Below are 215839 nucleotides of genomic sequence, written 5' to 3' on the forward strand. Positions count from 1 at the left end.
TATAATATAATGTATATAAATATATATATAAATATAATAAAATACCTATAAATATATTAATATAAATAAAAGTCATGCAAGCCATTTTTGATGGGGGTTCTGTCATAAAATTTGTCAAATGTAAAATAGTCAATGTGCCTTGGCTCATTAGACGCGGGGAAACACTGTAATGGACGGTGGATTTAATGAGGCTATGGCAAAACAGCAGAGGCAGTCTTTTTGTGTACATGGATTAGTTACAGGTCGGGGTGAGGGCAGCAGAGGCAGGAGGGTGTAGACAGAGTTCAACATCCTGACAGTCTGACGTATGAAGATGTTCCCGAGTCTTGTGGAGTTGGCCCCGAGGCTCCGGTATCTTCTCCCCGAAGGCAGAACGGTGAATCGGGAGTGGAAAATGTAACCGGCAATACTGATAGTTCTGATGATGAGGCTGGTGTTGAAAATGGCCGCGAGGGAGGGCAGAAGGGCCGCGAGATGATGGTTGGGGCTGTATTCATTCCGAGCTTTTCAGCGGGAGGCAGTGCAGCGTCCGTAACACACAGCCAGTGATGACACTCGTAATGGTGGCACGGTAGAAGGACGACGTGATGGTGAGAGGGGAATCTCGTCCTCAATCTGCAGAAGCAGAGGTGCATTTGAATGTCCAAATGTGTTGGTCCAATAGAAATCTTGGGAAGAATTGGATTGATACTTAAAGGGGGTACTGAAGTCCTCACAGTGGGAGTCAGATTGGATCTGTCACTCTGCTCAGGGAACACATTGTCCATAATATTTCTAATGGAACAAATGTATTAAAAGATTTTTTTTTTTTGACACATCGCACTTTGCTTCAATGGCGTCCCCGCATTTCTTTCAAAATGTGGTCAAGGAAACCAAATGGCTTTAGTTTGCAGTCTTGCAAAATGGCGGTGCTAGGCTAGCTTGGTTCATCCCAAAGATTTTCCCTCAAATTGCCTCAACACTGTGAATTAACCACAGTAATTCTGTTTTGTGGACGTTCCCAATCATACCCTTAAGGATACTTTGACAACTAAGCCAGAGAGTTGTTAAACCAACTTGAACCAGCAAACTTTCGATTGCTGGAAGAACACTCCCTGCAAAATGTGTCGGGACATGTTTACATCTTCGACCACGTCGGCGCAGTTCGGTCCAAATCAATGCTCTCGTCAGATGGCCGTAATGGGCTCGCTGCCTCTTTCATCCCTCAGCAGGCAACACATGTACAGCACTACTGTCAAGTAAATGCCTTTGGAGTGCTTGTAATATTTACTGCTGCAAGCAACCAGCGTACGGCGCCTCCAAATGAGGCTGTAGTTATCCCGCTGCTCCCAACGTATTGTTGCCATGCCGATGACAAAGTCATTCTTTGTCTTAAGATTATCTCACAGCTCCGACGCTTTCATCTCGAAGGCAGCTGAGGGGAGGTTGAAAATGCCCAGGCGTTGTCATCGACCAAAATGACAGCGCGCGTCTCTCGCTTAAGCATTTCCAATGGACCAATCGGGAAATGATTACCAGAGAGGGAAACTGCTCCATGCATTCACCGTATGACAAAGTGTAAAGAAGTCTGATCGCCATAATCAGATTGCCTCTCGCTCACTTAGTCCTCTTGTATCATATTCTTCAGTTCTTGCTCGGCATTTTATGGAGATTGCCTATGAATAGTCGAGCTAATGCGCATCGCATCTTAAGCCGGCGTGCTTTATGTCGCTACGTGGCCAATTTATGTTTGCATCTTTGTCAAAGTGTAACAAATCTTTGTTTTTTTTCTCCAGCGACATCTTAAGAGGCGCAATCATTATCTAAGACGTTGCCTTTAACAGGCAGCGACTCTACGGCTGCCCCTGCGTATAATGGGAATCAATCTGAGAAATGGTGATGATAGTGGGGTGCCGGCGGATGGAAAATAAATAAATAAATAAAGGCCTCAGTTCATCATGCAAATTCATCCTCCCGACCGTGGCACATTCTTCAAACAGACACCTCCTCTGGAGAGAAGAGGCGCAGTCTGATAAAGAGACAAATGAGCTAGTGATCTCCATAGCAGCCTCCTACCTCGTGAGCCGCCATCCAATGTGTGTGTGTGTATGTGTGTGTGTTGGGGTTGTTGCGTGGTTCTACTGACCTTTGCAAGGATGACAAGCATGTCCAGTACAAGACTCCGTATGTGGGCTACATTCATCCCAAGTGATTACTGATGACAGCATGCGCTGGATCTGATGAATAGCCGTGACCCTTCAAGAAGTTCTGGCTAACAGCAGAGGGGGACAATAATTGCACAATTACACTAATCATACGTAATGGCTAATTGCAAAGTGGGATACTGCACGATTGACAAGTGCACACAATTTTTTAATCCGGACCAAAATAATCTGGCTATCCAAATCAAGATCTTATTATGCTTATTTATATAGCACTTGAACAAATACCACAGTTGTAACAAAGTGTGCAAAAAAAAAAAAAACATAAAGGGCAAGAAGACAAACATAAATCACTGAAAAACAGAATAATGTTATTATGGCAAAATTGTTTTCTTGTAGTGTCAATCAGTTCCATGACTTATTTTCTGATGGCTTTTAGCAAGCTAAGACCTTCTCCCCCTCTTGCCGTCCCCCTCCCCCCCTCTCTCCCCCTCTCTTCATGAATTCACGTATTCCAACAAGGTGATAACAAAATTGCCTGACATTTCCAGATTTATTGCTGTATTTTGTTATTATCGCCAAAGAAATATACAGAGATTCTGTCCCATAAATCATATTGAGGGAGCAACGCAAACGCTATTGTGTTTGGCCCATTGCAACCATTTTAGAATTAGAAATAAATTGCCGGCTCATTTTCACAAATGGAAATGAAAAACCGCGGCCGGTGCCGCAGCGTGACTTTCTCAAGAAAGTGTTTATCAATGGATGGATTTCCTGAGTGCTTCTGCTACGTGAGGATCAATTTCGATTAGCTGCTGCTGCTTTGACAGTGGAGCTGATGCTTCTGCATTTTATGAAGCTTTTCCTTTCCTCTTCTTGCACTCACCATACACCCGCATGATTGCCTGGTGCAAGTGTTAGATTAGGAAAACACATATTTCTTGACAGAAAAATAGGCTGCAATGTAATTTAAAAAGCGATGCGTTCTATACATGGGTTAACGTATATACATACAGAGAGAGAGAGAGAGAGAGAGAGAGAGAGAGAGAGAGATAATATGACAGCAGAAGACATATGGGTAAGATTTATAGGCTAAGTCGCTAATAAATAATTCCATGGGAGTACAATATTTGCCTCGAGAGACAACGTCCTTTTTTTTAATCCTTCCTGCATGAGTTTATGCAAAAGTTCAAGCATCAAATGGACACTAAAAATCTAAATTTGTTTTTGGACAGAATGATGCTGGTAAAATAAGCAACTACAACCTGTAACATACAAGATTTTTTTTCTGGTATCACAGAGGGGAAAAAGGTGGAACATCTTTTTTTTTTTAAGAATATTTATGTGATTTTTTTGAGGTGACGCAAAGTCAAAGCGGCAGTTCTCCTCCTCCATAGTTGCAACCTTTGAATCTGAGAAGGTCTTTGTGTTTGTTCAAGCATATATCCGCTTTGAGGCAAGCTCAAATTCAGCATATCATTTTCGTGAATTTACCTCAAAGAATGTTGGCCTTTCACATCTTGTATCGTATCACACAGAATTATTTGCAAAGTTAGGAATCTTTCATCTGGTACTGGGCGATTGAATGACCTCTAGTAAATTTACAAGTGCAGAAAATGTAATAGATACACGACCCTGTAAAAAATCACAACTTGTATTTTTGGGGGTATTTAAAGAGTCATTTAAGTTGGAACAACTTTGAGAGATATATATTATTAACATTTATGGCAACAATATTAGTTAGCATAACAAAGCAAGAAAGTTGGTGGCTCCAAAATTATTAATTTTTTTAACTTATATCTTTAGGTTAGGGGACAATATAAGGGACAAAAAATATTAGTTGACTTGTACAACTTAAAAATGTATCATTTTTTTAACTATTTAATTTGCATTAAAAAAACTGGTGGTGGTTAGCAGATGTGCCTCACAGTCAAGAGGTTCAGGGTTCGAGCCTGGGCTCAGGCCTTTCTCAGCCATTAGTAAGTATGAATTTCAGTTTGTCTATTTGTTCTCTGTGATAGAATCATTTCTACAGATAAATTTGTATATTAGCGCTTGTGTCAAATTTTATTACCAAGGTTTAAAAGCGAGATTAGATTCTTGTTGTCGTTGCTGTTGTTTGAGTTAGCGGAATGTGCCAACCGTTTCTGAATTATGATTAAACAAAAGATTTTCTCCCAACACGATAACACACATTATATAAAAGTCTAAATATAGTCAGCGACAACAGGGAGGAAGATAAAGTGTGACGATGACGATCGTTGAATGAAATTAGACAGTCATTGCGTCAACTCTGAGTATACTATGCTCATGTGTCGCATTTGAAACAGTCAAGGAAATGGTGGTTTACACTTGCGTCTATATTTAAATTTAATGTCGCCACCGTCAAGTGCTCCACAAGCAGTAAAGCAACAGAATGGCGACGATAAAAACGAATGTTGTCTGATCGTTTGAAAAGCCAGTGCAGGACCTGAGGACTTGGAGTGTAGACACAATAATGCTTCATATAAATAGTCAATAAACACAAACAGTAAAGTTAGCCATAAATAAACACTTCTGGGCTGTTAGAGAAGGGCTCGACTTGTAAAGCTACAGTACTTCTTTGGCCGAGAGATTACCGTATTGAGCACTTGAACGAGTCCCTCGGTAAACATAAAATGTCCTTTCCTGTCATTTTTTCTAGCTTTAGTTCCAAAGTAAATGTCTTCTGTCAAATGTGCTGCTCAGGGCTGTTATCCTGCCTTGACTCTGCTCACAATGGCATCACAGCCAAAGTTAGAAAAACAGTTTTATTGAGTAGATTTTCCCCGAGCGAAAATATTTGATGAAAGATTGTTTTCGGGTTTGAAAATCTCCTCGCTAGACATTTTGTAGCATTTTATGCTCGTACCTGAAACACATTTGCGACCCAAAAGTTCTTACAAACTGAGTCACTGAGAGGACACATTTGGTGGGTACACCACTTTTCTGAAACCCAAATGGAGTGAAAACAAAATGTTTATGGACCACAATCAGGCTCAAGTTACTGGTGGTGGGCTACCAGTGTCGCGCTTCATTTAACTGCACTGGAGGAAGATGTGGCGTCCACAGTGCACATGCTCGGCGAGAAGTCGATACATAACCATGGCGACTGCTGTTTTTCCGAGTTAAGAGCATGCACAGTATAACAACCTTAATAAAAACTTGAAACTGCAATCATCTTCTTTTATTGTAGATTTTCTGTTCTTGAGCGAGTCAGCGGCGGGAAAAATATTTCTGATAGCTTTCTGAAATTAATATTGGCTACGCAATGATACACACCTTAATGGAGAACATTGTGACACCTTCAATCCATCATAAATAAGATTTACAAGCAGACACAAATATAAGAAAATATCTGCCGACATATAAATAACAAGCCAAAATTATTTAAAAAAAACAGACTACCAATTTTATTTTTTTTCTCTACTGAAACCAGAGTTACATATATCTCTATTTGCAAAAAGTAGTAGGACTACTTTATTTATTTTTATTTATTTATATATTTATTTATTTGTAGCAATATCTGGGTGGAAGGAAATGTCTTTTGTTTTATCTTTTGTGAAATCCATCGACTCTGGCACAACTGACAATTTCAAAATACAGAAACAAACATCAATAAAGAAAAATATTCCTTACATACTTGTGATTCATTCTAAAGCCTACAAAAACGTGTTCATGACTTTTTATGATCACAAATTCCTGCTTTATGTATGAAAGAATCAAGGTTATCATACACAATATAACGTAGCATATAGAATTTTCATACGAAGGTTAAACATTTTACTAAGAAATAAAACCCCAAGGCTGTGAATTATTCTCTATTCATATTTCAATGCATATAAAGAAACACACATACTACAGGGTTCAAATACTGAAATGTCCACTCAACTGGCACAATATGTTGCAAAACATGTTGGCAGTCGAGGATGGATGTACGCATAAAAAATAAAAACACCATCGTATACACTCCCGCCAATTGGTGCTGGTGAATAGAATTCACCGGTTGAGTTGTTTCCCTCAAATTACATTTTACTGCTCTGCTGATGGTCGAGGGAACACAATTTGCGAGTATTTGTTTTCACTATATGGATTATTTATATTACACAGAGAAAATGTATAAGACTTGACAGGCGTTTATGAGTCTTGTTGTCTCGACGCATCGCTGAAAGCGGTGTGGCGTCGTGTCTGTGATTCATTCTTTTGTCTTTGCTCATCTGACCTTGTGTCATGGAACAACGAGACTACACTGAATCATCATATACTTGCATGTTCTGTGAAATTGTCTACTGCGCTGGAATTCGCTGTTAACTCCTTCACTGCCAACTCACTTACCGTATTTTCCGGACTATAAGTCGCTCCGGAGTATAAGTCGCACCAGCCATAAAATGCCCCAAAAAGTGAAAAAAACATATATAAGTCGCTTCGGAGTATAAGTCGCATTTTGGGGGGCAATTTATTCGACAAAATCCCACACCAAAAATAGTCATGAACGAGCAACAGCAGGCTAAACAATAGCAACAACAGGCTAAACGATAGGTATGCTAACGTGACAAATACAAACAAAGAGCTGAGAACGGGCCTGACGTAACATATAGAGTGATTAAGGACAACTATTACATGAATAACATGTTTATAAAACCATCGGTGTCACTCCAATTCATTAAATAGCAACAACAGGCTAAACGATAGGTATGCTAACGTGACAAACACAAACAAAGAGCTGAGAACGGGCCAAATAATAATAAATAATAATAATAAATATAAGAGGAGCAAAAATAGAGCAAGTGTACATACAGCAAACAGTGGACTTGGATATGGTGCTTTAAAGTGTTAATTGCTTTATTTGATGTTTTCTCTATTTTTTATGTTTTGAATATGTTCAAGATAAAGATATAAAAGCATGTGAAGTGATCAACTATACTAAAAATAACATGGGAAGTGGTCAACTATACTTGTAAGTAAGTGATGTCTTAATGCTCAAGTAAAAATTTGTGAAATAAAACATATATAAGTCGCTCCTGAGTATAAGTCGCCCCCCCACCCAAACTATGAAAAAAAGCGCGACTTATAGTCCGGAAATTACGGTATTATCTTTGACGTCTAGAATCGTCAATGGTGCTGAATGACGAAACACGTTTATGATTTTAGCAGAAAATCTTAAAAATGGAGGTCATCCAGGATTTTGTAATGGCTTTTGCCACTGTATATGTGCTGACTGAGTCAGGAAAATGGGAAGCTATTTCGGTTAGCTTCATTTTGTGAGATTTTTCAACACATGCAACATCGATGGAACGCTTATGGCGCCACCTACCTTGGAATATAGAAATGATATTATTACTTGGCTGTCATAACCGTAGTAATATCAGCACTGTTTTCCCGTCACGCTTTGTTAAAACACATGACCCGGGAGTCTTTCTCCCTACGAGGACTCTTTGGCTTGTCACCCTGTCAGCATTAAAATCACACTTGAGGCATTATGACTGAGAAAATGTGCAAGTAGTGAAAACATTTGACCTAAATCTATCAGCTATCGCAACATGTCTGTTGTAGTAATTATTGTTCCAATTAACTTTGAAAATGAGATTGAACTACGCTTGCAAAGCATTACGACAATGGATGCTTATTGTATTATTTTCTTCCATTGCGAGTAATGTACTGCTGCCAGGCATGAAACAGTTCAGGATCAAAGTCATGCAAGTCTAAAACAGTATGACAGCCGAGTTGGACGGCTGCTCTGAACTCAAGAGGAATAAAAAAAAAAAAAAGAATCCATACAGTGAGTTATTTTCATTAGTCCACCGATCACCCAGTAATTGCTTTAGAGTTACATTAGGGGCGGAGCTTGCGGTGAAGTCCGGAGCTCTGGAAGACGTAACTGAAAGGATCAAGGAGCAAGGAGCATTATTGGGCTTAGCGTGCGCTTGCAAGGACCGCAAAAACACATCAATCGACATGATGTAAGACTACTTTAAAAATCAGTGCAAATGTATGTCAAACCTAATGCATGCTTCTTGAAAGCGACTGGTCATTTGCTCGAGTGCATTTTTTCCTTGATAGAGCAACAAAATTGCTTTAAATGAGCATAGTTCTGCTGATGGCCTACTTTGGGTAATCCACAAGTTTAAAGACCGACTAAGAACTGCGTTGCGCTGATTTCTTACGATACAGCGTTGAAGACTTTTTCATCATTACAGATTTCCGGACTTTTTGGGGACAGGGTTGAAAAAGCACCAGACATAAATTGCTCCTCCAAAACTACTAAATAGGAACTTGAGCTGCCCGGTCACGTAGTTGGAAGACTGGCATGAGTCCCACGCCGCCCACTTTGTAATTTCTTGTGCAGTTAACAAGCTGACTATATGCCTATGGCCCCGGGGATGCCACCATTTACTAAACAGAAACCGAATTAATATAAATACATAATAGATAATACTTTTTCCACCCTTACATTTTGCCTGTTCATTATGACCGTGGGTAAAATGGGGTCCAACGAGTTGACCCCAACATGCTAGCTAGCTATTTTTGTTTTACTACTATGCTTCAGCAACCAAGTTAAATTTTATAGTCACATGGCCTTCCGGGAAATGTTTTTGTTGTAGAAATGTATTTTGATCGCGTTTTACTCCAAGGCTATCCATCCACAAATGTAGAGTAGACCTCTCGTACGCCGCGACCATTCAATCAGAATTAAAAGTGAAATCAAAGAGTGAAGTAAAGTTGTTTCACGGAGTGCACCTGTGCATTGCATTAATAGCTCTCTAATTCCTCGTTCTCTCAGCGTGGGTGGGCACTGAAGCGCATTTTCCAAGTGAGCCATATGTGGTTGTTAGTCGTCAGGGATACAAATGCAACTCAGGCCAGCTTGGTTTCTATCCCTTAATGAAATATATTGTGCACATAGAAGGGGGATGCACTCAGAGTGAAGTGCATCCTTCCAAATAAAGTGCACCCACCGGTCATAGCATTCTTTCCATTTGGGGAGCAATCATCTGCCACTGTTACATTTGCAACAATAAAGATACAAATGATTTTGGGATTGTTTGCTTGTGATTTTGTTTCCCTCCAAACAATAATCACAAGGAAATAATTGCGTTGGGCTCGTTTTTAAATGTTGGCTACTTGTCCCGGTGACAATGCAGGTGGAGAAAATATTAAGATGAAGAATAATTGTCTTTCTTTCTTTCATTTTTCAAGCTGCGTACAATGGAAACCTTTTTCCCCCCATGTGGTAATAATATACTTTTCAGCCGTCTTATGAAAACCTTATAATTAAGTCCTGAGGTTATCAACCTTTTTGAAACTGAGAGCTACTTCTTGATTAATGTGAAGGGCTACCAATTTACCACCCACATTTCTGAACTAGCTTGCTAACTTGCTTTCATGAAGTCTATGGCTTGGCTACATAATGAGTGGAAAGTAGACAAAAAAAAAAAAATCAAATCAAAATCAAGACTACACCAACACACATCATGATGCTTAAATGAGACCACAGTCCATATAATTATTCAGTGAGTGTATTCATAAAAGTTTGCATATTTAGAGTCGGGTTTGGGATAAAGGTAATATCCATTAATTCCAGGATGATATACATAAATTAGTATTCGCTTATTCTGCTCTAATTAGGAGGGTCCGGCCTAAATCGAAAATTCCAGAGCCGATTTCTTTATTTATTTCTCGGGGCTTAGCCATGTTTGTCTCCGTTCCATGGCATTGAACACGTTATTACGACCCCCTGTGCTCATTTTGGTGCCCGGCATTCCACTTCTGGAAGATTACCGAAGTCATATTATGCAAGCTGAAGGCCACAGTAGCTAAATTGGAAGGTCACCTTCACTGATATTTGAACAAAAATGAAGAAGAAAAAATAATTCATGCTGCGGAAGATAATAGACTACAACTGAGCCAATTTGATCCGTAAAAAAAACTACGCTTTGAAACAGCATGCAGGTATTTAGCATGAAATAATTCTACATTAATATTGTATTTCACTTTCTGTTATATAGCCAGTGTTGTATGCAATTTTCTCCCCAAGACCTTCAGAATTCTCCATGCCTGCAGGTGTAGGCTACACGAGAGCGAGCAAGTAATAGAGACAGGCATTTTCAAGGACAATGCGCATTTCCAACAATAAGACGGTAAAGAGATACAAAATATAAGGAATTGTACTTCCTGGCCTTGTGACAGAATACATTCTATGAAAGTATGCTTTAGGATGATGCAATGCATGTCTTGTTTCTAATAAACGCTTTCAGCCCCTGCGGTAGCTGCAGAAACACAAAAGACAGCTGCTCTCTCAGTATGTTGCTCAAGTCATGATGAGGGACTGCAACAGTCTCTCTAAAACAGAAACGTAAATCACATCAAAGTGATTCAATGGCAATACGCCGGAAGGTAATCAGTGCCAAAAAATATTTTCAAAGTTGGAAAAACATAAGGCACTTGAATGGATCAAGATTTTCTTCAACTACCGTAATTTCTGGACTATAAGCCGCGACTTTTTTCCAAAATTTTGAACCCTGCGGCTTATAGTCAGGTGCGGCTTATATAAGATTTTTTTCGTGATTTTTGTGATGACTTGATCACTTTTATACACTCGTAAAAAGGCTGTGGACCACTGTTGTGCGGTATCTTGAAGAAAAAACAACAACTAAAATACTATTTTGAAACACTACTATGGCTCCTGCTTATTCTGGCTGTGTTGCTTGTGACTATTGTGTGGCTTATAGTCCGGAAATTACGGTATATTTCATTGCTACGGTCAAGTTAAAAATAAAAGCCCCCCCAAAATAAATAAAAATAAATAATAAATAATAAAATAAAATTTAAAAAAATAAAATAAAAATTATTTGACTGCTCATGTAAAACCAAACAAGTATGGGGGAAGGTTATTAACATTTCTATTAACACTCCACAATCACACTCACAGATAAAATTCTCACCTTCGACTGACTTAAAAAACACATTTTTGGAAAGTGGGAGGTACCCGGGGAAAAACATGCCAAGGAAAACATGCAAACCCCACGCATGAAGGCTGGTAGTATTTTTCATAAAACACATCTGGTATCATTTTGCCTATGGGAGGGGGGAGGATTCATGCCAGTGCAGTCATGAGAAGAAAACAACACTGGCATCCAGTTTGTTGTCACATGACTGAGTCTGAGTTGGCCAATATGTTGCTTTCTATGTCCAAGGTGTTTTTTTGTTGGCTCCGCCGAGGTTCTTACAACACTAACAAAAAAAGCTGTTTGAATTTACTCCATTTTATTTCATCAAGTAGTTGCACAGAATAAATTCGTCCAGGTCCAAATCCATTTTGAAAGCCTGTCTGAAAGATGATTTTTTATTTTGTGAAACCATTTGACGAAATAAAATGGAGTAATTTCAGCACAGCATTTCTTTCATTGAAGGAACTTAGCTTGATCAGACCATCATTCGTTCCAAGGTGTTTTTGTGAATGGTTGTCTATCTTCTTATTGACAGTTGATCTCCAGTTTATAACCAAGTCAGCTCCAGTTGTGACTTATTCTAATGACAAGCTAAGTTGGGGACATTGATTTGTAGGCTTGGTAAATCAAGTGATGCCTGACAGCTTGTCTATAATATAGAGTGGGAGACCATCATATCCTCGTGAGGATCCTTCATGACCACCACTCTTTTGTCTCGTGTTTGAGACCTTATTGCGCTCAGGTTTTCGGTGCTCAGTCATCGACTAGCTAGCATGAATCACGTCGGGCCCTAAGGCGGTCCAGCTGTTCATACGTCATAACTCTGAAGCGGTTCTGTTCGTGCTGTGCAATGTTTCCACCTTCATTTTGTATTATTGCTTCGGTCATAAATTGTACTAAATGTAAACTTGATGGTGAAAAAAAAAAAAAAAGGCCAATTGTACAGTTTAGAGAAAATCTGAGCAAATTACATAAACAGTGTATAGCCAATAGAATCGTCTGGAATCTTCTGAAGCGTGCTAAGCAACAGACTCAAGATATCACAATCGCCTGTTTGCACTTCATGAATAAATGAACAGAGGCGAGCCTCAAAATATCTGGTGAGATGGTTTTCTAAAGTGATGAGGCCAAGATTAACCTTTACCAAGTGACAGGGAGGCTAAAGCTTGAAAAAAAAGAATAGATCTGCTCACAATAGCAAGCATACAAGCTCATTCTGCAAAGAAGCTGATGTCCTGGTTTGGGCTTGCATGGCTTCTTCTCAGACAGGCTCATTAATCTTCATTGATGGAACATGTGATGGTATCAGCAAAATGAACTCAGACGTCTACAGAAATATTTGCTCTGCCAATTTCAAGCAAATGGAGAAGATAGTAATGCCGAAAACATGTTGCCAACAAAGGAGGACATCGGGTCAAAGAAGTTTTAGGAAGGCCAAGTCAGGCGCCACACTGAAAGTAAAAAAGAAATCTACAAGATTCCGAAAAGGATTTTGAGATTTGTAAAAGGCGAGGAAAGCATTACAAAAAGAATGCAAAGGTTTGGAGATGTCACCGGGTCACGCATTATTCAACAGTGTTCAAAAGTGAGTTGTCACTTGTTCAGAAAACCCACAAAAAAAATTTAACTGATTCTTTTTATGTCAAGCCCAAAAGTCTGCAGCAAAATAACGGAAGTCACTGTCCCACAACTTTTGGAGTATTTATTTCACAATTTCTCCTTTCCGAATAAACAGACGAATTCCGTCTATCCATCATGTCACAAAATGACATTCTTTTCTTGCATGGCAGATATCAATTCAGTTTTATTTAGAATTCTCTCATATCTACTGAAATAACTGTTGCACAGTAACATCAAAGTTACACGATGAAGTCTTGCCGTTTTCAACCGGAATATTAATCACAATGATTTATTATTGAACATACCGCAGGTTATCTTTGTTTGATATTTTTTATTTAGTAGACGATATTTGCTTAACCTTTCAAAATTAGGCCACGCTGTCCAATTGGTGAATTATTCATGGGAACCAAAAAGAAGCTTTTAAAGATCTGTTTTGTTTTAATCCTTCAACAATCCGGATTCTTTCTTTTCACAGGGCTGTGACCAGCAAGCTCATTGCTGACTGTCCCAAGAAATGTCAGAAGGTCGACGGCTCTTATCATGGGGGCCCTTATCTTTCACTTGCAGGTGCACAAGCACAACAAAGACGACCTGCACTTGATTTCATGGCCAATTAAAGCCCCCCAATATACAGTTACTCTTATCAATAGATCATTGTACGACACGGGGAAAGAGCCAAATAGCAAAATTCAGCATTTTTTTTTTTCCCCAAAGTGTTCAAAGAATTGCTGAAAAAACAAGATGCACATTTACAGTAATGCATTTGGTCATCTTAGCTTTAGCACTTTAATAGTGAGAGCGAAATAAAATAAGCATTGAACAATTGGTTCATCTTTCTAGCGCAGTATTATTACATTTCTATATGAGCAAAATATGCATAATGAGGTTGAAAATCTTATTCTCAAGAAACTTATGCAAGGGTTTCATAGTAATCAAAATAAATCTTTGATGAGCAACAGGAAGTGTTTTTTTTTTTTTTCCCCAAGAGTCAAAGCAGAATGGGTACGCACTGAAAATCCAATGATCATCTGAGCCATGGAAATCTTAAATTTTAGACTAGTTGTGTCGCCATAACAGACCTAAAAAATATATAAAAGTGGGCCCATCTTGGTGACTAACATGTTAATGACTTCTCAGGTACAGAACATTTCGTGCCTGATTATACCTGACTCAGTATTTCTCTTACCAGTCTTTTGATACGGTCTCATTTATTTTAGGGTTAGTTTACTGGGAGTTATATCGTGCATTCTGGAATACACCCCAAGTGAAAACAAAAGATGCAGAGCCAAAACATTGGAGGAAAAAAATCATCAAACTTGAGAATAAAACAACATCTTGTGTTTAAACCAAGATACCTGTGACGCCTTTTTGTATTATTTTAATGAACTGCATCCGAAGCAACAGTCCTGTTTCGAGATTAAACGAGAAGGAAGTAAAGTTTGAAGTATTTCGAGCGAGTCATTATGGAGCTAAGGGATTCGTTTACATTTCCAGCATCCAAATCAAGGCAGCGTCATTTGTAGAGACGAGATCAAGCAATGTCTCGGCATTAAAGTTTAATTCAAACCTAATACAGGAAATGATGGGAGGCTTTTTTCTTCTAAAGGTTTGTTTAATCATCACACGCACATCTTTGATCGTCTTCCCCTTCTTTAATCTGGGTGCATGCACTCATGGCCTGCTGCCTTTTCGGTCTCTCATTCCAACTTGTTCTTCTTCAACCCGTCTGTCTCCTTGTACCGCTTTCCTTTCTGTTGACAAAGCATTACAGAGCCGCTGCGTCTTGTGCTGCCTAATTGGTCCACATAGACTAATTTAGCATCTAATTACCAAGTTAGATTTTGTGCTTTAAAATTTTCAAGGCCGTGTTTTGCCTTCTGACAACGTTTGTGATTCTCAAGGCTATACAGCACCTTGCGTAGCATTGAACCTTTTGAATCGTACATTGTGAGAGGAATATAGACAAGACAGAATGTATTTTAAAAGTCTAAATAAATAAACGGCAATGACCTAATGGCCGGAAGTGCAATAGCGGATATTGTGAAAAAAAAAATTATTATTCAAGTACCGGTGAAGCTGCTGGCATTTTTAAAATGGATTGGAAGTGCCCACTTGGCAGCAGTGATCTGGACTCACCCTGGCTCATTTTACATGATCTGCCCCTGGAGGTCTGCTTGCAGTTCCTTCTGAACTTTGCTCTCCTGCATGGACTGGAGCAAATCAGTTTTGCAAATTTACAAGGAAATGAGAGGAACTGCATCGAATGGCAGCGAGGCAAGTCAGCTGTGCCCACGCCCACCACGGCGCAAACTGCCATTTCCATTCGTACACATCTGATCGACTGCGCCAGATTTAGACTGGGCACAAAGATGGAGCACATGGAGTGAGGCTGTGGCCTATTGGATGGAACCAACACTGCCAATTAATCCTAATGACAGACCTCATTTGTATTCATGTCTCAGTTGACTCATTCACTTAGTCATCCCAGACAAAATGTAAGTAAAAATCCAAGTAAAAAAATGCGACTCATCAATGAATCACTCACTTTATGCGAGTCACTTGTTCACTCACAGCCAAACAGCACTCACACTCTCGTACCTCAGGGAGACTCTGATTGACGTTAGAAATTAATGATTCACATCACATGTTAAGTTTGTCCCACAAGGTTTATCAATTGGTTGAGCGTCAGAGAGTTCACACTAGATTTTCTGAAGTCAAATGAATGCGGCAGCTTCACAATTCAAAAAGACCTCAGAATTTTCACCCAAACTTCTGAAACATTAAAAAACTTCGACATGTTTGACCTGATGTAAGACTGCAACACCTCACGCTACACTTTGGTGCACCTTGTAGAATAAGCAAGCATAAAAATAATTGCTGTACTATCTTTAAAGCCCTTGTCTGACAAGTGAAAGTGAATTTGGAAAAAATACCTTCAAGGTTTGTTTTAGACTGGTGACATTTTGACCTCGAAACCGATTAATTGCATTTTAAATGAGGGGAATGTGTTTCAAAGTCCAAACTAGTATGCTCTAACAGATTTTTAATGTCAATTGTCTGTCAGTTTTGGAGCAAGCATGAAAATGCATATAAAAAAAAAAAAATTTAATAGTTTTAGACCACAATCAGTACATTGTGTTCAACTTTACTATTTTCACTGTGTAGGAAGACAAGCCGGGTAGATAAAAAAAAAAAAAAAGTTTACCACAGTTTCTGATCTATTTTTATTGTTTGTGTTGACTCGTTGGGTTTGGAAATTTAGCACCATCTTTGGTGTGGTTGACAATTACTTCATCTGTAGCGGCAGCAGGAGTGTTGGAGTAGGTGTCAGTAGCGCACTGCTAATTGGCCAAGCAACCTCATGGAAGACCAGCAAGAGCAGCACTTTCCAATGTATTGGCTCACGGGAGCATTTTACAAAAAGCAACAGCTCCGAGTGTGAGAAAAAAAAAAAATAGCCCGATGTGGCTATCACCTCAGGTTGAAGTCTATTGTTGACTATGGTATGACTAACAGTAACAATTTGGACTCTTCTTATTGGCTCTCATTTGCAGCAAATGTGTGGCTGGCTGAACTTTGCCATTGTAAAACTTTGAATTGTTCTTGCAATACCCTTTCATTGCTGCTGAAATGTTGAAGCCGTAATTGGGGAGCTGGCCAAAGTGCGTATCAATAGATGTGCAAGGTGGTGATCGGGTGCGGTTCTCGGATCAGAGGCTCAGAGCTGCTGAGCTCTCGCCTAGGCAAGCTCCATTCCACGGCAATTACATTCCCTCATTTACGTATGAAAGGGAAGCATAACACTTTTGGATGAAGGTGGTGATTATGTCATGAAAGCAGATAAAGGTTATTTAAATTTTGAGCCAAAGAGGATAGATTGGATTTAAAATACAGACTACGGCAGAGACGTCTAACCTTGCGAATGGATGTTTGCGTGGCATTTACAAAAGGGAAAGAATGACTCTTAAAAACTATTTTTAGGCCACCTACACATTTAAAGTGACCATTGTAAAGTCAGAATGCTTGCCTGGGCAACAATCTCTTAACAGCATGGCGGAACAGCGGTGCCGTTGTTAGGACTGCCACCTCACAGCACGAAGGTTCTCCATCCAGCCTTGAGCCTTTCTGTACTCTGCTTGTCCTTCATGTGCCTTTGCTGCTTCTGTATAGGTGGTCCGGAAAGAACATGGAGGTTAATTGTAGACATTAGATTGCCCTTAAGTACAGAAAATGAATAAATGAGTGGCTTTCAACACATTGTATGAAATGATTGGATGTACTTTTCTGAAAATAAGTCACTCCATTATATGTATCGCGAATGCATCATTCATAAGAAAAAAACAACCGCATTTTTCCAGAATATGCCAGTTTGGTAGATTTATTTTGCAAGACAGAGACCAAGAACAATCTCAGTTGCCTACCTGCATTTGGAAAAAGACACCAAAGTTTGCATTGCTTCACTTAAACCATTTAAAAATACAGAATCTCGGCTGGATGGATGAATGAATGGATGAATGAATGGATGAATAGATAGATAGATAGATAGATAGATAGATAGATAGATAGATAGATAGATAGATAGATAGATAGATAGATAGATAGATAGATAGATAGATAGATAGATAGATAGATAGATAGAAAAATAGCAGACTTACTTTCTCTCACACACACACACCTGTTAAGATTTAAGAATAGCCTTAGCAATATACTTGAATGATGGTCTTTGTGTTTATTGGATTAATGTCCACTACGTGATACATTTACAGGAAATTGTCCGATAATGGCAAAGAAATAATTTACATTACACTATCTTCCATGATAAATGATCTACAATATTGCATTTGTCCTTGTGTTACTACAATTATGTAATTCATGAGGTGGTGAATAGGCAGAGAGGGTGAAAATCGACATTTTCTTTTCTCGGCAGCCATGGCTGAAATAAAAGCAGTCCACCCACAAACAAATAATATATGTATTAGTATAGATATTTTGTCTGTGTTTTGATCAGGGTAGTGATAAACATACACAAACATTGTTAAACATAGACAAATACTCATCGCAAAACAAAAAGGTCGCAATCTTTTGTTTTCTTGTGTGCCACAGAGCCAATTAATTTTCTGGGGGGGGGGGGGGGGGGGTGAATGCTCAGCTCGAGCTGCAGAACATTTTGGCAATGAAACATTTTCACAAACACACAAAGAGGAATTCAACTGAATGTAGCGCTGTGGGGTTTTTTGTGTTCCAGTCGTAATTGATTCACCTGCATGCGATTAACTGCTCTAAAGCAATCCATTCTGTCAAAGCGAATTTGGGAATCATTTTGTAGCTGAAAAATATTTGGAACCTCTCATTCAGTCAAGATTAAAAAGATCCAAAAAACAATCTGAAGGTTAATGGAAGCTAAGCTTATTAAATAGTAATCATTAGATCAACTTTGTTTTAACATTTTATTTTGAGGTTAACACTTCTGCCGAGTTTTCAAGTATGAAAGGCATTCTTGCATTTTGTAACTAACGACACAATTGTGCGCTTGTCTGCTTCAATATTAATTTAACCGCATCCCGCCAAGAATTAATTAATGAGCGTATTAAATGATATCCCATGTGTGTGCTCAGCAAATGTGCGACTCAACTTGCTCTTCCACTGATTTGCAACAAGAGAGTGGAAGAGAGAAATGTGAGCTTCTTCAGTTTGAAATATCCATTAGAAAGAATTTTGCTTTGAGACATTTATGTAAAAGAAATCCGAATTTTAGGGACAGTAAACTGTTTGTGGAAATGCCTCATATCACATTCAACACTTTTCCAGTCATACCATTTTGGAAAACATTTTGATGAATGAAATAATTGTGACAATCAAAACTCAACCAGAACATTTTTTTTTCACCCATTTGTACGATTTGCTTTTTTCCATGATTATCTAAATTGACATGATCATGGAAAAACAATTTCCAACCTCGTTTCATTTCAACTCGTCTGTGATTTGTAAACTGGAGCGTGTCTTCCAAACGTGTCATGGCTGACACGAGCGATAAAAAGAAAAACCTCATTATGTTGTTTATGTCTGTCTAATGAGTTAACATAAAAGCAGATTAAAGTATTTTGTTTTCACGTTATAATTCAGATTACTGAAAGTAAAAGAGATGCGCAAAAGCAATATATTATAGCTACGCTGCTCGTACATGGTACAACACACCATCTGTAGTCTTCTTAATATTTATAATAATAAAAATAACGAGAGATAATTTATGTAAGATTTAGTGAAGATGCCTCTGCATAATGATGCCAGATTAGATCAGGCACTAAACAAACATTGCTGGCATCCCAAGGGCACAAAGTAGTCTGTACATAGCGGGTGGGGGAGGGGTTAAAAAGAAAAAAGGTTGTACTTTGCAATTTGCAATACTGATGAATTACAGGTCAGCAACCTCTGGGCCCTTGTCGTGGTGGTCACAGGGAGCAAAGGACAAGGAGAAGAAGCGGGAACGAGAGCGAGGCTGCTAGAGGCTCTAATCTCTGTTTGCAGTGCAGCTCTCGATGGCGGCCAGCAAATAAATCTGCCAAGCAGCAGCAGCAGATTCATAAAGTCCCTCAGGTGACTCTGTTCATTTATCTACATTTGCCAGGGTTTGCAGCTGCCAAAAGCAGGTGGCACACTTTGGATGGGAAACTGGTTTTTCTTTTTTTTTTAAAGATGTGGGCTGGGTAAAAAGCGACACTGAGAAGCTACTGGGGGAAGGGTTAAAACGGTGGCATCAGGTTGCAAAAGGTTACAAGGGCGGCATGGCGTGAGTGGAAGCCGGCCGCCATCAAACATGTTGCAATGGAAGTCAAAATTGAAATGGAATTGCTCTCCTTTCTAATTTCCTCTCCTCAAAATCAATTTCTAGATTAGTGTACAGAGTCAAAGGCAGCGCCTGCACGGGGGCAATGGAGGGGAGGCAGAAGCGGCAGATAAGAAATTATAGATGGAAATAATCTGGGAATCTATTTCCTCTCCTTCCTTCTTGGGTGGGCTGCAAATAGAGAGAGGGAAATTAAAAGTCGCCGCGGTGCACCTCATTGCAGCTAGCACTTGTTGGCCCCCCAACAGCTGCTAGCAATACACAATGGCTGCCTGATTTAAATGAATGCACCACTCACACGAGTCATCATATTTTGTCATCCTGCACCCGACCATTTAATCGGAGGGCGTATAACATTTCTGGAAAATCTGCAATATCCGTATTTTGTCTCAGCAAACAGCACTTGTGACACAGTTTTGTAATTACTCCGAAACGAAAGTAGCATCAAATGTCAGGTTAGTTTTAATTACCCTTTTCAGCACATTTAAAAAAAAAAAATTCTGAAGCACTTCTAGGTTATAGTGAGACGCTGCGTTAATGACGTGTATCGTGCAGAAATGTCTCAATGCTGTCGTGAAATTTTCCTCACAGCCTTTTTTTGCATTTGATTGCATCTTTCTCTTTAGAGGCTTTGAAATAAAGGCAGTGAGTAAATGCAAACACAGATGAGTCTTTGAGCAGCCTTGCTCACAAGGTTTCTCTCACACGCTGGCATGAATATGACGAGTGCGTCTTTCTTTCCAGGAAATAAATACTGCCAGTAAGGATAAACATCTATCAATGCCATTCAAATGTTGAACACATTCATATGTAGAAATAATCAAGAAATGCAAGATTTTGATTGATGTTTTCTATCCAATAATTTATTGAGCTGCAATTTTTTTTTTTTTGGGGTGGTTGTTTTCTCTGTCAACTGAAGTATCACCATCTGCCTAAAGTGTCCCTTGCCGTCTTGCCGGCGCTTGATGCCGGCTTCCAACGTTGAGGATATTATGCAGGCATCCAGTGCGATAACACATCATTAGAGATGGTGCATTGCTGCTGACTATATTTTTTAAAAAGCAGGTCAGGGATACGGAACAAGGAGAAAAGTGCAGGATTGGCAGATTCCTGCCGATGCATGTGGTCAAGTCTTCACAGCATCATGCCCACTTTGACATTGAAGCATTTTTTAGCACGAAAAAATGCATTCAAAGCAGAATCGTCGCCTCACAGGAGAAAGTTTGCAAAAACATATTTGAAGAGAATAAAATGCCTTTGTATTATTTCCGCTGTGGGTGATAGGATGGAAAATAGAATTTGCGATTGCTTCAGAAATGGACAATGCTGACAAATGCTATCAGAAAGCTCAAATTCATTGCAATAAGGGAAATGGAGGTGTGAAGGTTGACGGACTCAGTCCTTCCCCACATTTACCGTAATTTCAGGACTATAAGCCACAACTTTTTTCCAAAATTTTGAACCCTGCGGCTTATAGTCCGGTGCGGCTTATGTAAGAAAAAAACTAAAATATCCCTGAATTTTAGCTGGTGCGTTTTATAGTCCGGTGCGGCTTATAGTCCGGAAATTACGGTATGCTGATGGTATACCATACACATTTTTGGTACCGGCTTCCCATTCGGAATTAGCTCATAAATATATAAAGTAGTTGAACAAAAACTTTTTTTGCAATATAATTTAAAAATATAAATACTATCTTTAATCACCTGGCTTAACACAATTTACTGAGATTGCTTTTTATTTTAATGCACAAAGTGTTTTGGTGTGTGTGAGAAACTCGTTTGGATGGAGTTGATGAATGTTGCAGTAAATTCCACTTTTTCATTTAATGCTTCAGTTCCTTAAGCAAGTCACTCGCTAGGAGAATTTGGGCCCATTTTGCTCCTGTGGTCACATTCCAAGACATTGTATGTAAGTTCTTGATTTGTGTTTGTGTGTTATATTAAAAAAAAAAAGCATCGATAGAGGCGCCCAAAAGCATCTGGGAGCCTTTCAGAATTTTGATTTGTGCCAAATGCAGTCAATTGAATAGAGTGCCATCGGAAAAGTCTGTCGACGGATGTCTGGCCATGTTTTCTTGGTGTATACTTTCCTCCTATGGACAAAAACAACTTTAGTCTATAAATATTTGTCTTTCATCATGCGCCGGGCCTATGATTGAGTGGCGACGTGTCAATGTCATCCAGGATTGACTGCAGTCCTCCAAAGGATAACTGCTACAGCTAATGGATGGAGGGAGGGTGGACATGCAGTCACTGACAAAAAGTGACAAATGTCCCCAACAGCCCATGAAAGCCAAACTGTCGTGTATCAGAACTCTTGTGGCAGACCAACATTTTTTTTTTTTTTTTTGGTTGGTGTTTTTATTTATTTTATTTTATTTTTTTCGGCCCATTTTACACACAAGCTTATTTCTAGGGGATATGTTCAAATTAAAATTTTTGATTGTTTCCCTCTCTCCATCGACATATATGAGCAGAAATAAGGAAGAGGAGGTGATGGCAAAAGATGAATCACCTTGAAATCAAGCCAAGTCTGTTAATGACTTTGTGGCTGCATGCTTGAAGAAAGAACTTCATCATGTGGAGTCTATTCTTAGACGTGTGTCTTCACATTCTGAGTCCATTATACATTTGTTAAAACTTGAAATGATCAAAGTTGGATCTCAACGTTTTTATTCTCATGTTAATTAAGATGATTCTTTTGCTTGATTTGTTTTTATTCCAATTTATTTACTAGCAGGCTAATTTATTATCATTTAAAGAGTTGTCTATACCCTAATCGAAGATGAAATTGTTTTGTACTGTTTTGAACTACCCAGTTAACACTTTGTGATGTATTCCCCAGAAATAACGATGTGATACATTTTCCGAGTCAAACTGATGAAGTTAGATGGCTGCCTGAATGTTCAATTATTTGACAATATTAGGAAGGAAATTGCAATAGAACTCTTAGCTTTCACCATATTTTGAGTTAGTTATTTCTGAAAATATGTGCCGCGTTGCAGATGATTGGAAGGCATCTTATGAGAAAATACAATTGACAGCACACATTTCGTCTGTCGAACACACGATGCACAACTCCGGGGGTATGAGTGGATGTAATTACAGTGTATAATGTGCGCTCTATGTCGACAGTGCTTTTTTTTTTTAATGGAAAATGAAAGAAAAAAAAATGCTCATAAAATATTAAATGTACTCTGTTGTTGATATTACTCAGTTTTCCAGAGACAATATTAAAGCTTCCATGAAAAGAGGCGCATAGCGTTTGAAGACTGCAGATGATTTGACCACGGTTGCTAATTTTCCTATTAATGACTCTCGCTGCCTGCGCAAATGTTCTGATCTGTCATCATTTATCATAATCAATTTTGCGGGGCCTCCCATTGACCTCGTCATCTGGTCTACCTGCTGCAGCCCTTTGGAATTTTTTTTTTTTTTCTTCCATCTCATTAATTTAACAAATTTCAACAGTGTGCACTCTTTACATGTTTCATTTCTTTGGGCATTATTTAAGTTTTTTTGTCTTTGTTAAGTTTCACGCAGGCTTAGTAAACAATTCAAGGTTAATGACTCGGGCACCCTGCTATTTTCTCACGGCTTCGCAGATGTGTATTCAACTGCTCGCATTTTTTATACACACATTAGTGAGGTATTTAAGTCGGAGTTAAAAAAAAAAGAAAGAAAGAATAATGGAAAGAAAGGAAAATCGACACACAATTGTGCTTGGTGCCTTTGCTGGCAAGTGTACAACATCTAAGCAACAGGGGTGGTGCAAAAATTGATTAATCACCCGTGAGCAATACAATACGCCTGCAATCAATCTAGCCATGAAAAGACTAACCGAGATTTTGTCTAAATGAATACTTCTGGTTAAGAGTTTGTTTTTAAAACCGCTCTAATACAGGAAGTCATGATTATTTTATTTTTTATTGAAGAGGAATTAAATTGTCATTCTGCTGTGTATTCTGTGTTCCGTGCAAGGACAGATGTGAGAATATGTTCTGGTTTGCTTGTAAGGGCACCTTGACAAAAGTCAGGATTAGCATGTCTAGCAATGACTCAGATTTGATATTGTTGTTTTTTGAATCCAGGTCTCACAACTATGACCATCCAGTTCCAAAAATTTAAAACTTAAGTGATTTAAAAAGGTGCACAAGTAAACAAAAAGAAAGAGCAAAGCACAGTAATGTTAAAGTTTCAACCAATCCACGTTGGACAGAAGGGTCCAGAATCATCCAAGCACAAGGACAAAATGCAGAATGGAACAAAAGGACTTCAGTGAGCCACATCGATGCAGCAGGTGGCCGAGTGCAGCAGGTCCATATAAGTGGGTGTGGCAGGTGTGAAGGTGGGAGGAGGCTGACAGATGCAGACTGACTGAACAGATGCAAGCGTGAGTGGGACGGGGCACCACAAGAAGCCGCTTCTAAAGAGTCCATGACATTAACTTTTTACACAGAAGCACCACGTTTAAGGCAGATAAATATAAAAAAATGGCGCCGGGGAATTGTACATGGAGGACGCAATGTAAATCTATTTGGACTGATTGTTGCAAAAAATAGTCGCAAAGTTATACTTGGATTCACAAGAGGCAACATTGATTTTCTATCTGACTTTAATCAGGTGAACTTGTCATAGTCAAGCTGTTTTGTACGCGGTGAAGAATCGGAACACTTTTCCAATCAAAGCAAATTGGACCAGAACAATTTGTGCTCCTCAGCGCAAGTTTGGGCTGCAAGTGCAAGCAGCTGATAGAACATTTGCAAAACAACATGTTTGTGTGTAGATGTCATGATCTTTCAAATACTGTTAGTCATGCTAGCAATTTTTATCTAGCTATATTTAGAACCAGTGAAAGCCCAGCACTGAGCGCCGAGAAGGACATCGTGATAGCAAAGGCTTCATCCCAGCAACGATTGAACGTTATGTATTTTTTATTTTTTGTTTTGTTAACTTCCAAGGTATCGACATGGCCTCCTTGTGTCACCACGCTGGCATTTATCAAACAGGCCGATTAAAAAGACGCCAGCGAAGGCTTTTGTGATTTCAAATCCACCTAATTTGTTAAATTGTCACCGAACAAAATCCGTAACGCGGAAAGGTTGTACATTACAAAGCGTGTAATTCCTCTGGATATCTCACATGCATGTGACGGACACAAATAGCATATTTCTCTTATTCATAAGTAAACAAGCCCAATCTATTGATTTTCAAAGCGAGCTGCTTGATTATGTCTTCATTTTTTAAGCGTGGTTGATTTTTAAATGAGGTTAGGGAATTTGAGATGCAACGGCTAGCGTTACGCTTGTCAAGGTTGCTTGCATGCGCACATCGCATATTTGCGGGCTGCGCTTAATGTGGCAAATGGCTTTTGATGCACATTTGGATTTACATAACATCGGAGGAGGGCTGCGGTAAAGGATTCCCTTAGCACCAAAGGACATGGAAGATACTGCGGCGTATTAATGACTGCCTCTTCTCGCCGGCAAAGAATCAAACAGAAATTTCAAGCAGGACACACAGAGGGTGAGGCAGGGCAGGGAGATGAGACAGATTTCAGCATCACACGCAGCCAGACGTCGTGGATTGCTGCTTGTGGAACTTCAGGACCGTCCTATCCTCGGCTAGGCTGCTCTTCGCTTCTTCTCACGCAAGCTTGTGGACAAACAGATGCTACATCTTGTCTTTTTCAATAAAACATCCCGAGCATTCAGCCTGTGCATACGCTGGGATTTGTGTGTCATTATCGGGTCACGGACAAAGGCAGAGCCAGTGCAGAATCACTCCGAGGATCAATAAGACATGTTTACATATTCCCTCTTTTCAAGTTCTTGCAGCACAAAGCCGCATCATTTACTCAGACTGAATTAGCTGGCAAGATAAGGGGCCAATGTGTTTTCTATGTGCTTAGACATTTGAAACACTGGGCTGATTTATTTAGATTGTCCCCATTAATATCAAATCTAAGTAATGAGGCGTGATGATCATGTGTACTTGCTGCAATAATGATGAGAATCACACAATAATAAAGAGGCGGCTCTCAGAGAGAGAGAGAAAGAGAGATAAGGCTCAGCTTGCTTTCCAGGCACAGTGGCACTAGCTTGAACAATTACAGTACCTGTGAGCATTCGTTGCTTCCGTTGCGCTGTAAATCAGTTGCAGCGGAGAGGAAAATCTCACAACAAAATAGCACCCGCCGGAGCTTGGCTAACTCCAACTTTGCACATTTTATGATAATGATGAAGTGTATCTCTGCAGCAAACATAAACCAGACAGCAACGGCATTGCAGCTGTTCCGATCGGGCAGTGCGTCAAAGAGAAATAAACGTGCGATGCATGAGAGCTTTGCATGCCTCTTTGTCTTCATATAGTCACTGGACAGAACATTAGGTACACCTCAGGGGTGTCAAGCTTATTTTTGTCAACCCAAAAAAATTTATGAACGCCTCATATTATATATAGTATAAGCTAGGGGAAACTTTTCAAATATTTTAAAAAGATATATATATATATTTTTTTTAAGTGAAGATATTTGCAATTTTAGTAATGACACGTAAACTTGTTGCACAATTTGTCTTCGCGGGTCACAAAAAAATGATGTGACGGGCCGTATTTGGTCCCCGGGCCTTAAGTTTGACACCTGTGTCCTATACAAAATCTGTAAAATATGCCTTCACTAATAATCATTATCATATTTGGCAATGTTTGTAATCTTAACAGTACTCGCTTATTATATTAATTTCAATTCGGTAACTATTCGATTCCATTGGTCCACTCAAGTCCCGCTTTTCTATAGTAGGTATAGCATTTCTTTTTTTGGTAATGTTCTTCTGTCGTTCATCCATTCAATGGTAAATGGAATCTTCTTAGAATATTTACTCATTCACTGCCAAACGTCCATTGGGCTGGCATGAATGAGTTCAAGGGTGCATTGAAGTGATCCATTGTGCTGTTTTCTATTTTTGTTATTTCCTTAACACAATGTGACCTCTTATGAAAAGAAACAGAAATGAGCAGCCGTAGGCTATGTTTAAAATTTACATTGATTGTAATGGTCAACAATTCCTCATTGACCTCTTTGACCACCGACTGGAATGGTCTAGCAGCTGTATTTTTCTTTTTTTTTTTTTTTTATCTGGCCCGGTGACAGAAATGTTACGGCTTTGGCTGCCACTGTGATTTGATGCTTTATTCAGCTTTGGGCCCACCGTTCCTTTGTGACTGATGAGGACTTGACACTGGTCACAGCTCCGTAACCAGCGAGCCTCTTGACGTTCCATCATGAATTTCAAGCCATTTCATTCGTGATGCACCCTCTTGCTTGGCTCATGGCATGGCGGGTTTCATATCCTTCATATTTCTGCTGATTTCTTCAAGAACATGAATAGCTTAACGGCAATTTTATCTTGATTACATTTTGACAGTAAAAAGCAGCACTTAACAAAGGTCTTCAGGTGGAGAGCTTAGCAGTGCACGTTAAGTGTCTGAATTTGAGAGAATTTATTAATTCAAAAATATATTGGTGGAAATATTCTCTTGACTGAAATGTAAAAGGTAGGGAATCATTTTACACCACAACCTCAAATTCGTTTTCCTCCTTGGTGCAGTCCGTATCATAAAGTCATGAACTTCAGTTCGGCTGTACTGTACTGTATGTTCTTGTACCAAACAGACTCAAAGTTCCTCTGAAGCACTTCAAAATCCGACCGATCCAAATGAAAAAAATCCACCATGTTCAACCATAAGCATTATAATTGGAACATTAACTACGTGCAGTGTGAATTGGACTTATGAGACCGGTGACACTTTACAATGGTTACCTAGATGTGACCAACCCACGTTTTCTTTGAGGAACAAACCATCACTCATTGATTCAGAATGTCCCTGCTAAGAGTGAAACCCAAACGCAGTACCCGCCAGACAGTTCTGGAAGAAAAACAGGCGAGATAGAAGACATGGGGACACACAAAATGGGGAATGGTGAGCCCACTTATGCTCGAGTAGCACAGGCTGTGAGATGGAGCATTTTGTTAAGAAAGGTCCAAAAGGTACTCAAGGCGACGGGGGTGGACGGATTTAAAAGTGAGGGAAAGAAGTTAGCTGGGGATTTTTGAAGCCGATGAAGATAATGATGTTTTTTTTTTTTGTAGTAATTGTATCGCATTTTGGCTAAATGTTGACATACTAATCAAAAACCACCGATTTGCATTTTTGAAAATGAAAAATATATTAGGACCAATCAGACCCTCCACAAATATTTGGATGTATGTGCTCTTTATCATTTTTGTGTCTGTCTTTTTGCATGTCAGCCCTGGGCGATTGTGTTTTCGGAATAAATATTACCGTAATTTCCGGACTATAAGTCGCGGTTTTTTTCATAGTTTGGGTGGGGGGGCGACTTATACTCAGGAGCGACTTATATATGTTTTTTTTTCACAAATTTTTACTTGATCATTAAGACATCACTTACAAGTATAGTTGACCACTTCCCATGTTATTTTTAGTATAGTTGATCACTTCACATGCTTTTATTTCTTTATCTTGAACATATTCAAAACATAAAAAATAGAGAAAACATCAAATAAAGCAATTAACACTTTAAAGCACCATATCCAAGTCCAATGTCTGCTGTATGTACACTTGCTCCATTTTTGCTCCTCTTATATTTATTATTATTATTTATTATTATTTGTTTATTTATCATTTATTCAATACTCTTATTTATTCATTGTTAGTGCCTTCTTGGGGTTTTTTTGTGTTGCTTGTATGCATATGTGTACTATCTCACCGAGGGATAGTGGAAATGTAATTTCAATCTCTTTGTGTGTCTTAGTATATAAAAAAATATATCGACGATAAAGCAGACTTTGACTTTGATAAAACAACCCAAAAAAATTATATTTTCAGACGAAACTGGATGAGGGCGCTCTAAATGTTACCGTTGGCCGTGACTCATCAACTGGGTGGGCTTAAGAAAAATGGCACCAAAAAGAAACTCATATTTTGCAGGTTACAAACTTCAAGTTGTAAAATATGCAGCTGAAAACAGTAATCGAGCAGCAGAAAGAAAGTTTGGAGAACCATGATGTACCAATGGATTACTATTTCAAGTGACGTCAGTAGCGCGGCGCGCCGGTTGTTTACATACAAACGTGCCCACACAAGGACTACCATCATTAGCGGTGATCATTTCTAAGTGACACGGAGGACAAAGAGTTTGAAGGAATTAAGGATTTGGAGTGACATAGAAGGTTTGAAAAACTATTATGGCTTTTACGCACGCCCGGTCTCTACTGAGTCGGGGGCCGACGCTCGGCCGATTGGCTGTCCGCTGAACGGTGCGCGGGGCTCGGACATGGCCATTACGCACGCCCGGTCCTATGCCATGGAGCTCTCGTGTCTGGAAGTCCACGCCGCCACACGCTTGGAAGTTTGTTTTGTTTAATAAAGAGCCGTATACCAAACCCACGTCTATCCTTGTACTTTGTTAACGCTACAATATAGTTATATACTAGATCTGTGGAATAAAGACGAGGCTGACGTCAGGGCGCACGCGCGGCGATGTTGACAAAGGACGAGGAATTTGACCGATGGATTTAATGGATTTAAAGTGCACGGATGGTTTGATAATATTATTGGCTTATATTATAGTTATTTGAAATATAGTTTATCTATCGTTATATGAGCCTGTGGAATATTTTGAAGTGCAAGCGCCCTCAGTCGCGCGCACCCATTGTTGACAAAGAACGATCGATGGATTTAATGAATTGGAGTGACACCGATGGTTTTATAAACATGTTATTCATGTAATAGTTGTCCTTAATCACTCTATATGTTACGTCAGGCCCGTTCTCAGCTCTTTGTTTGAGTTTGTCACGTTAGCATACCTATCGTTTAGCCTGTTGTTGCTATTTAATGAATTGGAGTGACACTGATGGTTTTATAAACATGTTATTCATGTAATAGTTGTCCTTAATCACTCTATATGTTACGTCAGGCCCGTTCTCAGCTCTTTGTTTGTGTTTGTCACGTTAGCATACCTATCGTTTAGCCTGTTGTTGCTATCGTTTAGCCTGTTGTTGCTCGTTCATGACTGTTTTTGGTGTGGGATTTTGTCGAATAAATTGCCCCCAAAATGCGACTTATACTCCGGAGCGACTTATATATGTTTTTTTTCACTTTTTGGGGCATTTTATGGCTGGTGCGACTTATACTCCGGAGCGACTTATAGTCCGGAAAATACGGTAATGAATTATGATGATCCCTATAACATAATCTATCTTTTTCTTTTGGGGTCAGCATGCAGGTGTCACTACAAATGCTAAGACGACATGCGATCTGCTTGAAGCACTCTTAGTATCTTGTCAATCAATAGCCCTCCGCTGTGCTTTTCTGAGCATGCCTTCCTTGGGATGCCACTTAGACTTGTTTTTTTTTTATTTTTATTCTCCCCTCTGTGTACTAGTGTCAACTAAACGGTATCGTGGCATGAGCAATCGCTCAGGAGGAGGCTTAGTGAACATCAGGCACGGAGCCCATGCTGGAAAAAAAAAATCATTCTATTAATTAATGGTGCAATTAAAGTTTTGTCATTGACATGCCACTAGCTGACAGGGATGGATGGGGCTCTCGGTCCTACACAAGACACAAGCGCATCGATAATGAATGGCAGCTATTAGCAGCAGGTTTGTGCGGTGATGGGGCCACCTGCAAGGGCTTGGCTTCCCCACCTCGCCGTGTTCCCGTTCCTTCCCAAGCCCTTTATCTGTTGCCAACACTTTTCTTTCTTAAGCTTACTCTTCATTTAGCATGCTCCTAATTTCACTCTGCTTCTCATTTATGCCGGTAAAAGCTCAACCCCGCTGCTCTAAATGGTTAAAATTAATGTTGGCTAATTCAAGCAGAAAATTGTTTTCCCAGAATATTTTTTGTTGTTATTGTCACCCTACTTTGCATTCCTTACTTAATTCAAATGGCTGTAAAGCGCCTCATTGTGTTGAGGAACGCTCCGTGTGACTTTACGACAAGAGTTAAATTGGATTTGAGCCAGCTAGGAATATAAATTATCGGCAGCCTCATTCAGGTGTTTTGTGAGCAAAAGAAAGAAGCAAGATATAAAAATGATTTTTTTTTCCCCCCAATGCATATTATGGTGTTGCTCATAAGCAAGATGGGAGCTTAAAAATCAACATCAATGGTTCAGCTTTTAATTATTAAAGCCAAAAGGATGCCATGTAATATTAAAATATCTTCAGGCAATCCACACTTGTGGTGTAGGAAGATGGTGCAGGGAGATTGTCGGTAAATGTAAAAAAAAAAAAAAAGAAAAAATAAGAAGGTTGGATTGAATGGGGTTGGAGATTGACATGATCACAAATAACAACCAAAGCAGCCTTGAAATGTTTACATTCCTTAACAAATGCTGAGAGTGTGCATTCACACTCGTTTTATTGCCGTGTGATGTTTTCTGTTCTGCGCTGCATGAGCTGCATTCGCAAGATTATGCAAACACAGCAGTAACAACTGCAACTACATTTGAAGATGATTCCATGGAAGAAGGCGTTCTATCCAACCATACATGCAATCAAATATATTTTGTAACATTTAATAAAGAATAGCGAATTCCATGACTTTTGAATTCGAAATTACTTTGTTCCGGCGAGAATATTTCACAAGTATCTCACAATAGGACACGTAATATACTTGTTATTGTCTTAATGTCAAATTTTGACAAAAACAAACAATATAGCTTTTTAGTCTCCAGGGAAGAGAGAGACAAATCGTGTTGTTCAATAGTCATTTTAGCTCTTATTGCCTGGTCTTGCAGAAAATTGGCCAATATCTGAAATTAATCATCTCATCAGCAGTGGAACAGACACTCAGCGACACTAAGATGAAATTTTAACACATTGCAGCGCTGTTGATTTTCTTATGGCGGGCTGGCCGAGAAACTTGCATGTTGTATATATATCCTGTTTGTCAACGCGCACAAACCGGAATGTTTTATCCTTACTGAGACAAGGTTACCTCCTGTTTTGGATTCATGACAAGTTCAGATGCTCTCCGACCTTTTCGCAGCATCTTATTCCGCTCAAATATACAACTTGCTCCATTGCCTCATGCGATGACTGATACAAGCTGCAGAAAAGCTTTTAACCCTTTTAGGAAGTCAAAGCTAACCTATACAAATTTTTTTGGCAAGCTGACTGGTTTTTACTTGGAAAGAAAAATTCTTTATGGACTGCTGCAATGGCTGAGTATTTTCAGGGTTGTCTTATTTTACGACGATTGCTTCTTCTTCCCTGTAAATCACTGAGAATGTTTACATTCCAGCTAAAATAATTCCTGAGCAGTGTGTGATTTTTTTTTCACGTCGCTTTCACTTATATAGGTGTCAAAGTCGAGGCCCGGGGGCCAGATACGGCCCGCCACATCAATTTATGTGGCCCGCGAACCCAAATTGTGCATCGACTTCATGTGTCAATACTAAAATTACAAATTGTCTTCACTTTTAAAAAAAAATAGAAAAATTGCATTTATTTTTAAAAATATTTTAAGTTTTTACTACTCTCTGATTTTGACAGTCATAATAACTGACTATGATGCGGCCCGTGACAAAAATTAGTTTGGCACCCCTGCTATAGTAGATTGTATTTGAATTTCATATATACGGTATAAAAAATAGAATATACAGAATCGCAATCCAATTTCATGTGGTTACTTAGCTTCACTTAGCAACTAACCATCAAGACGCATTGTACACAATGCTAAAGCTGTTCAAAGTTTAATCACTCTGTTGGGGGTGCGAGAAGCAGTGGATGAAGCGGAATGCGGAAAGCGAATGAAGACGGGGGGGGGGGGCTGCAAGACGCTGAAATGTGAGAGAAGCTCTATCAGTCTGATCAGTCATCCGTTCCCCTCCAATCTCCTGATAGAGCAGGTACCGCAGAAGGTGAAACGATGTGTATCAAAACCTCATGAAGATCGATGGCTTCCTTCTGTCAGCTCTGAGTGAGACAAAAGAGAATGAGCTTGTGGACTCCATATATTTATTTATATATTTATAGATTGACGATCTAAATCGACACAAAAGTGGAAGCTGCGGTGAAACACGGGAAATTGACAGCTATTAAAAGTACAAGGCCAAAGGAGTTTTTTTTTTTTTTTTTTACACCTTCCCCCCCTGTCAGCCCTATTAACATCGTGTCAGGAAAGGGTGGTAAATAAGTCTCCGAGAAATGATAGAGGGATATAATCAGTATCTGCGGAATCTCCAGCCAGGTGTGTTTATGTGCACAGCGATGAGGCAAACAGCGCAGCGACAGGTGATAGCGGCTTTAAGAGCTTAGCGGGCCTTCAGATGGGCAGGTCATGGATTGGCATAACAAACACACTTGGGCGAAAAGTGAGACACCATTTCCATTTTTATTCCAACCCTGCAATAATGCCACCTTTACTCAGGCATATAGTCTGTATTATTTTATTATAAAATTGCTGTCGTAATGAATTTTAGATTCAATCAAAGCTGCTTGTCACAATGTTGTATTTGTGTGAGAGTTATTCCGAGATCACTGACTGCCAACAGATGTTGATCACTGCATTTCCATATTTCCAAACTGTTTATTTTCTCGCAGGGATGGCACCTCTCTAATGTGTTTCAAGTTATCAACAACTGTGAGTCGGCTGGCAGAACACAACAGCCAATCAGTGGCTGATGTTAAAATGATAGCAACGCTCTCATTGGCCGAATCAGAACATACAGATTTTTTTTTCGTAACTCCGAGGATGAAATTTAATGCTGTAAAATTCCCTCAAACTGCAGAAATACAAACTTAACAACACTTTTTAAAAATGACCGGAAGCGTTTCACTGTAGTTTAGTCAGTGTGAAGCTCAATTTGTACATGTATGAAATGACTTGTGGAAAATGCATTTGAAAAGAGGAGGAACATTTTGCAAGAAAGAAAGCTTGCAGTCATTCTGGCAGCATCCTGCCTGTGAATGAGGCTGCCAATTCTAATGCGTGTGATTTAAGCACAAGGGGCTTTTGTTGTTTGTGTGGCAACTGGAGGGCTGCCAGTTAAGGGCCTTGCTACTTTTTGTGTTGCTACGCATGCTGTTCATTAACTCTTTTCTTCATTCCAGCGTTTAAACCTTAACCTCAAAACCATAACCGCTTTCACACCACGCATCTAAAATAATTAAATTGTATTTCTTTATTTTTGCTGCATTGGTTTGATATAAAAAGATAAATAAGACACATGAGATCAACATAACTGACATCTGCAACAAGACAGCATGTATTTTGCAATAAATGAGTTTTTAGCTTAGCGCTAAGAATAACACAGATTGACAAATACTGGAGTGAGTAAGAATTCAGTGACAAATCCTCAACTGGCAACAACTGTGAACCACTGACATCCCCAAACATTTTGCTTTTGTGAACATTCCCAGGCAGTCTCTTTCATTGACCGTTTATTTTGGGAGGTTACTCCTGTCAGTCTCCTCTCAGCCAGTTCTGGTGATTAACTCAACAAGTCTGAAATCCTCCATTTCTTTCTGTAAGTGAACTCCCGTAGTGTTTTGCTAGCCTGTTGCCACTTGATAACAGATAAAATATTTCTGTAGACTTTTGAGTTAATGTTACCGCTGCCGTCGTGTCTTACCTGAATGATAATTAATGAGCTTGACGAAGCCATGCATCGACATCACTACCTGATTTGCACAAATGATCTTAAATGTTTGAGATTTTGAAGATATTTGTTGAAGCTTTAGCAATTTCAAACAGGTCTGCATTGGGGCTGGGTGATCTGCGTAATTGCTCTCCACCCCTCGACGTCCTAGCGCCTGATTGCTGTTTAACGACCTCAAATGACCTTGTCAACCCCCCGATGAATACGTTGTGGAGCGTGACGCATCCGACATTTTGCCCAATTTTCAAGCTCCTTCCACAGACTAAGTGCCTAAGCAATGCATTCCTGCTGCTGAATACGTAATTACGGATAAGAACGATGGCAAAATCATCACGTCGATCGCTAGATCCCGTTCAAATATACCCTATGGATTTATAACAATCAAGGAATGAACCAAAAAAGAATTTTAACACCACAGCAACGTCAGTTCAAGATCAGTTGAACTGTTAGTCATATCCGATGATGATAGAAATATGCCGAGTCATTCATTTTCTCAACTTGAACGGCGTTCATGAACGTCTATCGTAAAATCATTTCATGTCAGCTACAGTGTGTTGCAGGAATGCAGACATACTTTCGCATAATACGCCAGCCGAGGTTCTTCCACGGTCCAACCTGTCAAGGTTTGGTTGTTTGTTTATAACGCAACAATGATCCCACTAGCGGCATTTGATCATCTTCAACAAATACATTTACCTCCGCAAGGATTGATTTCACTCTCAGCGTCAACCTGCAATGTCCTACAGACAAGGAGGGAGGATATTTTTCTGCTCAGTATTATAGTGCACCACAGCCACAACAAGGATCTGAGAGCAAACACTTCTCTCGCTCAAAATTGCCATCAAAATAAAACCCAAGCAATTCCAACAACAATCTAATTTCATGGTGTGTTGTGTTTAGCCTCTCAACATGTTTGACCTGTTATGGAAAAAAAATTCAAATTTAATTTGTGGCTGAGCGATCCAAAACACTACACATAGAGTCACGGAGTTAAGCCTTCGATAGATGAAAAATCACAGCTGGGGCACAGGAGTGTGATTTGTTGGAAAAGCCGTGTATGGTTAAGGGGCTTTATGCTGATCTCCACTCAAACACAAACAATGGTGCGGCTCCTACCCTCACGCGAGTGTGTTTAATTACGCCGCCGAGTCCCATAGTTACACTCTGCACTCGCATTTCATGCAAATCCAACAAAGAAAATATACTAGCATCCATTTTATCCTTTGTCACATTTTCAACTGTACCTATCACACATCTGGAATTGAATGCATTCGGCTTTTGCTGCATGGGGTTGAGATTGGGGTCGAAAAAATGCAGACTGAAAAAAAAATCTTAGAATAGTGACAACCGGTGGTAGGCAAAAAAACATATCTGACTGAATAGCTACCGTTGCGAGATGCTTACATTGCTGACAGCTGGAGAGAGACACAAAGAGACGACCACAGGGAGGCCAAACAGGAGACAGCAGAACTGCGCCAAAGGGACTCTGGTTATCCATCGGCTAAGGTGTTTGTTTGTCTCAATCACGTTCATTGGATCTTTCAATAAATGATAGCCCGTGCTATCAATGTACTGATGAGTCACCACATTGGATTCAATCTCAACATCCGGAGCAGGCTCGGCCGGCAGTTATCCCCGTGATGCAACCTGCTGAAAGGGACTCAGACCGTCACATTAACTCCCAACACAAGAAAATCCTGGTTTTAAGGTACAATTGTTTCCCATGCACCCCGCAAAAAAAAAAAAAAAAATTGAAGGAAAGCACTGGGATGAGTCGTCTTAAGTGGCTTCTGCCCATGGCATGGCGCTAACGTTGCAATATAATTAGAGGGTGGCCTACTGAAGATGGTCTCCTCTCTCTTCACCCTGCCAATGTGCCATCGGCTTCAAAAGCTCTCCCCAAGAAATGGAGCCTCTCTCGAACATTTCATGTGCTGCTTCTCGAGAGTATTTTTCTTATTGTATCCAGTGAAGTGCCTGAATTTTCTTCCACATGAAGGATAATGACGTCTATATAACTTTGCATTAGTTAACAAACTCACATTCTTAAAGGAGATCTACTACCATGTCAACAAATATGTTTACTTCCATTTTTTATTCTTATCGTGGCGATAATGATCTACTATTTATATCACGTTAGCTTAGAAATGACTCAAGCTAGCGTAAGATCATGAAGTCAGATCGTCAGAAAGTATAAAAACAAACACGCCTGCCCACCTGCTCAGGTTGAGGATGCGTGTTTTACTTACAATAACTGTCTCGGATGAGACATGATACAGCTGAACAAGCAGCAGTAATCAGCTTCTTATCAAGGTGAGTGAATAATTTCAACGGTCCTGTCAGGAACCCTTGTGTTATTTACCGTTGATCATTTAGCCGTGACAGTGTTGGCAGATACAACGGCAAAAGGAAGGAAGCCATATCAATGCCTCAATGCACCTGTCATGATCAGAATTGATCATTAGACAACATGACAGGACCTCAATGTGCCAGCAATGCTTGATGGACTTTTGCATAACATACGCGCTTGCAACTTTTATCACACAGACAAAGGTGCTGTACGTGACTTTGCGAAAGAAAATGTAATAACTCGGGCTGGCTATCTATTTAAAATACCTTGTAATATTACAGGATAACAGAAAATAGTCATTTGCCTATTGCACAAAAGACCCCATCATTGTCAGGCAACACAAACAGGAAAATATTGATTGCTTCTGGCAGCCTGCAGGTGTACTGTAAAGCTCTGCTGGCACTGATTTTTTTTTTTTTTTTTAGCTATTATTGCAATGCCAAAGATTGTGACTTTCTAAAGTGAGCTGACAAGAATAATAACAAAGTTACTTTTTTGTAGGGGAGATTCAATTGCACTATGAAATTACAACCTGGATGTGTCATTGTAAAAATAAAAAAAATGACAAAATAAAAATTAAAGGATAGCTACTATCCACACATCTTTTTGGTCAACGGTTGGTATTTTTTTTCTGGAAGTCACACAACATTGGCAAAAAGATCCTCAATTAGCAAGGAGAAGACTCTCATTAGGAAAGCATCACAGTTCCATGTCCCGGTAAATCCCTGTGGTGCACTCTCGCATAATAAAATGCAGACCTGCACACCCGTGTTTTCCGGCCTAAGACAACTTAACCTGCTGCAACTCTTTAAAGACGGGATGTACAACATTGTTAGTGTCCATCTGCGGCCAGTTGGGAATGGGGTTGTCTTATCTGCATGCGCCTTGGGATTGACTGGTGACTAAGCCTGGGTACCGTCTGCCTTACGTATATAATAATAATAGTTATTTAATTAATAAAGTAATTAATAAATATATTAATAATCTTAATATATATATATATATATATAATTTTTTGCATCATCTTAAAAACTCTTGTAGCTATTTATCAATCAGTCCCTGAGCATTATGCAGACTAAAAAAAAAAAAAAAAAGAAGCAAGATCTGTATCTTTAAGTTTTACAAGATATGCACAAGGTCAGACTGCAGAGCAGACTGTTCTTGTAGCAGAATTTTCTTTCAGCCGCTCCAGCAGTCTTTGAGTTTTCTATCTAAACATGTGGCTCCTTGCTTGCATTTCACTAAGCAAGGCGAATGAAAAGAAATGCTTGACCTTTTTCAGCGCATAGTCTGGAACATCATGTCGAATTCAAAGATATGGCAAGGCGACCCTTCTGAATAATTATTTTTCCAAGATTACACCAATATGGGACTAAGAGTATCAAATTCAAACGTTCACCTTTAGTGTTAATTTACTCTCGAGGTTCTCTTAGACAAATTACACATTTTTAGGCCATGCCAATAATCCAAATGCATCGTAGTAACCAATGACAAAAAAAGAAAATCACTGTAAGACTTGGAAGTCTTTATAAATGAAGTAACAAACTGTAATTATAATTCAAGCATCAACTAAGTGGATTTAGGCTACTACAGTGTAAAGTAAACTTTCAAATCAGCGCAATGCCTGATTGGTATTCAGGATCTACCCCATGTGCGATGCCAATTATCCACTGGGTCATTACCGCTCTTGTGAGAGGGCTTAAAGGCAAAAGGCCGAGATTTTCATCAGCAGCTGCGGCGACTCTTTGCTACTTTGGCACAGAAGAATCGAGTTTGCTACAATTGTTGTGTTAAAACGGAGGATTCACAGAAAATCGACGTAATCGTTTCAAAGTAAATCATGTCATTTCATTCCTGTCAGGGAAATAAAACCTTTGAAAGAACTATTGAACAACTGAAATCTAATATGTTCTAATAACGACAACAATAAATAATTTTATAAGTAAATACGATTATATAAACATGCTTTGTTTGCACGCAATCAATTAGAAAGTCGGGCCACCGGCTGTTAGCATTTTCTAGGGCAGCAGCTCCAAAGACCTTTATTGTGAAAATACATTAATTACTGCCTTGACCTTTTGCTTTTATGAGCATGAAAGCGAAGCATGTTTGTTTCCCTGTATTATTCATGCGGCCAATTCAACAGCATGAGAAAGTCAATAAATCAGTGTGAGAATCAAATGAAGGTGAGCGCTGTGATTGACTGTATTGGCGTACGGGGAATTTGAAGACCTCGGCTTTGGACGCTTCCCTTAGGCTCTGTCTAGAGTGTGAGGTTGTAGGAGGTGCACCTCGCCTCCGAGAACATATATTAGCATACTACATTATTCATCACCTGTCAAGCGCTTGACTGGCAGCAACATTAGCTGTAGCCAGTTCAGCCCACTAAATAGGGAGATAACAAACCTGAGCAACACTATATTTGGCGTGAGAAGCTCCCGGGACCATCAGGTCATGTGAAAGATAATCTCTTTTGAAAGCTGCGGTGATAAAGACTGCTGAGCCTGTTTTTAACGCTTTCTTTGTGCGATTAATAGAAGTAGGCTAATTTAAACAAGCTACTGCAATCATTAATGGCTGGATCTAGATATTCATTCAAGCGTGCCCTGGAAAGAAAGTCTTTGACAAGAAGGAAATTGGACCTTCTAAGGCACACACGAGACAACGTGACATCTCCAAAGTCAGAAAGGAGCTTCGCAACATGTTTACATTCATTGGCCTGCGTATTTCGTTGAGTAAGACTCGAAAATGAAATGATGGAAATGATGGTTCCCCTCGGCGGCTCGGTGGCGCACTGGGTAGCACGTCCGCCTCACAGCTAGGAGGGTGCGGGTTCGATTCCACCTCCGGCCCTCCCTGTGTGGAGTTTGCATGTTCTCCCCGGGCCCGCGTGGGTTTTCTCCGGGCACTCCGGTTTCCTCCCACATTCCAAAAACATGCTTGGTAGGCCGATTGAAGACTCCAAATTGTCCCTACGTGTGAGTGTGAGTGCGATTGGTTGTCTGTCTCTGTGTGCCCTGCGATTGGCTGGCAACCAGTTCAGGGTGTCCCCCGCCTACTGCCCGATGACGGCTGGGATAGGCTCCAGCACGCCCGCGACCCCAGTGGGGACTAAGCGGTTCAGAAAATGGATGGATGGATGGTTCCCCTCGGGTGCTTCCTGATTGAACACTGATGGAGGCAAAAAAAAGGTTCCTCGCCATTAGGTTTGAACTGCTGGCCTGTTATGAGAATTAACGTGGTTCATTGTGGTATTTTTTTGTACAATCATGCCCTGCTTTGATTTGAAATGAGACCAGGTGCTTGCTGCTATGAGATCCAAGCTGGCTGCCCAGTCCAAATATTTGGTGAAAACTCGACTGAAGATGGCAGTGTTCACCATGCAAGCTCACCGCACGCTTGCTTTCTCCAGAAGCAACACAGAGAGAGAGAGCCGTGGATGATTTGGAGGCTACTGCATTGGAATTAAGTCATTATTGACAATGAAATAGGGACCTGTTCTGATAATTATCTGTCGTTACCTCGTGTCATTTCTGACGTGTAATTTGGGGGTTCTTCATATTCGCCGCCCTTTGCTGAAATAAAACTTATCAAATGAATTTGCATTTGTGTGCAAACCCAATTAAATCACGTCATCAATTATTGGAGAACATGTCATAAATTTAAATGGAAAAAAAATATAGGTTATATCCCGCAAAGGAGACGGTGTCCCTCCACATAGACGCACAACTGTCGGACTTTGACGAGTGGAATGACTGTCAAGGTTATGACTTGGAGACATTGCTGATGAGTGCCTGCAGGCTGCCAAGTGCAGAAGGACACAAAGCAAATATGCAGCTTGTGTAAACATGCTTAGACAACATCTTTCCCTTTTTGACTTTAATTAATCGTGACTTTGAACTGCAGCTTTTATGCTTTAGCAAGTCATGGATCACGGTTGCATAGCACATTTTGGGACAAAGTGATTCAGATTGGTGGCTTTGCAGCACATTCATTCCAATTAGAGTTTCCTACCCGACAACCGCAGCAGCTTAACAGGTTGACTTTTCTTTTTGACTTTGACGCGCGTTTTGTGAATACCCGCAGCGTATATATATATACAGTGCGAAAACGATCGCTGTTTTATTTGAGCAATAATAAGCACAACGGCTCCTTTGTCGTCATCGTCGTCATGACCACCCCACTCTCGCTTTTTGGGGGGTTATGGTGAAATGTCTCCGCAGCCTGCAGCATCTTCGCGGAGCATCCCACCGCGCAACCCTCGGATCCCGCAATAAGTGACGTTTCACCGGGCCAATCTTGTTCGTATTACGCGTGACGACGCAGCCGAAAAAGAGCCGGCTTGACCAATGAAGCTGGTTCGGCCGAATGAGTGGGCGTCTGTGTATTTCACCACCCCTCCCGTGGCTCAACCGAGGAGAGAGAGGGTTGGAGCAAGACATCCAGCCCGGAGAGCGAGAGCGCAAGGATGAGTGCAGGCGCGTAAAGGTTGCGCATTGGTGTGACATTGAACGCCTCTTGTTTGAATTTTTTGCAGCAACGAGGACAACACAATCGGACATTTTACACCTCTTTTTGCCTTCGTTACGTCTTTTTCGACTCATGGGCTTCATGCCAGGTTTGAGTGACAATGAAGCCCCTTGGACTTGAAACATGAGGGAATAGAGTGGTTGGTCTTGCGTTCACCCCGCCGGCGCTGGTTTGCAGCTTTGAAGTGCATTTTTTATTTCCTTCCACGGGACGTAGACCGGGAGCCGAGCATTGATTTTGGGAGACGCTTTAATGGAAGACACCGCAAACCACTGACCACCTGGCTGCTGGAAGATGAGACGCTGATCACCGCAACAGCCGCAGGTAGGTCACGCGCTTAAATCCTTTCCATTAGTGAAGTTAAACTGGGAAGGAAATACAAGAGGCACTCATGTTGTTTGTGCAACTTAAATGTTCATTTTTTTTTTGGGGGGGGGGGGGGGGGGTTGTTTTCCCGGACCTAATTACCAATGCCAACGTAAGATGAGAGTACCATGAGCTGGCATACTCCAAATTTTCTGTTGAGATATTGTGTGTACACTTTATATATTAGAAGGCTGTAGCCATTCATTTCAATTTGATTTGTAAGTGGAACAATTGAGAACGATTCATGAATGAGGCTCAATATTTTTAGGTATGGAATTTGAATGGTTGGAATATCATCTTTGATTTGATGACTTTGGCTTATAAGGTATTGACTCAACACATTCTCTATGTATTTTTAGGCTTGGACGATTGCTGTCATCAGTGAGAAGTCTGCTACTGCCGTTTCTTAGAAAGAAGTATTTTTGCCTCGCTTTCTCTGTCATGGATCTAAAAGACTATTACCTGTTGGGTGCTTTGCTTGCCTGCATATGGTTAGACCCTTCAATAGCCCAAGAACTCATCTACCCCATCAGGGAGGAGCTGCAAGAAAATGTCCTCATTGGAAATATACCCAGAGACCTTAACATCTCCCACACAAACGCTGCCACTGGAGCAAGTGCTAATCTTGTGTACCGCTTGGTCTCCAAAGCAGGAGACAACCCTCTGGTCCGCGTTCTGAGCAGCACCGGTGAGATATTCACAACATCAAACCGAATAGATAGGGAGAAGCTCTGCCCCGGTCCCTCCTTTGAGGACAGCGAGTGCTCCTTTGAAATTGAAGTGGTCATCCTGCCTAATGATTATTTCAGGCTGATTAAAATCAAAATAATCGTCAGAGACACAAATGATAATGCGCCCATGTTCCCATCCCCAGTGATCAACATCTCCATCCCGGAGAACACGCTCATTAATAATCGCTTCGCTATTCCTTCAGCCACGGACCCAGACACCGGTCCAAACAGTGTGCACAAATATGAGCTGATCAATGGGCAAAGTGCCTTCGGCTTAGACATAGTGGAAACGCCAGAGGGTGAGAAGTGGCCCCAGCTCATTGTGCAGCAGAATCTGGACAGAGAGCAGAAGGACACCTATGTGATGAAAATTAAAGTGGAGGATGGCGGGAGCCCGCAGAAATCCAGCACCGCCATTCTCCAAGTCACCGTGACAGACGTCAACGATAACCGACCCGTCTTTAAGGAGAGCCAGGTCGAGGTGCATATTCCGGAGAACTCTCCTATCGGCACGTCTGTCGTGCAGCTTCAGGCCACCGACGCGGACGTAGGGGCCAACGCGGACATTCGATATGTATTTGGGACTCAGGTGTCACCTGCTACAAAGAGGCTGTTTGCACTAAATAGCACATCCGGCCTCATCACTGTGCAGAGGCCTCTGGACAGGGAGGAAACGGCAATACATAAACTCTCCGTCGTGGCTAGTGACGGCAGCCCGAGCCCGGCCAGAGCTATCATTTCAATCAACGTGACCGACGTCAATGACAATCCCCCCAATATAGACTTGAGATATATAATCAGTCCCATTAATGGCACTGTTTTCCTCTCCGAGAAGGACCCCATTAATACCAAGATAGCCCTCATCACAGTGTCAGACAAAGACACCGACATCAACGGCAAGGTCATTTGTTTCATCGAGAAGGATGTGCCCTTCCATCTCAAAGCCGTGTACGACAACCAGTATCTTTTGGAGACATCTGCCCTGCTCGACTACGAAGGCAGCAAGGAATATAACTTCAAAATCGTGGCTTCTGATTCCGGAAAGCCGAGCTTGAATCAGACCGCCTTGGTGAGAGTGAGGCTGGAGGACGAGAATGACAACCCCCCTATTTTCACTCAACCGGTCATTGAACTGGCTGTCATGGAGAACAACAAACGGGACCTGTTCCTCACCACTCTAAGTGCCACGGATGAGGACAGTGGTAAAAACGCAGAGATTGTTTATCAGCTCGGACCGAACGCCTCGTTCTTTGATCTTGATCGGAAAACGGGGGTTCTGACTGCATCCAGAGTTTTTGACCGTGAGGATCAGGACAAGTTTCTGTTCACGATAACGGCACGAGATAACGGCACCCCGCCTCTGCAGACCCAAGCGGCCGTCATTGTAACCGTGCTGGATGAAAATGACAACAACCCCAAGTTCACACACAACCACTTCCAGTTTTTTGTCTCGGAGAATCTCCCAAAATACAGCACAGTTGGCGTGATAACCGTGACGGATTCTGACGCCGGGGAAAACGCTGCCGTTTCACTTTCCATTCTGAACGACAACGAAAACTTCATCTTGGATCCTTTCTCCGGCGTTATCAAGTCCAACGTGTCGTTTGATCGGGAGCAACAGAGTTCCTACACCTTTGACGTGAGGGCCGTGGACAGCGGCAGGCCTCCTTGCTCCTCGGCCGCCAAGGTGACCATCAACGTCATCGACGTCAACGACAACACCCCCGTCGTCATCTACCCGCCCTCCAACACGTCTTTTAAGCTCGTCCCGCTTTCCTCCATCCCCGGATCGGTGGTTGCCGAGGTGTTTGCGGTGGACGGCGACACGGGGATGAACGCCGAACTGAAATACACGATCGTGCACGGCAACAACAAGGGCCTGTTCAGGATTGACCCCGTCACCGGGAACATCACGCTGGAGGAGAAGCCCGCAGTGAGCGATATAGGATTACACAGATTAGTGGTGAACATCAGTGATTTAGGATACCCCAAATCCCTCCATACCCTGGTGCTGGTATTCCTTTACGTCAACGATACCGTGGGCAACTACAGCCTAATCACCGATCTCATCCGGCGACGGATGGAAACCCCGATTGAGCGCAACATCAGCGAAAGCAGTGAAACTTATCAAAGCGGGGACTATTTAACCATCATGATCGCTTTTGTGACCGGCGCCTTAGTGGTGATCATTGTGATCTTTGTGACCGTCCTGCTGCGCTGCCGGCACACGTCCAGATTCAAAGCTGCGCAGAGGAAAAAACAGGGAACGGAATGGATGTCCCCAAACACTGAGAACAAGCAAAACAAGAAGAAAAAGCGCAAGAAAAGGAAATCTCCAAAGAGCTCCTTACTCAACTTTGTTACCATCGAGGGAAACAAACCCAACGATCCCGCCCACGAACCAATCAACGGAACCATCAGCCTGCCCACCGAATTGGAGGAGCAAGGGATAGGACGCTTTGATTGGAATGCCACACCGACCACCACCTTCAAACCCGGCAGCCCTGACCTGGCCCGACACTACAAATCTGCCTCGCCGCAATCGGCCTTCCACCTCAAGGCTGACACGCCGGTCTCCGTCAAGAAGCATCACGTGATTCAGGAGCTGCCGCTGGATAACACCTTTGTTGGGGGCTGCGACACCCTTTCCAAGAGGTCCTCCACAAGCTCAGACCACTTCAGTGCCTCGGAGTGCAGCTCCCAAGGAGGGTTCAAGACCAAGGCGCCCATGCACACCAGACAGCAGGTAAAAGAGCACTTTTACTGGTCTATAAGTACTGCCTATAACTGCCCGGTTCCTCAGTGCTAAAGTGTCAGTTCACATTTGATTCTCACACTTAGATTATCGATGCAACAACAAAGTCAAGGAAGCACACTGATTTTCCTAATGATCAAACTTAAAGATGAAACAAAAACAGCAACTAAACATCCACCAATTATGGATTTGATGGACTCTTCTGTCACACACATAACTTGGTGGTCCAATCAAAGACTGATGCTTGTGTGTCATAAACGTTTGTTCGTTACAATGATCCGAATGAAAATGGGTGAGTGGCTGCCTTATTTTGTGTATTCTACACCCAGGACAGATCCAAACTGTACATTTATCTCTTGTGACCCACTGCTCTTTGTGAAAGAAACATTTTTTTCTTGCCTATCTACTCAAACCTGACAACGGGGTTCACAATCGCTAAAAAGAAACAAGACGTCTCACCTTTCCTAAAACCCGAGCGAACGTTCATTTTGTTTGCGTGTTTCAGTGTTCCGGTGTGTACTGTGATATCACACAAAGCCAGAGAAGGTTCTCAATACCTGTAAGCAATAACGAGTCGTAACAATTAGTCCCTCGTAGTGTCAAATGTGAATGTCACAGACGGCGGCTTTGCCACGTATCATCAAAGCCGGAATTCAATTCTTCCTCTCAAAGCACACTAACAAACTGAGTGAGCCTTGTCTGGGATTTGATACACATCCAATTCAAAAAGGATTAGCCAATAATGAGCCTCAAATTTAAACATAATCCATGCTGCTTTTTTTTTTTTTTTTTTTGCGTATCAAAGCCTTATTAATTTTTCTGCTAATAAAGCCCCCACTACACAACAAACAGTTCTAATCTAATATAACGCACATAGACAAATACAGGGAGCAGCAGAGGTGGGGATGAGAAAGAGGACAGAGGGAGGGCCAAGTGAGGAGGGAGTTGTTACTGACTCAGGCTTGACTGGTGGTGGTACTGAACCCTTAGGTGGCAGTGTTGAGCTGTACGGCGGATCCTGGCGCGCCGCCAGCCTGCAGTGCTCCATGCAAGGCGGGATAAGAAAGGAGTGAAATCTATGTTGGCGTTCTTAGTGAAATACTCTCTTCTAATGATGCTGAGGCTGCACGGAGAAGATTGATAACGGCAGGTAGAGATGGGAATGATAAGCTCTCGCCAGGAGAGGAAGAGGAATCACCTAGGGTGATGCCACGCGGGACCTGATGTCGATGCGTACCTCCGGGTCACTGCATCCCGACGAGTATTTTGTGCCTTTTTGTGTGAGAGCTAGCAGTCAAAAAAAAAAAGGAGCTTGGTTTGTCATCTTTCCCTCGAGTTAGCTTGAGTGTTTGGCCGCTTGAGGGAGGTGTGGGGGATGAGGCAAGGTGATGACATGGGTGGCTGTGGGCTGTGACAACCAGGATAGCACATGTGATATGACACGATACAGTGAACACATCTTCATTGAAAGACTTATTGGGATCAATAAGTCTGATACATGACCCAATGAAGCACAAAAACATTGTCGACTGTATTTTATACCCTGCCATTTATGGTGCAAATAACTGTAGTGCATCGGTTCTCCAATCATCTACAGCATAGGTGTTAAAGTCAAGGCCCGGGGGCCAGATACGGACCGCCACATCGTTTTATATGGCCCACAAAGACAGTCATATTGGCCCTCCGAAGAAAATTATGGCTACGATGTGGCCTGCGACAAAAATTTGTTTGATAGAGAGTCAAAACTGCCCTCACGCTCTTTTTAGCCAGGCTGATCTATTCATTTTGACTAATAAGTAGCAGTATCACATGGAATGTTTTATTTTTTTCTAATTATTGCCAAACTGTTGGATGCTTCATCTTTGTTTTTGTTCTAAGCTTTTCTGAGTGGAAAAATATTACATTTTTGCACTTCTTTTTCAAGCTAATTCTGAGGCTTGAACGACCTCCCAAGAGCTGGTCATTTTACCGTCGTATCAATTCCACGTCCTCTCACTGAGGTATTCATATTTGAGGTTAAATGGCAGTTATTGATTGTGGTCAAATGTTTAGACAGACCCGTGGAGGGCTACATTTTCATAGCCTCCTTTTGAATCCTAATGTTTTGGTTTTTTTTGCCATTAACATGCTTGACACTTATTACATTCTCAGACACGCGTGCTTTGGTTTGAAAGGTAAAATGTCATATTAGCATTATGGCCCCATTGTGGAAAAGTGCATGATAGGACAATTTAGTCTTTACATTGTTTGCTCTTGAGTAACTAACATCATCAATCACCTCCTCTTGTTTGATGTTGATGTGAAATAAGCAACTAAGCGAACAAGGATGTTTAAGGCAAAGACATGACTAAAGCTTTGGGGAATAGCTTTTGAATTGAAAAGCCATTCTGTTTCATCTCTCAGGAGTCACTTCTATGCAGCATCAGCATCAATCAATAAATAAGAAAATTGAAAGCAAATTGATTAACAAGTAGACGGCCAGATGAGAAAGGTCGAGAGCAGCTGCGGCAAAGCCTGAAAAATCCACCGCTTCTCTGGTGTCTGCCTTTTCTTTAACATTAGGAAATGGGAGACATTTTAAATGGCAGTATCATTTTGGAGACACCCCCAGTGTGCTGATAGACGCAATCCTTGCCTTGTCCGTCATATTTTTTACTTATTTATCCTGTCGGGACCAACATAAACGGAAACAACAGTGCGTAAAAAAGCATATTTTGGCTTCTAAGAAAAACAAGTTGCTTTTTCAGCATCACTTCCTTTTAGTTTCATCTCGCGCCACGTGTACGATATATGGACGAGAACTTGGAATCTAATCTCATCTCAAGGCAGGTATGGCTGACTAGCCGAACACGTGCCCGTTGGCTATGCATCATCTGCACACTGTACATGAGATCCCCAGGCTCATGTTGAGAACACGTTGATTTGATTTCAGCGAGTGTAGCGAGCTTATAAGTAGTCAGTGAGATGGTGCGTTAGGCACGGTGCTAAACTGATTACAATCCTTGCTTTAATTTATCAATGTTTATGCAGGTACACTATTTGCCAGGACAAAATCAGTGAGAGAAAATTTGAAAATCGTCTTCCTTCGTCACCTAATTTCCATCGTGAATGTGAAAATAAGGCTGTCTATTATGTGAGAGGCCCATGACGATGAGATGGGTCCATTTCCCCCCCCCCCCCCCCACTCACTTTGTTATGGTAATGTGACAATACGCTGTATGTGGGTGCGCACTGCACAATTACCAGCTTTATATGGGACTCAGTGATATGACTACATTTCTCCAACCAAGCATTTATTTGCCATGGGTGATCTTATTATTTTTTTGGAATATGGAAGCAAACACGCTTGCACTTAGAAGCATGGACCGACGGTTGCGTTTTTCACACACTGTTCACTCTGATGTGCAAATCAGACTGCAGCTAAAAGGGACATTTTATAAGAACTGCCTTTGGAGACGTTTCGCTTGGAACTCGGACTGTACTCGTATCTGATGGCGAGTGATGTATTCCAAGAGTAATTAGCTGGGGAAGAAGCTGACTGGAAATAAGCGCTTGTGTATAATAATCAAGTAAACTCCCAAGATGGCAGAAAGAAATAATTGATTATTGACCGCAGGATTCTTTTAATAGCCTTGTTTCTTTCATAGACAGTCTTGAGATGATCAGCTCCGGGGTCCTCGTGGGCTGCTGCACTTCCTGTTTTAGATAGTTCCCTCCTCCAACACACCTGATTTAAGTGATCAGCTCATCGACAAGTTCTGAAGAAGCCTGATCATTTGAAGCGTATTGTCACGAACTGTGTCTTTTTGTTTCATGACAAAATAGACGGGGAAAAAAAAAAGCAATTAAGTAACCTTGGAGGGGTCGACTTTGCTGTGCAGGTTAATTTGCCACGTTAATGAGAAGTGATGAGAGTTGATGGAAGCAGGGAAGATTAATCGTCTTTGATAATGTTGAAATACTCTCAAAGGAAAGGTGACGACGATACTACGATTCAGTACTACCCCAAAACTTCTTCGTAAAGACAAATTAAGGTTTTACACAAACATGACACCTCATTCATGTCCCTGGTGGGAACATGCTAGAAGAAATAGTCCTGCCCTATCTGTGTACATGCTTAAATGGAATGACGTGTGGCCTCAACGAAGCTATCGGACGTTAGCAAGTAGCAGACTAAATTAGAGCCTTGAGGGGATCTACTTTTGTCTGCACAAAACAACTAAATAAATCAACGCTGTCTGTAAAGCTGCTGGACCATGAGTTATTTGCTTTTCTTCTCCGCTGTTAAACCAAATGAGGTCTTTGTTGATTTTTTTTTTGTTTTAGCTATATTTATTCCTGAAGCAGACTACCCAAAACACAGATGATGGCAAATTACCAGGAATTATATTTAATTTGTTTGTGCATATTTGTATTCCTGTGAGTATCTTTTCCACCCTCATCCTTGAGTTTGGCATCATATATAAAAATTCCGTTTTGATAACAACAAATGCTTTCATAAATCAAAGAGTGTCTCTGCGTATGTGTACACACGCGTGTGTGTGCATATGCGATTTTTCTCTGTCTATCATTCGTTTGTTTGTCTGCCACTTTTGGCTGACAAGCCATTCATCTTAAAAGTAAACATCGTCTATCTCTGCAAATTCTCACAGCAAATTGACCGATGATCAATCATCCCGAGAGTCACTATAGGATGGATATTCATGTTCTGCATGCGCAAAACAACAACAACCAGAAAAAACATTATTTTAGCTTTTGTGGGACTGTCATGACTTCAGTCATCTTCACGTTTTCACTAATCCAGAAGACATTGCGCAACCTTCCACTACAATCAATCAAGCCGACGTACTCGCGTTATGTTTTCGTCTAACACGGCGAGAAAATACTTTTAGATCTCTACGGCGTATGGAAAATAAGAGTAGAGGGTGGAAGAAAATGTTTCTTGACTTGTTGCTTGTCCACAAAAATGATCTACAGTTATAATGGTATATCATTGTGTGAATGTCCCCATCCCTTCTTTTTCACCTCACCCACCGCCAACTGCCCTCCTCCGCCCGCACCTTTCAGCCAATTTTCTTCGGCGGGTCAATACAATGTTAAATCACCGACGGCATGGTCACCGTTTTTGTGTTCTGATCATTTGTGACAGATGGGAGCGCTTTGTGTTCCCTCGCTGGTGTAAAAGACGGGCAAAGCATTTCTGTATTTCTTGACATGACAAACCCAGAGGGAGACATGTCTTTGTCATTCACTTGTTGTTAGTACATGTGACGCACGGGCCGCTGCTGCTCGGTCACTAGCTTGAGCCCGTGTCCAAGCTAATAGTTGTGATAATGGCTGTGCCAGACAAACATGCCCAAGGCTAGCCGGTAGGGGGCAAGGGAGGGGGGGTCGGTGTGGTGGGGGCGGTTGTTTGACGTGAAATGTGACTGCCATTGACTGCTGTGTCACATCACTCACAAAGACTCTGTAACCCTCATCAATGTAAATCTTTATTGTGTATATATGATATGTTTCATGTAAATTGAACTCCTGGTAATTTTGCCTAATGTGCTGTGTTAAAAAAAATAATGGACTTAATTTTGATTTGCTCTGCTTTTTTGTTTATAAATAGATTTTTTTTTTCATTGCTGGGACCTCTGAAAAGAACTCAAAACAAACTGCCAATTATTTAGATCATTGCAACTCCTGTTTTTGAAAGCTTTATTTGAACACTGCTATTCTACCTAAAAGAATTTCATAATAAATGTTTCCAAGAGCTCATTTCCTGTTTCTTATCTGTCAGTTTGTTCTCCGTTTCTGATGGGCCAAGTGCGATCGTGTAAAATGGCACATGTCAGGCTGCTACTGAACAAATTATCAACGGGTGACGATCAACAGAAATACACGTTCATGCGTAGGCCCGATCTCGCCGAATATGATCTTAGAGACAAGAATAGCGACAAGGCCTCAAACATAGAAGCCCATGCAGTCACATTTTAGTAGGAATGTCAATGCAAACAGTTTGACAAAAGGTGTAATTCAAACGCTCATCACACTCAGCGGGAACAATCGTCACTCAAAAATTTCCTGCCTGATTGTCACATTCAAACATGCCTTTTGCGCACAATTGCCAATTTTTGTAGCACCTCAACCAATCATATGACAAAAAAGAGATTATTAAGATTGACTAAATAAATAGATAGAAATACAAATTATATTTTTGCATTCAAAACCAATTACACTTCAATTTATCTTATTGACAATTTGGAAAATAAAAGGTTGCATCGTTTATTTATTTATTTTACACCGTGTATGGAGCCTTCCACAGCATACATGCTAAAACGCTAATGTTATTTCGCACAACTATGCAAGGATACCTAAAAAGTAGTAGTAGTGGTTTCTATATGTATATTAATTTAATACAAAAGGTATAGAATTTTGTCAAACTTGGCATACTTCCACATAATCATATCGATCAACATTGTCTCCACCCTGATAAGTAAAACACATAAATTGCTTTTAAACATTATGGAAAACAGACACTGAACCGCACTGATTATACTGACAAACTGTCACTTGTCATTCACTCTCAATTAAAAAACAAAACAAAAAAAGGATCACTTCTTCTCAAAATTGTGCATGCGTGTGTGTGGAAGGGGGGTATTTCAAAATGCCAGACCATCATATCTATGGAAAGTAGGCCTAACTCAGCTTAATCTCTTCACTCTGTTTGAAAGCCTGAAGCAGAGCTTAGTCTGCATTTGAGAGAAGAGGAGGAGGTGGAGGAGTGAAAGAAAGAAAAAAATAAATATCTGCTTGCTTCATACTTTGACCTGGTGTGTACGGTCACTTTCACAAAGCCATGTGCACTTTCAGCCTGAAATTTGAAACCTGACTTCTGACTCAAGGACTAATCATATTGCCGTTTCCTCTGAGAAAAGTACAAAAAAAAACTTGCAGTGACCATTTTTATAAGGATAAGGCCACATTTCTCAATGTTCCGGTCTCAATGTGCATGTACAAATACTGAATGTAACATGAAAATGGGGAAAATGTCAAGGCGAGATTTTTCTTTTCTTGGAAATGGTAGTGAAATTGCATTTCTCCTATAAATTGCATGTGAATGCTGGCAGATGAAAGAAATGAAAGGAACACTGTAGCAGGCGTTAATACATCACAGCATATTATAACGTAACTCTCTTCGGATACTGAGCGACTTCCCCCCTAGGGGCAATGAGCAGCATAGCCATGACATGAGAGCAGCGTTTGGCTGTTTAGGAAATTCCTCTGATCATTGTTGCCGCATTATTACATGCTGTTCAAATATTGAACGTTTTGCTCGCCCTATAACAGTAATCATTATCAACATCTAACTTACACACAAGCGGCAGTCCTGGATTTGAAAATCTGGAATTTTCTGTATCGTGACTTAAGAGAACTTCTACTTGTGCAATTCTTGGGCACTCATACATGCCAGTTGTTATGTCACGGTGTCTTCCAATGCGTTAAAATGATCATTGGGATTGTTGTAACTTCATCCAAAGTGGTCTACTCGACAGACAAGTGTAAATGCCCATTTCCTAGAATAAAATTAGTTATTTATTCTATTGGATTCAAATGTGGAACGGAATAAACCGAAATCATTTCACTATAATGTAGCTTCAGAGAGATATATTGATATTTTAATAAGCTGTGATGAGTTAGAACTTTTCAATTAAGAGTTATTTAGAGTGTTTGGATAATTTGTAGCATATGGTTTTGGAAATAAAGTTAAATACATTAAAAGGGAACTCAAAAAATAAGCTTGCTAGTCTAAATTTGGAATTGCGTTTGGAGAATATAAATAAGATGCATAATCCCCCCTGAGGAGGCGGCCATTTTGCCACTTGCGGTCGATTAAAAGTGACCTCATCTTAAGGGATCAAAACCACGAGAGCAAAATCAGAAAATAGGTGAGACGTGATTGGTCATTACCTGATTGAGCCACTGTGATGTCATTTCCGGTCGACAGATTTAATCGGTATTCCGAATAGTGGGGCTGCATAGAAAATATTATTCTCGACAATATCTTTGTGCAAGACAAAAACACCCACAGCTCCAAATGTTTCTGAGTGCCTCTGAGGCACAGTGCAGAAGTCGAATGTTGGAGGTTAGTTCCAAATCAAAAGTGCCTGTGCGAGTATTTCTTTTCCCTCCCTGTGTGGCACTTCAGTGTGACACTGCTTAGTCATGAGGGTCAGTGTGGAGAAGGATTTTTTTTTTTTTTTTAATCAATAGCAGTATGTGTTTGAGGCACACTGTGAATGTTTTCACTTTGCGGTAAAAGAAGTCAATGGAGGTTTGAATTGCCAATGCGACGGAGTCCTACTGCGGGAGCAAAAGTGACACGGAGAAATATCTCTATATGTATACATATTTTTTTCTTCCAGCGGAAATCTTATTCTTGGCTACCAAACAAGTTTTCCTGTGGGCAAAACGCTGCAACAATATAAGAAATACGAGCAAATAAATGTAGCGGAAAGAGTAAATCAAGCAAAATTGAGCCTTTTTGTTTTTTTTCAATAGCTTGGAATTGAGGAAAGTTGTGTTTATCGATTCAAGGAAACAATAACCATGACAACAAGAAGCGGAGCCTTTTATGTGATTTGGGGTAAAGTAAGCTGAATAGCTGAGTCGAGTTTTCCACAAAGCATACCGACTTCACTAAATATGCTTACATATGCTTCATTCCTGTATCTTTTCAAGAACTGACAGATGCCTTTTGAACACAGTGTTAGCTGGGAGCGCCACTAAATTAGTCATATGCCTGACGCCATTGCACAGAATTAAAATCCGGATAAGTCAGAAGCTTGCGGGAGGCCATAGACTTTATACTTGATTTATTTCTTTTTTTTGTTCTTTTTTTTAATCTCTCAGGGATGCACATTTCTCTAGTGACAGCTTGGTCTTGTCCTACGGACATTTTCCATTTGTGTAATCTTTCTCATTCAAGATTCGGTCACTCATCTTTTTCCTTTGGGTGGAAATAAAAAAAAAAGAAAGGTGAGTAGATGTTTGACGAGTTGATCCTCGAATAGACAGGATAAGTTGGAGTGGATTTTATCTACATCATACAATTATATTTCCAATTCTTATTTGGTTGAATATAAAAGAAACAACTCATTAGTCTGAATAATAACATTAAATCAGATTTTATGGGGATTGTCGAGGATTTACATTCATGCTAAATGTAACTAACACCGTTGAAATGAAAAGGATAATCCGCCGTGATGAAATTTATATGCAGATATTCAAGGCCTTGCTTTCAACTAACAAATAAATAAGTGGCGAATGAATCAAATTTAAAGTTATACGTTTGGATGTCATTTCTTTACTTTTCTAAGACAAGTTTGCTGCTCAAATATTAATATTTGGTAAATTGCCACGCTAACCGTTGCTCCGAATAAGCGCTTTCGTCCCCGTTTTAATTCAGCATAAAGTATTTCCCTCGGCGCAGCGGATAAAACACTTGATTAAGTCGCCGTTCAGTCAAATTATTAAAATACATCTTTAAATCTGTACATCATTAATAGTTTGTCATCATTCAGCCAGTAGCTTAGCAACTCTGGGCACAAGATTTTCCTCAGGAGAGAGTGGATGGAGAGATATATGTGTAATTTAGTAGACATTTAATGCTCTTCAGGGAGCTAATTAGATAAGAAGTTGTGATGTATGGCTGCTTGAGGGATGTGTGTCAACCCACTCCAGTTCAATGTATAGACTGCAGATTTGTATTGATAGTATGCTTTGTCTTGCGCCTCAGGCTTAGACATAGTGCTCCATCGCCTTTGTCTGGCGAGGCGAGCCGATAAGGTTCGTGATAAATCTGCCGGCGAATAAGCTGTCATGGAGGTGCCGCGCATGGGAATATTTAACACAAACATAAAATATAGCTTGTCTGTTGCTTCATCGTCGGGGGGGAGGAGGATACGGCGGAGTTTTAAAATATCCTCAACCTTCTTAGTTTGCTACTTTCAATCTCTGCAGGACACTGCGGAATCACGGAGGTAAAAAAAAAGGAAAAACATTACACGGATTGGTGAACCTGAACCTTATCGAAGATGAGTACGCAGAGGTGTAAAACATTTGGATGGCTTATTGCGATGAAATGATTTAGTTGGGCTTGTGTAGACTTAGTGAGGGCTGAGTGGAGTGGTGTGTTGGAGGGAGGGGGAGGGAGGGAGGGAGGCAAAAATTGCTTTGCCCTATCTTCCACCACACAAAGAGACTCAGCGAGCTTTCCTCCCGCTGCAGACTCCCCTGTGACGATAACGTATGCTGATAATGGATATATGCGCAGAGATTTATTATTTTTTTTCCAGGAAACTTCTCTTTCATTTAAGTGTGAACTTTACTAGTGTGATATGACAAAGGACTGAAGAAAGGCTGGCAGGAAGTCATACAATCAAAATACAGCAGATGATTTTCACTTTTATAATAGCTATAGCAAAGATCATACAACCAAAATTCAGAAGATGGTTTTCAGTTTTAAAATAGCTACAAGCAATGTCAAAAAAATCTGGTTAAGGGAAAGTTTTTCTTTCCCAGCCACTAGCTGAGTCATTATCTCATTTCAAGCCATTGCACGAATCTAATTTCTCTTCCCACGGGACACTTAATTAGGTACACCCACACATTCCAATAAAAGCCAATAGAAGAGTAACACAATTCTTTTTCATTTGGACACCTCTAAAAGGTCCGCTCGAGTTCTCAGTGTGATGTCTGTTCGCCAAAAATCAAACAGACTGAATGTTGCTTGACTCTTAATCATTAGCTTTGAAATAAAATTCCTTCCAAACTTCCCCTCAAGTTCATTCCTATTTTACTTCTAGCACTTTTGGATGGTTCACTTACACCCGTACCTAATGTTGTGACCTATGATTGCCCTAGTTCCCTCCCTTATGTCATATCTTTCAAAAAAGGGGCTGGCTCAATTTGTCATGTGCAGTTACTGGGCTACACGCTTGCTCGGGTGTCCCAGAAAACAGCACAGCTTCCATCCAGGGAACAATGAGGTTCCTTCAGCGCCACAGACTCTGGACTGTGGATGCCCTGGGCCATATATCATACGGAATCCCTCATGAATACAAGCATGCGTGTGCGTGAGCCCACGTGTTTTTAACGCAGATGCTTCTCAGGGCAGTGATGATGGAGCTTAAGCGCTCAACACACAGTCAAGGCTGCTCTAAGCTCTTCCTCCATAAAGATCACTTGGTCCATATCTTCACCGAGGGAAGTGTGTGGCTGTCCACTTATTAATAGCGCAGCCTATGACTTGATATTCAGAAACGGAGCGAGACAGAGGGGATTTAATGCCACGCAGTGGGCGGCTGGACTGATTAACATCTCCAAGGATCATGTTCTTTGATCTTGTTTTGACTCGCTGATTGGGAACATGCTGTTTGAGGCCATGTGACTGCACGTGGTTCCTTGGACAAGGGCGTACTTTATTGGGTAGAGATGGTCATGAGTCTTTTTTTTTTTGTGAGGAGACACGCTTGTTAGCATAATTAAGTTGGGAGACAAAACTGTGGGAGAAAAAGTGCTGAAGATGACCAGCGTGAAGATGTTTGGCGTTTTGATACTTAAGTCCAAAATTAGTAAAGGAGGACGTTTTTTTTTTTTTTTTTTTGCTAAGCGAGTCAAAGGGTCAGTTTGTCCCTTTTGCTTTTGCACATGAGCGCACACATATACATACAGCATGTTGTATTATTCATGCAGCTTTTTCTCCAGAATTAAATCTTTTTATCCAACATGATTTTCTAATTCGCTTTCTCCCAGCGTGTCATCTTCATATAGATGTGCTCCTAATGCTCGTCTGACCCGAGACTGACCTCATTTCCAATTTTAACAAGAAGCAATGCTAACCCATGCAGTGCCCTGCGTGTCTGGAAGCCATCATTGAGTCTGAAACTAATTATTAGTCTTACACAGACATAATGAAGCCATGCAACGCTGACATTTACTGTGGTATTTTATTTTTCAGACAACTTGTTTTAACCTGTCTACACATAACCTTTTTGCATTATTATTATTTGATGGAAGCCCGAAAGGAAATTGAGAATCCACGGGGGGTCCACATAATAGTATACTACCATAATCCCCAACCAGGGGACCAAACATTATTTATTATTTGTATTATTATCTATTATTCAATATTATTTATTTATTTTTATATTTTTTTATTTATTCTTTTTGTAGGTAGCTTCGAGGCAAAACCTATATCATATTTTGGAAAATTCCGTATTTAAAAAAATATATACTTGGTCAACCCACTGTTAATTTTTACAAATTATTACCCAACCTAAAGTGTTGAAAATGGTTTGTGCTCTTTGGAGATGCAATAACCTTTATACATATCTGATTGTCTGGATCGGATCGGCTGATGTTTAGCAATTTATGCAAAATGTCATAATTTACCAATCCGTCAATGATGCCATTTTTGGGTCTCCATTAGAAATGACAAAATTGGACATATGAGAAGTCCGCCAGAACCGAGCAATAAACTAAATAAAAAATGCTTCCCAGTCTGTGCTGCTTTGGCCCAATCCCTGGCAGAAAAAAAGTTGGAGACCACCGCTATACTCCACGCTTAATTCACTTCGTCACATTTGCTCGACACACAAATCTAAAGTGTGTCTCATCTTAACATTCTGCACCTGGTTTCAGCCTTCGGGCCTCACAAGAAGGACTTGTTTCATCCTTCCGTCTTCAAGTGTGTGCACGTGTGTGTCGAGGCTGTGCAGAGGTCATCACCTTTATTGAATAATTGAATGAGAAGCTCTCTTGCCGGAGTCCATCACGACATTAAGGAAATATTGAAAGCCACCCTACTCAGGACGCCGATTCAATTGTCAATAAAGTCTCAAGTAAAGAATAAACGACAACAAGCTTTGCTGAGACGGAAAGCACAAAAGCAGGCTTGTGTTTAGTTTTGCGAGCCTACCTAAGGCTTCCTCGAACGCCAGCTTTAATTTTTTTGATGTGAATTGAGCCTTTTAAAAAGCCTGCTAATATCAAGCACAAGCAATCAATTCCGGCCAATCTCTCGAAGCCTTAATGGACTTGGAAAGAATATTAAGAGGTTTTGTCTGCAGAGAAGCTTTCTGCCACAGCAGACGTCCCTCAGCTAATTTGTGTTTGTGTGCCAAGGGAGGCCACACACTGGGACCGCTGTAACCGGCTCTCAGCCCCCCCCCTCTCCAAGTCGCCGCTACCGGGCCAACAAGCGCACACGCATACGCAAGCAAATATGTGTTGGCTTTAAACATGATGTGACAGATGATTTTGAGTATTAGCATTTGGGTTTTTAAAGGTGACATTTCTTGGACAACTATGACATATTCGCCGATGATCTTGCGTTTGAGATTTTATTTGTGACAGAGGTGACATTTTTGAATGCCAAAGATGAATGCGGCGCCGGTCATGAGAATGTGGGAACGGCGCCCAATCCTTGGGTGGTGGTGGTCCGCTTGTAAATCCGCCTTTTGTTAACAGGGATTGCTAATGAGACTAAACACAGTGTCGTCACGTCTTTGCCTTTACCTCGCTGTCGAGCAGAACAAAAGTCTGCGGCGAGAATTTTAATTAACATGCGCTACTGATGACCTCCTATGGCTTCTATTTTCTGGGGAGGGCTTGACTTGTATACACTCGGGAATGGAACTGTTTTGATTGCTTTTTTTTTGTCTGTTTCCTCTTTCACTGCCCATCTTTTTCTTATTTGAGTGACAAGTGACAAGATGGTCATCCGTAAATTTTTTTCCAGACGTTAATGACTGAGAATGAAAGTCGCTGCCCATGTTCCAACTCAGGTGTTTAATCTTGTGTGTTTTTTTTTTTTGTTACGTCTTTCCTATATTTTCTCACTTCTAATTTCACGTTTTCACTCCGCCAATTTCGACTCCATTTCCTCGCCCGCTGCACCGCCACCCTTTCACACTCGCCAATCTTTTATCTTTCAGACCTCTCTTTCCTGTGCATCTCCCATTTTGTTCTCTAATTTGTTTCTCACTTTCCATCATTCGCCACCCGCCCGGCAATTTCCTTTCAACGCAAACGTGGCAGCACTCCAATTTCACAGAATCCTTCTGTTTCTTTGTGGCCTTTTTCACTTAGCCCAACTTTATTGTAGTATGTAGAGTACGCATGTGATTTAACTTAGCAACAGCTAGTCTCTTTCAGCGGCTGCTCAACTGAATGCCAATTCAGAGCAGGTTTATATTCAGGAAAATAAGGCGGGTGCCAAAGAGGCAGATGGTCAGAGGCGGCTGCAAAAGATGCTGGGAAATTATCCCTTAACCTCTAAAGCCTACATTCTCATTTCAGCCGTCCATTTTTCTGCTTTATCTGTGTGGTTTCATGGATGATTGAAACACAGGGGCAAAGTGGAAGGCAGCCACAGAATGGAGGCTGCTCCATGTTTGTCAGGCAACAACACACTGCCAATGGATGTGTGCTGGAAACCTCCGTCATTATCTACCTGTATGGTGAGAAAATCCTTTCGCAACATAGCCTTGACTTTTTTTTTTTGTTTCCACATCTTCTTCCACCAATTTGCGGCCTCATTGTCATTCAGGTGCAATCAGTTTGTTTGTATTCAGTCATGAATACTGCTGCTACTTTATGTCCATGTGTTACAGATTGTATTTTTTGCCACCTTTTGTGTTATCCCGCATCCCCTTGTTGATTCACTTCTCTACATTTTTTTTTCTCAAACTCAAGGCTTGCTCTGTGAAGTGTGCGACTGCCCAAGCAATTTAGACTTGAACAATAAAACCTTGCAAGATGTTCGACAATTGCACAACCATTGTTTTCTTTGCCTCACTGGGAGAGTCGGTTTGTCAGGCGTCGACTACCAATGCATTTGCAATGATGTAGAATGTGTTTTCTTTTTGGGGTCCTTTTGTCTTAAAAAAAATATGCAAACCGATTTATTTTATTTTTGTTAATAGTGAGTGGGCATGAGGTTTCCGTTTATGTTTACATTCATTACTTGTCCAACCATGTCACACGTCATTTACTCTTACTAATCCAACAAATAAAATAAAAAAAAAATAGAAAAAATAATAATAAAAAATAAATAAATAAATAAATAAATAAATAAATAAATAAATAAATAAATAAATAAATAAATGCCCTGGTATTTTGGATACTATAAAGTACTGAAATCAAGTGTCCAATTATTAATCATAAATGTTTGCTATTTTCTCAATCAATCTTAGATTAAAGTTATCATCACTTTTGTGGTGACAGATGATCTGGTTGCGTTTTGTATTTTAGTATTGCAGTACCACTGCAGTGGTTTTGCTGTCGTGTTTAAGTGGATACGGTAACCAATAGTAACAGGCAAATATAAGAGGATGAAAGGTTCATTATAACCCACTGAGTGAAAATTAGCTCCACTCTCACGATAGAAAACCGTCTTTCACAGGATAGTCTTGCATGTCTTTTGTCGTGATAATTGATCCACTTCTCTTCAAGAGATCATTTTACATTCTATAGGTCCATTTTTGTAAAGCTGTTATTATTTGTATGTGGCATGAATGACTTGATTCCATGTTAAGGCATTGCTTCATGGTTTTCTTTTAGCGCTTGCACAAATCCCGATCAATAGGAGTTGGCAGACAGTTCAATTGCCTCCCATTTACTTTCATCAATGACTATTTCAAACAAACAACTATTTCTATCGTCTTCATATTCATTTCATCGGAATCTGTCTTTAATTGAATGCTGATTAGTTTTAAATGAGATCATTTGAAAATGATGCAATTAAAGTTAGTGTTGACAAAACAGGTCATGCTAAAATAGCACCAGTCTTTTCCCTAGCAACTAGTGACATCATTAGCAAATTATCTGAAGCAAAGAAAGCCAAAGTGGTGGTCTTTATTTATTTATTTTTTTATACAATACTGCTAAATCAGTTGGAATTAATTATTTCCTATCGCACTGGTTTTCCATAAAGTTTTAAAATTCTACACAATTATCCAAGGCAAAAAATATGAAAATAGCGTCTGTGCCTCGAATAGAAAATATACCCCAATTAGTGCTCCATCCACTTAAGATTCATGCCTCGCTTTTTGCATCATAAAAAATAAATAGTTTGACTCCAATCGTCTCAGTTCATAGACACTATGGTTCCCTAAGAGACATTAAGAAGTAAACGACATCCTATTTGAAGCATCCCAGCCTGAACATGTGAAGTCACGGTTTCTTCTTAACGTGCTATCTACACATTGCCTCCAAATTCACACAAAGCTTCCTTCCTACTACCGCCAGTCTAATGTGCGTTTAAATTAATATAAGGTGGTCATTATTCACCGTGTCGGCGCCCATTTCACTAATTCATTTAAACGGTAAAATTTTACTGTACACAATAAGAAAAGCTTTTAACAACATTAAAGCTTAGCAAGCATTAGCACGTGCCGCGCTACCTATTATTCATTCACAGCAAACTGTAAACACGTGTTTAAACCACCGCACACCTTGTTTTCGGTGATAACAACCCAGCTCTTTTTAAAAACAATACTTAGAGCTTGTTAGAAAGGTCCACCTTTCTATTACAGTCAGTCTAAACGAATTGACTTTGGTAAATCCCACCGCAATTATACTTAATTTATAATTAATGTGGGGAAGACAGGGGACCTAATTTACACTTGCGCGTTCTCACTTTCTCTGCATGTGCTTGTCATTCCGCATAAGAGTAAACATGAGTTGCTTTGGAAAGACGGTGGCTTGCCTTCACGATTACCTTGGCTCTCGGGAGCACTGTGGCACGTGTAGTTAGAAAAAAAATTAAAATAAATGATCTGACTACGCAGTCGAATCAAATACGAGTTAGCAGGTGTGCCCGGTCATGTTTACACGAGGGAATAACAACCGGATATTATTGGAGGCCATGTTGTTTATTGTGGATCAAAAAAATGTTCAAGTATGATGTAAAGTGGATACATCCATACGGTTATTTTGAACGCACGTCTTGCATCCATTGTTTGGGGAAAATAGGCATCTTGTTAACAATTTGAGTGTCAGCGCGCCTTCTGATTGTCGTCGTTGACGGAGTTGTATTGTGCCGAGGCTTCTGATAGACTTTGACGCGCTGCTGCCAATGTGCAAAGACAGCAGCTTTGCTAAAGAACCACACCGTATTACCGCAATCGCAGCTCTGGCAGTCGGACTGACAAGTTGGAATTTGTTTTCCTTCTCGAGTAAAACAATGGCAACGAGCTTCTCACATTTAGTTCCGCTGGCTCGGTGCAACTGTGCTGGTTTGAAAAATGTGCTGCACACTGACAGAGGCAGAAATGTGAAATTCAACATTAACAAGAGCTCAATCCACAGATGTTAGAATTGTAATTTGAGCTAATTAAAGCTCCTCCTGGTTTCATTTTTGGTTGTGGGTCTTATCGATCAAAAAAATAGGAACAAAAAAGACATTTTACAAATACGGTAAAAGCTTATGTGCACTTAAAAAATAGCTACTTCATTTCGTGCACTCATGCAGCAAGGGAATGAAAGGAAAACACTCGAAGCAGCTCTCAATATGGTATCACGAAAAAAATAAAAAATTAAAACGCAACATTCGAACAACACAATAGATCTCATTAATGTAATTTCTGCAGGCTTATATTGTTGCTGTTACATTAAACAGTAAGCGTGCTAGTTAAGTTCAACCCTCCCCAAATAGACATGATTACATTTTACGCTCATTTGTAGTAAATAAACTTTGTTACACACAAGTAAGACATAAACACGTGTTCTTTCAGCACTTTGGGGCTAAAGAGCAAAGATGAACAGAAGGTCAAAAACCAAAATTGCTAAACACCAGACACCAGTTTAACTGAAATAGCACCTCATATGACACCGCAGTCCCTAATCAGAGTGGTCGTGGAAGAATTACTGTAATTCCATTACCACTTGAGCGATCCAAGTTTTATTATTGACTACTATTTTTACCGTTTACCTTTCAAATCTATGTTGCTTGCCAGTCATACGGGATTAATTAACTGCAGTTAGTTGCAGTAATTTAACAAGACACCGTGTCTGCGCTGAAGAGAAGCCCGCACGAGGTGAACATTTAATTGAGAAATCATACAAATATATGTTTTAATCACTTTGAGAATAATGAGGGACTATAATTAAATGATTTGGGGGAAAAAAGTTCATATCCAAGTGTATAAAACAAATGATATCATGGAATGAAATGAATAAAATTCTTGATTTAATATTTGGCATTGTTTCTTTTATGTATTCATGCACTATTGATGTGATTTTGCCCCATGCCAATAATGAATTTATATAGCGTTTTATTATTGTGGAGATTTTAAAATTTAATTTCTCTGTGGTTTATTAGATAGCACAAAGTGCTGTATGATCTCAGAATTGTGAGGACAAAAAAGTTACGACTCTTTCAGTGCGGCAGTGAAAGTGACTAGAATCGAAATAACTGATGATATCCAATTAAAGTGGCCTTTAATCAATAGACGACTTTAACACACCAAACACAATTACCAAAGTTGTACGATTGAACACCAAGTAATTTTATCTGAATTACTATAACAAAAAGAAATCAAACCGGTCTTAACGAATTCCAGTTTTCTACCGAGACAAGTTTTACGATTCCTCAGAAATTGTTTACGAGCTTGTGATCGATACTTCGCAGAATTTAAGCTTGCAATTGGTGCCGCTATAAACCTCCAAGACACTTTTGGGCACCAGTTTAATAAAAGGTACTTTTAAAATCCCATCTTCAGTTGCAGCAATAATAATATGCTGCTGAATCATTTCCAGGATTTTGGAAGGTTTTAACTTCATTTCACTGATGAAAAACATGCATTGTAGTCCCAAAGCTAATTTTAGGAAAATCTGAGCTGCATAAAACTCCGGCTTTGTGAAACACCTCCTTTGAAAAGTATTTTGGCAGTGAGGCAGATTGAAACCATGCATTCGAATTGATTGGGAAATTCATCCTCTATGCAGAAAGATAATGACCCGAGACCCACAGCCAAAAATGAAAAAAGGGAGTTCATCAGGGAAAAGGAGAGGATGCTTTCGAGCTGCCCGAGTCAATCAGCAGATATAAATCCCAGGGAGAAACAAAAACGAAAAAAAAATGAATGCAAGAAAAATCACAGGATGCAACTTCTTGTGGCTTTATTTTTCTGTGCTTAATTTTGTCAAACCCACAGGCAATATTCTTAATCACAAGTTGTTGTCCTAATGTCAAACTGTTTTATTAAGAACATTCCGAGCACAGACACTTCATGTCATTGAGGTGGGTATCGGGAATGTCATGCGTAAAGTCATCTGACAACTTTGGTACACATCAACCGAATCTTATTTTATTATTACCATTGCTTATGACCTAGTTGCCGATACAACCCAGTCACATGTTAAGTTCACTTTAAAACAACTGATTTTATATATTTATTTATCTCAAAGTTGATCATGCAGTACAGTCTTGGCTCCCTTTGGAGGAACTGAAAAACTGACAGCTATATAATTTTGGTTATAAACTATAAAATCATTTGTGTATAAAAAGTAAAGCTTGCCAGTGACATTGATGCTGAATAATTACTGTGCAGTGCCAATACTTTTTTTGGGAAGCGTTATCCTCTGATTCTCTAGTCGCCGAATCCAACAGCAACATACTTGATTTCAGGCAACGCATTTCATTCATAAAAAAATTCCACTATGTTGATACCAAGTCATACCAGCAAAAAAAAAAAAAAAAAATGAAAATAATCGCAGCTACATTTTCATCTTAATTCCACTTCATTGGCTGATTAGACTTGCAAAATGATTATTTGAAAAACATTTGAAAAAATTTTGTGTCTTATGAGGCCTTCCAAAAATTCCACCAAAAATGGGAGATGATTTTCTAGCACATGTTCCAAGAAACAATTTTTGATGGATGGCATTTTCGTCACATGCACACACTGAGCATTAACTTGACCTAGTTAATTCCTCTTCCAGCTTTTATCAAATCACACTTATTATCAGACGTTCCGAAGCAACGTCACTCTTGCTGAAGGAACTTGTGACTGGAGTATTTTAGTCTGATAATGGGCCTTTCTATCAGCAATGCGTCTGTCTCTCCGCCTGGAGGCCAAACGGGGATGAACAGAAAGCTTTCAAGTTGCAAGAGCAGCCCTTCAACTTACAAATAGTGTACGCTGTGATTTCTGTCCACTTGAGCCTTTGACCTTCAGTTGCAATGTTTGTACTACGGCCAACTAACCTGGCAAAGGTATGAGGTGTAAAATCCTTACACTTTGTAGAGGACTGTGATTTATTTTCTTGGCAAAATTCTTTTTCATGCCTATTGTACACAGGGGGATTCATTTTCAGCCTCGGAGTTTTAGTGCTTATACCGGTTCTCATGAAGATAGACAATCTAACAATTCCCTCCAAAAGTATTTACGTGCTTACAAGATTGGGACTAGTCTTTATTTGAAATAGTATAAGAACATAAGCAGCTGTGTACAACACTTCCTGCTTTTATTTTGAAACCTATTCCCAAACCGAGTTTAAAACGTCCATGCCATTTTTGGTACAATACCTAGTCAACAGTTGGGTCTTGCATAGTCTTATTGTTCCCATAAATAATGCAGTCGGTCCCAGTGAGAGTTTGCCAGAACACGAGATTACCCAGTCCAGGGCCGATTTTACAGTTCTTTGATTGTCTTAATACCCGTAGCAAACTGTGACACATGAGTTACGTATTTCACCTGACTGCAAATCCTGCTAACAAACCTCAGTAGAGGTGTTTATTTTTTTTATTTATTTTTTTTATGGGACAACAAGAAATCCACAGCCACAGCTTGTGGTATTTTATTATTATTTATATTATTTTTATTTGGTATTTTAACAAGTCCAAATGTGACAACTAAATGCAAATCCGGCTAAGGAACCTCAGTAGAAATGTTTTTTTTTTTTTTTTTTATGGGACAAGAATACACTTGTGGTATTTTATTATTATTTATTTTTATTTGGTATTTAACAAGTCCAAACGTGACAACTAAATGTAAATCCTGTTAAGGAGCCTCAGTTGAAATGTTTTTTTTTTTTTTTTTTAATGGTACAACATGAATACACGGCCACAGCTTGTGGTATTTTATTTTATTATATTATATTTTATTACATTTTATTTTTATTTGGTATTTTAACAAGTCCAAACGTGACAACCCAGGAGAGTTTAGATGCAATTAAGCAAATATTTGAAGCAATTGACTCTTTTTGTTGATATGTCATCCTTGCAAGTAGGATTTTTTTGACTCTGCCATGCTGTTAATTCAATTGTGTCTCTGCACACGCACAGTGGGGCACAGACACGAGTGAGTCATAAGTGTGGAGACAAATGCAAAGGGAATGCACATTAGTGAAGAACGAGGAGGAGGAGGAGGGATGGAGAAGTGAGTCCCTTGCTTTGGGGCAAATGGAGACAAAGTAAAAGTAGATGTTGCGGCCCCTTATGTGCCTCATGACTTGCAGCTGATGTTTAATTTGGCGAGTCAACATGGAGGATTGTGTGCAGAGGAAATGTGAGGCTTAACAAAAGATAACATTTAGTTTTGGTGATTCACAGGTGCTAAGCATTCACACCTCTAGGATTTTGTTTCCTTGTTTCAAAACAATTGGCTGAAAAACGATGAAACGCAAAACCTTGTGCTGTTGTGTTTTCCTTACGTGTTTTTTTTTTTCAAAGCAAGTCAGGTGGAGGTTTTGTTCAAACTCGTTCAGTGCCAGCTATTTTCAAAGCGTTCTTTACACAAACACGAGACATCCTTGGCATTGAGTGAGTTTGTAACAGTAGCGGTAACTTGAGTCTCCAAGGACTCGCCTTGAGAACAGGTTAGTAGTCATAGAAGGAGAAGAATAATCATAAGTAGGTTTTTTATCATCATTTTTAAATATTAAATACATTAAAAAAAGTTTTACTCTTCCAAATAATAAAAATGCAGATTTTTCTCGAGTCATTTGATCGAGTCATTTATTAGTTATCCAGTTAATAAAATTATGTTATTGGATTTGAGCTACAAAATTGTTTCATTTTAAGAGTGAAGTGAAAATTTAATATCTTTATAAAGTATTTTTTTTCCCTAACATCAGTATATTCTCGTGAAACGGAGCGCAGACATATTTTATTAAATAGTCGCACTTCTTGGCAAAAATGCAACATGGTTAAAATGTCTATTTTAGATTTTGCAACATTCTGTTTTGTTTTCAGTGCGGTCCCATCCATGTGACATTATGCCAAATTGTAAAAACCTCTATAGTATGATGAATGACATGCACCGTTTGCAAGCTGCAATTTCCCCCACCTTAAATGAAACCAGTTGAGCTGCCACACCAGTCAAAAGTTGGCAGTGACTGCCTTGACACTAATTAACGAGTGACAGTAAAAAGTTGCCTCAGGAGCCGCATAATGAGTGAACAGTCATTTCCATTCTGACCTTTTCCTGCTAAACTGTCATGGTGGTTATTTTCTTGCACATTGTCTGAGTAATGTTCTGGCATTAACTTTAATGTCATTGGTTTTACGGTCGAGCCCTCCCGTTCATTTGGAGCACCGTCAAACATGGACAGAACTGGTGACAGCAGACAGATTTGTTGATTAATACACGTTAGAATTATTTTAGAATGAACCTTAACCCTGCCCTTCCCCTATGCATGCATTGGGGAAGGGCAGGGTGGAAGTCCATCATTGTATATTGTTTGGCAGTGGCTTTCAGAATTTTCATGTTTTTCCAACATTGTACTGTGAATTCAGTACAGTATCTTTTATAATTGTGTCTTTAGTCCCAAGGAGACCAATTGAGACTTTATAATGTAAAACCTGCAATTTAACAGTTTGGTAAATGATTAAATTCGTTTCTGAAGCAATGATCACCCCGGGGCAATTACTTTTCCATTTGGTTAATTGACTATTTACTGAATGTAAAGACAGCATTGGTCTTTTAGTCAAAAGCATTCATTTCCTACAAGTCATTTAATTGCTCCACAAGTGTTTTGCTAAAGCCATTAACTCATTCAGTGCCATTGACAGTTATAGACGTCAAAGATATTAACTGGGTTGGCAGTAAATTATTTAATATGAGAGCGTATTTTCATCATTTATTTTATTAGAACAGCAAAATTTGATTGATTTTGCTGTCGCAACAACTAACATGGTCAACAAGTGCCTACGTAGGCTCAACAGCCCTTCCAATTTCCTTCTTGCCTTTATAACACTGCATCACTTGTTTCTGTCTCCCCCTGCCCTGCTTCCTCCACAATCCTGTTTTTCCATCTAATTGGCCATAAAAACAAGATCCAATTACTAAGGCAGCAGATGCCGACATCAAGTACGATGCGTAAATGCACGCCAATGATCAGATTGTTCTTCCTTCATACGATTTTGCATATTCAGATGCTCATTACACTTTTATAGGATGTGTAAATAAAGTCAGCGTCCATTCAGCTCCTCACTCGCCTATAAAGTCGGTCGACGTGAGTGCATGCTGTGCTGGATGAGAACAGACGCATAGGAGCAAATCATCTGGCAAGGACACCGAGCACATTTATTTTCCTTCATTGTATGATAAGCACAGTATATTGACCAACACGATTATCTCTCATTAACTCTGTCGCATTTTGAAATGACTTTGTTCATGACTGATAATAAAAGCTGGCTTAACTCACAAACATGAATGCTTTGTTTAAATCCAGTTTTCTCTCCCCAAAAACATTCATGGTGCTAGTTTGTTAATGCAGTGCCCTGATTGGCTGGTTGTCCAGAGACTCCGCCTCTTACCTGAAGGCACATCATAGTGAGGTTAAGCACTACGTATGGATGGTTAGCTAGATGGTTTCCTAATTTGGAATACAGTGAAGTTTTCCTCAAGCAAGTTCACAACAATATTTTTGCAAAGGAACACTTTGTGTTTTGTTGTTTTTAGTGATTTTTATGTTTGTTTACTGCATAACCCCATCAAGGATTTATCCAGGGACGAGTACATCTTCGGCACAATTTGCTTCAAGGCTATCCTGGCGCCATTGTTTGGCAGCTGTGGCTCAGTTGGTACATTGGGTTGTCAAATCAGAAAAGGGTCAGATGTTTGAATTCTTTGACTGGCTGCTGTGGGCAAGAAGCTGGCAGCAGATGCCCATTGGTGAATTAACGGGAGCTTCTATAAAATTGCTTGGACCACAACATTGATGTAATAAAGCGCTATATATTTTAAGTGCACCCCATTTCTCATTTAATCACACTGATATAAAACTTGTTTGTTTCGACCAATACTCCCTAAAAACCAGAAGGGAAGACCAACTCAAAACTATTTGAATGCCAAGAATTAAAAGTAGACGGCCAATTGACTTTCCAATCCATGTTGCAACTCTGACAAAAGCTCTTGCATCGTTCTGGCAGGAGCCGCAACACAAGCGCTTCTTCGCTTCCTATCTGGTGGTATTTGCATTTGATTGGCAGGTGTGACATAGCCAGCGACACAGTGGGCAGACCCCCAAGTGCCAGTTCTGCTCGTGTGGCTGGTTTGAAGCCGTCTACATGGGTTGTCTAGCCAACATGGAGAACATGGTGAATTAGACAAGTTGACATGGTAAATCAGTAGACTTGGCTCTCAGTGCACTGCCGTGAGCCATGCATACTTTTCTGCGCCGGCTGTGCATCAAGCAATGCGTCACACTTATGCTACCCCCTCCCCCTCCCATATTTGCAATACAGGTATTTATATTTCAATAGAAGAGGCATGATAGTAATAAACTAGGAAAAAGAAAGCAGGATTGTTTTTTATTAAACCAGTCACATCGGGCTCAAACCACGGAGACTATATAGATATCCATGCTTGGCTGTCTCTCAGTGGTCATTCACTCCCACCCTGACCCTCTTATAGCCAGCAGCGCTAAACACTGTAAAACCGATTCATTAAAAATCTGCTGTTGGTGAGAAGACACACACACACACACACACACACACACACACACAAAAACTCACGGATGAGCAAATGGACCACGGCCAATTATGTGATTCCCTGCCAGTTAGAAAGAGATTTAGGCAATAAGCATCTGAAGAGAGAGCTCGCGCTCAGCACAGCTTATCTGCACATGATTGTAGTTTGCAAACTAGTGTTTACAGTGTCTTCATACAGTACAGGATGCTCATAACTCGAATCGGCACAGCGTGAAAGAGAAATGCAAAAGTCCGTCGCGATGAAAACGATATGATTCGTAGTGGCTTTTATGGCCGTTGGTGGAAATTCAAAACGGTGGGGGGGCACACGAACTGAACACTTTACTAAATTGCTCGTTATTATCATCAAAAGGGATTAGCGGGATATCAATAGACTATTTAATTACATATAATCCTATTTGATTAGATCGTGATTGGGAGCATGGCTTACAATTGACGAGCTGCTGGGCAAGTGTACACTACAACCTTTTAAGTGGTATAGATGATGGATGGAAGACTGGAAGCAATCATAATATTCTGGAAATAAAATTAGTTATGTGTTGAGTCTATTTTTACTCGGTCTTGTGTATCAGGCTTTGGTATTTCCAAATCTTATAATATAGCCTTTTTTTTTTTTCCCCAATGGACTTTGCACGATTATTGTACTATGAATGAGAAACTAGGAAACTAGAGTTGCATATTTCAACCCTGTGTGAATTTTCCACACTAAAGGGTCTCGGCAAAAGTCAACATAAAGGGAATATTCCCCAAGGATAGGTTTTAAACAACAGAAAAAAAGAAACATGTCACATTTTGACTGGGTGTTTCTTGTTCTTTGTGAGAACTGCTTCCAAGCTTAGGCAAGATATCAATTTTAGTATGCCCTGAGAGAAACACGGAATTGATATTTTCAGTGGCACTTATGAGTGCGTTTGGTTTTATTCTGCAGTTTTTCTTCATTTGTTTCCATAACATGGTTACTTGCAAACTGCTCGCAGATTCATTTTTATTTTGTTTTTGTCTTTTTATTTTATGTACATATTGAATAATAATAAACTCCACATTCTGATGATATCAATATTAAAAGAATAATTTTAATAATTTTCTGCAGTATTCAGTTACCCCCAGCACCTGATAAACTCGGTTATTTCACTTTCTGTGCAATGACGTGATGGTAATGTTCCAAAATATTTTGAGTAGGATGGCCATTAAAATATGCTTATGCAGTGGTGCACATTTCGTGCCCCGGGGTTGGAATTTATGGAAAAAGGCCAGATCACATTAAGAGACGGACTTTATGGCACATAACAGAAGGCGGGCGAGCTAAAAATCCGGAGCTTTTAAAATTCATTGCGGCAGCAGCTGGGGGAACAAGTGAAAGGTTGATGGCAAACTCCTATCCAACATTCTAACTAACAGCTCCCTTTTAAGTCCTTCTGAGCTTCATTAATCCCTAAACGCCTCAAAAACCTGGATCTGGGATTTATTTGACTTTTTATTTTTCTTGATACCTTTAGGCCATCAGCAATGGATTTGAAGTGAAAAGAATCAATACTGCACTATAACGTAACCTCTGTTTTACATCCAACTTTACTTTTTCCTGACCAACTCTTCTGGCTCTTCATTGCGTGTGGCTTTAAGAACGCATTAAGCTTCTCAAGCGGCAGACACTTTAACTTCCACAATCGATAGGATATGCATACAGACCGCATTACGACACATCATTACATCCAATAATGTAGTTGTTACCATAGTCACTTACTGTCATTAGTAACACCAGCGCCAAGCTCCCCAAAGCCTACTTGAGCCATTAAAAGTCATTTATTCCGACCACATTTGAAGTACAAGAGAGTGTTTGAAGCAAACATCTTGCAGTTTAAGTGATCGTTATGTTCTGGAGCGCCTCCCTTCTTCCTTTGTAACCTCAAATCCTTCAAATCCTACAGGTTTAACGTTGGCTGAGTGATTTTGCTATTAAGGGCAACTCGGAGACAGTCTATCTGCACCATTGGCCCCACTACACTTGACTTCATCTCATTTAGTGGCATTATGGCTGGCCTAGTGCAGATAACATCTTATGCCTTTATTAACTGTGGATTACCTGCCACGGCCCCGCCGTGGGTTCGTTTCAATCTGCGCTAATATTAATTCGTATCGCTTTATGATTCATCGCCGGCTCTTCTTGGCACGTTATACATTTATGAGGACAAATGTCAATATATTGCATATTAAACTGGCCAATGGAAATATTTCATTTGTTATTTTTGACATTTAAAGCATTGTGTAAAAATGCCCTCAATTATGTATTTTATTTTAACCTTTGACGTTTACTTTCTGCGTCTGGAGCAAAAACAACACAAGTTGCTCTTATTTACCGCATTGCCTTTTCAAACATTTTTAGCAAAGATAGTAACTGCTCTTTTTCAACCTTTTAGATGAGGAAATTGTGGATCGATTTTATTTAACCTGCACCGTAATTAAAATTCTTCTGTACACTCCTTGAATTTCCTGTAATATATTTTCTGACATTGGGGTGAAGGTTCCGTCTAATTGACTCTCTTATCTCAGTTAATAAATTAACATACTTATCAAATAATCCATGCAAATCTCAAACACTTTGGGAGTCCAACGGCATCACTTGGGTTTCTCTTTGGGACGTTGCAATTTTACCAGCTATCGTTTTTAGGCTTCTGCTGTGGTCAACACCTAATTTTCCTGCCAATGAAGCTTCATCATAATATAAGATTGAAGATGCTAACTTCAATTGGTAATCAGTGTTGGTAGAAATGGCTATTTAACCATACACGAAAAATGACTCCATCATCTGTATGAAGCCCATTAGCTTGCAAATCTGTACTGCTCATACTTTATAGCGGCTGTTCCGTCTCCCAGCTGGATTAACTGCCAATGTCTTACACTTTCACAAGTGTTTCTATCATGTACTAGCATTGGCACGGAATGAAGTCATTTGCCATTCACTTTACATTTGCATTTTGTCCCACCTGGCGGCTGCTGAATTCAGTCTTTTGCTCAATTATTTTTTTTTCCCCCAACACGCTAAGAATAGATTGCATCTGTAATAGGTGCAGATAGAGGTGAGTTTAGCAATTATATATCATTCATCCTCTATATTGGTCTTTTTATTGTAACTCTTCTTTAGTCTCGCACATCAAAACTTAATATCACATCTAAACTATAATTATATAATTGCAATTTGGATTAAAATTGGTATCGGCGTTGGAAAGCTTTTATGAGAAATCTCTATTTGAGCTTTATTTGGAGACAAACTGTGGCTTTCGAGTGACTACAGAATGACTGAGATGTACAAGAGGAACGTATTGTACGTGTGGTTGTAAAGCTTTGTGAAACAGGCACCGTTAGTTTCCGTAACGGAATAATTGGAGGTTAGGCCTTCCCCAATGTCTGCCTGCTGAGCCGCTTGTATATATTTTGATGCAAAATTGTGCAATGAAGCGCTGCATTTGCACTAGGAGAGTGCAGGGAAAGAGTTTTTTTTTCTTTTTTAAAGCTCATTCAAACTGAGACACTCATTTGCATTTTTAAAACAAGTGCAATGTAGCCGTGACACGAAAGGCAAATTGCTGCACAGCTTTGTAATTTTATACTTTGTGAATTTATTATGCTACTTGTTGTCTATATATAAGTTACTCTGCTATATGTGTAGTTTAAGCTATGTTGGACATCTATCCATACGTCCATTTTCAACATTTTCTGACTATTAAATAGGAACAAGTTCCATCATGTTAAGTGGCCCACGAATTTTGCATCGACTTTGTGTCATTACTAAAATTACAAATGTCTTCACTTTTAAAAAAGAGACATTGCTAGCAATTTTTATTACCGTGGATTATTTTAAAATATTCAAACAATTTTTACTAGTCTCTGATTTCAAACTAGTTATTCATCAGATTTTGTAGCGTATACTGAATGTATATAGAAGACGTTGACAGTCATAATGGCCCTCCGAGGGAAACTACGATGTGGTCCGTGACAAAAATGAGACAAAACTCTTGTCTCATAGGTCAAGAATGTTGGATAACAGACAGCACAAACTCAGCTGATTCCAGCCTAATGTCCGGGGGGACTTTATCCACAAAGGAGCACTTATCAGGCTCATTTGTATTAGCCCTGCTTCGGCCCGTAAGTCATCAGGCGGAAAAGGAGGAGAGAGTCACGCCAGCACAGGCAGGGTGATTATAGTTTTAATATATGAACCCATATTGGGCCATATCCAGAGACCAGTCAGATCAAGCCGTATTTGACTTAACTGTTCTCTAAGTGCCACTTATTAAAGTTATTCTATGTGGAACATGCACGTTGCTGATTTTAAAGTCCTCAAGTACGGATCTGTTTCACTTTTCCATTAAAAAAAAAAAAAAAAAAAAACGCTTTAACCCGATAACCTTAAATATTACCTCTTGCAAATAATCAAGTCATTCATTTTAGCTCCTGAGTCTTATGAGGAATCACAAGTTGCCTTACACTGCTCCATTCTTTGTACCACGCACAAAGACATACACGCGGTTAAAAAAAATAAAAAATGTTGGGGGAAGGATCTAGTCTTGTGATGTCAGGGAAGAGTGCATACTGTGATATCTCCAATGTAATTAAACAGAACTAAAGGTCTGCTGTGACTGGGATGCTTTGGCAACACTCGGCTAATGGTAAAGCTAATTAAAGTGTGTTTTATCCTCCTAATGAAACTCATCTACTCGCCCACAAGTTCAACAGAATGACTTTAAAGGCCCCATGGGGAGATTCAACACCATGATACTATTTCTTACCTTTCCATGTTCCCTGTGAGAAAAAAAAAAAAACATCTACAAGGTTGAAAATGGGCTTACAACTGTGTTCATTGCTTAGGGTACACTTTTCTACACACTATGTATTTGTGCTCAGATATCAGTTATTAATAGTCCCGTTATCAACTCTTGCTATTCCAAGATTTCAACAAACAGGCTGGAATAAGCACAGTGCATTTTTTTCTCCCTATTTAATATTCCCTTTCAAGTGGCCCATATCACTTTGTTTACATTTGCTGAATGCCTGAAACATTTTCAGTCTTGTCAAATCCAAGAAAACAACAAAGAGCTGGGACAGAATGTAAGCAAAAAAAAATGTGAAACAATGAATACAAAGATGAAAGGGAGTGTTTTGATTCGCCTTGATCAAATCTTTTTCCTCATAGGTAATATCAGCTATAGTCAACTCCTTGCCGCATTTCTTCCCGTTAATAGTCAATGTGCCTCGAATCTATTAAGACCATATTTCAAAGTAGGCTGTTGTGAGGAGAGCCTCTCCGGTGTCAAACTTAAGGCCCCGGGGGCCCGATACGGCCCGCCATATCAATTTATGTGGCCTGCAAAGACAGATTTTGCATCAACTTTGTGTCATTACTAAAATTCCAAACGGTCTTCACTTTAAAAAAAAAAAAAAATTGCAATATTGGTTGCAATTTTGATTACCATTCATTGCAGTTTTCAAAACTACTTAATTTTATAGCCTATACTTTATATAGAAGACAATCATAACGGCCCTCCGAGGGAAACTATGAGTATGATACGGCTCGTGACAAAAATGAGTGTTCAACATTATGTATCGACATATTTCAATATCAGGGTGACGGGGTGTATGAACATAAAAAATAAAAAAATCTTCATACAGGTAAGTGTTAAATGTCCATGTGGTTGTATTTGCAGAGCACATTATAGAGAAAGCTTTTGATGCCGGTGACAGGAGCCAGACAGACACACTGGCAGGCTGCCATTTAATACAATGCAGCATCAATAAACAAATCCTACCTCTTTTTCGTAAGGCAATAAAGCAGCTAGCAGATTGCTTGCCAAATTTTACATATATGGGAGATAACTCTGCAGGTATTTGGACTCTTTTGATGGAGGCTGAAAATTGTGCCCGTGAAGTTAAAGCAACAATATTGTCTTTGTCGATGATGATGAAGTTTAACACGGCTAACTGCTATGTTATTTCTTCAGCTCCGTGGTGATGCTGTTCATCTGGAAGTCGGCTAAAGACAGTGATTTATGCCTGAGGTTTCATACAGAGTAGCCTCATTACACGCGGCCATTTTGAGAATCAGCAGATAATTACAGTATACATCATAGACCTCACGGGGCCCACAAGATTCAGTCCATTCCACTGACTTGCCGTATAATCTAGGGCACATGGCCTAAGAAATGCAACGAAAATGGTGTGTGATGGTATTTGCTCAGGAATTTCTTTTCGAAATCTCATTAAACGATGCAGAATTTCCATGTTTAATTGCTCCGCCGTGACAAGTTGTCGTGAAACCGCTTCATGATTTATCTTGATTCTGCTCCTTTGAGAACGCTATAATAGGTTTGAATTAAATGACGACTTCTGTGTTTTAAAGTGTTTTGCATTCCTCTTGAGGTAATTTCATGTCATAGCTCGGTGGAATGTAACAGCTGTTGAATGTATTTAGCAAATTACTATCTGCACCTTTGACAAATGCTTTTTAAAAAAATATATGGTGTCATGCTAATTCAACCCACCATTTTCTAACTTTAATTTTCTAATCTTTATTAAAGGGAACATTAACACGCGCCCGAACTGAACTGAACCCCGAATATCTGGACCTACGTCCCCGAGCTGAGCTCAACCCTGAATATTGGACCCCTTGCACGCCCTTAGTGAGTACAAATGGTCCCATTTGCCATTAATCACCTTACATTCATGCATCTCATTAAATTTGATAAATTAAATCCAATCATAAGGGAATTTTTCCTAAGTTGAACTGACTTGTTCCAAATTCAGCAAAGTGTTTGCTTCTCATTCTAATCATTCAAGCATGCCTAGTCCTGTTTACAAGCTCCCCATTTCCTCTTCCCATACCGTGTATATTCCTCATTCATTAGAAATTGCCTTACATTGTAGTTACAACATCATTAGGTTCATTGCCTAACGCGATGAAAACATATTGCCATTTTTACTTGAGTAATAAGCATTAGACTCATTAACGCCATACTTGGAAAACAGCATGATAGTCATTTGGGGGTTTGTGGAGATTGCTCGTGTTGTTGTGCACACACACAGAAAAATCTTGGTGTCAGTTTCTCTTCCTCTTCCATTATCTATACAGCACGTAAACAAAGTGAAGTTTCCTTGCGAGCAAGGTCTTACCACATCCGCATCACATTATGAACTGTGTTATCAATTTGTGCCTCAGCGAACGTCTTTGAAAAATTTGATTTTCTTGATGTACCTGAGCAATGATTTCCCACTGTGATTATAATCCCAGTACTATAGTAGAATATTCTATGAAGACAACACCCGCAAATAGCTTGTTTGTAAGGTCCGCAAGGATAATAGGGAAGTGCAGGCTGACAACAACATAATGATGTCTATAGGGTCCATATTAACCATTATTTCGTCTACTTCGGACACACACCCTCACCATGTGCCAACATAGTAACGACTAGCTAGATAGGACGAGCTGGGACAAATCTTTTATGTGAAAAAACGTAATGTTGCAAAATGTCCAAAAATCCACATTTAGGCACAGCTAAAAAAATGAATTGAAATGTGTCCAAACAAGGTGGTTATGTTATTTTTATCCAAACTTCAAATGTGTTGCTGCATCTAGAAAGCATTATCTTGCAGCATATTTACTGTATATTCTCATTAGTCATCAACACATTAAACATTTATCACCTGGGTTCTTGTGGGTTGAATATCAACACGTGGGGATGGCTTGCAAGGCAGCGGTACACATCTACTGTAAATATTGCCTATGGAAGTCCCCCCCCCACCCTCCTGAAATTCCCAATAGGCTGGCTACAAGCCCTCAGGTAGCATCTTTTGCTGCACTGATTAGACCGTCGTGGCTCCAGTCGGCACAAGAGGTCAAACGCCTGCACGTATATACAATTCAGCAGCACAACATTCCCAGTCTGCTAGGATATTTTATCCCTCTGTGGTTGTGGAGCACATGATGCTTTTTTGATTTAAGACTTCTGGTCCTTCCCACATAACAAAACCTCCAAAGGCCGTACTTGTTTCTTTTTTTTTTTTTAATGCAACTTGGATGTCACCATTTTTCTACCACAGTAATGAGCACATATCACAGATATAGCTAGAACTTATTATTAAATATAATTGTATCGTAAAATATTAAAATAAATCAATATTTATAAAAATATGTTATATTAAATTAAATATTAAATATTTTGATGATTCCAATACTGTAGGTCAATTTTTATTCGATGTAAAATTGCTCTTTTTGTTCTTTGATATAGCTAATTTTCATTAAAATAAGTTTAGTTCCCCCAAAGTAAACACAAACAGCATCCAGAGGCTTGAATAGAAGCCTCTCTAAAGTCCTGTGTAGTCTTGACAAAACATTTCCTTTGCATTTTTTAATTCAAAAACATCAGCCTGTGCCCAACTCTAAATTATTCTTTGCAGAATAATATGCCTCCCTTCACTATGTGATTTGTCTTCTGTAAATCAGACATTTTTTTCTTTGTTTTGATAAAAGCAGCATATTGTATTTGCTGCCACAATTTTTTTTGTTTTCCATTGCCAACAGAGGCTTTTTTTTTCTTTTAACCAAAGGCGTGCAGCAATGATCCTTGCGCTACAGTAAATACGCACAGAAACCAATTTGCACATTCCCTGTTACATTGGCACCAGATTGATATCATTACACTTCACTCAACTTTCTGTGACCGATTCTACGATTGGAGCAAATCATTTCTCAAATATGAATTCCGATATGTAGCATCAACTGTGATTTAGGGCGATATAAATTAACTTGACAAACCCCCCAAAATTCATCATAAATTACAATTTGGTGAATTTTGGTAAATCCAAGCATTTTTCTCTCGCCAGTGGATTCGCGGGCCCCAACTTTTTTTTTTTTTTTTTAAAAACAGCCGAGCATTCATCATATCCATTGGCACAGACTGAGGAATGTTCATTGAAAAGCATTCAAGCAAAACAAAGACACCTGACCTTTACACAGTGAAATAAATGCATAGTTAACGAATGAACACTTACAAAAACATCACACAGAGTAATAAAAAACCAGAGACAGCCTTCAACTATTCAAATGCAAAAGACTGGAATAAGATGCAATGGGTTTGTATGACACACTACATTCTCGTCTTAATGTTTGACTTTCTCTGAAGGTCAGTTTGGCCATTAGCTAGATCAGCCCATTATTGCACGCCCTTTCTCTCCACCGCAATTCTTCTCACTTCTCCTCGCCATGACCTAAACACAGTGATTGTGGGTCTAAATTTATCTTCAAAGGTAAGATGCCAACTCTGTAACTAATTGCTGATCACATTAACTTCACCGGTCGGAGACATCTGTCAAAATAACACGTACCCGTTTGTCCTCTACCCCCTCGTGTGTCTTTCTTCTTTTTATCCTCAACTTGATCCTCCCATCCCGGTTTTATTAACAACAGGGCTGCTGGCTCGTGATAACTGGTCACTCCTCCAGGCGTTGAAAAGCAAGGACACTCTATTATCCTTGCTAGATGGATGGGGTGAAATATTGCCTGCAAGTGGCGGAGCTCACTGCAAGAACTCCTACAGCCCTAAAACCCTCTTTGTCTCTGACAAGGAGAAAAATTAGTGACAGTGCCAGGTTTCTGGATAGGGATGCACTTCTTTGAATATGAGGCGTGGAGAAAAGTGTGTCAGGAAATCCAGAAAATGCACATGATTGTTTGGTTTGAGCATTTGTGGGGAAAAATAAACTGCTGCATTGCCTTTGATACCTACTGTTTTAAATCCCTAATTCCCTTCCCTCCCAACAATTCCAAAGTGGTACATATGTAGGAAAAAAAGGAGACAAATCACGTTTGTCTCTGGGGTGTATGCGTCTTAAGAAATAGCAGTTGGTTTTTATTATGCACCTCTTACCGCCCTTTGTCGTTTCTCTTTCACGGGAAACAATGCTATATGTGCTAGCTTGGTTGCTGTATATCTGAGAGCTCGCTATTGGAAATCAAAGTCTTAAGAGTCAATTTTTTTTAGATCAATGAAACCCTGAATGTCACATTTGACTGGACTATCCATACTTGAATAACCGCGGAGAATTGTCACAGCATCGTGATCCATCAGGATGTTAAGGTCGAGAATATAAAAAAACAGAGCCGCGGCTGTAAATGTGAACTAAACCCGACTGTGTTGTGAAATATATTATTTCAGTTTGAAGTAATCCACCAATTTGAAAGAGGTGAGCTCTTGTATCAGACCACCTTAACCTTGAGCATGAAAATAAAAAGCAGGGTTAAAGTTGGCGTGCCTTTCCTGCCCTGGCGTATTTTCTGGATGTGTCCTGCTTATACCCCGGGGTCTTAGAAAATACGTTTTATTACGAGCCAGAAAAGTTGTAACTTGCTAAATGGTCTTTTATATGAACCTTATTATACAGTCCAGTAATTGGAGGGAAACATTTTGGTCTATAAGACTTACATTCCTGTTGTAGGGTCAGATTTTTTTGTCCTGATTTCTGCATTGCGGCTTTAATTTATTCTGTGACTATGTTCACAATATTATCATGCTGCAAATAATCACAGTCACACGTTTACCTTTTGACATGCTGGTAAGCAGAAAGTTTGTAATTTGTCTCACACATACACTCCAAAGCATTTCTGATTCTTACTTCTAAGAATTGCAATCTGAATATAAAATAGGTTGAGCAACACCCGGCGACACAAACGTGACCGAGAGATCGAAGCGATTCCGTATTACGCTGACGTCAATCCTCACGTTGACGCTTCTCAGTTGTTTGCTACTCACAAATAGATTTTCAAACACCGGAGGAAACATCAAAACATACCTTCCGGGTTAATTCAATTAAATCAAACCTTTCAATGACAGGTTTACCTAACTGTATTAATTTGATGACCACTTGAGCGACCTCTCTATTCTAAAATAGTTACCATGTGCACTCAAGAACGTTTATAGAGAGAAGAGAGAGCCATTGTAATGTGACACAATTGCCTCACTTAGTGTCTTTCCCTCACCAATCGTCAGTCTGGTGACTTGGAACTATTTCTGCTTCATCCTATCACTTATTTAAGCATTTAAAAGCAAACACATGAGTCCATTAAACTTCTTAAGAGGTTCTAAATAGTTCTGGAATAAGCATATAGCTACACTATTATTGTTAAATAATTCCTGATCGGAAAAGAAGCTTAGTATGAGAATAATTTGAATAAATCATTTTAATGATGTCCTCAAACTACAAATACATTTTGTCAGTAGCAGTGGAGAAGATCAAATTCAAGTTCACGTTTAGAGGTGCTCATTTGAATAGGCAACATTCAAAGTCAATAATTTAACCAGTCTTAATTAACATATTTTCTTGTCTGGAGCATTTAAACAAAAGATTTCCACCTTTGAGCTGGTTCTCAATAAATATCCCTCTCAGAAGAATGTAGATCTCCATCTCATAAATGTTCAAGAAGTTTATTGGTACCGCAAGGACTAATAAAAGTCATCCATGAATCTCATTTGAATCACGAACCACTTTGTGTGGCATCTTCGTATCAACTCGTTTGCAATGTTTATAAAGAGGCACGCGTGTTCAGTCATTTGTTGCAATAAACTTGTTGGCTTCCAGAACATCCTACAGGTTGTCCGTGCGGTTCGGTTTGCTACGTCTGACATAACCCGATCTGCACACCTCGTTATCATAAAGGCACCTGGCTGGAATAGTAAGCAAGGCTTTATTTGCTAACTAAAAAAAAATCTTTTTTCAGTTTTTCTGCAACGCTCCTCATTAGACAGACTCCAAATTGGAGCCATGAAGTTCTGACGCTGTCTTTATTATTAGTACGCTTGTGAGCTAAAGCATATGGTTGCTTTTCTCACTCTGTATTTTGTATCACACTTAGTGGATCTCTCAAGTGAAAATATATCTTGTAAATTTGGCACAGAGAAGCGTCTTAATGTCAATAATAATAATAATAATAATAATAATAATAATAATAATTGTCACAGCCAAGTTTGGAAGATAGGTAAATAAATAAATACATAAAAATAAAATAAAAAAACTGAATAAATAAAGTTGTATTGTACTGGCATAGGTACTATACATATAAATAGATGGAAATATGTATATATTTTGCAATATTTTGGGGAGAAAATAAGAGCAATGTCCCATGGCACCCTTGCTAATCTCTTGCAACAAACCGGGCGCCGCAGCATACTGGCTGCCCTTAGAAACGTAATCACGTTAGACTGTAATGAATTTCACGACATGGCAGCTGCTAGATCCAGCCGGGGCTCAATTAATTTTGCCCCGGCTAGTTTACTGTGGAATAAAAAGGACCACTCAAATGTATCCGGACATTATAGATTTTTTTTCCCCCTTCTCTTGTTTGCACAAGCAGATGTGTAAGTGGCTGATGAGCATGAGTCAAGCACAGAAAGCAAACAACATTTATCCTCATTTTCCCAATTATTCCATACTAAGGCCCACGCTGTTTCTGCTGACATATTTTTTTTAGCTCAAGCTTTGGTTCTTGACACACATACCCCCTGGGCTTCCTGTAAGAGAAGACTTGATTTGGCTAATTGGTACCCAAGCTGTTAATTGGGACAGTGGAAAGAAAGAAATGGAGTATCTCAAGATACACTCCAGGGAAATATGTTTGTTCAACCTCATTTTCTACCTTTACACATTGTTTGTTTTTGTTCCATTTACTGGCAGTGAAGACATAACTTTAGTGTCATAACAAAATGCCCCGCAGAGAAATGCATGATAGAAAATAAATATACTGGCCCTAAGTAAAGAAAATATACTCATTGGCTGTCAAAGTGCCTCATTGGAAGTGTTGTTAGTTTTAATGCATCAACTTTGATTGTTCAAAACATCACCATCATTCTAATTTGAAAAAAATATATAGATATTGGCGTCAGTGATATAAATTCAGATGCCTGCAAATTGTATTGTGATATGCAGTTATGTCACAGCTAACAAAACTAAGTCCCTTTCTAAAACTGCCAAATTGAACAAATAGTCAAGTAAGCAATCAATATATCTCCTCTGAAGATAATATTTGGAGGAAGCAGATCTCTAAAGGTATTCCGCGGCCGCCCACATTATTTTTATTATTTTTTTTGGGGGTGAGATTAGCAAAGAGCCACCAACTTCCCGCTGCTGAGCAAAATCCTCATGCTATGAACCCTGGGAAATGCAAGTACCAAGTGTGTGAACATCATCAAACGCTATCCCGAGACAAAATCTGTGTGCCCGGGCAACAGATGTTAGGACAGCTTTTGATGTGTTGCCCGGTACTGAAAAACCAACAGAGCTCAAATCTGGATGCTTAAAAAAAAAAAAGATATGCAGCCAGTGGTGCAGTCAATTTATGTGTCCTTTTTTTTTTATTTGGGTGGAATAATGTTTTAATTTTGGGGATATGCCTATCGAGAAATCTAATTGTTTTGCTAGAACACAATAAAAGCATGAAAGAGTCAATGAATACTATTATGTGAAGTTGTTCATTATTTATTTTGGTAGATTTTGACTCATTATCATTATTTCAACACTTAGATTAGCATTTTTTGTTGCCCTTTTGGCCTGTACACACACGTTATTGGATTAAATGAAATTTGCATCGGCAAACAAGCTCATAGTTGAATAACACTCATTAGCGAGCATCCAAACAAAATGAAATATGGAGGCTTAAAAAAAAAAAAAAAAAAAACATGAGGCAAATGGGAAATTTCATAAATAAATGGACTGGTGAAAATGTTGAAATAAAAAAGGGAAGTCTCCTGTGGTCAGCCTCCGTTAGACCTCTTGGTCTATGAAGGCATCATTAAGTGACTTTATCAACATATTGACTTTAAACCCGGTACCTGTGGGGCTTGACTCGAGTAGTTCAGGCAGAAGCGTACGAGTCTTGGTTGGATGAAATAAGACTTTGAAGCGGATTTTCCATTTGAATGATACTTCTGGGATTTGGAGTCATGGCCGTTTTTGTCTTTGAGCCTCTGCACTTGTGTGGGTAGAGTTAGAGTTACTGAATCGATTGTAAAAATGTTCATGTTGTTACTTTTTAGTTTTCCAACGGATATTTACTGCAATTCTGAACTGCACATCACAGTATCAGACTATCAAAGACATTGTCGAGACAAAAGTTATATATTTGGACTGGAAAATGTTAACACTCGCTACTTATAATTGAAATATCATAAACATGGTACCTGTAAAAAAAATTTTTTCTTGCCATGTTCAAGAATACAAGCAAGCCTATTATTGTTTCAATAATTTGTGTAATTGTTCCAAAAATTGGTTCCGCAAATACCTAAAATGGGAATATTTACCAATAGATGAAAAAAAAGAAATCATATGGATTGTCCTTATCCCAGTATATATTGTCATAACCTACTTTAGTTATGAAATAACCCGTTCGGCATGATTGACCTATATTTCAAGTGGAGGAAAAAAGCCTTTTGTTTTGAATTCATCTGCTAAGCCATGCTATCAGCCACATGTTGTATGCTGAAGCAAATATACGCAGTAGCAAACACAATAGCAGTTTTAGAATAATCTTACTCAGAAACATTTTGCTGGTGCATAAATAGTAGTCAATAAAGTCATTGATAATATTAGGCTTCAAGAAAGATCTGGAACTTTATGAATTCTTGTTATTGTGATCAAGATGATATTTAAATGCTTTTGTTGGTAAAATGTCATCTCGTGGAATTCTTTAGTTTGTGTACTATCCCGTAGAATTTTCAAGGGGCTGAATATCAAATGTGTTTTCTAGCAACCCTTGGATCATTTCATAATAGCTGTTGTAACCTTGAGCGGGTCCAAACACTTAAATCCCCACAGATTGTATTCTGATTGGATTAAAAATTTAATCTGCGATACTTCCAGGGCAGCGCAAGCACTATGCACGTTTCAAAATGATATAAGGAAAATTCTTGCTGCATTGGGAATAGAGACTCAATATTATTTGAATAGATTATACAACAACCAAACAATTAACCATTTTTTTTAATGATCTAAAAACCCAATTAAAGAACATTCAATAAACTGACATGAATAACGTGTGCAAAGTTAAAGCTAAGAAAAAAGACGTTGAGTCCTAAAATGTCACTTTATGAAACACCCGTGCACGTACTGATATATCTGATTGCTCTAACAGATGATGCTCCCATTTTCCTTCGTCTCCTCGACAGTTTTGACACCTATCGGAGCTGTTCTTTAGCACTCAATTATGAAACTTTTTAAAAATAAACGTTTTGATCTGAGATATGGCACCTATTAGGGCTTGTCTCTGACAGTAACTCACAGCTTTACTTTCTGTGTAAAAAAGGGTTAGAGGGAGGAAAAAAACAGATAAAGCAAGTATAATGGAAGGATTTTTTTCCAAATTGCAAAGATTACAAGTATAATGGAAGGATTTGATTAGTTCGGGCAATATATTTTTGAAGTATCTCTGTATGCAAGTGAATAACCTATTTGATTGCCTCTCATTAATACGGCTTGAAAAGAAATACTTAAAACAGAATGGAGACAGTAGGAGCAATATGTTAGACTTTGGCTGCTGCATATGTATGAACATTTCAAAGGGTTACTATATACATAAATCCAGTCTGAGCGGAATGGGGGGGGGGGGGACCAATTGAAAAAGCTTTGTAATATTAGACATTGTTGTCCTCTGAATGTAAGTCCAACATTTCAAATGCAGTCACTGTGTCATTTCTTTCTAGTTTGAATTCCTAAAGACTCGGAAGGGACAAACAAAATACATTAGAAGCTTTGCAGCAGTTTTTTCGAGGCTTACTTGCCTTATCTTTATTCAAGGTGAAGCACTCTGGTGCAGCCTCCTCCCTTGCATTCCTTTTTTTTTTTGTGATTATGTGAATGGCTTTCATGGCTGAATGACTTTGTCTAAGACAGACAAGTTATTTCAAAGCTCTCAAAATACTCCACCATAGCTTGAAGGTATTTGCTATAGGACCACAAAAAAAGGTCATTTCACAGCAAAGGTGGCTACGTTATATATCATCCGAGGCCCATAAGTGATTAATAACTACATTGTGTAAGATAATGTAGTCCAACAAATCAATACTTGATCAAAATGCTAAACTGGATGCAAGCCAAAAGGTTGGAACCAAATGCAGGTAGGCAAGGGAGCATCAACTCAAAACAAACTTTCAAGTGTAAGAAGCTTGATTACAAATTACAGTGATCAAATGCAATTAGACAAAAAAACTGCCTCGACTTTGTGCTGGAGCAATTTATCCAATTATCCGAGTTAAATGTTTTCATTTTACTCCTCAGTCAAGAAACTAAATGACCTGCCACAGCTAGAATATTTTATATACTACTGTTTCCCCAATTACTGTACACTGAATTGAGCCACATAATCACTGCCTGGATTATGTTCTCGTAAACTGGATTTTTCAGATTGAATTTGATAGATTTATTGACTTGGCTGTCACCAAAACGGAGGTGGTCTGCGTTAAATCATTCCAATTTCCACCCGACGGATTTTCCATGAGTCACTAGGGCTCGATGGGCCAAGCATGACTTGCACGTGCGTGCTGTATTGAAGATTGTGGGAAATTGAGAATCCAATTTTGAAACGTCAGTTCAGGACAAACTAGCAGATGTTGTTCCAATGCGTGTCTTTTTGTGTTGAACATTTGGTTGCTTGTTTCCTCTATTGAGCTGCGACTGGAAATTACAGAATCAAAGGCAGGCAGGACCTTTGCTCAAAAAAAGGATAGGAAAGACTAAAATAGCAGCTAAAGTTGCCATTTTATTGGCAGCTTTCAAGACTTCCTTGCAACTCCTTGAAAGTGAATGTTTGATGCTTTCAGGCACCGTTGACCTTTTCCAAGACTGTCATCTTTACGTTATTTGGCACAAGTGCTGTCATTCACAATTTTACAGAACATGGCTGCTCCTCAGTGTGCATTAAGTTCCACCCAAATTTCAGTAGTATTAAAAAAAATATTAAGTTCAAGCATGACTTTTCTCTCCTACTCTTTTTTTGATGCTAATGTGTACCTCTGCCGTGCCACACTGCCCCCAAAAGGCTGAGGTAGGAACAGCAGGCATGCATTTTTTTATTTACCGTAATGTCTGGACTATAAGCCGCAACTGAATATGAACCGCGGGTGTTGTAATGTTTAATTTCCATATATAAGACAATATGGACAAATCATACAATATCATGAAAATCCATAGATAAGCCGCACTGGACTATAAGCCGCAGGGTTAAAAAAGTAGCGGCTTATAGTTCGGAAAACACGGAATTTTATTGGACTTGCTAATTTAATTGCTTGTTGTTCTTAGTGAATAAATATGAAATTTTAAATCAGTGAATAATCATGTTCTTTGATTGTGGTTTCAATTCCCATAAATGATTTTTTCTTCGACACTCGTACCTATATTGATCACTAGATTTATTTTAATGAGGCCCTTGTTATGAAGTTACCTTTTTTGTTTTCTCTTTAGATTGTCTTTTTATTGTCTTCTTTTTGTCTTTAAACATTTTGTAACTATAATCATAACAGCCAGTTCAGATCGTCTTCAAGGCAAAAACAATCTACTCCTTATCATTTTCTGTGTATCCGACTCGTGTTCTTAGCTCTATTGGAGTGTTTGTCTTCTCTTTATGTGCCAAAACTTTGTTTCCTTGTTTGTTTCTTAGTTCGTCTTCCTTGCTTCTCTCTGTGCACTTGCTCCATGCCTGATGGATGCAGCTCTAATAACCACAGAAGGATGCTCTCATCTTTTTTATCTTCCCGTTGACTTATATATACCTCTGGGAGCTGTAAGGGCTACCAAGTGAGGATCAAATGCAATAAAGTATTCTTCGAGAGTTTGTAGTTCCTACCATCTTCAGTGAGAGGGAACCGTGCGTAGGGAAAAAGGGTCGTGATAAATTGCTCTTGTATTCCTCACGAATCACTCAGGACTTTGAAGCTCGTCACAGTTTTGGATTACTCTTGTTTGCCTTCAAACCGCAATGCGCATGGATTACTGTACAGAGAAAACAACGATTTTAAATGACAGTGGCATCATCATGTAACGAGATACCCACTGTCGTTTGAACACTGGCTAGTTGAAAATAGCGGTCTCATGTGATCGCTTCTAAGTCTTCACTAGCTTTACTCAAAGTCATGTAAACATGTTCCACTGATACTTTCTTTTTCTATTCTGTTCTGGTAGCGCTCCTTGTCGTTACACGATGCAAGCTTTGCATCCAGTCCACTTTTTTTTATTGAAAAATATTTGACATTATGTGGAATATAGTGGAGAAACAATGTATACCAAAAGTGTTATAACCCCAATTTTGGCCTTCGTCCTCTGGCTCCCAATACATTTTAGAGTTCATTTTAAGATACTTGTATTAGTTTTCAAATCGCTAAATAGTCTCGCCTCCAGCTCTTCCACCCCTACGCAACTGCCGGAAGTGCCGAGGACTAAGCAGAGTCTGCTGTCGGTCCTTCCCACTGTAACGACTTCCACTTAAATCTCAAGGAAGCCTCCTCCGTCTAATTTAAAAACTCGTTTGAAGACCAATTTTATTCTTTGGCTTTCGACTGACTTTTGAATTGTTCTTCTATGGTATATTAGTCGATTGTGGTTATACTATTTTACAGTCTACTGTCTTTGTGATTGTCCCATTGTCATATGTAAAGGGTTTTGTTACAGTTTCAGCTGTTGTGAAATACGCTATTTAAATAAAGTTGCATTGTATTGTCTTGTATTGTATTTGTTTACCAGCAGCCTTTTCTTGGAGCCTAGTCAGAAGGCTTTAGGTTCTTGCGCTGTAATTCTTACATTTCAATGAATAATGGAAGAGACTTTCAGAGCGAAGGTGCATCATGCACTTCTGAAGCCCATGGTTCCCAATTAGGAGTGTGGATTGGTGCCAGAGCACATGTTTTTTTTTCCACTGTATTTGCTGGCACTTTTTAGACATACCCTCCTGAAGAATTAATGAGACTAGCAAACAAAGCAGTACTTGCCAGAGATATTTCATGCTGCCTTCACAACTTTGCCACTGCGCACCGAAAGATTGTCACATTGCATGCCGGTACGTAGCTGCTTCTCTAAATGGCTGAGGGAGCAGCATTCATTTATATATCGGTAACATCTTTCGAACCGCTGTGTTACGTGATCGTTCCGACTGCGTCTAATAGTTTGCCATCAACACAAAAACACTGATTGCTCTTTTACTGACTTTTCATTTGAAACTAAATCAACTTTTATCCCTGAGGAACCTACTTTACTTTAAAAGACGTCAAGGCACTGAAGTCTTTTTCATTTTTGCTTACTAACAATACCAGAGCTCTTTAGCGAGGTGGAAAATGGTGAGATCAGACGACGCTTTGGTGGAATAAAGCTTAGCTTGTATAAAATAGACACTCATCAAATAAGGTAGGCAAGTCTAATCGGGGGCCGATTGTCCAAATATCCCCAAATGTATTATTAATATTCAGCAGTCCTTCAGCACTATTGACCAGAGTAGAAAATACACATGAAAATAAACCTATTTGTTATTTCATCAGTAGATGGTAGCAAAGCTGTACCCACGGGTGATTTCGGAAACGCTCTACCTCGTAGAAAACACATTACTCTCTCAGTTGTGTTTGGCTTCAGAGTAAATTTCCGAATCCACCCCTTGCTGCGTGACCCATGCGTAAGCCTTTCCAGACCATTTTTAAAATAGAGGCTGTAGCGAAGAAAAGGAAACTTGGCAGACAGACTTCCAGTCAAAACAAGGTTACTCGGACTAACACTGCAAAAAATTAAATCACACATTTTCACCTGAACAAATCTTGACTCTTTTTGCAAAAACCACCCCAGGCCACCCCCTACGTCCGCCCCTGCTGTCTACCAAAGAAATGAGCCACATCTTTGGCTTTCCACCCACATTGTTGTTTGAGAATATAGACTCCCATATGAGCTATCCTCAAATGCATTATAACAAGACTTGAGAAACCGGAGAAGAAATTCATTTGAAATGTTCGTGTTTCCCCATGCCAAGACGTTACTTTGACTATATCCACACTGCATTATTTGACATTTGTTTTTCTGTTGTTTTTCTTTGCATATTGAATGATACCACCTGTCGTCGGTTCCAATCCAACAATGCTTCCATTAAAAGCATTTGTGTGTTCATTTTCCTGGTGGATATAAAATATTCAAACCGTCAAATTATTTTTCAGGGATTGAAGGAAATATACTGAAAAACAACACTGCTGCAGAAAAATAGTGAGTTTGTATCTTTTTTTCCCAATAATTTAAAAATAAGGAGTGACAATTTATCTGTGTGTGTGTGTTGCCGATAAAATTCTGCAAAACAAATATAACACAATGACACAATGCTGCATGTGCGGTTATTAAGTGGCCAGTGACTCTCAGACATGCACAGTCAAACGCTTCATAAAACCAATAAGACAATTAATATGCTATTTGAGGCAGGCTGTATAATTTCTCTCTCGATCTAATAACATAGGAAATCGTTGAGCACATTGTAAAACATCCTCATTGTTTATCGAAGACAGTCTTTAAAGCTATAATGGTTTCAATTACGCTGTTGATGGAAAAAAAGCAAGTCAATTCATGACTGCATTTTTTTTTTTATCACCCTATAAACAATAACAAACTTCAGATTCATGTGAATGCTATTCAGTGTCCTTGGGCATCCTCACTTTTTTTTTTTTTCCCGCCTCTCACATTTTTTGGCTGTGCTGTACTGGTTCGGCAATAACGGCGAGGCAACTAACGGAGCCGCTTTTGTAGGTCGGGCAAATTACACGACATGTCATGTTGGTGGCGTCGCAGGTAGCAGGGCCCATGGGAGATTTACTGGCTTTAATTACATTTCTCTTGCTGGCCGTTGAGGAGAAAGGAATTAAATGGGACTGTTTTCTTAATCAGCTCTCACTCTGTGTGTAACCACCCTGGCTTTCCAAATGAAAAAGTGCATCCATGCGTAAACGCTGTGCTGCATCCAGTCATGCTTATGCGGTAAACAATAGCGCCTGCTCGCGTGTGTGTGTGCGAGTGTGCTAGCGGATTCCAGTTCGGAAGATGGACTCCTCTGAGTGGGCTTTGATTCATATAAAGAACTGGCTGGAAATGTGTTGTTGTTGATTACTGTCCTTGGAAAGTGAACATATGCTGGCGGTGATGTTGCAGAAAAATATTTTTCGGAGGAGAAACATCAACTCGGTCTGGGCACTAAAACTGCATGAATATGCAGCGAGGGGAATATTTATCAAATGTAGGGCCTTCTTCAAATGATCAACCAATCTTATTTCAGACATTTAGTATGTTTAGTTTAGTGGGGTTGTGGTTAGTACTTCTGTTTTACAAGCGAGAGATTCTGGGATTGAAATTTGGCTTAGGGGTTCCTGTGCGGGGTTTGCATGTTCTTAGCGTGCTGGCGTAGTTTTTCCCCTGGTATTGCCGGCTTCCTCTTATCCTCCCAAAATATTCATGATAGGTTCATTGCCAATGTGAGAGTGAATTCATGTTTATGTAGATGTGCCCTGTAATTGACCCTCGCCAGAAATCAATTGGGATAAACTTAATAGGCACAAGCGGCATGGATGGATTGATAAGTGACGTTTTACTAGTCAGCAAACATTTTTTTTTAATCAAAGGCATGTACTGTATTATATTAGTTTATTTATTAATATTTATAAATTAAGACTTAGGTTCGGCAATTGGTGGGGTTCTTTTTTCCACTGAAACGAAAAATGAAAATGTCAAAGCTAACAACAAACATTTTTCAAAACCCCCAAAAAAGAAAAAAGTAGAATTTTTAAAATACATTTAGACACACAAATCTGATTAAAATTTTGTGGTTAACCACTGTAATTAAAATGACTTTTCCCCAAAATATTAGACTGCTCTAATCACTTAGTACCGTTTCCATTGCTCATTTTTCCGTGCCAGTCTTACTCAGCTTCAGCATTCCTTTTTCCTCAGGATGCACTCGGAGATGGCCGCGCTACAGCGGAGAATTTACTGCCCCATCAGATGCTTCTAATGTATAAAGTAGAGCATAATGGCTATTGAACAGAAGAGAGTTATGATGCAAGGTATTTATACCCTTGGCCCTTGAGTCCGATAACGTGATATTGAGATTGAGCTGGCCGCCAAGCACAGGGTGAGTCGAGGAATACTGGGCATTCCACACTCACACACACGGTCAAAAAAGGGAACAAGGCTCCTATAAATAAAAGAAGGCTCATGCGGTGTAAGATAAGACAGTCCAGAGGTAAAGTACCATATTAATCCTGATGTATTATGACATGGTAATGTCAGAGGTCATGAAAGATGTGAAGGATGAAGATGTGACCTTTAATCCAAGGCTGTAGTTGAGGTTAAATTTGATGAGGTTTGACCTTGTCCCCCCCCTGGAGAAGAAAAGGTGTGAAAGCCAATAAAAGTTAAAACTCATGTGGGATTAGGCCAAGGATGGACTCTGGTGTGCGTTTCTTTGTGTGTACTACGCAAGTATGTGTGCGTATTTGCTTGCAGTGGAGGTGTGTTTGTAAACAGCAGAGAAACCTGAGAGGCTTATGATCCTCTGTTTGGTGTTGACACTAAGAGAGCGGTGCCACAGTGGGGATCAATAGCTGAAAGTGCTGGCTGAGAGAAACACACACACAGACACACACACACATTTTACATATGGGGAGCAGTGGTATGATAAATGGTCGCAAAAGGCGATTCAGGTCACCACTACTGTTGCAGCAGTCGACTGCCAAAGCTCCTACGCTGTGCTGCGTCCGAGATGTGTATCTGAGGTAGCGCTATTACAAAACATGCACAAACACAAGCCGGGCTTTGACCTTGCTTATAAAATGAATAGTGTACGTGTCACCTGATGCGGAGCAAGATATCAGTCTTACCGCATGACACCAAGCCCGACTGTCATACCTGGATGGATGATTTTACTCTTGCAACTTCTGCTCAATTATTTTTGCACTAAAGTGTAGGGCAAAATAAAGCCAAGAAAAATGATCGGAAGGTCCCACGCAAACCTTGTAGCCACGTTTCAGTACAAAATAGGCAATTTGGACTGTGAGAAGTATTTTTTCTGAATGTATGGATGGTAGGTATGCCGTGATAAATACAATGAGTGAAAGACCCGACAAATCAAACCAAAGTGGTGAATATAAATGCTGCTCGTGTTATTATGATCGCACCAGCGTGTGCTTTTCCCATTATCACTGTGGATCATTTCATATGCACGCATGCTTGCCCCGTGTGGGTGTGCTGTGTAGTTTGAAATTGTAGTCAGGATCAACCAGGCGCTTCCCAATCCCTATCATCCAACACAGAGGAAGTCAGTCTCCAATAATTCTCCGTCGTTACCTTTTCCGGTTTAGATTGCCTTTCACGTGTTCTGGCTTGCATCGCAGTTTGCTTTATCCTTCCTTCCACTACATGACCTCCTGCTTTTTTCGTAAACCCCTGGCACTATTTAATCTGAGATGGTTGACCAAGTAGGACTGCTTTCAAATTTGCTCCTGGTATTTTCAAACACCAGCTTGCCACGATTTATGTATCTGTCCTCTCCGTCTTTCGAACAAAAGAGAACTGTTTTTCCAAAATTCTAAAAATGACATGTACAGAAGTGAAATACTCTGTCATGCAGATTTGTGTGTTGTGTTAAGAATGCAAATTAAACACAAACTAAACTAATGTCCATTTTCTTCCTGAATATCTACTTGAAGAACTCGATCAATATTTAGCTACTTTGCATAATCTGCTCAACTTGGGAGCATTTTCCTACTTTTAACTTCCACTTGTGTTCCGTCCAAACTCCTCCTCCCTCATCAAACTGGAAATGTGTTCCTGAGCAAAGAATTGAAGAGCTAGCTTGACCCCAGAGGCCGTTCATGAGATGTGTGCCACTCTGGAAACAACAAAACAACTTGAGCCTGTCAGCATCTTGACCCATGCGCGCATCTCAGTGTTGGCGGACATGATAACTCCTACGACTGTCACACTCGGTCAGATCCAACAATCTTACTTTTGCGTAATGATGAGTTGGAGTATGCGGCGTGTCCATCCCCCATCTATAAAAATAACTGTGTACAGCGTGCAATTGGCTAACTGAGATGATCGGAACGGCGCCATTAGCTGCCGTTCCTGACTCGCCAAGATTTCGGCAGCCGATTTGCTGAAAGATTTAAGACGATATCCTGCGTGTTGTCACGACCTGCTGCGAAGCCTGAAGAAGACAAGCCTATCTCGCCTCCCGTAAGCTCCCCCTTACACAGAAATCAATAACTTGTCTTCCTTCACAATGCCGACACAAGTTCAATTAAAAATCTATAACAACGTGGAAGAAGCGGAAACAAAAACACTGAAATCATTTTGGAGTACACGTGGCTGATCTTGCTCATCCACTCATAAATGTCTTATTTCTAAAAAGTGTTGAATGGCCAATGCAATATCACAGAAAGCAAGAAAATTCACTTTTTTTTTTTTTAAACGGAATGTCACCCGCAGAGTAGAATAGACTTTCCAAAACAAGACACAGTGGGGCGGTTTTAATTCAATTTTCCCGGTGTGGGTTTCAGAAGATGAATTGGTGCAGCAATGACAATGTCTTGCGGTAATATCGTATGTGGATGTTTTTATTTTTCTGCATGAGCACATATTGCTCCAATTTCAAGACACAATTAATCACATTTAGTCAAATGATCCTCATTTGAAATGATTTTCAAATATCTTTTTGCATTTTGTAATCACAATCTTTATCGCTACTTCTGCATTTTCTTCCATTCATCATGGTGAAGATCGTAATAAAGGATGGACATAAAGTCCATGAAGATCAATTACTAAATGAGAGTGTTGGCTATTTAAATAAAAAATGGACTATAGCTTTCGTGTAACCCATTCATGGCATGCCATGAAAATCCATCTTTATGAGACACTTGAAAATGTCTTTAGATCACGGAATAAGAGCCCGTTATAAATAATTGCCACCATTTTAACACATTTATTATTGGTGTGGAAATAACCTGTGTACAAATGAAGATGATGCAATGTAAAAATAATGAACTTGAGCGGCTAATGTGAGTGCTTCAGACAGGACACATTTTAAAAGTAAAAAAAAAATTAAAAATCCACAGCTGTGTGTCTCTTGATCTGTGAGTGGCACAGGCGAAGGGACTTGGTGCCAGTGCACAACTGCACCCCCCCTGCCGCCCCGGCACATACACACTCTCAAACTAGCACATGTCTCCCGGGGGCACACGGGAGATTGCTCGAAATTGACAATCGGCAGTGCTCATTACCGTACGTCCTGGATTTATTTTGGAGTTAATTTCCTAATGACTTGATTATATATTGGAAATTATTTGTTAAATGTTTCCCCACTCACAGTGGTTTGCACAAGTCATTAATTACTTGGATAGTCCCACGATAAGTAATGATCGGGTGCCCCCACTCCCCCTCCTGCTGATTTTTTTTGGCACACACACTTCTCAAATGTTAATTCATCACCAGATGCACCAAATGAATTTAATCTGACAAGCTCCACCTCACTAAAAGTAGATCCATACTGACATGGTGTCATTTTCGAGTCGTCACAGCAAGATGAACTGCATGCTGTACTCTATATTTATTTTCATGAATGATTGTTTCTGTTTTGTGTTTAGTTTCCCAACTCTCCAAGAAGGACGGTTTGTGTAATTTAGCGTAATTTAAAACCCTTTATCCACTGTGGTGAATACAAATGAACCACAGCGAAGCTGCATTGTACATAACTCTAAAAAGTAATTGTGCTTCTTGGTCATAAATAAACTTCTTGGCTGCTCCACCAATCTTATAAATGTTATAAACCATTGGAATCTGCGCTGGTCGTCATTTCACAATTAGAATAATCATTTTGAAAATGATCATCATCCGTATTAATTATTATCCGGTACAGTTTGTTAGCTCATGTTGAATGACTACAAAGTCCCATTGTCATTTCTTTTCAATTCTTTAGATGTGTTTTATCTGTTTTCAGCAGCCCAACTAACTGTCTAACTGACTTTGCAGAGCTATTAGAAGGCTTTTAGATTGATACGGAATTGCCAGGCTTCTGCTGTAAGTGCATTTCAGAGTTTCCTTTGGGAAAACACAGATGGACTGTTTACCATGCTCGTGTCATTGCGTGTTTCCTCATTTCATGTTAACGTTTCAAACCTCTCAGTTGGACATCTCTTCCCCCTTTTGCTTTTTTCATTATTTACCAATGCTTCACCTCAGACATACGGCATGTGACATTTCATGGCAGTGACTAAAGAAAGGCGGCCGAGCCTTGCATAAGACGTTGACGGTTTTCTAAAAGCTTTTATTTGCTACCAGAATTTTGACAGTTTGCGTGGGCGGCTTGTGGTATATTTAGATACACCAATCAAATACATCTCCTGAATTGAGGAAAAATCGACTTCTTTTTTATTACTCATTTCTTTTTTGTGTCTTAAAAAGTCAGTTTGTAATGCAGTTTAAGGATTATACTTGAAATATCGTAACATCTTTGAAATATATCAGTCTACTTAATTTACTGTATTATTATTTTTATTTTATCATGGCTTTTAATATTGTTTTTGTTAGATTTTAGTTTAGACTTTTCAACTCTTTGTCTGCAGCAATGATTGTTTTGCTATCTATAATTAAAGTCACATCTGTTCCATGTGTCATGTATGTATTTTGTTTTAAATCAGTCCTCATTAAGGCTCGCAAGAAAATGAAAAGTGCAAATGATTGTTTTATTAAGAAGCCCTGGATAGTGTTTTGGTTCCACGCAGTGTCGTCTTGTGAGCTTTTGCCGCTGGGCATGTGCTGCCAAGTATATATATATTTTTTAATTCTTTTTTTTTTTTCTGCAGTAGACGCTATGCTTTGCAGTAGTTGGGTTCATACGGCCATGAAAATGCAGTTCATTGCTGGTACACAAAATAGAGCTTGGCAAAGTGCATTTTTGGATCGTAAGAGACGCCGGCCGTCCAGTGGGGTTGGCCAGCTCCATAGGAGGCTTGTCTTGGCGTTCTCTCCAACACGGCAGGGACCCTGCTGTGACTCACTTCAATTTTATTTATAGAGCACTTTCAAAAACAAGCACAGCTGTATCAAGGTGCTGTACGTGACACTGAAAATAAAACCTTGATAAGCAAAATAATATCGATTTTTTTTTTTTAAATTGAAGGTCTTTGTATTTGTGACTGGCAATTTGTCTGTTGCGCCAAGCTATTTAAATCTGCATAGAGATGGGTTAGACCGAGTCTAGGTAATTTTATAGACACTTCCAAACCAACACATTTAACAAAAAGGAAAGTTTGACAGTTGTGGGCATGAAAACAGTGGACTCCATTTGCCACCAAATCAAAGTGGTTCCTCTAAGTCATTCTTAAGGCTTTTAGCAGAACGGATGCCAGTAAAACAACTAAATTGTTTTGAGACACCCTGCTGTAATTTCTGAGATACACAACTCAAATAGCTAGAGATGGTCTGTGTGACCATTGATGGGAATTGGCACGATAGACTGTGCTCCAGCAAAAAAAAAAAAAAAATCTGTATTTTACGAGGCTCCCCGTGCACCTGAGTCGCTCGCTGAGCAGACCCCTTTATCAGAGCCAAGCAGCAGAATGGAAGAGCACATCTTGGGCTGATAGCGGGGCTGCTGCTTCTGACTAATCCTGCTCCCTGCTTGCGAAATAAAGAAATAAATAAACAAGGACTTGAGAAAGAAAGGAGGTTGGGGAGGAAAAAAAAAACGTGTATAGAGAAGCAGTTCAAAGGCTTTCAGTCATATAGAGGAAATCGCTAGTTCTGATCCAAAAGATAAAGCTGGAGCGGGCAGAGTGTATTTGCCAGGAAATGCTGACAGACTTGTGTGTGTGTGTGTTCCACTTTTAACTGTGAGCAATGCATTTAAAAAAAAACACCCTATTGATTTTCCTAAATCAAGTTTTCAGGATGACCCTGCAAGTATATTAAATTTGAGAAGGCTTGATAAGTTCATGTGCTTTCAATTGTAATGGCTCATACATGACTACCCGCCGTGGCTTTACAAGGTGCCTGGGTTCGAATAGTCTAATAGCATTTGACACTTAAGACATACATTAGTGTGAGTGATGTAGGGGAAGCCTTTGCGATGTTCTGAATTCGATCATCTTCCTCTGTTTTCGCTTGTGAAGCCTTCCGACGGCAGATATCGAATATTGCGGACTTCTCTTTCTCAATTCGGTCTTTGCTGCACATCAAATCACAGCTTGTGTTTAAATAAATAAGAAATAAGTTATTTTTTTATCATGCGTGTATATATTTTATTTTCAGGGCACTAGTGCCGTAAAATGGCCCAACATAATATTAATCACAAAAATAAAAGGAAGAGAGCTTTGATAATCTCCAATCAATATTCAAAACCCTTCACAATAGCTTGAAGCAAAGCACTGTGATTTTTTTTTTTGTGCCATCGGGCAACAGACAATCACAGTGATGTCACGGGCTCTTAGGGAAGTAGTTGAATTCTTTGTAGCATTTTTTTTTTGCCAGTTATGCGTGTTTTCAATACAGACTAGATGATGTAGCAATCTAGAGACCTGTAAGTACAGCCCCCCTGTGCCTGTGCGGGGCTGCACGGAATATGGCTGATGTTCTGCCCAGAGGCTGAACGTGGCAATAAAAGCCTTTCGGGCTGACAGCTTGTCAGTACGTGTTCACTTACTGACTTGCAGAAATTGCATATCATTCTGTATTTAATAGACTCCTCCACAAAACAGCATGCATGGACATCTTCTCCAACCTGACTAAACAACTTTGGACAAAAACTGTCGGCGTGACTATATTTTCCTACCACCGACACCAAAGCTCCTGTCCAAATATTCTGGTAGATTGGGGTGACCGTGGACCCCCTGGCCACCACGTAGCTACGCCACTGTTAATTAGAAAAGTCTTGCTTTGATTTTTTATTGCATTGTATTATTAAAGATGGATGGCAAGCATTAGAAATCATTTTGACACTATATTGACGTTATACATTTGCACCTACTAAAGCGCTGAGATTGTCTGACAATAGTCATTTTTGCTAACATGAAAAAACAACAACTGCTTTGGAATTGTCGTGCTGAATTTAGAACCAGTGCTGCATTCTTTCTGTGTAGATTGAAATAAAGGTCTCACATCCATCTTTTGGTCTTCAGTGAAATACATTGTACATGCACCAATTTCTCCTTGCATCCACTTTCTTTGAAATGATGACAGCTACATCACAGTGAGTCAAAAAAAAATTGTGAAGCCAATACTTGGCAAGGCAGCTATTTTTTTTTTTTTTTTTCAAAGAGCAGTGGAAATTGGCGATCCTACAGACATCACAGAATTCATTTTATTTCCCTGGCTGCTGCTTCTACCTTTGTTGTTATTCTCTGAAGGCTATGTGCATCCTCAAGACCCCCTCCCCCCCAATATCAAAATAGCCATTCAGGGATTACTTGCTACTTTAGAGTGTTTATTTCTTACCACGGTAAACACAGTTCAAAATAAACGTGAGGGGGGAAAATTTTGCCATGACAAATCTGACAGGTATTTGTCAAAATCATAACCCATCTAATTAAAACAGAATGTGTGCAATTAGTTAAGAGCAGATTCTGAGCAATATTTTTCAAAATACTTGTACTAAAGCAAGTAAAAATACACAAATGGCAAAGCATGAACGTTAATTTTCAAAAGCAGCTTAATGCAGAGTTTACCAACGATTCAGTGGTCACACACATTACTGATGTTTCCTGGAAGCCTGTGTGGCAAAAAACTCCACCCAAAACCAGCAAAACCACTGACTTCCCAGACACATTAAAACTCTCCTTCCAATTGATCTTATTACTCTCGCATGTACTTATAAACGTAGTGATTTTTTTATTTACTTGTTTTTATCTCAGCCAGTTTGCCATCATCCCAAATGCTTAGCAGGACACTCGCAAGGGTAAGGCAAGGGTTCTCAGAGGTGAGCACTGCTCTAGCATTGCCCATTTATCACCGACCGCCTCAGCGAGGATAGACGAGACACGCTGTGAATGCAGAGCAGTATTATGGGATGCCAGTCTCTTGATCTTGCCGGTGATAAACATTACACCGGAGGCCAAGTGTGTCTTCCACTGTTATTTAAAGGACTCTAAATCGGAAAATACCCTCCCTGGGGCCTTACTAAGCTTATTTGTAAATATTATGTATGCAAACGTGTTTTTCAGGAGCTTGATGAACGGACATATATTGTTTATGAAAACAAACATATGAAATGTAATGAGATATATTATTATGAAGCCTTGATTGCTTCGTTTTGATTGACAGCGTTGTTTGTTTATGCGGGTTGTTTACCGCCGCTGTGCACGTCACTTAAATCTTTTTTTTTCGATCGGATCTCGGAGTGAATCTCGACGGATTCCGCAGCTGTTAAATATGTGTAAGACAAAATTGTAAGGCAAGATGAATCATACATCATTATGCATGAGATAGTAGATGGGTCCGCATCTTTCACCATGTTAGCCAGCGAGTTGCAGAGTGCAGCAAAGTCTAAAAGAGGCTGCCATCATAAGTCTTAATGCTGCCAGAAAAGGTTGTGCACAATGTTCACCGATGCTGCACTAAAATACTGATTGCAAGGTAAAGCATGATACAAGCCGCCACTTAAACTGAGCAAAGGGAACTCTGGACTTGGTTCAGTTCCTCGAGATCCCCGGAAACACATTTGGAATTTAATGTGGAAAAGATCATTTTTTTTAATAAACTGGAATCTGATGTCTCCTAAGAGCTACGGTAATTAAAAATATCTTTAGAGATGACAATACTTATCTGCTAAATATGTTCGGAGCAGATTCATGTATAAATAGAAGCCTTAATGTCAGCATTTTATTTATTATTTAATGCAGATGATTATTGTATTATGGAGTGTGAGTGGTCAGAACTTCTAAGTGTATTTTTTTTTTCTTTTAACGTCAACAACAACAAACGCGGTTGCCGCTTTTATTCATCAAGTCGGAATAACTTGGATGGGAATAAATCATCGGGCTAATTTACTCTATGAATTCTCAGCAGCATCTTTTGAAAGTGGGGGTTGGTTATTTCTTTATCCTCTCTGAGGAAGTCACTACTTCCATCCCACTTTTATTTCCACTGCTTTCAGGGCTTCTAATGGGTGGAAAAAAAACAGGTGTTTTTCAGAAAAAAAAAAAAAAAAACCTTCAACAAGGCTTGTGAAGACCAGTGTCAGAAAAATGTCCCATTTTTCTTCACTTGCTAACCAATAAAATGAAACCATTTCCTTCCATCAGAGACATCAGATCCACAGCAAGGACCTTAATCACAGCGCCGGCTTCCTTGAGATTGTCGTGTCGTGCCGGCACTTCTCTCGACAACCCTGCTTCATTTTTGTTCACTTTCCCGGTCATTATATTTTAAGCTTTTAGTGCCGCTGAGCTCATTTGGTTTCCACTTAGCAGCTTCCATCCTCCTGTCCACACGCTTTAGTAATGAGCTTTTCTTACACACACAAAGGCTGAACTTGACATGTACTCTACCTTGCGCTGTCAGTGGTTGTTGGCAGGCTGACAGAAAGCCAAGAAAGACAAAAGCTTGGCCCCTCTCTGGCTACTTAGTTCATACGATAAAATAAATATACTTTCTGAAAACCAACCTCTTTTTATTAAATTCAAAAGGTATGATGACTGACAAGCTGTTCAACACCAGATTGATGAATTCTAAGGAATACATTGTTATATTATATTATATTATATTATATGTCATCCTTTATTTTTGCCCTAAAAGTTCTCCCTCATTTTCAGAATATAAGACACACTTAAAATCCTTTTTTGGACAGTGCACCTTATATTTAGCCAAAAATGTTACCATTGTAAGAGAGCTTCTCTTTACACAAAAACATCTATCAAATCTATCAAACTATTATGAAGATCAAACATTTTTGAGCATGGGCATTAGCATATTGCATGATTACAAAGGCAGCTTTGGAAAGGCGATTTTTCAGCCGTATAGTATACAAGTCTGTTATTCTCGGGAAAATACATTATGAGATTATAATGGAATGCTAAAAATAGGGCGGGCGGATGATATTGCAAATGCTTAAGCTTGTAAAAGCAGGATGCAAGTACATGACGTGTTGAGTGAAACGATTAAAAGGGCAAATGAAAAAAATTGCAAGCCAGATGACCCTAGAAAATCTGCGTGACCCGGATACCTGAGCCTGTTTTTCTAAAAAAATCCTGAATTCCTCATATATTCAATCCACATAAATACATCACAGCACACCACGCTTGGGGGAGGCGACACTCCCACAGAGGGAGTGAGTAGTGGCATAGAATTACCATGAATAATTAAAAGACTGGTGTGAGCATTCTGGTAGCTCTTTGATTGACTCTGAAAGCCCCGGGAAGAAATTGGCAGATGAGAGCAAAACTGCAAAATAGCCAGCTCTTTGCTCTCAGTTCCTTGCCCAAGATTTGCTGGGCTAAAACCTTGAATCAGCAGTGTGTTACAATGCCCTTTTTTGTGTCCGCCTGCCCCAAAGTGAGATTCAAATATGAAAGGCAAGAGGGGGAGAAAAGGAAAAAGCTAAGCTAGCACTTCTGGAATGTGAGATGACTTGGGTTTTCAAACGACTGTATTTGGTGACATTGTGAGTTTTTAATGTATCGGTGTCAAACTCAAGGCTCGGGGGCCAGATACGGCCCGCCGCATCATGTTATGTAGCGTCATTGTCTTCACTTTAAAAATAAATTGAGATATTGCTTGCAATTCTATTAAACCATTTGTCTTTTGATTTCAAAACTCTTTATTCATCAATTTTTTGTAGCCTATCTAGAAGACATTGACAACCATAACGACCTCCCGAGGGAAACCATGATTACGATGCAGCCCGCAACAAAAAAGTTTGACACCCCTGTTTTAATGCAATCATTTCTTGCACAACTCATAGTCCTAGTCATGGGAGCTTAAGATCAGGGGATGCTTTGAGAATAATTGTAAATTTTTGTCTATGTGAAGCCCTTTGAGACTGATTGTGATTTAGGGCTATATAAATAAATAAATAAATAAATAAATAAATAAATAAATAAATAAATAAATAAATAAATAAATAAAATAAACTTATCACCAATTGGTATTCAACCGCATTGAGAAGGAATCCAACTGAACTCATTTCTTTGACCCATTGGGTGACAGAGAAAAATGCTGAGAGCACGGGAAGGGGGAGGTCAATGGGGAGTGGGGCTTGGCAACAGCCCCTCACCTTCCCAGTGTGACCGGATGCGGGCGGCATCCCATTACTCATCCATATCAATTTGCCAAGCCGCCGTCGGTGACCTTACATATGTGACACGAAGGCCAATGAGTGACGTGAAACTCGCCGGTGACTTATTTATGTCGACAGACCGTAAGCTACAACTTGCCACAGTCGGCGGCGTCAATTTTAGTGGAAATCGCATTAATTTCTTCATCTCATCCAATTTTTAAAGTTAAGTACAACTGTGATTTACTTGAGTTTATTTCACACACTTGTCCATCAAGACAAAGGCTTTGTTGTTTGTAAATCACCACCAAAGACATGTCAAGTAGCTTTCCTACCTTACTGCCTGACCTAAATTTGCCGTTTGATGCCCCTTTGTGCACTCGGAGGAAAACAGACTTTCCAAGACGATTGACGGCTAAAAGACATTGCACTGCTGTAAATGGAGAACCATTAAAAATGATTGACACTCATCACAGCGGTCTATTATATACGATTTTTTTTTTAACATAATATCTTACAAGCATTTAGTTTCCAGGAATCAGTCCAATGCATTGTAGAGGCGGATTATAGCTCAAGATTATTAATGGAATAAATGAATATGAATGGGAATAATGAATTAGTTAAAAGCTTATTTGCAGAACCGGTCAAGTGTGTGCCTTGTGTTTTATATTACAACAAAAAATACAATTATATTCATTTTTTTTCAGGGAATATTCAGTATGGAGGAGACAGACGCATGAGTTTGATGTTAAATGTTTTAAAATGATTCATTTTGGTTTAATTTATTTAAAAATGGAATTTGAATAGGAACACTGCAGATGTTAGACTGCAGAAAAACTCTACAGATGGATGGATGGATGAAGAAGAATAGACAGCTACATAGATAAGTTATTTATAGCAATGCCTACATGCTACCTGTGTGCCTTTAAGGAGCAACGTGACATTATTACACGTGACAGACCTGTGCTAGCTTCTACAAAGCTTCTACTTATCAAAATTCTTCATGTCATGCCGCCTTTTCTCTACAATGACACAATAAAATGAGTATGACTGTTTGGTTCTGAGACCATTGTCATACTGAGAATTGCCATCACAAGATTTTATTGTCTGCTGCTCTGTCGTGGGGCGTAATCGTGACACTCAAAAGTTTACTCTCGAGCACTAAGGGCAAATAAATCCTATCAATTTGCCCTCTTTAAGCAGGGTCAACATATTTAACGTCAATCCAAGTTATAGCCAGATCTTGTCCAGATTGTGCATTTGCTCTCATTGTTTTATTTGTTTCTAATCCCATTTGGATAAATTTATACAATGCCTGTCAAATCTCAGCAGAGCAGTTTAAAGTTTACAGTACCGCGTTTATTATGTAGGATCTCGTTATCCTTCCTTCTCTTCCATTACGAGATTGCATCTGGAAATGGCATTTATCTGCCGCAAGATCAACCTGTGCATTTTATTTCTTTTCGTAATAGTTTTCCTAATCTCTAACAACAAGATACAGAGTATACCCTTAATCTCTTTTTGGGAGATCAGAATCAGTACGATAAAATTAAATAAATTAAACAGTCATGATGGCATCAGCAATAATTGTGTACTGGAATGTATGAGTAGACAAAATGAAAAAAATAAAAATATAGATGAATATAAATATTCAATAAATAAATAATCTGTGAAAGGCATTCTCATCTTTTTGGCGGCTGGTAATAACCCAAACATGGCTTTTAAATGGAAACTGTTTTTCTCGCCTTTCTGTCGCCATTCGATTTTAAAACCCATGTCCCGATTGTTCTCTGTTACATTGTTAAACAGACTGACAGAATGATTGAACAACAAAAGGTAGCGCGACTGATAAAATGGAGGTGTGAAAAGCCCCCATAAATCACTGTCAATCACACGTACTCCTTGCGCCAGTCGTCAGTCGGCGCCATGCAACAAGCATGAATGCAGTAGATGACCCGCCATTTTCTGCTCCTTTTTTTAATATTACCCATGACCACCAAAAAGCCTCTGGCAAAATATACCTTGAAAGTAGCTCGGGAGCGACCGGCAAATGTGTGTGCGGTAGACGGAAAGGAGGACAGGGCGATGGCAAAACCAAGGCGACGAGCGAGGCGAGGAAAGCAAGGTGGCGAGGCGGGGAAAGTAATGCTTCTGTTTATGGATCGGGGCTATTTTGTACATCAAAGTACACAAAAAAGGAGAAAGGAGAGGAAGGAGGGGACCCCGCTGCAGGCCATTTGATTGTCGTTGTTTCTCGGAGGTCATATGGGAGCGCGCATTCTAATTCTTTTTTATTTCTTGTCCTTCCTCTGTTCTCCATTTCTCCGCAGTCAAATCAAGCGCTCGTGCCGAAAATGTTGTTGACATGAGCCCGTAACATGCACACTGAGCTTCTCTTTGTTGTTTCCATGGATGAAAAACGGAAAGATTGCTCCCTGTCCTGCCTCCCTCCTTGTCTTTTAAAACGCTACGCACGACCCAGCCATCTAAGCCTTTCATAATCATTTCAAAGTAGTCAGTCTTAATCGCGTCATCCCTCCCCTTAATCTCATCATACCTGTTCTTTTAATCTCCTCAGAGAAATGGTCTGTCGAGATATATGTATACGGAGGTTTGAATCAAAGTAATTGGAATAGATATTGTATGAGATCCAAATCTATATGTTTTGTTTTAGGTCAAACGTTTGTTTTCTGTATTGTGCGCTAATTTGTGTCTGTAGCCTTTGAGCCATGACACCTATGACCCCGTTTGGGGTCAACGTCTTCTGTATAGGCTATACAACAAAGTGATGACTCGTAAAAATGGGTCAAATAGTTTAAAAAGATGAATGGCGATAAAAAATGCTCGCTGTTTTTAAAAGATAAAGACAATTTGGAAGTTGATGCAAAATTTGTCTGTGCGGGCCACATAAAATGACGTGGCGGGCCGTATCTGGCCCCCGGGCCTTGAGTTTGACACCTATGACAGAAATATTTCTATTTTGATTCATTGAAAAATACGTTTCCCTCTCCAAAGCCAAAATTCAACCAACTCAACAAAAATCTCGTCTTTATTTCAAGAACGATCGTCACAAGCTAATCAAAATACATCCCAAAAAATGTCACTTTCCCTGACACTACCCGAAATGTCCTTCCAGTCTCCTTGCATGCGGTGCCATATGTGTTCGAGCTTGTCCAAAGAGATTTGACAAGGGCCCTGCAAGGAGAAGGAAATAAAACGCAAAGAGATGAGGCAAACATTAATCTTGTTAAGTTAAACGCCGACCCCCACCTCCTCGCTCTGCTCCGCTCCCCAGTTGCCTGCCCAGATAATACGCAGCATTCACAGTGAAAAATCTGCTAATTTCAAACCACAACTTAGTCTGACTCGCAAAAGCTTTTAGGAGAGGATGGGGGGGAGATCTTAGATGCCCCCCCACCGCCCCGGCCATTGTCTCGGCTTCACTCTCTGTCGCTCTCCGAGGGAGTCTTTAGATACACATGCAATCTTGTGTCTCCATTTCGTCGCTCACGCACACACATTTATCTCTGTCCTTCATCCTTGCTCTTTCCATGACCTTGAGATGTATGATGGATGAGAGTCTTTTGGTTTAAGTGAGTTTTTAAGTTTTAGATTGGCATTGATGGACCATATTGATTATGTTACACAGCGCAAGAGAGGAAATGGCTGAAAGACAAACATACAGTCATACAAATTACAAAGGGGAAGAAAAAAAAGGAAAAATAATTCCACTGTGGCTGATGTGTAGTTGGACAATGTTTCCCCCTTGTGGTGCTGGCAAGCAGGTAAGATTTGACCTGTATTTGTGGTCTGCCTTAAATCCAAATTGAACAGCTAAGATTGCTGAAAGCTGACACGGTTTTCGCTGGCTGAATAATGATTTTTTCTTTTTTAAAGAAGGCTAAGGAAATTGAATCCATGTTAAATTTCAATCTTATTTTGGCCGCCTTGTACTGCGCTTTCACCCTATTCCGGCTTTTCAGCCTCCAACAAAGCTCCAATCATCTTCCTTGAGGTAAACGGCGCTGTCACTATTGTGACTTTATTGATAATCATGAGAGCCTCCGCTCAGGTTTTTTTTTTTTCAGGCATATTCACCTTCTGAAACTGATTTCGGAATAAACACATTTATTGCTTTCACAAAGGCATATTTTGAAATATTGAATGATCCATCCAAGTCAACCAATCTGGGAAATCTGCTATCACCGCAGATGTTGCACATTACACAGCAAAGGAGAAAATAGCTTTTTAACCTTAACCTACATGCCTCTTCCTTGCTTTTAAGCTTTCAGTGGCGCAGCCGACTGCCGCCACCGACTAATAAGATTAGACTTGATTGTGCAGTGAAAAGCCGTCATATCCGGGCCGACTCCCCTTTTACGGCGCCTCATCTGGATCGCCCTTCCTCTCGCGGACAACAGAGGTCGGCCCACTAACGCTGACCACTTCGAGAAAAGTATAATATCAAGCAGGACACAGCTGCTAATGTTACAGAACGGAAATTGTTGTTTACCCCAAAGCTTGATATTTATCACGGGAAGAAAACAGCTGAGAGTTTTCCCACAATGTCCTTCCAAAGCGTGTTTTCACGGAAAACAAAATCATTTAGCAGTTTATGATAAAATATCTTCCCAATCTTATGACGCTTGTGATTCACACATCGTCTTGTGTGAATCATTGGAACTGGACAGAAGGTAGCCACATTGCAAGCTTCTTCTGTCACTTGGCAGTCAACAGTTGCAGAACGAGTGTGCGTTTGTGTCCGTCAACGTGTGTGTGTGCGTCGTCAACCAAATGTCCGAGCATATGGTCACCCTGTGGCTGTATAGATGCCATTAATGCCGTGCAGCCCCAAAGAGCTTACACCGTGTGCGACAGTCATCCCGCGATTGATGGCCTCGCCCGTCTCAACCATTACGCTGGCGGTTTTAAGCTCTTGATGACACTGTAGCATGAAAGATGAAGATTATTCCTCAATTGTGCAAGAGAGATGGGGCAGATTATCTCCGTGCAGAGATCTCTCCTCAACAATAACAGAGTAGCATTGCTCTCTATTTCCCTAGCAGCGCTAATAGTTGGCTACATGCAGCTCAAAGCTTTGATTTATTCATGATATCAGAATATGGCACTTATTTTTTTTTTTTTTTTCCTGCTGGCTTTCTAAATGGAATTGCATAAAACGGAAAAAAACTGCAGTAACAACACAGCTCATGTCAACAAAAAAAGTACAGCGTTCAAAATACCGGGCTACTTGTACCCTGAATATAAGCGATTCAGTAACACGAGGAATGGGATTAATTCTATTTTGGTATGTGTGTTTAGGGACTGACAATAAATATATATATATGAATATTCAGCTTGTGATATGATTTAGAGGAGCTGTACAGTAGCTGAACTACACAGACACATTTAATTCAGCGAGGTTTAACTGCAAGATCAACTCCAGCTCAAACTATTTGTGTTGAATCAATTTCAGGTCACATAGTCCACAAATGTTCATTAGCAGATAGACAGGAGTGAGGTGATGAACACGAAAAGGCCATCGGGAATCACCGGGGGCCACGGTATCCTTTAGCAAACAGAGAGGAAAGAACCAATTCGAGAACAACTACAGGAGAATAATTGGAGCACAAGAGCTTTGCCTCACATTAGCGGATCAACGGGCTAAGTGCTCGGCAGGTTACGCCAGTGCGTGGACAAAGAGAATAGAGACGGATGGAGAGGAGACAAATCGACCTGAAGGTTGACAGATATTTCTGAAGGTCAGAGCAGAGATAGTAACATGTCAAAACATTTTACAGCCCTTCAGAGAAAGCGCCGAAGCTCTTGAGATGAGTGTTCAGCATGCTGTGTGTGTGACACGGCAACAACTTTAGCCATAACGTCTCGCTGATGTGAAACGAGATTAGTTAAAACCGACATGTTGCCTTGTTAGTTGGTTCAATTTCAACCGGGATTAACAAATTTCAGAGCAGCAGAGAAAAGTTACAGCATGCTTATGATTGTTGGTTTATTCAAAAAGAGTCTATTTCAGGTAATGAGATGTAAATATATTTATCTTGATCTCATTGTCGTTTTCGAAATGTCAAAACACAACGTTTCTAATCTGGCGCTGTTAAATTTAGTTTGCATGTCAATCAAAGAAATAAAGGAAAAGGAGTAGAGCAAACGGAGCAGCTGTAAAAAGGAAGATTCGAAAGAAAAATACAGTTTTGTTAAAAGGCATTTTATTGCTTTGCCCTATGTTAGTCTGCTCTCACAACCGCTTCCAAATGATTTTTCCTTGATGAAAATATTTGTTACCGGGCAGATCAGTGGGTCATGTGGTTGCTCCATCATTCTAACTCTTGCTTACTTTCTGCGTTCCAAACTCAGCTCTGAAGTTTGCGTACAAAGCTGCATGCGGTGTCGTTGAAGTAAAGTACATTCAGGCTCAACTGGATTGAGATCAAACGAGACAGAGAGATAGCATGATATTGATGGATAGATTGATAGACTGTGTGTTACTCTCTCGCACTGATTGGTAAACTCCATGGGCTGTCAGCTCCAGTGAAAAGAGATCATGGTAGGTAAGCACTGAGCTCCTTGGAAAACAAAAAGCGTGTTCCCAGGCATATCCGTCTTGCTACTACGGCACGAGACTGATGCTATGGGATCTCCACTAACTTATCTTCTCTCAGTCTCTCTCCCTCACTCTCATCTTCTACCTTACTGTTATCTATCTTGTTCCTTGTCCGTTGTTTGTTTTGTTTTCTAGTTATGGGAAAGTAAGTAAAGTGTTGGCTGGAAGATTGTCGGAAGCATCTTGTCAGTTGCTTTCACCGGTTTTATTACGTCGGGGAAGATACCTTGTTCCCCATGGCGGAGAAGAGTTGTCTTTAGTTTGATCCCGTCAGATGGGGTAGCTGGATGCCAATGTTTTTCCATGAATATAAGGAATACGAGTTTGTAAGGTTTAGAAGAAGAGGAATGTTGACTAATTCTTGCAAGTGGAAAAACAGTCAGTAGTTTTCGCTGAGATTGTCACAAAACTGGCCTAAGGGCATTCCATGGCATTTGGTGTTCCAACAAAAGTGTCATTTAATTATGGGAAAATGAAGCTTCAAATTTACTTCATGGACCAGTTCTTGCATTTTTTGACACCTCTAGATGGCACTGTGGGTTTAAAGAAGGGGTGTCAAACTACTTTTTGTCACGAGCTGCATCGTTGTCATAGTTTCCTTCGGAGGGCCATCATGACTGACAAAAGACAATTTGTGATTTAAAAAGCTAGCATTATCTCTATTGTATAAAGTGTTATTTGTAATTTTAGTGTTGATGCACAATTTGTCTTTACTGGCCACATAAAATAATGTGATGGGCTGAATCTAGCTCCCGGGCCTTGAGTTTGACACCGATGGTTTAAAGGAATGGCAAGTTGCTTTCATCTCGACTTTTTCATTTCAGCAATTTCTGATCTGTCATTGACAGATTTTTGATGCAGTTGATTCATGGGTGTATGAATCATCACAGCACAGTTGACATGTCTCTTCCAATGTCATATATGTCAACTGAAGAACGGCAAAACTCAATCGGAAAACTAACTTTTAATCTCACTCGATTCTGTGGCTACAAAATTGAAAGTTGGTGTCGTAGACTTGTCCTTGCCCAATCGTGTATCAAATCAAAGCATATCCTTTATCATGCATGATATTACAAAGACAATAACAATCCCATTTATGAAAATTCAAACTACGTTTCGCCCCGACACCTGGCGTTCTGTTTGCGATGATGGAATCTATAAAGCTATTTCAACATGTCAAGAAAGATGGATATGGAGGAGCGAAAACAATCATTCAATGTTTCAGAGCATTTCATTTATATCTCTGCGTAATTTCCCTGGAGCTAAGGAGACCCATCGGTAACCGGCTTGCAACCCGACTGTCATTGCACTAGCGGCCTGCATTATCCCTTGTTCCCTATACACAAAGGATAAGCTTCTGGCTTTGTCCCTCTTGGGCTTTTTGAAGAGAGCGAGAAGAGACTCCAGTGGCAGGGCACAGCAGGTCTTTGTAGACTAAACACATTCTCTGCAAAAGTCAGCTTGCTTTACGCGATCAAACAGCTCAACGATGTAAGACTGCATACTACGGACAAAGAAGCCTTCACCTTATGGATCAGTCGTTGCGTTCGCCAAGAAAACGCCGTGATCATGCTTGAGCGGGAGCAATTCACTCATTTTTTCATGTATTTTCTTCCAATTTGTATTCTTGTTTTTGAATAACCTTTGGTCTAAGTGAACTATTGTTGAGTTGAAACAACAGACCAGAAAAACTAAAGAGACTTGAGGAGCTGAGAAAATATTCATTAAAATATGTCATCATAAGATATAAATATTAAAATAATAGATATAATAAATAATATATTTATTTATAATTAATATAATAAAATTATGAATATTAAAATAAAATATGAATTAATATATTTTAGAATATTAATCAAAATGTTGGAGGGGCTTAAGCGGGGCTACACAGATTTCAAGAACAGAAATTAAAAAAAAAATCTCTTGCATCATTTTGTTGTTAGATGAAAAAACTATGTGTTTTAGTAACCTATTTTTACTCAAGGTAATGTAAATTGGTCTCAAAATAGCTTTTCTGACCTTTGTGAAGTCTCTCAATGTTCTGCTGTGATGTTCACATTAATGAAATAGCTTAATTACGTCTTTTTTCTTAACACGTGAGCAGCTGTATGTCGAGTTGTGACTATGTATTTTAGTCTGGGCTTGCCATTTAAACTAGGAAGCAGAAGAAGAAAACAATATCAACACCTTACAGTAAACACATATAATAGCAATACAACTGCAGTAGCTCACCAAGCTATATTAAAAAAAAAAAAAAAAGTGCATTGGTTTGGAATTCCCCAGCTTGTTTGGCTTGCTGAGCTGCCTTAATTTGGTTGTATCATATTTATGCCTCCTGGTTGATACTCGACGAGATTAATCATCGTAAAATATGAGTCAGATCTGCCGCTTGTTTCCTGGAGGTAAAAGCTTGTAAGTCCGCTTGTAAATACACCCAGAAGAGAGCATGTCCTCCGAGACAAATATTAGCAAAAGTGAGGGGGTGAAAAAATAAAAAGGCTTGCTTGTTGTATGTTGCTTTCGGCTTTATCTGACAAAACGCCCTGCGTGTTTGTAGATGTATGCTTGGTTGTGGGATTTTATTAAAGCAAGGGAAGATTATGAAAGCTTAACAAAGTGGAAGTCAAGGTTATTTTGTTGTTGTAGCCTATCGTCTCTGGCCCGTGGTAGCGACCAGCTAAAAGTGCTGAAAGGTAGCGTCGGAAATCAGAATAAGATCTTGCGCTAGCAGTGTATTTCTGAGGCCAGTTAATACCCTCCGTACAATCTGCGCATTTCTGATATTGGCTGCTACGATCTTTCATCTTGACATAAGCTGGCATATGCTGAGTGGCTCCACATGTTTATCTTTTGTGCAACAAAAGCAAGGCCAAAGCATGGAAGGTAATCACTTCAAAGACCTCTATGCTCGACTCCAGCGTTAGATGCTGCTTCCCTTCTAATCAGCCGCTGACCGTGCGGGTATTATGTGCACTGGAAATGAGTTCACAAGATGTTCCGACTCCAAGTCGGGTGATGCAAATTGGGTGTTTTCCAGTTAAGGCTGTTATGGAGGAATACACAGTAGCCATTCTTTTTAAAGCCAGAGCTTTAATTATCTAAAGCTTTGATGCTCAAGTTTTTTAGGAAAACTTGGAAAACTCTTACGTATGTAGAAAATACAGTAAACAGAAGATTTTTTTCCTCTGTCCACCACAGGGTGACAATTTTCTGCACCTCAACCACTTTGGAAGGAGCAAAATGTTTGTGCAGAATATTTTTAAATTTGTTGCATGTGTTTTCATCATGAGCCTGGAAAAATATTTTATATTTAAATATTTTTTTACCCAATTTGGGTGTGAATAAAGATCGCATTTCAAATGTTACCAGAAAAAAAAACTGTAAATGTCACTATTTTCAAACAAATACATTTGTGATCCCTTATAAAACATTTGCAGAAAAGCATATTTTTCATTTATGTGTGAAAACAGATTTAGTCAACATGGATGTCGTGACATTTGAAAAATGAAGCACTTAAAGCACACTGACCTGCCATTTCTTAAACCTCTTCTTAAACCAACAGTGCCATCTGGAGGAGTCAAAAATACAATCATTAGTTCATGAAGCAATTATGAAGCTTCATTTTCCCATCACTCGAAGCACATCAGATACCTTCAGATTAGGCATCTTAAAAATGAAAATTCACTCCATTTTTTTTTCACTTCCAAAAGTAGGACTTCCAAAGGAACATGTCCATACTGTCAAATGGTTTTCACTTCACCAAGCACTTCCACTTTGGTAATGCACACACATGAGGGACACAAGACAGATACATGTGACAGAGCAAGAAGTCACCTCCGTTGACTAATGAAATTAAATGACAGCTCTTGAGCAAGAAGGGATGCTGTGAGAGCTAGCCAGACTGAGAAAGAGAGTGTGAAGTAGGCGAGGTTGGGGGATTGTGTCCAGCCAGGAAATTGAAGCCATCGCAAGCAAATTGAGTTCAGGTCATTTTGGCGGGCAAGAGCAGACCAATCAATTTGGCCTACTACTCAGTGCCTGTCAGGCTCACAGAAGGACACCTTGGCATCCAATAATAAGAGCACAGCAAACAACCCAAGTCCTGGCTCACTTACTCTCAGCTAACATCAAGCTATCTGTAATTTCTCCTTAGGGGCAATACAGCAATATAACTGTAGTCTGCTATATTTGTGTTGATACGAGCTGTCAAGTTAAAAGGTTGGAGCGATCCCTTTCACCGAGTCGTCCATCTCGAGACAGCGTTTGCATCTTCTCAAGTAGGAATCAACTGCTCGTTGTTTTCACGTTTCCCAATTGCACCTAATAGGAGTCGCATTCAAACCGAAGCCGATTACAGCAGTCGGCTAATTAACGAACAAATTGCGTGTCTCGTTCGGGAAGGTGAATTACTGCACGGCTGTTGTCAGATGAACGGAAAATAAGTTTCGCCTGTCTGAATGGTTGAAGCACAGTTATGTAACAAATATTCTCGTGCGATTTCGAGTTAAATTACTGGAGTTTAATAACATGAAAAACAGAAGCTTTATTGCAACCAATTTAAAAAAAGGTATCAAGGAATTGATGGGAATATGTTTTTAAACAGTTTGTTTTTCTCTGTACCCTCTGCTAACCTGTGGACAGTACATGACACAACATTCTCGTTCATTAACTAAATTACACAGCAGGAACGTTGCAATGCTGAGGCAACAGGCGAAAAGCAGAAGAATCATACAACCCCAAAGGCCTAATTATCTCTGCCGGCTCCCAATTAATCTATTAAGTTGTTCTGGATCAACAGCAAGACCTGAGGCGCCATTTCCGATATCAATATATTGCACCATCAAATAGACATGTTGCAGGTGCTTTTTGATGGCTCGAAAGCTGCTCCTGTATCTGCTTTCCAAATCCATGAACATTTTCAAATATCCAAAAGGAATCCAGCTCGCACACAAGCTCCATTTTTTTTTTTTTTTTTTTTACAATGTTGCACCGTGTAATTTTACGGCTTCTCTTTGCAAATGGAAAACTGCTCTCATGCTATTGATGACTTTCAAATCAGTCACTGATTGTTTCCGTGATTAGCCACTGGATTTAGGATGCTAAGAGGGGCAAGTCGGGTTATGAGATTCATGGGGGTACAGACTGTAGACATTAAGTTTGTTTACACACTGCCAGTGGAGTAGAGTTAGCGCACATGAGTGATTGCTGGAATATTGCTCTCGTCTCTTTAAACTAATAATCATTCTGCATTTTCCCCCAACACCCAAGCCCCCAAAGATAGCCTGCCCTCCCTGTTCTTCCCCACTTCAATAATGCTAATGTTGTTCTGAGGCTAGCAGGGGGTGGGAACAGTAAAAAACAAACAAATAAAAAACAATATACAGTAGAGTAGTATTGAAAGGTGTACTTTGTCTCGCTTGGATTTTTAGGCAGTTTGAAAGACTCCCAAGTGAGCACATGCAAATTTACACACCAACTACTTTTGAGTCTGTGCTCTGATTTATACGACATTGTTGCAAAAATGCTAATTTTTATACCATGGTTTGTTTATCCCCCAAAAAAAAAATCTTTCGGGGTATGTTCGAAATATTTAATAAGGTGTCAATTTTGCCTCGGGGTATCCTTGAATGACAAACATCGTTTCCAGTGATTTCCGTGACATAAGCAGCACGTTAGTGGCATTTGTTATTAAAGACGGATGTCACGTTCCTGCAGCCACTTAGTCATACTATTTAACATATTTACACAATTCTTTTTTTCGTTATATAATTGTAGCAATTACATAGTTTCCTTTAACTTGGCTTTTTTGTTTTGCCAGGATGCAATGTGATTATATCGCCACAGAGTACAATTACTTCTCATAACTCAGGTGTATAAAGTGACTTGGTCAGCAATTTCAGCTGCAATAGGGCAGCCAGTAATAAAAAATAAAAATGCTATTTTTTTCTTTTCACTTGCTTGAGCTCAACATTTCACAGTCATCACAGATCTGCGATGAGTGTGACACCGCACCATAGCTGCTGGCACATACGCTCAGAGCAGGGTGTCAATGCAAGATCTGGTGCCAATGTCAACAAATTTCCATGGCGCTTGTGCGTCAAAAGTTGTTAAAAGTCAAGCGGACATCTGCTGCTTCGTGATGTTGCTTAAAACAACTACACGTTGAAAAATGTAGAAGAGATGCCAGAAAAAAAACATTAGTATTTTCAGGCCACCAGAAAAAAAAATCGTGTCCATTAAAGTTGGTAGCAATCCACCAAATATGACTGAATAACAAATGGAATGATGAAAAATAACCATTTATTTATTTATGTATTTATTTATTTATTTATTTATTTATTTATTAAGGTGTTTTGGGTTTGTAGTATGAAATTGTGCAGTGGTTCTTTATTATTATTATTATTATTATTATTATTATTATTATTATTATTATTATTATTATTATTATTATCAGTAGTATTAGTATTGTTTTATTGTTATTATTATTAATATTAAAATTATCAGTAGTACAGTATTATTAATATTATGTTATTATTATTATTAATATTATTATAATTTGAGATGTCAAGGCCCGTGTTCAGTGCTCGTGATCCTCGGCACCTCTGCACAGTACTCAACAGTCGCCAGACTGGCAAATTCTCTTCTCACTGTGAAAGAGTCACAGAGAGAAGAAGTGCTGTCTCTCGCGCGTTACGGCTGGAGATGCCAGCAGAGAGTAGCGCCAATGAATGAATCAGAAGAGGTTAACATGTAGCTGATTCTCTGTGGCAGTTCAACAGATTTTTCCAGCCCTGCTTCAGGCGCACAGAGCAGGTTGCACTACTCCAATCTCGCAGTTCTCAGTAACCTGAAGTCAGCTTTATTTAACGACAGCCCAAATTTAGAGTGAAGGTGGAGAGCGAGAGCACGCGGTAGTGAGATGTTAGCTTCACCCGAGAAAGGAAGTGTGAAAGCAGTGTTTTAGATGGAGGTTGCTAAAAATATGGATAATTATCAGTCTGAATCGAAAATGCTTCAATCTAGTCAAATGATTACATGTACGTTTTCCTAGTCTGATTTCCGACACACTTTCCACCATTTTCCTTTTACATTAAAAAAAAACTATAAGGAAATGATCCTTAAGCTAATAAAGGACTTGAATTTGACACAGCTTGGGAAAAGAAGTCAATCATTTAGTGCATCTCATCCCAGTGCTTTGCTTTTATAACTCACATTACTCTTTTGGACTGTGCTCATCACCCTCATTTTCCAACTTTGGCACATGAATCAGATAAGCAAGGCCAGCTCAGTGAGAATATTGGACGAGCATTCATGTTGGCAGAATCAGTTCTTGAAGCAAGTCGGTCTAATGCGAATGCATGCAGAGATAAGGAGTACTCATCGAAATGTGACTAAAACATATGCTGAGTTTACAGCACGGCTTTCTTAAATGAAAAACTAAATGTGGAAGCCTGCGAACCTGGCCACGGGACAGACCGAGTCAGAGCGAGCCGAGTCATTTGCGTAAAAATCCAAAATAGGCAGGACTGTGATTCAACTGTCACTTAATATTAATCTTAAATAAAAATGGCTGAAGCAAAGCATCGAGATTATTTCATTGTTGTTTTTTTTAGATGTATTTACAAAGGTGACCAGCAGATGGCAGCGCACCTTTGTTCTTCCAAGGAAATAGAGGGGAGGAATGGAAAGATCTTGTGAGTTCTACTCTCCCGCATGACTGATCTCCCTTAGCGGTGCGATTGTGAGAACACACTCGTAGGATGTGTTCTCTCACTGCAGGTGTCAGACTGCTGCGAGATAAGATTATTTGTGGGGTGGGGGGGTGAGGAGGTTGCATTCTGGTTGTGCAATTGTGTGCGTCTGAGCATTAACATTCTGCTCAGTGTGTGTGTGTGTATGAGCATCTCCCTTTAAGATTGCAATGTTATACAGTGTTTTCTTGAAATAATACCACACAAAAGTTGTTTTGGATTTTAACACTGCGCTCCATGTGGTCAGAAGCGAAAAGATGGAGGAAGGAAAGAGTACAAAGAAACATTGTTAGACGTGTGTTTACTGTCACACGGCGTGGGTCTTTATTTTGACAGGCCTGGCAAAACGTTTTTCATTTTTAAAAAGGACGAGATGCTGGAAAATGCATTCTGTTTTAAACACAGATTGCAGGTTTAAAAGTCAATATTCCATTTTGGTTTAAAGGGCTACTTGTTTGTTCTTGATTTTAATATGAAAAGCCGAGCTCTGAATCAATGAAGCCGGCGCAGTTTAAATTCATTTGGAATGCAACCATCTACTTTTATAGACCTAGCTAAGATTTACAGCTACAACTAGTCTGGAGAGGGCTCAGACATTTTCCTCTTTGATGATCTATGTTGACTTGGATGACATTTGGATGACGTGTGCAAAACTGGCTTCTGATCTTGCCGGCTAAATTTTTGTACAGTTTGCATAGCAAGGGCAAATGTTATTCCAGCTCTTCCTCATCGTATGCAAGCTTGCTTTACATGTCACCTTGCAGTAATAACCTGCTTCTATTTATTTTTTTTGACAGTGTTTGTTTGTGCAGGGAAATTATTCACAAAAAAAAACCAACAAGCAGATAATAAGGGTTAGCAGGCGTGATAAGCCATAATAGCTTGTAAACTGGCAGCAGGGACAGTTAAAGCTGGTTTATGCTAATATTATTACAACCGACAGTCGGCAAGCCGGAACGCGGAAAATATCTTCAAACGTACAATCGGCCACGTCTCGGAGATGGAATCAATTCACACATTTGCAAGTCTCACATAAGTCTCAAGTTGTTACATTCGAGTCTGAGCCAAGTCAAGTCATTTGGGCAAGTCCGGTCCAGTCCTGCCTTGTGATATGTCAAGTCATGATCTATCAAGGGAGTCGTTTCCATCCACCCTCGCTTTTCCATTCTGTTGTTCCTGTCCCCATAAATGCACCCATCCATTATTTACATCCATCACTATGGAAGTATTTTAATCTGAAGGAAGCATATTTCTCTTTGCAAGACCACCCCCCCTCGCCCCTCCTTCAACCAGGCAGCCTTTTCCTCCTTCTTATTTCTATTATTAGACATCTTTTTTAGTTGGATTGAATGCCGCGTGTTCTCGGAGCAATTTTAAATATATAATGAGGTCATTTGCATTAGACTGCAGATTGGCTGACCTTTGCTTTTTGCCAATAATTACTGTAAAAGCTGCCGTGCCTGTCTGTCATCAACAATGATATGGCACGAACACCTCGCTCTGCCCACAAAAGGTTAGCTGGAGGCTTGGGTCTGGACTTATGAAAAAGCCGCAGGAAAATGTCATTAGAGCTGGAGGGAAAAGACAATCAAAATTAGTCGTTGGAAATTCAATCAAGTCGGCTTTAAAGATTGCGTGTGCGCGTGCTGAGTGTGTGAGTGCCCGCATACCAATAATTACCAGTTCCATTCTCCGTCAAATAATTTTGTTAACTCCACTTTGACTTTGCAAACCCAAATCAAACCGACAGCACCGAGTAAACCATTTCACGATGTGCTAACACTTTCCCACGAGTAGCTCCGTGTTGTACTCTTTGTTAATCATGTCTGCTGTTACATACAGTAACACATTTTTTCACTTTTTTTTTTTCTCGTGATGAGTAATTTTCTTGCTAATATGGGTTGTCTCACTGTGCAGTGAAACGTGACTGTTTTGCGTTTATTAACACCCCCCCACAACTATAACACCGTCTAAAATCAGCCGTAAATCTGAAACTGCATCGTTTTATCAATGTTTAATTATTAATAATTAACCAATTTTCAACCCCTCTTCTTACTGAGTCTAAATTATCCAAGGCGACGTATTACCAACTGCAGCACTGTGAAGTAGCATGCACAAATAGATATTCATTATATGATAGTTATTTAAAAAATATATATAAATAAAAACAAAGAAAGGCAGAAATATTGCACAAATAGAAATTAATTTTATAATTAAAAATTTAAAAAAAACTAAAAATAAAGAAGGCAGAGCACTAACATGGAAGGCTCTGTTGTGTGCTCTTGGTTCTAGTCGCAGCGACGCGTCACGTTTCACCTGCCGGACGGCTCCCAGGAGAGCTGCAGTGACAGCGGTCTGGGGGAGCACGAGCCCGTTGGCAGTGGCTCCCTCCTCACACAACCTCTCCCTCTGGTGCAGGCGCAAGACGACTTCTACGAGCAGGCCTCCCCCGACAAGAGAACCGAAGCAGACGGCAACTCTGATCCCAACTCTGGTGAGTTTCACCATTTGGTATCCAAACAGATTTTCTGATCTTAGCACATTCAACAAGAGAGCTCCGGCTTGTGATAAAAGCGTGAGAAAATAAAAAGAATACAAGACGTGGTTAAGAACACAAGTTCTCAAGTATGATTTCATTTGGAACTACTCAAGTGGGTTTCCAGTGTATACATGAGCAGGTCATTCATTTCTCAGTTAATCATCCAGACATGTTGGTGCTTCCCAAGAGCCAACCTGGGTCTCCCGAAGGCTCTTCACCTATTTGTGAAACTCATTGGATTTATTTAGAGATGATTTCCCAGTAGGAAGTCGAGGTGCTCTGAAGATGTTAACTTTCTGCTGGGGATGTACATCTCCGACCCACTTTTCTCATTTTATCATTAAGTGGCAAGGCGTGCGTAGAGATCAAGCGCATCGCCCCAAGGTCGGTGGCAGGTTGTGTTGCGAGGGCGGAGGAGTCGGCGCCACGGAAAAACGAGTAGCATGAGTAAACGGGGGGGTGCTCTTTGACACAATTGTAGCGGAGCTAGTTGTAGTTGACACGGGAACTAAAGTGAGTAATATGCTGGCCTCTTTGACTCGGAGTGTTTTTAAATAGCATGTGATGATTTCCATACATGGCACGTATCGCTCTGTATTTATAGATAAGCAGGATAAATCATATGTAGAGCATTCCTCTTGTTAGCGTTTCCCTCTATTGTTTGTTTCACTTTTGACCTCACGTCACTAGATATTTTCCTTCCTTCTAAGTCAGACCATTTGAAAAAGTCAACTTTTTTGAGGAATTGGTTTTAGAAGAAAAACAAAATCCGAAAAGCATAAACATTACAGGTCGTCAAGCCTTCAAGCGCGTGTCCCTTCACTCAGGCTATTCAAAAATTCTGAATGTGGCGTTCTTAGGGACGTCTGGCGGGTGTTGCTTCTTTATCTTCTTAGGAAAATATGAAGAAAAAGCAACGGTGAACATGGCAACTAACTTTCGGTTTGCACAACAACTCACAGGCACTTTAATACTGCAAATAAAAAGCGGACATTGTTTTGGAAATTACTAGACTAACCAAAAAAAAATCTCTATTAAGTAAATAATACAGGTGGAAACTAAATGAAAAAGTTCCCCCTCAAATATTTCTCAATCAAAGAAACAATGTTTGAATGCTTCAAGCAGACACAATCCAAGTGAAGAAAATCAAAAGAGTTAAGATAGAAAACCAAGCTGACATTTTCCAAAGCTGACCTCTCAAGAGGTATGTGGGCGCCCTCCCGTGACAAGGACACCAACAGCATCAAGCCTACAAGAGGGACACTTGGGTTTTGAAGGAGCCAATGAAGTGAGCCAGGAAACTAAATACACACTGGTTAATTATTCAGATAAGAACACAAGTGCAGGTAAAAAGCTGAAGCACTGACGCAATAGCTCGCCATTGTCATGCTTTAAAGCATTTCCATCTCTTAGTTAACACAATTCAGGGAGTAAGCTTTTTTTTTTTTAATGACAGACCCGAGTAAGAAATGTAGTCCCTTCACGAATTTGAATTATAAGCATTTATCATGCAGCGCCATAATATTGATGTAGACATAAACAAATGATAAAAGCCGCAACGGACATGAGTTTATTACAACAATCGTGAATCAAATATCCCGTTGCCAAGAAGATATAGGCGTGCTTGATGATCTATAAAACATCTTTAAGCATTTTTACTCTGTCCACTGTTGGATGTGAAAAGTCATTTTAATGACGCTTGGATGCCAGCCAATCAAATGTTGAATTTGAGTTAACCTGCCACCTTACGGCATTTGATGGCTCGACTCAACCGACATTTCCTACGCTTTCTTCTTCAGGGTATATCAAATTTACAAATGAGTCCACAAAATATGACAAGGCCATGATTTATAATGTCAACTCAGTCCTGTAAGAAATGTGACAGAGGAAACTTTTTTTTCTTTAGGTACTTATATAACGAAAGGCGTATAGAGGCAATAAAAAATCTTCGTCAGCATATTTGCATTTCAACAAATACAAAATTCATAGTGATCTGAGCAAAAGACTGCATCTACTCATCTATAATGAATCATATTTACAGTGAACCTAGAGATGAGTCAGCACGCCGCATCTCGACACTTCCTTTCGTTAAGACACAACAGGGGGAAGATGTGTTTGTGCTGCACTACTTCCTTGCACACGCCGGCTGCTTTTCAAGTGTGCTGTCTGCTCTCATGTGTGGTAATTAGGCTTTTATCTGCATAAAGTTAGAACCGGTAACCTTCACAATGTGGTATGAAAATCCGAATGATATATTGTAGTTCAGGGGCGTCAAACTTTTTTTTGTCACGGGCCGCATCAGTCATAGTTAAAATTGTCAACCCAAATAAATGTATGAACGTCTTATATTGTATATATAGAGACACAGAGATGAATAAAAACTGTTCAAATATTTAAAAATGAAATATTCAAATCAAATCATTGAAATCAAATATTTAAAAATAAAAAGTGTTTAAAAAACGAATGGTAATAAAAATTGCTAACAATATATATTTTTTAAATGAAATTTGAAATTTTGGAATTGCCATAAAAATTCGATGCACAATTTGTCTTTGAGCGCCTCCTAAAATGATGTGGCGGGCCGTAACTGACCCCCTGACCTTGACTTTGACATCTGTGCTGTAGTTGAATCTTTGACAGTATAGCTGCCAAGTAACAATTACAATTTCAAATGAAAAAAAAATACTCGCCAACAATCAGAAAGCAAATTAATTTCATAACTTAAACGTATGAAGTTACTTTTGAGTTGCGGTAGGGCAACGAGAAGTTGAATGTACTCAAGCCTCTACTGACGTTCTCCCAGTTCTTCCACTGACGATTACAACCTCCATATTATTGATGTTGCAGTGAACTGCAAAGACGTCAAACCTCTTGAGAATGAGCGATGCGAATATTCCATCCAAGCAGTTGTATGATATATGCACGGAGACAACGAGGTGACTGAAACGATGCAGAGGGAGAGTGGATAAGTGGTCAGGTTGTTATTTAAAATCGTATATTACAACTCCGCCTTGAGAAGCTGTCACTGGGCTTGCTAGAAAAGGGACACGTTTGTTGAAAATGCAACCATCACGGCCATTACTCACATGAATATTTCAGATTAATCGCCCACAGTCATGTATCATCATACGGGAGGAAAACATGCACCTGATGTGTGTCTATGGCAGAAAACACCGGAACATCCGAACATTAACTACATTTGGCAGGTTAGCCAGGGGGGAAAAAAGTTATGAGATGCAAAATGTGTTCGGCTACAACTTGGTACTATGCCGCAGATAATACAATAAATATGAAATTAATTTAAAAAAAATATATAAAAAATGTAAATAATTTATAATGAAATAAATAAAAATAAATAACCTTTATTGTCATTGTAACCACACAGTATACTACAAGTTAGATTTAAAACCAAATTGTTGATTTACAGTTGGAAACGTGAAAGCTGCAATGGAATTCGGTGGAAAATCTGTGCTTGAAGAAAGAAAAAAAAAATCCCACCCCCCCTTACAGCTTGAAATAGACTTCAGTGTAAATAGGAAATGTTGTCTTGGAAACACTTTTAAGAATGTGCTTTTCAGTCAATGGGACCATACTGATTTTGGATAGTGGTTGCGACAAGAGTGGAGACATGTCTGAAATACTGAACTCTTTCCCGGCAGCCATGTTGTTATTGTAGTTCACACGTCTTTCAACAATTTAGGAGGAACAATAACAGGCTGTCAGTTTGGCAGGCGTACGACCCCATGCAGCACGATTGCCACTGATTCTTTTTCGTGTGATTCACTTCACTTTGGAAAGACAATGCAAGAGCTTTAGATTCTTCTTCTTCAAAAAAAAAAAAAATAATAAGCAAACTTTTTTTTCCACTCATATAATTTTCTTTAGATCATACATCAGGAAGCGGTGTTAATCTCTCCTCTCTATTGGCCTCTGTAAATATGTTGCCCTAGGATACAATGGGCTTTAAAGGATTTCTGTCTCCAAAGAGAAATTAGACAGGTGCTTGAGAAGCCAACTAAATGGAAATGCTTGCTGGAGCATACAGGCGGAAGCGGGGTGCTGCTGTCAACCAGTAAACATCGTCTCAAACTCGCCTCAGTCATTATCGCCCTAGTCAGTGCCAACAGCTTGGGTGAGCAGACGGGGGCCTGATGAAGAGCATCCTCTAAGATGATTAGTCACAGTAAGGAGAAGAAGAAGATTCCTAGGAATGTGGGATTATAGTCGACTCTTTGGTCCCCGGGAGAGTGGCAAAACATAGCAATTGGCAGGAAGCTGTTTAATAACTTGCAATTAAGACAAACTGTTGATTCCAAATCAAGTCAATCCAATTGACTAGATTAAAGACTGATTAAGGTAGTTTCGTTTGTTTGTAGAAGATGAACGGAAGATTGTTTCTTTGTCAGTTTTACATCAGAAATGGGTAGATTGTAAAATAGGAAATGATTTTTTCCAAATTTTACAATCTTTGTCATTATAATCTGTGTTCTCTAGTTGTTACGTGATCAGCTTCTCTTGATGCTAATATATTTGCCATTGTGTGCAAAGGACGTTTATTATAAAAGTTTAAATGATCAATTATTGTGAGGCCAGAAAAATCCAATAATGGACTCCATTTTAAAAACGTGCTAATTTAACTGGATGATTTTGTCCATCAAATGTAATTTTTACAGAATCACTGACCACCCAGCCATAGCTAATATTTAACATTTTAATCCTTTGGTAAGACAACATTGTCTTGGGGTCACCAAAGTTTCACTCAGACTGGGCTCCTCAACATTTCAATGTTGTTATTCTTATAAAAAACTTTATTGTGCTTCCTATATTATCCTTTACGCCGATGAATTTATCTCAGTGTGGCAGACTCGGTGGTAGAAATTAATCCTTTGCTATTGGTCGGCACGAGGCAGAACATTTCAAAATGCTGATGAAGGAACATGAGCTAACTTCTGATGCTCATCTGCCGTTATTTTGCTTGCCTTTGAAGAACCCCATAAATGTTAAACATAATCTTTGAATGCAAAGAGTGAAGTTGATTGAATTAAATAGACACTTGCAAAGTCTGCTCAAAGGTAAAATACTCTCCCTTATTATTTAGGAGATTATGATTTGCCAAGAATGACAGGTTACTTTTTTTTTTGTCGTGACTTATCTGCTATTGTTCAGAAATAATACAATAGAAAAAAAACAATGCTATTAACTATTAATGCTTTGCGGTCACATTGCTCGAACTTGTTGGATTTTCATTAAAATTCAGTTATTCTGATTGATGAATAATTCTATACACAAATATGCACACACACACACACACACACATTGGTAATGCTAAGTTCACAGAAACATTTTTCAACTGTTGTTGATGTGGTAAAAGTGCATGCAAAGAAACTTTTTGAAAAACAAAATTGTCGTAGGAAGTCTTCACTTTGCAAGTTAATTTAAAATACAAATTTTAACGAGGAGAATTTAGATGATTTAGATATCCTGGTGATAGCATCGGATGAGTGAGAAGTGATTTAATTTGACAAGGGCGGTGAAACTTTATTTTTGAAAGCCATGCACATGCAGGCACCCCTAAAAATGGCGAGAAAGATAATATCGCATTGAAAATACTAGATGACAGCTGAATTCAAGGTGAGCCGACAGGGCATGAAGTAATCACTCAGGGAGTCAAATGCATTCTGATCTTGTAAGTGATGGAAGGCAAAAAGGTCAGTCGCAGAGCAGAGCGCATTTCAGGGGAGAAAAGCTTGTAAAAGCTTTCAGCGTGAATTTCAATGACATTTTTCACACTTTGTTTAGTGTAGCGAAGGTGTGTATTTGAAACACGGGGAAACAGGTCTTGAAATTGAGTTATTACCGTTTACGCTATCGCGGCCCTTCGTTGATTATCACTTAACCCGTCTTGGCGCCGAGATCAAATGCCGCGATAACAAAAAATGTGCCGATTACAGGCTATGTGGAGAATTTATGCAGAAATATAATATTATCTCGGTTGAAGCTGTTGAGAAGCTGAGAAAAAAAGTCATGTCGTGAAGTTGGCCTGAAGTGACAGCTATCGACTGAGTACAAATGCGTGATGTTCTGTGAGGATTATAAAGACACAAAAGTTCAGGGAGGATGTTGAGAGCTGAACAACTGTTGCTAAGAACACGCAACCTCAACTTATTCTATAGACGTCAAAGATGGGTTGGCAGTGAACAAGTTCATGTAGCATGTGTGGCAAGCCATTAAAGAGAGTTCTGCTCAACTATGAATTGTCTTGCGCTTGCCATCTCGTGTTACTAGCGATCCACCGTGCCTCCCTGCTGTGTCCTCCTTGAACCTTAAAAGCGGGAGCTAATCCCTGAAAATGCCATCCGGAGCTTGACAAGTCACCCGTTGCTTACTGGTGTGGAATTTGCCACTAGGTGAGAAAGATAGCCTTTAATCTTCTTCCATTACAACCTCCCCATTTTGCATGCTAGACAGACTTAACCAGATCAAGTGTGCGACACATACTCGGCAGAGGGCAATCCCCGAAAAGCTGAATGCAACATTTTCTTTTAGTTTAAAATGTCAGCTTTTTTTTTTTGTCTTATGATATAAAACGACTATCGTAGTAAACTGGGTGGATTCCGATTTGCATAACAGGTGGTAGTAGAAGTTCCTCTGGACATGAGACACCTGGAATGTCTCAGATAAAGTCCCTCGATCTTTAGATTTAAATGTCGTGATTGACAGCTGTCTCAAGTGCCCTAATGCCAAGTAACGTTCACATTTCAGTGATATGACAATGACATTTTACACAATTAATTACAGGTGGAAAAATTGAAATGGATGTGTTGGGCTGTGCCATTTGGGCAGAATTTTAATGAGAGTGAAATTGTCTGTATATTGAAACATTTATCAAAGTTTGAACTCCAAAGCGGACTCTATCTGTCAGTGACAAATCGTGTTCATCTCAACTCTGAAATTAATTAAAAAAAGAAAAAAAAACAGGGCTGGTTAGCACTGTGATAGCACACATATGTACAACATAGGTGTCAAATTAAAAATTGAGTTTACGTTAATTAATTGCTAGCAATTTTTATTTACATTATTCTTTTAACATTTTAACCGTTTTGGCCCTGCGAAGGAAACTATGACTATGATGTGAGTTTTTGTGTTTTCATCTGAATTCTACCATCAAAGCGATTCATTTCAATATACGGAATATTACAACCCTAATGAGGAAAAGCGTTTTTGAAAAGAAGATGGATGGATGATGTAAGACGGAGTGTGTGGGAGTAAAGAGCTTGAAAGAGCCCTCAACCCTGATGTTTCATTGATATTCTGTATCCCATTAAGGAGCTTTAATATAAAAGACTTTGGTATTGTATGATCAGGTGATTGATCAGTCAAATGGTGAGCGTTTGTGCTATTCTGATGCATCAATTAAAGATCTGTGCCATGTCAAGTCCAAAGCAAAGCGGTGGCTTCATTAAAGAGAACCATCGCAAGTTGGTGAGCTGCACCCCTTGTAAGTTCAACCAACTCCATCTTCAACCTTCCCATATCAATGAGCGGATGTTCATAAGAAGTTCATGTTTGAAGCTCCAATGCATATTCCAAGCTACATCAAAAAAATCAGACCAATTTCCTTTAATATAGCAACAGCTTACAGCAAAAGGAGCTTTCACACAAGTCCCAAGTGTCTTAATTAATATTTATATGTGTCCAATGCCTCAAACTTTGCCTTCAAGCTTTCATTAAATTATCATAAGTTAGGGGCCCGGTCGGGCTTTTCTGTGTAGTGCTGTTCTCTTACACAAATATGGCATCCTCAAATCCAACCCCAAACATTTTTTTTTTTTTAATGACATAATACCAACAAATTGGGGGAAGGGTGTTAAAAAAAATGCTTTGCCCACCCTTTATTTTGCATTCAAGTTGCCTTTGGCAGCCCCAAACCTTTGCACCCTAAGCATTACATTCTGCACAATTAGAGGCCATCCTATGAGCTATCTGACAGCGTGACCAGGAGGTGCACAATACCTTGTGCTCTACACAGTGTTGCTAAATGCAAGGCAGCTATGATAATTAGTGTTCCTAGCCAGAAGCTCCTCACTGGCGTCTCACCCCCGCACTGACCCGGGGAGATTGGAAAGACGCCTGCTGGCTCCCGAGGGACCGAGCCTGTCAGGTCTGTCACTTCTCCCATGACACGGGAGTGAGTGGAGGTGTTTTAAATGCCAAAAAGGAGCCCCTTTCCGCAGCCCTCGTCTGGTGCCGGAATAAAAGTCCTGTCTGTCAGCGCCGTGTCCCCTGCTCTCGAGAGCCTGAAGCAAAAAGCTGAAGCTAATTGTCCAGGCTGAATTACCCCGCCGCCAAGGAACAAATCCGATAAGATGACGTGACATTGTTTCCGAGTTAACTTCAGCCCCGTTATACCGGAAGATGTATTTTCATAAGCCGCCATCATGCGAACGGGTCGTGGCAGCGATGGAGAGCTTTTGTCACGTTGCGCTAATTTGAATTGATTTTCAAAAATCGTCAAGAACGGGATGACATTTGCATGCAGGCAGAGTGGAGATCGAAGATAGCGAGCGAACCGACTCGATGCCGATCTGCATAATGATATTTGTTTGCTCTGTGTTTGTTCTCCCTTTGACACCGAGCTCAAAGTGATGAGATGCAAATTTCATGGTTTTTAGAATGAGAGGCTTTCTCAAGTGAATAAGAAGTCAAGTCATCCATGCTAAGTCGAGAAAATATTTTCAGCAGACCTGCTGTATACAGCTCACAGCAGATGATGTATTTCAAAGTCACATTTGAACAGAAAGCAGCTTTTTACCTGCGTTCAAACTGGAACTTTGCTTAAACACTCGCCTCGGTGCTTGAATTCTAAGGCAAGATTGAATTTCCTTATTTTATGCTCAGGGGAACAAGCAGCATTTTTTTGTGTGTCTCTTTGTTGCCATTTCATAAATAGGCCCATCAAACAGGCTGCTTAAAAAGCAGAATACACAAATGGAGAGGTTTTGGATAAAACATTTTTTTTTCCTCCACCAGAATAAAAAACGTTTCTTTTTTTTAAAATATACATTAGGATATCTTTTGGAATGTAGATTGCAGTTAACTATTAGAAATAGTAACTTATATGTGAGGGGACGAGAATTTGGAATGCAACAATTGCCGGAAAGAGAAAACTATTTTGGACTAAACTCATCCTATCATTGAAAATACTTTCCATTATGCAAACAAAAAGTGACTGTTTATTTTATAATACATTCAGGCTTTTTGAGCTCTTTATGGACCAGTTTTTGAAAAACAATATCTTCTCATTATACACATTCTGTATTTAAGTCTTCTCACAGGGAAAAAAAAAACAATCTGCATGGATGGACCAAATTACTGGCACTGAAGAGCAACAAGTGTGAATGCGTGAAGTTTGAAATTATTTCACACTTAATAAAAGAGTCTTCAGTCCAATGTGTCTTTGGCGGCTTAACTTAAACAACTTTGACACTAAGGTAAAGATTGTTAGCTAAATTTAATGGAGCCTCCAACTGCACATTAGAACTAACAATTTTTTTCGTAAATGACTTCTCGCCGAGGAAAACGAGCCAAAGTGCACAGCGAGGCATGATGTAAGAAGAGCAGCAGATGGGTTTGCAGAAGAGAAAGAGAGTAAACCTATCGTATCAGCGGGGCCATATGCGACTTGGATAGCATCCCAATCCGTGGTGCGTAAATAAAGCAGATGTTTGCTTGACGATTGCTGCACTCTAAAACCGCAACAGAAACTTCAAAGTTGAAAAAAAAAACAAAAAAAAGTCATAGGATAGCTGGCTCCAAAACAAAACTCATATTGTTTTTTAATGCGACTTCAATATGATGAGTAATTAAACGATTCATAACTTTGTGGGAAGGTTTGAAATGAAGTGGCATTTAGTACCATTGATGGTTATAGACGTTAAAGATATGAACTGGGTTGGCAGTGAATGAGTTAAGTGACAAGCCCTCACATTTGTTGACAGCTCCGAGTAAAGGCCCACGATGTCACACGATCAGCCACGATGCCCCCACGATATGACTCAGTTAAAAATGGGTCGTTGTGACCTTTCCCTTGGGTACGAGAGCCGTCTGGAAGCGAAGAGAGGACTGTGGCTGTTTGCGTTGCGGCCATTATGTTATTCAGCATTCATAACGGTTTAGCGCCAAAAGCTCTGTGAGTCACTATTTTTTCTGAGGATCAGGGCCGACAGGTTAAGCAATGGCGACATTAATGCCGAGTAACCTCTCGTGTTGTCCTGATTGCGCCCGGCGGTAATCTTTGTTTTTCTTTTAGAACATGAAAACGTTATAAAACGCTTTATCGGCTCAAATAAATGGGGTCAAGATGCTCATAAATGGAAATTATGGAAGCTGAAGACTGCGGTAAAAAAAAGAAAGCGAAAGCGACAGCTCGTTTATGTCTTTTCACAGTCTCGTGTCATTTCCACTTGGCCTGAAATAGAAATTATATTGATATTTCATAGGGTGGATGTTGATGTATGTCTGATTGCCCTTGAGGGACTTTAGCTCCCCTTTAAATTAAGACTTGGAATAATCAAATACTATGAATTTTTATTCTTCTTAATCATGAAAAGGATGTGTGGGGGAACAGCAGAGCCAGAGTTGATTAAAGTGCGGCAGAGATTCATTGAATCTGGCTCAGAGCTCAAAGGAGTGGTTTAAATAGTAGTTCATTTAACAAAATGTTACGTTCTTAATGGCTAGGTAATAAGACGGTCTTTATCTTTTATTGAAAAAAGTGGAGTCGTCTCACAGCGTGATGTATGCCTCTAAAGGGAGCTTCTTGGAGCAAAGGCAGCGGGCTCGAAATATCATGAGAGAGATCAAACATTTGATCATGACTCCGCTTACCTGCAGGCTCGGACTAGAACCGGCACTTGGCGCCACAATAAATCGTTTAGTCTGAAAATGACTGTTTTATGCCTGTTCAAAGCGGAAATGGGATCAATGACAGTCAAGTTCACGCACACCTCGCAGATGTTCTCTCCGAGGCCAAGAGTGTCGTTATTGGAATTGCATTTTAATGCACCGCGAAAACAGCGGAAAAAAAAAAGCCATTTAATTCTTCAAGCCAAACTTTATATACCGTAGCAGTTAATATTTCAGTGGCATGTATGTCACTAATTATCAAAAGAAAATAATTCATCACAGCCAACAACGTTATTCATTGCAGATCACACGGAAGGTGTTGCTCTCTTTCCCAACTCCCAAAGATGATCAAGACAAAACTCCCAAAATATCGAAACTCTCTCATATTGATCATCAGTTTGATCTACTTTTGCACATCGGCAGCATATGATGCTCAAAGAGTAATCCATCAACCCTTGTTGTGTTGGCATATGATAAAAGGTGGGGATTGTATAGGTCAATCCTGATGCCCTTTTATGCTAACTACCTGATCTCTCTTCCCCCACAGCTCGCTATTCTATAGACACCCTCCAAACCTTGCGTTATTTACACCAACTTGACATCTATTGTTCCGGATATTCAGGCTGCTTTTGATTCTAATGAATTGCGCTGGAGCTACGAGGTCGAGTCTTAAAATAAATGCAATTAGTAATGTCAAAGGCCTTACACACAACCTCGTGTTACTCTTTGTACTCTTAATTACTGCTATGCGGGTCTCTTCTAAGGACAATTTGCCCTAGCGACTTGTAGCCTGACACAAAATGCTGCAGCCAAACACTTGGAAGGATGCAGGAATGTCGTAATGTCCAACAAAATGGTTGTGCACTGATTTTTTGTTTTTAAACAAACCACATTGCCTTTTAGCAACGAGTAGGAGTCTTGGTTCTGAAATATTGGGCTGCATAATTAAAGGTAATTCAACTAGCTTATGTAACTAGTATTGTTGCTGCAGAAGTTCGAACTCTTTAAGCAACGGATATCTGAACACAAATTGTGCAGCAACACATGCAGATCTACAATTTGAATTTCGTCACCCTAGTGGCCAAGATGGCGCCCAACGATTGAACGAATTAATGGCGTTTACGTTCATTTGGGGTTAAAACGATTTGAGATCATTTCGCAAACTAATCAAATGCGTACTGCAAACGCTGCAGCCAACCCGCAACATCCACATTCAAAAAACAATCACCTATGGGCATCAATCGTCTGCCGCTCTTCTCACGTCACCACATCCCAAGGATGAAAGCAATTATTGCGCCGCAATTAAATCCACTAATGAATTCACTGGCTGCTCTGATGCGACGGTTCAAGTGTCATCTAGATGTGTTTATGGGTCATGTGAAGTGAAGGGTATGAATAGCAGTGAAGATTTTATGCATCTCTTGGCACACACAGGACGCCCACCCTAGGCCACCAAGGATATAACATCCAGAGTAATGTCATTTAGACCTTGGCGAGCTTCTCGTGGCCCACTCAAGGGACTTTCTCGCCTCCGCAACGTCTCTCGCTCTTCTCAATTCTCGCCGCCCTCTGCCTCTTGTTTTCCTCTACTCCTTGGCAGCCTTGCTGTTCTTTTCCCTCCCTCCATTTTCCACCTTCTCCAAAGGCCACTTTTGTTTCCCGCCTTTTATCCCCATCGCCCCTCGCTTTGGCCAGCCCACCTCCCGGAGCTCGCCCCGGCCGACTTACCGTATGCCGTCGAGCGTCATCACACAAAGCGGTGGCATGATCCAGAAACCCCATTAACACTGGGATTTCACCCAGAGATTATTTAAGTGTGGCATGCCTGCCAGGCAGCGTTGTTCTCTGTAATCTGGTGAATAGAGTAGGACTCTGGGAAGAAGGGATTTGCAAGAGTTTCAAGGCTGATTGGGTTCTAGAATGGATACAAAATGGGCTTTTAGGCATTTTCAATATTTCAGTCCCATATGGAGTTGGATTTAGGTCGTGGGGGCAATAGCACAATGTGTTCAAGAGAAGTTGAGGTTAAATCCCCGGCAGTATGATCCCATTCTTGACTAGCTATGTATTCTACGGAGGTTTGCAAAGTAATTTAATTTGAGGTAATTGTAGCAAGGAGCCGTAATTAAAATAATTCAAATGCACGCCATTTATAGAAGAGGGAAATGAAAGGATAATAAGGCCGATGGCTGTTTCCGCTCGTGGCCCATACGTGGCTTGCCTTTCATTATCATTCCTTTGTAAGTGCATCTAAAATCACATTTCTTCACGTGTCACAGGATTGAACGTCGGATAAAAATAACAAACTTAAGACAAAGCCAACGTTGACACCTTTCATCTGACTGTTTAATAAATATTACTGTCTTGGGGACTCGTTTCTATTGAGTTGTACTTTTTGTTTATAGTGACTGTCACTGTTGTTTTCCCACTTGTGCTTCCGGAAATACTGCTCGGCGTGTCTCGGGGTGATAGCAGAGTGTGTCCTCGCCGCCGCACGGTTGGTTCCCTTCTCACAGCGGCAGAGGTCTTTGACCCAATCAGTAAGTCAGAGTGCCTGCTGATTTTTTGACATTGAGAGGGGCACAGACAAAGCTACTCATCAAACATGGGATGATTGAGGGGATTGGAGGAGGAATGCTTTTGGACCGAGGGACGCTTCCAATTTACATGCTGGCCTTGCGGTGTCAGACTCAGAAATAGAGACGATGATAGTTATAGACAACATCTAACAATGGAAACTATTTTCTTTTTATGGTAGAGAAGACATTTTGAACAGCTCCTGGTATGGATCTGTATCTCGTGTTTAAAGATTAACATTAAAAGCCATTTTTTTTTTCTCCGACATTAGGAAAACTAAATATTCTTGCAAAAGGCCACATTTTCTTTCAAGAAAGAAATGTTGTGTTGATTTTACTCAATTTTATTTCATCAAGTGGTTGCACAAAATGAAATCATCTGTATCCGGATACATTTTAAAAGTAGATGATTGACTTAAAAAAAATAATCATTTTAAATTAAATAAATATTAAATAATAAAAAAAATCAAAAATATTTTGAATAAAAAAAAAATATATATATATATATATATATATATATATATATATATATATATATATATATATATATTTAAATGTTTTGAAATATTTTCAGCATTGCAAAATGAAGATTTTATACATTATATTTCACACTCAAATTTGCAGGAATAAACATCCAAGTCATCTTTGCATCATTCTAAAAAAAACAACATTCTAATTATCAAATATTTATTTAAAAGAGCCGCAAAAGTTTTGCTTTTTGTATTCTGATCAGCTGCCTTGGATAAATATGGCTTCTACGGTCAGCGGACCAATCTCATTAAGGACAGTAAAATGCCGTAAACTAGATTGCTTCCACCGTCTCTCCTCGATTATAGTCTTCTTGGTAATTAAAAGCCGTGTTCACACGCCATGTCATTTCATGAGTTTTGGCTGATGGTGAGGGGAGCGTTCCAAATGGAAGGAACCGAACCGCTTTCATCCTCATGTTCGCCGCTTAGCAGTGAGCGTGCATGCTGGAACGAGTCAGTCCAACCGGGAAGAGTCCTGATTGTAGGCACAGATGTAAGGATTTAGGAGTGCTCAATGCTGGCATTTACACAAGGCGGCATCATAAAAATATTCTCATATTGGGCCCTCAGAGACACAACCAAAGCAGATAATCCTCCAGATTAGTGTGATTGATTGTTTCCTCCAAACAGGATTTAAAATAGCAAGATAGTTACAATCTTCCCCGTGATTGACTGCCGAGCAGTCGGAACAGACGGCGGCTCGCCCGTGAGACCCAACGAGATAAAGGGCAAGAAAAAAAAATGGAGTATCCTTCCAAGATGATTTTTTTTTTTTATGTCGGGACTCGTAAAATCCAGGTCAATTAACAAGTTCGTGTCCTTGAGTTTAATATTTACCTTTCGGCAGATGTTTCCGTTATTTGGAACACCCTCAAAAAAGACGACCTCGACGAATGCACAGCTCGCATTTGATTTTCTTGGTTTGAAATTTCAAAGGTATCACCTGCTGTAATTGCCTGACTCAGGAATCTATAAATCATTCTTCACTAAGGTCATCTTGTAATTTCTTGCCTAATGTTGGCATTTATTTTCCTAGCATGCTCTCTTTTTCACATTTAATCTTGCCAGGTCATTTGAAAGATTAATTGCTGCCATCTTCAAAAACAACAAATTAGTTACACACGTCCTGACATTAAACGTGAGCACAAGCGCACACATCAATACCAACGCGGTGATAGGGAAAAAAAAATAAAATAAAGCTCCATTGCAGATGAAGCTATCACCGAGGTGCCCTTCCCCAATCAATCACGGAAAGTGTTAAACCCCGTAAAACGGTCCTGTTTTTCATGCAAGTTCATTTGAACAAGTCTGCAATTTGTGTTGAAATTAAACAAAATTACTTTCCAGTATTGTTGCACCCAGGAAGTCATTTAAATGTCAAATGAAATCCATGTTTACAATTGGTAACGCCTTTTATTTCCTGTGCTCCAAAATGTGATCATGATGGCTGTCTATTTATGACTCGGTTCCAATCCATGTAAAAAGGTAACTGCCACTTTTATACTTTCCATGCTTGGTCTTAAGTGTCACTCCTCATTTCTCATCTGCACTCGTGTCAGTTTATGGCTCAGGAGTCTCATTGTTTAATTACGTAGTAAACACCGAGGCGATCGGAAATCCTTGCGACGTAAACAATGATTGCACGTCCCCATTTAGAGCAACACAAAGCAGTATTTAATTCATAAAATCAAAAAGATACTGTAGATAAATTACAGATTATTATGCCTATTGAAACAACCTTCGAACCTCAATTCCCTTTTATTATGATTCTTGATTTATTAAAGTATTTACTATTTTTTCCACAACAGTTATAATGATTAAATTATAGATGAGTAAATTTCCATTTCTTGGTCCCTCAGGCCAAAGTTTGTGGTTTGTAATTATGAATATAATATATATAAAGATAGTGTTTCAATTTTGTTTTTATGACCATTTTGAATGTGCCTTGTGGTCATTGGAGACAGCATTAATGCTCAAGGGCAATTTTGGAGAGCTCAGCAAGTGAACTGGCATCGTCTTGCAATCAAATGAAAAGAAATTGGTCCTTAATCGGAACGAGTCCTTAGGACCTAATTCTTTTTATTTGACTGCATCCTTAGGCAGGATAAAACGCGGTCTATTGGGTACGCCAGTTTAAGGGCTGCATTGGTGCGAGGCCAACTCGGTAGAAACCGGTAGAGTTGATGGACGAGGTCAAAAAGTAGATTAGGCGAGCAAACCTACGTTTACGTAATGACAATGGAAGTATTTTAAATAAACATTCATGACCACTAAACAGCTTGAAGCTATGGCGCACGACCAACGGCCCTTTTTTTTTTTTTGTCCTCCTGTTGCCTGGCGATGTCCCAAATTCAAACCAGTGAGCATTAACATTGATTTTAGCTCTCATCATTTTTCTGATATGAATTTTTAAAGTTAAGTTTCTAAAGTTGAGTCACTGTGCCCTCATTCAAACTCACCAACCATAATTGAACAATTGACCTTATAAACAAGTTAAAAATGATTATGAGCTATACAATTGATTGTATTACCATTCATTATTTCCAACACTCATCTTACTCCTTGCCGTTGAGGCTCGCAAACCTCCTCCATGACAGCTAATTTAATGCCCGACCAACTTGCAAATTTTGACACAGTTGCCGTCTTGCGGGGTGTCACGCTTGTGAACGACGCCACGCAATTACCTTGAGATGACTCGTGAGCTTGTGCTTAGCTGCATGAGACAAATAGAATTTACTATACATTTGCTGTAAGTAGAAGACTAACATGAAGCTATACGGTTACCTTTTTAGTCTGCATATCATCGCACGTGTGCACAATGTAGGTTAATTTAAGTCATTCATGAATATGCAAATGAGTGATAATGGCTGTTTGTCTGCACGTCCCTTGTGGTTAACTGGCAACCAGTCTAGGCACTGCTTCACTCCCATGTTTCCAACTCACCCGTGACTCTGAACAGGAAGTGGTAGAAAATAACTAAATCACACAACAGTCCATAACATCCATTTCCCACATTTAATTTATCAGCAGCCTTAATTTTCAAGAATGCCTTATACGAGTTTAATTTCGTGCACTTTTAATAATCATTACATTTCTGTCCTTTCCCTCAGGTAATTCGAAATATATATATGTGTGCAGATCATACTCAAAGATGACAATTATTATGAGAGAGTATACCTGCCACCAAATTGCAATTACAGAGCTCTCAAGAGATGGACAAGGTTCTGTTTTATTACCAAATTCCCTCGGGCTCAGCACAGCACGTCTGTCACTACTTCACTCAGCAAGCCTTAACGTTGTCTGCTTTGCTCATTCCTCAGTCTTATTTTTCTTATCGACCTTTCACAATACCGGAACAAACAAGACACAAGCCCGAGAGGTACAGCGGTTCTTCGTGGTTTGCTTTTCCTACTTGGTGTTGTAGCGTTTAAAATGTTAAACGAGGCATGGCTAGGAGTTCTTGCACAAAACCGGAGTCAATTATGTTTCCAGATCATAGAACCCATTCTTCGGTTTCTGATTCCATAGGCGGAAGGATTTACACGACTCTATCTAAAGGCTTGGCATTGTACGCTTAGTCTTGCATGCAGCTGCCCGAACACTTTATGACCCTCATCTCATTCGCCTGGATTCATTTTGGGTGAGGGTTTGTGTGATTTAAATCTTAGGAATGGAATGAACACCACCGTTTCGGCTTCATACCAAAGTATAAAACTGTCTTAATATAAAATGTCAACTCGAAGACTGCTGACTGGCTTCAACGTGAGATGATTTTTTTTACCTGTCTTACTTGGCCAGGATTTTATATCTGTGTTTTATCCACTGCTCTCACTGACTAATCATATTTTAATGTATTTAAATTGACTTTAAAAACGAGGCCATTTGCCAAATTTACTCAGTGAGAATACATTTGCTTTCTATGGCTAATGTTGTCACAGGGGCTGAATAAAACACAAAGAAAAAAAAAATTCAAGTCACGCAGATCATTTGCCAAATCATCAAAGTGAAAGGATTTTTTTGAAGTTTCCGAAGCGGTCCATAGTGGCTTGTTAAACATTTTGGTGGGTAATATGGGAAATATTTTCACCCCTGGATTTTTTGTTGTTGGTAATATTGCACGTCGCAGACTGAAAATGAATGCGTAGGCGGTGGATGAACAAACAGTGGGGTGGAAGATGCCCTTTACTAGGGACTTATCGTTTAATTCCCATCCCTGATCCCTCCAGGAACGACAGAACATGATCACGGTGTCTTCCTTCTGCATCTTTTCTGAGCCGAAGCAAGAGCAAACTTTGTTCCAGTTAGATATCAATGCTAGAATATACAGAATATAAAACACGGCTTCCATACAGTAAACCGCTTCCTGTATATTTCTCCCAGGAGTGATGAATTACAATTTAAGAATTAGGTAAAATTCTGTAGAGCAGAAACTGTTAGGATCTGAATGATAATTCTGCAACCACATGAATAACGGTTTACGCAACAGCTCGCAGTAGCATCATTCATTTAATTAATTTCTTCAAAATGTCCGTTAAAGTTTTAGGCTGCTGCAAATTTGACATAACATTGCACATTCCAAAACCAGTCGTTAGGATCTGCTCCAAAAAAGTTTCTGTCCAAAAACGAAAATGGGGATTTGAACTGAAGTCCAAGTACCAAAAACAATTGCAAACATCATTATACTTTAATAAAGAAACCCCAACCACAAAAATAAATGGGATGGAGTTTGGAAACAAGCTCTCAATGTTATAGTAATTTTTTTAGACTATATAGGTCAACCACACTATGCTCGTACAATGTGGTTACTGTATTAAAGATTCACGGAGATTTCATGCGTGGAGAACATAAATAAATGTTGTCGTCTCCCCATCTTCTATATGAGTTTTAACAAAGTACAGTGAAGTGGAAATGTGATTTTCAGGGACGATCTGACAAACATGTAACCGTTGTTGGGTTAATAATAGGCTTTGTGTTGTTTTCTTCAACTCACATAGCCTTTTTCTGCTCCCCTTCCAACTTTCACGCTGCTCTTATATATCTCTCTGATCACCTCTCAGTTCCATTCTCAAGTTGTTTTTTCGATGTTATTCCCGCTAGCTTTTCATCTCTTCTCACAAGCCGCCGCTTCCTGGCCTCAAAGGAAACACGAAAAAGGATCCATCAACCGGACTAGTATTCTCCAGAGGATGTCTTTTTTTTTTTACGTTGCTATGATATGTTCGCTATCGTATTTAACCAACCTGAGATAGCCTCTTCTGTAGATCACAAAATTTTTGCAAAGCTGCATGAACCACATGACTCGTACATTTTGCCAAATATCTTACACTTTTTTTTTTTTTTTTTAGTACATGTGGTTTCAGTAATCACAACTCAACAGAGAGTGCCATCTAGAGGAGTAAAAAAAATACAATTCTTTTATTAATCAAAATTAAAATTGAATTTTCCCATCACTAATATCCAAGTTGGAACTCAAGATTGAGAGTTGGCGTTCTCCTACCATGTGGGTATTTGAACAGAAGCTGGAGACAGCAATCTGCCGGCAAAACAGAGTTCCATTCTTTCCCAAATAGCAACATCTGGGCATGCTTAACAGCATGGAAAAATAAACAAGCCCTATGGACACGAGATCCCCCGTGCTCAATCACGTTTACTCTCTCCCTGCCCGTTCTTGCCGCCTTTGTGGAGGCTGTAGGTTGTTGCTGTACGCCAGGCACATCAGTACTGATAGAGTGCATCCAATTAATTAGCCAAACACTATCTCATTAGCTATAGCCAACAGACAAAAAAAGAAAACACAAATACACTTTTAAACAACCTTCTCCTCTTCTCTAACCTCCATGGTGCTGAGTGGGAGGGCCATGAGAGAATATGTGAATGCTGCTCTGAGCAATTGTCCATCTCTCAACAATTGTGGTGCTCTTGGAGAAGATTTATTCAACTGTTTCTGCAGAATTTATCAGCGCAACCCTGAGTGCATCTTCCCAATGTTGTATCGGGAAGAAATCTAATGCTTTTCTTTGTCTTTATGAGATCCATCTGTGTGGACATCTGCAGAATTTGCGCAGTGCTGTAATCGTCAGCGCCTTCAGACACATCCATGTATTTCTCAACACCTGTGCCTCCGTGTTATTTAAAGCACTCGAGGGCTTTGCACCCAAACGAAGCCACCGGCTATTTGCTTTTGGCGTGTAATTCTATTCCTGCTTGTTAGCAAAAAAAAAAAGAAATCTCAGTCGTTTGGTCTATAGCTAAAATACGAGTGACAGATAGATAACACGTTGGTTGTGATTACAGAGGTCAGACAAATTGCGAGGCACGAGTTAAAGCAATATTCTCGGGCCCTGAGATAATCAAAGACGCCTGGCAGTGATAAGCCTTGGAGGTCACTGATTTTTAAATAAGGTCATTTCCAAAGAGGAGTGTTTGTTTTGTTTTACACGTAGGTGTGCATTGATTTTATGGCGTTAAAAGCCCGAGGCCACAAAGGAATAAAAGTTGGAATGCAGGCATGAGTATCCAGTAAAGTGACACTCTACGATAATTAGTTGTATAATTATTTAGCAGAAGAGGTATCAGATAAATTTAATCTGAATACGCTACACCAAGGGAGGGCCTTCCATTAACCTTTTTGGAATGGAGGGCTACAGGTCGTATATATAAAAAAATAAATAAAAAATCCATCTGGTTTGCATTTGCCTGCAGTGTGAGCCTTTACTTCGATTCCTCTCCGCAAATATGACGATTTTCAAGTGGACACTTCACTGGTGCGCTATTTTCAAACAGGCCCGCGGGCTACTCATGTAGTCCTCGGGGGGTAGCCGGAGCATTAGTGATCGATGCTACATTGTAGGTTTAAAACAATCCTCTGGTATATTTGACATGATATTTTGACTGACTGAGCAATTCGTTCATACTGGCCCAAGCATTTATGTAATCTAAGCCTGTTGACAAAGTTGTTGTGCATGAACAGATGAAACCTTCTGAGAAAACAAATCAATCTTCTGCCTACCACATGTGAATTTTTATATATGAAGGACACACACAAGGACGCTATCTCGTTATTTCTTTCTGACACAAACATGACTGAATATTTGCATTTTAAAATCAATACACAAGATGATCATGATCAATATATACAGTGATCTGAGCACATCTAGTTCTACAAACAATTTGATTGTCTTAGGTTAAAGTGTGCGAACTGCAAAGATATCATTATGACGCTCACGAACAATCAGCGTTCTCGACCATGAGCACCATGTCCTCCAGCTCTCTTCCCTAATATCTCCCCAGAGGTCTATTCACTCGTCGACCATCTCATTTAAGGAATTCATCTTGCTATCTCATGGGTGCCATTGATTATTGCATTCTGAGGTTATGCACACAACCATGATTGTTTTTGCCTTGCTTGGAATTTTTCTGTACCAATTATGGCTTCCTGTTATTGTGATGAGCTCCATGTTCCCTTACAGTCGTCATCACATTTGTTAGCCTCACGCGTCATAAGCAAAGCTACAATTCCACGTTTAGGCCTCAGATTCGTTTTGTCAGATGGAGACGTTCTTGTGAAAATACATTCATTCTGATATTGCACACATGAACGAGCAGCAATAATAATGAATTCGATTCAATCGAGTCAATATAATCTTTTAGTACAGTTCACCCCGGTCAGTTCTCATAAGCGGTTTGAAGGCCACGCTATGAAAAATGTTTTGCAACATGTAGAAAAACAAGATATTTCGAATGAAGCCCACAACTTAGTGTCATTGACATGTACTTACCCGAGTTTCCATTTCCTCAGATGGGCCCCTGGGACCTCGTGGCCTGATGGAGGCCTCGGAGATGTGCACACAGGAATGCCTGGTCCTCGGACATTCGGACAACTGCTGGATGCCCCCGACGCTGGCGTCCTACCAGCAGCACAAATCCCCCGTGTCCAGTTTTGGGTCGCAAAGGGAGTGGGGTCCCAAGGATAAATTTCTCAATGGACATACCTTGACTCGAACCTGGAAAAAAGAGAACGGGCAGTCGGACTTTGGTGACAGGAAGCAATTTGGGAGCGAAGAAGGACACTTCACAAGCAGTGGCATGGCTGATATTCCTTTGGTAAGTTTGAAGTCCTGCCAGACAGCTTCCTGCCCAGATAGCCCCAAGGACCAGCAGCTTTAAAATGGACTTTGCCCATGTGTTGTGACAACACAAACTGACAAAAGAAGGAGCTATTCTTTTTTTTTGTTGGTGTTAATTTCTTCTTTTTATCATCTCTTACCACGTCTGCTTCCGCATAGTGGTAGCCACGTGTACAATGTACAGCATAAAACTAAAGTGCTTCTGCAGTGTTCCCTCCAAGTCAATGCTGAGGATGTTTTTTTTTTTTTGAACCTTCATGGATTGAAATGGGGAGGGCGGGATGAAAAGACATTCATTAAAAAAAAAAAAAAAACGATCATGGGAGACTGAAATATATACAAATATGTAACGTGGTTGCTATTGAGGTGTTCTCGGCTAGTCTATATTATTCGACACGATCAAAGAAAATGGATTTACATTTCAGAAGACAATGTTCTCCAAACACTGTATGCAGACGCTTGTTCATTCATGTCATTGTGTTTGTAAATAAGACTTATTAACCACTGTCACATATCTGTAATAACCACAGTGATTCGGAGAGGTCGCTGCTATAATCACTGCTTTAGTCATCAGGGCTGGACAGTCACCTGTAAACATGTCTGCCATTTTTTTTTCTTTCAATCCACCGCTTTTTTCATTTGCTTTTAAAACAATGCTGTTGTCACAAATTATTTCCCATAAGGCACATGTGACTATAAAATCATAATCTGTTTTTAAACAAACAAAAAAAAATGTATGAAGGATGTCAGTGCTCAATATGTGCATTATAAAAGCAAAACGCTATGAAAACTCTATAAACTGAATTTGAAAGTGTTCAGAACAATTGGGTTGCAATATATTTGTAAATGTTTTATCTGATGTTGATCTTATTGCTGTATAGATTTGAGTCAAATTGTGATTCAATTCAGTACAATCCTGCAGTAGTATTTGGAATTTGGTGACATATGTATATATCTAAGTATACGTATATATATATGTATATTATTTCCGCAGGGATCATTATTTTTTTGCACACCACACACAAAAAACAAAAACAAAAAAAAACCCCACAGGTAATCATATTTTAATCACTGTGCCTTCATGACTTTATTTTAAAAACTGTTCTATTCAATAATGACAATTTTTTGGGCCATTATAATTGTCCACAATTAAATGCCTTATGCATTGGCTGGTTGCCAAATTTTGAGTCATAACTGCACAGGTATTAAAATGAAAAATAACAGTACAGGTATTTAAAAAGGCATGTGCAGAGAACGCCGTCTGAAAAGGTTTGTTTTTCTTCCACAGCATGGATGGCAAAATACACAATGGAACAGCATGCTTAACGAGATATAGCTTTTTGAAATTAACTTCATTTTGTGTGCGTGTGTGTTTATTTTTGTAGAATTTATTTGTGCATATAATATTTGGTTTGTGAAGCACTTTCATGTTTACGTCACAATATAAAGTAGGATGGAGTGATTTGCTTATCGCGGTATGTGCCACTTGTGAGGGTGTTTGACATCACAGATAATGAAACAGTTAATCCTTGTTACTTCTATACAGGTATACAGCTACTGCAATAAATGTTTTAAATATGTGTCTTCATATTTGTGTCATTTTCTACTGCTTTTCACAATTTTACACATTTTCTTTTGCTACAATTGCACACGGTCCTTAACGTACCTTGAAAACAAATTTAAAACATTTTTTTCTCCTTTTTTTCCTCAGTGTTTGCTTGATATTGTATTTGTTTGATTTTTGCTGCAACACATCCCAGTCAATCAACACACAAAAAAAGTAACTTTTCCATAATACAGTGCATTGAAAAAAAAAAGAATTTACACCATTTTATTTTATCAAGTGCTTGCTTTGAATAAAAACAGGACCTAGGTTCTTTTTTTAGTTGACTATATATCTACTGTACTTAAAAAGAAATATCTTGGTCAAAATTATTTTGTTTTTGTGCAACCAACTAAATAAAATTGCATAAATTCAAAATGTATTTCCCGTCTCCTTTAAGGATTTAGTATTTTTCCTATTTAGTTGCATCGGTGTTATTAGAAGACCAGTAAGCAAAGACAAATTAGAATAACTACAAAAGTAATGATGGATTATTTGTGCATCTTTTTTTTTTTACCCTGTAACCTCATTTATGTGCTTATCAACTGTCGCCCAATGGACTTGCTGAAATTCTTTCTTGCCATACTAGCTAGCTATACAGATTTGGGCAAGAGTTGTCACTGAAATGCATCAAAGCTAATTGCCTTGGAAGTGGGAGGGCGGCGAATTAATGTTACGCTAAGTCTAAGAAAAAAAAAAAAGGCTCCATATTGCTTTTCTCTTTTCATACGACTTGAAAAACCTCCATGCACAATGTGGAACTGAGTGGATGTTCAGCACGCTATGTATAACGGTGATGGCGCATTTTGCAGCGACAGTCAACTTCTCGAACATTTGCAATCATTTTCCTTCACATTGTATGCAATTATTGCAAAAAAAATTCCAAAAATATTAGAGGGCATGAATTATCGTGTTCGCGGAGAAGTTCTTTGCTCGGAATGAGTTTTCTATGAAAAGATTAAAGCCATTTTATTTCATCAAGTACCATTACTTAGAAAGGTTTTGGACAATGGTAGCATTTTTATGAATGAGGCACAGAGTTTTGCTTTCTTGTGGCCAATGGGCTTTCTCACATTCCAAAAAATATCTGTCCTTTATGTTGGCCTTTAACATTGAATAAATATGCAATATGTGACACATTTTCGTGCCGAGCTGACAGCACAACCTTTTCACTACTGAGCGTAGACAAATTAACCCTAACACCCAGACATTGTCAGAGCCAAAGTAGAAGATAATATATTGTTTTGAAAACTCAACACAATTGTCTTCATTTAGACAAAGTGCAGAGCTAAGTATTTATGACAAATATGCCCTCCGGAAGCAGAGGCTCTCTAAATGCAACATGAAGGTCACAAGGAAAATGATGAGAGGACAGATAGTTCCATGCAAAAGCCACAGTAATAACCGTGACAGATTAAGAGTGTGTCACAAAACATTGCGCCCTCTTCCACGATGACCTTATGTCACACTTCTGAATCATCTGAGCTATTACACTGCCACAGGCCACTCTTATATATTGTAGGTCACATTCCTGGTACGAATACTGAGAAGTATCTTCAGAAAAGCATTTGGTAAACAACATGAGCAATGCTCGCTAATATGAAATCCCTGACTAATACAAATCTAAAATATTGTGACTATATATCTTAAACGAGATCATAAAAAAGGTCATTGAAAGCCTCGACTGATTCATCAATAGTGAATGCCTCGCTAAGGATCAATGATCACCGTGCTCTCCGGTAGATCCATTCCCTGGAAGGAAAGGTCGTTTGGAGGGAGATCTGATGGCTTGTGTCTGTCTTGGGGCTTCTAGAAATCGGATCCACGTGGTCACAACCGACATATATATGGATTGTTCCACCACAGCCAATCAAGGAGCAAATACCATGCCGATATTCCCTCCAGATGAGACACGCAGAGGAGAGAGGTCAGATGAAAGAGGGACAGAGGAGACGGATTGTTGATTAACCTCGGTAGTCTGTAGTACACAAGACAGGAGAAGAACCAGGCTCCAGGACATGACTGGTATCTCTCCACTGAGGCAATCACGAAAGGAATCTTGTCAACAACAACTACCTTTATGGTTATGCTCTAGTTTGTTTGTGTAGTGTTTTTTCAGTTTGTGTGCTCCAGGTTGTCATGATTACGGCTTTATCACAAAGCAGAAATAGAAAGGTTTGTCTCGCCCGCTCAAAGTAGAGTGGAAAGATATTAAAAATAAAAATGTCCAATTAGATCTAGGCATCGAATGATTTTGAAGGTCGATGATTGACGATTTCCTTTTTATGACCTCATGGTCATGTCCTCAAGATGAAACTAAATTGAAATATATCTAGTCACATTGCCCCATTCATTTTTAAATATAAAACTGCCCATGAGAACGGTATAAAAAAAATCTGGCTTTCGGAATTTTATTTAGAAGCTTGCTTTTCTTGATAAATTAGATGAATGTTCAATTTAATTCAGTATTTTCAAATGGAAGGTAATAATTAAAAAAATGATTTTGTCATGGCTTAAACATCTAATGCCATTTGACTGAATTAAAACCGTCAAAATCTGTCCTGCCTTTTCAGATTGTTACACTTAATGTGAGATTTTTAGAGCACCGGCGAGAACTGAAAAAAATCTAATCGATTTTCATCAAAAAAAAAAAAATCACCAAAAGACACCGCTAACATTAACAGAAACAAGAGCTTTTGCTTATTCACATGCAAATGACAGGACCAAGAATTTCAGTGACCTCCATCATGACATTTGATTTGGAGAAGATTGATAAATTAAAATTCCTCTCACAAGTACGTCCTGCCGGTTCATATTATTAACTGCGGCATTTTCATTCATGACCATGCTTATGTGCATGTGTCATTGCAGCAATTAAGATTAATATATCATATGAGCACATATATGTGTAAAAAAAAAAGCATCGCGGCTTTGTGACGAGATAAAAACCGTTGTGGTGAATCTATAAATCCTTAAATCTTAATATATTCTTGAAACTTTTTATTCTGATTACTTAGATTTTAAACAAAATCATTGCAATATCACATCAGAGGAAATTTAATAATTATTGTCATAAAATGTTAAATAGTAGCCTGATCAGACTACTTTATTTTCTGCTTTCCCATGATCATGATTCAAGTATGTTCCTCAACACGTATTCTTCCCCCAATTAGTCTCCTCCTCAGGATGAGGCATCATCTCATCTGGAAGGAGAAGCAGCATCAGCATCATCATCCTAATAGGTATGCCGAGAACAGTAAGGGCCTTTTCTGACCTTCGTTTGTAATCTCCTTTGTGGAAATTACACTCTCACTTTATGAATATATTGTAATTAGGCATATGTATTCTATCGGACAGTAAAATATAGTTTCTGCCTAATCTCTCATTTATATGCAAAGGCGCATCGGGTAAAGAGCTTACACTTTCTTCCGTCTTAGTGATTCTTTTTTTTTTTTTTTGCACCGACGAAGTTGCTTTTTTTCTCGCCCATCCTCATTGCTGTCACATACCAAATGCTTCCGTCAAGAACAAAAATAATTTCATCATAATAATAATGACACCCATAACTAACTTTTGTGGCTGATTTGGTTCCAGAGAACTTAGCCATTAAATTAGTTATGGCCAAGGTTCTACTTCTAATTCTGCTCCCGAGCTAATGAAATGCGGCGGGGATGTGTAAAAAGGTCACCCGGAGGATATTGCCGCACATGGAGATATAAGTTGATCTTCAAAAATATTCACACTTTTATTATTATATATTATCTTCTGTCTTTCCTCTGGGGATAAGTCAAAGCTGTACTTTACTCCAAAAAGGATGGCGATTATCCCCATGATAATCTTATTCCGACACGCAGACAGCCTTTTGCCTCTGTTTGATGGAGAAAAATCCAACAGTTGAGAATTGGCAGCAAAAAATGCTAAAAGAGAGCCATTTGCACTCAAATTTGGATGCTGACTTTAAATGAAATTTGCCGACGTACAAAACAGCTCGCCGGAAGAAAAATATTGTTTTTCTTAAAACTGCACTATTTATAAAAGAAATCCAACAGCATTGAGATAATTATAAAATAAAGCAGCTTGCATATTTCCTTCCAAACCTTTCAGTCATTCAACAATAAGCTCCAAACATCTTAATTTACTTGCCACCATGTGTTCAATTGATTTTGCACCTCAACTTCAAAGCGGCAAAAGTCAGCGAGGTGGAAAGCAAAGGTTCCCTCCCGCCTGGCTGGCTTTGCAGAACTGATCAAATGCCTCCGACTTGGCCACACCAAATTTCCCTGCAAGCACAATTAGTATGCATTGAAATTCTAATGACGCTTTATACTATCCGGTACCTACTTCAGGCACGGAGAGTGAAATGCAAAAAAAAATCTGTCGATATGCTTTAACCATAAGTGAAAACCATCTGGCTGCTATTTATTTACTGCATTTAATATCAAAGTTGGCACTGTTTTTTTTTTTTTTTTAACTTCCCTTTCTTATTTGGAAAGACAAGTAGCCGTTCCACATCATGGAAGTTTAGGATTGGCCAACAGGCAAGGTTAACGTTGGAATTGCAGAATTTCCTTCAACTCTCGCGACCAGATTCAAACTAGCACTCCAAAAGTAGAATGTGCAAGAAGGCTTCTTTGATAAAGACTTTTCTCAGTTCAAGGTTGCGGTAGAGGTGAGATGCTTTGGTGGTGAAGATTATACAAATGATAACATGCTCTAATTATTCGACTCTGTAATTCTCTCAAGGTTTGTCTTTTTTTGTGTCCCCTCCTCCCCTGACACACATTCAGAGGACAAAGTAGAAAAAAAAAATTGTTCTTAACTTATTAAAACTTGACTTGGAATGACACAGCCAACAAAGTTTGGTATAGTTTCCATTTACACTTCGCTTCCATTTAACACAGAAATATATTATGAAGAAATATCATCTCAATGTGCCCCACTGGCCGACTTCACAATGGCTACATAAGGTAGCTCTCGATTTTCAAGTGTTCCTTTCCCCGGATCCAAGTTGACATTTTTAGTCATTAAAGATTCATGTGTCCATAATTTAAAGCCAGTTTCAGCTGTCAGTAAATCACGCCACTTTGGTGTGCATAGCCTCCAACCCAAGCCAGCAATGCAGTCAAACTGCATATTTTCAATTGGTCTTTTATCGTGGGAACACTCCGATTGTTAAGGTGAGGAAGGTGGTGGACACGTCAAAACAGTCAGACTGACCCATTCGTACCTACTGTCAAATTTTGGTGTCAATTATAGCCATTAAATGCTGATTTTTTTTACATTTTGCAGAGTTAAGGGACTGGAAAATCAATCTTCTGTAATGTATTTATTAATTTATTATGGATAACCTGTGCAAATAATTTTGCTGTCTAAACAGCTTTGTCACATGTTCCATTTGTGACTTGGATCATTTTGAAAAAAAGTGCTCATTAAGGCCTTTCGTGTACAAAAGTCCAATTATGAGTTCAGCTCATTAGGAATGGGAGCACAAATAAAAGTGTTATATTTGTATTTTGTCCAGTGAATGTAACAGTGGTGATTATTTGTGTGTAAAAATGCTGAACCCAAATCTGGAATAATTATTTTGAGGTCTTGTAGCACTCGTTTGAGTCTTGTGGGACACACACAGTGTTGTGATAGCATCTTGAAGAATGAATGTGAAATTTTCTTGACATTCATACATGTGCAGCACAACCAAAATGTGACGAAAAAATCCTGACACTTCCATTTAATGTTGGTATTAAATGAAATCCTCTGAGCTGATACAAATGTTGAAAAGCAGACGGTCTGACGTTAAGCTGGCTCTTGTGTCCTCCAGTCACTAAAATGTTGCATACAACATTGAGTTTTACAAAATACTTGGATGCTTCTCTCCTTCACTTATTCTCTCACTTCATCTCCATGTCCTCTATTTTCCTTTTTCCTCCCCAAATCAGCTTCCACTGTCCTGAAATACGGGTTACCCTTAGGAGAAGGATAATTATTAACAATTAACATTCATAATGATGTCTCCGTCCCTGGACAGCCTTCGCAGATACTCAGTCAAATGGATTTAGAATTCAATTTTGACTTTACATAATCCAATCAAAAATGCAGTAGCGGCATTATATAAAAAAAGACAAACCCTTTCTTGTATGCTCAGTATAATTTCTACAAGTCATGTACGACATCATGTTTTTTACATTTTACTTGTTGGTTAGGTTTTTTCCAATGGGTCAAATGTGTTTGTTAACATGTTTGAGGTATTCTCTTTTCCTTGAGTCAGAAAAGCAACGCAAAGCAAAGAATTGAACCAAACTGATTATAGACAAGCTGTTGCCTCCAAAACCTGCCAACATGTGACTAACCGGAAGATCTTGATCATGTACTTTATCATTCAAGTCAGCATTGGCAGCAGTTTGCATTTTGATGCTCATATTTCCAAGCTGTTGTTGGCTGTTGCTTCTCGCAATTGTAGTAGAAAATTGATGGATGGGGAAAAAAAAAAAATTGCAAATGTGCATTTTAAATCAGTCAGCTGTGCATCACATCTGCATGCGAGTCTTCAACTGTCGCTAATTTGTGCTACAATAATTCCATCCCTCATCAATGAAAGAAAAACAATGTTAATTGATAATATCTATATAAAAAAATAAACGAAGATAAAAAAAATACTCATTTCTTTTCTAAAGCCACAGTCGAGGTGGCCAGATGCAGCTGTGGCCGCAGGTTGCCGACCCACGCTCGGACCGATTACCCCAAGAGTCACGGGCTAAACACCCATCCTCCAGTTCTTGCATTATGTCCGTGAAGCGGAATTCTCAGGGTGGTGACACGGACATATCAATAACTTTCTGCCAGCATCGAGTTCAGGCCGAGCTCATACAAGCTGTCAGTTGTATTTGACAGAGTACAATAAAGAAGCTGTCAAATCCACAGACATTTTAAGGCCACTGGGAAAGTAATCCACGTGGAAGGAAGTATGTATGTACATCTTAGCAAACTGTCAACAGTGTTAACACATAACTTCAACCCTAGAGTATTTACTTTTATAACAGTAGACAATCCTGTTCAACAAACTCACTTTCAATGCTTTGTTCAAAAGACAAACTCATCATTATTGTAGCACCCAAATGGCAACTGATTCAAGTCAAGTCAAGTCAAGTTTATTTGTATAGCCCTAAATCACAGACAGTCTCAAAGGGCTTCACATAGCCAAAATTGACAATTATTCTCAAAGCATCCCCTGATCATAAGCTCCCAAAAGGGCAAGGAAAAACCCTGATAAAGCAGGTACTCCACCCATAAATGTTTTTAGAGTCTACGGCACTGGCACATGCCTAAAGGCAGTGCTGAAGAATTTAAAAAGTAGCAGGAAGCTGTGTGTTGTCACTGAGATGAACCAGCCTTATTCAGAAGCTTGAAACGCTTTGATGAATTTAGCTTGGTAACTTGAAGGCTCCGAGGTATCAATAGCCCAGTAATCTTCCACCAATGGCCACAAAAGGTCATTATCAACGCTTGAAATGGGCCAGTCCAAAAATACCAGGACTCAGTTTTAACCTCTAGTGTACCTGGACTTTTCTCATTCTACAGTGCTCTCTTGTTGCATTTCTCTCTTGCACGTGTTGATTTGAGTAGCCTAACAATCATTACATATTAAAAAAACATTTCTGCCTCTGGCTGTGGTTTATTTAGCATGTCATTTACATATGCACACAGGTAACTTGCTTATAATTTAATGCGCTGTCAATGGAAATTTTAACTTCATTCAATCCATTCATTTATTAATATAATGATCTGGTGTTACCTGCCACATAATTCATCTGGCAACAGTCGACTGTGAGGAGTTTCTGCACTGATTTGTTTGTCACTGGTTTTCTTCTCCCCAGCCCAAAGTTGTCAGCTAATTGGGACACTGCACAGGTGTGTGCCTGAGACTCCGCCCATTACCTGGACCAGGTCTTGGAAAAATACTGGGGGGAAGAAAGGATCATGGCACTGGTCATTTATGATTTTTTTTTCCTTTGGAACCTTTTTTATTATTATTATTATTATTAAATAAATAAATAAATACATGAATAAATAAATAAATAAATACATAAATGAATAAATTAATAAATAAATGAATAAATAAATAAATAAATAAATAAATAAATAAATAAATAAATAAATAAGCAAGCTATTTGTATCATGTAACCGAATAATTGATAGATGGCAATCATATTCTGGTTTGTAGTCTATGACTGTAATCATGACCAATTATTTACCGTAACCAAATGATTGGTTTCATATTGTTTTTGTGTCTCATCTAATGATGGTTTAAAATACTTTGTGCGAAAATAATTGGCTTTCCTTTCCTCCGGGGTTGATTCAGCGGGAGAGGTCAAAGTGTGAATATTCAGCGGGCCTCGCCTGTGTTTTGCATCAAATTTTTATCAAGACATAATTGTGATAAATGATGCATGTAATCAAGCATTAAATAATGCTAGAATATGCAAAGCTCCAAAGTTTAACAATGACTAGCATCCGCCCTTTGTCCCGAGGCGATAGGTGCCATCTGGCCGCAGCCATTACCTGTGACCTGAGTGCCAGACTCCTTAGTGAGCGAGGAAGCTCAACATCGGCAGGTCAAGCACCCCCCACACCCGACCACATGGACGCAACCTTGCCAGAGGTGTTAGGGGACAAATTACAATTTTGACAATGCCGCATCCTCAAGGTTCTTCTCTCATGTAGGCAACTTGAGTATCATACCAGAAAGTTTACTCTCAAACACTGAGTGATTATTTCTGCAACACATGTTGCTAGGATACAGATCGCTGACATCTTCCGTATACAACATCATATGTGTGTGTAGCTCTAGAGCAAGGATGCAAATTTTAAATTAAAGTTGAAAAGGTAAAATAGTAGAAGCCAGTGATTCCTCCGAGCAAATAATGTAATTATCTTTTGATATCAAATATTCAAGCAAATAAAATGATCTGCTGACTGGACACATTAAGGATTACATCGGCCAAATGAGAAAAATTGCTGCGCTTCTTCTGCAGGATGTAAATAGATTAATTTAGCACACAATTTACAATTTACCACATCGCGAAGGTTGATTTTTCGTCTTTAAATATAGGTAAGGAAAAGCAGGTGCGCGATGTTAAGTGCAGTGTGAAAAGGCCCTAACAGCCCTGTTATTGAGGCCACTGCTCAATTCTGTCTTTTTCAAATCTTATTTTATGCTATAATTAGTCACCTGTGCACCCTTATTTCATATGAATACAATGTCATTTCTGAATATTTTATTTAGATGATTAAATATGGAGGTTGCAGCCTTTCTTCAGAAAGTTCAAAATGAAGCATAATTGCTTTTACAACATGTGAAAACGACACTATGAACAAGCAGCAATAATATTTTAACGCTGGATATTTTGCCACTGTGACACATTTCTGGCAAGTCTTTAGTCTCTCATATAGTTATTATGTAAATTTGCTTTCAACAGGTTTGGTCTATTTGACAGAGAGAAGATTTCAATTTCTATAATTTGCATCTATGCAATTGAGTGCTAAGGACATGTTTCAAGTGCTGGAAAGTGAAACCCAGATAGAAATAAGACAAAGATAGAAAATGTGGGCAAGAGGAAATGAGACACGTAAGGAAGCAATCGGAGCCCGGTTTCGTAAGTACTATTTGAGGAGCGAGATAGAATTGTCTAGGGGTGACACGTTTTTCAATTGTCATTTCCTCTCGTTTATTAACTCCTCGCCTGCCGGAGTGTTCCTCAAGAGCAAATTCTGGCGACAAATTTTGCAGGATGTCACATAATGGAGAGATAAGAATGAAAATAATGAAAATGTCTTGTTCTTATTAATTAATCTCGAAATGGAAACACCACAAAGCATTGATTTTTATTTTCTCCATTCATTCATCAGTTATCTACCAAACCCCGCTGTAAAAATAAATAGAATTTTCTTGAAAAATCTCATGTTCTTAGTCATTATTTTTTTAAATAGAAATACACAAAGAAAAAAGAAAATAAATACCACAAAAGACAGATTTTGATTCCGTCCATTCATTCATCAGTTATCTACCAAATCCCGCCGTAAAAATAAATATAATTTTCTTGAAAAATGTCAGGTTCTTAGTCATTATTTTTGAAAATAGAAATACACAAAGAAAAAAGAAAATAAACACCACAAAAGACTGATTTTGATTCCGTCCATTCATTCTTCATGAATCCACAGAATAAATATTTTTTCCAGGCACCTGAAGACGGCCTTCTTTTGTTTGCAACCTTATTTAAGATGCAGCAAAGGAGCCCAGCCTTGACATTACAGTCATTTGGACTTGGCATATCTGTTAAAGACTAATTAGTGTGAAAAAACACTGTCAAGATACCATATGGCGGCAATGACAAAGCAGCTTGCTAAGGTCTGGTGCCGCAAAGTAGACTTACAAAAAAAAATGTAATGCAGAAAAGATGCTCTGCGTCTCGTAAGGTACACCCTATGCAAATGAGGTCAAACATTATCATTTTGACATATTTGTTTCACGTTAACCGAGCGAAGTTTGTGCATGTGTTTGTGTGTGGGAGGGAGGGAGGTGGGTTCGGTGTCAATGCCTCCATTATTTATTTCCGGCATCGTCTCCACCATACGTATTAACGAGGGAAATAGCAATTGACATGCTCAATAATCTGGATCTTCAAAGTGTAATGTGATTTCTTCCAAGTATGGTTTCGATGAGAGGGTAGAGCACGGGGTCAGCGATATCCCAGGGGATTATGCTAATGCTGAATGAAGGAACATGAGTATTGTCCTCAGTCAGATGAGACAAATCCTTGTGTGATGACGCTTTGTAAAACTCTTTTGTTTGTCTTTCTACCTCACCGTCCTGGAGCTACTGAAGTATGGCAAGAAAAAAAAAAAATCGGTGAGTGAATTTGGATAAAATAGTGAGGTGGAAAAGTGACTGGTAGGTTTCGGAGTGAAGGAGAAAATTAGAAGTTGCCAATTGTTTACTTCAATATGTGTGGTATATAGCTATCAAGAAATGTACAGCAACAAGCTCTGTGATAGAGTGGTACACAATAAATAGAGTATCAAAACATAACAGGAAATTACACCAGGGAGTAACAAATCGCAACCAGAAAGATCAAGTGATGATGGGACCACACTGAAAAACGAAGAAAAAAAAAGAAATATATTCTTTATGGTGCCCTTGTTCAGTTGTGTGTACCATGACTCGCATTTTGATTGCTTTGTCCAAAAAAGTCACAAGTTGAAAAAAATAAATCAAACTATCATACCAAAAATTCTATAATTTTTTTGAAAGAATGCACTTATTTATTTTATTTTTTACCTGTTTGTTTTGATTTTACTCTTGAATCATTTACTCCTGCCTTGCAGGCATACGCGGGCCTTATGCCGACCCGATTAAATATTATCAGCACACGCTGCGGGCGAGTAAAACGCTGCGGGCCTCAAATGTGATGTAGCTTGAAATCTATTTTAAGTACTGGTTAATTAAATCAAATGAGAAATGTATGTGTCGTTAATACTCTGCAGCTACTTCCATTGAAAAGAAGCATTTTCTCCCTTACGATATTTTCAGTAGACTCCAAACAATCTTTGGGAATCACTGTATGACTACACCTTCACTGCATTGTAAAGAGAGAGAGAGAGAGAGAGAGAGAGAGAGAGAGAGAGAGAGAGAGAGAGAGAGAATTTATGTATTTTAAAAAAAAAACTGTAAACTGAACCATTCAAAACAATTTACACCGAACCTTGCTCAATATGTCCTCCGTTGGACAACTATCTTAGGGAGTGTCTTGGGCTTTTGGCCAATTTCACTGACACCGGAAAGGAGGGAGGTAATTGCATTTCGGGCACCTTTTGGACATTTCCAGTTAACGCTATTCCATTTGGCCTTCATGGAGCCACTGCAACGTTTCAGAAAATGAAGGACAAGCTTTTGAGTAGCACAGCAGCTGATGCTGCAGACTATTTGGATGATGTGGTCTTTTACAGCAACATCACTTTCCTCATATAGGGCAAATATTAAGTAGAATGAAGGATGCAACCCCGAATTTCTATCTATAAAAATTTACACTTGCTGAACAAGAATCAAAGTACCTTGGCTTTTTTGCTCGCCAAGCGGTTCATTCGTCGACTGGTTGGCAAAGTGGATGTCATTAAAGGGCCAAGACAAAGACATTAGAATATATTCTGGACTGTTACCCATCATTTTGGCGAACAATGCTGTCAGCTGGTGCTCATCTCAAGCTTCTCCTTTGCTAAATCGTACACTAACAAGCTAACCCTCATTATCCCTAACATGAATGCAAGCGCTCCCACCTTCAGTGTTGTTCAAGGTGATTAACCTTGAATTTTATGCAAAGTGCATATGATTTGCAAATAGAACACACGCAAGGATTAGCTGTTAATTAAAATTATTATTATTATATTTCATATCATTAAAGCTTTGAGCTAATTATAAAACAGGTCTTTTCTAGTAAATGTATTCTGTGGTTCGTATAATTGTAATCATTTCAACGGTTAAAAAAAAAATGGAGATTTGCAATTAGCTAAAGCCAACCATTGACACAATGTTATGCAAACATCAGAGTGCAAAAAGGGGGGAGGGTCAAAAATCAAATCCACGAACAAATGTTACTTGTTCTCAAGAATGGAAGATAAAGTTATCGAGCAAGATAAGGCAAAAATGTTTCGCTAAAAACATGATAAAAAAAAAAAAACATTTTCCTTAGCATATTAGACCTTTCTTGTTTCACATAAAACTCTGATCTCAGGAGAAAGGCCTGCACTTGACTGACTATTTTTGTTAGCATTAGTTTGTCACCATCCTAAAAAATATGCTTAAGACATTTTTTTCAGAAAATTGATTTGATTATATGAAGGTCAGGGTTAAAATTGAATAAAAGTTGAAATAAGGACAGACCGATATGAATAAATATGCGTTGAGAAATCCAAAATAAACAATTGTTCTGGGAGTGTCAATAATATTCCAAGGTGTGGTCACATTCGAAATGTGAAAGAGCAACTTGACACTTAATGCGCAGCAAACAAAATGATCATCTTGGAGGCATTTAAGGACCTGACGTTGATGAAAAACATCCTTCATCGAGAGCTACCACAGTCCATTAATGTAATGCATTGGGTTTCTCTGTATTTGCTTTTTATTATTACTATTCTGCTACTTTTATTTCATTCGTTTATTTTAAAATTTCCAGTTAATATATTCATCGTTGGGCAACTCGATGAGTGGCTGTAATTTTGCTGTGCTCGATTGTGCTTCAGGTTCTTGGTGGATTGCATCATATCCTGCGAAACAACGTGTTTCAACTAAAGATGTGCGTCGACTCCTGGCCGACGTTCAGCACGGCCATCTGCTACCATCAAAACCAGGTAGAGAACGGGATACGGACCGGTTGGAGGAATAGATTTGCTTGTTTGGTTGACATGTGAAGAATATGCAGATCGGGAGCAGTTTTGTGGAGCTTCCCTCCAAGTACAGCATCTTCTCCAAAAACCAAGACACTTTAAGAAGTCTGCTGAGTGATGACAAACTTGTCAAGTGGAAGAACGGAATTGAATTTGGAGGTATGAAACAGTCAGATTTGACCAAAAGTAATCCTCAATTGATTGTTTCCGTTCGTCTTCGTATGCCAGCGATTGGCAAGATCAAGTCAAAGTTCATCCAAAACATTTAATTGTGATCATTGCGAGCTGTTCAGTTTTACATTAACTTGTTACAAATTTTGTTCTTTTAAGTTTCAAATCATCACTCTGAAATCGTCCGCGAAATTGCTTCTCTCAGAGGACTCCATGTTGAGGAAGATGGAGGTTACCATTCCTACATCAACTACAGCCCAGAGAAGTTGGACATGCCAGAGTAAGAAGAAGACAAGTCATTGAATTATCTTTGTTCATATTCACTTATTTCTTCATTAGCAGAAAGACGTCCACGCTAGCAACATCTACTTTGAATGAGTCCCATGCAGAGCTTGTGGTCCAACAGTTGCCTTATGGAGGAAGCGAGGAGATCAATCGAGTGAAAGCATACATCCAACATCTGCCAAACTGCTGTGTGGTGGATGAGAAGGGACATCCCGTGTCTTGGCTACTGACAGATGAGTTAAATGAGATGAGAATGGCTTACACTCAACCAAAGTACAGACGGAAAGGTCACTTTCGAGATATGATGCATACTCTGATCCGGCAAAGGATATCAGAAGGTTTGCCCGTCTACTGCCATATGCATAAAGACAACGCGGCCGCTATTGGATTTGCGAATAAGGCTGGCTTCACCCGTGGTGAAGAGACAACCTTCATGTTCCTGAGTGCATCTGAGAAGTAAATTATCACCCAAAAATCTCTGTGTTTGGAAACCACAGACCTTGGAAATAAAAATAAATAAATGTCATTGTACGTGTCTCAATGTGTTGTCCTTTTCAGATTGCATTCTTTCGTTTTCCATCCACTGTTTGTCCTTTACAAGGCCAAAGAGGATTCTCTGCCCGTTCCAAAGGTTGACAACCATTTGGGCTTTTAATTCAACTAAAACACATTTTTTTCATTGGGAAAACAGATTTTTTTATTCTGTCATCTTTTTAAAACAATGGTCACACATGGTCATGATGATTGACAAGACAGCAACAGGTATGCTAGGGCATGCATCTAAGGGTTAAAAAGAAATTTCCAAGGTGTGGTTACGTAACAAAATGTGTATAACTGCACCGACACAAACAGTTTGAGACAAACAGTCGATTTGCATCCGACTAAAATGATCATCTTGAAGGCATTCAAGGACCTGACGCTGATGAAAAATATTCTTCATCAAGACTTACCCCAGTCCATTAGTGTAATGTATTGGGTTTCTTTGTATTTGCTTTTTATTGCTACTATGACGCTGCTTTTATTGAACTAGTTTATTTTCAAGTTTCGAGTTGATCATTGGGCAACTCGATGAGTTATTCTGCGCTCGATTGTGCTTTAGGTTCTTGGTGGATTGCATCACATCCTGCAAAGGAACGTGTTTCAACTAAAGTTGTGCGTCGATTCCTGGCCTACGTTCAGCACGGCCATCTGCTACCGTCAAAATCAGGTAGGGAAAATGACATGGATCGATTGGAGGAATTGGATTGCTTGTTTGGTTGAGGTCTACATGATCTTGGAATGAATGATTTGCAGATTGGGGGCAGTTTCAAGGAAATCAATGAGAAATACAGCATCTTCTCCAAAAGCCAAAACTCTTTAAGACGTCTGCTGACTGATGACAAACTTCAAATCAAGTGGAGGAACGGACTTGAATTTGACGGTAATTGAAGGAGTTTGAAACAAGAAACTTTTACTCACTGTAATTCCCTAGCAGGCATTTTAGCATCCGTTCTCAGTATGGGTGTGAATGTTTGTGTGTAAACATGATGAACACTCCGAGATATTTATTGTTTGGTTCACCCGCTTGTAACCAGCAGTCTTTTTCGTAAACTGCTTTTCTGTTCAAGCTTAGTTGATTTCGAAACACTTTTTTAAATTTGGGCTTGTTATTTGATTGGTGGATTCAAATAAGTATTCAAGTGAGGGTGTTTATATTTTGTTGCTTTACACTTGCCTCAAAAAAATATTGGAACAGTGAGGTCAAAACGAGGGAAATTTAGCCTTTATGAAATATTTTTTCTGTTTAAGTTGCAAATCATCACTCTCAAATCATCCGTGAAATTGCATCTCTCAGAGGATTCCATGTTAAGGAACATGGAGGTCACCATTCCTACATCCACTACAACCCAGAGAAATTGAACATATCGGAGTGAGTAGAAGACAAGACATTGAATTATCTTTGTCATCTTTCTTCATTTACACTCATCCACTCATTTACAGAAAGACATCCACGCTAGCAACATCTACTTTGAATGAGTCCCATGTGGAGCTTGTGGCCCAACAGTTATCTTTTGGAGGAAAGAAAGAGAACTTCAATCGAATAGAAGCCTATATCAAACATCTGCCAAACTGCTGTGTGGTGGATGAGAAGGGACATCCCGTGTCTTGGCTGCTGACTGATGAGTTCAATAGCCTCAGAATGTCTTACACTCAACCAAAGTACAGACGGTACGGTCATTTACAGCATATGATGCTTACTTTGGTCCGGCAAAGAATATCGGAAGGTTTGCCCGTCTACTGCCATCTCCATAAAGACAACGCGGCCCCTATTGGACTCGCGAATAAGGCTGGCTTCACCCGTGGTGAGGAGACAACCTTCATGATCATATCTGATAAGCACATCTGAGTAGTAAATTACTCCCTAAAACTCTGTCTCTGTTTGGAAACCACAGACTTTGGAATAAAACAGAAATAAATGATTATTGCAAATGCCTGTGCGGTCTCTTACATGTCTAAATGTGTTGTCCTTTTCAGATTGCATTCTTTCATTTTTCCATCCACTGTTTGTTCTTTACAAGGCCAAAGAGGATTCTGTGCCCGTGGTTGACGACCATTTGGGCTTTTAGTTCAACTAAAACACAATTTTGAAAACTGATGTGTTTTTTTTATTCTGTCATACATACTTGGAACAGGGATGGTTGACAAGACAGCGACAGGTGTGCTAAGTCATGCATCTAAGGGTTAAAAAGAAATTTATAAGGTGTGGTCACATTAAGAAACTTGTATAACTGCACCTGCCGAACAGTTTGATACGGACAGTCGATTTGTGGCCGACAAAATGATCATCTTGAAGGCATTCAAGGACCTGACGTTGATGAAAAATATCCTTCATCGAGATCTACCGCAGTCCATCAATGTAACGTATTGGATTTCTTTGTATTGGCTTTTTATGGCTACAATTGTGCTACTTTTATTGGACTAGTTTATTATAAAGTTTCCAGTTGATCATTTGGCAACTCAATGAGTGCGCTGTAATTTTGCTGTGCTCGATTGTGCTTCAGGTTCTTGGTGGATTGCATCATATGCTGCAAAACAATGTGTTTCAACTAAAGATGTGCGTCGACTCCTGGCCTACGTTCAGCACGGCCATCTGCTACCGTCAAAACCAGGTAGGGAAAACGACATGGATCGATTGGAGGAATTGGATTGCTTGTTTGGTTGAGGTCTACATGATCTTGGAATGAATAATTTGCAGATTGGGGGCAATTTCAAGGAGAGTCACGAGAAGTACAGCATCTTCTCCAAAAACCAAGACACTTTAAGGCGTCTGCTGACTGATGACAAACTTCAAATCAAGTGGAGGAACGGACTTGAATTTGAAGGTAGTTGAAGCAGTTTGAAACAGAAAACTTTTACCCACTGTAATTCCACTCAATGTGGGTTTGAACATCATGAACACTGCAAGTTATTTATTGTTTGGTGCGTCTTTTTCGTGAACTGCTTTCTTTGTTCAAGCTTGGTTGGTTTCGAAACGCTCTTTAAATTTGAGCATGGCATTTGACTGCTCCACTAAAATGAAGTGGTATTCAAGTGAGTGTGTTTATATTCAGTTGATTTACACTTGCCTCCCAAATTATTGGAACAGTGACGTCAAAAGAGGGAAAATAGATCACTGTTAGCCTTTATGTAAGGACAAAGCTGTTGATTTTGCTCTGAGCATGTATATCTGCTAGTTAGTCTCCACTGTTTAAAAATAATCTATGGGATGTGATTTAGTTTGATGTGATGTATACAATTGAGGGGAAACAATTTTGCTCTTTTGTCTATTTAAGTTGCAAATCATCACTCTCAAATCATCCACGAAATTGCTTCTCTCAGAGAATTCCATGTTAAGGAAGATGGAGGTTACCATTCCTACATCAACTACGGCCCAGAGAAGTTGAACATGTCAGAGTAAGTAGAAGAGAAGTCATTGAATTATCTTTGTTATCTTTCTTCATATGCACTCATCCCATCATTTACAGAAAGACATCCACGCTAGCAACATCTACTTTGAATGAGTCCCATGTGGAGCTTGTGGTCCAACAGTTGCCTTTTGGAGGAAGGAAAGAGAACTTCAATCTAGTAGAAGCCTATATCAAACATCTACCAAACTGCTGTGTGGTGGATGAGAAGGGACATCCCGTGTCTTGGCTGCTGACTGATGAGTTCAATTGCCTCAGAATGTCTTACACGCAACCAAAGTACAGAAGGAACGGTCATTTACAGCATATGATGCTTACTCTGACCGGGCAAAGAATATCGGAAGGTTTGCCCGCCTTCACCCATATCCATAAAAACAACGCGGCCCCTATTGGATTCGCGAATAAGGCTGGCTTCACCCGTGGTGAGGAGACAACCTTCATGATCATATCTGATAAGCACATCTGAGTAGTAAATTACTCCCTAAAACTCTGTCTCTGTTTGGAAACCACAGACTTTGGAATAAAAGAGAAATAAATGATCATTGCAAATGCCTCTTACATGTCTAAATGTGTTGTCCTTTTCAGATTGCATTCTTTCATTTTTCCATCCACTGTTTGTTCTTTACAAGGCCAAAGAGGATTATGTGCCCGTTCCAAAGGTTGACGACCGTTTGGGCTTTTAGTTCAACTAAAACACAATTTTGAAAACTGATGTGTTTTTTTTATTCTGTCATACATACTTGGAACAGGGATGGTTGACAAGACAGCGACAGGTGTGCTAAGTCATGCATCTAAGGGTTAAAAAGAAATTTCTAAGGTGTGGTCACATTAAGAAATTTGTATAAATGCACCTGCTGAACAGTTTGATACGGATAGTCGATTTGCGGCCGACAAAATGATCATCTTGAAGGCATTCAAGGACCTGACGTTGATGAAAGATATCCTTCATCGAGAGCTACCACAGTCCGTTAATGTAATGTACTGGGTTTCTCTGTATTTGCTTTTTATTATTCCTATTCTGCTACTTTTATTTCATTTGTTTATTTTAAAATTTCCAGTTGATATATTCATCATTGGGCAACTCGATGAGTGGCTGTAATTTTGCTGTGCTCGATTGTGCTTCAGGTTCTTGGTGGATTGCATCATATGCTGCAAAACAACGTGTTTCAACTAAAGATGTGCGTCGACTCCTGGCCGACGTTCAGCACGGCCATCTGCTTCCGTCAAAATCAGGTCGGGAAAACGACATGGATCGATTGGAGGAATTGGATTGCTTGTTTGGTTGAGGTCGACATGATCTTGGAATGAATGATTTGCAGATTGGGAATGATTTCAAGGAAATCAATGAGAAATACAGCATCTTCTCCAAAAACCAAAACTCTTTAAGACGTCTGCTGACTGATGACAAACTCATCCAGTGGAGAGACGGACTTGAATTTGAAGGTGGGTGACGCAATTGACAGTTTGACTCCAATGTTAATATTTGAAGAAGGAACATTTTCATATATGCTGATTTGAATTTGCCTTCATTATTATTGAAACAGTTTGTTTTGCTGTAGGCAAAAATGAATAAATAGATGTTTAATGTCAAGATTATCTTAGTCTTTAGTGTTTTAGATCTTTCCTCTGAGCATGTATATGTTAGTTAGTCTTGGTTATTTTAAAGTAATGTACGGAATGTGATTTAATGTGACGTATACAATTGAGGGGACGCAAAAAACGTATTTTGTTCTTTTGTCTATTTAAGTTGCAAATCATCACTCTCAAATCGTCCGTGAAATTGCTTCTCTCAGAGGAGTCCATGTTGCGGAAGATGGAGGTTACCATTCCTACATCAATTACAGCCCAGAGAAGTTGATCATGTCAGAGTAAGTAGAAGAGAAGTCATTGAATTATCTTTGTTATCTTTCTTCATATGCACTCATCCCCTCATTTACAGAAAGACATCCACGCTAGCAACATCTACTTTGAATGAGTCCCATGTGGAGCTTGTGGTCCAACACTTGCCTTCTAGAGGATGGAAAGAGAACTCCAATCTAATAGAAGCCTATATCAAACATCTACCAAACCGTTGTGTGGTAGATGAGAAGGGACATCCCGTGTCTTGGGTGCTGACTGATGAGTTCAATGAGCTCACATTTACCTACTCTCACCCAAACTACAGACGGAAAGGTCACATTAGCCATTTGCTGTTTACTTTGATCCAACAAAAAATATCTGAAGGTTCGCCCGTCTTCTGCCAAATCCATAAAGACAACGCGGCCTCTATTATAGTCATGAGTAAGTCTGGCTTCATCCGTGGTGTGGAGACAACCTATCTGATGGTGAAGGCTGAGGGGTAAACTTGCAAATCAAAGTATTTGCTTTGAAAAAAAATATCTTGAATTAAAATATTAATAATAATTCATTAAATTTGTATATCGCTTTTCAAAAACCCAAACACGCTTATAAAAATATATTTATAACAACATCAATAGATGACCTTGATACTAGGTCTACATTTTTGGGCCTCATCATGAATATTAAAATATTCTTCTAATGAGAAAGAGCAGCAGTGTTGAAAATAGCACAAGAAGATTTATCTTTCCAAAGCTACAGAGAGAAAATCTGGAGAAGACAAATTTAGGTGTTGTAATTCGTCAATTAAAGCCAATATATTTTCCGAGTCAGGACTGACTCCCCCCGATTCAAATATAGTTCTTCGTGATAAATTCAATAAAATGGTACTTTGCAGTTAAACACTGGATGTAATGCACTCCTGAAAAATTAAAGGCAGAGCAAAAATGTCAGTTCAACATTCATCTCAGCGACCAAATATGGTTATACAATCAAGTTAAGGTGGAAGAGATAAATTGGCCTTAGTGGAGCAGCTATTCCCTGCAGTTTGAACAGTGTGAAACAAATGTCCTGTTTGTTTCAACCCATAATAACAAACGATCAGTTCCAATTAGTGTTTGTCTAACCAATCACCTGCAACTTCAAAGTTGTCATCTTTAAAAATAACCCAATGTGGGTGGACTGAAGTCCTGCTTGTACTGTATATTAGCATTTAGTGCCTACTATTTCTTTTAAAATGGTAATTTTCACAACAGAAGAAAATGTTAATCAGAATTGTAAACATAGATTCATTGGGCATCTTGTGATGATAGTTGCAGAAGAAATGTTTTTGACACAATGTCAAATAAAATATGATAACTGGACTACATTCTCAGTAAATGCAATTTTGGTGCAGTTATTTTTGTTATCAGCGGTTTCAACATTTGTTTTATACCAGGAGGATTACATGAGAACAAGACGTCCTGTGAAAAATTATAATACTATATTTACAAAAGGTTTCTCTCTTTAAAACAGAATATCTCTCACAGCAATATGTTTCTAGTTATCGGAGATGTGACATTTTTGAATAAATGTGGGTATGATGAGAATGGAGAGGATGTCTACTTTCTATGTATATGTTATTTTCTTAATACAGTAATAAAATTATATGTGCAAAACATGTCGAGGCTATTGGACAAAAAAATAAAATAAAATGCATTCTGTCAGCCCACATCATTTCAGTTAACATAAAAAAAAATAACTGCTTATGTGGCTCGCTTCTTTTTTCTTTGGCTTTTTGAAGACCGAAGAGAAAAAAAAGATGTGCGGGGAAAAAAAGAAGCATAACCTTGATATTAAAGAAATCTGTCCAACTGTTGATTCTGCCAAGTGATGTTTCCAGTTTGATTCCAGTCCAGTACATATATAATTATAATATTCAGATTTAATATAAAACATGAATATACACTTGAAGGTTTCAGGTGGCAACATTTTGGATTCTGAAAGTAAATGATGATAAAATTGTATGGAGTCTAAGGTCGAAGCGTGGCGGAACGCATTGCGGTTGACCTTCAAGGCATCAGTTTAGTAATTTTCTGAACTCCTTCAGCAAAAAAAAGGCAAGTGCCCTTGAAGAATTTATGTGACAGAGGCTTCCAATTCACTTGCAATTCTCTGCAGATGCACAAGTCCGACTGACATTTCTTATTGAGCTGGTACAAATGGCATTTCCCCAGACAACTTGTTAACTTTTAAAGGTTGATGGATTCAATACACATCTGCCTCAAATAAGCAGTGGATCAGTGTGAAAAACAAAGCTCAGAGATTAGCCGCTGTCAGCTCAAGGATGAGATGTGCAATTTTGAGTGGCAAAATGTGAACGCCATTTATCTGGTGACATGGAACACACTTTATTGATCTACAAGCATTTGTCGGAACCAAGACCCTCATTTGAGAATCTCAGCTACTGAAGTCGCTATCTTTGTTCGCAAGCCCTTTTATATAAACAAAACCAAACCGAAAAATAAACATTAGGCTTTGTGCTTTTATTTAGCAAGTCAAGAATATTAAATCATACACAAACTTTGTTAAAGTATAAATACAGACAAAAACTTGGCTGTGTGTTTATAGTCATAGTTTCTTTCGGCGGGCCATTAAAATTGTCAACCCAAGTAAATTTACGAACGTCTCGTATTATTTATTGTATCGGCTACACAACAAACTGATGACTAACTAATTTTCAAAACAGACATTGTTCAAATATTTAAAAAAATATGAATGTAATAAAAATTGCTAGCAATATCTCTATTTTTTTAAAAGTGAAAACAATTTGTTATTTCAGTATTGACATATGAATTTGGTGCACAATTTGTCCGGCCACATAAAATGATGTGGTGGGCCGTATCTGGCCCCCGGGCCTTGACTTTGACACCTCTGAGCTACAAGGATGCTAAATTAATTCATTTTTGTGAACCACATCCTCTTTCTGCAGCAACCCACGTGTTTCTTGACAGACAATACTGTCTAAAAGTCGTAAAATATTTTATCAATTTAAATAACGAATTAATCCCGAGTAAAAGAAGTTAATACTCTGTGGAAAAAATTTCATTGGCAAGGACATTTTCTTGAAGTTGGTGAACATATTTACCTTTGAGACATTTCTGTGATTAAGGGCTATATAAATAAATTTGACTTATCTTGACTCACAGCTCAAAAGGGAATTTGGCCCATTCCTCTTTACAGAAGCTCTGGAAATCCTTCAAGTTTCTGCTCTGCTGCATAGAAAGATTAATCAGTAAAAATCCAAACGTCTGTGTTCCTGACAAACATTGCAAATAAATCTTAAATACCTGAAAAAAAAAGACGTCATCGGGTTATGATGACGTAGATATGGCGGCAGTATGTCAAAAAGGTTATGGGTCCAATTCCTTAGCCAATGACCTACATCTCTAACATCATTCTTATTTGAATATTCGTTGAGGTTATTAACACATTGTGTTAATGTGCTTTAAAAACATAAATGTCGAGGAACAAAAGCAATATGTTGCATGTCTAAAAGTTAACAATTGCTAATAGCCTAATGAAGCCATGTTTAAATTTGCATCTAAGCTTCCACTCAGCCAAGAAAATGTCCCCTAGACAGCCTGCATGGCTTTGTTTTGTATTAAACCCGGATTAGATTTTTGCCATAAAATATGAGCTTTCAGTTAGGCCTTTTAATGAAAACGGTGCACGTGTGTGTGCATGTGTGTGTGCACCAAAAGGAGAGTAAAAGGAATGACCAGTTTGTAATCCAAGAAAAAGAATTGGACATTCTTCATATTAAAAAAGAAAAATGTTCAGTCCGTATTGAAAACTTGTGCAAGTAGTTTGCATTATATTTTAACTGGCCAGCATGTCTTGCAATTATATATATATTTTTTTGCATTTTGTACGTCTAGGGCAGCAATGTTGTAAGATGGGAGCTTTAACCGAGGTGTGACGTTTGACACCCAAGTCTCTCTTCCTTCGTCGTTATGTTCAAAATTGCCGCTGAGAATACTATGTCACCCTCAATGATGTTCCCACACGTCTAATTATTTGATTGCGGGATGCCGCCGTCCCTGTCAGTGTGCACAGCTTCACAAACCTCACTCATGGCTTATGTGTAAAAGGCAAAGGCGGATAAATGTCAATTCGACTGTTGCAGCTCAGATGCGGCATTTTGTCGCTGCACTGTGGCACACAAGCAATTCCAAATTGCTGTTCCCGCATTTATGCTGATTGCGATTGACTGCCAATGGTATGATTTATAGATTGAGCGTGACATATTGTTACGGCCTTTGTGATAGTAGTTACCGGAGTTATTTGAGTAGACAAAAAGGACAACGGAGTCCTCAGTGTATGGAAGTGTGTGTCGTGACAGCCTTGATGCTGGATCTGCTCAAGGGGGTGCCTGACAAGTAAAGCTGCGATATGATATACGCCAGAAGGAATGAAAGTAGTTATTTTGGGGGTTTTTTTGCACAAAGCTAAAATATACGAGACAGGGTGACTGCATGAAGAGTTTCAATAACTTATTCCGGCTTTGGGGCATTGAAATCTTAGTGCATGAACAAGAGAATAAATATAAAATAATTCTTTGCATTTGTACGTCCTTACAATGCTGCAACAAAGAAGTAAAAAAAAAAAAGAAAACCAAAAAATATTATTACTATGCAAATAATGTTATAATAATTGTAAATATTTGATCAGTTTTAATATTTGATACCAAAATGAAAAGAAAAAAAGTAAAAAAAAGAAGAAAAACAAAAACATTGAATTAATATGCAAATAATATTGTACTAATTGTAAACATTTGATCAGCTCTAAGATTTGATACCAATATAAAAATAAAATAAATAACTAAAATAAAATTAAATAACTAAAGTTTGCTTAAAACCTTGTTCAGCTAATCCATAAAACATTTTTCTACAGTCGTTGGCAAAACATTTCTGTCTTGTGCTTTTTCCCTTTAGGGAAATAAGTGGGAAGTAGGTCATGCCTTTTTTGGACTAACCATTTTCTGTTGATACATCATGAATATTTGATGAACGTAAAGTCCCGTGTGGATAAGAGGAAATATCAACGACTCTGCGGAAGTTGTAAAAGATGATGTAAACACAGACTTTAACAGCAGTTAGCAATACTGTAAAGCTACAAAAATGTGTTTTGCATAGCTCTCCAGTTTTCTTACACAATCCAAAAGCACCAACGCTCGCTTTTTTGTAATGTCATAAATGGGAGTTTATCATGAATTAATAATCATTTACCAATACAATTTTTTTTTACCTCATCATATTCGAACTGAGAAAAGCAAAATGTTTTCAACATGACCTTAGATGATGTCCTCCAACGACTTCTATTTTTGGACTAAAACCAACACGAAGCGGTGATGCATGTTTTATTATGCATTAATCGAGACACCCTACATTTTACACTTATGACCCTAAAAGCATCAGGCTTTCCAAGGGCAAAACAGCTATCATTGCACTTTGGAAGATTAATGCCAGGCTTATACATAGGTCACCTTCTCGACTGTAGAAGGACAGCACGGAAATATTACTGTATATTCAGTTGAACCTTGGAATGTATGATTGAGTTGTTTGGAATAATTGGAATAAACAAAATCAAAATATATACCTGAAAAAGGCTAACTATTTTGCATTTTAGTAGCAGAGAAAAATCATACGATCTTTTTTGCCACACCGACGTTGGTTCAAAACAAAATCAAAATGTTCTCACGAGGCAGGAAGGCATAGCCTGCTATTCAAAACATTACTTATGTATTTAATTGTCAATTTTTGTGACGCTATTGGTCAACAGTAAAGTAAAAATGGCTGAATTGTAACATTGATCAATTTTAACCAAACCTAAAATTTAATGGACAGACCATTGTGAGTTTCAGAGTGATATTATCGACGATTTAATCCATCCTTAAGGTGTACAACATAACAAAGACGGTAGGTGTGACCTTCTCAAATGGTGGAGGACAGTCAAAGATTTATGTCACAGTTGAGAGCTTCTGTTGGGGAGGCTGACAGATGGATAATCCTGTGGTTTAAACTTGGCAAATATTGATCCGGCGGTCCTGCGTTGCAGGCTTGCCGACCTGAAATTGGGTGAAATAGATTATTCTGTAGAGTCAAAAAGAAGACAAATGAGGAAGAGCAAAATATGCTATCTTGATCATCGGACTGGATAACACTGAAAGGGTGCATAAGCGTAGCCCCATTTGAAGATCGTTATTCGGTCAACGTTGGTCTTTGCATTGTGGCTTTAAATGCATGTCTTCTCATTCATCAAAGCCTCTAGTAACATTAACCTTGATAACGTAGCCTCAAATGAGACTTGAAATGAGACTTTGGTGGGTCATGTAATCAAGGTGAGTGATTGCTACTATATTAAAAAAAAAAAAAGAATCTGGTAAACTAATGAGCATTTTTTAACACCGGAAATGTGATGTTTTGTAATATAATATTTCATTTTATTTATTTATTGGTGGAATCTCAGAGAAATAATTGGGAAAGAATCGGCAATGTTTTAAAATATTTTTCAAAATAAATGTTTACTCATTTTTGCTAGCTTTGCGGGTTCGACTGGGGAAACGTGAGCGGGACGAGCGTATTGACCTGAATTAATTGATCGTCGATAAAAAAAAAAAAAAAAAACTTTTTTTTTTTTTTTTGACCGGTACCAAGTGACTCATGGACCGGTACCGGTCCGCGGCCCAGTGGTTGGGGACCACTGATCTAAATCACTGTCACGATGAAAATAGATACAAAATCAGCCATCCATTTTCTATAGATAAAATTTTTCAGGGTTATGGTGGAGTAACGCGAGGAAAAAAAAAAAAAAGGTGATGTGTACTGTTGTGCATTTTATCGTATGGAGACATTGTTGTACTTTCATACACACGAGTGTGTGCTTCATTTTGAAAAGTCTATGACTTTTGAATGAATTTATTGTCCACCATGTTTTGAGTATTAAGCCTTTCACCAAGTAAATCATGATTTCATTTTCTATACTTGTCTTTACTTTAAAATATATTTATTGTCCACCGTCTTTTGAGTATTAGGCCTTTCAGTAAGTAAACCATAACAAGCGTCCATTTTGTATACTCGTCCTGTTCAGGGTCACGGAGAGCTAAAGCAATTCAATTCAGGCAAAAGGCCGATGAAACCACGATCAGACAATCACAGTCACACACAATGGCAAATGTACTACAACACAATGAGTAAAAGTATTAATTGGCTCGACATAACAGTATTTGTATTTGTAGGGATTTTAAGAGACACTCATTCAGGGGTAATGACATAAATTGACATTAAATACGTTGCTTTTCTAATGCTATATAAGCGTGATGGAAAATAAACAGATTCTGTATACAAAAGGCACAGATGACAGTGTGTGTGCTGAATATCACTGCAAAAGCGGTTTTCCTTTTTTACAAATCCATTAACGATTGCACAATGGTTCACTGTTTACGGCGGTTAAATTGCTTTTTTTTCCCCCATTTTATTTTATGCTGCATTTGAGTTAAATCATAATTGGACATTCAAGCGTATGATTGCAATTCAGCTCACAAGGCTTGTGAATAATTTAGTGCTCCAGCGGTGTTTGCATTTCTTCAGTGACATGCGAACGGAACATTGCATAAGTGTGATAACAAGGGAGTGCCGAGAGACGTGGAAACACCTTCGTGGAGGTGTGCGACGTACTGAAAAAATCATGCGTAACACGTTCCTTCGGATATTACGATCATCGGTGCAACACGTTTTGTGCACTTAGCCTTCAGTTCCTTGTTTAAGGGCACCCCAGTGTGTTGGAGCCAAACTGCTTACAAAAACCCCCGAGAATATTTTCCAAGCTACATTACTTTCATACTAAAAGTTGTGCCACTGGCACCGGCTGGTGGCAAATTCGGGCGAGCTCTACATTGCCGTTGCCTGTTGGCATAGTAGCAGCAACATGTTAAATTTTTTTATAGAGTTATATATAAAAAAAAAATTAAAATCATTATAGGTGTTATTTGCTGCCCTCAGTGTCAGGTTGTGTTGCATTGATGATGAAGAGGCAGAGAAGGTCCCCAAGAAATAAGCTCAACTGTAAAAGTTGTTCCTACAGAACAGAGCAAATATGTGTAATGTATTTTTGTCTGCAGAGAGAGAGAGAGAGAGAGAGAGAGCGAGAGAGAGAGAGAGAGAGAGAGAGAGAGAGAGAGAGAGAGAGAGAGAGAGAGAGGGAGAGAGAGGGACAAGTCTGTGCGTGATTAATGGGCTCTTTTGCACATTTTAGTTCAAGAGATGGATTAGCGAATTATTTGTCAGGTCTCCTGCCTCTCCTTCTTGGGCCCTGCCCCCTTTTTTTTCCCCTCTGTGTGTGTGCAAGTACGTGTGTGTACGCAGGATTAGAGCTAGATGCACTCAATCCTTGTCAGCTGCATTCCGAAGCTAGTCTTGAACTCCACCTCGTCACCAGTTTGACTCACTCGGCTACCAAGTGAGCCGCCTTAAGATGCTGTTTATGCCTCATCTAACAGAATCAGAATTTGCTCAGAGTTTTTGCACCTCACCTGGTTTTCCTCATTTTCTGCCCACCTGATCCAACTTTGGTTCTTCTCATAATCACCATTTGCAATCAACCCTCGTACCAATAGTGTCACGGAGCCGCATGTTCTTACACATTATCACGGAGTGCTACCATGACCTTGGTGAAGTTTTCAGCAAGGATCATGCTGCCCTACCCCTTCCACAGCCTTTATGATTGTGCCATCGATCTCCAGCCCGGAGCCACTCTCCCTAGTAGATGACTCTATAACATCTTGTGACTGGAAAGAGAGACTATGAAAAAATATCTCCGAATATCTGCTTGCAGGTATTATTCTATCATCGTCCTCCATGGTAGGTGAAAGGGGGAAGAAGGATGCGACTTTAAGACCTTGCATAGACTAATAAAATCAATAAACTCCCCATCGAGAACAAATATCCCCTTCTATCGATTGATTCAGCGTTCGTCCTTCTCCGCGGCGCCAGTTAATTCCAAGCTCGTCCTGGACAATGCTTGCCGCCTCGTTTGAATTAGAGAAGATTGGAAGACAGCATTCAATATCTCCATTAAGCCACTATGAATACCTCATCAGGCTGTTTGGGTTAACAAAAGCTCACAATCATGTAGTAATGTCCTTTGGGACAAGACTAACAAATTTGTGTTTGTCTAACTTGATAACACGTTGATTTTGCAGTTGTCCTCTGAATGCAAAGAGCATGAGCCACTCCTGCTTCAGAATCTGAGACGTCTCTAAAACCACATTTTTTTTGAGTGGCCTGAACCTAATGACGGTCTGACTTCCACCACCATCCCATTCCGTCGGTTGATGTTGATGACTTTGCTTTCAGCAACCTCAAGAGTCAATTTCCATTCGCTCCTGCTCTCGTTTCTCTCTATCCCTTTTGTCAGATCATTGTGGTGGTGGGAACTTCTGAGGTGGGAGTGAGTGCTGCTCTATCCCAAAGGCTGCCCGTAGATGATACTTTTTTTTTTTTCTTACGGTAGAGTCTTCCCAGAAAGCACAATTACCGTATCGGCAAACGGGAACTCTTGGCAGTGAAATTGGCTCTTGAGGGATTGGGCCAAGGCTATGAACTTTTTTTGTCAATTCCCAGCGTGACCAGCCATTCAGGATTTTCAATAACCACATTTTTCTTTTAATGGATAATAGAAATTACACGCAACAAACTTCATTTGGTAAAATAGGTCAAAGCAGGTTCATAAGACCGGGGCAAAGCAGCAGTTAAAATAAAAAATGTCTCCACTGTATTTTGTCTTCAAGAGCTACCAAGGATGACCATAAAAAAGAAAGTTTATTTTATTTAATTATATGATGATAAGTTATTTTTGTTCAGGAGCACTGCGTAAGAGCTTTGAGTTGAAGTGTTGACACTTCGAGGGAAGAAAAAAAAAGACCTTGACAGAAAGCTGAGAGTTGCATTTCGTAGCGTTAATTGCTTTTGTGTAGTGTGGCTTTTGTACAATATATTGCAAAATAGACATCCAGTATTGACATCCAAACAATTACTTCCATGTAATACTCCCATAGGTGAGACAACATAAAAATCTCTGGACAAAAGCAAAGATAATTTGCTGACCAAGCATTCCGCGCTTATTGAATCGTAAAAAGTAAAAGAAAATATATCGGATCTCTTATGAGTTTATATCTGTCACTTTTATTTTCACATTGTGAATTCAGTGGGGAACAGAAACACAATAGCTCCAAAATCAAAAGTTATATTTTGGATTGCACAGCGCATTCATTTGAGGCTTTAAAAATTACATTATGATTGACATATGAACCCAAAGGATTAACATGATTTCAAGCACCAAATTGTGTCTATTTGCTGCCACTGTAATGGACTATTGCAAAGCAAAAGCAGATTATTGGAAGACAGCTATTTCCAAGCTTTTGTGCATTAATATCTACAAACAGGGAAAGAAAGACGCCGTCTAAGCGCAAACCTTATTAGTCAGAACCCGTCTAATCCCACATGCTATGGGCCCGTGGCAGTGGAACGTCACTGGGTTGTTGTCTACTTAATATTCGTCCAGATTATTTGCACTGCTTTGAGAGACAAACAAATACGGGATGCTCCAAGAAAGTACAGCACAAGGAGGGTAGTAAATAAATATATTGGGGAAAATCTTGACAGGTTATTACACCCTGTGGGATTAAGAAGGAGAAAGTTGGAGCATTAGTTTATTTGTAGTTTGATTTGAACAGCAAATGAACTGTTTAATAAAGTGCTTACACGATTAAGAGAGAATGCAAAGTGGGCGATTTCGAGATTTAAGCAGCTCATCAGCGCACATAAAAAATTTAACGAAACTAAAAGTAAGTTTTGCTGCAGTTTCGACAGCTTTGCGATGCAATATTTGTTTCATTTAAAAAAAAAGCACAATTAAAAAATAAATCTGAAATTTGATGAAACTAAAAGTGATAATTGTACCTAAAGTTTTGCTGAAGTCTTGACAGCTTTGCTTTTTTAAAGCACATTTAACTATTTCTAAGAAGCACAATACTAAGGGATGTAATATTTATTTTTAATCTTGAAAAAAAAAGCATTTGTTTCCAACTGAACACAAGTGTGACATTGAATTACACGCAGTACACAGAATACAAACATACATGTCAGACGGAATACAAACATAGCGTGACAACTATCATGGTCCTTTGTAATCTATTTTTTAAAACCAGCCATGAAGACACAGCAGCCAGGGAAAAAAAACAAAACAATAAATGAACAATAAATCACACTGGCACATTGTGAGCATGTAAAAGTAGCCTAAGGATATCGTTTTATTTTTTCACTCCATCAGCAAGATTGAGATGAGATTCAAAAAGACACATGCATAGCAGTATGTAGAAGAAACACCTCACTGAATTACAAAATGACTCATGAGCTCTACGATTATATTATTTTCGCAAGATATATTTTAGCTATTTATTAATTTAGCTTCCCTTTATTATCTCTATGAGCTTACCCATTTATCTATGATGCTAAGTCAAGCATAGTGCTAAAAAAAATCTTAGCACTGTTTTTGTGGGTCAATGACATCATGTGATGAATGACTCAATGAATTTGTTCTAATAAAGCAGAACAGATCATATTTAAAATTTGGGAGCCATTAATAGTTCATTGCTTTTTTTTTTTTCTGTGCCATTAATTGATGATAATGTTTCTGTTGCTTATTTTTTTTTTTTTTTTTTTCTCTGTGCCTCTCCATGAGAGTTTCATGGGTAGTACTGGCACCATTCTTCTTGGCAGAGTCAATATCACGGGGCAGTTGGCATATCACTCTAATTGAAAACACAAAGGGAGCAAAAGAGTCTTTTGAATTTGAATGAACACAACATTTCCAAAACAAACAAACACATTATTATGGCTCATTTTCTTAAATGGCTGATAAGCCTGTTGGGACAATTGCTTTGCTAAGGCCAATCTGCCTCTCAGGGACTTATTTAATTGTTTGTTTTCACCAAATGCCATTTTTATTATTTTTGAGCCACTGTAAAATGTTCAAGTTTCTCTACGTTGACCACTTTTCTCCCAATTTTTTTTGATCAAGTTGCCAAGGATATGCATTTATGCTGTAAACACTTTCACAACATAGCTGCAGGGAAAATTTTATCCAAACGGCCTCCACAGAAACACAGACTAAATTCATAACAAGCTGAATAAAACATTGCCTTATAAAAGGATCCAATTTAAAAGCCTAAACCGGTAAAGCTTTGGCTCCACAATTTAATCTTTGTGTAGCATATATGTATACACAATTAGACGAAATAAATAAAAATATTAAAATGAATAATAATAATAATAGAACTACAGTATGTCAGAAAAATCTCATGTTGCCTCATTAGTATTCCAAAACTTAAATTGTTAAACATCTGTGTAATATACCGTACTTCATTTTCCTGTGAGAGCTGACTTAAGCAAGAACATAGTCATCTACATCTTCATCTTTTCTCCCCAGATAAAGAAATTGGACATTCCTAATTAACACGGCTCATTTGTTCGCTTTGACTCCTTTTTTTGCATCATTTTCACAATTCTCAAATGAATGCATGAGCAGTGACTTATACTGTCCTCATTTTTCTGATTTATCCAGCAGATCCGTTCACACTGTCAAGATCTCTGCTGTGACTACAGATTAGCCTTTTTGAACATACACCCTGCGTCCTTGTCTCATCTTGGCTTGTGCGCCGGGGCCAACGTGGCTTTTTGCACTTGTGCATGGACAGCGTGTCGGAGGTGCTTCTGGCCATGAATGAATACAGCAGAATATGAAAAGGTTAGCGTCATCAATTACGGTTAAGGGAGGGATGCTACATGGGGAGGATGGAGTGTGAGATTCTGTTTTAACGGAAAACGCTGGAGCGGGCCATGCCTTGGATTTAGGTCACCTCGGATTAAGATAAATGGTTGTCTCAGAAAGCCAAATAAGTTTCTCACTCCCGGCCAGAATGTCATTACAAGTGAGGACATGGCCACCCCCTCCCCATGTGCTCTTTAAATAAACATTAACGGGCATCTTTTGCGGTCAGTTTAATCTCTTCGTTTTGTCAAGTAGTTGAAAACACAACAGTTTCGTTAGCGCTCTCACGCGCTTTCTGCAAAGGTTAGCAAAATGCCTTAACGCTTTGGTGCCTCGCTTGAAGGAATTAGAGTCAGATGATTTCCATATTTAACCCATGCTCCATTTCCAGCATAATCAGTATTTTACTGTACCGATTAACAAGTAATCACTTCATCATGTAATACTAATAAGCCTCTTAGTTTACTGTCATATGTACGATGATGTATGAATCTTGGGGGAGATGTTAGGAAATATTCCAAAGCCTTTTGAGGCTAGGCCGAAGAGTTCGAAAACTGACCCTGTGGAAACAAAGGACTTTCAAGCGGGCCCTCCGAGGCCCATTAAAAGCATGCAAACACGGATCGCTCTCAACGGTATTTTTGCTGGAGCGCAGTGGATGAAGGTCAGCGGATCAAAAGCTTTTGGCTGACATTTCTTGGTGCCTGATGAGCCCTCTTGGGTTTCATTGATTAGCCAATGAGAGACTGGAAGAACGACATTGAACAGATAAAAACAAAGTGACTTGTCCCGCTTCGGATGAAGAAAACTTCTTTTCCTTTCAGCTTACCCGTGAGAAATGAGCGATCGGGGGCCTTCTCCTCAGCCGCAAGACACTTAATCTGAGTTTGAGCACTGTCAAAGATCCTCACATCCCGAAAAGTGGCGATAAGACACTTACGCCCGTGTAACCATATTAACCATTCAAGGTGTTTATCGTCAGGCCTTATTTTCAGTCCTCTTATTGCGGTTTGATTGAATTGGGACAAAAGTGACCCCTTCCCAATCCCACAAGGGTTTTAATTAAGACGTTAATTATGAAAAATGTACCAGTGAGACAGAACAGAATGTATTTCTGATAAGGGAGGAAATTTAGAGTTGCCACCTCCGGGCATTGTTTTCCAATATCCATATTCTTGGCCAACTATTTAATATACAGTGCGGTGCAGTGTGTCAGCAATGCGTAATGTTTGTGCTTTAGCGTGTTTAGAGAAACTAAACTAGACATTTGTCTCGAAGTAATACTAAAGCGGTGTGTGTTTTTTTTGCACCCATAAAATATAACAGAACAAAATGATCCATATTCTGACGGCAAAATCAAAACTGTGCTGTTTTACTGCAGCTATTTGAGACAAATGTTTTGCCTGTTGGAGGAAAGCGAGAGAGAATCATTTCGTGGCATGTTAATGAACGACTTTCCAAGCTTGCTGGCTCCGGCGCTAGAATATATTTAAATAGAAAAATAAGCCCCGACTGACATCTGGGAATCTCCGTTCTCAGAACGAATAATCCTCATTTGAGATTAGCATGGTAAACTAGATGCAAAACAGTCTGTGTGAGAGGGTTACTTTGCGCACACACATTTTTTCGGGGGGCCTCGTTTCTCATACGCATCGGTCAAAATGAGCCCCTCGGGCATTGTTGGAGAAACATAACGAGGATGATCACAAGTGGCGGAATGTTGTCCTCGGTGTCCCATGTGCCTTTCAGTTGGTTTGTGCATAATCCAGGAAGTCGTTTTGAAGTTTGCCACTTTGTCATTCTGTTGTCAATCAAAAATCGTAACAAAGATTCGTTTCGGTTTGACTTCCAGTCTTTTTACAAGATTAGTTTGTTTTATTGTCACCACACAGTACAACACTTTTGTTTGACAACTTTTTGTTTTAGCAAAACAGTGATTGACTGAATGAGTTAAATTCCAGCACTCCATCACAGACTATCAGATCAGGTTTATCGATGGGGATAATCGTACGAAGGTTCTGCTTTGTCACAGCACCGGCGACTACCTTTTTTCACCCGACAGGCCGAAAATAGGATCGGCCGCCCGCAGAGATCTGACCACGGCCAAACTTGCGCCGCTCTAATGGTGCATGACTGTTTGATTAATTGCCCCACGTCACTCCCTGTCACCTGGTCTGTTGTGATGAGAACATGGTGGAACAAGGGTGTTTAAAGTTTGTGGGAATAAAGCAGATGGTCTGACCAGACCGATAGACTGACCCACAAGTGTGTGTTATGCCGACCCACAACAGATGTGTCATTTCGTCGATTTCAGAGTAATGAACATTCTAGCGAGATACCGTTTGCCGCGCATTTACTTCCATTTAATTGCAGTTGTGCTAAAGTTGACCGTTCTGGAATTTCCATTCACTTTTCAGGTTGATACTTTGGATTGCTAATTTCTATACTGCCAATAGGATGAGCAGTTCAAGCGCCGGAGGGGGGAATAGTCAGGATATGTTGAACAAGCTAACAAGTGGGAAAGTTAAAATAAGACAGTCTCACACATGATCCCGGTTTATGGCAGGTACCACCGTAGCTATGACATGAGGGTGAGTTTAATGAGCAGGGCTTCATACCTTGCCAGCTGCCTCCTTAACACTAACATAGCTGTTCCTGTCACTTTGGGATGACAGATGTGGAAGCAATTGATTTTCCCGACACGGTTGCTATTGAATTCAGGATGTGGAAAGGTCCTTAAATCTTCCACGATGCTTTGAATCAACGGCCAATCTGAAAATGACGTAGCTTCTATTTCCTTGCTCCACGTGGCATCAAGACTAACAAAGTTGAGTTTCTACAAATTGATCACTTAAATAAAATCCCTCCATAATGTAATAATCTTAAAGTTTTCCTCAAATTCTGATACAGCTATTGCATTGTGTTACGAAAATAAGAATCTTTTTCAGCCTTGGTCAGTCCTTAAAGAATAAATGAATAAATAAATAAATAAATAAATAAATAAATAAATAAATTCCTGAGATGTGTAGCATCCATTTTTTTAATTTAAATTTGATTTTTAACTGGATGCTGTTGTTGAAATAAAAAGATAGGGTTGCCCAATGTTGTAAAACAATCAAACAATGATACGAAGGAGCCAGACAGACATCAAGCTCGCATTGGCCAACGAGGACGGTTCTTGCAATTATTCCTCGGTGACGGTGTTTCAAATGTTGGCTCGTCCCAAGAGTTAAACACTTGATGATAGTGACCGAGGGAAATAAGTGGGTTCGGTCTCCATTGCGCAAAAGACCGGTAGCATCATTACAGAATTAAGAGGTGTGTGTCAAACCCCCAGTGGGTTTGTCATGCACCAGTCTGTGCCGGTGGTTATCTGACACTGAAGGTTTCCTCAATGACAATGTATTATTGCTTTCTCTACCTTCACTTGTCTTCTTTCACTCTTGCTTTCCTCCCCCGTTGTCTCACTGTCCTATCCTGTGGCCCAACAATCCTTCTTGGAAGTGCCAATGAACTGTGGCTCACAGGCCTAAAAATATCTGCCCCTAGACAATGCTGGTGCATATTTGAGCCTCTTCTACCTGTTCTATTTGAGCCTACATTTCTGGATCATCTTCACCCAGCCCCATTTATTTCTCCTTGAGCTATGTCATGCTTATCGGGCTGTTCCAGAATTTAACAAGACTCTTATGACCCACAGAAGCATCAAAGTCTATAGAATAGATTTTTTTTTTTTACATTTTGTCATTAGACAGGGATTTGACTAGGGCACCATGTCTGCAATAAATGACAGTAGCAACCAAACGAGCAACGCTGGCAAAAAGTCCAATCCCCAACACGTCGCATATCCTGGAGTGTCCTGGATTGTAGCCTGCTGGCCATATAATGTATTGCACAGGTCCGGCTTGCAAAGCAGGGGGCGTGAAAATATAAACAATCTCCTTTTAAACAAACCTATGTAGCACGTTGTCCCTATCTTGTTACGGTCTTGGGTTTTCATGACACTTGTAATTTCCTGAATCGACAAATAGAATTGATTTGAGTTGCCTTCAATTGCATTTCACACACAATGCAATCAGCAATCATGAGCACTATTGATTTGAGAAGAAGTACCAATTTGGATGAACATGCGTGTGTCATTTGTGTTCGCAACGTGAAAGATGTGACGGACGGACAGGTAGATAGATACTAGAAAGACAGACTGGATGGATGGATGGATGGATGGATGGATGGATGGATGGATAGATAGATGGATAGATGGATAGATGGATAGATGGATAGATGGATAGATGGATAGATAGATAGATAGATAGATAGATAGATAGATAGATAGATAGATAGATAGATAGATAGATAGATAGATAGATAGATACTAGAAAGACTGGATGGATGACTGGATAGATGGACGACTAGATAGATGGATGACTGGAGAGAGAGAGAGAGAGAGAGAGAGAGAGAGAGAGAGAGAGAGAGAGAGAGAGAGAGAGAGCGAGAGAGAGCGAGAGAGAGCGAGAGAGCGAGAGAGCGAGAGAGAGCGAGAGAGAGTGAGAGAGAGCGAGAGAGAGCGATATAGATAGATAGATAGATAGATAGATAGATAGATAGATAGATAGATAGATAGATAGATAGATAGATAGATAGATAGATAGATAGATAGATAGATAGATAGATAGATAGATAGATACTAGAAAGACTGGATGGATGACTGGATAGATGGACGACTAGATAGATGGATGACTGGAGAGAGAGAGAGAGAGAGAAAGAGAGAGAAAGAGAGCGAGAGAGAGCGAGAGAGAGCGAGCGAGAGAGAGCGAGAGCGAGAGCGAGAGCGATAGATAGATAGATAGATAGATAGATAGATAGATAGATAGATAGATAGATAGATAGATAGATAGATAGATAGATAGATAGATAGATAGATAGATAGATAGATAGATAGATAGATAGATAGATACTAGAAAGACTGTATGGATGACTGGATAGATGGACGAATAGATAGATGGACGAATAGATAGATGGACGAATAGATAGATAGATAGATAGATAGATAGATAGATAGATAGATAGATAGATAGATAGATAGATAGATAGATAGATAGATAGATAGATAGATAGATAGATAGATAGATAGATAGATAGATAGATAGATAGATAGATAGATAGATAGATAGATAGATAGATAGACATGCGTGTGTTGTGTGTGTGCGTGTGTGTGTGTCTTGAGAGGGTTTGTTAATGAGCCAAGGTAATCAATGCCAGGAGAGATTACTTTGATGGAAGCCTTTGAGAAAACAATGCGGCGTGATGACCTCTGTCTGAGGAAAGCACAAAGCAAAGAAACCAAACAAGACGAGTGACCTTCAGCTGGGTTCCAGCTCGCACACAACTGACCGATTAATTCACTGCTTACACACGTGTTGATTTAGCTCACCTTGGAGAGAAGACAAGAATAAACCGATGGGAGGCGTTGCATCTAATTATGACTGATAGCGACCCCCCCCTTTAAGTTTCACCCTTTAAGCAGCAGGAAAAAGCTTAGAATGACGATGAAAACTCGAAATCAGCTTTCATGTAAGCCTCATTTTTTGCCTAGTTTTTCCTAATTTAACTTAAATGGACTTTGCCGCCCTCAAAGTGGCTCCTCTGCATAATGTAAATGTCACAAATCCTTTTCACTCTTTAATCCAGTCAGGATATTGTTAAGCAAGAATTAATCCTGGGAACGCAAAAGATATGCAAATGCCAAACAAAGTCAGCCGTGTTATTGTCTTTAGGACTCTTCAATGTTCCTATTCGGACTGGACTGCACTTAAAAAAACTCATTTGAGACTTGAACAATTGTTTCGTGAGTTATATTGCCTGCACGTTTGCAATATAGTAAAGACACGTTTGCATTTAATGTGTCCTCCGGGCATTGATGCACGATGATTTGGCTTTAAAATCTGACATCTCTGCTTGTATAATGACGTATCACAAAGTAATTTATATTTGTCAGTGATGAGAAGCCGTTACAGCGCCGTGCCTGTCATGCTTCTCGTCTCACCATCATGCAAGTTTAATGGGAAGCTTACTGCAAAATCATTGACTCCATGCTGTGTCCAAGCAATTATTTTATACCGAGCAAACAATATATATCATAGAGAGGAGTTGTCAGCAAAGTTGTTGCACGTAAAGACACTTAAGCAAAACACTCGGTTGAGCTGAGTAGATTTAGGATTAATTTAATGATAAATAATTTGGCGCAGTTCTAAGTTTGGTCGTTCGAATGCGGGCCGAGGCCTATGATGAAGACCTTTAAGGAAAATAAGTCAACTTAACTACCCTTACTCACTCGCTCCTCTAATTAATTATTATTTTTATATATTTTTGAACATATGATATATATATTAGAATATATTGAATATTAAAACCAGATGAATGTAAATGATTGAGATACCGTAATTTCCGGACTATAAGGCGCACCTGACTATAAGCCGCAGGGTTCAAAATTTTGGAAAAAAGTCGCGGCTTATAGTCCGGAAATTACGGTAATTGGTTCTGAGCTGAATACTTTCTGTCAGCTGTGTGTTCAGCAAGACTGTTTTGACTTCAAAATGTCAGCCCAGTATTGACTGGACAAATCCCCCGTGGCATGAAAGTTGCTTTAGGCCACAATGCTGCTTAAAAATGCCACGGTGTGCATTTATTGCAGCGAGTAAGCCTGCATAGTTGCCAGTAATTACTGTCAAAACATCAAGTAGTCTCGCTATCGGGCCAAAGGAAAAATAAATAAGTAAATACAAATGGGCAGTTGTTAAAGACAAAGGTGTTGGGACATATTGATGAAATACACAAGGGGATGGATGATTAAATTTGCACGTATCTTCATCAATGCCACGACCTTAATACAACCTCATAAATCGATGCTAGTGGCTGTGTTAATAATTGTCTTATTCCTCCTTTAAATTATAACCAAAAGGGACATTTCTGAACACAGCTAGATTTGTTTTTGTAACTTTAAAAACAAGTGAGAAATTTGGCAATGGCAATGATTGGCATTTTCTGCCATTAAGTTGCTTTTTTTACCCCCCGGTTATTTCTCTACTTCAATATATCCTTCAGTTTCTGTTTATATTTACTACCATTATACCTTCTCGATACATTTTAATGATGACTGACTGTCTGCTTTTGTACTGTAAAAAGACAATATGAATGGAGATATTTTTATAGAGTGGGAAATCATTCTTGTGTTGCAAACATTGCCATATTTTCAAAACTAAAATTACCATTGCAACGTAACAATCAGTGCCACTGTATTATTTTGAGCGCAAATACGTTATTTGTACTCCACTTGCAGCCAGCGATGCTCTCATGTCTTGATGTGTGCATGACTGAGATTTACAAGCTCCATCTATTTGCAGTGTGAGATCTAATGCACGGTTGGCTGCGCATTGTCGTAGGCGTTGAAGAGCGACAAGCCAATGACAGCATGTTATGCACTACTGCTTTCAGTTTGCAGGATTATCTGTAAGACTGTCACGACATTAACTCAACTCATTTGGTGTGTAACAGTTGTTATTAGGAAGCCCGGCTCTGGCTATTGGACTCCTTCCATCAGGACGAAAGTATCAAATGATTTTTATATAATCGCTGGCATTGGGCGGAATCTCCTCCAATATTCGGACTTTTCATCATCTCACAGGTGTTGCCCACGTGTCAAACTAATTTTTGTCGTGGGCCGCATCATAGTCAGTTTCCGTCGGAGGGCCATTACGAACGTCAACAAACTGAGGAATAACTAAGTTTGAAACCGGACACTAGTAAAAACTGTTCAAATATTTTTTTTAAATCAAAGGTAACAAAAATTGCTAGGAATATCGGTATTTTTTAACAATTTTTAACTTTAGTATTGACAGATGAAGGCGATGCACAATTTGTCTTCGGGGGCCACATGAAATGATTTGGAGGGCCATATCTGGCCCCCGGGCCTCGAGTTTGACACCAACGTATTAAGCCTTTTCTGTTGCCTGTCCTCCCCTCTGGCACGACCTCACCTTAAATACGTTTTGTATACTTCAAACTTTTAACCTTGTGTAGTTGTAAAGTCGACTCCCCTCGTCAATTAATCCATTCAGCCCGACGAGACATCCCCAAAAATGACACATTTAAATCTGAGACAACAAAAATTGAAAAAGTGAACCGCAATTGATCCTGTTCCATATTACCAACCCTTAATCTCAAAACAAATAAATACCCTCTTGATCTTCATTCTAACTAGCCCCCCCAGACGCTAATGAGAGTGAGATTGCTCTCTGTGCCACGCTGGAAGAATTAGTCCATGGAATAATTATTCATTTCCATCCAGTATCCAGTGCCCTTGTTTGGTCGAGAAAGGCAAAGACAGGCCCGCGTAGGTGTCGTCTCCCCTTTTACTCGTGCCTCAGTGGTCTCATTTCTTTCTGCCCTCTTCAATATCATCCCCTGCTCAATCTCCTGGCCCCCCCATCCAATCCTCATTCTTGAGATGTTTCTTTGACACCATCAGCCTTGTGTAAGGGGTCATTAGCACAGCTACCATTAAATAAGTGAAATCAATCCAGAAAAACAGCTGCCACCTTGGGAAAGAGGAGGGGGGGGCGGGATTTGGGAATACACCAGAAGGTAGAAAATATTGATGGGGATGTTGTGGTGATTTGAGCAAGTCTTCGTGTGTGTCTGTTCTCATATGGCTGGTTGATAGAAGAAGGCCTCCTATTAAGATCTTTAGATTGTTCCCAATCTCACCACAGTAATTATGATGTAAGTGGAACAACAGCGTGAGGTGTGTGTGTACGTGTGTGTTTGTGTGTGTGTGTGGTAATTAACCTCAGGCAGCTGAAAAATGAGTCTAATGAGCAGAGCGGGACATTGAATCTATTCAATCAATCCTTTTTTTTTTTTTTTTCTGGAGCATTTAAATTTATCAGTGACCTTGTAATTGTTAACTGCGACACACATTTGAACCCATTTAGCAGACAACAACGGTTCATTTATTTTTCTGTCGTGTTTTTCAAACACTGAATGCATCTTAGTCAGATTTCTCCTCGTTTGTTTAACTTTTATTTGAGCTCCCCAAAGTGGTCAGTGACTGGAGCTTATTTTTTGTGTCATATTAGTTGTGTCCACTAATGAAGCAATTTTTTTGTTAAGTGATTAACAAGAAAATTAAACCAATTTATGACCCTAAATTCCAAAAGATGGGGGTAATAGAGCCGATCATACGTTAGGCTCCACTGACTGAACTTCATTAAACAGATAGTATTCCCATTTCAACGAAACGATAAAATAAAATTGACAATTAATTAAACTTTAATTTTATGCAGTTAAATTACTTGCATACAAGAAATTACAAAGCAGATGATTGCAATTTTAGGGTTAATATAGTGTGTTAACAAATGTTTTAGATTATAAAGACAATTTGTCTCAAAGACTATCAAGAATCATCAAATGCTTTAGTGTGGACATTTGCTATTTTGCTGAGCTGGCAAAATTTGATACTTTAAACAATTTGGATAGTGCGGACTTCTTTTTGTGTCAAAAAAAAAAGTCTAATTTCTCCTTTGAAAACTGTTCATAAAACACACACGAAACAAACATATTTCAATAATAGAGAAAAAAAAATCTAAAACACAAATCTGGTTGAAAAGAATTTTAAAGACTTAATCATCTCCTCCTAAAATAATTCTAACTTCAACCGTCTTTGTTGTTAGGGGCAACACCGCAAAGAAAAGTTGAATAGTTTTCTACTGTCATAGCAGATTTTGTTATTGTCGGAATGGCGGCAGGAAGAACAAACAAAACCACATTCATGTAAAACAGAATTTTTACACATTCATTAACTAAAGAGGCCGCTTTTGCATTTGCAAATGACACCAGCGTTCCCCCAAAGGGAGGAGCTGACAGATGAAGGGCTGATTAAGATGGAAAAATCTTGATGTTGCCACACTTTGTTGCTGAGACTCATCGCTGGTGACAGGCTGGGTTGGTCCTCACTCACACATCTTGCAACCTAATCAGTCTTCAACTGTCCAAATCACTTTCGATATTATACTTGAAGATTAAGCCAATGCTTTTGCAGTGAGCAAAATCGGACTCACTTTTGAGCACTTGAAAATTAATTGGGGGCTCCGAACATCAAACAATGAATTTGGAGATGATTATGGGACTCAAGATATTACTTGTGTTAACACTGGTGGCAAAAAGTTATACTTATTTAAGATACCGATACTAAGCAAACCATTTCTTATAGACAGTAAAAAAAAACACACAATTTAATTGTGATATTTTCGATCTGACTTGCTGTTTCATGAATTCATGCATGTTCAGAGACACATGGGGAGTTTATGTTCAAGCAAAGAGACTAATATCGCAGCCAACCATTAAGTACAACATAAAATAATTTGATTTCCCCCATTTTACATCTCAAAGCATCCATTTGGAATTAGTCAATGTTTGTATTACAGCTAGCTACACAATGGATAAATGAACTTCCGTGCCCATTTCATGCCCAAAAGCATTTCTGTTCTTTAATGTCTCTCTTTAATGTGCTCACAAAATGTTTTTTTGGCAACCCTAACAGTAGAAACTAATTTTGTATTTACATTCCCAAGTGTTCATGGCCGACCTGTTTGGCAGACCGTAGTGCTCCTGTTCTGTTTTTCCTCGTTTTGCAGCAAGAACAGCAAAACTTCAATATAGAGAATAACAAAAAATATTTTTAGAATGTCCGCATTTAACTGTACAATTAATTTGATGTTGAATTGATAAAATATAATAACTTGCTAGCTAAATAATTAAAATGTGATTTATTTAAGAATTTGGGCAATTTATTGTTTGTGATTTGACGTTGAATTGATAAAAAAAATTAATTTAATTAATAATACTCACTTATTAGATACTTGTTAATAATGATACCACGTAACATAAAAAAAAAAAGATTTAGCCTAATTCAAGCTACTGTAATAAGCATTGATGCGTACCACAAAATAATACGGCATTCCAAACAAACACACGTGCTGACACTTCCCTTTAGCTAACCTTTCAGAATTTATTTCAGCCAAATGCTCACTGCACTGGAGAATACGATGTTGCCTTTTCTCCACCCCAGATTTAACAGGGTGACTCAAACTCTACGAGGAAAAAAAAAAAAACACAACGGGGGAGTGGGTCCTGTCGCATTAGTGACAGTACATTAGCGGAAGCACAATAATCCCAGAAAAAAAACAAAAAAAAAAAACAGAATGATGCCAAAAGGGCCCAAAGGCAACATATATTCATCAAGCCTATGTATTGTAACACTGACTGGACAAAATGTTATTTATGCACATCCGGAAACATCATGTCATTTATTATAATGGTCGGCGGTGGATCTTGCGCAAGGTCTGGTGGTCTTCTCGGGGCATGCTGATTATTTTTTCTATAAGCTCCCAAATGGTCATAAAGTATGCTTCCCCAAACAAACATTTCAGCCTTGAAGCACTCCCAGGTTGCTAGCTTTTGCGACATCTGTAGCACAATGTTGCTGAGGAAAAAAAAAAGCCATTCTGTACTCAAGCCCACTGCATCCATTAAATTCTGTTTAAGCTGCAAATGTGTTTGTCTTGCTGCAAACTTATATTGATCTTGTTCAAAAAGAAAAACCAAGGATGGAAAGGCTTCTAAAATGCTCCGACTTGCCAACCAATGCCGTGTGATCAACAATAGCGGTCAGCGGTGTTTACTTTCCAATTTCTGCCAAGGTAGGCTGTGATTCAGCGTTCACATTTTCAATCATGGCTTAATGCTGCAACATTGAATGGCGTTGATTTTTCTAGGCCAAGAATTCTTTCTTCGGGCTATCACAGTATCGTGCATCGTTGATATCTTCGGTATCTATATCATCAATCTCCAAATTCAACTCTTCATCTTTACATTTCTCTAATTCCTACTCCTCGTTATATCCAATAACGCCATGATTACTTTGAGTGGACATTTACCGTCATTTGAAAGCCACTTTAAGGAATCGTTTTTTTTTTTCTCAACAAGAATTAAGATAGAAGGCAAATCAAGCAGTCATTTATACGCATAGTCTCGGTCGAGACGTTTTTCCTCCTCAACCATTGTGCTTATCTCTCTGCTTGGCAGCGTTGAGCCGCAGCTACTCAGTCGATGAAGAACACAAAGACACAGCAGGTGGGAGATCAAAAAAAAATATTCCACGTTGTATTCTCATGATGGTAGTGAAATGTGACTGCCCACAAGGGTTGATAAATTGACATCAAAGGCGTGCCTCAAATGTTAATCGTGTCACGTCGACATACATTTTTGCATTCCAACATGTGAGCTCTGCGTATGGACACAGAAAGAATGGCAAGGAACATTCACAGAGTTTTGGAAGAAGACCTTTTCTCAGCATCTTAATTAAACTTGGGTCTGCGTTTGCCTGCAGGGTATTGCTGACAGTTTTGGCAAACAGCCCCAATTTGGAGTTTATTTCTGCAATTCAATCAATTCCACTACTTCTTCTCTGGTGCAGAAAAAAGAAAAAAATCAAATATATCTGCATTTTCATGGGATTCGTCATTATTTCCATTGCAGAGCAGAAGTGCATTCACTCATCATTATACAGAGAAAATGGCGATGCAATCCGCCAAGTTGTGATAAACACATGAATACATGAATATATGAGCGAGCGCTGCCTGCAGGAAGCTAAAGTGTTGTTTGAGTGGAGAGAGGCGGGACTTTGCTATTTACATTACTGAGAAAACGGCACGTCGGTTACGGAAGGTGCCGGTGAAACCTCGCAACAAAAACTTGATTGCGCGTCGTCTCTTGATGAAATAAAGATCAAAATGCCTTCCTTGAGGAAGCAAAAAAAAAAACAATCAGTATAATAGTCTGTTTGATATTCACCATCCAATAGAGCAGTCATGCATAAATCTTTAAAATCTCTCAAATGGAAATGTGCAATTGTTTTTCCCCTGACTGACACGTGACAAGCGAACAGCCATTCATCCTGTTGAGTTTTATTCAATTTCATTAGCTTGTTTACAGCGCACAGTAAATGTACCCTACATTTGCTTTTTTGATCCGTCAATAGATTGCAAAACAAAAAAAACAAAAAAAAGAGAAGCTTCAGCATGATTTATAGCCCTCATAAAAAGCTCAGCAGCACCTGCAAGGTGAGTCAAGGGCATCCCGGCTTCTTTGCCTGGCTCAATATTCAAGGTGGTAACGTACCTGTCCCTAAACACATCGTACACGCACACACATTTTGCAAAACTCCTTCATACCGCATTTCACAATCAGCCCACGATGAAAAACTATGACCCTGATGTGGGATATTTTGCTGTGAGTTGGTAGGTGTTAGGAATATATTTACCTTATCACAATTTTTTTTTAATGCAGTCTGGCGTCGCACATGGTATGCGAATTATACCTCCCAAAAAAGTTTTTCAGATCTAAAGTACACTGTATCCTGAAACCTGCCAATTTTCTGTCTACTTTGCAAGGGGGGAGGGGGGGGGGGTACGGGGTACCCCCTGGTGACTTTAATGTATTACAAGCCAAGGCGATGTGTCCCGACAGAATACTAATGCAAGCATTTGACAACATTGTCGATGTATTTGTGTGAATGTGTCATGTGAAGTTTGGATCGAAACAACCGAAAGGGATTAGAGGACAGCTTTACTTTTGGATGACATTTTTTGCACTCTGACTTGTCTTTGTGAATTGCAAAGTTTGGAACAGGACCACCAATAGTTGAATATTAAAGAGTCTGTGGTTCTATTAAGCCTATGATTTAAACGCATCCTGTAGAGTCTGAAGGACACTGAGATGATTTGTGGTGATGGGCGGTCTTCAACTCAATCTGGCCCACAAACCCACCCAAGAAAGGCCATTGAGTGTTTTTGCATATGATATGTAACTTGGAGTGAATGATGTTGATGTCGACCTATTAATCACAGAGTGGCAGCGCATGGAGCAGGACTGAAATATGTCATTTCCGGAGATTGCTATGCGCTGTTGAGACTTTTTTTTTTTTTTTTTTCGCGAGGGGGGCGAATTTATGGAGGTCTAAGAGCCACTTACAAGGCTGGGCAATTTGCGTTCTATGGGAAACTATCCCAGAAGGGCACAAAATAAGTCGTTGTCTTGTTATGATACTTTAAATTGGATAAATAGTGCAACATAAATATACATTTTAATGGTATCTCTAGTATAAATAATATTTACTGAACCTCTTCACCAATGTTGGTCCATTTTTGCTTTCAATTATCAATTCCTCACTCGCATTGTCAAAGGGTTTTCCATCCATCCATCCATCCATCCATCCATCCATCCATCCATCCATCCATCCATCCATCCATCCATCCATCCATCCATCCATCCATCCATTTTGCACTTTATTAACAGCTGCAGCTGATGTGGAACGCACTCTATCAAGTTGTTTTGCATTATATTCTATTTCATAACAAAGGTCAATCCGATCAACAAGTAAAGGACTAAGTTTGAATTCATTTTCCAAGATGGGGACGCTCATGGTAAATTATTTGGGTTTGTCATTCAAGAAGGAAGTAATTAAGCCGAGTCCAGAAGGAGTAATCAGTGTGGATTACAGTTTGCTCATTAAACGGACTCAGATGTCGATTTAACAGTCTAATTCAGGTCAGTTTGCAAGATGCCTGACTTCTGGGCTCCAGGGCTTCTTTGGCGAATCAATACCGTGACCTCAAAACAAGTCGGCTTGTCGTCTTTGCATTCGGAACTCGAGTGTGCGTGGATGTGCGTGACTGTAACTTTCCCATTAACTTGCAACGAACAGAAAATTACACTTTTAGAAATACGATACTACATTGACCAATCCTGTCTAGCGGCACATGGATTTTTCAAAACAGATCTGTAATGCAATTAAAGGGGACATCAGACACATTGATGCATAGAACTGAAACCAACTTTTCGGGAGCCGGAAAGTAAAGGGTGACCCTGCTGGCAAGGTAACATTGTGACTTTTAGCCTCCCTGGATGGCCCGGGATGAGGAGGGAGTGGGGGCACGGCACGCCTTTCAGCCACAGCCAAGGTTTTGATGTCCTGAGCCCAACGCTGCCGCCTGCTAAAGATAGAAGGCTCTTATCAATTAGTGGCTGAAAACACCCGACTCTGAGCACCTTGCTCAGATAATTTGTCCTTGCACAGGGCGATTGGATTCCCACATCCCTATTTGCCTGCCCCCTCCTCCTGCCTTTCACTTTTTTGGCATTGCATGACATACTCCCTCCCTCCCTCCCGCTCCTCCTCTTTTTGACTCTCGAGGTAACCTTAACAGTGAAACCTAGGAAAGTAATAGACCTTGCTAAATGTTCTTTCCAGTGTGAATTGAAATTACTTATGGAGTCATTTCATTCTTTTTATTTTACCCACCCTGCTGTCTATTCTGTTCCATTTTGAAATCCAGCATCTGCGTGAACAAAAGATGTCATTGTTCCACGCAAATGAAATGATTACCTTAATAATTTAGAGGATACAATGGCTATATAACTTTCCCTGATAACCATCTGTCCCTCTGAAAATGGCGTTTTGCAATGACACGCCCTTAGAGAAGGACGTTTTCATGTTCTCCTACAGCTTGGATAAACATCAGCGTCAGTACGGTGGCTCGACGGAAGTTCTGTTCATCCAAATCTTATCCTTTATCAAAGTACAAATTCAATCCACTGCTTTGAAAGATTTATAGAGTCATGCAAGTTTTACACCGAGCTGGGAGCGCTAATGGCTTTTAGTGCGGGGGCCCTAAGGAATTATTCTGCATGAAAACTGAAAAACGCAGAGCAGCACTTAAAGCTTACCACAATGTCAGTTTTCTGTCCAAAAAGACACAATTGACTTTAAATGGCGGTTCCAAACAGGGAAGTTTTGAGAAGTGCATGAGCTTGAAACATTTGCAGCCTTTGCCTTTTTTGTATTAATTATCTCTTCATTTTTCTGTTACCAATGAGGTCATGTTTTTTGCTTTATTTTTGAAAAGAAGAAATCAAAATTCTTCATCAAGATGCATGGAGCAAGGAATTACATTTTATTTCAGTCACTCTACGCCTGTTAAATGTGATGTCATTTAATTGCGCAATCGAAAACAAGCTAGTTGAAAATCCAATTTGCTTGAAAATATTTTTTCTTCATTTTGTTTCCTGTTGTGCGTCACGGCTCTTCATTTACATATGCATGAACCTGTGCTGTTAAAATGTATTAAATGTCATTGATTACTGCGTTAGCGTCTGTCATTTGCCTCCAGATGAAATCCCGGGGAGATGAGATAGGAGCTAAATGTCTTTCTAAGACGATGGCAGTCAGACATGCACCACTAGAACCTTGAGCACCTAATAAATCAAGCAGCATCTTCTGCCACCAACCTGTCAGCGTAATCGAGCTAGACAACTGTGAAGACAGAAGGTGTCTCTAGTTGAGGCGCAAATATCACATTTCAAGAGGATTCCACCAAGTGCTGACCTCACGTGACAAAACTGGACAAAAAACAAACAAATCAAAAACATGTTTTAAGCAAGTCTAGCAAAAGCCCTGAAGGAAGTAGCACGTGGAATAAAAAATGGCCACCACTCGCTGTTAATAATTCAAAAGATTGCAATGGCACAAAAATAAACAGTTGGAAAAGGCGCGACCTTTGACCTGACATCAGAGTACTTGTGTTTTCCATGTTCTGCTGCTAAAAGAGATTGTGTGAGACAACAAAGGTTTGGCACACACTTACAAGACCATTTTGGGAGCTTTAACAAGCAGAAAGGTTGATGGGTCCATCTAAAACCACAATCGTTGCTCGCTAGGTTCGAATTACACGCAGGAATTTACTGTGATGATGATAAAACGAAATGTATTAACGGACGACTCAAAACATTATCAGATGAGAGCAGGCTTTCTTTATTTTTTAATACCGCAATCAAATCATCAATTATGAATCGTGTGGCTCTTTAAGTGTGAGCGTTCATTTTTCAAAGATGTCCTGGTAGCTTTAATGATGAGCTTAATGACGAAAGGTAGTTTTGGTTATTGTGTTTATTTTTGTAATTCACGCTGGTCTTCAAATATGCTTTTTGCAAATACTAATAGTACTAAAAACAGCTCCAATGGGGGTAAAAGAAAAAGCTTTGTAAATTAGTTTTTTTTTTTTTTTAAATATAATTGAATGTGGCTTAATATGTTGATGGAACATTAAAAGGACAACTATTCTCACTAATGCAGCCATTTTATAATATTTGATTTTGCCATTATGAAAAGAACTTTGGAGCACATTCCCATTCTATTTAAATAATTACAGCACACAATGAGTGACAAATTACGGGTTAGCGTGTTTAATATTGTTTTCATTATGATTTTAAATGCATTTAACAATGATCTTTTATAACATCTCTAACCATAATAGGGCTATGCGAGGACCACGGTCATTTTATATTTTTAAAGATACCTAATAAATGTCCCATGATTAAGCGCTTCTTTTTAACAAGAAGACGGAACGATCTTGAATGTGCCATAACGTCAAGCAGCTGCTTCCAGGGAAGAGCAATGCACATCTATACGTCATATTATTTTCTATAAAACTTTTAACTATGCTGTGGTTCAAATGTACAAAAGTAATGAGATACATGGATTGGGTGCATCTGAAATAAATAAATAAATAGTTCAGTGTTCATCCAAAAGATGTTTGACAAGGTTGACAAAACGTTGCTAGAGTAAACAATTTGATGAACACAGTCATTATTGGGCAACATTTTACAATTTCCATATGTAACCAAAAACATTTAGTACACTAATTGTTCATAAACACTGCAATGCTGTTTTTTTCAATACAATTAAAGGTATTTTATTTCAGTGCACCTCTTTTAAAGTACGTTTATGTTTTGATCATAAAGCCTAGAAGATGCCCTCCATTGATCTTTTGCTTATTTTGCATTTCTAACCACGAGTCCGTGTACGAATTCACCTATTAGCCTCTGATATGCCCCCGCTTGATGCCTCCTTTAATATCCTGTTTGCAGCCGCAGACATCAAAAGCTTTACGTGGTGAAGAATAATTAGGGCCGTCCTTTGCTGTGCTCTGTCATAATCTGTTTGCAAATACCACAAGTTTGATTCAACTTCACAAATAATTTCTTTGCAAAGGAAAGTTTTACTGAAACTTTGTGAATGACAAAAAAAACCCCATATATATATATATAGTCATAAATAAATATGATTTATATTATATAAACATTATTAAGAGTGTTTTTGCATTGTGCACAGATTCTAACTTTTCTTAACCATAACAATGAGTTTAACAACAACTATAGGAGTGGAGTACAGTAAACAAAAAGCAAGTGTGTAGGATAATAGGCATTGTGTGTCCTTTCTTTCGTGCATGTGGCGGCATTTTACAGCAGCCCCGAGTCTATTCTTTACTATGCTAATATTGGCGGTGAATAGAATATTGTTACTTTCCTGGTTGTTATTGCTTCTTGTATATAGTGTTTTGTTAGCAGATATTATTTGTGCATATAGTATGACATTTCTTTCCAGCATTTTTCTTTATAACTTCCAAGTGTTCTGAAAGATAACTTGGCAGAAAAATCCAGCTCAGTCAGCATCATATTTGATGCCACACTCAAAAGTTTTTTTTCTTATTATTTTTTAAGTAATCGCTGAAGTGGGAAATACAAGGCCGAGATTGTGACAAGAATAATATTACGTGCAATAAATTAAAGAAATGTTTACCACATAGTGAGCCTGCAGCTATATCCCCTCTGTGATCTGTTTCATTTGATGGTTTGGTCCGCGAGCCTTCATAAACAAGTCCCCTGCAATAACATTGAGCTCTAGTCACACCGCTGGGCAAACTGGTCAGGGACTCGAGTTAGCTCTGGACATTCAAAAATGTCTGAATATTCTATTATTATTGTTTGGTATTCTAGTATTATTTATGCCTTTCATTGGGAAAACAAACACATTGCAATGACGTTTTTTACAAGACCAAATAGTCTTCATGCAGGAGTATTAGTTGAAATCTCAGTTCCATCTCGTCATTGGAGTAGACTATAGACCTCTATTTGCACATATTATTTTATTTTATTATTTTATTTTACTATTTTATTATTTTATTATTTTATTATTTTATTATTTTATTATTTTATTATTTTATTTTATTATATTATTTCATTTTATTATTATATTTCTCCAGTAAATGCACTTAAGACCTGGGTTTTACTGTATTGAAAGATCTCGCAGCTGGCAAGTGAGTCTCGCACTCACTAACAACACCTGGCTTCATGTTTTCTTACTCTTATCAGGTAGGAGTTTGTTAGATTTCTTTTTCTAGTTATAAAATATTCCAGGTGGTCAGAGAGTAACGCTCCCCTGATTGAATCGAAGTGAGAGAAGCACACTATTGCCGTACACATGTTTTAATAACCAACCCAAGGTGCTGCTGAATACACAAGTGGACGTTTATTTGTTTCCACGGCAACTATTCATGCAAGTCTTCTTTTGACAAGAGTTCCAAATTAAAATGCCAGTTGTCACTGTCTTCATTCATACATTGATCAAATGCACCCTTTAATTTCACCCCAACCCTACCTCTTGCAAGTACGTGACCCCGAGTGAGGATAAGCGCTACAGAAGATGAATGGATGGATGCAATTTCAAATTTATTTCTGTCTAGAGTAGCATTCATTTTTCACCACTCTGATGATAGTCAGGCCACCCTCCTCACGTATGAGATTGAGCTGATTTACCTAATGTTATGGCTGCTGAGCGTAAATCACCAGACACAACAAATCTGGAAGATTGCAGCCAGAAAGTAAAAAAAAAAAATACACTGCATAGCACAAAGAGCTTGGTTGTTCCGACACAAGGTTTCATTCTATTAATGTGTGAATTTGTTGTTTTATACTGAGACTACACGGAGGGAGGAGGTGGGTGGTATGCAGAGTAGGCATTAGATAAAATCCTTGAAAATTTGCTTCCTGTGTTTCAGGATATTTAAATTTATAAATAATGATAGATAAGACAGATAGCACTCTCACACACTCAGTGGGTTGGCCTCTATTTTTTTCTCCACTAATAAGCGTTGGGTTGCTTGCTTTCCAAAGCTTCTTCAAGCATGTGTAGTCTTTTCTAAGTTCTAAGTCTGGGCTGATCATGTTTGTGGGTCGCTCTAATTAGTTGCGTGTCCCACAAGCTATCTCTCTGATGTGATAATGTGTGTTATGGATTGAGGATACACTAGTAAACAAGCTCATTGTGTATGGTTTGTTTAAAGAGGAAAAATGGGATTAGCATTATTTACTTTTTTGCATTACCATGTTAGCTGGGGTTGTTATTGAAGTGAACAAAGGTTGAAGTGCATGACCCCTTGACTTTAAAATAGACGGCACCAGGAGAAATCCAAGACAATTATTGTATTATCACCTCCAGATGTCTACCTTAAACGGAAAAAGGAGAACACTCAGCGGTTTTAACATTAGTCAAACTTTGAACAGACTGCCGGCAGCCACTTTGGATGCCCTCCCTGCTGTGTGGGTATCACCCGCACATCTGCCAACTTTGCAAATGATGACAAAAGAGAGTCTGTGCCTCATCAGAGTGCAAATCTAGATGGAAATCTACTTGAAACGCTTTTAGGATCGCTGGCACAACTCAGATATCTATTTCAACCAATAAGTGTGGCATACATTCAAAGTGGCCATTGTTTTGCTTACGTAAGAGTTTCTATTTTTTATTTTACTACTACAAGGAACTTGGCAGCCTTTCTGTTTGTCAAAATGCAGCTGAAAGAAAAATTTTTGATCTGATTAAACAAAGATTGAAGTCTTTAGCCTGAGTGCAATGCATGTTTGGAGAAAACCAGGCGCAGCTTATCAGCTGATCAATAACATCCTTACATTAAACATGGCGATGCCCGCATATGTTGATGTTTGATTCATCTTTGAAATCTGTGCTAGTAAAGGCTGCAATTAAACAAGATTGATTTCAAATGCTATTTAATCCAAGCGTTTTAATTGAAAACAATTAAGTTATCTTCACAATCCTGAGTCATGCACACTAATAAATTGTTTTGATTTCTGATGTTAGGTCATTTACACTTGTGCCTTCATCATATATAAATACAGAAGTAGCTTTTAACTTTGAACAATAAAAGGCTTTTGCTGCAGAGCGATCAAGGGAAGATAAAAATAAATCAGGAAGTACAGAAATCAATACAAATGTTCTTTGGCCTTGACAGTTTTCAATGATGTTACGAACAAGTCGGCTTATAGCAGACTGCATTTTGTTTTGGCCCTGGGTTTGATTGACAAATAATGGCCCCGGAGTTGTATTTTTTCTTAGCTCGGCACACAGTGTGTAACAGACGCCCATCTCACCGGCTTGTGGCATTGGGGAATAATTACAGAAGGCCGCCCGAGGTAAGGCCTGGCAGAGCGAGTTCGTTAGCGATGAGGGGAGGGGAGGGGGAGGGGTGGCAGATAGAGGCAGGGGAGAGCCAATCACCTCACACTGCACAAGTGCACGTTCAGCGCAGACAAAACAGCTTTCCGAGCACAGCCTCGTTTTGCATAGTGCTGTGATATTGAACTCATTTGGAAGCTTATTGAGCAAGTTCCACGAGTGTATCGCGTTACTCGCATTGTTTTCAATTAAGACAAACCGTTGTAAAAATTCTTGCTACGAATCCAATCATGTCACTTCAACAAAGCTAGTTGAAAAATGCACACACAAAAATCTGAGAAGCCACCGAGAGTTCACTGAAGAAAAAAATAAAACCAATTATTGGTTTATTTTGGTTTCCTTATTTCTGTTTGTGTGATAATTTTCTGATCTTTTGATCTGTATCCAACTCAAATGTTTATATGTGGGTGCACGATAGCGCATGCACTTGCTAATTAATACGAGTCCCTAACTCAGCACGGGGCTCTTTGCACAGAATTCACAAACATTTCTCTCTGTTGTGTTGTTTCTTGTTATTCCGCTCTCTCACGTTGGAGTATGATATCAAACTGATGCAATAAACATTCAACTTTTTTGCCAAATTACAAAAATAAGTTGTAAACACCAATGTAAACAATTGCAGTGTGAGCACAGTTAAATATTGCTCACTTGCTGTTATTTAGCAAAAAACAAACATTTACACAAATACTGGTTGGTTGAAATAATTTTTAAAAAATTGTAACAGATAACAAAGAGAAATATTTTCAGCAAAATCTGACTTAACAAAAGTATCTTATAAAAGTCTATGAAATAAAAACCGTCTTGGCATGCAAGTAACTTTCCCTCTGGGGAATTTGAAAAAACATAATGACTTGAATAAGTATTTGTAGCATTAGCACCATGCACAAAGTATCACAGTATGCACGGACCCCGTGAGGATGCTGGGAAACGGATCGCCAGGATCAAAGGCAACGTGGAACACAGCGGAAAGAGGGGATCTCGCAGCTTAGAGGCTCATTAGCAATATTACAAAGGTAAGGCTTGGAATTAGGTGTCTGGGATTTAATACTGAGACAGTTTTAATACAAAACCCAGGAAAGGATAGCTTATACATGTTTTACGGGCGCAGGTGGGGGATTTGGCTGTAGTTGAAAAGTGCTTGTCTTATGTCATAAAGCCTATTACGAACAGTCTCACTGTAAAATGTGCTTGACCTTGAATTGAACGCTGCAAATGTTGCATCCCGATTCTTGTAATTATCATAAATAGTATTTGATTTATGTCTATAGAAGTTGCAATGTGTTAAGAAAAAATTCCAACATTCTTTAGAGTGGCTTTATTATTTCAACTAAAGCGTCAAAGCACGTTTTATTTATCAGCATTTCCAACCCTTCTATTCTAGAAAGTACTGCTCAAAAAACTTGCCATGTTCTACCTTCTGTGTCCAGTCTGCAAATGAGCCGTACACTCATGTGAGTGGCTAATTTAGTAAATAAATTTCATACATTGTTGGTCACCAAACATCCACCAGAGATCTATTTGTATAAAAGCAATTAATAGCACAATAGCCCATACAATGTGATTATTACACAAATTTGTTTTGGTTGTATTTTGAAGAAAAAAAAAAAAAAACTGACTTATTACGTGAATTCACAGAGTGCCAAGATTTTTGCTAAATTACATTTAAACCCAAGTACTACATGTTGGTTAATGCTATTTAGCAAAATGTGGCATGGCAGTAATACCAAAAATAAGCTGTGCTTTGAGTGTCCTGTCATGCTGATGATAAGCCAGATGTTCATGTGGTATTTTTTTATGTCATGAAAATGTGCGTGTATTATAATAGGAATACAGATATTCCTGGCTTCTGTATGCACCGTACATGCCCATGGGTGACACTCCATCGGAGTCTTTAGCATGTGGAGGAGGGGGGTTGTAAGATTACACCATCTGGGCGGGAGTATCAGAATTCAGAGGAGGGTGATGAAGAATGTTATTCACCTTGTGGCTAAATGTTGGAAGCAGAGCGCTTATTAATGTCAGTTAACTAAATGCTGGAACAAGACGAAGGGATTCATGGTTATGGAACATTTGTTTTACACACACGGGGGCAGGAAAGCTGGCCATCAAATAGGATTGCCTTGTGCATATTGCAAAAGACTGGGTTAGTATGTAAATACATGCTAATGTCTTGTAAGCATATTAGCCACAAATATAGTCACTGATTACATTATTGTTTTTTTTTATTGACCTATTGTAGGTCAAATATGAAAAAATTGAATAAACAAACTCGTATTTTGCTGAGGTCAGGCAGATACATCCTGTCATTTTTTTTTACCAGGAATCTAAAATATTGGTGGCTCCACATAAATGTGCATTTATTTATTTATATTTATAAATTATTATTGACGACACAACGTTAATGATCCTAAAAAAGTCAGAATAGCTTTTTTTTTAACGTTTGAGTATTTTTTTTTTGTTTTTTTTAACGATTGAATATTCACAAGCTATTTTTTTTTTATGGGAGTGTTTTCAATTTAGTAAGAACAAATCAAGATTAAAAACACCCACGCTTGTATGACTGTTAGGCATCTAAACACCTTAAGTTTGTAAAGGTACCAGAAACAGCCAAAGTGAATGAGCTCAGATAATTAACATCGAAAAATTATTTTGAATGAACCAAACAATGATACTAAAACAATTTTATAAAAGTATTTTTTGCTCACTGCTGTAGAGGAGGCACAATAGCATATCCCCATGGCATGGTTATTCAATTGTTAATAGTAAGCATAAGGTTAGGTTACTCATGTTCCATGTTGGCCTCGCACTCCTCGTTAACACGAGTCCCACGGTACGTTCTGTTGCAGTACTACATGATTCATCTGTGCAGTCAGAGTCAGCCGATATAATAAAGGCACTTCATTTCTCACATGTGAAAGCAAACACTTAAGACTTTCCATCAGGAGACTACAGAAGTACTTAAGCCCAACACAAAGCTTACTATTTCTTTTTTCCTTTTATTCTGAAATCAAATAATTGCTTTCAAAATGTTGCTTTCAAAACCTGAAATTTCTTTCTTTGCATTTACTCGATAAGAAGAAGGAATTTATTTGTGCTAGTATAAGAAAAGTCTTCAAGAATGACTTCGTGGCCAAAGGTAGAATACAAAAGCATTTGCGAACTGCCAAAAGAAAATTGAAGAAGAAATGAGAGAAGAAAAATAATTGTTGTCATAGCAACCAATGTCTCATATAACTAAAATATGCTCAATAACCGACCAGGATTCTACCTTTGACCGAAATGCGATGAGCCGAAATTACATGACTACCGTCAATTAAATACCTCAACTTTGACCTTATACATAGATGCTAATTTACCTAGCATATTTTTATTGATTTATTTTTTTAAATATGCAAGTTAGATTCATTGAAGACGGAACTGAGTGGGAATGGTTCGGGTTATATAGAGACATACAGTCCTCAGCTGGGGGGGCTCAGCCCTAGACTCAACACCAGCCGGAATAGGCTCCAGCTCACATCTGACCCTGGCTGAGGATAAACCATATAGAAAATGGATGGATTGGCAGAATTAAAAAGGCTTAGTGAAAGCATAATTCTGTGGCACCATCTCTTATAATATACCCACAAGTGCAGCATTTCTTAAATTAATTCTTCAGTATTTATTTTTCTATGTTCAACACACTAAGTAATATGAATCTAGCGAGCTGTGCCAGCGAGTTATTTATTGTATGCATGCCATTCTTAGACTTTGAAAGACCTCCTTGAAGAGAGTTTTTTTTTCTTATTCAACCTGCCATCTTGCTCTCTGCCACTAACAGTTGTGAATTGCATTTTTTATTTATTTTTTTAAAGACCCATTTAAATATTTTCTATGAGGTGTCCCCAAGTCCGGATTTATTTTTGAAGGTTTGTTAACATTTCGATCTTGGCTATTTAAAAATCTACGGGTCAGCTATCTCCTTTCCGCCGTTACCGTTTGCAACACTGCCCGAGTATTCCGACAACCTTGACGATTAAAAATAGACTTGTAACACGTTTTGGCAAAGCGATTATTTTTGCAAAAGGAGAAGCAGTCTGAGGTCCATCAAAAATGCACTGAATAATTAATTGTGAAAGCTAAGTGCAAAATCAATCTATGCTTGTAGTTACTTTTCATTGAGTGGGCAGCCAGATTTTAACCATAGGCACGTTAAATGTGCCTGGATTAGCGCAGGATTTGCATGCAGGATTTCAAAGAATTTCATCTGTCACACAAATTGTAACATATATAGAAAATGTGTGACATTCCTAAAGTTTGACCTATCCAAAGATAATAAAATATAAAAAGAAAATTAAATTATATATTATTATATTATAGCTATAATACTACTACTGCTACTACTACTACTACTACTACTAATAATAATAATAATAATAATAATAATAATAATAATAATAATAATAATAATAATAATAATAATGATAATAATTAAAAATGGTACGTACAAATTTTATTTGCCACAGAGTATTGGCATTTGAACCGCTGCCTGATTGGTCGACCACAAACTACTTGTTGAACTGACACAAACCAATCAAATCATTAAAGATGGCAGCACAAAAAGCTATATCAAAGATTCTACCTTTACAAAGACCATTTAACCGATTACGCCGATGCATTGTTCCCATTCACGGCATTCTTTTAAACCCCGTACATGACATGCTCCTCCTCTTTGGGGACACGATTAAGAAGACAGGTATCCATTACCTTGAAGCCGAGCGCTAAGCTCTAGCTTCAGGCTTGATGTCACACTCTAATATATACAAAGCCCTGTGAGTCTACCCCCACGAAATCCCCCGTGCCCTTTATCTGCCAATCCCGTGACTTTCATTGGCTGACTTGAAGGATGATACCCCTAATGTTGGTGACAAATTAATCCACGTGGGAAAACAAATGACAGCGAGCTGCCAGTGGGTCATCCTTTTGGCTAGGTCTGTCATTTTACATTTGCAGGAACTCGTATGTATGTTGCCCTACGTACACTATAAAAAGAAAACAGCACAGTTGAGCAAATCCTGTCAGGGTGTTGATAAAATTAGAAAACTAAAAACTTTATCTAACTAGGTGGACTAGATAATCATTTTGGGCTGAAAAGTAGCAAAGTACGGAAATTTATTTGACGACGAGACCCAATACAAATTTGTACTTTGTTAGCATTCATGGTAGCCTGGAAAAAAAAAAAAATCGGGGCAAAAATTGACCGTCCAAAAAACATACTAGGCTATTTGAAGACTTTTAACTGGTTGTTGTGAATTTTTGTTTCCTTTGATAAGTGTCCACTGAGTGATTAACTGGTGATCAGTCCAGAGTGCACCAACCGAGGCACCTGCTCCTTTTAGAGAAAATTGAAAGAAATAGATAAATATTCAATTCGCAGCCTTTTGACACTGTCTGGTTAAGAAAGAAAAAAACGGAAATGTAAAAATTAAACATGTGCCCCTCGTGCAGACATTCCATTAGTCACATAATAGATGACGGAAAATACAGCTGAAAGACATCCTTGTAGTCTAATCGAATGTAGGAAATTTAAAATCAGCGTTAATGCAATTTATTCCATCATTATAAATTATACTAATTCACTGCAAAACTTTACATTTCATTTTTTTGTGCTTCATATAATTGAAAATATTAGCTTCTCCTCTTGTCGCAGTTATGGTATGGACTTAAAATGATCAGTTTCCTATTGTGTTCCAGTACCATTGATTTGCCTTGCGTGAAATCAAAATGTTTATCACTGCTGTATATTTCATTAAAAATGGCCGAATGGTTGGTATCATGCTCCAAAATGCACAGGTGAAGAAATTTGCCATGGTTATAAACACACAAGGGGCTTAACAAGCAGCCCATGTAGCAATACTGTTCTGCTATCACTTCTCATTGGCAGCTTGCAGCTATATAGGAGGCAGCAGCCTGTCAATTAAAGCTACAGTATGTCACCATGTACTGGCTGCCTGGTCAGCAGTGCATTTGCAACTTTGAGAAGAATATGCATTGAGCCTGCAACCACAATTTCTTCACACCTGGACCACTTAACCGTTTAATGCACATATAAGCCAAGTTGAGCCGGAAGCCAACATTCACACTATATTACCAACCGTGTGGTACTTTCAGTATTTGAGCTTTATAGTTGACTAACTAATGGGTGTCTTAAAATTGGATTGATGCATTAAAATTTTTCAGACCGTCAACAGAATCGTGCCCAGTCACAGGGCAATATTTTGAGTCGGGTAGCAACCACGAAGCGGGTACGTACTCCGATAACGACTCCTACATCACAATGGTGCCAAATTCAAATCCATCCGTTTTCTAAGCCTTTTTGTTTGCCGTTAAAGCCAATCCACAAACTGCATAAATTGGGTCATGCATTAATTTTGATACACTATTCATGAAACAGCTTGGTGAATAATGATGTAAGGTCAAAGGTTACCTTTATGTCCATCAGGTTCTTTAACCCAGAGGACCCGCGTGCCTTGCTCCAAAGCCAGGACGAGTTGTTTCCTTTTTCCTGAGTTAACCAATGCTTGTAATCTCGTTTTACTGAACTCTCAGGACCCTACCGTCTTGTTAGCCACAGCACAAAGAACAAGTCCATTCATTATTTGGAACCTGATGAATGACTTGGTCAGACAGTAAGGGAAAGCCAAGGTGTAAATGTTCAACCTCTCATAAATCACATTGACGGGCAAGTCTAGACCTTAACCTATATGTACTCAAGAGTGATGATCCTTTGTATATTTTTCCCTACTTTGGTAGAAAAATTCTTTGAGAATAGTTCACTACTGCTGCCTCTTTGTGCTATTAATAATCTGTGTGAACATGGAAGAGAAATATGGGAGGTCAAAAATATTCTTAATACTAAGTCTGTAAGAATAATTAGGCACTTGGAAAATTTGTACAAAATAGTGTGAAAACATGTTTCTGGTGGCAATAATTAAATTTGAGCAAGTGACTCCAACGTGAACAGTTTTGAGCTTTGTATAGTGCTTCCTCATATTAGAGTTGGCATTGTTTTGATTTGCACTTTTGGCAGCCATTTAAATATAAATTAAATCAGTGATGTCATCAAGTTTTTTTTATTTAGATTTGCAATACAAAAATGGATTACAGCTCACTAAAAGCAGCTAATAAAGAAGATTTTGTGGACACATATTTTTATCTGACAGTGATAAAGCTTGTGAAAAGAACTCCACCTATAGCCGCTCATATTTTTCCAGAACTTCTTTTTAAAATTTTGCGAGTGCAGCTGTGTAACCTTTCCATATTATCTATTTCAAAATGCCATCACGCTTGTCAACATGACATCACAGTAAGGTCAGCACCCCAATCTATCCTCCTCCTGAGGCTACCTGGTCTAGTTTTGTTTCAGTCTCACAGCAGATTGGAACATTCTGCTCATTGGCATCGAGACAACTTCATTTAGAACAAAAACTTTACATTTTTCGACAAACCTAACTAGAAAAAACTTGTATTTTTGCTGAGCAACTGGGTTTATTTCACTTGAAGCCAAATGACATAATTTTGTGACACGTAATCAAAAGCTCAACAGAAAAAAAAGCATAAAGAAATCTTCCATGTAAATTTTATTACTTATTTTATTACTTAATACTATTTAATTTGATTAAATTTTCCATATTACGATCAGATAGTAGATAAAAGTCGATAATAACAATGAGGATGTCGGACAGCAACACTAAACATGGCCAACATAGTTACTGTTTTTGCAGAAAATGTATGAACATGTCTTCCAAATTTATTTATTTATTTATTTATTTATTTATTTATTATTTTAACTACAATACACAAATGGCATAAAAATACTGCACATAATAAATAAAATAATAATAAATAAATAATAAAATCTAAATATATAAATATAAAAAAAAAAAAAAAACGCATGGATAGCTACAACACGAGTGGAACTCCTCAACTTAGAAACCCAGCACGCTGTACCGGCTTGCGTTACTTTGCAAAAGTACAAAACGCAGTCTAGCCCTCCCCTGCGCCGATTTACACTGAATGTCACGCCGGGCTTACGCAGGGCACTAAAATAGAGCCCGAGGTATCTCTGGCGTGTCCCGGGTCGTCCCTGGAGACTCGTCCCGGCGGGAAGTGCCCGCAACACCTCACCAGGGAGGCGTCCAAGAGGCATCCTAAGCAGATGTCTCAGTCACCTCATCTAGCTCTCTCAACACGGCTGCAAAAGCAACAGCTCTACTCTGAGCTCCTCCCGGATGGCCGACTTTCTTGCTTGTACCATAAATTAATAAGTTTGACTTCAAGAGAGCTGTAACAAAATGCCCGTCTTAAAAAAAAAAAAAGTTTTAATTTGTAGAATTGCAAGGGTTTTGCTGCCCCTCGGGCCCCTCTTGAATTTTGCCACCGAGCCACACCTAATTCAAAATATTTTGATACACAACGTACATTTGCAAATCTCACAAGTGAAAGCAATTTCGTAAATATGCACCTCACTAGTGATTAAAATTCTTACATTGCCATGAATTTACATTTACATCCAGCTGGATTTTAGTTTACGGCTAGCCAGACAAATATGGCACATTGCGTATGTAATGTGTCCACCTATAAAAATAAGTTTTATGCTAGCTCGTTCCATTAGCAGAAGGCTAAAATAACTCTGGTAATTGATTTGTTTCATCATTTTAATTGAAAGTCCAGACCAACCTTATTGGAATAGGAGAAGATGATTTTAAAGGAGAGCACGATTCACGAGTGGACAGTAAAAGCTTCGCAGGCAATTAGTATGTATGCTCCTCGATGGTCTGGGTGTCACCAAGAGACTGTGACATGCCTGTACCCCGGGTGCACATCCACCCGACCACTTTAATTGGACAGATGCTCGGCATTAACATTCATCTACACAAAGCCACCTCTGTGAGTATGATGGCTCTTTTATTGTGACAAATATGAGGCCAATTTATTGGTCTCCTTGGATAGTAAATAGAAGGTTAGATGCAGCACCAATGCTTTAATTGCATTGTTGGGAGGAAGATGATTTTCAGTCATGGCAGCTCTTGATGTGCTCATAAGAAGGAAACGGCCGGATGGTTTGTTTGCACACAGGCATTTACGATATTAGAGAGACAGCTGCTGCTTCTTCCTGGAAAGAGGTCACAACTTCTCGTCGATTACTCAAGTGACTCTTGCTCATCTTGCAAATAACTATCAGTTAACCCTCGAGTGTCCCCGATCAAATCAAACTAATCAAATCTTACAGAAATGTATCTCAGCAGTCACATTGAGCAGCGGATAAAATTTTACTCGGGCAAACCAAATAAAATTACCGGCAATTAACCGGGCCCCAATTTCGTCGCTCCGTCATTCGTCGGCGGCTGCGTCACCCTTCCGTCAATGTCAGCCTGTCATCGTTTCAAACCCAACCGATCTGTAATTATTAGTCTGTCATGTTATTGGAATGAACTCAAGAAAAAGCAGAACCTTGACCGAAAAAGCCAGCCTGAAACTGAATCATAAAAGCATCTCTGAAACCAAAACTCCGCAGCATAACAGTTTTTCGTATCTTCTCACAGTACGGATGAGGTTTGCAATCACATCGCTATTACACAGTGATCAGTGGAAACTGCAATCAAATTACAGAATGATTGAGCAATAACTCCATATTTATTACGCAGATGAACTATTACTGAAATTGTAAATGAAAACACTTTGAAACTCCCCATCCAAACTCACTCCACACGAACGCGTGATCAAAGCTCCGGGAGGAGTAGAAATGAAGTAAGGCAAGATAACTGACTATGACATCATCAGAGGCGAGAAGAAGTGAAAACTCTCCTGCAAAGCTCTCTAATTGGCGTCTTCTTTGGCATGAGGGCAGAAGACCACCAGAAGGATAGAGCACAACTGGGGATAGAGGAAATAAACAGGAGCGAGCAGATGGTCCACTTGAGAGGACAGACACTCCAACACATGGAACAAACTGGACACCATAAAAGTTAGTTGGTGTGTGTGTGTTGCTGCAAAAAAATGTCAGCCAGCGTGTCATCGAACATCTCCAACAGTTAGCACTTTTTTAAAAACAGATTTAATTTGTTGGTGCTTATTAGTCGAGCAGAAGATGTTTTTATTATTTTTAGTTCAAATTAGAAATCAAGGAATAGTACTTTTCCAACGTGCCCGAGATATAACATAACACACTCTTGCATAGTAAAATCCATGTGATCTAATAATCTGCTTTTTCTTTGTGGAGTTCTACATGTAATTGTTTTCTTTCAACGTGCTATTTTAATCTGTTGACAAATAAGATTAAAATGAATTTTATATAATCCAATTTTCCTGGCACTAATTTTGTGTGAAAGTGCAACACCGTGTTATGTCTTAGTGGTGTGCAAAATTACTTTGGGCTCTTGGACACGCCTCACTGTCATGGCAAAAAAAAAAAAAAAAAAAAGCTTGTAATTTGGCTGAGAGCAATTTTACACTTTTTGCTATGATTTTACATGTTGCATAATGCTGACGATTTGCAGATTAACCAAAATTTGTTCTTTAAATAAATAAAATAAAAAAATGGAAATGTCATGTCCCATTTAAAAGCATGTCAGTCAAATGGCCTAATTTAACACCATATTTTAATGGTGGATATGATAAAAAAATCAAATTCAATCCAAAATATGTATTTATATATTTGGAAATAAAATAATTCCCTATTGCAGCATCAAAAAAGTGCGCAATGGAAAATAATTAAATACATCACATTTCCCTCCAATGTTGAACGTTTTCATTTTAAAATGTGCTGAGTTTTATATTTACAAAAAAAATAAATACACATTTTTAATTGGTGTCAAGGGTTTACATTCTCATGGTGGTGGAGGTCAGAGAAGGTGAAGTACCCGAGCGCAGCAAAGCACGACTCCAATGATTTATTTTGCAATTTAAAAACAACATGAAAACTTTTTGTCATATATTTTAAAACTGTCCTCTCTAACCTGCTTCCCTCAGGTAGGTGCTATTAATCTACGCTCACCAAAAACTAACATATCTTTTTATTCATAGCTGCAACGTAGCATCTGACACACATTTGCCAAAGTTTCACATCTCCCTGTGTGACAGTATTATTGTAGCTTTGCCACTCAGTAAATTTCCATAACCATCATTGACCGTCATGCCACACCACGAGACACTTGAACGAGCTCTCTGCATAATTTGCGCAATCATCTCTATATCATTATAACGACACGATTGGTCACTTGAAATTGTGTGACCGCTCTCTGCATCATCTGCGTAAATGTCATTTGTAGGCTATCATGATTATCGCACGACTGGTCACTTCATTTTGCTTGTGGAGCAAACTACCAGAGAGATGTTTTTACATTTTTCACCAATAAAGCTAATTCTGAAACCACATCAAGCAAGAAGACGTTGTTAAATTAAGAACATTTAAATTCCCAAACATTTCCGGATGCTTATATTTCATTCTGCTTCTCCGACTTGCACTAGCTTATTTTCGGCATTTATTTTGGCCTCACTTCCCTTATCAACATTATACCATTATGTGTGACAAAATGCCTCAAATGCATAGGAGCATGCTTATTTGCATCTCATTTCATTTCCATTCACTAAATTGTGATTATTCAACATTTTTCTTTTCATAATTGAATTGCATTCAGTCGAAAAGGGTGAATCGACTCAGCGTGACTATTTGGCCTGAGTGTGTATGTGTGTGTGGCTTTGAGTGACAGCCTGAGTTTGGGTGAAGACGTTGTGGGGGGGGGATTTGGGAGATTTGTGGCTCCTGGTGATCCAAAAAAAGGTGCAAGGGTATGAGCTGATTGGTTTTCCCAGTGAATTTGGGAGAACGCCAATTGCTTAAATGTCAGATGATTGTAACAATAACTCTGGTGAAACAGCTGTGGCTCCGTCATGTGTGTGTGTGTGTGTGTGTGTGTGTGCTTATTGACACATGTTTGAGCACTCCGATAATTTGTATTCCTCCCCCGAACACAAGTGACATACAGGAAGTAGAGGAGCCAGGATGTTGGGCAATTTTACAATTTAATAAAGCATAAACTGAGAGTCTTAATACAGGGAGGAAATCCAATCATAAGCTTCATTCCCAAAAGCAGTACAGATGGTTTCAATCCAATACGGGATGGCATTTGTTTGCATATCATGAGCTGTGAAAACAACACCATTGTATCCCATCATTTCTATATAAATGTGCAAAAAAAAAGTGTGACAAAAGTTATTTCGACAAGTTAGGTGGAAGACTGAAGGAAAGCATACAGATAGATTGCGATGGGCAAACAAACAAGAAGGTGAAGAGACCTCATAGGAAAAAAAACAAAAATGTGGACAAATAGATTGGCATACTGCGGTAAAAGAAAAGGTTGAGAGAGAAGCAAAGCATTAGCCGGACAGAGCAAATCATGTACTCTGGTTGTGGAACTGCCGGGCTGCAGAGTTGATTGATGCCTGCCAGGCAGACTGAGTCGCTGCAGTGAATCAGAAATGAAGATTGCCGGAGGGGAGCCACACCCACAAACAAACAAAATGCCCCAAGACTATCGAGTGTGCGGGGTCCCAAAGATTTTGTCGGAGCCAAACAGAAGTGTTGATTCAAATAAAAATCAGGAGTTTTGTTTATTTATGCATGCGACAATCGCAAGAAGCACAACTACAGGTCTTGCTTCCAGCCTAAGGGCACTGTTACAAATTGCAAACACTGACTGCCAGGTCAAGAGAAGAAGTTTTAGCCAACTGTTTTCTTTTGCTTTATTTTTGGTACAGTCCATTCCCCTTGTTTAGGCTAGCAGTAACGTCAGCAGGCATTTAATAATTTTCCAGAAATTATTTTTTTGCACATTTCTTTGTACACGGGTTTGCAGTCTCACCAGTTTTCCCAGGAATTTTATCCGGGAATTTTTCTTTTTACAAATTTACCCCTGTCCCCAGTAGGGAACATTTAATGAATGCTTAGCATTTTCAGAATTATTTGGGAAATATTTTATTTTGCCAATCCCCTGAGATATCCTCAGCCACCCCAAGGAAAAAAAATCCTAGCTCTGCCATGCATGATTACGGTCTGTGATTTTTTTTCTTCTGACTGTTCACACACTCCAATAAAACAATTGTGTCCCTCAACAAAGTTGCCCATTCCTGATCTGTGCTATTCAAACTTTGAGCAGACAGCTCAGCTGGTTTCAAATCTGGGCTGTACTTTATGTTTAAGGATCACTGTCAGATTGTATCAAACACGAAGCTGACTGTGAACTGCACACATCCAAAAGTAATTTCCCTGACAATGTATAACTGCATACTAGCAAAGTGATCGACATACTACTTTCTCTAAGAATCTCATGCTGGTGTCCAGGGGATTGCAAATGTGCTAAACATGCTGAAAAACCAATCTCGTTTTTCATAATCATGCCTGGGACTTTTTTTTTCCCCCCCCTGTCCAAATGCAGGAGTGACATTAAGCCCCATCGCAGCAGGATTGGCCTATCGTTCGACGTGCACAGACTTGAGCTTTTCTGGCATGCACACACACACACACACACCTACAATTTTGTTTCTGAACGGTTTAATACGATTCCGGTAATATGCACTTGTATCTTAGGGGAATGTGAAGGTGAATCTCAATTAGTAGAAAAGTAAGGGTTTTTTTCAAGCATTTTTGAACCATCGCATTTCCAAGAAAGAGAGAAACTTTTTTAATACAGCTGTTCCTGCGTTCATTTTTATGCTGCTGTAAATGCATTTTTTTTTTTTGGGCGGCATTAATCATTTTTGAAGCAGCGCAGTTACAAGAGAGAAAACCTGCTGTTAATGCCTTAGTTTGATTTTATGCTTCTAACTCATGAACATTTCCGCAAACTAATATCTTATGAAAGACATTTATTTCGAATTTAGAATTGATTCTTGTAGATGGCACTTTCTTGGAATAAAGTGCCATCGATAGAGTCAAACAATACAACTCCTTGTTCATGAAGCATATTTGAAGCTTCATTTTCCCCATCACTACTATAATACTAGTAGATAGTAACTCAAATTGATGCTTGATGAATTGTAAGTTTTTCATAAAATACGAAATGAAATACGATCAACAGGAGAGTCAATTGCTATATTCATCTTGTGAATTTTAAGAAAGAAATCAACTGCCATCATATTCTAACAAGCACACCACTCACCGTCTTAGTACAATGATTTTTTTTTTTATTTGCATCAAGTTGGTATTCAAGCAGTAATTCGAAAGTAACTACAGCTCGATCGCCAGTTGTCTCAAGTCACACCCAAAATGCGGCTTAGAAGTAACGTGTTGCACAGGACAAAACAAAACTCCCTCTTCTAGAATCTGAGTTGGGAGAGAAATAATTGGCTACGTGTCCTTTGTTGTCTGCTCCCCCAGGCTCACTGCCTTATTATCTTGTCGGATATATGAATTGGTAGTTAACATCTGTACTGCACTAATAAATCACACAGTACAGAGCGCAGAAGAGTATTACGATTGTGCCAAATGAAACAAAATTCAATAGGAAAAAAAAAAAAAACTTCAATCTGTGAGTTCATTATTGCAAAGGTGACAAATATCAGTCCTTGGCTCACCGATTTTCTTTCTTCTGCAGTATAATTAATAAATAACAACACAAGGAGATCCTTTGTGTTCGAAAGCTGTGCATGGTTTTACGCCCAAGCTGCGTATGAAAATCTACCAAGGTGTGAAACAATAAAAAAAACAAGCTTTAATTGCCTTTTTCTTTCCATCTTTGACATGCTGTTAAATATTATTTAAGTCAGTATTTAAATAAGTTTATGCTGTTATGAAATATATAAATATATGTCAGGTCCATTCCTTTTGTTTTTCAACACAAATTGAAATTGAATATTCTTCCGTCATCAACTCCATTGACTTATCTCATTGTGGCATTTAAATTAATTCAAAATCAATATAATTAAATTTGATATTTAGGTATGTGGACTTATTGTAGTGTGTGAAATTCTTTCTTGTTGCCAGGCTGTGAAACAGCATCACAACAAATTCCCCATCGATATTAAACGAGCAGCGCTTTCATCGATGTTCCTACATTCCCTTTTCAGTGACCGTAATAATCAGTACTTTTCTATGATGTATTTTGCCATTTTCACATTTCTCTGGTCCGTTTTTTACGCAAGGTATAATTTCCCCATTGAAATCATACTTTCTCAAAAGGATCCCGAGCCGCAAACAATCACATTATCGCACAACGAGTACCTTCCACCTTCCGAGGCAGGTACAAGCTCAGTGACGAACGCTCGAGGGACTGATGATAGGAGTGTTGGCAGTGCCACTAAGAAAAGAGCCTCCTGAGATATTTTCATTAGAATATGCTGCGAGGACAGCAGAATGGCCCCTGCAGCCCCAAGGATATTAGACAAAGAAAAAGAAAGTGAGTAAAACACGCACCTACATGGAGTTAGCACATCTGCCTCAAAGGCGCTGGCTTCCAACGTTAGCTCAAATATTTCTGTCTGGCATCTCGTATATTTTTCCTAGGCTACGTTTTGGGTATTCCAAAGTGCACAGCTGTAATGCAGTGTGTCATGAGCCACGGTTATAATTGGTAGCCGTTGTTATCTAGCAGCCACCCATTCAAGATGTTCCCTTGAGGGACCGACAGTACTGGCCAGAATGAAAGAATCGTGTGCAGATCCAGGAAAATTGGCATACACGTGTCACCAGGCAGTTCACATCACAAATCACCTGGATGTTAATGGACTAAATCCCCTTATGACTCACGTAAGTGACAGCTTGGAAATCTGCTGCACGCAACCGTGAGTACAGATGATCAGGCGTAAAACCCGAGGAATCGGTATTGGAGAGAGAAATCATGTCAGTTGGCTCTCGAGTGGCATCAGGATTTGAATCTGTTCATTTGCATATCGAACCAGGCGGTATGTTCGGACGCACTGACTCAGCCCTGGTACGAACTGGGCCACGATATGTTGGAAAGAACCACCGTCGCTTGGAGAACCACCGGGCGAACGTAGGAAACCGAGCAACTGAGTCCTCGCAGATGGCAGCTCAGGATCCACAGAGGCTTGTGATCCTGTTAGCTTGTATTGTGCTTGCAGCCATACAGTTGTGATTGTGGAGATTGTGGAGTGCTTGCATCCCGGGAGCAGTTTTTAACACGAGACAGGCTTGCACAAAGAAGAACGCCTCCAACCCCGATAACGTCTCTTGGCATATTTATGAACAAAATACTTATGATACCCACCTCACATTTTCCTCAGAGCACGTCCATCTGCCTTCCTGCACCTCAAATTTACTCAAATCACGCTAGCGCAAATATTTGCACATGATTCGAGCACGGTTTCATCAGCTTGAAGCCATCAAATAGTCCACACTGGAACGCCCACCGTGGTACAGAGCCAAATTTCCCAAATTAACAAGGCTTGCAACAGCTCGACAATCAAGATGTGCCAGTTTTTACACTGGAGCGCAGCTGCAGTTCGAACATGGAGCCCCTGAGACGAACCCAGGGCGTGGTGGTCCAAGGGATTGAGCAGTAAAACTGATTAATTATTGCAGTTGGTAACATGCTCACAGACATATACCAACTTGACCTCATTTTTACATCATTTTACTAGCCCTTAGCGACTTGAAAACGTAAACATTGAACCGTTATGAAGATCTGATTGATTTTTGCTCGGAGGTAAAAACACAATGAGGAAGCCCAACTATTGTACATCTGTATCTCCAACTGTCTGACCTTCAAGACGAGAAATACACAGATGCTATGCTCAACGAAAAAAATATTGAATCCCACTCTATATTTTGGAGTGAAATTTTACCTAAGGCTTCCATTAAAATGATATTGATTTGTCCCAGAATACAGTTTAAAAGCAGAAATAGTCACCGTTCGTCAAAAGGCAGGTACTTCCCCGACTAACAAACCTTCTCAATTAGCAAGAACATTAATAATATCTGATTTTGATAGATTGGAAAGCTACTAAAATATTTCCAGGCTGAAAGTAAGAGTTGCAGCTTTCGGATTTTAATCCCTCTTCAGTACTGAAGCTCATGTATTGACCAAGTAGTACCGTTACCACGCAAACTCCATTTTATTTTCTTTAGCTCAAGGGCAGTACTACTTTTTTCGCTGATGCCACCTCCATACATTGACCTTTCCGCCTATGTGTGGACAGGAACACATCTAAGATTGTGATAGTATCAGGCATCAACCTTTGAGCCCATGTCCCTTGCATATATCCTTGGAGAATGCTCGAGCTATTTGCCTCCATATTCTCTCGCATTCTGTTCTTTTATTTGAAGAGGGAGTTGATTACCGGGCTTGTTAATGACTAATCACTAACAATACAAAATGTTCTTGCGGCACAATGGATATGGATTATATGCCCGACAGGCCCTATTTTACTTTGCATACTAACTTAATTACTCTGCTATCTCAAAGTAATTGTCATACTCTAAAGTGATTTTTATGAGTTGTCTGTCCTCTGACAAAATCGGGATGTCCCTTATATTTAACACCATGCTTTGAGGAAATCAAAGCCATGTCGTTGTTCTTCAGTATCTCCCAATTCAGTCAACCTAGCTAATCGTCAAAGCCAATTAGAATAGTTATCTAAACAGTCCTCTTCATATTTTGACATCGAGACACTTGACGTTTGCTCGACAGCACTGAGACGCGTGTCAGAGTGTCATGAGCAGGTTGTCAAAAAAAAAACAATGACTAGGAGAGACACAGAAAATAGTGGCAGGAGGTCATCAATCTTATCCCTTCCATTGAGCCCACTGAGAATATTCCAGGTGATGAGTACAACCAAAAAATACATTTTGTCTATCTTACATCAATTTAAGCTCCAAAAACA

At 39.2% G+C, this 215839-nt stretch overlaps 5 protein-coding genes and 2 long non-coding RNA genes across 13 annotated transcripts in view; 5 read left to right on the forward strand and 2 right to left on the reverse strand.

The window, feature by feature from the left end:
- Positions 1-2453, reverse strand: part of LOC125967556 (uncharacterized) — a 7812-nt gene extending 5359 nt beyond the window's left edge. Inside the window, exon 1 of the long non-coding RNA XR_007480785.1 lies at positions 2126-2453. This is a non-coding gene — a long non-coding RNA (uncharacterized lncRNA). The remainder of the gene's footprint in view (positions 1-2125) is intronic.
- Positions 2454-15397: 12944 nt separating this feature from the next.
- Positions 15398-151857, reverse strand: LOC125967743 (uncharacterized). The gene is made up of 4 exons (XR_011086704.1): positions 151728-151857; positions 141988-142212; positions 113437-113476; positions 15398-16889 (listed from the first exon to the last, which is right to left on the reverse strand). It is a non-coding gene; the product is annotated as an uncharacterized lncRNA (long non-coding RNA).
- LOC125967738 (protocadherin-9) lies at positions 41003-143923 on the forward strand. 6 transcript variants are annotated; one of them, XM_049719054.2, is made up of 5 exons: positions 41004-41469; positions 41871-44988; positions 76558-76659; positions 119952-120153; positions 142008-143923. In XM_049719054.2, the coding sequence occupies exons 2-5, from the start codon at positions 41953-41955 to the stop codon at positions 142373-142375; spliced, it is 3708 nt and encodes a 1235-aa protein (XP_049575011.1). In that variant the 5' UTR covers positions 41004-41469; positions 41871-41952; the 3' UTR covers positions 142376-143923. The 6 variants fall into 6 exon arrangements, with proteins under 6 accessions (XP_049575012.1, XP_049575014.1, XP_049575017.1 ...); XM_049719056.2 differs by having other exon boundaries at positions 120078-120153; XM_049719055.2 differs by lacking the exon at positions 76558-76659 and having other exon boundaries at positions 41003-41469.
- Positions 151858-156881: 5024 nt separating the features above from the next.
- On the forward strand, positions 156882-158326 carry LOC125967741 (glycine N-acyltransferase-like). 2 transcript variants are annotated; one of them, XM_049719063.1, is made up of 5 exons: positions 156882-157076; positions 157229-157336; positions 157408-157531; positions 157703-157823; positions 157883-158326. In XM_049719063.1, the coding sequence occupies exons 1-5, from the start codon at positions 156999-157001 to the stop codon at positions 158286-158288; spliced, it is 837 nt and encodes a 278-aa protein (XP_049575020.1). In that variant the 5' UTR covers positions 156882-156998; the 3' UTR covers positions 158289-158326. The 2 variants fall into 2 exon arrangements, with proteins under 2 accessions (XP_049575020.1, XP_049575021.1); XM_049719064.1 differs by having other exon boundaries at positions 157886-158326.
- Positions 158327-158714: 388 nt separating this feature from the next.
- Positions 158715-160214, forward strand: LOC137840226 (glycine N-acyltransferase-like). The gene is made up of 5 exons (XM_068650454.1): positions 158715-158792; positions 158928-159035; positions 159122-159248; positions 159617-159737; positions 159809-160214. The coding sequence occupies exons 1-5, from the start codon at positions 158715-158717 to the stop codon at positions 160212-160214; spliced, it is 840 nt and encodes a 279-aa protein (XP_068506555.1).
- A 418-nt stretch (positions 160215-160632) lies between these two features.
- On the forward strand, positions 160633-162325 carry LOC125967740 (glycine N-acyltransferase-like). The gene is made up of 5 exons (XM_049719062.1): positions 160633-160724; positions 160870-160977; positions 161064-161190; positions 161641-161761; positions 161833-162325. The coding sequence occupies exons 1-5, from the start codon at positions 160647-160649 to the stop codon at positions 162236-162238; spliced, it is 840 nt and encodes a 279-aa protein (XP_049575019.1). The 5' UTR covers positions 160633-160646; the 3' UTR covers positions 162239-162325.
- A 312-nt stretch (positions 162326-162637) lies between these two features.
- Positions 162638-165458, forward strand: LOC125967742 (glycine N-acyltransferase-like). Its single transcript, XM_049719065.2, has 5 exons — positions 162638-162745; positions 162898-163005; positions 163092-163215; positions 163520-163640; positions 163712-165458. Exons 1-5 carry the CDS (start codon positions 162668-162670, stop codon positions 164112-164114), a joined length of 834 nt encoding a protein of 277 aa, XP_049575022.1. The 5' UTR covers positions 162638-162667; the 3' UTR covers positions 164115-165458.
- The last annotated feature ends 50381 nt before the right edge of the window (positions 165459-215839 follow it).

This window comes from Syngnathus scovelli, chromosome 4, assembly GCF_024217435.2.
Source record: "Syngnathus scovelli strain Florida chromosome 4, RoL_Ssco_1.2, whole genome shotgun sequence".
NCBI lineage: Eukaryota > Metazoa > Chordata > Actinopteri > Syngnathiformes > Syngnathidae > Syngnathus > Syngnathus scovelli.

Coding starts and splice junctions, on each gene's coding strand:
- LOC137840226 (XM_068650454.1), top strand. CDS start 158,715: ATGATCATCTTGAAGGCATTCAAGGACCTGACGCTGATGAAAAATATT. Junction 159,036..159,121: donor TCTGCTACCGTCAAAATCAG/GTAGGGAAAATG, acceptor AATGATTTGCAG/ATTGGGGGCAGTTTCAAGGA. Junction 159,249..159,616: donor GAACGGACTTGAATTTGACG/GTAATTGAAGGA, acceptor TTTCTGTTTAAG/TTGCAAATCATCACTCTCAA.
- LOC125967741 (XM_049719063.1), top strand. CDS start 156,999: ATGATCATCTTGGAGGCATTTAAGGACCTGACGTTGATGAAAAACATC. Junction 157,337..157,407: donor TCTGCTACCATCAAAACCAG/GTAGAGAACGGG, acceptor AAGAATATGCAG/ATCGGGAGCAGTTTTGTGGA. Junction 157,532..157,702: donor GAACGGAATTGAATTTGGAG/GTATGAAACAGT, acceptor TGTTCTTTTAAG/TTTCAAATCATCACTCTGAA.
- LOC125967742 (XM_049719065.2), top strand. CDS start 162,668: ATGATCATCTTGAAGGCATTCAAGGACCTGACGTTGATGAAAGATATC. Junction 162,746..162,897: donor AGCTACCACAGTCCGTTAAT/GTAATGTACTGG, acceptor ATTGTGCTTCAG/GTTCTTGGTGGATTGCATCA. Junction 163,641..163,711: donor GAGAAGTTGATCATGTCAGA/GTAAGTAGAAGA, acceptor CCTCATTTACAG/AAAGACATCCACGCTAGCAA.
- LOC125967740 (XM_049719062.1), top strand. CDS start 160,647: ATGATCATCTTGAAGGCATTCAAGGACCTGACGTTGATGAAAAATATC. Junction 160,725..160,869: donor ATCTACCGCAGTCCATCAAT/GTAACGTATTGG, acceptor ATTGTGCTTCAG/GTTCTTGGTGGATTGCATCA. Junction 161,191..161,640: donor GAACGGACTTGAATTTGAAG/GTAGTTGAAGCA, acceptor TGTCTATTTAAG/TTGCAAATCATCACTCTCAA.
- LOC125967738 (XM_049719054.2), top strand. CDS start 41,953: ATGGATCTAAAAGACTATTACCTGTTGGGTGCTTTGCTTGCCTGCATA. Junction 44,989..76,557: donor CCATGCACACCAGACAGCAG/GTAAAAGAGCAC, acceptor TCTTTATTAAAG/GGAACATTAACACGCGCCCG. Junction 120,154..142,007: donor CAACTCTGATCCCAACTCTG/GTGAGTTTCACC, acceptor CCATTTCCTCAG/ATGGGCCCCTGGGACCTCGT.